We start from the raw sequence: 228297 nt of genomic DNA, 5'->3' as shown, positions 1-228297 counted from the left end.
CCTAGTTAGTTAGTTTAAAGGTGCTGCTACTTTAGAAAACTTTGCGATAAAATCACAGTAGAAGTTAGCAAAACCTAGAAAACTCCTTACCTCTCTTATATTCCTAGGGGATTCCTATTCCTATACCGCCCTAAGCTTTTTAGGGTTAGGTCTAAGTAATTTGCCTGCCTTAATAATATAGCCTAGGTAGCGTACTTCCTTAACACTAAAAGCACATTTCTCTAAGTCTAGGTGTAGTCCTGCTTCTTTTAACAGCGTAAGTACACGCTTTACTTTTTTTATATAGTTAAACTAGTCTTCTCCTAAATAAATTAGGATATTATTAAGGTAGGCTATTATATACAATCTAAGTAACTCTGCAAGCGCAGTATTAATATATTGTTAGAAAGTAGATAGCGCACCACTAAGACTAAATAGATATACTAACTATTTATACAACCTAAACTAGGTGCGGAAAGCTATTAAGGACTTATAACCTTCTACTATTCTAACTTTATAAAAGGTAGCGCGAATATCTACTTTTATAAACCAATTTACGCTAGATAGTGTGCGCAAAGTTTCCTTAATAAGTAGTAGTAGGTATTAGTCTAATATTATTATGCTGTTAAGCATCTAGTAATCTATACAGAGGCGCTAACCTCCTAATAGCTTCTTTACTAGCAACACTAGAGCTCTAGCTATAGAAGAGCTTGCTTAGATCTAGCCCTTGTCCATTAATCTAGTAAGTTATATTCTTAGTTCTAGCAATTAGTCACGCGACATAGGGTACAGGGGACCCCATAGGGGGTTAGGCTAGGTTCTATCTAGAAGAGTTATTAACTAAACATAGTAATCTATACTACCTTAATAAGGCAGTAAACCGCTTGCTAACTCTTTGTTAAACAGGTCCTTAAATTCTCGCAGTTCTAGTAGTAACTTTGTCTTTCTAGTTTTATACTTAGGTTTGTAGGGAACTATATTACTAGTAACATAGATAGTGTGCATGTTAATAGGACCTCCCTTATTAACACTTCCTAGATATTTTGTTAAGCGCAAGTCATATATTGCCTGTAAAATATCTAGTATATTTATTGCAAAAATTTGTACCTGTGTGTCTTCCTATTAAGATCCTTAATTTAGTAACCCTACTATAACTAAACCTAAGATAGTAGAGATATAGGTAGGATACAGGCGTCTCCCACTCTCTTATACTACTATATTTCCTGCCTTCCTAATTATTAATTCGCCTTGTAGAATGTCTATAACAACGCCCTCTCTGCACAGCTATAGTCTGCCTAGTATTAGTTAATAGGAGAGACTAGGTACTATATAAGCTAAAAGCTAAGACCGCTAACTATCTAAATTATAGTCTAATGCTACTAACTGTAAAATTCTTATACCCTTAGCAATTCCCTAGGCATATTACAAGGGTCGCGGGGGAATATTAATAAAGTTCCTCCTAATCTATTTTGCTAACTTTTCCTTAACTACACTAAAACACTAGCACCCTAAATTAACTATCGCTTGCACATTCTCTACTCTACCTAGGAGGAGGGGAATAAAGAAAGGCAGATTATTTAACCTAGCCTTAATATCTAGGGGACACTTAACAGCCTCTGCTATTAATAATTCCTCTATTATAGTGTCCTCCTTATACCCCTAACTTAGCCTAAAGTTAGGGGCAGCTAGTTTCCTAAATTAGGGCCGCTTACTAATGCTACAACTATCTTAACACCTACTAGTTGCAGCAATAGGGTATTAGGGCATGCACGCACAAAATAACTGCCCTATCTACACTAGGTGCAGACCCTTGCTAGTTTCTGTGTATTAAACAGGTCCTGTAGGATCTAATTAGGGCGTAATATTAGTAGTTTAGTAGGTGCACTTAACAAGGCCACCACTTCTACTATATTTGTGTCGCTATCCTAATCTAAGTTAGACTTCTACTAGGGTTCCTTAGACTTACTAGCCTAGAGAAAACCTAGTTCTAGAGAGGCTATTTTAATATCTACCGCAATTATCTTATATTCCTCTATAGCTGCGTTATAGTTTGTCCTAGAGACTCCCCTATTAAGGGAAACTAAGCGCATGCAACTATTAAGAGATCGCTAAAGTTGCAAAAGCTTCTATTTATTATCCTAGTATAAACCTCCTAACTATATAAGGAGCTACACAAAATTTATAAAGAACTCTATAAAAGGCTAATTTTAGCCCTAATATAAGTGTTCTAACGTAACTTAGGCGCGCTCCTACCTATAATAGTTGCTATAATAGAATACTAGGTAGTTAAGAAACCTACTTATATCCTAACGCTTACGTGCACTATCCTTAAAGTATAGTGCTATAGCGCGCTAGACTATAGGTAATAACTAGGACTAAATATATATAAACCTTGCCTCCTTATCCCTAATAAAGACCTTGTCTACACGCAGTTTAAACTCTATAGTTATTTGCTAGGAGGAGAAGTTTGCCTTAGTGCTATTATATAGCAAGCTAACTAGGAAGGGCTTGCAACGTAAGGCAGGAGAGGGCGGAGGCAGCATGTTATTAAACCTAGCGGGCTTAGAGGAGGGTTAGGATAGAATCTAATTGCGTATTTCCTTATTCTATTAACGTAGTACAGCTATTATAGCGGAGTCTTAAGCCTATTATTCTATTAATCTATAGACCTGTTATATTAGCCTTTCTACTATATTAGGTTGCACCTAGTTATTCTAAACATCTAGCGCGTCTATCTCTTATTACTATTATAGTATGTTTAGAAGAAGATACTAAAATATTATAGACTAGCCTTAAGGGAAGAATATAATAAGCGTTAATAATAGTATTTAGTATCTTAAAGGAGAGATAAGCCCTCTACGCCTTTTTATAGGTGTCTAGTGTGTTCGCTTAGTAGTGGTGTTAGACTTGGTCCGTCTTGTGTTAGACCCAGGCTTAGGTATAAGCCCAAGCCCTTCACACTTAGTAAGCTATAGGGGGGGCCTAGCTAATTTAAATACTATTAGTAGAATACCTATAATTTATAGGGAGTACCTATAAAGTTAGAGGTAGGATACTAAATAGGATCTAAATTATATCTAACCTACTTAACCTTATATTTTAGCTTAGATTGATATAATTTACTAGCTAGGATTTCTTCTACCTTCTATTCCTCTATACCTTATATAGGGGTACTAGGGGGTTTTAGAGCCTCTTATCTAGGTAATAGGTCTTAGGGATCTTTATATAGTATATTAGGGGAGAAAATATTATAGACCTTAGAAACTAGTAGTAATTAGAGGTAATACACGTTTCCTACTTATTCTAATACCTTAAAGGGACCCTCCTAGTATTTAGATAGTTTTTAGCTAGGTTATAAAATAGTAAGATTAGTAGTAGATAGATAAACATAGTTACTAACCTTCTAGTTAACTAGATAGTAATAGTAATTAGTAGTAGAGCGCATTTAGTCTTAAGCTCTTTCTATATTTTCTTTAGTAATCTTCTAGGCGTTATGCATCTAAGTAGTAAGGGATAAGGCGTCCTTATAGTTTAGTTTCTCTAGTATAGTAGATAGGGTCTTTTTTAGTTTCTAATACTAACTTTGCTTTAGTAAGGAACTAAAGAGGAGCTAATATAGAGCTATGCTAATAGATAAATATAGAAGAGTACTTTAGGCACAGTCTATTATAGGTAGTAGGTCACTCTAGTTGTCTTAGTAATAGGATACAAAAGGCCTTAGTCTCTAATTAATATACTTATTTATAATCTTAGTTTATCTATTAGTTTATTTATAGTAGGTGTTATAGACTAGCCTTAAGGGAGAATGCAATAAGCGTTAATAATAGTATTTAGTATCTTAAAGGAGAGATAAGCCCTCTACGCCTTTTTATAGGTGTCTAGTGTGTTCGCTTAGTAGTAGTGTTAGACTTAGTCTGTCTTATATTAGACCTAGGCTTAGGCATAAGCCTAAGTCCTTTATATACCCCTAACCTTCCCCTATAAACTATTGTGAAATTGTCTTTCTAGGGGTCTAGGGTTATATCTTTATCCTTCACAATCTATATTAGGCTTTATTACTATATTTTTTAGTTTTGTTATTATATCTTTATAATCCTTCCTAATTTATAACAGGCCTATATATTAAGTAATACGCGCGTGTAGCGTCTATACACTTATTTTAGCACCCTACTATAAAAGTTCTAATATAGCTATCCTACCCTACTATAAATTTCCTAAACTTACTTTGTTATATAATAGATTTTCCCTACTAATTAGCCCTTTCTCTAATCTTTTTCTATTAATCCTGCCTATCTAGTCCCTATTATATCTTTATCTATAGCTACTAGTGCTAGTAGTAGGGATCTACTATAAGGTAGTTAGACCCTGCGCTAGGCCTACTAAGATAAGTTGCGTACTTCTAATGTTCTCCCTATATTTCCTGCACTAACTTTTTATTTAGCACACATCTCCCTAAACCTAGTTGCTTAGTAGCTTTATTATTTCTAGTAACTTAAATAATAAGGAATATAATAGTAGCTTTGTAAAGCTGCTTCCCTATAATTAGTATATTAACTAGCTTTATCTCTTTAGTAAGTATAACTATTAGGAGGGTAGTAGTAAGTTCCCCTTAATTTTTATTTCCTTTATAGCAAGTTCTAACTATATCTAGGGCGCTTATATAAGTCCTACTATTATAGCTATAAGACTTATACTTAGTTAGAAGCTATCCTTACTAATAATCCTAACATTTGCTAAGCCCTCTATAACTAGCTTTAGTTTTATTATAGTTACTAGGAGGATCGCCTTTATATTATAAAGAAGGGGACCCTTAGCACTTTTATAGGGAAACCTACTAAAGGCACCTATTACTAGTTTATACTATAGTTCTACTAGCTCTACTATTATTTTAAGGATCTTATATTAAGGGCTTAAACTAATAACGCTATTACTCTACTTGCCCCTACTACTTACTTACGCGCCTATAATTAGTATTAGCTTAGTACTATTATTCTATCTACTACTAGTACTCTAGCGTTTCCTCTTTAGTCTACTATTACGCCTTTATATAGTAGTTATAGCAATAATAATGTTATATAGCTTACTACTACTACTAGTATTACCTTCTAGCGTATTAACTAGCGTATAAACAAGACCTAGGCCTAAACTAACCTTTATATTAATAGGCTTAAGAGCGCTACTAAGCGCACTACCTAAGGTATTAAGACTCTTATTATTTATATTAGTTTTCCCTTATTCCCTTTATATCTATTCTAATATTTATTTTCTTTAGGCCTAGGGTGCTACGCGTTAGCAAGCTATTAAAGCACTACCCTCCTCCTAACGCTACTACTACTACTACTTATACTTATTAACTAAGTTATCCTCTACCTATGCTACGCGTAAGCGTTACTACTATTACTAAGAGATATAGAGGCGTTAGAATAATATAAATAATAGTTTAGGGGGGGCTAGGGGGGGGTTAGTTATAGATAGTAATAGTATAGATACTACTACCTAATTATTAGCTATATTATAAAACTTTAGTAGTAGGGCACTTACTTAAAGTATTATAAGGATAATTAAAAGATTTTTCTAATACCTTTCTACTTCTTAATTATAATAAAGGTCTAAGTTATTATTCTAGTTTCCTTTTACCTTTACTTCCTAGTTTTTATACATATTAGGCTATTATTATACGTAGTATCCCTATACTATTCCTTAAACCTATCTAGAGCCTTAGTATCCTATACTACCTCTAGTAGGTGCTATATTAGATTAATATACCCCTTCTATTTTACTAGGACTTAACACTTCCCTTTTTCTCTTATATTCTTTACACAAAGGATCTCTTCTACTTCCTATTTATCTAGCGTTATATCTTTATTTTCTAGAGTAACTATTAGACCTAGTTATAAGTCCTAAAGCTTCTAGCTTAGTAGCAGGTTATTAGTAGCTCTCTCTAGTAGATCTATATACATAGTCTTATATAAGCTCCCTAGTAAGTCTAATACTACTATAAGTAGAGTAGGAACTTTTATTACTTTATACTTTACCTATAGCTAGTTAAACTTTTTACTTAGTTAGTTTATCTTTATATTACGTATTATAAACTAAACTATATTACCTTTTAGGAACTTTTTAGCTAGGCGTTAGGACTAGTTTATTACTTCCTATTATTATTACTATTAGAACGTAATAGTAGCTTACGCTAGCTCTACACCCCTTTATAGGTGCAATAAGAATGCTATAGCCTCCTTATAAGGATTCTTAGGCTTTACTAGTAGTAATATTAACTTTTATAGCGTATCTATAGTATACCTATTTAAAAGTAGATTTAGGCTAATACTAGTTATACTAGAGTCCCTATTATTAAGTGCAAGTTAGCAGGCTAGTAGGTAGTTAGGCTAGTTAGTCTACTTAAAGCATACTATTATACGCAGCACTACCTGCACTTCTTAGTTTACCTACTCTATCCTACTATCTATCTAAGGGTAGTATATAGTAGATAGTAACTAGTTTATCTTTATTATCTAGTATAATATTATCTAAAAAGATCCTAACTAGTTAGAGCCTTAGTTAGTAATAATAGAGGATAGGAAGCCCTAGAACTACTACTAGTTATCCTAGAAGATCCTTGCACAATAATTAGCTACTATAGAGACTATTACTTTAAGCTAAATATATTTAGATAATCTATTAGTAATAACTAATAGGTACTAAGGTTTTCTATTATCTTTTATAGGTAGGTTAACTATAAAATCTATAGATATTTAGGACTAGTATTATAACGTAACTAGTATAGGTTATAATAGACCCTATTAGCGCCTCTAGGAGATATAAGCACTATAATAATAGCAGTTCTAAATATACTACGCAACGTCTCCTAATATTCTATCCTAATAATAGTTACAGCGTAGTATTTAAAATATTATATTCTTTCCTAGATATCCTACTAAACCTAATTTATATGCTTACTATATAATAGTAGTTATAAGGGGTTCCTATATTAGTAACTAAATAACGCCCCTCTAAAGCAAAGTGCTGTATGTACTAATTATATAGTCCCTAATCTATTACTTTGTGTTAGCTAGAACTAGGAAAGACCTAGCACCTTTCTAAACTATATTAAGACGCACTTAGTATATCTTATCTTCTAATACTACTTTGTCCTATAGTGTCTATATATACAGGTTAGCAAAAAGGCTAGCGCCCTTTAGTAAATTAGACGCCTCCTCTGCTTCTAACACTATAACCTAAATTAATTTAGGGCGCATTACTAACTATAGTATTGCTTTAGAGGAGTTTAAGTCTTATGGTTACCTACTTAAGGTATTAGGTTATCCTATAAGATAGCTAGGTTTATACTATAGGATGTACTAATATTTTAAAAGTTCCTCTACCTAGTAGCACTATTACTTACTTAAGCTTTAAAGGCTAGTAAAGTACTCTAGGTTTTTATAGTCTATAAATATTATAAATAGTTTATAAACGCTCTATAACTCTACTAACTAGCTTTTAAGACACTTAATAATAGCTAGCAATTCCTTATTATATATAGTGTAGTTTTGTCTCTCTAGTATTAGTACTATAGAGTAGTAAGTAACTAGGCGCTAGATGCCCCTAACTTTTTATAATAAGCAACCCCTAAGAGCGTATCCTAAATAGTCTACTTCTAATAATATTTCTTTAGCTAGGTCCTATTATATTAGTACTAGTCTAGATATAAATACCTTTTTTAGTGTATTAAATATACTCTATTCTTCCTCTCCCTATTAGAATAGGGTGTCCTTCCTAGTTAGTTAGTTTAAAGGCGCTACTACTTTAGAAAACTTTGCGATAAAATTATAGTAGAAGTTAGTAAAACCTAGAAAACTCCTTACCTCTCTTATATTCCTAGGGGATTCCTATTCCTATACTACCCTAAGCTTTTTAGGGTTAGGTCTAAGTAATTTACCTGCCTTAATAATATAGCCTAGGTAGCGTACCTCCTTAATACTAAACACACACTTCTCTAAGTCTAGGTATAGTCCTGCTTCTTTTAATAGCGTAAGTACACGCTTTACTTTTTCTATATAGTTAAACTAGTCTCCTCCTAAATAAATTAGGATATTATTAAGGTAGGCTATTATATATAATCTAAGTAACTCTACAAGTGTAGTATTAATATATTATTAGAAAGTAGATAGCGCACTACTAAGACTAAATAGATATACTAACTATTTATATAACCTAAACTAGGTATAGAAAGCTATTAAGGACTTATAACCTTCTACTATTCTAACTTTATAAAAGGTAGCGCAAACGTCTACTTTTATAAACTAATTTACACTAGATAGTGTATATAAAGTTTCCTTAATAAGTAGTAGTAGGTATTAGTCTAATATTATTATGCTATTAAGTATCTAGTAATCTATACAAAGGCGCTAACCACCTAATAGCTTCTTTACTAGTAACACTAGAGCTCTAGCTATAGAAGAGCTTACTTAGATCTAGCTCTTGTCTATTAATCTAGTAAGTTATATTCTTAGTTCTAGCAATTAATTATAAGATATAGGGTATAGGGGACCCTATAGGGGGTTAGGCTAGGTTCTATCTAGGAGAGTTATTAACTAAATATAGTAATCTATACTACCTTAATAAGGTAACAAACCACTTGCTAACTCTTTATTAAATAGGTCCTTAAACTCTTATAGTTCTAGTAGCAACTTTATCTTTCTAGTTTTATACTTAGGCTTATAGGGAACTGTGCTATTAGTAATATATATAGTATGTATATTAATAGGACTTCCCTTATTAACACTTCCTAGATATTTTATTAGGCGCAAGTTATATATTACCTATAAAATATCTAGTATATTTATTATAAAAGTTTATACCTATATATCTTCCTATTAGGGTCCTTAATTTAGCAACCCTGCTATAACTAAACCTAAGATAATAGAGATATAGGTAGGATATAGGTGTCTCCTACTCTCTTATACTACTATATTTCCTACCTTCCTAATTATTAATTTACCTTATAGAATATCTATAATAACGCCCTCTCTATATAGCTATAGTCTACCTAGTATTAGTTAATAGGAGAGACTAGGTACTATATAGGCTAAAAGCTAAGACTACTAACTATCTAAATTATAGTCTAATACTACTAACTATAAAATTCTTGTACCCTTAGCAATTCCCTAGGTATATTACAAGGGTCGTGGGGGAATATCTATAAAGTTCCTACTAATCTATCTTACTAACTTTTCCTTAACTACACTAAAATACTAGCACCCTAAATTAACTATTGCTTATATATTCTCTACTCTACCTAGGAGGAGGGGAATAAAGAAAGGAGGATTATTTAACCTAGCCTTAATATCTAGGGGATACTTAATAGCCTCTACTATTAATAATTCCTCTATTATAGTGTCCTCCTTATACCCCTAACTTAGCCTAAAGTTAGGGGCAGCTAGTTTCTTAAATTAGGGCCGCTTGCTAATACTACAACTATCTTAACACCTACTAGTTATAGTAATAGGGTATTAGGGCATACACGTATAAAATAACTACCCTATCTACACTAGGTGTAGACCTTTACTAGTTTCTATATATTAAACAGGTCCTATAGGATCTAGTTAGGATATAATATTAGTAGTTTAGTAGGTGCACTTAATAAGGCTACTACTTCTACTATATTTATATTACTATCCTAATCTAAGGTAGACTTCTACTAGGGTTCCTTAGACTTACTAGCCTAAAGAAAACCTAGTTCTAGAGAGGCTATTTTAATATCTACTATAATTATCTTATATTCCTCTATAGCTATGTTATAGTTTATCCTAGAGACTCCCCTATTAAGGGAAACTAAGCATATATAACTATTAAGAGATTACTAAAGTTATAAAAGCTTCTATTTATTATCCTAGTATAAACCTCCTAACTATATAAGGAGCTATATAAAATTTATAAAGAACTCTATAAAAGGCTAATTTTAGCCCTAATATAAGTATTCTAATATAACTTAGGCGCGCTCCTACCTATAATAGTTACTATAATAGAATACTAGGTAGTTAAGAAACCTGCTTATATCCTAACGCTTACGTGCACTATCCTTAAAGTATAGTGCTATAGCGCGCTAGACTATAGGCAATAACTAGGACTAAATATATATAAACCTTGCCTCCTTATCCCTAATAAAGACCTTATCTACACGCAGTTTAAACTCTATAGTTATTTACTAGGAGGAGAAGTTTACCTTAGTGCTATTATATAGCAAGCTAACTAGGAAGGGTTTACAACGTAAGGTAGGAGAGGGTAGAGGTAGTATATTATTAAACCTAGCGGGCTTAGAGGAGGGTTAGGATAGAATTTAATTACGTATTTCCTTATTCTATTAACGTAGTATAGCTATTATAGTAGAGTCTTAAGCCTATTATTCTATTAATCTATAGACCTATTATATTAGCCTTTCTACTATATTAGGTTGCACCTAGTTATTCTAAATATCTAGCGCGTCTATCTCTTATTACTATTATAGTATATTTAGAAGAAGATACTAAAATATTATAGACTAGCCTTAAGGGAGAATGCAATAAGTGTTAATAATAGTATTTAGTATCTTAAAGGAGAGATAAGCCCTCCACGCCTTTTTATAGGTGTCTAGTGTGTTCACTTAGTAGTAGTGTTAGACTTGGTCTATCTTGTGTTAGACCTAGGCTTAGGCATAAGCCCAAGTCCTTCACAGTAGGTAGTAGAGAGCTTAACTTTAGTGCCTATAATCTAATAGAACTTAGACTAGAAACTAGATATAAACTAAGGGCCTTAATTAGAAATAATAGTATCTAGAGTGTGTCTAAATTAGTACACCTACTAAACAAATAAGGTAGCTATACCTTAGGCGTCTATAGTTTTATAGCAAGGGATAGTAATAGCTTGCTTTAATAGGCAATTAATAATAACTATAATCTAATTATAACTACATTAATCCTAGGGAAAATCCTTAAAATTAATACACAGGTGTTGCATTAGTAGACTAGGGATAGGAAGGGGGTAGAGTATGCTAGGGAGTTAGTGCTATCTTAGGTGCCCTCTCCTACATAGGATACAGTTCTAAACGTAGCGTTTATAGGTAGTCTCTATACCTTTCTAATAGTAATATTAGGCTAGAATCTAATAGGTTTTAGTAGCTAATAGGTAGGTAGTAGACACTTAATTATAAGCCTTATAAATTAGTCTAGTATATAGGACTAATCTAGCAGGCACGCAAAGTTAATCCTAGTAGAGAAGGAGTCTATTTTCTATCTAATAGTGCTTAGGTAACTCTAATCTTTCTATTAGGAATAAGGACCTATTTTCTTAGAGAAGAGTTTTAACAAGTTCTAGGGATCTAAGAGTTATAGGGTTCTAAACTGCTGTAATTAAAGCAAGGATTAGTAAGGGACGCTAAGCTAGGTAGTCTTGCGCTAAGTTAGAGTTAATTCAGGGGTATAACCTATCTAGGGCGATTATTACTTGTAAACAATTATCCCTTTAAGTAGTCTTAAGGTTAATTATATCCTATTCCCTTCTACTTAGGATATTAGCTTAGGCGTTATAAGATCTAGGAGTATACTTAATTTAGAAGTTAAAGGGACTTATAACCTCTAGCTATCTAGCTTGCCTAGCACTAAGGACTTTAGTAGATATAAAGTACTCTAGTGCTCTATAGTCTATGTATACTCTACTAAGGTGCTAAGTACTTATTAGGTTAGCACGCTATTTCTTAAAGGCGTAGATTATTATAAATAATTCTTTATTATAGATTTCCTAGTTAAGTTTAGAACTAGTAAGGGTCTAACTAAAGAAGGATATAGGGTACTATTTCCTATTAGGATACTCTTATAAGAGGACAGCTGCAATAACTCTATTAGAGGCGTCTATCTCTAGTTTTAGAGGGTACTTAGGATAGAAGTAAGCTAAACTTAGGATTACTAGTAGGGCATTCCTAAGTTAGTTAAAGGCTTGTTAGTATTCCAAAGTCTATACAAATAGGGTAGCAGGGCTCTAGAGAGTAGTTAAGGGCTTAGCTATCTTAGAGAAGTTTTCCACAAATTGCTAGTAGAATCTAGTAAATCCTAGGAAGGACTTTACTCTAGTTATTGTCTTAAGAGCAGACTAGTTTTAGAGTACTTTAACTTTGTTAGGATCTACCTTTAAGCCTTTGTTAGTAAGGATATATCTAAGGTAATAGGTACAGGTTATATAGAATTTGCTTTTCTTAATATTAGCCTATAATCTAGCAGAACAAAGACGCTTAAGGACTTTTTAAATATAGTCCTTATAAGTAGCAAGGTTTTTAGAGTAGATAAGGATATTATCTAGATAGGTAATGTAGAAGTTATCTAAATAATCTATTAGTATATTATTTATATAGCGCTAATAGGTTACAGGTCTATTATATAGCCTAAATAGTAGGACTTTGCATTTATAGGCACTATACCTAGTATAGAAAGTAGTATACTCCTCTAAGTTAGGGTCTATTTAGATCTTATTAAAGGTAGCATAAATATCTAGCTTAGTAAAGATTTTTGCTTTAGCTAGCTAGGATAATAGATTATCTATATAGGGTATTAGATACACGTCCTTTTGTATTAAGCTATTAAGCTTATAGTAATCTATATAGATCCTAAGGTCTCTATTTAGCTTTTTAACACATAGGATAGGAGAGGTAAATAGGCTCTAACTAGTCTTAATAAAACCTTTCTATAGGTGCTCTTGTACATATTCCTTAGTAGCCTAGAGTTCCTTAGTATTTTAATAATAGAGGGGACTCTAGTAGTTTAGAAGGGGTTCCTCTAGGACTATCTTATAGTTATAAGGCTAGTAGATTAGAAGTTTATTAGCCTTAGCCTTATTAAAGACGTCCTAATAAGAGTTATAGTTAGATAGGAGCTTCTAATCTAACAAGCTATGGTTAAGAGTATCCTATTTAGATAGGGTTTAGATCCTACGCTTAATCTTATACAGGCTAGTAGTAAAGAATTTATTAGAAGATTTTTTTATATTAAAATAGAAAGTTGTTGCAGGAGGGATATCAACTGGATCACGGAGCATCTTGATCCCGATCAATCCCGATTAATCCTGGTCAATACCCCTGTATGACCCACTATCTAATCAACTGCCAGCTTACTGCTAAGTGCCTAACAAAAAGCAGGAGCTCTAGTAAGGAAGGTTTACTAATTATTCACCTTCTAGTAAGGGTAGCTAAAGCTCTATATATATAAGTCCGATCGTAGTAGATATAATCTAATAATCCATCTCCTAAATTATTCCTAACCTTAGTAATCTAAATTTTAACAGTTATAAGCCTAGTTCGCGCTTTACCTTATTAAAGATCGTCCTATCTATTTAAGCGTATTATTTAACTTGGACACTAAGCTAGCAAAAGCTTTACTCTTTTGTTATACTATTTCTTAAGCAAAAGCTTACTTATTACTCTTCTACTATAAGCGACTAAATCCTAAAGGGGGATATCCTACTTACTAGATTAACTAACTGGCCCACCTAGTACATTTAATTCAGATACCATGCCCTAACTAAAGGGATCTAGGTAGAGGTAGACCCTAAGGCTCTAGATGCTAAAAACTACTTTAAGAATAAACCTATTAAGCCTAATATGCTAACAGATATCACGCTATCTAATATAATAAGCGAGCAGTATAAACTCTAAATAGTATAGTACTAAGCTCGCTTATTAGATTAGGTATTAAAGTTATTAGTAATCTAGAACCTCTTTATATAGGTTAACAACATAGTAGATTAAGGGATCCTTACCCTAGCCTATATAGAGCTTGTTAATTAAGGAAGAGTAACCCTCTAAGCACTAATCTAAGTGCTCTGCAATAACCTAGCGCTAACTAACTTAAGCGCTGCAATACTAGCGAGATCGTAGTATAAAGCTTATCTTGCTAAGGCAAAGATAAGTAGCTAAGACGCTAATTACTAGTAGAAGGAGTGGATAATCCTATATACGCAAGCTAAGGTATACAACGTTCCTAATATTAAAGGATAGCTCGTAGTATAGGATTATCTTAAAGCTCTATCTACTAGGATCTTACTAGATTAGGGTTAAACTATATTTTAAAGGATTATTAAAAAGTTAGTAATAGGAGAGCTAACTTATAACCTCCTATAGGTTACTAAGATCTATTTATTACTGCTCTAAGAGAACAACATAAGATTAAGCTCTAAGGGTCCTAGAGTGTTTGCAATAATAGGAGCTCTACCTTCTAACTAACCTAAGAAGGAGTCTTTATACCTATGCAGTAGATCTTACCTATAGAAACCTCCTAAATACAAAAACGTTATTAAAGCTTAGATTAATACAGGTAACAAGCTTACTACTACTTAATAATTAGAGATTAAGAAAAAGATTAATAGGAATCTAAAATTTAAAGAGTTAAAAAAAGCTCTAATTAAGTCCTATCCTATTAATTAAGATTATAGTAGTAAGGCAAGCACGATCACCTATCTAGGTAGTATCTAGGCGGCACTAATTAACCCTATATTAATAGCGGAGAAAACAAACAGGATCTATTTAACTATAGACTTTAAAGCTTACGCTCTATTAAAGAGCACTATCTTTAATAATAGGGGTGTAGTGTACCTAGTTAATAATATAAGCTACCTAGAAGAAAGCTTATTTAGATTAGTTAAATATAAGACAGTTAAAGCAGGAACTTAAGCTTTTCTAATCTTAGGCAGAGGGACAAGAGTAATCCCTAATACTCTTAATAGACCAAGAGGTCTAAAAATAGAAGATTTAGTGCTTACTAACGTAGTATTAGTAGAAGGTTTTTATGTAAATATTATATTAGAAGCTTAATTACTTAAAGCAGGAGTTTAGTTCCTTAGGCTAGATGCTACCTTGCAGTTTAGATTATTAGAAAAGAGCGTTATATTAGCTAAGTTACTACGCAAGTTTAACTTAACTTTCCTAGAATACAAGCCCTCTACTCCTTATCTAATAATCTAAAGCATAGTGCCTAAATAACCCTAGCAATCCTAGACAACTTACCTAAGACACAATAGTGAGGAGCTTTAGCACTAATAATTAGGCTATTTAGGACCTAAGGCGCTTAAAGCTCTAGTTAAGTTAGCTATAAATATTAGGATTAAAGGAACTCCTAGGAGCAAATGCAAGCACTACGCTATTACACATGCCTAATAGGTTATATTAAGACAACTAAGGGAAAGATTACTACGTCTATACTACTAGGTATTATAGGATCTATTTAATATGCTAATAGGTATAGCTTATAAGTAATAGATCTTAGTATTAAAGTGCGACTACTTAGGAAAGCTTTATACCTATCTACTGTAAGCTAAAAACCTTAATAAGATTATATAGGTGTTTAAAAATTTTAAGAGCTTAATACTTAACTAATATAAGCTTAGTATAGTTAAGATTATATAAGATAACAACGTTGCAACGCTCCCTTAGCGTGGCAAATCTTACTTTTAGATCTAGGCAGCTAATAATAGTATTAAAATTAAGAGCTTACCTATATATACCTATAAACCTAATAGAGGAGTAGAAAGAGTAGGGCAGGAGATTATAACAAAATTAATTAAAATAAGGATTAGTGCTAACCTACTAATAAAGCTCTAGCCTAAAATTGTTAAAGTAGCAACTTAGCTATATAATATAAGCCTGTCCTATGCTTACAATATAATATTACCTAACAAAGTGCTAGATTGTTAGTTTACTAGATACTTTAGGTGGTGGCAACTAGAGTAGATAAGGGAGGTAACTACTAATCTCTGTCCTAATTAGAGCGGAATATACGCCTATAGCTGTTAAGCTTACCCCCTTAACTAAGATTAAGCAGCTAGGCGTTACAAGAGGGTTTTTAAGGTGAACCCTTAGAGTTATATTAGATATCTAGTAGGATACAGAGCATCTAATATATATAGGATATAGATCCCCTTGCTTAATTAGATTATTATAACGCGGAACGTTACCTTTAATAAGGATCTTTTCTATAAAGAGAAAGATCTAGAGTAGCTTTAATAGTTAGAGGCTTAAAAGATAGTTAACGTTATTAGTAAAAATAAGATCTGCGATATAGGAGAAGTATATAAAGAGCTTAATATCTTTAATTAGCTTTGTATTGTAGTAGAGTAATATAAGGAGTCTAGTAAGCAAGGAGGACTAAACCTAGCGTAGGAGCTAGGGGGTAGGGTAGAGCTAGAGGAGGTAGATAATTAGGCTAGCTAGCCTAGTAATTCACAACCCCCTAAGCAGACACCTCTAGCGTAGGTACTAAGCACAGCTAGCTTAGCACAAAGGATCTATATAAAGTCCCCTAAGCTAATAGGGCTCTAAACTCCTAAACTAACACTAGAACTAAACTTTAGTATAGGAGATAAAGGATCTATGCAGGTTATAGATTAGGGTCTTACTACCTAAGATAGTAGTAATCTAACTTACTTTAACGCCACGATAGGTAGCTCCTAAGAAAGACCTAGAGGGGAGAGTGCTATTAGTAGGTTACTCTATAAGAGCACAGAGATAGGTAAGAGCACCCTATCTAGCCCTTATAGGGGTGGTGAGCAGAGCTCCTACCCACCCGCTTTAGGACTAGATTCTATATCTCCTGTAGATCCCTTATAAGCGGCACCTAGAGCTCCTAGAAAAAGTAGAAAACTGCAAGTTAAAGGACTGCCACTAACGCGTGTTAGTAAGCAAGCTTAGGGACAGGACCCTAATAAACTACTAGGAGGATCTATAAGTGTAGGGATATATATAGTAATAGATCTATTAGATATAGATCTAATTAGAAATCCCTTATATAATCTTTTAGTATATCCTAAACTAAATACTACAATCTACGCTGTAATTATAGTAGTAATAGGGAGTAAATCTCCTAAAAACCCTAAAAGGAATACGCACTAGGACGCTCTACAAAAAGAGCTAAAATAATAGAAGGATCTCTATAACTACTAAATAGGATAGTAATTTAGAGACGCAGTATATAAAGAAATTAATACTCTGCTAAAAGCTAGTACCTAGGAGGAGATTAATAGGCTAACTAAAGGAGAGCGTTTACTCCTACTTAAATAGGTGTTTACATACAAGCTTAATTAGGATAGTTACCTAATTAAGTGCAAAGCAAGGATAGTAGTAAGAGGAGATCTATAGCTTACTAACTTAATTTATTTAACCTACGCAGCTACCCTAGTAGCTTAAACCTTTAGGACTGTAATAGCTATTAGAGCTAAGTTTAACCTTAAGATATATTAATATAACGTTGTTAGAGCTTTCCTTAACGCCTTAAGGGATTAACACCCTATAGTTATCTGCGAGCTACCTAAAGGATATTAAATACCTAGGAAGTGTGTTAAGCTTAAACGAGCTCTATATAGACTAAAAGACTTACTATTATTATAGTATAATAAGCTCTTAACTACACTCTAAGAAAATAAGCTTACTACTTCTAAAGAGGAGCTATGCCTATTCTTTAATAGAGATCGCAGTATCTTGTTAATATTCTATGTGGATAATATCCTATCGCTCTATTACTAAAACTACGCAAGCTAAGCTTACAAGGTTATCTAAGCTCTAAAGCAAAGATATACTATAGAAGAGAAGGGACCTGTAAGCTAGTTTCTAGGGGTAAGAGTAATCTAGGATAGAAAGAGACAGACAATAACGCTTGTTTATAATAAATATATTAATAAGATTATAAAGAAATTTAATCTAGCAGAGATAGGAAAATTCCCTACTACACTACTATTAAGTAAAGATATTAAAAAGAGCACTAGAGAAGCCACTAAAAAGGAGATTAAGGACTATTAGGAGCGCGTTAGATTAATCCTTTACACCTTAATTATAGTGCGCCCTAATATTGCCTATACAGCCTCCTAGCTCTCCTAATACCTTACTAACCTATCTAAATAATACTTTAATGCGGTTAATTAAGTAATTGTCTATCTATACTAAACTTAATACTAATTAATCTAATATAGGAATAGGGATCCTAATAAGCTTATAATATATAGTAATGCGTTATTTACTAATAATATTAATACTTAGCAATTATTATATAGATACCTAATTACGCTCTTTAGAGGACCTATTATTTAGAAGGCAGCTTAATAATTAACTATTACTACTTTAACTACTAAGGTAGAGCTCCTTGCGCTTAAGTAAGTAAGTAAAGAAGTAATAGTGTTAAAACGTTTTTTAACTAAAATACACCTTACTTTAGATACTACCTAGATAATTAATTATAATAATTAATAAACTATTAGGTTAGTAGTAGGCAATAATAAAAGGATTACTACTAAGCTGCGCTATATAGATATTTAAAATATATAGCTTAGGTAAGAGTATATAAAGGGATCTTTCTATATTACCTACCTACCTACTAGCAATATACTAGCTAATAGGCTTACTAAAAACCTAACTATATAATAATTTATAAGGTTTAGGGAGTACCTAAAGTTATATAATAGTAGAGTATATATTATATAGTATTAATTAAAGTAAGGTAGTATATAAGATCTATTAATATATAATATAAAAATAACTAACTATAGCCTACCTCTCTATTATTAACTAGGTAGCTTCCCTAAGGAGCTCTATTACGCGCGCAAAGCGTGCCTTAGAGTCTATAGGGAGCTGCCTAGGTTGCCCTACCCTAGGATCTATAGGGGGAACCTTAGAGGAGCTAGAGTCCTTATCTTCTAATAAGGAGCTCTAGGCGCCCTTAGCTGCAGAAGCAGCCTTACGCGCAAGCTTAGCAGCAGCAGCAGTAGCTTTTACTAGCTCCTACTATTTAGCCTCGCTCTCCTTAAGGAGCACTAAGACCCTTTGCTTCTTATCCTTAAGAAGGTCTTAGCTCTTACCTACCTACTTCCTTACTAGGAAGGATAGCGTAGAGCGTTAGGCAAGCTTAGGGCTATTAATTAGTTTATTAGTATAAGATCTTACTAAAAGTATTATAAAGGAAAAATTCTTGTATAAATTATATATATTAGGATATAGCTATACCTAGAGGAGTACTACTAGCACTAAGTCCCCCTACTAGAAGAGTTATAGCACTTGCTATTAGACTTATTAAAGAGCGCTAAGCGTAGATAATTTAGACAAGTTTTAGTATAATAAATACTAGGCTCTCTATAGCAGGAGGATCTTAGGGTCTCCTTAGGAGCTAGAGAGGGAGTAGGCGCAGGAGCAGGGGCCTTAGGCAGGGTCTAGGGGGGAGTAGGAGCTAGAGTTAGAGCTAGAGTAGTAGGAGCTAGAGCAGGAGCGCCTTGCCTTAGCTTTACAATCTTAGCTATAGTAGTAGCAGCTATGCGCTTAGCTACTGCACACTCTATAATAGCCTTACACTTAGTAGTAGCACGCTCTTTTTTAGTAGTAGTAACTTTAGTAACTATAGCTTTAGCTACGCAGGAGGTAATAAGGGTAGCGTAGGTAGAGTAAGCGTAAGTAGTAGGTTTTAACTTTAACTAAGATATAGGTTAGTAGGGATATAAGTATATTTTAGATCTTTAGGGTTATATAATCTTATAACTTAAGCTATAGTAAAAGATTATAGTTAGGTAGATAGAGTTATAGAGCTCTATCTAGACAATATCTACACGCGTAAGCGTAGGCTAAATAAGGAAAGCGCGCTAGTTAGTATCTAAAGGGTAAGCTAATTTAACCCTTTAGATATATAACGCTCTAATTAGCTACACTACCTACTAACTATAAGCGTAACTATAATAATAAAAGATCTACCTACACCTAGGGGGTATATTATAGGAGGGATATTAACTAGATTATAGAGCATCTTAATCCTAATTAATCCTAATTAATCCTGGTTAATACCCCTGTATAACCCACTATCTAATTAACTGCTAGCTTACTGCTAAGTGCCTAATAAAAAGCAGGAGCTCTAGTAAGGAAGGTTTACTAATTATTTACCTTCTAGTAAGGGTAGCTAAAGCTCTATATATATAAGTCCGATCGTAGTAGATATAATCTAATAATCCATCTCCCAAATCATTCCTAACCTTAGTGATCCAAATTTCAACAAAAGTATTAGCAGAAATAGTAGTAATTTAGAATTTTATAGGTAGGGTAACAGTTAGCGTTTAGACTAGGGTAGGTAGCGTAATATATTTAGTAGTAGCCCTATAAGTAGCTAGAATTTTAAGTATACTACGTATCCTATTAATTAAACTAGGACTATTTTAGTTCTAGTTCTCCTCTTAATCCTAAAGGGCGTCTCTTTATAAGATATTGTAGGTAAATAGAGTAGATAGCACTTGCTAGTAGAGTTGTACTAGAATAGGAGGTGCGGGGTCGTAGGTTAGAGGATATTTCCCTAGCTAGATTAGTTAAGATTTATTAGTATTAATTAGGATTTAGAACTATTTTAGCTAGTATTATCTAATAATATAATCCTAAGAACCTAAGTCTACTATTATAAAGGGGCAGTTATAGACCTTTTAGCCACTAACTACTATATAAAGCTAAATATAGTAGGTAACTAAGGAGGTAATCTAATCCTAGAACCCTTTAATAGTAAGCTTGTATAGTAGCTTTTAGATAGGTACCCTAAGCGTAGAAGAGATATTATAAGTAATTTTTAAATTAAGAAATAAATAACCTTAGGCCCTAGTATCTACTAAAGCGTTTAGGCAAATACTAGATCTATTAAGGTATAGGGTTATATATATAAGCAAATAGGAACTAATAAATAATTTAGTTAAGGAAAGGTTTAATAGGTTATATTAAGTTAAGCCTAGGAAGGAGGATCCTCCTAGGCGTTGTTGTTTCCTGTCTAATAGCTATCTAAATTAGTTAATTTAGTAGTTTCTTCTTCTTTAGAATTCTTAATAACCTATTCTATATCTATAGCCTAAATCCTAGAGGGTTTAGGGTAGTTACTAGAGAAGTGCCTAGGCTTTCTATAATTATAGTAAGTTACTAGGGTTCCTATTATAGTAGCGCTAGGAGTAGCTAGCGTAGCAGATAGGGGTTAATTATTTTAAGGGGTAGTGCCTTATTATTATAAGTAGGGTATATAAGGTTTAGCTATTAAAGGTCTATTATAGGGTTTCTAATTAGTGTTTAAATAGGACTAGTTTCTAGAGTGTTAGAAGGGGGTTAGTCCTTTTCTAGATAATAGAGTAGTCTAGGTAGAAGTAGATAAGGTAAGGTATAGGCGGCGTTCTATATTAAAAGTAGTAAGATAATCTACTATAGTCTTAAAATTATTATGCTAATTCTGTTAGAAAGCAAGGTTTAGCATCCTTAAGGAAGGTGTAATCTTTATCTAGAGGTAGTAATACTACTCTAATTAGGGTACTTCTCCTCTAATAGCAAGACTCTAGAATTATAACTTAAAAATAGGGAATATCTCTATATTAGTTATATATAGGCGGTTAAATATAGTCTAACTCTTAGCTATCTTATTTCTAGTAATAAAGTAAGTTTAAAAGAGGGTAATTATTTCTTTAGCCTTTTAGAACTAAAGACTTAGGGAATTAGATAGGTAACGTGGCTCTAAGTATTCTCTTGCTAGTCCTAAGTAGTGTCCCTAGACTAACGCTATCTAAGCTCTAGAAGAGGGGTAGTAATTAGTATTAATCTCTAGCCTATCCTAAATAGATGCTTGCTATTATCTAAAAGTAGGATTAGCACTATTACTAAGTATAGAGATATTTAGTATCTTTTTAGATTATCTCTTAGCTTTTATAGTATATACTATAGGGTTTAATATAGAAGCTAAAGACTAGCCTAGTTAGGTAGTACCCTATATCTCCTTATAGAGGGAGGTGTTGTATAACTAATTAGTAAGTTGCTTAACTTATTCCTCTAACCTCTCCTTTTTAGATAGGGTTAATATATATTTATCTTTAAGGGAGGTGTTACTTTAAGATTTCCTAGGAGCACAAGGTACCTTAAGAGATAGATAGGAAGCAGGTCCTTCTAGGAGGGCGTTATTAATTAAGTCTTCCTTATCTAATTTCTTTCTATTAGTAAATAGGCTTTTAAAAGTAGCTAAACTAGATACCTTTCCTTTACCTTTATTTAATATTTAGTAGTTAATAAGAATAATAAATCTTTTCTTTAGGGGGTTTGGTTATAGGAGGATATTAGCTTTACCTCTAATTCCTCTAGGCTTTTAGTAGTCTCTAGGTCTCTACCTTAACGCAATCTAACGCGATTTTTCTAAAGGTAATCTAGCACCACCTATAGGTCTAGAAGTCTAAGCCTATAGGCTTTGGTTATTAGAAGTTCTAATAGCTATTCTAACTATAGAGTTGTAGGGTTAGATAGCTACTAGAACTAAATTAGTAGCTTAAAATAATAATAAGTGCGATATTCTTAAATACTATTACTAGCTAGGATAATGTTCTTCTTATAATATAATAACTTAGGTAGGTAGGGTATCTAAAAGGTATCCTATATAACTTAAAGGCATATAGGAGTGCGCGTCTATACAGAAAAGGATAAGATTCCTACACCTATAGGTCTTGTACAAAAGGACAAGAAGAACATGCCTATCCTAACTATAGGCGAGCTATTCTCTATATACATCAGTGAGTCGGGCCTTTATTGGGCCTAACTTGGCATAGAACAATAGGCAGGCAATTCTGCCCTATTGTTACAAAAGCAAGGATTAGTAAGGAACGCTTAGCTAGGTAGTCTTGCGCTAAGTTAGAGTTAATTTAGGGGTATAACCTATCTAGGGTAATTATTACTTATAAATAATTATCCCTTTAAGTAGTCTTAAGGTTAATTATATCCTATTCCCTTCTACTTAGGATATTAGCTTAGGCGTTATAAGATCCAGGAGTATACTTAATTTTGAAGTTAAAGGGACTTATAACCTCTAGCTATCTAGCTTGCCTAGCACTAAGGACTTTAGTAGATATAAAGTACTCTAGTGCTCTATAGTCTATGTATACTCTACTAAGGTGCTAAGTACTTATTAGGTTAGCACGCTATTTCTTAAAGGCGCAGATTATTATAAATAATTCTTAATTATAGATTTCCTAGTTAAGTTTAAAACTAGTAAGGGTCTAACTAAAGAAGGATATAGGGTACTATTTCCTATTAGGATGCTCCTATAAGAGGATAGCTACAATAACTCTATTAGAGGCGTCTATCTCTAGTTTTAGAGGATACTTAGGATAGAAGTAAGCTAAGCTTAGGATTACTAGTAGGGCATTCCTAAGCTAGTTAAAGGCTTATTAGCATTCTAAAGTCTATATAAATAGGGTAGCAGGGCTCTAGAGAGTAGTTAAGGGCTTAGCTATCTTAGAGAAGTTTTCTATAAATTGCTAGTAGAATCTAGTAAATCCTAGAAAGGACTTTACTCTAGTTATTATCTTAGGAGTGGACTAGTTTTAGAGTACTTTAACTTTATTAGGATCTACCTCTAAGCCTTTATTAGTAAGGATATATCTAAGGTAATAGGTATAGGTTATATAGAATTTGCTTTTCTTAATATTAGCCTATAATCTAGTAGAATAAAGATACTTAAGGACTTTTTAAATATAGTCCTTATAAGTAGCAAGGTCTTTAGAGTAGATAAGTGTGGAAATTTGGATCACTGAGGTCAGGAATGATTTGGGAGATGGATCATTGGATTGTATCTACTACGATCGGACTCATATATATATAGAGCTTCAGCTACCCTTACCAGAAGGTGAATGATCGGTAAACCTTCCTTACCAGAGCTCCTGCTTTTTGTTGGGCACTTGGCAGTGAGCTGGCAGTCGATCAGATAGTGGGTCATACAGGGGTATTGACCAGGATTGATCGGGATTGATCGGGATCAAGATGCTCCGTGATCCAGTTGATATCCCTCCTGCAACAATAAGGATATTATCTAGATAGGTAATATAGAAGTTATCTAAATAATCTATTAGTATATTATTTATATAGCGCTAATAGGTTATAGGTCTATTATATAGCCTAAATAGTAGGACTTTGTATTTATAGGTACTATACCTAGTATAGAAAGTAGTGTACTCCTCTAAGTTAGGGTCTATTCTAATCTTATTAAAGGCAGTATAAATATCTAATTTTATAAAGATTTTTGCTTTAGCTAGCTAGAATAAAAGATTATCTATATAGGGTATTAAATATGCGTCCTTTTACATTAAGCTATTAAGCTTATAGTAATCTATATAGATCCTAAGGCCTCTATTTAGCTTCTTAACGTATAGGATAGGAGAGGTAAATAGGCTCTAACTAGTCTTAATAAAACCTTTCTATAGGTGCTCTTATATATATTCCTTAGTAGCCTAGAGTTCCTTAGTATTTTAATAATAGAGGGGACTCTAGTAGTTTAGAAGGGGTTCCTCTAGGACTATCTTATAGTTATAAGGCTAGTAGATTAGAAGTTTATTAGCCTTAGCCTTATTAAAGACGTCCTAATAAGAGTTATAGTTAGATAGGAGCTTCTAATCTAATAAGCTATAGTTAAGAGTATCCTATTTAGATAGGGTTTAGATCCTATACTTAATCTTATATAGGCTAGTAGTAAAGAATTTATTAGAAGATTTTTTTATATTAAAATAGAAAGTATTAGTAGAAATAGTAGTAATTTAAAATTTAATAGGTAGGGTAATAGTTAGTAATTAGACTAGGGTAGGTAGTATAATAGGTTTAGTAGTAGCCCTATAAGTAGCTAGAATTTTAAGTATACTACATATCCTATTAATTAAACTAGGACTATTTTAGTTCTAGTTCTCCTCTTAATCCTAAACAGTATCTCTTCGCAAGATATTATAAGTAACTAGAGTAGATAGCACTTGCTAGTAGAGTTGTACTAGAATAGGAGGTGCAGGGTTGTAGGTTAGAGGATATTTCTCTAGCTAGATTAGTTAAGATTTATCTATATTAATTAGGATTTAGAACTATTTTAGCTAGTGTTATCTAATAATATAATCCTAAGAACCTAAGTCTACTATTATAAAGGGGCAGTTATAAACCTTTTAGCTACTAACTATTATATAAAGTTAAATATAGTAGGTAACTAGAGAGGTAATCTAATCCTAGAACCCTTTAATAGTAAGCTTATATAGTAGCTTTTAGATAGGTACCCTAAGTATAAAAGAGATATTATAAGCAATTTTTAAATTAAGAAATAAATAACCTTAGGCCCTAGTATCTACTAAGGTATTTAGGCAAACACTAGATCTATTAAGGCACAAGGTTATATATATAAGTAAATAGGAACTAATAAATAATTTAGTTAAGGAAAGGTTTAATAGGTTATATTAAGTTAGGCCTAGGAAGGAGGATCCTCCTAGGCGTTATTATTTCCTATCTAATAGCTATCTAAATTAGTTAATTTAGTAGTTTCTTCTTCCTTAGAATTCTTAATAACCTATTCTATATCTATAGCCTAAATCCTAGGGGGTTTAGGGTAGTTACTAGAGAAGTGCCTAGGCTTTCTATAATTATAGTAAGTTACTAGGGTTCCTATTATAGTAGCGCTAGGAGTGGCTAGCGTAGCAGATAGGGGTTAATTATTTTAAGGGGTAGTACCTTATTATTATAAGTAGGGCATATAAGGTTTAGCTATTAAAGGTCTATTATAGGGTTTCTAATTAGAGTCTAAATAGGACTAGTTTCTAGAGTATTAGAAGGGGGTTAGTCCTTTTCTAGATAATAGAGTAGTCCTAGTAATAGGAGATAAGGTAGGGTATAGGCAGCGTTCTATATTAAAAGTAGTAAGATAATCTACTATAGTCTTAAAATTATTATACTAATTTTATTAAAAAGTAAGGTTTAGTATCCTTAGGGAAGGTGTAATCTTAATCTAGAGGTAGTAATACTACTCTAATTAGGGTACTTCTCCTCTAATAGCAAGACTCTAGAATTATAATTTAAAAGTAGGGAACATCTCTATATTAGTTATATATAGGTAGTTAAATATAGTCTAACTCTTAGCTATCTTATTTCTAGTAATAAAGTAAGTTTAAAAGAGGGTAATTATTTCTTTAGCCTTTTAGAACTAAAGACTTAGGGAATTAGATAGGTAACGTGGCTCTAAGTATTCTCTTGCTAGTCCTAAGTAGTGTCCCTAGACTAACGCTATCTAAGCTCTAGAAGAGGGGTAGTAATTAGTATTAATCTCTAGCCTATCCTAAATAGATGCTTGCTATTATCTAAAAGTAGGATTAGCACTATTACTAAGTATAGAGATATTTAGTATCTTTTTAGATTATCTCTTAGCTTTTATAGTATATACTATAGGGTTTAATATAGAAGCTAAAGACTAGCCTAGTTAGGTAGTACCCTATATCTCCTTATAGAGGGAGGTGTTGTATAACTAATTAGTAAGTTGCTTAACTTATTCCTCTAACCTCTCCTTTTTAGATAGGGTTAATATATATTTATCTTTAAGGGAGGTGTTACTTTAAGATTTCCTAGGAGCATAAGGTACCTTAAGAGATAGATAGGAAGTAGGTCCGTCTAGGAGGGCGTTGTTAATTAAGTCTTCCTTATCTAATTTCTTTTTATTAGTAAATAGGCTTTTAAAAGTAGCTAAACTAGATACCTTTCCTTTACCTTTATTTAATATTTAGTAGTTAATAAGAATAATAAATCTTTTCTTTTTCTTTTAGGGGGTTTAGTTATAGAAGGATATTAGCTTTGCCTCTAATTCCTCTAGGCTTTTAGTAGTCTCTAGGTCTCTACCTTAACATAATCTAACGCGATTTTTCTAAAGGTAATCTAGCACTACCTATAGGTCTAGAAGTCTAAGCCTGTAACAACCCCATTGTGAAGACACCTTGTAGTATTCTAGTTAATTAGGTGCATCCCTAGCTAGGTTTAGTGTCCTGGCGCCTAAGCTGCGTAAAACCTGCGCTTCGCGTAGGGCTTAGGCAAGACAAGTATTATTCTTATATTAATACTATACTAATAGCTATCTCTACACTATTCTATCTAGTATAAAGTAAATACTATTACCTATAACTAGAACCTTATATAATAATACTTCTTATTTAATAGTCTAGAGATAGCTCTATCTATATACGTAAATAGCTAAGGGGTACTACTAGTAAAAATATAACCACCCCCTATTAAGCTATAACTAAGGGAAGAACTAGTAAGTAGTTCCCCCCTAAGTAATAAGCGGCAAACCCCTACGCTAGACGCAGACTTAACGCTTAATAAGCGCATCTAAGCTACCTAAAGGAGACGTAATAAACTCTAGAAACTATAACGCCTACGTGAACTAGAAGCTAAGATCCTACACCTTAAAAGCCTAGAAAGGGACACTACCCTAGACTTAATAGGGAGTATAATAGAGGATATCCCTAAGATACTTAAAAATATATATAAGTAGGGCGTATCTAGGGCGCTAACGCCCCTACCTTTAAAGCGCATACTAAAATTAAAGGATCTATTAGAATATAAGGGAAAAAACCTTAAGGAATATTATAAATTCTTTTACTCTTATAAGGGAGCCTTTCTACTATTACTATAGACTTTCTACTATAATAAGGATAAGGTTCTTTAGGCTATATAGTACTTAGTAGGAAACCCCTAAGAACTATAGTACACGTACTTTAAGCGCATGTTTAGAGCAACTACTATAATACTAACTTAGTTATATTTTAAGGCGTATATACTTAACTTACTCTCTAACCCTATTAATTATATACTTAAAGTAGCTATAACGCACGCTTAGGTAATATAGTATAGGGACTAAATAGTTTACTCCTTTATAATATACCTTAAAGTCCTAGAGGATTAACTTACTCCCTATACTAAATAATAGAGAGTCTAGCATCTTTTCTTAAAGCTAAAGCTAGAGATATAGTAAGTAATTACTAACTACTACTAAGTACTAGTAATAAGAGAGGATTTAATAGCGTTAGGCTCTACACTTAAGTAAAACCTACGCTAACCCTCTCTAACACGTAATTATAACACACGTCCTAAGGGAAACACTAGATATAGGGACTAAAAGCTAAAGGAGAAGCTACCTTCTCCTATAAATAAGCTACCTTAAGATAAGAATAGTGTTACCTATTTTAAATATTAAAAGAAAGGCTACTATACTAATAAGTATAAAAGTAGTAACCTAAATTAGATCCCTATACGTATTAATAAGATAGGAAAAGCTTAAGCCTTACTAATAACCTAGGGATAGTAAGGTGTATTCTAATATATATCTTACTAGGCATAAAGCGCATATATAGCGTAGCTAGGGAGATAACCCTAGAGAGATAACTATAGGTTATTTTAGACCCTTAGGTAGATATTAGCCTAATTAGTTAAAAGACTACTATTAAAATAAGCCTACTACCTATTAAAGGAGTAGAGCTTCCTTAGTTAGGCTAGATTAAGAGATAGTAATAGAGCACTTACGTAGTATATACGCTCTAGGTACGCTTAGCTAATAATATAGGTATTAAGCGCTATATATAGATAACTATATATAGTGTTAATAAGGAGGGCTCTCTACTACTACTTAGTAATCTATTCCTTTAGTAAGGATATATTTACCTTAACTATAGCTCTTAAGCCTAGAGATAGGGATATAAAGTAGCTAGTATTTAGCTTATTACTACTAAAGAGTTAGAAGAAGATATATAATAATTAGGTCTTAACCTACTACTTCTTAGTGTTATATAGACTACTAGCATAGACTTAGAATATAATACCTATATCTACTAAGTATATATAGTATAAGAGCTATATATACTAGATACTTTAAAGGACTACTCTAATATCTTTAGTAAGAAGGTAGCTACTACCCCTCTAAATTTTAAGTCCTTAGACTATACTATTCCTTTTCTAGAAGGCAAGGAGCCTCTATATAGTCTGCTCTATAACCTCTCCTTATATAAGCTAAAGCTACTTAGAGAGTACTTAGAACAAGCGCTATATAATAGCTAGATTTACTATAGCACTAGCCCTATAGGGGCCCCTATTCTATTTATTCCTAAGAAAGATAGAATACTTTACCTTTACGTAGATTACTATAGTTTAAACGCAATTACTATTAAAGATTATTACCTACTCCTACTAATTAGAGAGATACTAGACTACCTATTAGGCGCACGCTACTATATAACCCTAGACCTCTAGAACGCCTACTATAGAATATAGATTAAAGTAGGAGATAAATAGAAAATAGCTTTCTATACACGCTATAGCTATTTTAAATATCTAGTAATACTATTTAGGCTAACTAATACCTCTACTAGCTTCTAGGCCTATATTAATAGAGCCTTAATTAAATACTTAGATTATATATGCGTTATGTACCTAGAAAATATCCTTATCTACACTAGTAGTAACAAAGTTACGCTTTACTAGCGTGCTATATGCGCTATACTTTAATTACTATATAAGGTAGAGTTATTTATTAACCTACTAAAGTGTACCTTTATATCTAATAAGGTCTACTTTCTAGGCTTTATTATTAGCACGCAAGGTATATACGCTAATCTAGCTTAGGTAGAAACTATTACCTAATAGCTATAGCTAACTAATATTAAGGAACTATAATCTTTTCTAGGTTTTGCTAACTTCTACTAACACTTTATTATAGGCTATGCTATATAAACTGCCCCCTTTACTAATTTACTTAAAAAGGATAATAGCTTTACTTAGACACCTACTATAGACAAGTCTTTTAAGATACTTAAAAAAATACTTTTTAAGCGCGCTTATCTTACGCTACTTTAATACTAAGCGCCCTATTTAAGTAGAAATAGATACTTCTATCTTTACTATTATAGGTATCCTTTTATAACTTTTTAAAGATAATAAATAGCACCTAGTTACCTTTATCTTAAGGAAATTATAAGCTACTAAGCTAAATTATAAAGTCTATAACTTAGAGCTACTAGCTATTATTTATAGCTTTAAGTAGTAGTAATACTACTTAAAAGGCACCTAGCATACTATATAAGTGCTAAGTAACTATAATAACCTATATAGGATACGCGCTATATAGAAGCTAAACCTATAATAAGCTTATTAGGTAATATATCTAGGAGCTTTTAACTTTAAGGTAGAGTATAGATTAGGGAAAACTAACCCTATAGATAGCCCCTTAAGAAGGGCAGATTATATATAGGAGAACCTATTACTAACCTAATTATTACCTACCTTATAGAGTAAACTACTTATAAGGGATAGACTAAGTAGAGTAAGTAGATCTATAGATAAGTAGAGCTTATTAGGCGCGTGTAAGACGCACGTTGCTATAGTTTGCAGAACTAGAAAGGTCCCTACTACTAGCGCTATAGTGTGCACGCTATGCGTGCTACACTTACTAGCTAGGGTATTAGCTAGTAGCAAACCTATAATAGTAGAGTACTAATTACTTATTAAGACCTTACGCTAGTTATAGTAGGGGGATACCTTTGCATAGTAATAGGTTATAAGCTTAACACCTAAGAATAGTACTTAAAACTATAGAAAAGCGTATATTTAGCGCTTAGATAAGAAGGAAGTCCTAAGATATAATAGTAGAATATATATTCTAAAGGAACTAGCTATTAGGTAAGAGATTTTATTCTAGAACTATAACTTATATATAGTAGGCTACTTTAGTATATATAAGATACTTAAGCTAATTAAGAGGATATACTACTAGCCTACTCTATATTAAGATATTTAGGATTATATAAGAATATATACTATTTACTAGAGGAGCAAAGCTCTAAGATATAGCTAATATAGAAAGCTATTACTACTACTAGTCCCTAGAGAAATCTTTAAGGAAGTTATACTAGACTTTATTACTAGCCTACTACTAGTAAAGGACCCTATAGGTTACGTGTTTAATATAATCCTTATAATAGTATATTACTTCTTAAAAGTAGCACTCTATATACCTACTTTAAAAATATAGGATATAAAATAGTTTATAAAGGCTTACTTTATATATAATATTTTAAAGTTTAGGATCTAGAAAGGTATTATATTAGATAGAGGAGTGATTTTTACCTTTTTATTCTAGATAGAAATCTGCTACTAACTATAGGTAAAGCGTAGGCTAAGCACTACCTTCTATCTGTAGATAGATAGGCAAATAGAATACTAGAACTAGACCCTAGAATAATACTTAAGAATATTTATATTAAGCTCTTAAGAAGACTAGGTAACGCTCCTACCTATAGTATAGTTTACCTATAATAATTTAGTATATAAGTTAATAAAAGTTACCCTATTCTAGGTAGTATATAGTAAGTATCCCTTACTTACTAAGCTACCTAAGGTTAGTAGGCTAGAGGGGGAGATACTAGATATAATTAAAAGAGTAAAGCGTATATATAGCGTAAGAGCAATAATAAAAGAATAGCTAGAGAAAGCACGCAAATATTAGAGCTAATACTATAATAAGAAATATAAGGAAGAAACCTTCTACCTAAGAGATTTAGTACTACTTAGTACTAAGTATATTAACTTAGCTAAATAACCTAGTAGGAAGCTATCTAGTAAGTTTATTAGCCTATTTTAGATATAAGGCGTAGTTAGAATATAGGTATACTACTTACTTCTTCTACCCTCCTATTATATTTATAACGTATTCTACATTTCCCTACTAGAATATTAGAATCCTAGGATAGAAGAAGAGGATAACACCCTCCTACTAGACGTAACACCTAAAGGAGAAGAAGTTTAGGAGGTAGAGAAGATCCTAGGGAAGTAGAAAAGGAAAGGTTAACTATAATACCTACTCCGCTAGAAAGGCTATAATAAATCCTAGGATACCTAGACTCTACCCTTAGACTTTAAGAATATAGATAATATAATTTAATAATATAAACTTAGTAAAGCTCCTTATATAAGGAAAGTAAGAAAGGATTATAAGTAATATATAAAAAATATAGTAAAGAAGTATATCTTCTTATATAGCCTCTAGCCTAAATATAGCCTTAGGCCTATAGGTATCTATAAATATAAAAACGCCTAGTATAATTTATAAGAACTGCGCCTTACACGTAATATACCTAGTCTCCCTATACGCCCTTACCCTTAATCGCACCCTCCTTGCCTTTAGTATTGTCCTTACCTCTATTACTATTACTAGCTTTAATATTACTACCCTCCTTATTATTATTATTACTAGAGGAACTATTAGTATTATTACTACTATTTAGAGCCTAAATTAGTTAGCATACACCCTATATATACTTAATAAGCGCACTTATAAGTCTAGCCACGTAGCCTATAATTTACTTAAGCGTAGCTATAATATAATATTACTCTATAAGGATTAAGCTAAGGAATTAAGGTAAAGTAGTAGGGACCTAGGTGGCCACACCTAAAGGTGTGCTAGTATAGGCAGTAACGTAGTAGCAGCTTAATAGCTCTAAGTTAAACTAGTACTAGTAGCGCGTAAGCTTAACGCCTATAGTAATTATATTAGCGTCTATTCTTAGAGTAGTAGTATTTATAACTATAGTATTATAGTTAGTATAGAGGGCGTATAAATAATTTAATTAACTATTTATTACCTAGGGTACCTATAGAAATTAGCTATAGCGTACCTAAAGTAAACTCTTAGTACTAACCTTAGTACACCTACTATAGTTACTAGTAGTGTAGTGCTTATAGTAATAATACTTAGGTATATTATAATCCTTTTTCTACTTAGTAATGTTTTAAGCGCAGTGTAGGTAGGTTATAGCTAGGGCTACCTAATCTACGCGCTTAGCTAGCGTGTTAAACACGTAGGGCTAGGTACTATAAAGGTATAATTTCTTAATATATTTAGGGTTTAGATAGTAAACTATATTAGTAGGTATAGGATATATAGTTAAGGTGTGTTATAGGTGCTTAAAGATTAAGGTATATAGTAGTAAAGTATTTAGTTATTTATAATATATAGAGCTTAGGCCTTAGGCTAAGTAATAAGTAAATAGTTAACTTTCTATACTATAGTATAATAATACGCGTGTACTATACGCCTATAATATATATAACACGTAGAAGGAACGCTTATACAGCGTATCTATAGGTTAAACTATAGATACTCTTTTCCTTCCCTATAAGGTAAGGTTTTTATTAAGGCTATAGGTTACTACTAGGGACTATAGCTAGAGGGGGAGATTCTATAATAACCCTATTATAAAGACACCTTATAGTGTTCTAGTTAATTAGGTGTATCCCTAGCTAGGTTTAGTGTCTTAGCGCCTAAGCTGCGTAAAACCTGCGCTTTGCGTAGGGCTTAGGCAAGATAAGTATTATTCTTATGTTAATACTATACTAATAGCTATCTCTATACTATTCTATCTAGTGTAAAGCAAATACTATTGCCTACAACTAGAACCTTACAAAGCCTATAGGCTTTAGTTATTAGAAGTTCTAATAGCTATTCTAACTATAGAGTTATAGGGTTAGGTAACTACTAGAACTAAATTAGTAGCTTAAAATAACAATAAATACAATATTCTTAAATACTATTACTAGCTAGGATAATATTCTTCTTATAATATAATAACTTAGGTAGGTAGGGTATCTAAAAGGTATCCTATATAACTTAAAGGCATATAGGAGTGCGCGTCTATATAGAAAAGGATAAGATTCCTACACCTATAGGTCTTGTATAAAAGGACAAGAAGAACATATCTATCCTAAATATAGGTGAGCTATTCTCTATATATATTAGTAAGTTGGGCCTTTATTAGGCCTAACTTAGCATAGAATAATAGGCAGGCAATTCTGCCTTATTATTACAGCTCCTATTCTTTAAGGTTCTTTTACTTCTAGAGCTTAAATACTTACTCTACCTTTAATAGTAAAATAAATTAGGCACTACTACTATAATTATTATTAGGGGGTAATAATAGACGTTTACTACGCTTCCTACGCTTCTTCTTATTAGCTAGGGTAGCCCTTAGGTGTTTATTTTTATAGTTAAGTAGAGTATTTCTTACTAATATAGTATAGATTATCTAGCTAAGCTTCTTTAACTATTTATTATAGATATTAATTATAGTATTATAGAGTAACTACTCTATCTTTCTCTAATTACTTACACTTAATATTAAGGTTATACTATTACTTAAAGAAGGCTAGTTACTATTATTTATAGGTGCTTTAAACCTTAAAAGGATAATATTAAGGTTAAGTAGTAAGATACCTATTACTTTAAAAGCTATTAATATTAGCTTTTCCTTAAAGGTATTACTCTATATAGTATTAAATAACTAGTAGAAATCCCTCTTAGTAATACTTATAAGCCCTTAGAAGCTATTTAGAAAACTAGATAGTTAAGCTTTATATAAAGCTATAAAGGGAGTAAATACTATAATATTAAGTAGCTAAAGGGTATAAGTGCTATAAGGGGGATATATTGTAAGTAAGATCTTATATTTATTATAGTACTTAATAAACTCTATTATTATATAAGATCTATAGCTATTAAGGATAAGAAGCTAGTATAAAGTATAAGCTTTAGCTTTTATCTTATAATTAAACACCTCCTTAAGCTAGGATACCCCTAAGGTATAGCTTATCTACCTACTTAGTAATCCTATAAAGAAAGCTTAGTATTATAATAGGTTAAAATCTTATAACTAGGTATCCTATAGAGCTCTAGATTAGGACTAATAAATAAGGGTAGAAGTAAGAGTAGTACTATTAGCGTATATACAAGCTATAGTAGTAATCTACTCCCTATTACTATCCTAGAGTATAGCTCTAATCTTTCTTTACTTATAGGCGCTCTTATTAAATATATATTTAGTTTTTAATAGTACTCTAATAAGAAAACCCTTCTTATCTATATTATAGATATACTAACTCTTAATATTATATTACTTTATTTTTTAGTATAAAAGCTTAAAGTATAAGTTATACTTAAAGGTAGAATTAGCTTTAAAGTAGTTATAATTAAGCTTAGTAGCCTAATAGGAGATAAGATTAATATTATAGTAGTTAATAAAGCGCTATACCTAATTTTTACCTACTAGATTCCCTAATATTTTAGTTATAAAATTTTAAATAATAGTCTATATAAGGGGTAATCCTTACTTATAAAGCTCTTTAATATACTTTATAAGCTTACTTTCTTATATAGGGTAATCCTTACTTATAAAGCTCTTTAATATACTTTATAAGCTTACTCTCTTATATAGTATTAAGTATTTAATTATTTAGTAGAGTAGTAGTATATACCTACTAAATTTTCTAGTGGTATCTAAATAAGGTTAACTATAAGTAACTATACTTTTCTACTATTTCTAAGTATATAAAATCTTCTCTAAGAGTTAAGGATTTAATTACTACAAGCGCGTTATTAATAGGTGCCATGGTTATTAAGAAATTTGGTGTTAAAAATTTGGTGATTTTGGTGTTGGTGGGCGCTCGGTGGGGGTGGGCGCTTGGTGGTGGATCACGTTAGTCGGCGATATATCGGAGGCCCCAGGTACCAAAAGTATGGAACCCTGTTAATGCTTATCAAACCACCGGCTAGCAACTCCTTGTACTTTAGGTCTGAGGAAAGCAAATAAGTGCAAACACAATTTAAGAAAGAGCTTGTCTTACCAATGCCGCTTCTTACTTTCCAATTGCGCACCTGAGCGAGCGGGTGACTGTTAGGACGCCAGAGTCCAGACTATATAATCTCCACTCCGGCTTTCCGAGGGACTCAGTGTCACTACGAGTTACGACACCAAGGCAACGACATCTGAAGCTCACAGCCGGTTCCCGTACGATCAAAATCAAAGAACTCCGGTATGTAACGATACTGGTACTAGTGTCCAGCGTGAACTCAGCCGCTTTAACACTATTCAGTCCTGCCCACGCAGCTACAATTGACCCGTCTTGAACAGCTCAGAGCAATACACCAGTACGCCTTATATCATGGTCTTCCAAGTCGACGGTGCCCGTAGAAGCAACGGCTACGACAACGCCGACGGTGCTGCAGCTTGTGTGCTCCTTCGACGCAACAGACAGCCCTATCTCCTCTGGGGAAGACGACTACCCAACTATCCAAAGCCAACAAACCAGCGCGCAGAACTTACTGCTATCGTTTTGGCGCTAAGAAATGCATTGCTGAGAGACGAGGAACTAGGTATCCAGACCACGCTTGATATAACCATCGAGTCCGACTCAAAGTATGCAATCGGGTGTATGACGACTTGGATCCATAAGTGGGTCCAAAACGGCTGGATCAACGCTTCTGGGAGGGAAGTGGCTAATCAGGATCTGTTGGAGGAAGCGGTGGACCTGGAGCAAAGGATATTGGATCAGAATGGTGAAGTGGAGTACAAGTGGATTCCAAGATCGCAGAATGTCGAGGCTGATAGGAAGTCCACTTGTATTGATGGATATATTGTATACCAGCTTCTATACCCATCAAAAAGGTATTCTAGAAAGCCTGTAACCATGGCTTAGTATACAACTAGTGTACCATAGCACTCCCCTCTTATCAATGTTTCAAACACATCGAGCTTATCTAACGACCAACGCGCACTTCGCGGACTTCCCTATATTCTTCCAACACACAGAGGCGTACCGCACTATCCCAACACACTCCTATAAATTGACGGCTCAAGGCTTCAAGCCGACAAGCTATTGGACCTGAACACGCCCGCTGAACTATATACGCAAATCCCATCCCTTTAGAAAGCAGGTTGACAAGAGGACATGAGAGGGTTGAGCTAGGGCATAATTAGAAAATATAGAGACTAGGGACCGAGTGGAAGCTAAACAAACTTTCTCTGCCATGGAGGGGGTTTCAGATATTTATACGGTCTCTGGAAACATGCAAAGACGAGGTTCTTGAAGTATATGGACCAGATAGTGAAGAATGGACTGGTACCTAAGAGGACGTTGAAGTCGTTCAGGTCTTTCCGAGGACTCGATTAATGACTATTATGTATATCGCATATTTTTGACGCAGAATTTCACCTAGCTTGTGTAGCTCCTCCATTGACCAACAGCCCAATTCTGATTCCTGAGTGTACATCAAATAACTGTAACCAATCTCCCTTATTTTTGATGCATCTCCTTCCCTGAATTCGACATTTGAGACTCTTCGTGCAACTAAGTTATTTTGGAATCAAAGATATTCTGTACTGCTCTAGAGTTGGATGTAAAAGCTTGTAGTGCAAACCATGTTTTGACACTCAAGGCTTGTTCCTCGCTTGCTACTATTAAGACAAACAGTGGGTACGAAAATGTGGCTAAAAGATATGTGGGTCGTTGCTGAGGGCGAGAACTAGGATCCTTGGTGAGTCACACAAGTTGACATAGGAGAGTACCGATCGACTTAGTGCAATGAATACCAAAGCTCTGAGGAAAATTGATCTAATTGCGGATGATGCTACTCCGTACGTAAATTTCGTTTCGATTGAAAGCTCTCTTGAAGGAAATTCATCGAGACGGTCCAGACCTATACCCTGAGGCTTCAGCCTGCATACTATAGATTTAAAATCGCACTGTCATGTTAAGCAAGACATAACAATTGCCATTGCGGATTGGCCTCCTGCCACCAATCAATCCATACACATTCCAACAGCTGTACTCTCCTTTTTACGTATTGCCAACCCCGTACACTTTCTACTAGAAGCAGGTTGAGACGTTCTCTTCTGTGCCTTCTTCTTTTGCCTTCGATGGACATAAAATCTGCCGTACACCATCTAGATACATATACGAGCCATGTATCCCGTCCTTGGCTATCGTACGCCGTATCGAGTTTGACTGAGAACTGCAATGTTTCATTTGAGCCTGGCACGCGTAGACTGCGTTTTGAAAGCCCTTGCCATCTTGTGGAGACATGTGGGCCAACGATTACCGGAGTCATGCTGGTGTAGAATTGGAGGATATGATTGATCGGAGGCATGCCCTGCTCGTGCTGTAGTGGTAGAGGGTCCGTCGTTTGGATGTAATCGTCCTCTCCAGGATGGCCTGGGATGCCCCAATGTGATATTCGCTCCGGGTTTATCGGCCTTGAGGCCGCCGTTGAAGTGATGTCTACCGTATTTTCCGATTTGCTCTCCACCAGGCGGTCAAGTGGCTCTGGAAATGTTTCTTGAATGGCAACCAGTCTTGGTTCGCCTGTGGTATCGCCGAGTGAATAGTAATGCCAATCCACGTCAAAGAAAGACGATTCAGAATGTAGACCTGGGTTCCTTTCAATACGGTATTGGCCTCCGGAGACCATCATATCGCTGTCTTTCCTCTTAAAATTGATAAACCTCAACTGTGTATCCGGGCTCGTAAGCCACCCTGTCCAACTCCAACTAGGAAACCCCTCTCGTCGCATGTCCGAGCGATACGCTGAATATTCGAATGAAATCCCTCGTCCAAACTCACGCTGTGGGATTCCCCACACTGCAATGCCATGTTGCGGCTCGAGTGAACGTAAAATGCCGCTGAAGGCACGAATGACGTCAGCTTCAAAGGAGAGTAGTCTCCGGCTATAGTTTTCAATCAATCGCCAGAAATTCCTACCAAAGTAATCTCGATGGGATTCATATGCGGTTTGGAGCGACGGTCTGAGCATCTCCGCCTCTTTTCGCGAAAGACTTGGTTTCTCCCTGACATGAACTGGCCCTGCGATATTCGGTCTTGACTCCAACTGTGTGTCCTCGAACCAAGTTGCGGCCGCACAGTGGTAAAAGGCTTGTGTTTCGGTGAGCACCAGGAGACGATTGGAGAAGACTTTCTCTTGCAGACACCAGGCACGGCGCTCCCATGGAGACTCCTGCAGGGCCTGGCCAAATGTCTTCTTCGCAGATATGTATTGCGTGCCTTTGTATTCGAATGTCTCCTGAGGTGGTTTACGAGATGTGCTAATACCTGGAATACCCGCATCAGCGCTCTCTGCATCGCTTACTATGGTCAGTGCTGCTGCACTATAAATAACATCCATTGAATTCATATGTGCCACGAGCTGGTCTGAGTCGTCTTGTTGTATACACAGTGCATCAATCCATATGTAGCGTATCGCGAGCTTCTCTACGAACTCAATTGCATCTCGAAACGTTTGAGGAAGCTCAAGGGCCTTGTGATTCAGAGCTCCAGGTAGAGAAAGCGAGTCTGCGTTCTCCTTGCACAGGACGAATCGTCTCGAACCACCCCACACATAGCTTAGAGCTGCGTATTCTGTTTTTTGTTTGATGCATACCACACATCGCATCTTCACGTCAACAAGTCGAAAATTCGGTATGGGTTCGCTTGCTACCGGGGCACATCCACGCTCAGATATGCTATGTTCCTCTGTTCCTTCATACCACGCATGTGATCCGCTGACATTGGAGGAACTTCGGTGGTTTTTGGCGCATAGATTAAGCCAGCTTTGAACCAGGGATAAGTTGACTGCTGAGCCGACAGGTCTGCCACAGAACGCGTTGCCTGGATCAACATTTTCCGAACTCTGCGCTTCCATCATGGCGGTAGGCAATATGAAAGTATGCTGATCTCCTACGGCCAAACGAGGCCTGTAATATCTTTTGTACACGGTCATATGAGCAAAATCCTCATTCTTGACAAGCTTTTGACCAGCATCGTGCTGTGTCCATTCATACGGTGGGCTATGCTGTGAGCCTACAATAGCGGTCGTAAGGTAGACAACGCTGTCGTTGCGATGGGCGAGCCACGGACTGGCTTTCAAGACCTGAAGCCAAAACACGCAACAGCGGCACGAAATCGAGCTCTTCCGGAGGGCTTCTATACTCCAGTTCCATTCCTCCGATTCTTCGTCATTGTTATCAGAGAACCCATGTGACAGTACATTCGTACAAGCCGCACACAGAGGCTGATAGCGCAATCTGACCACGAGCGATGGGTAACGAGGGGAGTGAATAGCTTCAGACATCACGCCGTGTCGAGTGAGAGGGTGCAGATGAGTGCGCCATTTGAATGGTCTTGTGGCTACAGTGCGCTGCCTCTGCCTCGCATGGTCCGCCAAGGATACCGGTGTGGATGTGCCCAGATGCAGCGGACGCGGTCTTTGCCTAACGCGCTAGTGAAGCTTGGACCACCCATCACTTTCACTTGACGATCCAAAGCATGTACGCGACTGCAACTCGCTTCGCAATTACTTTTACTCAGCGACATCTCCACAATCCGGTTTTCTTGCAATCTTTTCCGGTCAAAATGACGAGCATAGATGATTTGTTTAAGAGCACAAACGGTTCAATAAAGCGGAAATTCGAGAACCCAAATGAAGCCGACCCAACACAGACCTACAAGACTGCCAAACTAGGTTCAAATAGCGATGTAAAACGGGTCGCGCAAGCCTTAGTGACGGAAGAGGATGACGATGAGGAAGCGGGCCCGTCACTGCCCCCGGATCTCGAGGACGAGGAGGGCGACGATGAGGACGGTCGATTCTTTGGAGGTGGCCTAGATGAGGATGCACGGGATGCTATGGACTATGTGGACGCACAGGATGGCGAGGACGCTATACAAGAAGTCAAATACGATGCAGCCTGGCTACGAAAGCTGGCGCTTAACTTCGAGAAGAAGGTCAACAAGAATGCGTCGCTGCGCGCCAAGTATGAAGATGACCCAACCAAGTTTATGGATTCGGAAGCCGACCTGGACGAGGGAATCAAGGACCTCAGTATACTTTCGGAGCACCCGGAGTTATATGAGGACTTTGCGAAGGGTCCAGCTGCAGCGAAATTAGTGGAGCTACTGGCGCATGAGAACACGGACATTGCAATTGCAGCTATAGAGATCATATCAGAGCTCACAGATGAAGACGTTGGAGGAGAGCAAGAGCAATGGGATGCTGTAGTGACAGCATTCCTTGACGCAGATTTGCTCAGTTTACTGATCTCAAACTTCTCTCGATTCGACGAAAGCGACTCGGCCGACGCATCGGGCGTATACCATTCTCTCAGTGTCATCGAGAACTTACTATCACAACCCTCAAATACGGACATGATAGGCGAACAAATTACTCTCGTCCAGTGGTTACTAGACAGAATCCAGAAATCCGAGAAACCCACGACTCAGAACAAACAATACGCCTCCGAAATCCTCTCCATACTCACACAATCCTCTCGACCGAATCGAAATCGCATAGCTGAAGCGAATGGCGTCGAAATATTCCTCACAAACCTCGCTCCATACCGACGAGACGACCCCGAAAAGGACAGCGACGAGGAGGAATATATGGAGAATCTATTCGACTGTCTGTCCTCAGTTACCGAGGAGCCAATTGGAAAGATGGAGTTCTTGAAGGCAGAAGGTGTGGAGCTATGTTTGCTCTTTATTAGAGATGGCAAAACGAGTAAGAGCAGGGCGATGAAAGTGCTAGACCATGCTTGTGGATACGCAGAGGATACCCCACCAGAAACTGCGAAATCAAGGGGTACAAGCAACGGTGCACTATCTGAAGACCCACAACCAGACAGCGCAATGCTGGTATGCGACAAAGTCGTAGAGTCGCGAGGCCTGAAACCGCTCTTCAGCACTTTCGCAAAGATGAAGAAACCCGACCCTGAGCAAACCGAACACATTCTTGGAATTTTTGCGTCGCTGCTACGCTCCTTACCAGGGAACTCAGACTCTCGCTTTAGACTCCTCGCCAAATTTCTCGAAAAGGACTACGATAAAGTTACAAAGCTCGTCACATTACGGCGAGACTATGCAACACGACTAGCAGCATTCGATGACAAGATGAAGGACAGGAAGCGCGGTCTATCAAAAGAAGAGTTGGAGGAATTAGAGTTGGAGAATATCCCCACACGATTGAGCGAAGGCTTATACTGCCTTGAGCGAATTGATGCAATTCTCGCATGGCTAGTGGCTGAAGACGATGGCGCGAAGCAAGCTATCGTGAAAGCGCTGAGCGAAAGAGATGAAAGCCTAGCAGATGTCAAAAAGACGCTCCAGGAACAACTCAACGGGGTCTTGGCCGTTGAGCCTGCAGAGAGGGAAATGTTGGAGACTTTGGTGAGATTCCTGGAATAGTCGACAGAAGCCCTGTTCTCGATCGCGCTTTCGGATACAAGTCTGAAAAAGCAAAATACCACCAATTTCATGTACACTACCATATACTTGCGCCGCCAGCATCAAAACACTAAATACTGAGGCTCTTCTACCCACTAGCATCATCATCATCAACATAAACATGCTCGCCGCAAAGCTCATTCATAAGCGCAACCGCGAAACTCTGGAATACGCTATACGGGAGCTACCAAGCTTCGCCTTCAGCTTGCCAAGACACCACTCGCCTGCATCAAGCTCTGTTAAGCGAATGATGCATGCGGCTTGGGTGATCCCGAACCAGACAAGATGTGCACGACTTGGAACTGCGATCGTGATATATTGACTTTGGGTGGTTCGTTGATAGTTGGCTTGGCGGATGTATGCTTGCGTGGCTGATTTCCATGGTTAGCATGTAACAGGTAAGGGGCTGCGCTTGATTGAAGAGAGATGTAGAGTCAAGACATCCCTTTGGTATGGACAAATATTTTGAAAACGTGAGCGCTGCACGAAAGTGCACCTAACATCCGCACTACGGTAAAAAATTGTTTACTATAGAATGGTACGCTAGGGGTTTACTATATAGGTGTAAACTAACCTCGTGTATACCCATAAATAGGTTTAAAGTGGTAGTTTACCTTTATTATAGGTGGTTTAAATTAAGTATAAAAAGTAGTTTTATATCTATTATACGCTATAATACCTAACTAAGACTAAAAGGGGTAGAAAAGATTAGCTTCACGCTATACGCACATATGACATAATAATGAGTCATGATATTTTTACTAATAGGAGGTGGTGATAATAGAGGTGGTGATAGAGGTGGTGATAGAGGTGGTGGTAGAGGTGGTGGTAGAGGTGGTGGAGGTAGTGGAGGTAGTGGAGGTAGTGGAGGTGGTGGAGGTAGTGGAGGTAGTGGAGGTGGTGGAGGTGGTAGAGGTGGTGATAGAGGTGGTGGAGGTAGTGGAGGTAGTGATAGAGGTGGTGGTAGAGGTGGTGATAGAGGTGGTAAAGAAGATTAAAGAAAGGAGGGGTAAAATACTTAAATAGTTAGTAGGAAACTAGGTATTACTAATACTAGTAGATTAATAGAAGTAGAAATAAAAGTAGTTTACGTTTGTGGAATACATGGTATAATAAACCCTATTTAGGTTTACTTCTTCTACCTAAACCACTTCTTGGTCTACTTTAGATAAATATGGCTACTGTAAACCGGTTTTGTACTGTAGTGCCGCTCATATCAACCCGTGCTGCCTTTTCATCTTGACTGGTCTATCGCCTCGGATTTCCCTTGTTCCTCGCGATACCTAGCGGTTGTTCGATTACACCTCAACTTCCATGGCTTCACGCGGCTATGTCGATCCCAACTGGCCTCCCCCAGGCGGTGACGGCAACACCTCAGTCATAATCTACGGCTACACACCTTCCTTTGCCCTCGGAGTCCTAGGATGTGTATTGTTCTTTGTTGCCGGCCTCGCACATGGATGGCAGCTACTCAAATACCGAAGCTGGTACTTCAGTACCATGATGATTGGAATTGGCTTTGTACGTCACCCTTACTCCAGTCGCACGAGTCCCTTCATAGGTATACAAGGTGCGCAACTGACTTTCAGATCTAGGAGATAGTTGGCTACACCTTCCGCATTCTCTCCGCCCGTGTCAATCCTTACAAATTGAATTACTTCGTAATCCAATACTTCTTCATCGTTGTCGCGCCCGTCTTCTTCGCGGCGGCAATTTATACACTCCTCTCGCGCCTCATCTCCGCTACGAGTCGCCAATATGCACCGCTGAAGCCCAAACTCATCCTATGGATTTTCATCACTTGCGACGTCGTTGCGACAATCGTCCAGATCTTGGGTGCAGCACTGATTGGGGTCGCGGCATCGAATCGCAAAGACACGACGACGCCTAATAACATTCTATTGGCGGGTCTGGCATTCCAGGCAGCTACCTTCTTTGTTTTCATTGTGTTGTTCGGGTTGTTTGTGGGGAGGGCGAAGCAGGTGTTGTTTAAGACTATAGGGAAAGGGTTCTATGCTGCATTTTCGCTGGCTGTGGCATTGTTCTACATGCGCATATGCTTCCGGTTGGCTGAGACAGCAGATGGATTGTATGGGAGACTAAACACCAATGAGGTGTATTTTGGCACGTTGGAGTTCATGCCAGTTGTTCTTGCAACACTGTTGTTGTCGGCGTGGCATCCAGGAAGGTGTGTGCCCCGTATGGCGTCGACCAGGGTGGGAGATCTGGAGAGATAGTGAGGATGATGTAGGGATGCGCCAGTCAAGAACTCCGAGGCATTTGAGCAGCTCTTTGCAACTAATATACCTTTACTCGTTGGTACTTTCCCTTGCCACGTTCTTGCTCTCACTTCGTACATCTACTTTGATGTTGACTATACCATTTCGGCGACTCCTCGCTTCACCATTTATCAGCATCCTACATAACAGTAATATACACGATGCCTTGCAACATCTCTCAATATAGACAGCAATTAGAGCATTCTTTTCCTTCCGGCCCCGTCGGTCAGCACAAATATCAAACAAGCAACACATACAACTTTAGGAACAACCCAAAAGATACCACAGGGAGAAGGCCGTGATGCACTTCATATCTGAGCTTAGACCATCGTTGCAAGCGATTGTAATTCACAATCCCTCTACATATTTCTTGCGCTGCAATTTTATATTGTTTTTAAGGCATCTTTTATTCTGTTGTTCAAGTAGACTGGTACGGCATTCGGGGGTTATATTTAGGGTAAGAGTTCTTACTATGACGCCGAGATCGAAGGGCCGGGAAAGGGTACTGGTGTTGTCGCTTGATAACGGGAAGATGGCTATGAGGACAATGTACTGGGAATGGAAGTTTGTTGTAATGCAGATTCAGCATGCATCAACTAACACCAGTGACGAAGTATACTAGCGACTGTGGTAGATAGCAGAATGAGATCGACAATTCCGTTCTAATTCAACACGAATATCAAAATATCAACAATATGAACAATGTAAAAAGCACAAAGGTCTCATGAATAGAAATTTGGGGTATCGAGGGGAACAAAACAGTATAGGCGATGCTCATCACGAATAATAACAATAACATCCAATTTCAACCGACTACACAACGGTAAATGTTCGCTTTGGGAAAGTGTCCAGTTGTGTCATGTCTTGCATCTCCGGGAACCAATACTCAAAAAGATTCTCCGCGTCCTCGCTCATTCCCCCTTCAGGCGTGCACTTGAAGCACTCGAAGAGGCCGACGCGGCGATATATATTGGAGCCTGAAGCCCGCAGGACGAGGCCAACAATGGTGCTGCGGAAAGTCATGCTGACAAGAACACAAACGAGTGTCTCGCAATCCTGAATGGCATCTTCTCCCTGAAGCGGTACAACGTCTGGGGTGAAATCCACACTGACATTATTCTTCGAGAGGTGGTATGCCCATGGCGATGTCGATGTGATGCCAAAAGTGACTTCAGCCGCCATCGCCGCACTCAAATGCATGGGTTCCCCCATGATTGGTGACCATGCGCATGCACGCTTTCCTTTAGGACCAAATGAAACTCTGCATGCGAGATCCATCGCTGATGTAGTTTCGGTGAAGATCGACGATCCTTCGATCGATGCCCATGACCAGCTTGGCACCTGCCCATTCGGAACCTTTGTGCGGTGGCACTGTGTGCTATCATCTGGATACCATAGCAGAGATAGTGTGCTACAGGTCCATTGACCGGCAATGTATCCAGATTGTATGGCAGGGGATAATGCTCTTGCGACGCTTGCTATCGCGATAAGCCGGTCGTTGTCGTATGTGATCTTACGCGCTGTGTATTCGGTGACGATGTACGACCACTTTAAGAGGGCTTCTTCGCGTAGTTTCGATAGGATTTGCGGGCAACCTGTAAGGTCTGTTGAAGCCAACTGCGATGTTATGTTGTCAACTTTGGCAGACCCATTCCCAGGCCTCTTGATGGCAAGGAGACTACTTGTCTTTGCAAGCAATCTTCCAAACTCTTGTTTGATCCTATCAGTAGCGCGTGAATCATATATTGTATTGTCAATGCGACCACATTCGCATTGGTGTCCTTCCCAACACTCAAATACCATTTCCGACTTGGTAAAGTGCAGTACACGACAAGAGAGTAAGCGTTCAGTGTAAGGCCAAGCTCGTGTGAGAAGTGGTGTGTCTAGGTTTGATTCCTTTGACATGTTGAATGGTACTTCCAAATCGTTCATGTCCGCTCCCTCATCAGATAGTGCTTTGAAGCTGTAGTGACTCGGTTGTTCCCTAACATAAATCTTGATCGGTAAGCCTTGATTGTCCTGTGTTTGTATCTTGAACGGTTGCTTCTTAACTGAAAATAATGGATGCGTGCTACTTTCAATAGCTGAAGTTGCAGCAATCGTTAGAAAGGCGTTGCCAAAGATGTCGTCCATCTGTAACGATTCTTCTAGTTTCTCTTGAGTCTCATCTTGCATCAAACATAATGAGTCAATCCACAGCCAGCGAATCTTCATCGCTCGGGTAAGTAAGATAGCTTCTTGCAGTGCTATAGGGAATGTCGACCATGCTATCGTTTTCTTGTATTCTTGCAGTGTTGTTGTGGTAAGTTTCGGGAGGTTGTCAGCCAAACCCCAGACGTGGCACAATGCGACGTACTCCCCATACTCGTGCCTACGCTCAGCTTCTAGATACTCTGATTCGTGAAGCCGTACACTCATTGAATCTTCTGCGAATAGATCTAGGATTCGTCTTGGCAAAGTGGTAGGTCCACTATGTCTGGACTTGCATATTGAATGGCTCGACAGGCAGTTGCTAATCATGCTTTGTGCCGAACAGAGCCCAAAATCTTGTAGTGGGTTCTCTGATATCGGAAGGCCTCGACCAATAGCGGAGAATGAAGACTGTCCGTCTATGCACGTCAGCAACAGTCTGGCGCGTTTGAATAGTTAAGCAAACGACTGGTTGAGTGATTAATGCCAGCCCAAACCTACTAGATTATGGGCGTCGGTGGATGCTTCTGGCTGAACATATCATGCATACCTCCATCAGTGAAGAACTCAAGTTTGAGGTCTGGATATCCACCATATTGTTCATCATCGTCTGCTTCTTCTTCATCCTCTCGCGCGCTCTGACCATGTCGCCCCTTCCACCACACTTCGACTGACAAGTGATCTTGAGCATCCTGATCAGGCTTCGATCTATATGACTCCACTTTTATGAACACGTCTTCTTCATACTGGTCGTGGAAGCGGTCGTGATGCGACAGAATGCCATTGAGGATCAGCGCGCAAGCGCGACAACTAGCTGAGCTTGTGCGCAACTCTCGCAATGATGTGTTCATCCATTGCAGAATATCTTTTCCCGTCTCTTGAGCGCTGTTCAAGCTATGAAGCTGCTTTTGTAACCCCTTGCAACTTGCGCACACGGTGACCATCGTGGCATGTGAGTAATGACAAAGTCAAAAGTCGAAGTTGTGAGGGAGGCGAGTCGTGGAGGGGCAGTCGACGGGATGTCCAACAGTGGGGCAGCAACTGGCAGAGGCTTTGCGCACATTTATCAGCCTGTTTATCTCCAAGTATCACTACGTGATTTGAGCTCGGTAGTGCCTAAGTGGACTTTTCCGGCAGCTGGCAAGTATAATACGATTCCAGGCTCAAGGAAGCGCTTCCATGAGGAGCAGCTCCTCCACGATACCTTTCCTGATGTCGAAGGGGCAAAAGCGCCACTATGCAGTTCAAGACTGTCCCGCAGGAGTGGAGACAACCAGACACCAGGAGCTTGAGCGTCGTCACACATTTCCAAGACCGCTATACATTAGATCGAACTAGACATGCATTGACAGGAGGTCCCTGTCTTGACCTACATACTATCACCTTACCTACCCAATGGATGTCAAGTTTTGGGCATTTGCTTACGACACACATGTCGCTGTGCCGCAGGATCTTTTACACGGAAGCTGATCGAAGATCTGCCGCATGTCCCGCAGCTGGGGCAAAGCTATCCTAACCTACCGGGTCGTCTGGTAAGCGTGGATGAGAGCCGGTTGTCGTCATTCGCCTAAAGTTACCGTGATTTTCTCGTCATTGCCCATGCGAGAATGTTGTTGATCATGAAACACCATGTTGCTACAAGCTTAGAGTTGATGCATTTGGTCTCAGCTGAGACTGTAGTCCTGAACTGCACCGATACCAGCCACCAACTTTATTTCTCACCAGATCACGGAGCTCCGGAAATTAGTGGGGATCCATCGCAATACGAAGGTCTTCCTCAGGAGTTCTTAAAGACCGTGATGCATGGCCAAAAGAAGCGCCGTTTGATTCGTGGATACAGTCAGTCTCGCGTAGTTATTCTGCATTTGCGCAATTAATCTTTTGAACGGAGCATTTTCTTACGTGCGTTTTGGCTGTCCGAGACTGGACTCGGGCTTTGCGCCACACTATGATCACTGTGGAGATCTCACACTTGCTAGACTTGTCAGTCGTCCTTCTCATCTCAGGAAATCAACAAGGGTGACACCTGACCATCTAGGATAGGATATAACCTTACGATAACTGCCAAAGCTAGGCCACTGCAGCGAAACCTGCGCAAGCGCTTACAATATGCCAATTGCTATGCAGTTCGTGAGTATGATAGATGTGGATCGTACACCGATGACACAATATCTGTGGAGGCTACTGATAGGTATGGGGTCTGATCCAGATCATCGGTCAACTTCTGAGTATGCACCTAACTGAACTAACTCATTTATGATAGAAGAAATGGTAGAAGCAAATTTCGGTCAAAGGCTTCAATCAGAGAGAGTCTGGCTGGACTGGTCCGACTGATTCTTAGACTCGGATGGCTCCTGCGAGGCACGAGCTTGACGGATGCCTGTCAGCCATGCGACCAAAGCTGCATACCATGTGCTAGGCCAGATTGGAGTAAAGGGAATTGCAGTTGCGGATTAACAACAGATAGTATACTACTCGAAGAGTGCTATGCATACTAAAAGTTCACTGGCCTATAGTACTCAGCCGGTTCATAGCATTCACTCTCTTACCAATGGAACGTCTTGCAGCCTTGCCACTGCGCTTGAACGCAAGACATTGAGTGGGGAAATGTCTTGCTTCAGCCTTACCTCGTCCGTTGCATCAAGCGGTGAAGACTTCATGATCGACCAGTCTTCGATGAAACAACGTTCCATTCCTTGTACAACAGCAGGCGTGGTGTCACGATATGGGCTTCAGTGTTGTGAGGATGGTTGCTCGAGTCCACGCGTCCTTAGCTGCTCGAGAAGGCTTGGGGAAGCGGACGTGGAAGACTCGTGCTAACCGAAAACGTCTTCCGCAATCGATAACACACCTCCCCACATTACGGACCCCACATCTAAACTTTATTTGGCCAACAACCATATGAGTCTCTACCACCAGGGCATCGTGTATGTTTTATCGCCATGAGTGCTATAGTCGAATCACTGCAGAAGCAGATAGCATCATGCGAAAACACGCTACGGGATCTACGGCAACAGCTGGCAGAAGCAGAGCACAACCGCCGTGAACAGGAGAAGGCCTTGCAGGAGAGGAAGACAGCCGTAGATCCCCTATACCATGACATGGATCTTGGTATTCCCGATGATTTTCGCTCAGAAGTTTTTGCAATCCTAGGGCAGGACGGACATGCATCACAAGAGGATGTTCAGGAGGGTCAGCCACGATGGCCACTGGAACGGAGTGAATACAAGAGATATGGAAGGCAACTGATCATGCCAGAGATTGGTCTTCAAGGCAAGTAGAACGCATAGAACTTGGGTGGGACGAGAACTAACCAGTTGTGAACTAGGTCAACTCAGACTACGCAATGCTCGTGTACTCATTGTAGGCGTGGGTGGTCTAGGATGTCCAGCTGCAGCATATCTCGTTGGCGCTGGCGTCGGTACAATAGGACTTATGGATGGCGATACGGTCGAAGAATCGAATCTCCATCGTCAGATTCTTCACTCCACTGCCAGAGTGGGTATGTCAAAAGTAGAGAGTGCAATGGTAAACCTCAGCTCGTAAGTCCCCTGACACGGAAAGTCGACTCCATTCTAAAATCACCTAACCAGACTCAACCCGAACGTCAAACTCATTCCCCATAAATCTCGCCTTGCACCAGAAACCGCCATCGCCACCTTCCAAAACTACGACCTGATTCTAGACTGCACTGATACCCCTGCCTCCCGCTACCTAATTTCAGACACCTGCGTTCTCCTCTGCAAAACCCTCGTCTCTGCCTCTGCCCTCCGCATAGACGGGCAACTCATGGTCCTCAACAATCCTCCTCTACCCCCAGGCGACCCCAAAGGGGGTCCCTGTTACCGCTGTATATTCCCCAAACCGCCGCCCCCAGAATCCGTCCTATCATGCGGGGAGGGTGGAATCCTAGGCCCCGTAGTCGGCGTAATGGGCGTCCTACAAGCCCTCGAAGCCATCAAAGTTCTCACACAGAAAAAGCCCGCCGCAGGCAGCGACATATCCCCCGATATACCCAGCCTCCTGATCTTCTCCGCCTACTCCACCCCCATGTTCCGCTCCATACGGCTCCGCTCCCGCAAACCCAAATGCGCAGCCTGTTCGCCACATGCCACCATCACCCCACAGGCGCTCGACTCGGGTAGTCTGGATTACGTGCAATTTTGCGGATCAATGAACCCAGTCGATGCGTTGACGCCGCAGGAGCGCATTTCAGCAGAAAATTACGCTAAGCTACGGAATGGGGTGAATCCCTTTACCGGAACCGTGTCCAGCAAGGATAATCACATCTTGGTCGATGTGCGGGAGAAGGTGCAATTTGAGCTCTGCAATATCGATGGGAGCGTCAATGTGCCGTTTTCAAAGGTCGCTGCTACGCCACTGACTGCGGATTTGGTGTCGTCTCCTTCGCTCAGTACGCCGAGTCCTGGGAGCGGCATGGATGTCGATGAGAGCGAGTGGGTTGCGCAGCTGAGGAGGACCGAGAAGCCGATTTTCGTCGTCTGTAGGCTAGGCAACGATTCGCAGGTTACGGTCAGGAAGATGAAAGATTTGGGCTTGGACTTTGGGGGGAGAAGATTTATTGGGGATATCAGGGGGGGATTGCAAGCTTGGCGGAAGAGTGTAGATGCAGAGTTTCCAGAGTATTGAGGTGGTTCCGTCTTGTGATTGTCATGATAAACTTTATTTGATTGTGTGTGTTTTCGTTGCTGTCCTAGTTCATTACTGCTCCTCGTCACACATCCCCCCAACTTCAAATTGCAACCCATTGTCTCGCTATCTCCGAACCAAAAAGCCCAGATACAAAAAGAAAAGCGCTACCGTTCCCAGGGGGGAAGAAATGCAAGACTATGCAAGATTTGCATACAGGAAAAGTTTTGCATTCGTAATGTGCTGTTTTATTCCCACATACCTACTCCATCCTGAATCATACATGTCTCTACGCCCAAACACAACCACAACCAGAATCGCAACCGCAAACCAAGCCAATAACCCACACGCGTGCAGGGCTAAAAGCACCCATAGCGACTAAAACACACAGTTTGATGATTTTCAAACGTCGGACAGGCCGGGGGAAACGGGGCTGAGTTTGTTTGTTTGTCTCTCAGTTTGTTGTTTGTTTGAATGATTGAGAGATTGGAAAATATGTCGTGCAGTGGCCTTGTCATGGGATGTTTTGTCTCGCGCGAATGGGTATATTTTGGGGGATTGTTCTGCGTTAGTTCTTGTGACATGCTTGTGAGGTACATTGATAGTTGAATGCTGAATAGAGTTTACAACCTATAACATATATGCATCTCGTCTTCCATAAGTCCCCCTCCCCCAACTTGCCCACCGGGTCTCACGCACCGCCACCCTCCCCTTGCACTTTTCCCCTTCCACTTCGACATCCCCAATCCCAGAATCCCTTTCCACAAGCCTTTCCTCCATCTCCTGCGCCCTCCTCACAACTCCAACGCCACCAAATCCGGACCCGCCCCGTGATCTCCCGCTCTCTCTCCCGCAAAACCGCAATTCTCGTCTCCACTTCCCCTTGCCGACCCACATCCGCACTCTCACCCCTCAACACCGCCACCTCCGCCCAAACCCGCCAACCGCACCCGTCTCTCACGCGTCCGCTCCCGCGTGTCAAGGCACCACTGCGGCGAGATATCTGGGTCATCGCCGTCAAATTCGAGCGCGATTGCCAGGTCCTCGGTCATGATTCGGCGGAGGGGAGCGGGAGGCGCGATGTCAAAGTCCAGGACGTGGGAGCAGTCTTGGGTGTTGCAGACAAGGCAGGCCCGGCATTGAGGGCAGTTGAATCGGCCTTGGGAGGAGGCGAGACAGGGTTTTCCGTTGATGTGGCCACAGGAGGCTTGTTGGGGTGGATGGGTGGTGGTGTAGGGTTGAAGGCAGATAACCCTAGTCCAGTCACTCCAGGGACCCGGCGCTGGAGAGCGGAAATCACGTCATCCGTGAAGGTCTGAAAAGTGTTCATGAGTTGGAAGAACAGATTCGAGGCTTCGAGGGGGTAGTTGGAGAATGCCTGGTATTCCCGCAGCTCGGATATCTGCTCATCGCTGGTAAGAGAGACGGCCGAAGTTGCGTTGTTGGTTGCCATGTTGATCGTGTGGCTGTGCAAGAAAAACGCGATATCAATAGGAAGATGCCTGATATCAAACAAGAAGATTCGCTGTTGCGTCTGGGATTGAGAATGCCAATCGTGTGGTCGTGCAAGAAGCAATGAAAGATGCTTGATTTCGATTTCAAAAACCCACTGTTGCAATCATGGTTAGAAACCTGCAGTCGTTTCCAAAAGCCCCCAACATCGGCCAGGAACAGCTTATACTCAAGGCGGTGCGTTGCCCACGTGCATTGTGCTTTCACAGCCAAACATGACTGTGTCGTAACGTGCAACCACCCAAAAGGGGTTTGTGTGCAGAAACAGCTGCAGTTCACTCGGCTCTTGCATTTCGAAAAAGACTGGAGTACGCCATGTGGTGTGGCGGTATAGGACGCGAATTGCATTTTGTCGGTGAGTTGGCGGTGACTGGTCACTCAGCGTTTGGATGTTTTTCACCATAGGATTCCATGGAAGCTAATGGGATAGGAATAATAGTGGCGTATTGGAAGGGCTGTGGAGTTGCAATAGGGAAAAAAGAGGGCTGTGATGCGAACCTGTTGGTTTAGAAGCTAGTATTGAGATCAGGTAGTCCATTATCTTGATGTAACGTGTAGGACTCATTACACTCCTCCTTGACTGCAACATCCTATCATAACGCCAATGCTATGCTGATAATAATGATGCTCCAAACATTAAAAAAGGCAGTGTCGCATCGTATTGCCAAGACTGGTGTCGTGAAGGTCAACATACATGCACAGATCAGGAAACCTATTCACCCGTTAGAATCTATTCATTTCACGAGCGTGTGTCTGGGTTGTCCAGCATCAATGGGAGTTGGATTGCCATTACCTCAGCAATGTTTTGGTGCTCAATGTAAGACTGCTGCTTCATATTGCGTCCAACACGCCAGTACATATCAGTGTAGTCGGCGCAATTCATCTCTTTCAGAAACTGTTCGTCGTGCGTGATGACCAGAAGCTGGAAGTTGGCTTGCTTCCGTCGCACCTTGATGATCTCGGACAGCGACTCAGCGAGACCCTTGATGTTTTGCTGATCTAAGTTCGTAGTCGGTTCATCGAGTGCAATCAGGCCGCAGTTTGTGCCAAAGGACTCCGCTAACGCGAGGCGGATGACAATCGAGGCCAGAACCTTCTGGCCTGCGGAGCAACGGCCTCGCATTTCCATTTCTGTGTCTTGTTTCACCATGACGACACGGTAGTTGTAGGTTCGATTGCCCTTTGCGTCACCATCGGATGCAATGCGTATCGTGTCTACATCAGTACCTTGATAGGAGTTTCGCCAAAGTTCAGCAATTGCTTTGTTGATTTCCTCCATCTTGAGTTCGTGATACTTCATTATGGCCTTGTCAAGCGCGCCAGCATACCTACCCAGATCTTCTATGACGGCTTTGGTAGTTTCAACCTTGATGTGTGCCTCACGATACTGCTTGGCAGAGTCTTTGTACAGGTTCTTGTACTCGTTCATAAGCTCAGTAAGCTGATCGTCTTTGTTCTTCATATCGCGTTCTAAGCTGATCTTGTCGGTGTTGAGCAAATGGTAGCGATTATCCCATTGCCGAGCCTCGCGCTCATAATGCTCTTTGTCACGCTCAGCACCAGCGTTTTCAAGCTTCTCAATCTCAACTTGCAGAGTTTCTAGAGAGCGCTTGGCTTTGCGAAATCGTAAGTTATCACTGATCGAGCGTTTCATCATCTCAGTGTCCCGCATGGTGTCCTCGATTTTCTTTATTTTCCGCGTGACGTCCGTCATCTCGGCCTGGATGCGTTCAATTTCCCCATGGAGATTTTCAATATCTCGATGGGTGCGAGTAAGTTGTTGTGGGCCACCACGCTTGACATATGCATCAATTTCCTGATTTGCCTGCGTAAGCTGACGAAGACTATCTGATAGCTTTGAAGCCTCGTCGTGCGCACGTTGCACCCGGTCGTTACTTCGGCGGTTGATGTCTTCATACTTGTATTGCGCCTGCTCGATTTCTGGAACAAGCCTCTCCATTTCGTTGTCAAAGCCATGCTTCTCCTCGCGCAGTTTTGAGTTCTCTTTCTTGAATTCCTCGATGCGCTCAGCAAGAGCGCGCTTCTCCTTTAGCTTAGATTGAGCCAGATGTAGCTCTGCATTGACATCACGAACGCTCAGCTCGAGCGTCGTGATCAGATTGCGGGACTTGTCTTTGGCGGTAGTGAGCTCGTCGAGCTTCGCACGAGCATTACGAGTATCCTCAGTCACCTTTTTCAAATCCACTTGGATTTCATCGATACCCCTTGACAAGCCTGCGGCCTTTTGTTTCTGAGAGAGTTCTTTGATCTGGTCCTCAAGCTCGCATGCTCTGTTGAAGTAACCGACAATGGTCTGGACCTCTTTGGACAATGATTCCACCTCTTGCTTCTCCGCCTCCAATTCGTATATGAGTGAATCCCATTTTTCAAGCTCCACGTTAACTGCATCACGATCATTTATGAGCTTGGCAATGTTTGCCTGGATGGCAGGAAGATCGGTATCTCGGAGACGTGTCGCCAATTCGTAACTTGGTTTCGCGTTGCGGGCAGCCTCCAGTTCAGCAAAAATCTCATCTGCATTGTCACCTTGCATGTTTGCTTTTGCCTTACGAATGATTTCCTTCAGCTTGGAGATGAATCCCGCTGTAGTGAAACCCTCTGACCGATCATCTCGAAGAGTCCTCATGCAAAGACGACAGCAATTATCTCGCTCGGCTACTTCGAGACACTTGCTCATGTAGTCAATCTGCGCTTCAAACTTGGCCTTGTCAGAAGAAGCTGCCTCATAGTCCTCCTCTAGTTGCTGCAGAGTCTCGTCAAAGTCTGCGATGTCATCTTTCTGTATTGACTCCTTCACAATACCCTCATATTTCTCCAGTTCTTTTTGACTATGCTTCAGCTGTGATTCGGAACTAGCAAGCTGGAAATTGATCTTGTCGAGTTTGGTTTGCGCAATGTCACGTTTAGAGCCAGCTTCTTTTACCTTGGTTGCCTTCTCCGTCAACACCCGTTGATACGCCGTGTCCAGACTGGCAGGGTCCCACTCTGGATCGAGGAGTTGCAAGAGACGCTTGTTGTGAACCTTCTTCATCGTCGCCAGACTGTGCTGCTGGTTTTGCAATTCCTCACGCTTGTTGTCGATTGAAGCAGACTCGCGAGCTTGCTTAGTAGCATCTCCAAGCTCTGCAGTCAGACGCTCCTTGTGGTCTTCTAGTGTTCGTACCATTGTTGAAGCTTCGAGTTGACGTTCTTCGTAGCGCTCAGAAGACGCCATTGTCAGCGCATTTTGCAATTGCTGCTCGACTTCGTGCTTCTTGTCTTGCAAAATAGCTTCGCTCCCTTCGTCGGCACTGATCTGGTTCATTGACCTTTGCAAGTCCAATATTCGCCTATCATTGCTTACGATTTGAGTCTGTGCGGACTCCTTGCGTTGAGCAAGCCCAGATTTCCGTGTGTTGAGCGCATTGAGCTCGTCCTGAGCAGTGCGAAGTTCACGCTGCGTTTCTTCACGAACGCGGTCGAGGGCTTTGTTCTGGTCTTTGGACATCTTACTGAGGATTTGTTGGAACTCAGTCACCTGCTTGTCCGCAATTTCGTAATCATAACCACGGATACCATGGCGTTTGGCAGTTTCCTTGATGGTGTTCTCGCGTTGCTGAATCTGGCGGTCGTGCTGCTCTTTCTGTGCCTCGTACTTGCCAATCTCATTCTGCTTTGCGCCAAGAGCTGCACGCTTTTCTTCAAGATTATGTTGAATGTTGCTATACTGTTGTCGAAGCTCAGTTGACTGTGAGGCATAAGTAGCCACACGCGCTTCGTATTGATCCAACATGTCCTGAAGTTCGTCGTCCGACTCGGCCATCTCCTTGAGATTGTCCTGGAGGGCAGCTACGCTGTCCTGATTGGCTTGAAATGTAATGCGCTTAGCCTGTAGCTGGGCGACAATCTGCTCAAAGCGTGCAGCATGGTTATAGGCTTGGCTAGCCTCACGTTGTGCCTCGTCGCATTCAGCGTCCACTGTCGCATATGTCTTTCGGAGCCCTTCAATTTCGTCGTAGAGTTCTGCCTGACGCTTCTCGCTCTTGGCAGCGCGCGTCTTGTCCTCTTTGGCATTTGCCTCGATGATTTTGAGCTGACCCAGTTCGATGTTGCGATCCTTTCGAATGAGCTTGATGTTTTCGATGGCTTTGGTGTACTTGAGCGCCTCAAAGATCTCGTCAAACTTTTTTTTGAGAGTGCCAGGATCACTCAGGGGCCACAAACTGTCTTCCTGGTGGCAGAAAATGACGTTATCCAAGATGGCTTTGGACACGCCTAGGTACTGAGGGATGATCTGATCCAGTTCGGCGACACGAGTGGAGATGGAGTGCTTCTCGCCATCCTTGATCATGAGGAGTGAGCCTTCTAGAGTCTTTTGGCTCCTCACGGATTTTTTGACAGTGACTTGAAGGTTGCGTGTGGCAACCATGCGCACTCCTGAGGTGGATCGAAAGGAGAGTTTGACTTGTGCCAGCACTTCTTTCTCGTTGCACAGCTTGGGGTCGTGGATGAAGGCGCCCTGTGTCTTGCTGTTTGCGGGGAGATCGCCGGTCGTGGCATATTTGAGTGATTCAATGATGGTGGTCTTGCCAGAGCCGTTCCAGCCCACGATAAGGGTGAGGGGCGCAGTGAAGATGATGACCTCTGCTTTTTCTGGGCCAAAGGAGCGGATGCCCTGGATCATCATGCGTTCGATTTTGGACATGATGGGCGAGAGGGGGGGTTAGGTGGGCCGCACAGTCGCAGCGCAGGCTTCGTCTTTGAAGGCCAGATTTTGGTTGATGTCTGCGCAGATGCACAGGATGATGAGGGGTGAGACTAGGCGTGGGGGGAGGGGGACGCGACTGCCTACACAAGTTCGGGTAGGATGGCGCAACGCGACAGACGGGGCTCGCGAGTTCACGTGACGCTGAATCCCGACCATTGACCTCACGTGACGTGCCCCAGACTTTCGAGTTCACGCACGTGATGAGTTGATTCCACCCATCAAAGATCACGTGATGTGTCTAGACTCAGGTGGACAGCTGACTATTAACAGGCCCACACCGCCCTTGAACAAGCGTGGGATTGTGGACAACATGCATTTGTGCGGCTTCTTTTTGCAAATCCCATCCTCCTCATCCTGTTCGGCAACGTGTGCCGTGCCTGTCCATTCGCTGCCCCTCTGTTGCGCTGCATCCCCCACCCTCGCCCCCCCTCCCTTCGATCGCGGGCTGCCCTGCACAAGACTCCATGATCGCACTGTGAGGTTCGCAAGCGCTGCACTCTGACAGCCTCTGACAGCCATGGCGCTCTACCAGAACGGTGGAGCTGAGGTAGGAGACCCCCACCCTACCCGACCCGGACCAGGGGTTGAGTCCCTTTTTGCACAATTTCCAGCCTTTAGCGATGGTGACCGTATTGTAGATGGGACTTGGGCAGATGACGGGCTTGCCCATGCATCCACAGCAACAACAACAACAACAACAACAGCAACAACAGCAACAACAGCAGCAGCAGCAACAGCAGCAGCAGCAACAACAACAGCAACAACAGCAGCAACATCAACAGCAACAGCAGCAGCAGCAGCAGCATCACCAACAACAACAGCAACATCATCATCTTCAGCACCAACACCAGCAGCACCAGCTTCAGCAGCTGACTCCGCAGGGCGCAGACCTGGGGGGGCTGCCCATGGACGATGTGTTGCACATGGACATGGACATGTCGTCGTTGGACGGGGGGGACGGCCAGGGCGCCGCCTTCTCCTTCTCGGACCCACCAATGCAGAACAGCGTGCCTGTCACCAGCAACAACATGGGCGATATGCAACTGACAGGTGCGGGCGCCGGCCCGTTACCCACGGGCTTTGGCGCCCCCAACATGAACCCCTCTGGTAGCACCCTGACTGAATTCACCAAGCGCCGCAACTGGTCGCAGCGCGTGCTCGAGGAGTTGCGCGACCTGCTGCACATCCTCACCCCCGATGGCAGGATTCTGTACGTCTCGCCGTCGTGCAAGCCCCTTACCGGCTGGGATCCTGCGCAGCTCATGGGCCGCTTCATCAACGAGTTCATCCATCCCGATGACATTGGCATCTTCGTCAAAGAGTTCAACGAGTCGATTGCCTCGGGCAACCCCCTGCGCTTCTTCTACCGCTTCCGCAAGGCTGACGAGTCTTGGATCATCTTCGAGTCGCATGGCCACCCCCATCTCAGCGCCGACTCGAGCTCGTACGCACCGCCCAATACCATCAACTGTCGTGGCTTCTTCATGATGGCCCGCCCCTACCCGACCAAAAACGCCGCCCTGCTCGACTCCTTCCTCGAGCACAAGATTGAAAACGAGCGCCTGATGAAGCGCATTGCTGAGCTCAAGCGCGAGGAGCAGGACGAGCAGGACGATTGGGCCAAGCAGACGGGCGACAACTCCACCGCCATGACACCCTCGGAAACACACGTTACACAGAGCGTCAGCCAGGCCGATGCAGTATCCTATGCTCAGATGCCACCACCCGCGAAGCCCGTCATCTCCAACACGGCCCTGACGCGGCAAAACCTTGACGAGGCGCTGGCCGCAAGCAAGCCCGACAGCATTAATGACAAGATGGCACGTTACGAAGGTGCAACCCATCTGGAGACCATTGAGATGTTGACTGGTCTGCGCTATCGCGATGGAGAGCGCTCGCAGGGCATCAGTACCGGAGATGCCAGTCCTAACCTCATCCGTGGGGACGCTGGCATACAGATATCTGTCGACCGTGATGGCAGGAGCTCGTCTGACAAAAAGAAGAAACTGAAGATAGCCGACGAGTACGTCTGTACAGACTGTGGCACATTAGATTCTCCAGAATGGCGTAAAGGCCCAAGTGGGCCAAAGACCTTGTGCAATGCTTGTGGTTGTGAGTGCCTTACTTCTCTACCGCCCAGACTAGATTTACTAACTTTGTGGTAGTACGTTGGGCCAAGAAAGAGAAAAAGAGGCAACAAGGATCAAGCAGCAGTATGCTCGGTGCACCCCCGATGACAAACACTCCCTCTCTTCCCATGCATAGCAGTACGGGCAGTAGTTGAGCGCAGCCGGTCAGAGTTGGACTCTTCACTGCGTGCATCTCGACACTAGCCATGATGCTGTAACACCACGATGAATCGACAAGAGCCAAGTTTGTACAAAGCTCGCTTTTTCGTGGCTCATTTTGACTCAAAAGTAAACCGCTATGATTGCAGATGACAGGGCACTAGCAGGAAGAGTGCGCTCCCCTCTAGGATGCATTCCATTCCTCCTTGTACAGGCATTGGTGGCTCATTCGAAGCATGTACGCAGCTTCGTGTGTTGTTAGTTCAGTGACACTGTATGGGATTGGATCTAAGATTGTGGATAGCTGGACACAAAGAAGTGCATCAAGTTAGCTTGATGCTGAGTTAAACCTCAACCAAAAAGTCACGACTAGCTTCCATGAGCCACAGTCTCGGTACGAAACGAACGAGCTGAGACATGACATCCTGTCATCCACTGCCCCAGATGAGACGAACCACCTACAACGATAGCTCTTGACCTGCCATGAAGTGGATCCTGCCACCCTTGTAACTACACCCGATATGACGGCATCATGGTCCCCAATGCGATGTTCGACGTGGCTGCATCTCGAACTTAAAGCCACCATGGATCGACAACCAAGCGCAAACCGCGGACCCACAACCACCGCTGCCAAGCCTGTTGTAAAGGGGAGACGACTTCGGTCACACCCCGGGATCCAGTGCAATCAATGACGTCAACATTTCTGTCGACTGCAGTCGGTGGCCCTTGTGCCCATCTTGAACCCAGAAGCCCAGGAGTTGTTTTTGATACAGAAGATTATCTGGATGGAGAAGATACCCTGAGCGTAATCGAAGAAAGATTCATCAAGAGACGTCGATGTACCATCTTCCATGTATTTGATCCAAACAAATTCTCACCCTGCCAATCCTTCACCCACCGCGGCCAATGACTCAAGATGTCACACGAGCCAAGCTGCCATTTCACAGTTTTGCAACGGCATCGCGGGGTCACATTGCACCAGCAATTCCTCAAATCTAATACACACGCCCACACGCAATAACACCTCGAACCATTCCCAGACAGCCAAAACACCGCGATAACCCACCGACTCGACACGCGAAAACCAACCCCAGCACGCCCATGGCATCTTACTAATCCCCCGCAGTTCACCACCAACCGACCATCTAGCACACGATACGCAACCAAAGCACTCAAACCCACATCCTCCCCCATACTACGTCCACACTCCACAGCAGCCAGGCTGGGCTTCTCGCACACCGTCTACATATCCCGTCTGAACATCCCCCCACGGCGTCGGCATTTTCCTCCCTCGGGCCGCCTTGTTTACCAGTCCACACATAATCATGCGCCTCTATATTTGGAAGAATTAGGGCGGTGTATACTTGCGCTTCCCGCGAAGCGCTTCATGCTGTAGCGGAGGAGGAGCGGCTGTGCGGGTGGATGTGGATGTGGATGCTGTGTTTGGGTGTGGGGTGGGGTGGTGGGTTTGGAAGGATGGTTGTGTAGGGAAGAGGACGTGGGGATTTGGGGGTTGTGTGTGATGGGGGGATGAGACGTATACAGTGAATGGACGTTGGAGGGGGTTATGTGTATGCGTATTGGTTGGGAATACCCAGGTGTGTAGAGTGGACAACGCAGAGGGAATAGATGTATCCATCTTTCCAAGATTTACAATTAGATGAATTAATTAATCAACATCTCATCCCCCACCCTCCCCACCCTCAATCCCCCCTGATCCTACCTACCCCCCAAACTTCCCCCCCCCCCCTCCACCCCCAACAAAACCAAAAACGTCGCCTTCCCAACCACACCCGGCCCTCCAGCCCTCCGCCCCCCAACCACCAACGCCAGATAAGCCGCCAGCTCCGCATCATCCCCAATCTCAACCACAACCTCTCTATTCCCTACCTGTCCAGCCTGTCCAGCCTGTCCTCCCCCACCACCCCCACGATACACAACCACGCCCTCAACCCCCAACACGACAGTCCCGCGATGCTCGCGCATCGCGAGCGCCGCAACCTCTTCGAGCAAGGGGGCCTGTAAAATGGAGAGCCAGAGGGTTTTTGCGGGCTGGGGGGTTGAGGAGTGCGGGTGGAGGCGGAAGTAGATTGGTATTGGCATTTGGGGGTGGGTTGGGCTTGGTAGGGTGGTGGGGGTGGAGGAGGGGGGGTAGTAGGTGTGATAGGGGGGCGGGTTGTAAGTGGATGGTGTGAGGAAGGCTGCGTCTGTTGCGGCGAGGAGGAGGGAGGGGTCTATTTGGAGGTCTGATGGGGAATGGGGGGTGTGGGTTAGGTTTGTATTGGTGTTTGAGTTTGAGGTTGTGTTTGTGTTTGGAGGAGCGGAGGTGGTTCGAGGGGTTGGGTGTGAAGACTGTGTGGTGAGGCAAGGGGGCGCGGGGCCAGGACCAGGACCTTGGTGGATTTGCTTCTTCTTTGTGGGATCCTTTGCGATGCGTTCTTGTTGCTGGCGCTTCATGACATCTCGGGCCAGCGCCTCAATGGCGCGGATTTTACGTTGGTAGTCTGGGTCGGCTCCGCCGTGAGCCAGGGCTCGGGTCAGGTATTCAGACTCATTCACCCAGGCTTGTTTGAGCTCGGTCCAGAGCGCGTCGCCGGCTTCGTACTTGCTGGTGCAGTTATTGGCAATCAGTTTTGCGGCAAAGGCTGCCCTGACATATCTCGTTCGTTCGGGGTTCAGGCATAGCAGCTTTTTGGCCTCGGAGAGATTCATGCTCTTGCCCATGACACGTAGTCGTTTGGTAACGTCCATGCAGATGACGTCGAGTGACAGTGCTCGCTGACCTTTGGGGCGGAAGAGAGCTTCATTGCTTTGCAGCGCGTCGGGCTCTTGTTCGAATGCACTGGACAAGTGTACGTTTTCCCGTATAAGCTGCCGGACAATTTGCGCCCACTTCTCTGGCCCGGCAGTGGTCTTCTTGACAATGTCATTCTCCCTACACATCTCCAGGAAGCGCTCGCGCACCTCGCGGTACACGTCATTGTCGAGTCCCAGATATGCCTTGGCCTCGTCGATGGTGGTCTCGGACGGGAATCGAGGCGGCTCGCCTGGGGCATCCGGTGGTAGGCCAGCCCAACCGCGTGTTCGCCGTCTTCGTTTGCGCGTACGCCACTTCTCATCGCTCTCGACTTGGAGTTGTTCTTGTCGTAATTGCCTCCGAAGCAACTCTTCGGCGCTCAGTGCTGTAGGGCCTGCGTCTGCTGCATCTGCTGTCTCTGCGCCCTCCGCCTCTGTTTGTTCCAAGCTGAGAGCCTGCTCTTCTTCGCTTTCCTCCTCCTCCTCCTCTGAAGAAGGCTCGTCCGCCAGTATAGAGTTTGCGAGGTTATTAATCAGACCGTTGCCTGAAAGGACCTTCTGTGGGCGCTTCTTCTGCCCCTTTCCTTTTCCTTTTCCTTTCCCTTTTGCCTTTACTTTCCGTATCCCGCCATCTACAGCCACAGCCTGCTTCCTCTTCGGTCTAGGCGCACTCTCTCTCAGCAGCAATTTAAGCCTCAATCGCAAGCGGATGAGTTCGCGGTCATTAATCGAGTAGCCCTCCGCCTGCAGCGTATCGATCATATCCTTCTGGGTGTAATTCTGCTCCCATAGATCCTGCACGCGGGCAACGAGGGCCGGGTTCTTGTGCGCGGGCGCCTGTTTGCGGGGAAAGTCCCATCGCTGGAGGAGGTGTCAGTTTTGGCCGGTTTGTGCATGTGGGCGGGCGTGATGGTGTATGGCGGGCGGGGGGAATGTTTACTTTGAATTGTGTCTGGAAGGCTCGTTTGCTGGTACGTTCTTGTCATCAGCTTCACTTTGATACACGGTACGGCGAGCTGTAAGAGCTGTGGATGCACTCGCCCAGCTGCTCGGACTACCAGTCGACCGACATACCTGGGCGTGAAGCCTTGGGCCTCCCAGTACGCAATCACCTCGTCGAGACTCTTCTTCTCCTCGACATACAGCCGGTAGCACTCTGCCTCCTTGTCGTCCCAGTGATACATTTCCTCTGCCCGTGGCTCTCTCACAAGTAGGGCGGGGGTTGGGTATGGGAGGCGCGCGAGCAGTTGCACAAGTGGTTTGATCGATGGCTCGACGCGTGCACTGCGTTTGGTGGTGAAGGAGCCCGCCATAGAACTCGCCCCGCCAAGTAGCGCGCCCCCTTCTCGGCTGACACTACGCCGAAGCCGAGGGGTTTGCGGTTTATGCTCCGATTCAACTTCAGTTTTGTCTACCCGAGAAGCCCGCACGCGGGCTTGTGGATATTACGGGTGCTTTTTGCGCTGGCGCTGGCGGGCTTTCTCATTACACTTGAGTTTGTACTTGCAATTGTACACGCTACTCTCTAGAATAGCCTTGTTCTCGTCCTTTTCTACACCTTCAAACACTCTGCAACCCGTTGCCCGCATACTCTACTCACCCCACCACTCCCCCCTCTTCACCCCGCCATAACACACACAACCCCATACCACTCCCCCCCAACCATGAGCAGAATGAGCGGTCTCTGGAACAAAGAAGCCAGCACGCCCGCGGCCCCAACCCCCCAACTCCTCGCCGGCAAAACCATGGCCATCACCGGCGGCGTCACAGGCATCGGTCGCGCCATCGTCCTGGCCTACCTGCAGCACGGCGCCAACGTAGCCGTCAACCACATGGGCGACGCGCAGTCGAGCGCACAATTCGAGTCGCTGGTGGAAGAGGCGGCGCAGGCGCAGCAAGTAAGCAAAGAGGAGATGCGGAAGCGGGTGGTGCAGGTACCGGGGGATGTAGGCGAGCCGGAGACGGGCAAGGCGCTGGTGGGCGCGGTGGTTGAGAAGTGGGGACGGTTGGATGTGGTGATAAGCAATGCTGGGATTTGCGAGTTCAAGGAGTTTTTGGAGTATGTCTGGGTTTTTTCATGGCTTTCACTATCCTCCAGCTCTGTCTTGCTATACCCTCTAACCCCCTTTCTCTTCAACCACCAAACTAACCACCCTCAGCATAACCCCAACCCTCTGGTCAAAAACCCTATCCACAAACCTCACCGGCGCCTTCCACACCCTCCAAGCCGCCGCCCACCAACTAACCTCCCAATCCCCCCCCGGCGGCTCGATAATCGGCATATCCTCCATCAGCGCCCTCGTCGGCGGGGCCTCGCAAGCCCACTACACCCCCACCAAAGCCGGCGTCCTCTCCCTCATCCAGTCCGCCGCCTGCGCACTCGGCAAATACGGGATCCGATGCAATGCGCTGCTGCCGGGGACGATTCGCACGCAGCTGAATGAGGAGGATTTGCGGGATGAGGAGAAGAGGCGGTATATGGAGGGCAGGATTCCGTTGGGGAGGACGGGGGTGCCGGCGGATTTGGCGGGGCCGGCGGTGTTTTTGGGGAGTGAGTTGAGTGGGTATGTGAATGGGGCGCAGTTGTTGGTGGATGGGGGGTTGTTTGTGAATTTGCAGTAGTAGGGGAGGGGGGGGGGGGGATATGTAGGATGGGACAAAGGGAGAGATTTTCAGAATGGTACGTGACGGTAACACGTTTATTGTGCCATGGAAAATGAAACACACACAACACAGTCTGCATGCTGCCATTTCGCTTAATTCTTTTACTCCCCATATTCGTTTAGGAACAGAACAGACGTCCTCAACTCCACACATCCCTCCCCTCAACCCACTCACCTCCCAACCCCATACGCCCTCCCCGCACCCCCCCACCACAACTCCTCCTCCTCCCCATCCAACCCACCCCCCTCAACCCACCTCCCCACCACCTCCCTCCAAAGCCCCCAATTCCCGCGTTCGCCCGCAGGCCCCCCAACATTACACACAGGCCAATCAGACCCGAACAAGAGTCGATTAGGGAAAGATCTAGCCACAAAGGCGAGGATGGGTTCGAGTGCGGCGAGGAGGAGCGAGGGGTCTTTTGGACAGGTGGGGGTGAATTCGTTGAAGGCGCCCGAGAGTTTGATAAAGGTGTTTTGGTCGGTGGAGAGGCGGGTTAGGGTGGAGGTGAAGGGTTGGGAGGGGGTGGGTAGGGGGGGTTTGCAGAGGTGGTCTGTTGGGGGGTGGGGGTTAGATTGGGGGGTTTTTTTGAAGGGGAGGGTGGGGAGGTGGAGGGGAAAGGGTGGGTAGAATGATACCGTCGAGGTGTATATAGAACGATGAGGGAGATTTCAAACCTACTGAGTACAAATCGAACCGCCTTGCCACTCCCACTAGCCTTCTCCCTTCTCCGCACCTCCTGAATCATTTCACCCACGGCCTCGAGCGGCTCCAAGCCATCGCGATGCGTATCGACTCCTACATCGAATGCCCACCCCTTTCCCTCCCTCCCACTAGCCAGGCTCGTCATGTTCTCGATCCAAGCTTCGCTCTGCACTATTCTCTTGACCTCGCCCTCTGCTTTGCCCTGAAGCAAGTATCGGAATCCCACAACCCGTCTCCAGAGCTCTGGCCCCGCAACACCCTCTGCAATACGGAGAAATGTTTTGAAGAGCGCGGGCGCAAGAGGAAATGGAGCCCAAATAACACAGCCCTTCATGAGTTCTACATCTCCCTCTTGAAACCCATCCCCCTCCTGAGCCTTGTCCTCTACTATTCGCCGCAGAAACCTCAGCTCTTCTAGTGGCTGCTGCGCCCAGTTTTCAAGCCTCTCTTCCTGTTCTGCCTCGTTCTCGGTGCCGTGGAGAGGAGGCGTGGGTGACGGCAGGTAGCGATCCGTTTCTACATAAATAAATCCCCAGGGCTTCGGAGTCGCAACAGCCAGATAGTCTTGGATGCCATGCTGCTTGGCGAAAAAGTGACCCTCAGACATCCAGCCATGATGCTTCGATGTGGTTGCCGTCCCGGGCCACAGATGGATATGCGAGTCTAGGATTCGGGATGGCGCCATTGCAGAATCCATGGACTATGGACAAGGCGATTATTGCTCGTTTGAGTTCAGTCTTCGGTTTGCCCTTTAAGGCCGTCTAATGCGCTCGGTGAGGTAGCATGCAAAATTCCGGCAAGAACGTCGACATGCGTTTTCCCCGTGTCTATTGGGGTTGGCCGCTCCGGGGCTGCGGGACAGTGTGGGCCGAGGACGTATGTGGTATGCGATTTGGAATTGCTGTCCATGGGGTCAACTCCCTATCGCCTGGCACACAGTAGAAGGATGCGGAAGTAGCATGGTAGTATGATGGTGGTTGTCGTGAACCGTGTCGAGGCGGTTTCCCAGTCTCGACTTGATGCGGTAGTGTGTGCATGCTGACATGCTTTATCCCAGCCATGACGTACCATTGGTGATGCCGGATGCTGGTTGAATCAGGCGAAAGGCCGGAAGAACCTGGTTGCCGGTCATGTATGCTGAGAGGATGCTGAGAGGATGCCGATTAGGCATTGTTCGGCTAAGTTTCACAGGCCGTGACTGTCCAAAATGGCTCATACTTGTACATAGTATGCGTCTTTCATGCGAGGATGATGTTTGCTTCGGCCCTTTTTGTCTGCTTGAAACTTGCCAGAGACACCAGACACCAGACACCAGATGGGCAACTCGGCGCGTCTCATCGGTACCGAGAGACGACGCTCGACCCCGCGGCAGCCGCTTACTACATGTAGTACATGTGCCATGACACTAACATGAGAACCACCACAGGCACCATAGTGCTTCCGCTTCATCGCAGCGAGCAAAGTCACAGAGGAGTTTGCCAATCCCAACTTCAACACAGCAGTCAGTGCATGTGTGCATGGAATCCCTCCTCTACACCCCCGTCCCCCAAGCCAGAACCCGCGCGTTGGAGATGCCGCTGGTCAGGACTTTTTCACACAAGGCAAGTCCATCGACTTTCCAGCCACATTTGGTCTTTCCGGGCAGACAGGGATAGGTGTCAAACTCAATTTCCGAGCTGGCCGTGAATTGGTGGGGTAAGTCGTTATCATCCATCGCGCGAGGCGTGCAAGGGAGGGGAGGGGGGAGGGGGGGTCCCCTGGCATCACGGGCTGTATTGTACAAAGTAGGTCCATAAGTAGGTACATACACATAGACGCAAGGTGGGGGAGACGGACCAGTGAACGCCGAATTCCTCGCTTGCCGCGCCGATAGCACCTCCACATACCACAGCTCAACAAGAAAAGTGGCGTCACGTGTTGCCGTGAGGCTGAGGTCCGTTCACTGGATCGTGTCGTTTCCTGGCTGGAATCAATAGCGGCAGCGTTTGTTGACATCGGCAAGTTGCAGCGCTCGCAGACTTTGCCATCACGCAGTGGTAGTCCTGTCTGCTGTCTGCTGTCTGCTGTATGCTGTATGCTGTATGCCTGGACTTTTTCTTTTGATTGCATTTCACGCTGGTTTTTTCCGCGCCGCCTCCTCGCTATCCATCGCCACCCGCGTCAAGTCACTCCACCATCGGCAGACCCGTGGACATGGATGCTCCACGCAAGATCGTGGCTATCACTATGCCCCATGTCAGCATCAACGACGTACATGGCACATGCGTGTGGCCGTGTAAGACATCTCGACTGCGCTAGTCGTGCCTGTACCCACACAAGTTTGCCCATCATCTGCCAACCTCTAGTCAAAGGTGGTCAACATCGCGATACTAGCCAGCTCGAATTGCGGTACATGTCTTTGGCGAAATCGCATCGTCCGGTGAAGAGGGATGACTCGTATGGCCATCGGAATGCCTCCGTAGATAAGGCCTGTCCAACACAAAAGATGACTGGACTATGCTCGTTCTGGGGGCTGGACCTCCAGGCTTGCGTACGAGGTTGGCCTAGACGTAGCGATTTTTGGGTCTGGATAGTGTGGAGAAAGGCAAGATACCCTTGACCTGGCGACATATCGAGTCAGGGACAGGCATGGGGCTTCCTGCACGACATTTTAGTGTGCCGGTGCACATGTTCGTGTTTGTGGAGAAAGCGGTGGTTCGGCACAAATTTCCGAAGATCAGTGATGCTTCGAATTCCTTCATCCACAGTGGATAGCGTTTGTTGTGCGACAGGCTGCCGATGTGCAGATGCAGGGTCTGCATTTTACTCTTGCACGACACAGTTTCATGGTCATGGTCACTGCGTGAAGGAATCATGAGGTTTGCCGGCGCGGCTGTCTCAGGATCCCATTCAACCGATGAACGACAGGAACCACGATCGGTCTCGAACTTACCATGTATATAAACCATGTCAGATATACTCGGATTGATACTCTACAGACGAAGCCTACACATGTACATGGTATGACCAAAGCCCGAGTTGTTGGAACCTTTCGGAAATAGTCGGATTCACATCACTGGGATTTCTTCGGGTGAAATGAAGTCCCTGTTTTGCGGGATGCTGCATCTTCTCCAATAGAATAGCATGTTCCCATGGGCTGCCAGGGGCTTGCTTTTGTGGTCCAATAAAGATCTCGAGTCTATAAAAAAAACTCCAGGCCAACGGACGTCTTTGAGGAGCGTTCTACTATGTGACGGCGTATTTGACCTTTCTTGTCCATCTGGTCCAGCACGAAGATCGACGGCCAGGCAGGTTCCCAGCATCAGGGTCCTGACTCGAACTGCTAGATTAGCAGCGCGTGTTTGCCGCCCAGATCTCGGGTCACAGGCCGGCCCGACGCGAACGTTACCGAATGGGTATTCCCGAGTTTGCAAACAGCTTCGAAGTCCTTGGTCCTTGAACGATGTTTCCAACGCCATGGAGAAATGAAACCGAATGGCAGCCAAATTATTTCTTCTGTGAGCATTCACCTTGGATTGCCCTGTACTGGTGTTGTGGTACCTGTTTGTCTGGCGAATCGTCGACGGTCGCAGATGTCTGAACTGGATACTGCTGTTATCATACGGTACATGCTTGCTGTCTTCCAGTAGGATCCTTTCTCGAGGTCAATGAGCTGCAAACCAAGGTACTGGGCCTGGGGTTGGTATTTCCATTTTGATCCGGAACTCTGGTCAACCTACCATTCTGTACTCCCTTGTATCTTGGGTTACGGTATCAGTCATTACCATCTTGGAAAAGAAAAGGTATGGACGTGTGCAACATTCGTAGAAGGTAATTGTTGCACTTGGTATGCTCGACATAAGGACAATGTAGGTTGTACTGTAGATGCGACTGAGTGGTGTGCCAGGTGGCGTGAGGAGAGAGATGGTGTGCACTATCCTACAGTGAGCAAGAACATGTCGATCCATGCGCACGCCTCCCACAAATAATTTAAAAAAATTTGCTGCCAGGCAAAAAGGTCCGCGCCTTGAGAAGTGTACTGTCTGTGTGTCTGTGTGTGTATTGGGTGAGGTGCAAATGCATCTTCTGTTGCTGACATCAACCCACAGCAAAAGCTTGTCCTATAGGTGAAGCCAGACGTGCAGAGTTTTCGCTTTGCACGCAGCCGAGTGGACGTCTTATCCACACTCTCGCAGAAAGGAGCCAGCTGTGGTGAAAACTGGGATTTTTTGAGTGCACATACACACACACACACACACACACACACACAAAGAGAGAGAGAGACACGCGTACGAAGACAGGGTTGAGGCCATGCTTGATGCAGAAGCCGTCCAGTCCACTTGACATGCTCCCAAGTAGGCACGCTCGCTTCGTGTGACTGCAGCCCTGGACTTCGCTACACGTACCTCTAGCCACCTGTTTGGCGCAACATCGTGATCGTGGGGCGCGGGGGCGTCTTTGCGTCTTTCGGTTGCCGCCACTGCACAAGCCAATTCGGTCTAGAGTAGCACGGGCGCACGTCAAGCCGACAAGCACTCGTGGGGGACGAATAAACGCGGGCCTCAAGCCATTGATAAGCGAGGGCATGTGAGTGAATGGAGATTCGGTCCCTGAATGGGGGCCTGCATGGTGTTGCATCGGGAGAGTCGGGCCATGGGGATGGTATGCAGCAGACCGAGAAGGGAGAGCGGGCTTGGTGGGTGGAAAAGAGACGATGCACATTGCTTGGTCGTACGTATGGTGTTGGTGGGTAGGGTAGGTCACGATTGGGGGGGAGAAGGGAAACAAGTGATGGCCCAGCGATGCAGCGCAGCGGCTATGACGAGAAGACAAGAGGATTGGTACTGGTGCTGCGCCGCTTTTCGGCGCCAGGCTAGCGTGCGATCTTGGCTCAGAAGGGAGAGACACAGGCATGCGGGAGCGGGATGACAAGCATAAGGTTCAGAGGGCAAAGGGTCTCTCTCACTCACTCTCACTCTCTCACAAATATATATATATATATGTACATGTACATGTATATGTATACATATATACACACACACTCTCTCTCTCTCTCTCTCTCTCTCTCATTGCACTCGCTTGCTGGCTGGCTGGCTGCAACAGCCGGGGTTCGACCGACAACGATACCTAGTTGCAGTGGCTGGAGCAAGTCCAGTCCATCCATCGAAATCATTTGGCCATGAAAGAGGATGGGTGAGACAAGGCCGCAGAGGGCAAGACAAGGATTGCGCGGTGCCACCATGCACAATGATGAAGGGGCAAATGGGGCCGACGATGCAAGTGTGCATAAGAAAAAACTTCGGCGCCGTTCCAAATTTCTCCTTCGAGGCCCCAAAACAAGACCCGCAGCAGCATGCAGCCAGGTAGGGCAACAAGGCTCGCTTGACTGGCCGAATTGTTGGTGCGAGCGGGCTGTTGGATGCACGTCGCCGTCATCCAACTGGCATGCAAGCGCGATCGGAAGGGGTAAGGAGTAGGGGGTAGAGTAGGGTGAGTAGGTAAGAGAAAGAGAAGTTTTGAGATGCCCAAGCGAGTTGGGGGGGGTGTGGGAAGGGAAGGGAAGAGATGGAGGGGAGGGTGGGGGGGGAAATGGCCTGCGACCGGTATACTATATAGTGTGATGGGTGATGGTGGACACCCAGGGAAGAAAAGGTGCAGCCAGGCAGTGCATATCTGAAACAACACGGCGCTCACTGTATAACCTAGCAGGATGCATATTGTATAGTGTATACCGGTAGTGTAGGTACTGCACTGCATAGGTACATAGTACTTGTGTCGATAGCAACGGAGGAGACGGATACATACATCATCATACATGGCTGCACGGAAGATGCGGATAACTACTAGTACTGCGGCCCTGATATCGGGGCCTTTTTTTTTTTTTGCACACTGGGCCCGCCCGCTGTCGTGCGACCTTCATAATCTTCCGCTCTACCTGCGCTGCTGTTTCGGGCACAGGCGATGACACGGTACGGTACGGTAAGAATGTAGGTGGGTAGGTAGGTAGGTAGGTAGGTGGGTAGGTAGGTAGGTAGATAGGTAGGTAGGTAGAGTAGAGTAGTAGGCAGCTAGCTAGCTATTGTAGTCGAGTCTGTCCGTGTGAGGGGCTGGGGGTTGGTGGTTGATGGGAACTGGAGCTGGGATCCCACCCCTTTCCCTTTCCCTCCTTTCTTTCTTTCCCCCCCCCCTCCACTCCACCCCACCCCACCTTCTTAACCCGTGAGCCGAGGGTATCTTGGGTAACAAGCCAAAAGAGAAAACAATAGCACCTGCCCTCTTGAGTCGCCCTTCGGAAATAACATGGGCCAGTACTTGCGCGTACATTGGCCATCAGAGGCAAGCGCAAAGGCAGGCGAGTCTTGTTAGAATGGCTGTGTGGTGTGTGGCCCATCACTTGGTCAGAGACACGGGTCCACGGGTGTGGTGGTGTCTAGGAATGCGGGCAAAAACAAGTTCATTGGCGATGTTGAGCATGTGGGCGATGGTTCGCGCTATGGTACACACATACAGGGCAACAGGGCAGTCCGTGCAGCGAGTGTGCGTCAGGCGCTTGACACGGCTGACGGACAAGGGGGGTGGGAGGGGGGGTTCGTTTAGAGGACAGGTCGCGACAAGTACTTACTACATACTGGTAGCCAAGGCCGATCAGCGAGCCAAATCCAGATGGCAGATTGGGGGTTGGCCTTGGAGGGGAGAGGGGGGGGGGGGGTGGCGTCGAAGAAGAGGGAAACAGACTTGTCGTATCCCATGTCATGCACGTTTCTACCCTCTGCCATGGTGCCATAGGGCCATAGTGTCATAGTGTCACAGTATAATAGTGCCATATAGTACCATAGTGTCATGTTATCATAGTCTCATAGTAGTAGTAGTAGTAGTAGTAGTAGTAGTATCTATATCAACCTACAGAGGTCGAATGGCCATAGCGGCAATCCAACCCAACAACACACTACCGAGTGAGAAGAATGCATTTGCATGTCGCAACTTTTGCAGAGGTAAACTACATTGGGTGGGTATCCTGGCAACCGCCCCGAGAGAAGAGAAAGAAAATGCGCTGCAGTTTTTGGCACCGACCATGACGACAACCCAAAAAAAAACGCCTTAACACCTTGCCTACACACCCATCCATTCCCATTTTTTGATGCCCGCCGAGCAAACCATGCTCGATAAAAGGAGAAACAAAAGCCTGTGCAAATCTACCGAGCAAGTGCTGATAGGAACCATCCATGCTGCGAACCGAACCGTGGACCGTGGACCGTCTAACATTACGGGCGTCTCCAACAAAAAAAAATCGACCGACTGCAGACCCAACAAATGCGGCGGATGCTGACTAAATATCACGAGTTGAAACGCCAACTGTACTCAAGAAGTCGGGAAACCGGCGCAGCGCTCACGAAGCATGCGACTGCCTGGAGCAGGCGTCGACGGAGGCGTAATCGTCGCCATTGGCGGGATGGGTAACATTCTGATGTTGTCGTCGGCATCCGCCCCTTCACGCGTGCCCCATGTGGTCTGTTGCAGCCGCCCGTTAGCTTCTATCGAGCAAAGCCCATGTTGTGCGGGGCTAGAACCTACCTCTGTCACCGTGATACAACCATAGAGCTTGATCAAATTGTGGAAATAACCAAACAGGATCGAGACCGGGATGAAGCGGACGTCGCCCGGATTTCGCAACAAATGAGGGACTAGCTTGATCGTCTTTGCAAATACCCAGTGGGCAAGGAACAGCGCCCACAGGAGGGTGCGTTGCCAGGGCGCGTCCTGGGCATGGATGGAATTGTTGTTGTTGATATTATTATTGTTGATGGTGGTAGTGGTAGTGGTGAGGAGGTGGTGGTGGTGGTGGTGGTTGTTGTTGTTGTTGTTGTCAACAGCGTAGTACCCGGCTTCCGCCAGGGCAAAGTAAACTGTGATGACGAGCAGGGCATCGAGCAGAAAAGCCCATTGCGTAATGGTGGTCTGGAAGACGGCGTAGAGAGACCACGGGTAGCTCCTGCGGGCAGAATAATAGTCAGCACACACACACAAACACACACAGACACACACACACACACACAGGCAATGGCAAGTGCCTTTCGGCGGATGCGAAGAGGGGCATGGCGGCTTGGCGCCCAACTACGCCAGACATGTGCAAACATGCAAGCGAGCCGGTCGGTACTTGGGTATGTACTTACGTCCACATTTTCGTCTCGGTCAGACTGGTTAGATTGCTCCTCCAGTTAGAGCGCACCCAACGGAGGCACTGGCGCAGGTACTTGGAGTCGTTCTCGAGCGTCGTCTCCACCTCGCACTCGCGGTGGTTCTGGATCTTGATTTTCCAATCGTGTGAAAAGAGCCACCGTGTGATGAAGTTGTCGTCGTCGGCGTTGAGGAAGTGGTCGCTGCCCCACGTCTCGTGCGTGAAGCCGTAGGTAAAGTTGGAATCTTGCAGAATCTCAGAGCGATACGCAACGGCTCGTCCCGAAAGGCACGGCAGACCACCATCGATCCAGTTGCACGCAGTGCAGTCAAAGTTTCTTCTCACCAGGTAGATGGCACCGAGAAATTCCCATATGTTGGAGCGATTGAAACGCCGAAGTTGTTGGTTGGTTCCTACGCCACCCACCCGGGCATCTTCAAAGGGAGCGAGAATCCACTTGGTGAACTTCTCGGGGAGCCAGACATCGTCGTCGAGCAGCAGTGTGATTTTCGTCTCGACTTCAGGAATGGCCCGACACAGCTGCCTGCGCTTGTTCGCCTGGCTGACTGACAAGACCTGGATGAGCTTTGGGTTGCCCAGCTCTTCCACCATCTGGTAGACACGCTTGACACGCGAGTCAGGTGTTACCAGCAAAAGTTCGAGTGGCTCGAGTCGGTATGCGCTTTGGACCGTCTCCTTCAATTGCTGGAGGTCTTCGGCCACAGTGGGGATGATGACAGTCATATCCTTGGACGTAATGGTCGGCTCGTCAACGGGTTGTATGGGCCTATACGTCCAGTTGCTCGCCAAATTGACCCATAACCTGACATAACGGAACAAACTATAATAGCGAGTCAGTGACATCCAGCAATACCGCCATTGACAGTGACAGCACCTGGCGCGGACGCCGACTCGGACTTACAAGAGCGCCAAAAATATGCAGAACCAGCTCCAATTGGGAAACAGGGTCCATGAAAAGGGAAACATTGCAACGGCCAGCGAGCGTGGTAGTACGAAACGTGAACTACTTCAATGGACGACAGGGCGATGATTACATCGAATGGTGGGAGAGCAAAAACCCGCTTACGTCGGGGAAGCAGCGGAAGCACGAGTATTTAAACACATGTTTTGCGGGTGGGCTAGGGCGGCGAGGTGATGCTACGCTTTTCGGCGCTGTCCAAGCTGCAGGACGTTCCCTTAGCAGACTTTGGGGTAGTGTAAACCTGGCTTGAGCATGAGGTAGTTGCAAATATCCAGAGGCGGGCCAGGATTGTTTCGTTTGGGAATAGCACATGCGCCCAGTGAGCGCGAGCGTCATGCTTGGATCCCGCCAGCCGTTGAATCGCTCGCATATTCCGGGCACCCTGGCACAGGCGCCATCAGGGATCGACTGCATCGTGGTGTGAAAGTCGACGGGGGCTTGTGTGCAACCGCCCCGCGCGAGCTGCGGTAGGTATTGCTGCGGTTAAGAGGAGCACGAGACACCCGCCCCGCTACCCTCACTCAGCTCCTGGCACTGCATAGCACCTCATGGTACCATCAGCAGCCTCTAAGCACTCCTTCGTATTCACACTCGTGGACATTGGCCTCCCAAGGCTCTCTCAACGCAACGCACACAAGCGGCGGCCTTTGGAGAGAAGCCGCGCGGGCTGCGAACCATGCGGCTGATGATCGATGGATGGGTCAATATATGGCCCCCCTCCCTCCAGCTTGGCGCCAGTCCGTCCTCGATCAGTTGCTCTAGGCCTGAATTGCCCACTGCCAGTGTAGAGTGCCATGCACTAACCGCTGCACGCGGCCTCAAGCAGGCGTGGCGCAATGGCGACGATAGGCGCCTGTTGGCCTTTTGGCGGCAGGGCTGGCGTCTCCAGCTTCCACTCAGACACCATATCTCGTCACGGCTAATTCGTCGCTACGGCCCTGCCAGAGCGGCCTCTCCAGACTCTTCTTAACGACAAACTCGCCGTGTTATAGTAGGGGCTGGCCAGCAGGCCGCTCTCCAGTAGCTATCCAAAAGCATTAGTGGCGTGGGTCAATTTGCATAGCTAGCCGAGCAATTGCACATCGTGTCACCTTCCACGTCAAACCCGTCCACTGGGACTTTTGTGCGGCATGTCCATGCCATGTACCTCGCCGGCCCTTCCTGGTGGCTTGCCGTTCTGCTCGTGCTTGGTCCCACTTCAGCGACATCAGCCTGCGTCCGTACACCGGCCGTGTATGTACCTCCCTGGTCGGACTCATTGCCGTATAGAGCCCTTCAACCATGAGTGCTGAGTGGTGTGCCGTCATGCTTCAAGATTGACCCCAATCAATTCTGTTTGAGCTGCCGGGGCCAGCTCAATCGGAAAGGTACCTGCACCGGCAGAAAAGATACGTGGACCGTCTTCTGTCCCAATCCCACACCAAGCTCATGTAAGTGTGCTGCAAAGTCGGGGTGCCATACCATGCGCCTGCAGATCCAGTTGCCGGCCCGCGGGAAGACTTACGCGCTCCAATCGTTAATGTCGTGATAGCTGCAGAGGCCTGTTGGCGCATGCTGCAGGTAATATATGAAAGAGGGTGGGTGGCCACCATGCGAGCCATCGAACAATCACTTGCCCATGGAACGCCATCATGCTGTCAGAGGTTCCCTGCATAAGTAGAATAACCACTTGGCCTACTTCTGTCCACTTTGGAACACATTTCAATGTGAATCATGTACCGTAAGGCGGGTTATACTGCAATTGTCGTCAGTCTCGATTCATGTGCGCTGCTGTCTAGACTGGAGCAACTGCAACCCTGGTCCCCTATATTTTCGTGTTCCCACGGCCAGTTTACGTTGCCGTTCGCCTAGAGTGGCAATTGGTACGGGGCATTTGAGATATTGCGTCAGTGACTCCCCAGTATGCGGACAACGGTAACCGTCTGCAATCTCCGGATCGTATCCCGCTTCCTCGCGAGGATTAGAGCCGCCTTGGTGGCGGTATGCCTCTCAGTGTACATGTAGCGAACATGACAGGAAAGAGAAGAGCTGCATGGAATTGCACATGTGATTATATAGCCGGCAGATGCTCCCGCTTCGACAGGCTGTGCCATACTTCTCCTAAAACCTCTGATGAAATTAGAGCTACTCGATTATGAGACGACTTCAGTACTCAAAGCATGTGGATTTCAGAACTGTTAGAAGGTTAGTAGGACTCTTGGACTGAGTGTTGCTTGGAAAGTTAACCGAATGCACCTTATCCTACTCGGACTCACCATGAAGTCGTGTGATCGTTGGCCTCTACGCAACTGGAACACCGATTTGCGAATCCACAGTGGGCAAGTCACTAACGGCGCACACTGGTAACATAATCCGGTCTGGTGAGTGCCCGTAAACTGCAAACTGTTTTCATGACAACGCAGGCCCGAAAACAACGCCGTTTTAATCGTCTCAGTCGTATAAGAAACGATTTTTGTACCTTTTGAAGAGGCCGAGCGGGAGAGTCCAACTTATCTGGGCATATACAACCCTCGCCGTTGACTGAGAAAGAGGTAGTTGAAACAGGCGCACTCGATAACGACACTTGGCAGAACCTCCATCTGGTGGACATGGCGATTGGTAACAAAGTTACTTCTGATCCACATCTGCTCCTCATTCAGCTTGTACTGCTGCAGTCACCTAAGCAACTGTAATACGCTCTACGGGTGGGCGTTGATGCTTGAGAATCTTTTCCTTGTCACGAATCGCAAAAATTTTGACGACAAGAGAAATTCTGTTCATCGGCTTGGACTCTCGAGAAGCGATTTCGGTTTGCCAGACGGGCCTTCCTGTCCGAATAGAAGACCACACGACCCGCTGGCAGGTCCAAGGTAACACCAACACCACGTGGGGAAGCATGTATGAATCCAACGGGATGTCTTTTCCCGAAGTTGAATCTTGCTCACCTAGAGGATGCGATGGCTCCATTTGCAGGAGATCTGCCATTGCTGTGGTGAGCCAACGAGGGAGCGACCTTTGGTCTGACATGCATCGACGCATCCAACGTGACTGCGGATGTACTGGTAGTGTAACCACTAACGTAGAATGGCGGTTCATCCGCCACAGGAGTCACAAAAAGCTGTGAAGGGGTTACTAAGAGCTTGAAGGTGCTGTCGAAGCAATGTTGTAGTGGCGTTGAAGCCAGACTAGCGCTGGATCCTGGCCCACGCACCTTCCCAAGACACTCTCTTTCTTTGAGGCCTCTCCCGACTCTCGACTCTCTTGCACACAGGAAGCTGTCACCAGACAGTGAGAGCCAGTCTTCATCATCTTCACGCCGTTAGTTGCAACCAATATTCCACACTCTTATCAGCAAAACAAACTATCCTTATATTTCTGACGAGTTCGGCAAGCCTCACACTTTTCGGCCATGACCGACAACAACGAGCCGTGACCCTTTCGTCGCGCCACATGGAGTGCACTGGAAGGGGGCCAGGGGCCTAGATGGGCGTTGTCTGCATCCTTACTAGACGCCAGCCAGTTTCTATGAGACCAAGGCTCAACCTGCTCTAGGCAGTCCTGCATCGCCAAACCTTTCACATCCCGACCGAGTCAAGCACTGCATCACTCGTCTGACTTGCACGTCATCGTGCTGGGGTACCGGAATTGACCAAATGAACACGATCTACAAAGCTCCATTGAGAAAAGAAGTAGATACTCACAAGCTCTCAGAAGCTTTCGACAGCCTTTGAGAGCCTATCGGTATCCAACCTTTACCCCAAATGTTCGCCTTGCTACCTGCCGCCTCAAGCGGGAAGGGACAATGTTCCGCAATTCCGCATCCCACAATGATACTGATTCCGCCAATCTCGAGATCCTAGATGCAGTCACATGCATAGTACATATGCACACGAAAGACCCTAAAGGCGCAATGGGCGAATTACAGATGGAGTCCGGTCCGCGGTCTAGCCATAGTACTTATTTCGCTGACTTTGCGTGAACGGTGAGTAGGACTTTTAGCTGCATATGCCCACTTCATACAACTCGTAGATGTGTGGTATGATGCACCGATCCTTTCTTGCAAGTTTGCAGCCGGATACGCACACAAATTGTCAGCGACTTCTGGTCCTATGTGGGCTGCTTTTGGCAGGCATACAATATCTTCACAAGCATTGGCGCTTTTAGTGGGACATCAGCGAATTTCAATCTCCAGAGATCTGAAGCGAGGCGAGGCAAGGCGAGGCGAGGCGAACGGTTGACTACACAAACTAACGCAGCCTTCCATGTTCAGATGGGTCTCTCGTGTTAGGCGATCCTTCTTGTATCTACCGGTAGCGCCCGAGCACCGAATGCAGCAAGGTACAAAGATCTACTACGGTAGCAGTGTGGTACTGCGATCATACATATTCGGTCTCTTACAAGCACGGCATACTCGATGCAGCAAAATCCTTCGATTCGGCTATCTTTCTATACTTTTACCCAAGTCTTTCAGGTACAGCTGAGCATGATTTGATTGGTTTTTACAGATAGTACATGTTAATGAGCAGCAGCTTACAGATCCCTTCCAAGTATCCAAGACACTCGGTAGCCCGCAAGAGTTATACACTGAGCCTTGATCATGGCGCACTGGGAAAGAGTATCGAAAATGCCTGGCATTTATACAACCATGCTCTGGTACGGAAAAGTAAACTCCCTATATCGCTTAGTTTTTTTGGTCGAGCTTGCCGCAGAAAGTACGATTTTTCCCCTGGTGGAAGATTGCATTTTTGCACATCAGAACGCCACGCTAGGTAGGTTTACCTAGGCGAGACCGAATCAGAAGACAAAGTCCCTTTAGGCGTCAAGTTCGGAGAAGCTCTGCCATGTCCTGTACATGCTCCAATCGGAATACGAAGCTCGGATAATATGCATGTCATGAGAGATACCTGGCATGTCAAAAAAGCAATTCGTTGAAGATGTGCTGCGCCCCCACAAAAACTCTGCTCGATTGTATCCATCCATGGTCCAGCACTTGAGACGAGGAACATGATGCACGAGATCGGAAATAATTATAAATTCTCAAGTCTCGCCCTCAACGGCCGCAGTCACTATCAGTGCCAATACATCACCCCAGACATTCGGGATGACAGGTGCATGCAGACTACTGGTTACCATTATGCGAACCATTTTCTCAGGTCATTTAAGACGCAGCGGGGACCTTCCAAAGCGCCTCATGTCTTACAATCGATGGGTCATGCATAATCGCGCTCTTCTCGCTTGGCGATGTAACTTGATCATGTATGCGGTAATTCTTCACGATCCTGCTGGTACCCGTGTCAGACCATCCACGGCATGCGCGATACGCGGCAGTGGTATCTAACACCGACACTTGACTCGAGCCTGCGGAGCGGAATCATATGAGAAGTTTCGTACACATCTCGAAAGCCAAGTGAATCTGAAAATGAAAAACGCAGTATCCAAATTGATACCACGGCAAATATACTCCAAGGTAGTGAGGACGGTACAGCCCCATTGGACGAGGAACCAACCACGGAAATCAATCACTGCATAGGTTAATTCTTTGCCATTTCATGACCTTGGTAGAGCCAGAATCCGATCAATAGTGTCTTCTTCGAGCCACAGAATATCATATCCTGACCTTGTGTCATCAATCTCCCGATGCTGACTTTCACAGTGGCCAGCTCAATGCCAAAGAATGTTGAATCATCGATCTATCTACTCGCCCACGGACTTATGCCTTAATGGTACATAAGATCCTTGAGTAGCCTCCACTCGGTCACATGGAGTCGTTCCACAACATTACTCTGCTCACAGTCACCAATCACGTAACGATAATGGCTTCTTCCCAGGGTCGCTAAGAGCTTACGACAAGAGGCTATCCGTAGTGGAAAAAGGCCACAACAAACACTGCCATCACGTCGTGTTACGATGTACGCGTGATACGATCACAACATGCCAGAATCTGGGAAGGCACGTTATGCGTTGGGGTTTTCGCGTTACACAACACTCGCCTAGCGGAGTCCATTTGCAAGCTTGGATACCGCCATTGGAGAAACGTGATTATAAACATTTTCACATGTGAAGATGAATATGAAACAACATCAATAATATCACCACGAAGACAGCAAAAACGTTGCGCTAATCGGACCAGTCTTCCATGACTATAACATCTGTGGGTATGAACGATGCCGACAATACAAAGGGCACGACCATTACGGTACATTTGTCTCAATAAGCACTATAAAATGCTTTCATATTTATATACGAGTATAGATGCTTGAAGCCTGCTATTTAACAATCGGAAGTGCTGAGAATCTAAGAGGGAGAATTACTGGTCCCAGTCTACTGCAGTCTTGATGGAGAATAGCTGAGACTGGTGAAACCTCTCGATAGCACCACAATTCACGCTCATGGTTTGCCGATAGTGAAATCATTGGCATTGAGAGATACAATGTGCATCTCAAGTTTTATTACAGCCGGCCACCAACCTCCTCGCCGACATTCGACAAGAATTGCGAGTCAGATCTCGATGAAGTATTTCAATACTTCGATCCGAACGTGGCTCAAAAAATCAAAACAGGAGATGAGTCATCAGGTCGACCCACGAAATCAACGATTAGACCACATTTTGCAGCTCAAGCTCAACCGACCCCTTAAGTGAAGTGTCCATCAAATGGAAGCAGTGAGTCACAAGGAACTACACATGTTCATTCATTTGACACCAATCTAGTAGGATCGTACTGATCTGTATCTTTGAAATTCAGCACAAAGGCCAAGTTGTCGATACCGCTGCCTTGCACAAAAAAGGAAGATACCGCACGATCATTGCGCTACGCATCTGCTTTGAACCACTCTCTACTCATTCCAATCCTCCTTTGAACCAGGAAGCTAACTCTGGCATCACTGTTTAACAATGACCTGATCTGCTAGACCTCTAGTCGCACAAATGCGTCAGTGAAAAAATATCCAACATATAATTACCGATGCATTACTACGATATAGTCCAGAAACCGAGACTGTTATCGGTCAGAAAAGCTACATATTGGAAGTAGTACACGAGCAGGAGCAGAAAAGAGAGAATCAAACACGAATCGTCATTCTATACATGAGGCAATGCGATGTAACATAGACGAACAAGCCGAATTTATTGCCGTCAAAGTCCCAGAAGACATATCAAAACAAAGCCGGGGTGTGCGATATGCCTGTCTTCGATAATTATAGGGAGGGCATCTGATTTCAGAGTTATAGTGCGCTTTTGACTCAGGATAATAAATATAAGGCTTTGTGCGGGTGAGACTTATAGGTAAGCAAGGTATAGGTATGTATCTTTTAATATTAACTGGTGCAGAAAGGATCGTCATTTGGACTTGGATGAGTGGAGTGTTGGCATTTGTGCAGTGGTACCTAGGGGGAAATATAGTAATACATAGTAGAGCCAGTTCGCCTATTGTAGAATGAGATTGAAGATCGGATTTAGAAAAAGTTGACGAAAGTATGGGATTTCTACTCAACCCTACAATGCCTTTTCCCCTTGACACTGAAATATGCTTTCATGCTACTAATAATTAAGATTGAGTGTGAACTGCGGCATGTGTGGTAAGTTAGAGTTCCCCTGATACTTCCGAAGCCGCACGGACGCTCGGAAAAATCGTCACCTCATCGCCGGAGCTGCCAACATGGAAACGCCCTCCCAACACCCGCCGACACCTCCCCCTCCATCGCCGTGAAGCCATCTCCGCTCCTTGATCCGCATCAGCCATGTCTCTCGCCGCATCACGTGCCGTCCTGCGGCAATCAAACTTCATCGTGCGCCGCGCGGGCATCCGCAATGCCTCGTCAACATCAGAAGCCGGTGGCGCTGTAAAGGACAAGGCCGGCCAGGCCGCATCCAAAGCATCAGAGGGGCTTTCCAAGGTCACAAGCTCGGCCAGCCAGGTGGCGTCGAGTGCTGCTGCGTCGGCGAACAATGCAGCTAATGCGACAACGGGGCGTGTGGGCAAGATGGTGGGTTTTATACAAGGTTAGTGGCACGTGTTCTGGACGGCTGAGAAGAGGGAAAATGCTGGTCAGCAGGACTGGACGAAAGAGAAAACTGGAAGAATGGGTGTGGTGGGCTCAATGGCTGGTCTATGGGGCTCTGTGTAGCTTATCAGACGAGTGATTGCTCCACACAATCTGTTTCCCATAATGTCCAGGGGAGCGAGGGACATGATCATTGAAAGAAAAAGAGGAAACCATCATATACTGACTACCACGCCTGCAGGAATCATCCCCACGGCCACATACTATTCAAAAGTCGGTCTCGAGCTCGGCAAGCTCATTGCACACCAGCGCGCCATGGCACCACCGTAAGCATCTCTGTCTTTCGATATGACAAGCATCTATCCGCAAAAAGACACACAGCTAACGCTGCACCAGATCTGTCCAGACAATGCAAAGCTACATGCAACCCGCCCTCAACGCCCTCAAGAACCCCAGCTCCCTCCTGAACCGCGCCGCCACCGAGGCCAACAACGCCGCCCAGCAACCCGCCAACCTCCTCGCCCAAGTCCGGAACTTGTCTCGAGAGCAATGGATATCTGCCGGTGTTGTCGCTGCTGAGGTCATTGGCTTCTTTTCGGTCGGTGAGATCATTGGCAGGTTCAAGCTCGTGGGCTACAGGTCCAAGGAAGATACGAACCACTAAATGCATCATGGCAGTCGAGTGAGTGACGGCGCGCAGAGAGAAGGAAGACAATAGCAAAAGACATTATGTATTCCAACTCGAGAAAATGATTAGTTTGAAGGCAGGATGGACGGAGTAAGGAGGGCTGTACGATTTCAAGGGCTGGCTGGGGTGTAATCCGGGCAACGATGCACACTGACTGATTGTACTGTGCACCTTTGAATGATTGGAGGAGACCTACACTGTACTATTGCACATAGCTCTGATTTAGATTTTCTGTTCACATGTGCAATTATGTTGTTCGCCATGGTCAATGCATGCTACCTACGTTATTCGCTTATATTTAGAAAGCTCATCCCTGGTGGAGAGAAAGTGAACAAACCAATATCGGCGCTACTAATCGCCGGGTCGCCGGTGCCCAATCTTTTTTTGTACGAGATGTCCAAACTTTTGCGACACCAACGAAGACTGCGTTAAGGTGACGCAGAACCTGTTAAATTACCTTTTTTTCTCCCTATGGCCTGCAACTTCTCTGCACAATTATGAACGTCTTCAAACTCCTCTCGCGGTCCTCGAACGCCCTGCCACAGAGCTCTTCTACGCAGAAGCTTCCTTCTTCCGGCGCAGTCGCCAACCCGCAACTGTTTGGCCATGATGAGGCTGCACAGGCACCACACACTTCGAAGACGAGTCGGAAGCGGAAAAGGGGGCAGCAAGCTGTAGAGAGTGGTGAAGAGGAGTCTGCAGCCTTGCCTGCTGATCTCGACTTTTTTGGAGAGGGCTCGGACGCTGTTGTTGGAGAAGGCCTGTCGAAGAAGGAAAAGAAGAAGAAGCAGAGGCAGCTAGAGAAGAAGGAAGCGGCCGAGGCGGAGGCGTCGCAACATGGCACAGAGGCTGTTGCAGGCGACGAGGAGGATTCATATGATCTGGATGAGGCGAGGAGAGTACTGCACTCGCACAAGTTGAAAGTCCATGTGCTGGAAGACTTTGCGCCACCCGTCGAGGAGTCTCTCACAAAAGACAAGAAGAAGTCTAAGAAGCGGAAGAAGGAAAAGGAAGTATTCAAGGAGAAGAAGAAGGATGCGAAGAAGCCCTTGTTTCCCCAACCGTTGACTTCCTTTGCACAGTTGCGGACCCGATATGGCATTTCGAGACGCTTGGCGGAGAATATCATGGAGCAGGGATATAAGCTACCTACAGAGGTACAATTGGGTGCTTTGCCGCTGCTGTTAGCTCAGAAAGGAGCAAAGGGTGGTGACGACCAGTCCGGCGCGCAGTATGCTGGGGATATCGACCTCTTGACCGTTGCACCTACGGGCAGCGGGAAAACCATCGCCTTCTTGATTCCCATCATCAATGCACTTCTTGCCAAAGGCAAACCCGCAGAGGGAGAGGAGGGGCCGCGTGCTGTTGTACTTGCGCCGACGAGAGAGCTTGCGTCCCAGATCGTCAATGAGGCGAGGAAGTTGGCAAAGGGCACGGCGATCAAGGCGACGCTGATGAGGAAGGGCATGGAGGTCGTGAAAAGGGACGAAGAGACTGAGCAGCTTGAAGCACACGAGTCGCCTGAAAACTCAGAGGATGACGGGGAAGTGTCCGATTTCGATGCCGAGGACAAAACTTTAACCAAGAAGAAGCAAACGACAATTCGAGCTGAACGAGTAAAAGCTGCCATTCTCGTCGCCACACCGCTCGCTCTGCTCAACGCACTAAAACGCAAAGATGGTACCATTGCCAACTTACCCACAGTCTCCCAACTCGTCCTCGACGAAGCAGACGTCCTTCTCGACCCCCTCTTCCGCGACCAAACCCTCGCTATCTGGAACGCCTGTACAAACCCAAGACTACGCATGGGTCTCTGGTCCGCAACAATGGGCTCCAACATTGAGACGCTCACGATCTCTACTTTAAACACTCGGTGGTCATCCCTCACTTCATCACAATCCACCACCCAGCCCCGACCCCCCCTACTCCGCCTCGTCGTCGGCCTCAAAGACTCCGCCATCCCAAACATATCCCATCAACTCATCTACGCCGCCACCGAATCCGGTAAACTCCTCGGCCTCCGCCAACTCCTCCATCCCACCTCCTCCGCCCCCTCCACCACCTCAGAAACCGCAACGCTCCGTCCCCCCTTCTTAGTCTTCACCCAAACTATCCCCCGCGCAATCGCCCTTCACAGCGAATTGCTCTACGATATTCCCCCGGAAGCCGGCGGTTCCTCGCGCATCGCTGTCCTCCATGCTGATCTCAGCTCCTCGGCTCGCGACAGCATCATGACGCGTTTCCGCCGCGGCGAAATCTGGGTCCTCATCGCCACCGACCTGCTCGCCCGTGGCGTCGACTTCCGCGGCCTCAACGGCGTGGTCAATTACGACGTGCCCACCTCGGCCGCCGGCTACGTTCACCGTGTTGGTCGGACGGGGCGAGCGGGGCGCGAGGGCGGCGTCGCGGTGACGTATTATACCAAGGAGGATATTCCGTACGTCAAACTCATTGCGAATGTGATTCGCGCGAGTGAGCGGCTTCGGGGTGTGGGCGAGGGCGAAGGCGCCGTCAAGCAGTGGTTGTTGGATGCGTTGCCTACGCCCTCGAAGAGGGATAGACAGCAGCTTAAGAGACGTGGGGTCGAGGCTAGACGGACGGTCAAGGGCGTGGATGGGGCAAAGGGCAAGGGGAAAGGCGGTAAGGCGCGGATTAGTACGAAGAGTGGGTATGTGAGGAAGATTGAGAATAATAGACGGGGGGCTGTGGAGGCGAGTCGGAGGAGGGAGAGGGAGGACAAAGAACAGGGGAGTGAGGATGGCGCGTTTGAGGGGTTTGAGTAAAAGGGGTGTTGTTGGTCTTGAGTAGTGGGTGGTGATGAAGGTATGAATTGCATAGCTACACCCAGCGAGCCCTCTGTTTCCATTGTCGAACTCCAAACAAGCATCTCTCCAAATAACGACAAGAACAGCAACAACAACGAGCTACCAACTATCCCCATCCATCAACCGGCTCCTCTTCCTCTTCTTCTCCTCGCCCAACCTCTCCCCCTTGATCAAGAAGTTCAACTTGCGAATCTCCGTCCACCTACTCAACCCGCCCAACTCCAACACATTCATCCTCCTCATCTTGCCACTCGGATTCCCAATCACCACAGCCTTCCAATCGTCCTTCCGCCCCACCTTTTCCAAATCCTTGAACGCCTGCCACGCCGCCGTGTCCCGCCGCGTGCCAAACGTGTGGTTGGGAATGACTTGGATTTGGCGAAAGCGTAGGAGTACGAGGGTGAGCAACAGCGTGAGACCGAAGAGGATACCCGCCGTGACACCCGTCGACGCCTGGGCGCCCAATCTCCTGGTCATGGAACCTCCGACTGCCGTAGCAACGGCGGCGCCGATGAAGGCGAGTATCTGCGACACGAAGATGCCGGCGGTCACGCGGGGAAAGGACGAGTAATTCGTTCGTCGCCGCTTGTCCTGCACCGCCATGGATTGAAACCGATGTCGCGTATTGACTCCCGGTTGTAAATCACACGTGTCAAACGTCTCCATGATCAACCCGTTACACTCCGCAATCGCGAGCACGCTGAGGAACCCGACGGCGCCTGCAAAGGCAATGGGCACGGCGACGGGGCGCGGCGCACCGGTCGAAGACACAGTGTACGCGAGACCCATGAGTGGGAGCGCGGTGGTGAAGAGCGTGCGGCGGACGAGGTGCGAGGACCACGAGACCTGGCGCTGAAAGGTCATGCTGTCTGTGCGAAATGCTTTTTTGCGGTCGCGCGAGAAGATGCCGGCTTTTGTGAGGGGAATGGCCAGCAAGGCGCCCAGGGCAATCGACAGGACGCCCAGTCCGACAAAGCGAGGCTGCCACTTGTAGTTTCGCGAGAGCAAGGCACCGAGCAGGATGATGACGAGCACGATTTGCGCGTATATCCATGCGAGATAGAAGGCGAGGATTAGGAAGCCGGGTTGACTGCACATGAGGCCCATGAGTCTGATGCCGGCCCCGACTTCTTCAAACCAGTACGCTGGGCCCTGAGTAGAAATGTGCAACTTGACTTCTCCCCGCTCAACACGGCGCGTGATGTAATTCTCATCGCGGTCGTACACCTCCGTCACTGCTTTGCGATGCGGAGCCCGCCGCGTCTCCGGCGCCATGATATTCAGCACCAGCGCCGCAGCCAGGATAATCACGACAACGTAGAAGCCCCAGTCCGGGCTCAAGTCCTCGATGATCGCGGCCCCGATCTGGAAGCCCACGGCTAGAGAACCGATCCAGCACCACGACCAGATACCGAGCCACATGCCCATTCCGCCACCGTGTCTGCGCACATCGTTGGCCACGACGTATTCTTGGTGCGGGTTCTTGCTCTGCAGGGATGCGCCGAACAGGTCGAGGAGCACGGTGATGTAGTTTACATTTGCGAAGCCGAGGACAAGGCCGGACGCTGCGCGGGCACAGAGTAGGCCGATGCGGAAGATGGGACGGGTAGGTGAGCGACGAGCGCTGACGACAATGGCCTGTGGAAACTGTAGGGGAAGGGCAATTGCGAGGGCGGCGAGCATATAAGGTTTTCGGCCGTGGAGAAGCGGTAGCGGCCAGGCGATGAGTGTAGAGATTGCGAGGCCAAAGTAGAGAACAATGTTGCCTACAATAGAGATGTGGCGTTCATCTGCGAGATAGTATTGTATTCGAGGGACTTCGCCGGCATAGACGCCGATGATGATGCCGAGGAGGGCGGTGTTGATACATGCGATTGTTGCGGTGATGCGTTTCTTGCCTGTCGACCAGTTTCGCGCAATGGGCTGTCGTCGATGCTGGCGGCGGAGACTGAATGTATGGCGATGTGCTGAGTCGTGGACTGTGAGTTCACTCTTGGAGTGTTGTACCGGCTCGTCTTCCTCGTCGAAGGAGCTTTTGCTTTGACTGGAGTCTGAGATTCGCAGCTTTCTATTTCTTGAGCGCGATGGTGATTGATCGCTTTCGTAGCTGCTCCGATGATGGCGTTGACGGGGGCGACGAGTAGAGTCGTCTGTGACTCGTCGACGGGAACGGCCGCGAGATTGGGGGTGGGAAGGGGATTGGGAATTGTCTCGGGCTCTTGGTCGCAGGACAATATCCGTATGATTTCGTGCTGTTGTTTGGGCGGTAGGCGGCGGTATCAGTAGGTTGCTTGCCGTAGTATAGGTCAAGTGGTGTTGATCATCAATATCATCACTCGAGGATAGGGACGCAGCCGGTGATACGTCATCAAGAACCAGTGTTTTCGAATACGCCCAATCTCGTGATGCTGTATTCTTTTGCTGACTGGAATGAGGTGGCGAAGATGGAGAATCTTCGACAAGTGGCACGGGAGGTGGTGGTCTCCTGGGATCAGCAGGTCTCCGAGGATCATGAGAGTGCCCTGAAAAGCTCTCTGAGTATCCTTCTGCAACGGTAGAAGATCGGGACAATGTCAATGATGGAGCATTGTTTGTAAGCAGCCTAGTGCGGTCGCCAGACGCGTCTTGTACGGCGTTCTTTGCCTCCTTAATGATGTCGTATATTTCCTCTACTTGACCATGATCTGCAGTTTCATCTGCGATTTCCACAGCCTCTTGTACCATGTCTTCCAAGTCCTCCACAGCGTTGCTGATCCGTCGGTCACGGATACGCTCAAACGTAGTTCGTCCTGGTGCTGGTTGTGTAGGTGACATCTGAACGTGTGAGACTGTTGGAGTAGCCGGAGTGATCGTAATGACATGTTCTGACGGGGACTCAAACACGTCCGTTGTATCAGATTCCTCAAGATGGTCTACAACAGACACAAGACTTCCTGCCTGTAGTGAATTATTTACCTGCTCACTGTCATTATGTCGCGTTAATAAGCGTCTCTTTTGGGGGGACTGCATTGATTTGGATGTACGACGGATCGTACCCGGAAGGGATGGGGTTTTAGGTGCAGTCGAAGAAAGCCGGATGTGTGACGTCTTATGGCGTGTGGCCGGTGAAGGGCTGCTATCAACTGCGGATGGCTTAGGAACATCTTTGATAAAAACTGCAGGCTTTCGTTTGACAGTTGAAGTAACAGTCGTGACGCGCTTTGGAACCACTGCAATAGAGGATTTGCGACTAGTTGGACGTGCACTAGGAGAGAGAGAATCCAGTTCGCTTGTCTGGCCATCTAGAGGCACCGAAGGAGCTGCTCTTGGTGGTCTGTTGTCCAGCCAGGGGAGCCGCTTGGCCGTTGACAGTGAGGTGACTTTCTTCGGTAAGGCTTGAGCCCGGATCGATCGTGTACCACTCCTCTCAGAGCCATCATTACCAGCATCCACCATTTCCGACAACGCGCGATGTCACCAGAACTGGATTGGGGTGCCAGCGATTAGGTCCAGATTGTGATGATGTATGTCATTTGCGACCCAACGCAAGATCGTATAGCTTATTGATATCCGATGCGACAGAGGATCGAGTGAAGGATCGCGTTGGACGACGGAGGTGAGGGGCTATAGAGTTGGGAGAAAACGACCAGCTTTGAAGACTTGCACACAAGTGCAAGGGCGGTAGGATTTGAGATAGGAGAGGAAGCTGGCCGGGGCGAGAAAAGGGGCGAGAAAAGGATGGGGGCCACAAAAGGTGGTGAGTGACATCGAGGTCGGACGGGTAATTGAAAACCTTTGTCTCCAGTGAATTCTACAGTTGCTCCTTCCCTGCAGGGCTTGTGACGAACTATTTCGGTCGAGGGCAGTTCAAGCTGCACTTGCCCTGAGAGCTTAATCACAATTACCATAGCAGCGACCACGCCAATGTGAGGAGAACATTGAATACTCTGTCTCGAATGCACACTCAGCTGGATCGAATAGCCATGTCCAATTCACGACAGTCCGCAAGAAAATTTGATATGAGACCTACCTCTACACTGCTATCACTGGCGAAGAATGGAGAATATTGAATTCATGGCGTTTTTTTTTTCATGGAAAAGCAGATGCTTATCATTTGGTGGCACAATCTGCTACGCTGCAACTGCTTGTAGTACTGTAGCAGTCATTGCAAGCACCTTCTCCTCTTCAAGTCTTTGCGCAATGAGCCTATCGCAAATTAGTCTTGACCCCTTGGACAAAGGACATCGCGATACTTACTGTAGATTGACAGGAAGTCCATGCAACAATTCCGCATCGTCTGGGTCATGTTAGCCTACAGATCACAACACGTTAACCATGGCTCTGCGTGACTTACAGCTTTCACGAGTGCTGTGGCAGATGTCGCCCTGAGGCTTGTCATCAGGGTCGTATGCATCTTTGCTCTTGTCGACGAAGACTCCACTGGGGAAAGATGTTGCGGCGTAGTCTACAACGTTGAAAACTCCGGTATACCCGACATACTTGAAGTGGCCATGGGGCACAGTCGAGTAAGGTGTCGTAGGTGCTATGTCAAATCAGAAAGTGGCTCCTATCAATGGGTTGGTCTACCTACCCAAGATGGCGTCAAGACCATGCGACATCCATTGCTCTAGGTATTGGCGTTGAAGTTCAGACTTTTCAATATGCAGCTGCCACATGTCGTACGTGCCTAGCTCTTTGGCATCTGCATAAGGTTGCATCTCAGGCCGGAATGGCTCCTTTGTTGGAGCAAGCAGCGTCTCCACACTTTTACCGCCATCTGCGACAAACATACGAGCCTGTTGAGGTGAGCGTCAAGTACAAAGCATAGCGAAAGTCGACTTACTAAAATCGAAATTGCCGATTCATGAAGCTTGGGATCCCAGTCGATTATCTCGTGGCCCGCATTCTTCAGCTTCTCTGAAGTTTCCTTCAAGGCTCGCGTGACTGGAGGAGTTGGCCGACAAATGCCGTCGTTCCACAATACTGCAATTTTGAGCTTCTTTGGCGGCTCTACCGGTCGCCATGGTATTGGAAGTAATTTTGGGTCTACTTTCCATAGTTGGGAATCAATAATAGCCTTTGAATATAATATGATGTCGTCGAGTGTCTTAGCCATTGGACCATTGACGCTCTGTATTGCTTCCTGTCCGGCCAAACCAGATCTACACCGCTGTGTCGAGAAGCGTCCTGACGATGGGCGAAGGGTAAAAATGCCAGTGCATGCTGCTGGGATACGCAAACTACCACCCTAAGTCAAGGTTAACAAGGCATTTTCGGGTTATGCGCGGAGTTCACGAACAATATCAGTTCCTACGCCTAATGGACTGCCACCGAAGGCTATCAGGGCTGCTTCCCCACCCGAAGATCCGCCAGGAGTTGTCTTGCGGTTCAGTGGATTTAACGTTCGTCCAAAGGTGTTGTTCACGCTCTCTGCCTAACCCTGATAAGTACTTGTTCAGGAGATGATTTCGGACGGTTACCTACAATCATCATGGCTGTAGGCACGTTGGTCTTGCAATAGCGTACTGCTCCGAGCTTCTCCAGGGTATCAACCAAGGTGGCATTATACTCTGCAGGCTTGTTGACGAGCGAGGTAAATCCTACTGTACTGTCTTTACCCTTGATGTTGAAATTATCTTTGAGGGAGATAGGTAGCCCGTGAAGGGGCCCCACCGGCTGGCCCGTCTGCTGAAGATGGTGATCGAGAGATTTGGCCTGTTGGATTGCTTCCTCAAAGAAGATGTCGCTCAGACAATTCGTCTATGAAGTTGTCAATTCAACGATTGCTCGAGGGAAGGAAGACTGTATCTTCGCACCAATTGCTGAGCTGCTGCAGCGCGCTTGCAGAAGGCGCGTGTGACCTCTTCCGAAGTCCATGTCTTGGATGCAATCTGCTTCACAAGCTGTGATGCAGTACTGTTTGTGATGTCCAACTCCTTGGAAGAGAACCAGCCCGACTCTTGTGGCCAAGTTGTGAGATCGTGTTGTGATTCCGAGGGGAGTTTGTCCCGAGGGAGGCGATATTCGGCCGGAAGTAGTTCCGCGAGGGCTGCCCGTTTTGCCTTGCCGACTTCCTCCCACTCTTGTCCCGAGCTTGCCATCTTTTCTCAGTGCGACGGCGACGACGACGACGATGATGATGATGATGATGGGACAACAGACAATGAGGACAATTTTGGTGACAATGAATGTCAAGGGCCGGCATCCAGCATCATCTTCGTTGCCCATGTACTTATGTATCCCATGTTTCTCGCTACCAAACCATTGCCGCCACCTGCATCACCCTCCGCCTCCGATGCCGACGGGCGCTCCCTCCCCTCCCCACCTTCGGCTCATGTGCACCGCGGTCTACTCCTAGGACTCCATGCAATTCCACTGTTGGCGTCTGTTATCAAAGATCCCCGCAGTTGCTGATGCCCCGAGGCAAAGGCTAAGCTACGACTAGACGCGAGACGACTGCCTGTACATCCAGCTTTGGTGAGTTTCAAGCGTCCCTTTCCCCTTTTCTGCCGTCTTGATGGTCGAATACGATGACCGATACCGGCCCTTCGCTACATGCCCGAGGCGTGGTCGTGGGATCTGCATGTAAAGATACTGACAACGTAGCTGGCGAGTCAGCCATAAGTGGCATACCGGTACTATCTTCGGCAACTCGTGTGCATGCTTGGCTACAAGATTGTATTCACCACATAGTCCTCGTTCGCCCATAAGAATACATGGGCGTAGACGGTAGATCGTGTTGTCCTGTTTCAACGCCACAGAACACACACATTACCGCCTCGATTTCTGCACGTGGCCCAAAAGATCCATGCCAGAAGCCTCAAGATGGCAAATGATTTTCTTCAGTACCTTCGCGGCGAGCAAAGAGCACCTGGAGAGCGTAAGCTTATACAGAAGCTTGATTTCTTCATCTTGACATTTTGTTGTCTAATGTACTTTGTCAATTACTTAGGTAGGCCTACCCGGACGCATCATGCGTCTGCGTATGCTTACTGACAGTTGGCTAGATCGAACGAATCTTAACAATGCTTATGTTTCCGGCATGAGAGAAGAGCTAGATTTCAAGGGTAATCAGCTCAACCAGATCAACACCGTCTTTACCGTCGGTTACACCATTGGCCAAGTGCCATGTAATATTGCGCTTTACTACATCAAACCACGCTACTTCTTTCCATCGTGCATGGTAAGTTTACCAGACAGCTCTTCCGCTAAAGGCCCTAATCATTGGCAGATTGCGTGGGGATGCTTGACGATGGTGACCGCGGCTGCGCAAAAACCTCAAGATATCATGGCGATTCGCTTCTTCCAGGCGATCTTCGAGTCTTCAACCTTCGTGGGGACCCACTACATCCTAGGTTCATGGTACACCGGAAAGGAACTTGGCAAGCGATCCGGCATATTCACTGCGTCTGGACTCGCTGGAACCATGATTGGTGGTTTCATACAGACTGGAATTCACTCTAGTATGAATGGCCTCCATGGTCTCTCGGGCTGGCGATATCTGTTCATAGTCGACGGGATAATCACGTTGCCGGTGGCTCTCTACGGATTCTTGCTTTTCCCTGATACGCCGAAGAATACAAGAGCGCCATATCTGACGGCACAGGAGAAAGCTTTGGCTGTTTCGCGGGTACCGGAAGTGTCCGAGAAGACACCAATCTCCTGGAACTTTTTGAAATACTGCTTCTCCACTTGGTATTGGTACTTCTTTGTCATTCTCTGGATACTTGCTGGAGAAACAGAATCGTTCAGTACCAACGCACTTTTGCAGTTGTACATGAAGTCACATCCCACTAACAAGTATTCGATCTCGCAAGTCAACAACTATCCGACAGGAGTACCGGCTGCAGGCATTGTTTCGACCCTGTTCTGGGCAACACTCACCGACTATCTGGGAGGTAAACGCTATCTTGGTATGACTATTATTCGCTTTGCTTTGCGTGATTGCTGACGCATATGCAGTAGGATACTGGATTGGCATAACGGGTGTGGTCACAAGCGCATTGATTCTGGCATATCCTGACAGCACACCCATACATTTCGCCATGTACTACTGGGCAGGTAGCGTATACGCCTGTCAGGCAACGTTTTTTGCATGGGCGAACGATGTTCTTCGCTACGAAGAGGACAGTTTACGTGCTGTAGTCATCGCTAGCATGAATATGGGAAGTAACGCGATCAACGCATGGTGGAGCATCGTGTTCTATGGTGCCAATTTCGCACCATATTTCACGCGGGGAATGTGGGCAATGATCGCTGTTAGCATTGCGATGGCCGTCTGGACAGGCTTACTCGTGTGGATGCATGTCCGCACCGAGAAGAGGAGGGAGTCGGAGACCGAACAATCCACGGTGGCTAGAAAGGGGCGCTCCGAACAGGACCAAGATCCGGAAACCAACTACTGGGCAAAGTCATGATGTCTTCACCGCTAGGTGGACAGTAATCGCGTTGAGCCGGTGTTTTGCATACAGGTTTCATTGTCCATACCATCACCGGTGAAGGACCGGTGTGGGGAGGTTAGTGTTCGGTATAATACGGATGTGCGTCACTTCCGATGAATACGCTTATCCAGATCTCACTTTTAAAAAGGACGCTCTCGAAGATTCACCAATGCTTGTCATGAAATCGGCTCGTAGTGACCAGCCCCACTCGGTACCGCAGTCCTGTCCAGCCACTCTGCTCGCATTTGTTTCCTCCTAGGACTCAGACGATTCCACAGCAAGTTGTACTTGCCAATGAAAGAACTGGGAAGTCTAAAGAAAACTATCAGTACATGCGCTAGTCGTGGTCAATATATGAAAATATCCGAGTGGTACATGTATTTCAAGAAAGAGAACACCGTTGCAACTTACAGTGGCTTGTGAACTTGGTTGTTTCCAGCCACCCTTTTCCTTTCATCTTCCACGGATCTCGCGCCAGAACATATTCTGCGATCCTCTAGTGTTACGAGCACTGGGCCTTCTGCGGTGTCTGGATCGGCGCTTATCCGGTCCAGGGCGTGATGAATCTCCGATATTACCAAACCATGATGGTGATCTGATCAAGGTAACTGACCGAGACGAACATGACGAACATCAGTATTGAGCGTTTCAAATCGGAGCTCGAAATTCGATCGGCCGGACGGCAGTGACTAGCTCGCTGGCTGCTTTTAATGGAGGAAGCCCTCAACCTCAATCGGCAATCTCGAAAAGCACGGAGGCTCGGTACTGTATTTTCGTCCGACAATCCTCAGACCATTTCCACATCTTACGTGTATATCCACAACCAGCGTTTTACTTTTGTCTACGAGACAGGATCCAGGGTCCGTCTGGTCAATCTGCGGCAGGGATGCCCATCTCTCGTGGCAACATCATCAACCATCTGTACACGAACACGAAGCGAGATCGGCCCACAGCGATCCTAGATTAGATCACGGATACAAGCAACTACCTTACCTCTGTGTAGACTACTTCCAAGATTACTGGCCCTCTGGACTCCTCGGAACAAGCCTAGCGCACAATGTACTTGGTTGGCCCCAGCTCCCGCCTTACTCCCAGCCATCTTGACTAGGAAATGCATGCTTCTTTCGCGACAATCCCCATGCTCTCACCAGAATCTCCTCTTTTGTTCCTGTGTCAGACGGTCTTTGAAGACGTCATGGCTGCATTCACTCTCGTTCGATCTTGACTCCCTGCATGTTGTGCCCACCGTTTGCTGTCATCAGCGAATGAAGTCTTGCGCCGCAAAGGAATTAGTTACTGAACGGCCCCATGGGTATACGCAGACGAACCGAATAAGGTATGACGAGAGCGTGGATGCGGTTTTCAGGGTCTTTGAGTTTGCCCACGAGGCTGGCAATGGCCTATATCAACGGTCGAGTCCCCAACGGTCAACCTCGTTATTACCTTTGCCGATCGCACGCTGTTTCATCTGAGGAACTTAATACATTAGCTAGCTCAAAGGGTTTGTCCTCCACTGAGCCTCCAAGCCTTTACGACCTCAGCTGCGAGTCTACATTTCTTTCACGGCAGGATATATACTATAAAGCCTCCATCCTCCCTTGCCTCGGTTGCACCCCACAGCACACCCACCAATATGGCGCAAGATAATCCCAATCTTCCTCAATTTTACACCCAGAACCCTTATGATGGCACTCCTTACGACGAGTCTCCCGGTGCTCAAACACTAGGTGGTCCATCGCCAGGTGCTCAATCCGGAGGTGGCTTATCCCCCGGGGGCCCATCGCCAGGCGGTCCACCACATAGACATGGATCAACTGATTCCAGGCACGAATTGCTTCGCCTACCTATCCAACCAAACCCTGCGCACATTGACTCCAATCAGGACTCTATACCACCAACCCAACCAGCCACTCAACCAAACATTGCGTCAAAATCGTCGAGTGTCCGGAGAACGACGGGACAGGCTGACCCAAACGACTGGTATAATGCTGCTGTGCGAGCTTACAACGCACCTGAAGAAACTCCTAGCCGTATGAGGAAGCCATCACGGCAATTTCATAATGCTCCACCGCCTACCCCACCACAGCACCGCCCCGTCTACGTGGAAGACGACTACTCAGACGAGGAAGACGAGCCTCGAGTCTACCGTTCTCGCTACACCAGGCCACACCGACGTCCCCCTGTCACATATGAGAACTATTACGACTTCAACTCTCGTTATGGGCCTATTCCCACACGAAAAAGAAGCATTATAGATCCGTATTCTGATCTGCCATCGAAACCTCAATATCACATGCACTATGGCAGCGATGATGAGGAGCGCTACAAACCGCGCCGTCCTGGTATGCCCGGAGCAGCAGGCGGAAGAGGACCACCTTCACCGCCGGTATCTAGGGAAGCAGCCTTGAGACTGCCGTGGGCAGTGTGGATGGGATCAAATGCTAAGAACCGTAAGCCGCTCCAACCCATTCCAACCCACATCTATGATACTGACAAACAACAGACTTTGTAGCCTTTGTCGGCGAGTTCGTGGGCACAACCATGTTCCTCTTCTTCTCCTTCAGCGGCACCCAAGTTGCAAACATTGGCTCCTCGGCCGCTAGCTCGGACAACACGACAACGGGTGAATCCTCGGGCTTCTCGCCCATCGTCCTGCTCTACATTGCCCTCGTCTTCGCCTTCTCCCTCATGGTCAACGTCTGGGTCTTCTTCCGCATCTCGGGAGGCCTGTTCAACCCGGCCGTCACGTTTGCCATGTTGCTATGCCGCGCCATGAGTCCTCTGCGCGGCTTTCTCCTGCTTGCGGCGCAGATATCCGGAAGCATTTTTGCAAGTTACTTGGTGAGCGTGTTGTTCCCGACCAACTTCAATGTGCGCACGACGTTGGGTGAGGGCACGAGTTTGGCACGTGGGTTCTTTATAGAAATGGTGCTTACGGCGGAGTTGGTCTTTACGATTTTCATGCTGGCAAAGGAGAAACATAAGGGTATGTCTTCCTCCTCTTCCTCCTCTTCCTCCTCTTCCTCCTCTTCCTCCTCTTCCTCCTCTTCCTCCTCTTCCTCCTCTTCCTCCTCTTCCTCCTCTTCCTCCTCCTTTCCCTTCTTCCTCCTCCTTTCCCTTCTCCACACCACCCAAACCCCACTAACCCCCCACACCAGCAACCTTCATCGCCCCCGTCGGCATCGGCCTCGCCCTCTTCATCGGCGAACTCGTCGGCGTCTACTACACAGGCGGCTCGCTCAACCCCGCGCGCTCCTTCGGCCCCTGCGTCGTAACCGGCATCTGGGACCAAGAGCACTGGATCTACTGGATCGGCCCCGGCGCGGGCGCCATCTTCGCAGTCGGCTTCTACCAGTTCATCAAGATCCTCGAGTACGAGGTGGCGAACCCGGGCCAGGATGACGACGACAAGGATCAGGAAATCAAGCAGGAGAGTGCGCAGAAGGAGAATGTGGATCCAGAGAGCTTGGAGCCGGTTGGGCCGCGCAAGAAGAAGTCGCACTCGATTGAGGCGAATGGGTTTGGGGATGGGAGGGTTGGGGGGTAGGAATCAGAGGGGGGAGGGAGAGGTGTAAGGGTTGAGTATATGAGATGATGAAGCAAAGAATTAAAAAAAGAGAACGACACGGAAAAGTTTGATTTACGGTGATATGACTGGATGAGGTGGTATTATATTTTAGACCGGATGAGGTTGGACCCGCGAGATATTTTGGTTTTCAGAAGCTTGGACGGAATAGCTACGAAGTGGTATTTGTTTCTTGCTATTCGAGATGCCTTGTTTAGACTGCGTTATGAATCTCCTCACATAAATGTACGAATATAAAAAGTAGTATGCATTAGATCTCCTCACCGAGTAGAATTGAGTCGTTAAAGACTCGTAGTGATGTGGGGGGAGGAAAAGTGACCGCGTGAGAGGCATGTGAACTTTGTTCGCAGTCATCGGAGCAATTTATGTTGGTATCACCCAGTTCCCTACGATACGCAACAGCCCGCTATTTGCGTGGACATTGACGTCGTGTGTTTCCAGGACACCACCATCATCCCGATATACACGTAATCCCTTCCCTACATCGCCCATCACCAGACTCACAATCACACGACAAGCACAAAGACGCACAAGTCTCGAGAAGTCGCTAGAGCAGAACAATACAAACCATGTATGAATCCTACAGACCGAGTCGAAAGAAGAAACAACAAAGGAGAAATCCCACAGTATAGAGTGTAACACCATCCCGGCCAGCGAGACCTTCTTGCGTCATCGACGTCTTTCGACGTTGTGTTGGGTTTCATAACTATGAGCTCGGTATTTCTTTGACGGGCTGGGCATAGCATGGCAGATTGGGGTAATGGAAATAATAGCCGTCTGCTACATCCTACACACATGAACGCACTGCCGTGCCGTGACAAACACAAAGCGACGAGTATTCGCAGAAACGAAAACAAAAAACGAAACAAAAACCCCTTGCTGTTTGCATGCAGACTTCTGCATATTGTACCCCAAAAAACGCCGGGGGTGAAATTTGACAAGATTGAAAAAGACAGATGCTCGCTGAAATGCCCCGAGGAACGAGGAAAAAAAACAATATACACTGGGTGCGAGAAAGAAGGTCATGGGATTTGAAATCAAGCAGATAGGAAAAGGCTACCTCAGCCGCGGCCACTCATCTCCTCTAATCTCGCTCATCGCGTATCCTGGCCGCCACGCAGGATGGATATCACTAACACCCGAGTGACTCTCAAGATTCACCGTACTGCGCGGTGCAGCCTCAACCACGTAGCTCACGCCGTCCTCTGAGACATAAGACGGCGGCCTCGGACCATGGGTCGCAGGCTGGGTATGCGTTGGTAGTGGTCCCGGTGCGCCAACGACAGAGGTATGCCGTGTCTGCGGCATGCTCGAGATGACGGAGCCGCGGTTATCGTCGGCGCGCTGCCAGTGTAGCAGATTTGGATCGGCGCGGACACTGCTGCGCCAGAGGCCGTAGGCGGGTGGGGGTGGAGGGATGATGTCTTTCTCCACGTCTGGGATTTCGGTCTGGGAGTCGAGGGATGAGTCCGCAATGGCTGATTCTTCGTCGCGGGCGAGGTGGACGCGGATAGGGACGATGGGTTTGAAGCCGTCCGGGCCATTCATGGAGGGGATATGTGGACGGTCTTCCTCGCGTGGTGGGTTGAGGATGAGCATACAGAGGCGGATGAGGGAATGGCAGAAGAAGATTGTGATGGCGAGAAGAACCATGATGAAGAGGATGTGGACTTCTTGTCCGAGATTGCGGTTGGTGAGAGCGATTGCGAGGTCTGTAGGTTGCTGTTAGCGAGAGGTTCCAAGGGGAGTAGGGAGGTAAGCAGGAAACTTACAGACGGCTAGAACGGTGGCGAGAAAGGTTCCTGATATTATACAAGCAAGCAGCTTTGCTCGTGCTGCTGTACCCCGCCTCTTTACTGATACGACAGATGTACTTCCATCGCGCCTCCTACGGACAAACTGTTTGGTGCGGTTCGTATGCCTTCTCCGCCTATGTCTCCTTCGATGCCTTCGTCCATGAATTTCATCTGCCAATTGTTGGCTTTCAGGGTCTGCATAACTATCTTGATGAGGAGAGAGTGGTACGTCTGCTGGGTGACGGCCGTAGACTAATTGTGGCTCCTGCGGGTCCTGAGGCGGCGTAATAGCACCTATGTATGATCCTGCCGAGTGCTGGGCACGCAGCGGTGATCTCGAATCGTCTGATTCATTAGGTGCTTCGTGTGTAGGGAGTGTATTTGTGTCTGGCGATGGACGTTGCCAAAGTCCCAAAAATGGTATTTTTGGTGTAGCGTTATGTTCAAGAGCTGGCGACTGCGAGTAAACTGACGAACCGTTGAATATAGTCCGTGGTAGCCGGAATGTGCCAAACCGAGATGATGATTGTGACGCTGGTGTGGCTTGCAGGTCCTGGTCTGGTCGTGGCGACCAAGCAAAGAGTGGTGACCTGAACATGATGGCCAGTATTTAGTCCAGGTAATTTGGCAGTCCAGAAATATACAGTGACGACGCAAGCGTCGGTCTTAGATACAAATAGTTTCCTTGTAGTAGACGCGTCTCCTAGCTTGACACGTCTTGTTTATTTTCTTTAATGTTGTCCAATACCAAATTGGGGGGTACTTTGGTAGCCTTGCAGAAAGGCCTCGTGGCCACGAACGGTAGCAGGGCAGGAAATGCGTGGAAGCAAAGAGAGATGACTAGAGCCCGACCTTGTTCAAGAGATGCCTAGCATGTCGAATGGATGGACCGTTGGCTCTACCTGAACCTGCTGATAAGAGACGAAACCGTCAACGTGGTAGCCCTATCAAGGCCTGAGTCGTAATGAAGTCGGATGTGACGAAGTAGCTTCCCAGAGCTGACGAGCCAAACGAAAGACTGAAATGGAAAAGAAACGAGACTCGCAGAGCTCAGCACAGCACCGCTGCCAATGAATGCGACTTGAAGGGAGGAAGAACAGAACATGGTGCAGAGAAGAGAGGGTCACAGTCACACCAAAGCTGCAAGGACGGTTGCGGTCGAGGAGGCATTGAACACCATGCCTTTCTGTAACCAGTGGTGTATCAGACTTGGGTCGCTGCGAGGGTGAAACACGACGCCGCCCGCTGCAGATCCCCTGGAGCGAGCGTCAAGTACGGGTTCGGGGGCATCGGAGCGTCAGGCGTACCATTTAGGATGATTGCGGCGGGCTGTTGGTCCATAAGCGGCGCGGGGAGGGAGTTTAGGAGCTTTGTGTTTGAGGTTGGAGGCTCGACGTGTCGTGGTTGGTTGGCGCGAACTTGGACTTGGGGCAGAGCCCATCTGAACCAATGAAGCCCCTTTGGTATTCGATCTACTACTCTACATACATGGTAAATACATCTCTATAACGAATAGTTGTCTAACAAGTAGCTGCAGCCTTGCAACCGTGGTCGGCCATCTACCTACTCTAGACACTGATGGGTTTGGGTACTGCATAATCAGCGGCTGTGTCCAACAAGTATCATTGGTCTCGGTATCTGGTACCGTCATCTACCAATCTCTTGTTTGTTGATTATTTACTTTCATGCAACAACAACACCTCTGCTCGTGTTTGTTGTACAGCAGCGTCCACAAGTTCGCGTCTTTGACGCGTCATAAGAGTCTAGCTCAGAGTCTAGCCATGGCCCACACCCCCATCCTCCCCCCTGCCCCCTTCTTTCAAGACTCGATCGATACAGGCTCGACGCCCTGACGCAGTCCAACGTTACGCCGGCGAATTTGATATCTGGATTACCGCCTCTGGGACGTGTGCTCAGACTGGATCCCAGGGCGCTCAGGGTGTTTCCCCACGCTTTTCGCGTTGATCTCCCAAACAAAGATTGTGCAGCACGACTAAGAGATGGCAGCGTTCACTTGCCAAGCTCGCCAACAACGATCGTGCGATCCGACGATGCTGTGGCCACTGTGAAGATAAAAAGTTAGCCCAATAGCGAAGAGTGCCCATTCTTTGATGGCAAGGTGTTTGTAGGTCTTCAAACCGTGTAGTAAATTCAGAGGGGTCAACTTACAGATAGGATGACCAAGAGGGTGGAAGCGAACATCATTGACGGCGCCCTTGTGACCAGGGAGCTTGCTAATCAGCTTACCCGTCCGTACCTCCCAGATGGCTACCGTTTGATCTCCACTGCCTGCCGCAATCCTCTCACCCTTCGAGTCCCAACTCGCTTTCAGCAAATTTCGTTCTTGGCCAGTGGGCGCCCCGTCATAGGTCATCAGATGTCGGTCTGCGGGCGCAAATGGCCTTACGTCCCATGTCTTGACACTCGAGTCATGCGAGTTGGATAGAAGAGTTTGATTGTCGGGGGACAGTTGTAGCGAGGCCACTGTGTCTGTGTGGCCGAGCAGCGAGTACGTCACGGCCTGCTTTCGCAAGTCCCACACCTTGATGTCGTTGTCGATGCCTCCTGTGAACAGCTCGTTGCCAGCTTCTGCCAAGCATATTGCTGTTATTGGGAAATCGGTGGGGATGAAAGTGACGGCGTCTTTTGTTCGTGTGTCCCAGATCTGATCGAGGTGTCAGCCATATAAAGATTGGCTTGAATCATGCGCTTACTCCAATGTAGCCATCGTCGGATCCGCTCACTAGCATCTCCTCACCGCGCTTGCTGACGTCCATGCAATTGATCACTTCCTCATGTCCAGGGTGTCGTCTTATTCGCTCACCAGTGTACACATCCCAGCTGGCTAGGTGCATGTCCGCAGAGGCAGAAAAGAGCACTTTGGAGTCGCGCGACCAGTGAAGATCGAGGACTGCCTGCTTGTGTCCCGCGAGGATGCCATAGTTTTCGCAGGTACCAGAGCTGTTCCATAGTACTGTTTCTATAAGCGCATATCGTTACCTGAAGGTGCTTGCTTGACTCACATATGGACCGATCCATTGAACCAGAGGCAATGTACTGTCCGGTCGGGTCGAAACGTGCAGCAAAGACTTCTCCGGAATGACCACTCAATTCCATGACTGGCGACTGCAGCGCAGTGGCCGGGCCCTAAAATGCCTGTCAACACAGCTCCCGTTGCAGCACCTGGCCTCTTCAGCGCCCCTTTGGAATTTCATACCGCTTGTATCATTGCCCCATTCTGTCCAGTGGCGCTTGATATCGCAACAGCGGTGCTTCCACCAAGATTCGCGTCCGACTTTGCGCGCTTCACCAGTTGGCTCGTACCAAAGGCGTCGGTGGCTGGTCGCTTCTCTCGTGACATGGTCGTGGAGCGATGTGGTTGCGAGTATACAGTGACGCGTTGGAGGGATTGTGGGCAGTCGTGCTATGTTGGTGGTAGTTGTCCTGCTGTACCTGAACTTTCTCCAAGTTTGAAGGGTGCCAAGCTATACCTACCTATTACCTACCTAGGTAGCTGTAAATCGCCCGAGCTCAACTCCATCTCCCTCCTCCGCATCCCTCATTAACCCCCCCTCCCCGCCTCCCACGACAGCTTCTACAGCATCACACACAGTACACTTGCGCTACCGCCCAACTCCTGCCCAACAAATTACAGCATCACAGCCCCGCAACTCTAGCGACGAGTCCAGTCAACGCGGCGACGTCACAATATGGCTTCATCAACCAAGGCAGCCCGGTTAGGCGAGGAGTGAGCGATATACGCCGTCTGTTGATTTGCTGAAGATGTGCTAATAGCTGCTAGGGTGTGGAAGTAAGTCTGGCACAGGCGCACATGCTGGCAGCTCTGATTTTCCCCAAGGACACGAGTCGACAAAATCAGCGCCGAACTGGTCACTCTCACCTATGGCACGATTGTCGCACAACTATGCAAAGACTACGAGTACAACTACGCCGACGTCAACAAACAATTGGACAAGATGGGCTACAACATTGGCGTGCGCTTGATCGAAGACTTCCTTGCCAAGTCCAGTGCGCCCGCGTGTACCAACTTTCGAGAGGTGGCAGAGATGATTTCAAAGGTATAGGATCCTCTTGGATAGCCAGGGACTCCAAGCTGACGTGCATCCTCCAGGTTGGCTTCAAAATCTTCCTGAACATTACGCCTACCATCACAAATTGGTCTAGCGACAATAAGCAGTTCTCTCTTATCTTCGAGGAGAATCCACTCGCCGACTTTGTAGAACTGCCGGATGATGGCCGAGCGCAGGATGAGCTATGGTTCTCCAATATATTAGTCGGCGTGCTGCGCGGTGCGCTTGAAATGGTATTGCATGCTCATGTTGGCGGGCTCTCGAGTGTTGGACTAACCGATGATATAGGTCCATATGCAAGTCGAAGCACGTTTCGTCAGCGACATCCTTCGCGGAAACGATACCACCGAGATGCGGATATCGCTTGTTCGTTTTATCGATGATGAGATGCCACCGGACGATGAGTAGACAACCTAGGAGGGAAAGGATAGACACGCTTAGGAATCGACTCGAGGGCATCGCTCAAGAGTGACCCTACACCGAGTGCCCGCGTATTAGCGATTCATTCGGCTATCATGGTACTGATACTTCCCGTTCCCCTGAAGCCCGAGGATGGCGAAGATGTTTGCAGAGGCCCTGGTTTGTTCCAGGAACAGGACTGGTTGGCTAGACAGGCTGCGTACCGTATGTTTCGCTTGCAATGGGCTACAAAGGTTCACTGCTATTTGAGCATGCAACAAGTGACACAAGCTGGCTTGGGCACCCAGTGAAGATGATTATCTTCCATCTACGAGGATCATCTGTGCTCACGGCGCGCTACAGCGTCAAGCACCTTGCTACTGATCGAGCACGACTTCAAGCTAGCAAAGGGGGATCGAACACCACGACTGTGTTCATAGACATGTAAGGAAGTATCTCTTAGAGCATCTCTTTCCGTCACAGAATAGAAGGTTTCACTCGCCTGCATTTGCCACAATATTCTAGAGCGGGATGTCGCACACTCCAGCTGAAGCGAAGAGAAATGCTGGCCTATAGTGAACATCTTATCCATCATAGTCGCAGTCAGGATGCTGACTACTACTACTACTACTACTACTACTACTACTACTACTACTACTACTACTACTACTACTACTACTACTACCGCCATTGCCTATACAGTTGCAGCTGGTTCACAACAGAAAACACCATGGAGCACATGATGTTAGGATGGACTGATGTACATGTATGATGTTTGCTGTCAGCCGGCGGTACTGTTCCAACGCGAGATTGATCAAGCGCTACGTGGAGTGTGCGAGTGAGAGTGCTGACTAATAAAGTTTGTTCCTGTTAAGGGCACCAAGGTGGCTTGCAGGATCATCAAAAATGTTGACGAGGACGCGAGATGTGTGTTTGGTCGTGAATGGCTTGGTGATTGTCCTCGTAGCATCATTCAAGCCTCTTGCTTTCCGCCCTCCTCCAGGCCCTGCCCAGCCCGTCTTGGAAAGCCCCGCTCAGACACGTGACTTGGGATGGGAGAAGTCGCTCTCCTATCGTGGGAACCTTTGGTATTTTGAATATTGTGAGGGTTTGCAGAGTGTCAGAGATGTGCTGTAGTGCTTGCGACACCGTAGATTGCGTGTTTGTTGTGCATTGCGTGCGTCGAAGACATCACGCTTGGTGGTCTATTAATTCCTGTTCGTCACGTGATGGTCATCAGTGAACGCGGAAGACGCAGCAACCTGGTGCGCTGCGCTTCCACACCCCAACCGCCTTCTTCGCCGGCTGCGTCGCGACAACCCCCCTCCCTCTGACTCTCTGTCCTTCTTTTCTGACGCGCCCATCTCGCCGCCGCAATTGTGTTCGTCGTGGCTGATCTGTGCTGGTCTGTTGTCTCTGCCCCTGTTGGAGTCGTCTGCCGCCGCCGCCGTGTTTCCAAAAGGCCTTCCACGCTGCGGGCTAGCCCTAAGCCAACCCCCCCCCTCCCCCCGACCACTGACCCGCATCTCGAAGCGCATCGCAAGCCAACAGGCCTCGCCCAGTTGTCTCCCCCAAAGTCCCTTCCACGACCCGTCGCGCGACTTTTTCCGCCCTGACCGCCTGGCAGCTGGCTTGGCGCTCCACACACAAGCACCCTTGTGGCGACGGCGTCGATCGATGCTCCTGTAGTTGACATCGTCCTGGCACTGAGGTGCACCATCCAGCGCGTCTATTGCTTCCTCCCCTCCTCCCCCGCCTTCCTGATCTTCTCTTCTTTTCGACCCAGCGACTGCGCCTGACGCGGCCGACGCCTACCGCCCAGAGCCCGCGTCGCCATGCAGAGCCAGCAAATGGCCCAGATGGCCGCCATGAACGCCAGCAACGGCTCCGTCGACGGAACTCCCATGATGAATAACAAGCGCATGATGACGGATCCGCGAGAGCAGCTTAACACGTACATATACGACTACTTTCTGCGCAACAGCCACTTCAAACTGGCCCGGGCCATGCTCGACAGTAGCGACACGGTCAAGATGTCGACGGGCCCGCCACAGAAGCCTAGCCCCAACAACAGGCCCAACGGTGTCGATGCAATGGACACAGAGGGTGCGGAAAACTTCCCCTCACCGCAGCTGCCCCCAAATCAGATGGCAGACAACTCGTTCCTCTTAGATTGGTGGGTGCAGTTCTGGGACATTTACCAGGCCACAAAAGCCCGCGCCGGCACCGGCCCCTCCAAAGGCAACCAGTATATACAGCACACACGTGTAAGCATATTCGATGCTCGCGCACAGCCGCGTACTGACTTGTTGCACAGAACCTTACACAGATGCAAAACGAACAGCGGAACCAGCGCATGATGATGAACAACCCGATGAGCGCCCAGTATCAGATGATGACGCGGAACGGCATGCCCAACGGCGTCCAGGCAAACGACCTGAAGCGCGCCGCAGCGATGAATAACCGACCGTACGCACCTCAGCAGAAATTCACATTGTGAAGCGCTGCAAGGCTAACCTTCAATAGTAACGGAAATTCCATGGCAGCAATGCAGATGAAGAACCCCGCCATGATGGCTGCTCAAATGCAGCGAGACGGCTCTGGCATGGAGATGAACGGCCAGCGCCCGCAATCACCAGGGGCCAACGAGAGTGCACCGTCTCCCAACAAGAGACCCCGCGTTGACGGTACGTCTTGTGTTGCTTTGTACTTTTTGACATGGCTTCTAACGACAGTTGTGTGCAGGTGGAATGAATGGTGGCAACATGCCTGGGAATCAATTTGGTGAATTCGCCCAACAGGGCCAGAATTCGCAACAGAAGATTGAGGTATATGCCCAAAGCCTGGTGAACCAACACAGAGTGGCACTGAATAACACTTCGTCCTCTCAGGGTATGAATTCTGGCGTTCAAGGTTCTCCGATGGCCCATCCAGGCCTGGACGGTCAGGAGAACATGTTCGCTGGCAACGGGCCGCGTACCGGCATGCCTCCCAACGGCGCACCTGGCGCACCTCAGCAAGGCAACCATGCTTTGCAAGACTATCAGATGCAGCTCATGTTGCTTGAGCAGCAGAACAAGAAACGCTTACTGATGGCACGTCAGGAACAGGACAACATGTCGGGCCCCCATCAACAGGGTGGCGTCGGTGCGCCTGGCTTTGCAACAGCCATGTCACCACAAGGTAGTAGAGCAGGCCCCTCACCCAACCCAACAGAGATGAAACGAGGCACACCCAAGCTGGGACAGCAAGTCCTACCAGGATCACCAATGCCTGATGGTGTCATGCAACAGCAGCGGGGCTCTCCCGCACCAAACATGAACTTCGACCCCAATCAAGTCCCTCCTGGAATGCCACCACAGTATTACTCGCAAATGCCTCAAAATCCCATGAGGCCACCGCCCCCCAGCTCGCATCCTGGAGCCAATTTCAACGGTCAGCAAATGACGGCGCAGCAAATGGAAGCCATGCGCGCGGGCCAGATGCAAAACACCGCATGGCGTGGCCCACCGCAGCCTGGAATGATGCCAGGACAGCAGCAAATGGGTGGTCCAATGGGCCAGAATCCCCAACAACGTCAACAAATGCCTCCACCTCCAGCACCTTCCAACGAGCAGCCTAGACCAGAACCATCTCCCTCTCAATCTAACCAGGCACCACCAACGCCAAACCAAACGAACAAGGCCAATCCAAAGAAAAAGGTCACAAAAGACAACAAGGTATATTCGCGCTGTTCCCCTTACCCCTTTGAGCATCGTTGATATTGATTGTAGAAGCCCGCCAATAAAAAGGCTGGAAATGCAGGTGCCGCATCAGCAAACGCGAACGGCGATGAACCTCCCACGCCGACCTCATCCACGCCGGTGGCTCCCATCACGCCGATTCATGCGAAGTCGTTTGCCCAAAATGGCCAACAACAACAGCAGCAGCAGCCTGTGCAGCAAGCTACTCAGCAGCAGGGCATGGACAATAATGGGCCTCCATTTGGCAACATTGGTGACGGTACTGACGTAAGTGTTAACGGTATATCCATCTCCGTCACATAAGATGTTAATGTATCATAGGCCCCGTTTGACCTGAACTTCAACCTGGATGACTCTGGTGCCTTGGAGAACTTCGATTTCGACTCATTCCTACATACTAGCACCGATGACAATGGCTTTGGAAACTTAGTCGGAGAATTCGATTTCACCAATACGGCAGAGGTTGGAGGCGATCTATAATTGCCTGTCAAACACGGTTACAAAAAGACCGCGTGGACCAAGACCAAAACACCAAATTCGTTCATATACCCAAATCTATTCGAAGCTCGATCGCTGTCTTATCCGGAGCATTGGGGACTGGGAATATTCTTTTGGCGATTGCTAACTCAAGTCGTTGTATGACATTACTCGGAGGCGTTTCCCCCATTCTTTCGTCTGATTCTACTTGTTCCCCGGCGTTCTCCATTCACTACCACTTTTTCCTTTTGAGGGATGTCTGCTGCGATCTTCGGGATTGCGTTTTCGACATATTGCTATATTGACCCGAAGGCTTTCGCTGCTCTATTGTCCCATTTCCTTGTTATTTCACTCGCTCGCTACCATGTCATCTACGTTATGGGGCGCTGGAGTTTTACACTAACTCGTTTGTTTTCGCTTCTTGTCGTGTGTTTTCTTCTTTCGTCTTTCGAGAGACTGGTATCTCGAGATCCGGATCTATCTAGACTCCAACTATGGCCTAGTCTCTCTTGGCCCTCATGGCCCTCGTGGCCGTGGGTAGGAAAGAGAGCGCGCTGGGACGACGGAGAAAAGGGCAGAGCTATAGGGGAACCTCGGATTCCAGAACATTGGTTTTTTGTGGAAGGAAAGAAGGAGAAAAAAAGGCAGAAGTTTCTGTTGGGTGGGGGGTGAGAGGGAAGAAGTGGGTGGAAAAAAAGAGTTGGATAAAACCTTTTTTGTTCATGACGGGATTTTCGAGACGGACATTGCTATACCAATTTTTTTTATCTTCTTGTTTTTTTGCTTTCTTCGCACAGTTGGTAGGCGGGCGGTTTGGGACCGTTGGGGCGGAGCTGAATGGGGCCGGGAGGGTTCTTGTCTCTCTCTTTTTCTTTTTCTTATTTGAGTTTACTTTTGTGCTGGATTGATTTGTTTGCGTCTGGATTTGCGTTGGCGGGGCGGAGAGGAGGGGAGGTGGGGGGAACGCCGTGATTGATGTTGTGGTGGTGGTGGTAGTGTTGATTGTTTGTTTGTCTGTGCTTTTTTTCTGGTGGTGGTGGTGGTGGTGGATGTTGCTGTGTTGTGCTGCTGTGTTGTGCTATTTTATTTTGCTATTGTTGAGCCCTTTTTTCACAGACGACTTAATGCGATAAGTTCCTTTTGTTTTTGACCGCTGTTTGCTATGCGTTTTGATGGGTTTGCTCTGCTTGCTCTGCTTGCTCTGCTTGCTCTGCTTGCTCTGCTTGCTCTGCTTGCTCTGCTTGCTCTGCTTGCTCTGCTTGCTCTGCTTGCTCTGCTTGCTCTGCTTGCTCTGCTTGCTCTGCTTGCTCTGCTTGCTCTGCTTGCTCTGCTTGCTCTGCTTGCTCTGCTTGCTCTGCTTGCTCTGCTTGCCACACCATGCTTACTCCATCTGCCCTGCTCATACCAAGCCCACCCATACAAGCCGAAACAAACATCCTCACAGTCGTAGTCTCTGACACGCTCTCCCTTGCTACTTACTCTCCCTCCTATGTGCCCACACAAGCTCTGTTAGACGATGATCTCCTGATATACTGTGGATAGACTTATGATGGCTTGGGTGATGAGGGTGTTAAGGATTAGGTATTCCAATTCATGATAATATATAATATATAATTATAATATGCAATCTATCTCTGTAGCTTATAACCTGCTAGCATACTACTGCTACTCCCTACTCACCACTCCCTACTCACCACTCCCTACACCTTCCTATTGCCTAGCGTAGGAAAGAGAAAAGCACCAAGTAGAGTCGAATATGTAGATAGGTGTGTAGAGGATATATGGGGTTGCTTGTAGTACTTGGTTTGCTTGCGGGGGATCTTAGTAGGGGGGGAGTAGTGCTAGGTGTGGGTTCATGGGCTGGGGTCTTGGTGAATAGACGATAGGTAGATAAATAGGCGTGTCTAGTAGGTATATAGGTAAATAAATACCTAAGTTGATTATAACTTCTATATGAACAGATATATAAAAATATCTTCGCCACAGCGATCACGTCCTCTTTTATCCACCAATGCATCCAACGAGTCGTAGCATACTGTTGCATGATTATCCCCTCAGACAGCACAACAGTCAAGTCTTGATACCTAGCACTTGACATCCTTACACCATGCCCACAACATTACGCTTTGATAAAACTGGCAATCCAAGGTAAGAAGGTGTAGTGTACGACGCCGTTACATTCTTTAACAACGTCGCTTAAACGCAATGCTAAAGTAACAGCAGAACAACGAGACAGAATGGGCAGCTTGGGATTTGCTACCTGAAGCGTAGCTGGTGGGTTTTATCTGGTGTTCAGTGACCGAGAGGTCCGGTGAACGGTGAACTCAGATTAGGTCTTGGGCTTGGTGGGTGGAGGGGATATGCGTCTTTTTTTCGGCGTGCGTGTTTAAGTGAAAAGTATTATCGTAGAAGAACATGGGTATTTCTCTGGGGAAGTTCGAATATAATTGCGGGGTTAGAGTTGGGTTCATGGTTTGCAGGTTTGAGAGCGATTGCTAATTTGAACACTGCCACATCGTCGACGAACATACCCTGCTTTTAGAAACCAATATGTCCCTTTTTTTTCAGAGAATTTCCCTTGTAAAGTATGGAATATCTACTACATCAAGTAAAACAATCTTAAATTAAAATCATCGTGGCTCTGGGACAGGCTACATCCCGTCAACATCTCGAACTATAGCCATCTTCCCACCCCGCAGGCTCCCTAAACCAAAGCATAAATTTAAACTACAATTAGCACCAACGCTTTCAAACCCTCTCAAAGTACAAAAAATCTCCACGATATACCTCCTGACCTCAATTAGCCTTCCCCCGTCCCCGCCTGCCCCCCCTCTTCTTCCAAAACCTTCAGACCCAAGAATTGTAAATACTCCGCACACCACCCCCGGCCACCCTCCACCACATGCGCGCGCCAAAACTTTTCCCAAGCAGCAGTTCTAGAACATGCGCCTTGTGCAAGCTTGACCACACTGGAATAAACATCATGACATGTATGCCACACCTTAGCTCCCATGACAAACCCAGCACCTCGCAAACCCGCTACTCCTGCGCCAAAGCGTGCGGTGTGTGTGTCTGTATGCATATGGTTAAACTTTTGACGTACGTTAGACCTTATCCACGATACTAGAGTAGCGCGAACTTCTCTAGACACGGGACAGTGTTGTTGAAATTGCCTTGGTATGCGAAGGATGGAGTGAGTGTATTCCATAGCGTCGAGGAGTTTATTGCGTAGAGTGCATTGTGGCGTTTTTAAGGTTCTGTCAATGGAACTATGGAAAAAACACTAGACTGGTTGTTAGGTTAGAACGTGAGGGGTGCATAAGGACGGATAGGGCGCGACTAAGTGCGTGCGAGGATGGGGGAGCCGGATCTTTAAGACGATTAGGCTTTGGTGCTAGAGGGGCGGTCTGGATATTGATGGGGTTGGTGGGGAAGGGGGAGGTTTGGATGGATAAGTTTGCTTCTGTGTGATGGATAGCATGGAGTGGGAGCTAATGTAGGATGTGGAGACGGTGGGAAGATTCGGGCGTTTTTAAGTAGGGGGCAAGGGCGTGCGTGAGTTGGATGTTTGGATGGTATGACTACGTTAGATTGATGTCATTGTAGAAGCTATTTATTTGCAAGTGCTTGTTAGTTGCACACAGACAGGGTAGGGATATGCTAGGAAGCATCCTTAACTAAAGTCGAGTCAATTAGCTGTTCAAGGTCATCGATGTCGCCAGTTGCTATTGGTCAAACTTGCACAAAACGAGAGAGCCAATATGCAAGACAAATTAGTTGTGACGGACAGTCAAATAATACAGTTTATAAATCTCAAGTTCTTAAACATGGTTTTCAGTTTCCCGGATCTAATCATAGAAGCCGAGAATCTTATTCGCCCGATCCAGAATCACTCTCTCGCCAGGCGTCAGACCAGCAGCATCGCTATCCCACTCTACGAGTCCCATGGCTCTACAGCCCTCTTCACCAACCAGATCCATCATATCTTCAGCCTCGACGCGACCTTTGTGCTCACTCTCTCCTACACCTCCCCCAAAGTCGGGGCTAGGGGTTCCATTGACAAAGTTCTCGCGTTGGCGTACCAGATAGTTGGCGTTATCCTCAGTCATAGGGCATGCTGGGATGTACAATACACTTGAATCTGATTTGCCTGCATGGGTCCTGTCAACCGAGTGAATTGTATCGCAATGCCATGCCACATAGTCGCCGGGTCTGACTGTGGGCACATGAATCATAGTCTTTTGTAGGTTCAAATGCGGATGCAGTAGATGTGATAACTCCTGGCCGTGTCCTGGAGTCGCACCTTGGACCCAAGCTGAGGCAGTCTTATCCATCTCCCAGTTATCTGATGCGAGGAAGTCTGCGGTATTGGAGATGGCTTCAGATGCAGGCTGTGCTCCAGGATCCACGCCGCGCTTTGGTGAGAAGAATGGTCGTAGTAGATAGTATGCTGTTGCTTTCGCTAGAAGCGGGTTAACAAGTAATGTACCCTCAAAAGGTCCAGTGTTGGACATGGACAACCAGCCCTGGAACATGCGGAATGCACTACACGCTCCTACACCATTATGCAGATCCGATACGACAGGGAGTCGGCAGCTTGCCTCCCAGGGATCAAACTCTTCCCATTTGCCTTTCCAGATCGCGTCGTAAACTTTTCCCAGTCCGTAGCCTTCTTCAGACCAGCGTTCCACACTTCCACCGTCAACGTGTGGGCCAAGGGCGAATTTGGCATCGCCTGGGAGACGCATGCGTAGACGGTCTGCGTAGCTAATGGGGTGTCTCACGGAGAGTGGTGCATGAGGCGTTGCACTGTGCCAGTAGGACATGAGGAAGCGTTGTGTTTTGAGGAGGTTGGGGTTACCGCGTGCGAGGAGTTGGGCCCGTGACCAGTACAATTCAAAGACTTGAGGGTTGTCAGGTGGAAACGCTGAGTTGTAAATATCAGTGAGGCACTACACATATATTAGGAAAGAGGGCACCTTTGGTTTTGGGATTTGCTCGTATGTACTCCCTTGATTCTTGCTTCCATTGTAAAACTTGCTGCTCTGGTATGACACCCCGAATGACAGCAACACCCATCAGCCTCAGCTCTTTACTGAAGGTTTGCGGTGCATTATCAAGGTCTTTGAAGTCAATTTCGGGTATGACTTGACTACCGAGCTCAACGATTGCTGGTATTTCCTTCCTCAGGTCTCGGAGTAATCGATTCCAAGACTCACGAACTGCGTCTTCATTACCGCGAATCAGACGGCTTTTGAGCTCAGCATATTCTGGAGAGAGGGGACCGAATTGCTGCCCAGAGAGCGACACAAACGCGTCCGAGATATCGCCTGCGCGTTTCTGCGATTGAGAGGTGGCGGTCCGTGATTGTGTGATGACTCGTTTCAAGGGAGAGCGGATGATTCGAACGGCGGAAAGCATGTTGGACCAAAAGTTTTTCTTTTCACAAGGAGGCGCGTCGACTTTGCACTTGGTCATCTCCTTAAGTTGGTCTTCTCCAGTCTCCGCACCAGCTCATTATCAAGTGCCCGTCGCTCTGCAGTTGCTTCGACACACACACGTCGTGGTTCCGACATGCACTCGAGGCTGAGGGAGAGAAAGGATGACGTCTGATCGGAACCTCTTCTCGACCGAGCATAGCGCGATTTGGTTAGCAGCCCACGGCTCGAGTCCTCCGCCTTTTGTGAATGCGCCAAAAGTAAGTCTTCCGACATTGTGCCATACAGGCCGTCTTTCTCTCCGATTGTCGCAAATGAGCGTGAGAGGATCACTGTTGGAGTATCGTGATCGCAGTTGAAGGTATCGGAACGCAGTTGTCTCGCCAGAACCTGCCTCGATATCTCCCCCAAGCCCACCTCACAGCCACGAGCGTCACAGTCGAGTGTGGCTTCTGCGTTACGTCCCGTGGGATAAACGGCAGGTTGAATCGACGGCCCGCGTCTCCACTGACCGCCTCACTCGTCGTGTCCTCTGGATGGCAGAATGGACGCAAAAGTACAGCTTCGTCATGTGCAGCCTCGGAACGACTGTGACTATCAGCGGGGGCGGCGTCGTGGGAGCCATTGAGGGCACGACGAACTCCAAGGCAGCCCACCTGAGATCAACGGAGCGTCGACAAGTGTCTTGTCTGTGTTCCTGCGCATCGGATAAGCAAGCTGTTGTCTACGGTAGTACGCTTGAACACGGTTACGGCGGGACGTTCTCCGTAACCAACACAGCAAGTCCCAGTACTACCGCTGGGTATATGAAGTATAGCTGCCCTGTGATACAAGCTTCTCCTACATCTTTCCATTGTCAGCGGGACGGATTGAATAGCCATTCGCACAATGTCGCAGTCATACTTACCAAAGGACTTCCTGTGGGGCTTTGCTACAGCAAGGTTCGTATTCCTCAGAACCTCTCCACAAAACTTACCCCGCTACATCAAACCTACTACAAGCAGTCTTGTCACATACTGAATTTTGTTCCTACAGCTATCAGATTGAAGGTGCACCACATGAGGACGGCCGTGCAGATTCCATCTGGGACACGTTTTGCCGTATTCCAGGCAAGATTGCTGGCGGAGAGTCCGGAGATGTAGCCTGCGACTCCTACCACCGCACCGCTGAGGACATTGCCCTGTTAAAAGAGCTTGGAGCCAAGTCATATCGTTTCTCTCTCTCATGGTCTCGTATCATCCCGCTCGGCGGCCGCAATGACCCCGTCAACGAAAAAGGCATTCAGCACTACATCAAATTCGTCGACGACCTTCGCGCAGCAGGCATCGAGCCGTTGATAACGTTGTTTCACTGGGATCTGCCCGACAACCTGCATAAGCGATATGGCGGTATGTTGAACAAGGACGAATTCGTCAAAGACTTCGAGAACTACGCCAGGGTGTGTTTCAAGGCCTTCGGTTCCAAGGTCAAGTTTTGGATTACCTTCAATGAGCCCTGGTGCAGCTCCGTTCTCGGATATGGCACCGGGTTATTCGCTCCCGGACGATGCAGCGATCGGAGTAAGAGTGCAGAGGGAGACAGTTCAAGGGAGCCGTGGATCGTCGGACACTCGCTCCTCGTCGCCCATGGTGCGGCGGTGAAGGCTTACCGTAACGACTTCAAGCACAAGGATGGAGGCCAGATTGGGATCACACTCAATGGTAAGCGAAACAAACCCACATGGTTACCGTATTACGCAAAAGTAAATCCTTCGTGCGGGTACCAGCCTCGTGCACAGGAGTCCACTATTGAACTTAGGGACGAGTTCGAAATTAATTTGCTAATGCGTCCCCTTGCGTAGGTGACTGGACAGAACCTTGGGATCCCGAGGACGCCAAAGATCGCGAGGCATGTGATCGCAAGCTTGAGTTTTCAATCTGCTGGTTCGGTGACCCAATATACTTTGGCAACTATCCAGACTCGATGCGGAAGCAACTGGGCGACAGACTGCCGCGATTCACGCCCGAAGAGGTCGCCTTGGTCAAAGGTAGCAATGACTTCTATGGAATGAATCACTACTGTGCACATTACATTAGGCATAAAGACACTGAGCCGGAGCTGGACGATCATGTGGGCAATCTGGACATTCTCCAGCAGAACAAGCAGGGCGAGTGGATTGGTCCAGAGACGCAGTCTCTCTGGCTAAGGCCAATGCCTTTGGGATTCCGGAAACTGATCAAATGGCTAAGTGACAGATATGGAGGTCCGACGTTTTACGTGACCGAGAACGGAACGAGCGTAAAGGGCGAGAACGAGTTGCCTCTGGAGCAGCTCTTGGACGACGAGTTCCGATGCGAATATTTCAGGGGATATGTTGGTGCCCTGGCTGATGCCCACACTATTGACGGTGTGGATGTCAGGGGTTACTCGGCGTGGAGTCTCATGGAGTATGTCGAAACCCTTTCATTATCTCAAGTTGTTTGCTTCACCTTCTCATGGTAGGACGCTTGTCGGATTGAGCTTGCCCGTGGCGATGCGGTCCCGTGCGTAGCAGATCGATCAACCTTCCTAGCTTCAAACATCTGAGCTTCTGCCGCGGACGCCTAGCGCTAACAAACGTGCGTGCAGCAACTTCGAATGGGCCGAGGGCTACACAACGCGCTTCGGCGTTACTTTTGTCGACTACAAGGGGGCCCAGAAGCGATACCCAAAGAAGAGTGCCCGCGAGATCTCACAAATCTTCGATAGATATATCAGAAAGGAGTAATAAGACCGACGGGTGTGGCGGCGCGAGAGGGCCGCGGAAATGTCTTCCGTCGAATCATTGTCGAGCAAGGGAATAGTTGAGCGAAAAGGCATGATGCGCTTCTAGCATTATTCTAGTCTGTCCTGCGACAACGTGTGGAAACTTCTGCGGTCCCTCCTTTGACCATTTCAGCAATTTTCTCCACCTTGGGTATCCATACATAGTGTAGTCGGAGCATTGCGCCATCTTGGGGTAGTTCAGGCTGGTGGCGTATCTCCCGCTCCCGCCTCAGGATCTTTCGAATTCAACATGCCCCAATGAAAATTTATGGTGTATGGTGTTCAAACGAGAATCGGATTTCGGTGATGCCGTAAACCAGTGATGTCCATTGAGACAAAGGCTACATACTGGCTTCCGAAAGGCCGCAGCACAGCATCGGACCGCGTCATCATGGCCTGCATATGCGGCTGAGTAGGGTTGAACGACAGCCACTCGCTCGCCTTCAAGGTTGTTGCCCGGTGCTCCCCGAGTGGTCAGTATTGGCACGTAGTGTAGACCGACAGTATCTACTGTATGTACAGCACCATCCATTGCACCACCGCACATGCAGCAACCCCACATGTCGGCTTAATCTTGACGCCATATGCTTGTCCATCACGTGAGACACACGGAGGGTTCTCGACCAAGACCGTAACAGTAAGCGTTTGCAACCTCGCATTCGGGTAGTGGATGACACGGATGAGCGACACAGTACAGTTGGCTGGGTACAGCAACAGAGTTCACGGCAGATTCGTTTTGGGTTTACCTCTTGCTTCTACTCCAAGGGGTTCTAGCCCGAAGCTAGAAGAGAACTACGAAAGGGGAGTTGTTGCATGTTGGCGCACAAGCATGAAGAGCTTGCGCATGGTGTGGACAATGGCAGCTGAGATGACGCCCTCGGTCAACGAATCGCACGTACAGTATGCAACGCCTGAGCAAGAAGCGAATGCAATGGGAGAGACTGTGAAGGGGGATAGGATGGAATGGAATGGAATGGAATGGGTGGACGAATGGATGAATGGATTAGCTGTGCGGTGTGTTGCTGTGTGGTGCAACACCCTGGCTTGTCCTCCCGCAAACTTTAAATCTACAAGCATGTTTCAGACGAGGACGGCTCCCTCGTGGCCGCCAAAACAGGTACAAGCCAAGAGGCAAGTGGATGCAGTTTCTGGCAAACCTGAAGGAGAAAGCGAAATCCGGGACTGGGTTCTCGGTCTCGATTTATTTTGTCCGCATGAGACAGGCGGTGGCTTGGGATGAATATCGGGGCTTTTTCAGGATCATGGACAAAGTGGAACTGCGGTTCCAAAATTTGGTAGCGAGTTAGTGCCATCGTGTCAGGACGGCTTCGGCGGGATAGCTTGATATTGCGAACGGGCAACGGGATCTTGGTACTGTATATGCCATGGTCTCTGAGTGATGGAACAATTTGACCTTTTTTTGGGCAGCCGTTGGTCCGAGCCAGTGTGGATGTTGGTTGCGCAATCGTGAACGGACGTGGGATTGACCATGGTTCCCTGACGGCAAACCCTTGGGTCTGGTTTGCACTAGGCTTTTGCTTGCAGCGCCAGAAACTCTACACCGTGCAATACACAGAGTCGTGACGAGCAAGTGAAATCAAGCGGTTTCTGGCAAACCCCATCCAGTCCCTCGGATCTGAACCGGTCCAGGAACCCCCCCCCCCCCTCCCATACTGTTACTTGGTAACTTTTGGAGGAAGCAAGACAGCCTTACCTACCGCTTCCGATCTTGAACTTTCTCTAGATGAAGCGTGTTGGGTCTAGAACATCATGAGACTGTTTACTGTTGAGCATAGGTCAGCAGAGTATGGAAGCATAATTGCTAATTGGTTACGTGACATTGCTGTTGTCATCTGCTGACTATGACATGTTGGTAGGGGAGCTACGACGTTCAATCTGCCTTGCATGCTGCTAGAGACTTGGGGGGAGAGTAATCACAGAGATGTGATGGGCGTTTCAGGGGTGGGCTATGCTCTCGATGCAGGCCGGCTAGTCTTATCTCTTTCTTTCTCTCTCTCTCTCTCTCTCGCACTGTACCCAAGTCTACTGTACAGATGATGGTGGTGATTTGCAGAGCTTCTACCAGTAAACAAGACCTTCTCCAAGCGCCACAACAACGGAGAGCCTGGATGATGCTTGCAAGCACGGTCTTCCCAAGATGGCGCCATGTTCGGACGCCATCTCAATGCGGAACCGCAGGTTTGCTGGTGCTTCGAGACGGACCAAGACAGCGACACTAGGTAGAAGCTTTGCAACACGCACTCGGATTGATCTTACCTAGAGTGATGATTGCGTGAGAGAGGCGAGCTAGGGACGGGCTTTGTTCCCACAAACAGTGAGGCTGGTAGGGCCTGTGCGACAGTCCACGTTGCTGGGTTACGGTAGGTTGATTGAGCATGTGCTAAAAAACTCGAGGCCATTCAAGATGTGACGCGCACTGCTCTTGTGGTCGTCTCATCTACGTCCGATGACTTCCATGCAAATAAGGAAAAAAACGGTCTACTAACCATTCCGAGAGAGCCGCTGCAGAAATTGCGGCGTGGGCGAATCTCGCCTCCACTCTTGCCCCTCCGAACAGCCCTCTCACGAACACGATTTTCTTGCCCTTGTCCTTGCCTACGCCGGCCCATGCAAGATTTGAGTACCATAGTATGGTACTATAGAATGTATGTAGGAGTACAATTGCGGTCCTTCTTTTCGCGGATTGTGGGTCGCGGCCGTCGGAGAGAGGCACAGTGCCCCTGGTAGCGCTGCCGACGTGCATCATCTTCCACATTTCAGAACACTTTGCCGAGTTTCCTCCTATCCAATCGTCAGCGCCAAGCCATTCTCATGTGGCTGGAGAGAGGACGAGAGAGACGAGGGTTGTGCGTGAGAGAGAGGAGGCATTAGGGATCATGGATCTTGGGCCCTTTTTGCCTGCTGCTGTTGGGACTTCGCCGCAGGCAGGCAGGCAGGCAGGCAGGTCGAGCTTGGGCAATTGACAACGAGCGGTGAAGGGAATTGAGTGCTCGCTTGGACGAGTGTTGAGTCCATGGGGAGGGGGGGTTTTGGTGTGTAGTGTGTGTTGTGCAGATCTTGCTGTTGGAGGCCGTCTGGTATGCCCATCAGTATTTGCTCGAGGTCACGAGACGGGGACCTATGGTTAGTCTAGACTACCTAGTCACCCAAGGTGTGGGCAGATAGCAGTAGCATGCTCATTATCAGCAGTGCAAAGCTGAGCCCATGTGCATGCCCCCTCCCTCCCCCCCCCCCATCCAAAACGTCAGGCGGAAACCATTGTCCAGACGGGCACGAGCTCCAGCCACAGAATCCATTTTGGGGGGTGATTAGGTGTTATGCGGCCTGAACGAACTGGCCAAGGCTCGAGCGCAGTTGGCCAGCAGTGCGAGTGCGCCGCCCAAGGCCCTCAAGTGCGGCAAAGTAGTGGTGAAAATCGCGGAGCGGATCTTCGACCTGGTTACAGGTGCCGATCGCATTTGGCACTACAAGCTCCCCTCCAGGTGGAATGGTGGGTGTACGTACATACGTGGTGTACTGTATGTAGGTACTTGGACTGCATATGCAACATGCAGACGTATGCGTATGCAGAGACAGCACCAGGGTTGAAACAGGTAAGGGTAGGTAGAGTTCGTCACCGTCGTTCCAAGTACCGTCGTCGGCTACGGGACGTAAATTACAAGTAAGTACGCAGGTATGCATATGTACAGGGAGACGGTTTGGGAATATTTACATGGTTAGATGATGTTCTACTAAGTTACCAATATTAGCTAATTCTCGCATAGTACATGCTCTGTATGTAACAGAGCACGCCCCCTTGCAGCCCAAGCAGCAGAGGCACAACCATGGGCCTGAGGGTGGAGACATGACAGAGACCAGAATGTGGCTCTACTCTGGCCTGCTCTACAATATACTATTGTATAGCAACACATGGGAGTGGTAGCGGTAGTGGTAGGGGCAGGTTACCGCAGGTACCGGTACACACAGGGAGATAGCGGTATCATTCATTCCATCCCGTTAGATAGCTAGGTACATAGACAGCACTGCTCATCAGGTCGCAAGTGATGGTCCACGACGACGACGACACGACGACGACTGGCTGGCCATGTAGACTGTGTGGACTCTGGCGCAGCGGAAGCATCCTGTTTGCCCCTGTCATGATCGCCGTAGACATGCAGGCCGCACTCTTCCATCCGATGAAGCTATCCTACCATCCTCAGACATGGACTCCCCCGTGAACGCTAGCCCTCATGGCGGCCACAGTCGCCGACCAGACGGGTCACGGTCTTGAGGGCGGGCAGAGGCGGCTGCTGTAGTCGGCGGAACGAAACACAGACGGCAATGCCAGACTTGGATGGTTGGCATGGTTGGCATGGCTAGCATGGCATGGTTCTGCCCTTACATGGTCCCAAGTCTGCTATAGGGCCCCCCCCCGGCAGACTCGGGAAGGAAAATGTTACGATACAGGGTCTCCACGTGCTTCAGCCTTGGCATCCCGTGCCCGGACCCTTCTCTCGTCTCTTCTCTTTCTCTCTCCCTCGCCGGCCAGGGCCCATGAACGACCCCCGCGCCCCCTCCACCCCCGGCATCGCTTCACGTACTCGCGGCATGGGGGTGGAAGGCTTACCTACCACGCTCCTCAAACGTCCCAGTTTGTCCGCGTCGGCCTTCGCTGTCCCATCTTCGCGACGGTCCGCTTCATCGCGTGCTAGACGACCAGGCACTCGACTCGACACCTTTTTTTGCTGCCCGTCATGGCGACACGGTCCGCCGTTGGCCATGGCGACATCAGGAACAAGCCTTCCGCTTACGCGGTCACTGGCCCTTCACCGCAACCACAAGCCCCCTCTCCCCTCCCCCCAGTGGGCTATGTTTGTACTAGCACGGTAACTATGTGGTGGAGCCACGGGCGCTTTTCTAGCTTCTAGTAGACGACTACTATTAGTATGGTAGCTGCTGGTCAGTGGCTAGCATGCGTATTTGCGCAGGTAAGGTGGACCGAGGGGTGTTGCGCAGGAACTCGGCCATGCCACCCTTGGCGGGCTGCCATATCCTAGCCCAGAGCTTGTAGTGGCTTTCTAGAACGGCCATGGCAGCTTTGCCAAACGCAGGGCCGCGCTCGACACCAACTGTATACACCGGGCCTCGACGGGCTTGACGGGCTCGACGCGGCGTGCTGCCAGCCATGCCACCACCGTTGGGAGCCCATATCCAGGAGCTAGTGCATGCACAGGTTTGCGTCAAGGCTCGCTTGCCTGGTGCTGCCTGTCACCGCTGACGAGCGTGCTGCTCAGCACTGTGCAGGGGCCACGCCTCGCACTCACTATCGGAGAAGCTAAGATGAAACGATTTCCCCAGAACCCACGTTGTGTGGCTCCCTCCAGCGCCGGGATCAGGACGCTGCCACTAGGCCAGGGTCAAAAGCATGGGCGTGAAGACGCTATTCATTGAGACCGGATAGCAGGTTATAGGCTCCTGCCAGCCATGTCTGATCTCGCTCAATCCTGACCTTCGACAACTCTGCTCCGCCCTTCTCCTCTTGTCCCTAATCCTCCCTTAATCTCCGCCATCTCTGCCCTTTTCTCCCTCTCCCTCCCCCCACCGAGTCACGCCGGCTCAACTCGCTCTTAACCCTCGTCGATATCCCCATCTTTGAGATTCGGGAGCACCCATCGGTCAACGTACATACTACGTAGTCACTGGCTTGATATTGTCACAGAGCTTGGACCCCATTTGTTTTGGGCCCCCGCTGACATAGCAACCTCATCCCATATCCTCTTACACCGCCTCGCGTGGATATTCGATGACTTCAATACTCCACTATCGAGACCCCATCGCCTACAGAAGCGACTTCATGAGCACCTCCAGCTTCCACTCGCCTCATATGGACCAGACCAAGAGATCTCCGCCTTATGACGGTCATTCTTCTGGTTCAGAGGCGAAGAATAGCACACCAGGAATGAAGAAGCGACCTTCAAGAGCAGGTACTCGGAGCGTCACAACCTTGACAGCTGCCCAGCTGGAACGCAAGAGAGCCAACGACCGAGAGGCCCAACGAGCCATTCGTCAAAGGACAAAGGACCACATCGATACGCTCGAGCGCCAAGTTCGTGACCTCACTGCTCAACTCGACAGCAATTCATCCGGCAAGATGATGGAAATAATGCGAAGAAACGACGAGCTCGAAGCTGAGAACGCAGTCCTTCGCGCTCGCCTTTCCCACGCAGTTTCTGCACTTGGCGTTCCAGAGCAAGGCACAGGTACGTTTAGCATTCCAAGTTTCTCATGAAGCACACAGAGTCCACATGTTCTGCTTGCAGCAAATGACGGTCCCTTTTTTCTTTTTGCTTTTTACTGTCTCGGGCCACAGCGCTCCCGTTGTGGTCCGACCCTATTTTCGTCATGTTTCTTTTTTCTCCCATTTCGCATGCCCCTCTTCCGCTCCCCGTTTCGGCTACGCGCAGTTTCTGTGACATCGGCTTCCTACTCTTTTGTAAGCGAGATGCAAACAGCAGAATCGCTTCCCAAGTCTATGTAAGGGCATTGCAGTATGACTGACTCTACAAGTCACAGGCGCTCCCTCGCCAAGTGACCGGGTTCAGATGCTCAGCCAGCCTCGGAGAGGATCAACAGGAACCGCCAGGAGTGCCCATTCAGTGCCCGAAATAGCGACACCCGTATCTCAGCCTGGACATTGGCAGCAGCAGCAGCAGCACTCGTATGCCCACCACACTTCCTCGCCTCATGTTGATCCGACGCCTGCCATGGGCGATGTGCAACGATGGAGTCCCCACCCAAATCACCCACAACACCACCAGGTATCTATGCCTGTCCAAGATGCATCAATACACGCTGTTGAGCCTTCCAACATGGCTTATCCAGGCACCTACGGCATGGAGAGCAACACGCGTGCCATGTCCTACCCTTTGGAGAATCCGCCCATGGTCACTTCGCAGCCCATGACCATGTCCAGCTATGGAACACCAACATCGCATCCTTCTCCTCATACGTCCGAGTACCAGCGACATATGAGCGTGCCCATGCACCACCAGTCAGCTCCAGGTCAAGGAGCTGCCCAACACGGTCAGCAACACACGTCTGCACCGTATTCCTATCCAGTTGGTCAGCAGCAAAGCTATGCACCGCAGGTCAGCCATGCCAATGACATGCCCATGATGCATGCCCAGCACCAGCAAAACCAAATGATGAACGAACAAGGACAGCACATCATGTACCAACATCACATGTCGTCCAATATGAAGGTTGAGCATTGAAGTCTGGCGAAATAAGCATTAGATGCGGGTCTGATGGATGACGAGTCAAGAACATTGAGGGTCAAAAGTATCCGGTCCCCATAAGAAACTAAATCACCTTGGCTTCCAGAGGATGATCGTCCGAGAAGCGAAGGTCTTGCCGATTACCAACCACGCAACCTTTTTCGCTGGGCGATACGGTCTGCCACGCACTCTACTTGCATTCTACCTGTGCTCGGGCGAATGACACTCGACGTCTACGACGACGATAGCACGCTTTGCGTCTGTAACTCCGCTACCGATGCTCACCGCCAGCAACAAGGCGCTATGACCAAAGCTGTCAAACCCGCATTGGGACGGGCTTCTCCCACGGATCCGCGTCGTCGTCCCCCCACCCGCAGAGGCATGAAGTGCAATGAAACGCTAATACGAAGGCCCCACATGTGGGTTCAGGACTGCAGTCGCCCAGGAACAACGTCCCGCTGCAGACTGAAGGATTCAGGCGAGCCAAGCTAAACGCGCTCAAAAGAGGTGGATACGTCTTCTCGAAGCTCGACGGCGTGGAAGCAAAGGAATATTCGAAGAAAGCTCGTCGTTGAGGAGGAGGGGGTGACGTGGGGCCCAAAGCACGCTTCGACTTTGTCCGAGATGGTGTCCGCATTGGGCCAAACAACCGAGCGGTCAGGCCAGGACAAGCGCAGCCTTTCCCCCCACCCCTCTCCAGCTACAGCAACGTGGCTTGCCGCTCCACACGCGCACTCGGTCGACCATGTAGGCGCGTGGCGCTTGCGTGCGAGGGCTTCCCAGAAGAAGATGAAACGATGAAGCTCGAATGTATGGAGGCGGCAGCTATCGATAGCGCAGCACCCTCATTTCCGGGGCGTGGCGTGGAAGGACCGGTCAACCGAAGAGGCGGGAGAACGGGTGCACTACTGTGTGTACTGTCTGTGTGTTGTATGCGCGTGCAAGTGTGTACTCGTCAGGACAGAAAGCCGCCGAAGAGACCGAGGCCAGCACTGAGCAGACTCCTTTTCACTATTGCCAAGCCGCGCTAGGCCAGGTGTCCCGCAGCCCGGATACATGGCCCCGGTCTCCGTAGCCCAATGGCAGGCCGCCCTTGGCCTAGCCCATCCCAGCCAGTTCCAGCCAATCGCCAGCCTTGACCGCCCCATGCCATGTCAGGAAACAGACTCCGCCAGGACAGGTCAGGCGCTCCCTTCACCGCACTCCCCCATGCCTCCTCTGTCCACCCGCATTCACTGTCGCCTCGAATCCAAATCTGCCATTGGCCGTACTCCTATACCCATCACACCGACACGGGTCCGCTGCATGTGCCTTTGGAGCGTAGAGAGAGTGCTGTGTACGTAGGGAAGGAATCGCGAGTCTTCTCTTCCTCTTCCACCCTCGGAGCTGTTCTGTCTTCCATGTCCAATATTGCTGGCTTGCAGCTTGCTTACTACTACCTGCACTTGCTACCATGGTAGTACCTACTACTCTACTACCTACAGTGCACTACCCATACCCTACATACTGCTCTGCTATGACGCCTCCATAGTACAACTGCCGTATCTCTATGCCGTGGCTGCTTGATCTGCGCGGATCTGCTTCAGGAGTTCTGGGCTAAAACGTTGGGTTCCCGCAAGTCAGCCATCTATCACGTGCAACCTTAGGCCTCGACGGCCCCAGACAAGAGAGAGACTATTACTTACTACCAGCGTTCGCCAACGTCGGGGTGGCTCTTCACTCTACAAACACGGTAGTAAAACAAAGTGTCAGCACATAGCCCACTATGGTTTCAACGTCGCCAGTCGCGCCTCCTGTGTGTATGGCTTACCTGTTCATAAGCGTTGCCTCGCCGAGATGACCCCATCGGCCCTTCACAAACGTGACTAGACTGGGGTCAGCGAAACGAACCACGTCCACACCCCAATCTCCTGCACGCTGCTAGTACCGAATCTCGGGCGAACTCACACTCGACGTCGTCTTTGCGCCATGTACGCGCCTCGTCCCGCAGCTGGAGAACGTCCCCGGGGACGTCCATGGCTTCAAACTTGGCATCATAGCTTACGCCTTGAAAAAAGGGAACAGAGTACCGTGCTCCTTCACCCTTGCGTGGACTGAGCACGCGATGGGTGGTAGAGGCGCAGACACCATCCGTCAAGGCCTCCATGCCCTGCCCAATTGCCACTACCAGGGTGCCCTCTATCGGTTTGCAATCTATCCACTCGCCCTTTGCATTCTGCGCCTGCAAGCCGGGCTGGTTGCTTGCCTGTAGCAAGTAACTGGTGAGCATGCTATCCTTGTGTGAACCCACGCCTTGTCGCCTGATCTCCCAGGCCTTCCTCGACTCCTCCGATGCCCCGCTCGGCAAATCCGGAACATCCACTTCCGGGTACTTGACGATCTTGAGCTTGTGTTGCTGATCCGCGTCGAAGAACTTGTCGAATGCATCGGCCGGCAGCCCAATGGCTTCGGCGATCAGGCTCGTGAAGAGCGTGGCAATGTCCGACATGCGCTGCATGTATTCTTCATAGACGGGGCGGAAGGCGGGAAGGTGCTGTGCGGACGGCCATTGGTTGGGCGCAAGCAGGTTATGATAGAGTGGTGCAGAGGGCTCCGGTATGGGGTGGGGCGTCGAGAGATCGAGTTGTTCGCGATGGTCTGGGTTCTGTGCTGTGGTTTCATTGTCGATCTGCGTGTAGGGTGATGGGGATGGGAGTTAGCCTATGCGCTTTATCCTGGTTTGTTTCTCTTCAATCTTCATAATGACTGTCGCGTTATAAGTACAGGCAGGGAAGAAGAGGGGGATCAAGGAAAGAACAGACAAGGAGGGAAACGATCATCGAGAAATGGAAAGCAAGCATGGTGCGGCGTATATCGAGTATGTCTGCAGATTTTTCGAGAGATACCCTGGTTGTAGATTCTCTTCCATTTCTTATTCTTGTCGGCGCATGGGTACGATTTTTCTTCTTGTATGATAGTTTCTGGCAACGGGAGGTTTTTTTCTTTTCTTTCTCTCCCCTTTCTTTGCCTCCTTCGTCGTTCTTGAGATCTTTCAACGGCTTGCTGTCTTCATCTTTTTTTTTATCGGGTCCTCTTTCTTTTTTCCTTGTTTTTTGGTCTGGCATCGTAATACCATCATGCATCCATCCGCGTTTTCTAGACAGTTTTTTTTTTCAAGGCATGGCGGGTAGGACGGAGTTTAATAGACTGCTTGGATCAAACCCCCCCTTTGTTTTTCTCAATGTGTATATGAGATGTGAGAATGCCAACTGTCTTGTGAAATAGATGGGCCAGAGCAACCCAGGCGCTTGACACAAAAATACATGGAAAAGACAGTTGCAACAAAGCCATCAAAATCACACAAACCCCCTTATCCTCCCTTTCCCCCTCTCCAATAAACAAAAAAAAATCACAAACTCACCCGACTCCAGCCCAAAAAACTCGCCACACGCTTCATCTCAATCCTTTCCTTCTCCGCCACCGGCAAGTCCTCGAAAAAAGCGGCACACTGCGCCTTCACCGCCCCCACCAGACTCTCCGGCAGCCCCGTGTCGCTGAGGTACAAGAAGCCCGTGTTGAGCAGGGCGGAGCGCAGCGCGCTTAGGAAGGCGGGTTTGGTGGTTGGGGAGAGGGCGGTGCGGAGGGAGAGGATGGGGATGGTTGTGAAAGGGGAGGGGGGAGGGGGATAGGGCATTTTTTGGGGGGCGGGGGATGTTGGGGTTGGAGGTGGGAGTGTTTTTCCTTTTCTTTCTTTCGCTTCGTGTTTGTTTGGCGGTTTGGACTTGATCTCTTGCGTGGTGTTTTCACAGCCTTGCGTTATATATAGAGTATATGGTATGTGCGGGGTAGTTTGGACTTGTGAGGCTCGTTGACGTCTTACAGTGGGGCTATGGCGCCAAGTTTGCTGTCTCTCTTTTCTTTGCTACTTGCTACTTGCTACTTTACTATCTTGACTGTTGAACTGGTTGGTGCTGTGGTACGACACGGCTCTTTTTCCTGTGTCTCCGGCTGTCTTTTTTTTTTTTCGCTTTTTTTTTGTAGATCATAGTAGAAGTGCCGGCCGAGGGGGCGGGGAAGATGTTATTGCGTCATCCACTTGAATGTCAGACCCAGTGCTGTAAGCTTCAGCCCGGTGATGAGGACGACGCCGAGGACACCTAGGAGGGAGATCATTTGCGCTGTTGTGTTGGATTCGAGATTTTTCGTGCGTTGCTCGTGGGCGATTTACCGTAGGAAATGAGGAGCTTTCTTTCCGCGGCTGTGGTGTAGTACTTGTACGCCGCCGAGAAAGTGAAGAGGGAGTAAAAATAGGTTGGAATAAGAGGAGATGATGGAGGAGTAATGATCGATTTGCTACTCTCTCATGCACCTTTCTACCTATACAAACAGTCCCGCTTCTTATGCCAGGTAGATAAAGTAACACGAATCCCCTCCGCCATGTCACACAACCTGCACCCCGCATCACACTACCTACCTACCGCATCATCAGCTGCCGACAGCGCTCCACAAAGACGCCCTGATTTTCCTGTGATCGAGAGATAACAAGACACACGTGCGCTGAAACTGGAGGGATATCGTTGTAATGGGTGGGTTTTGCTTTCGGTGCTGGTTTGTTGCTGTTGGAGCGGTGGATGGGGCAGATGACGTGAGGATGTGTGGATGATGGGCGTGCAGGGCCCACTTTTGGGAGAAGTGAGGCTGGTTAGGTAGAAGGATGGCGGGAGGATGACGGGAGGATTGAGGTACGACAGGGGAATGTAGGGTGGTATTTCGGTTGGATCGGATGCGAGTGTTTCCTTCAGATTGATGGGAAATATGTACTGCGTTCTGACGCGTTCTTGTTGAGAGTGTATTGTTTACTATCGTACTGTACATTGACAGGTGGCAAGCTAGCTAGCTTCATGAGTGTTATCGCATCTTACTACAAGTACTTGCGATCGTGGTCCAGTATATCGCCCATCATCTTCAACTAGAGTACTACTATACCATCTCTATACACAGCAGCCATGTTCCTAGTCGGCTACACATGTACTCCAACACCTCGTCCTCCAACCTCGGTCTCTCTAACTCAAGCGGCCCCTCCGCGATCGCCTCCAACGCTCCCCAACGCCAAAGAGAAATGAAGCGAAAGAACAGAAGCAGAAAGAAGCCTTACACGTCATTCACACATCTCTCTCTCCCTCGCCCTGAATCACACCCATCCCTCCCCTAACTCTCATCACCACCTCTCACCCTCCATCTCCAGTCTACACCCCACTCCAAACTCAGGTAGATAGACCCTTAGAGTACGTACCAGCACGTACTCGTAGATCCCCCCATCCATCCCCCAAACCTCGCCTCGCCTCGCCTCGCCCCAGTCCCCTAAAATGAATAATCTCCCCGAATCTCTCCCCCCCCCCCACCCCACCCCCACCCAAACACCCCCACCCTTCACCGATCATGACAAACTCCTCCTCCTGACACGCACACACCAGACTACTCCTTATCCTCCGAATCCGCAGGCCGCAGCACAAGCAACTTACTCTACCGGGAACGTATCTACGACTCATGCGTGATTTGCCCTTACGTGCACTACAGTGGAGCTGGCTAGTTGATCATTTAGCTAGTGTATCTACTATTCTAATATCCACATGTAGCCGTCCATCTACATACCTACACACCCACAAACCTTATCCTAGAGCAACCCACCGATACCAAATATCACCTACCGACACCCCTGCCCTAGCCCGAACCCTTCCGAACCTAAATTCTGTAACCGGCGTTGTGTCCAAGCCTCCAAGTTCCATCCAGATGAAATGCAGATACCGAGAGAACACCAACCGACTACCCCCGGCCAAAAAAGAATGACGAAGAAGTGCAAAAGACTCCGCGAAACTCCGCTCCGCTTGGCATCAGCAGCATGTTCCGGTGCAACCCAGACGTGTATCTTGGCCAGACTCTCATTGCCCCCTCCCCCCCACTCTCCAAAAAACCCCGCGAAACCCACTGTACAAACCCCTTCCCCACCCCTTGCAGGACTTGCGTATGTACTCCGCCCCTGCAGAAATTGTGTACGATACATTGCGTACGTATGTGCCGGTACTACCATTTTGTAACCGAACAAGGACTATGGAAACCTCCGCAAGGCCAGCATGGACATCACGAGGGCGTATACAGTATACAGTACAGTACTGTGTGTGCATACTACATATACTTAGTACCTACAGCACAGGCACAGGCACAGGTACAGTGCACGCCACGATCTGTATGCACGTCAACACACCACACGTCACGCACGTCAGGCACGGACAGAGTCAGAGAGTCCTGACTACGCTGTGTACATACAGTAGGTATACAGTTGTAACCTTCCACCCCAGGACCCTGCGGTATAATGCAGATGTTATGACGATTCTAGACTGTTGGGTGTTTGATTAGATGCCCCCCCTTCCTAGGCCTGCGTGTATAATGCACATCCATGCTGATAACAGGTGCTATATTGTCGGATGTCTGCCCTTGCGGCCTCGCTCGACGCACGGTACCCTATGTACATATTGTAGCATGCATGTCGTCGGAGATTTACTCAGGGTTTTGATCGGCTTTGGAAGTGAGCAGGTTGCCATGTTTCACGCATGCATGCATGCGGGATGGCGGAGATTGCTGTCGACGACGTAGGAGGCTGCCCGGCTCGGGTCTGGCGGACGAGCATGTCGTCTACCGACATCACGAGAGCAAGTAGAACGAGGAAGACTGAGACTCTGTCTGAGTGAAGCACCGGCCAGCGTGTTCAAGGACAGGAGCAACATGCTGAAGTACTTTATAGATAAATTTGTATCTCATCTAAAATTTACCGACGACTGTGACGATATAAAAGCGTATTTCTATTCCCCTTCCGCCGCCGAACATGGCGTGTCTCTTTGAACCTGCATGACTTCTCTCGTTCCCCCCACCACGTGTAAGATGTCGTGCTGCAATATTACTTCGTAATGTCATGCCTCATAATTTTATCGTGCGTCATGAGCTACTTCACCTCTTTTCCTGCGGGTAGTACGCGGGCTGACCCTCAATCGACTCACCAACGCCAGTGCGATACGTGGGAGGCGGACCACCAAACGAGATTTGACCCGCTGGCCCGGCATTCGAAATACTAGGGCCAACACCAGTGTTGCTGGTGCCATACTGAGGATTCAGATCGCTGGGCTGGACTGTGCCACCATCACCCCCTCCGACCATGACGGTCTGCTCCTTGCCATTCTTATCTCTGACCTTGCCGACGACCATGCCCTTGGCTACAGACTTGATGATAGCCCGTCTGCTCACGCCTGTAACGTCAATGTAGACGAGCCCAACATTCTTGACGCCGCCAGCAAGATTACTAGTGATACTACCAGCTTCCTGACCGTACTTGTGTCCGACTGCTGCACTGGCGACGGCGCCACCTGATGTCAGAATGGTCTTGCCAGAGTGCGATATTCCATCTGCCACGGTGGAGAAGGCAATCAGGGACTTGTTGAGCAGTCCAGGCTTGTAATTCTCGTTGGGCGTGCCATCAGGATTCCGGCTCTTGTGGTGCGTCTTCTTGTGACCGGCGAGTCCTGCTGCAGCATTCTGGGCATACTTTGTGAGTTGGCCGACAGTCTTGGCCGAATAGCCAGCCACACCAGTCGTGAGTGTGTTGATCTTGCGCACGCGTTCGTGGGTCGCGGGCTGGAAGACCATGGGCTTCTCGTTTGGCCTGGTCTTGTTGATGAAGTTCTCTGCACCAGAGACCATCATGTTACTGAGGTAGCTGGAGCCCGTGACGATGAGCCTTGAAGCGGCAGCAGCGTTCTGCACAAGGCCCGAATCCTTGTAGGCGGGATGGCGGGCCATTTCGAGATAGTCGTCGTCTAGCGGTCGTACATCGATGCGCTTACCGTCTTGTGATACTACGATCTCGACGGGGTCTGGCCCTGTGTTAGCATGAGTGGACTGCGCGCGCTAGGAGTATGCTGAGGGAAGGGTAACACTCACTCTTGGAGCCTTGTTCCAATGCAGCGTCTTCATAGATTTTCGCTCCGCCAGCCAACTCCCCCACTACGCTGCCATTTTCCTCATCGACGAGGACTACCTCGCCGCCCTTGCCTGAGCTGTTGACGTAGCCCTCACCAGGCCCGTACTCCTGGGGATTATAGGCCTTTATATCGCCCTTGCCCTTGTCATGAGGCGGCGCCTGCGCACGTTCAAGAAAGGCGGTACATTGCGCCAAGATGGTCTCAAATGTGTCCACGTCTTCTTGCGTCACGGAAGTCGAGCCCTTGCCAATTGGGGGAAACTCGATCCGCGTGAATGCACCGCTCTCAGGGCCCAAGTCCCAGCGAGGGATCAGATAGCTTCGAGGTGGCTGGTGATAGATCTGCGTGGTCGCGGGGAGCGGGAGGTCGAGTTCTGGAGGGAGGTTGAGGTGTAGGTAGAAGTCTTCCTCGGGTGCTTCATTCTGGCCTCGTGTGTTACTGAGGTCGGCGAAAGGCGAGCTGGTAGGGACCATCAACAGCGACAACGTCTGCGGGCCCGAAGGAGTAAGGGACGATTCTTCGCCTTGCTGGATGTGGTAGGCCTTGATGCCTCCAACCGTGTAGAGCAAGCGAGGATCGCCACGGCCGCTCATGATGGCGGATAGCGTGCTCGCGGAGGGGTATACTGTTTTTGCAGTGGAGAGGAGAGGGTAGGAGGTTTCGTTGGAGGGACTTGGAGGAGAGGGGTGATTATGTTGGTGAAGAGTAGCCTGTAAGGGGAGAGGGAGGAGCAGGAGGAGAGAGAGAGAGGGAGAGAGAGGGAGAGAGAGAGAGAGAAGAGAGAGGAGGGGTTATCGTCTTTCGATCTTTGTGTACCGAGAACGACAAGAGGATAGGGATAGAGGGGCGCTTCTTATGGAAGGCGCAACCCGCCAGGAGAGCCAAGCTGGTTTTCCTGGAGTCGCGGCGCTAAACGTACTCCGCTCTACGTCAACAACAAATGTCCCATTGCACCTGCGGGCTATCTGGATTGGCGCTGTGGCTGTGCCGGCTATTACGCCGCAATCTGTGGCGCAGCACAGCAACCGCCCACATGGAATGATGCCAGCGAGAGCCAGCAAGCTCAAGCAACCTGTTTGGATGCGAACGTTGACAATATATGTATGACGTGCAAGCCTATCACTTTATGAGCCCCTCTTTAAAAGATCTGCACAGAACACCAGTGATTCTGTGTTACTGTTAGATGAATGTTCTGCAGGATTGGAAGCCTTACCAGATCACATACGGTACTCATTCGAATTAGTGATAAACACTTCTGTGTCAGAGCCGGAAACTCTGGACTTCGAAAAACGGACACGAAACGGGCTGGATCTAGGCACAACGCATGTCAATCGATACCCACGCCATCAGTTTGGATCGGGAATCCGTACTGCGTGTACACGCAACATAATCGTCAAGATGAAGCACATCACAGTCAGGATGAACTCTGATCAACACGGCTTTTCCCGAGACTTGACAAATGACCATGAGTGTAACGACTTGATCGCCTGGATTCTATTGCGTGGGGTACCCAAAACCGGAACTGGATTATGATCCTATTCGAATTTGTTCTAGATTCACCAACCAAATTGTCTGATCTGCGGACAAATATCAAATGGCCGATGAGCCTAGTACTCTGCCAATTGAAAGGTGCCAGCGGGCCGACTATACAAATCACTTTGGGATGTTCTCGTGGAGCAGGAAGTTGGAGAATATCTTCAACAATCCCAGTTGCTACGGTACAAGCCCAATTATACCCGCTTCTTTTGAACGTTGCGGAACACGAAAGGTACGGTGCAGTATCCGAGGGCCCTACAGAATACCTGATCGCTCGCATATTCCCGAAATTTGTATCAATGGTGAGGGCATGGTCATCGAGGCTTCATATTCCAAAACACCTACCGCCCGACCATATGTCATCGGCTTCAAATATGGTCAATTGAGCAGCAATAATTTGAGGCTTCATGTTAATCATGGAATAGTCAGTCTTAAAAGTCAGTCAACACTGAGACTGCACTCTCTTGATTGGAGAAATGGCCCACCGTACTCTCTTGGTTGCGATAACTTTAACTACACCATGAGCCGTACTTGCTAATTTTTGTGGGATAGTCTAAACCTATTTTACAACGCGTGGAACAGAAGGATCTAGTGTGGTTATAAGACTCATACATACCAGAGAAGGACAGGAGAAAGGATCACGTACGGGAGAGGGCGGCATGGAGATGGAATGCCTGAGTGCAGGCAGTGGAACTTGGTGGAGGAATGCATCTGCTGCGGCTTCTTTGCGAAATCACTAGAGTCCTCTTGCGGACTTCGTATATGGGAGTCACTGTTGTCTCGGCAGGCTACTCCAGTAATGCACGGAGAAGTCAACCTGTCGGCCTAAATAGCGAGATGATCAGACAGACACCCTACGCAACCTAGGCATGATAAAAATAAAAATTAAAAGAAAACATTATGCAAAACACCATAACCAAGACCATAATCAACAAATCAATCCACACCCCTCCTCTCCTCCAAGAATCACCACCCCATCATTCAAAACCCCCCCTCACTCCTCACACCCTCCCCTACCCTCGTAACCAGCCTCCCCCCTCCCCCTTCCCCACACCTCATAGTAAACATGCTCAAATCCGGTCTCTGCGCCTCACTCGGACGCGGCGGCCTCCTGGGCTTATTCCCCCTCGGCTTCGCCACCGGCAGCCGCACCTCCGGTAACAACTCGTCCTCGTCGCCGCTCCAGCGCGAGCGTGAGGGCAAGTTGGGATGGGACATGGAGGCTTGAATGGAGGGGAGGGGTTCTTTTGTGATTGTGGGGGTGGGGGTTGTGGTTGTCGTGCTACTGCCGGTGGTAGTGTCTGAGGGGGTTTTTTTGTGGTGGTGGTGGTGGTGGTGGTGGTGGTGGCGTTGATGGGACTGGGGTTTAGGGGAGAGGAGGGAACGTAGGGGAGTGAGGATAAGGGTGTATGAGAGGAGGGGGGCGAGGGTGGTGTGTGTCATTGTTAAGATAGCATAAGGGATGTAGGAGAGGGTTTGGACTTGGGTGGTGGTGCGGGAGTAGGCGGCTGGCGTATAGATTGCTGTGAGGATGGAGGTTGCGATGAGACTTGAGTGTATTTTGTTGGTATGTTTGGAGTTTGGAGTTTTCGGGGGTCGGGGGGAGGACTTACAGGAGGCGGAGGGAAAGGAGGAATGATGCGAGGGTTTTATAGTGGTAGCTTGTGGTTTGGGTCCATGTGAGTTGCAGTGAAATCAGAAGCAATGTGGTGTCGAGGATGGTGCTTGCGATTGTGGTGGTGATGTGGAATGTGGCCTTTACATGTTAGGGAAATTGAGAAGAATAGAGGTGTCTGTACTTACTAGGGGAATGCACTTGCCCGTCCAGATCGTCCAAGGCTGTGGCATTGCACACTGGAATACAGTGCCTGAGATGACAGCAATGGTCCAGAGTAGTACCAGGCAGCCTAGGGTGACGACTCCTATCCTCTGCAGTGTGCTGTGGGCCACCCGATAGAAGAAGATCAGTACTGAGCATTTCGGGATGCTAAGCGCTAGTACAGATAGTATCGTCGCAACAAAGATCTTCACCTGAATGCGGTCGATGTCAGTCGAGTCTAAAAGGCACTGCAGTTTTCCAAGGCCAGAGTCGACGGCAGTCGATATGACGAGCGTGCTTCCCAGCGCACATAGCGCGGCTGTGACAACGATAGCATCGTCGGATACTGGAAATTGTGGATGGCGTCTCAATTTGTATCTCGCAATAATTCGGGTTACTGTGCAAAGAGCCTAGAAGAAGATGCTGTCAGTCCCCAGAAAACAAGCAGTGTAGCGATAACCTTACGAGTAGGCATGCAAAGAACCACGCCAGCATCATCAGAATCGTCCCCTGACTCTGCGGCGAAACGAGCGTATCTGCGTACTGAATTTGGCGGTCACACATTGTCAATGACGCTCAACAGCAAGCCTCACGTCCGGAGATTGCATTGAAACCGAGTATTTGAATGGGGGGGCTTTATCGGGACCGCTTTTGCAAGCAGGCGATTTGAGTGCTTGAAGAGGCCACATCATGTTCGCCCATCGGGCAAACTGCACATGCATATGCATATTCGTCATCCCATTTTTATCAAGTCCGGAACCTAGGCTGTCGCGGCCCTGCAAGTGCTGCGAATTATTACCGTTTGCTGCCTCAGGGAAACTTCGGCTGTTCCTTCGGTTTCGCACACGCAGAGACCGAAATAGAGCGCAAGGGAAGCTGAGAGAGGAGAATGAGCGAATGGGAGGTTATAGTGGCTAGAAAGAGATAGGGGTGCTGCGGATCTGTATCACGCGTACCTGGCTCACGGTTGCATGTTTATGGTGGAGCTGAGCCCAGGTCCGGGGTTTTGGGTGGTGAGATGTGGCCACAGTGGTACAAGGTGGTCGTACGGATCCTGTAGACCCCTCCAAGTTGACGACATGAGATGGCATCGAGGGAGATGTTTTAATGGGTCTCTGAATGCATGAAATAGTCAATGTTCCTGTGTATTAGATATACGAGGACAGTAGCAATTCGTCGGGTGAAAGAAGGTCGATGTAGTTTTTGGCTGTTATGTTTGACGCAGGTATAGTAGAGGTAATTTCTTTTGCGACAGTCAATCTTTAGTCAAGCATATTGGTAGTAATGCCTATTATTGTTTGAGCCAATGAGTCCTGCTCTACGAGCGGACCATGGTGGCGAAGTCCGATATTGGAAGGCCAGGGCGAAAATGCTCGGAATAAAAATGTTGATAATACAAGCCAAAGATAGCTGGTAGATGATGAGCGTCGTAATCTAGTTGCATTGGCTCCGTAATGAGTTGGCAGCAGAATTGTGCTAGTGATACAAACAATCAAGGCTCTCTGGTGGGGATCCAGCGGTAACGTCATGTCCATCCGAAATCGGTGTTTGGATTCATGATCATCTAGCAAGTCTGTGCTAATGGAGACTAATTCAGATCGGTCCTAGTATCCTCGTTAGAGCAGCGAAGGGCATAAATAGGGACGATTGGTGCTTCCAACAACAGTCTTGACATCTGCACTTCAACCCGTGGCGACGCAAACGAGGGCAGCTATCAAAGCGAACTGGCTGCACACTGCATTTACAACCTAATGGATTAACCATGTCTTGCCATCATCGGTACCACCTGACCACTAGTCAATGAAATACTATGCGCGTCGTCAAAGTGTGCTCCAAGCATATTGTTACCGAAAGATCTTGCCTTTTCAGACACAGTCATCTAATGTGCCGCTCTTGCATCTGCCTACACGATCTCATGCTCAATTGCGTTAAATATTCATCTAGTAATACATTTTTAGCAAATCTCCATGAATAACTCTAACCAGATGAACGAAACTAAGATCCCAAGCTATTTGAACAGCCCATTACAATCGTAACTTAATATCGACTTACTGTCGGTCATTTGAAGATCTTAAGTTGCGTCTTATGGTTTATTTCTGTCGGATACCAAATCCAATAACTCCATATTAATGAGAGTATTCCTCGGTGATCTTCGCGTTTGGCAAATCGTTCATATATCTGCTGCTCTTTCAAGACTTGAGATCAGACAGTTCCTTGTGGAGAGGGGTCTTGATAATTGTCTTCAAGGGGTTACCAACGGCAACGATGCCACAAGTAACGGCATCTTTCCGTTTAAACCCAATCGGTTACTTGATCTCATCCAATATGTGAACAGCTCGCAACTTCACGAACATCCGAATCTCCGCAAATTCATTACAATAGGGAGACTTACGATGATCTTTTATGGCACTTTCCCGGCCGTTTTATACCGGCATATACAGTGGTCAGAATGTACTTTCTCGTCGAGAGGGAGGAGTGGTTCCCTTATGAAGAGCCACTATACGAACGCATTAGTGGCGGACGGCGGACGAAGGGAAAATGACAAACGTGTTACGGAAGAGGCAGAAGCAGTGCGAGCGATGCATACAAGTAGAATATCCATAGCGCAAGAGGGCATACCGAGACCTTATAGAGCTCCACTCATGCGTATATGGTAGTAGACGTTGAGGTCAGGGGGTTCGAGTCATTCGCCTAGGAGTAGACTCAGGCACTCCATATGACCTGAGTATCCTACATCCCATGATTGAAAATATCCCTCTCCCTAGTAATTTTATAATCCCGCATGTAGGTTTGTATCGTGCATAATGAATCTGAGATGTGAGCATTCGAAGAAGAGCTTCTGGGCCTATCTAGACCTAGCCATGTGATGGCTATCTTTTAGTGTCGACGTTAGGTCGGTACCTAGCGTGCATGTGTATTTTCGTGTTACCTTGCCCTACAGATGATGTCACTCATCAAAGCAGAAAGGTATCTAGGAGCAGTTTGGTGTTCTTCCATATCACTCATATCATCAAGAATTTTGTTCTGCTAAGCATTTTCTCACATGATCTGATCATTTATCCAATCAAGGCGGGCCACAGCCTTGTACCGGTACCACAGTCCACTTAACTTCAGCTGTGATGCAACAGCAACAGCCTTAACATGTCAAGAACATGACAGCGAGCGTCCGCCTGAGCTTACAACACTATTTCAACTTGCAATTTCTCATACGGTGCGGTGCGCTTCTTCCGACCATTTCTCGCCCCTAATGTTTAGGGTGCATATGTCTTGATAGACAGCCTTGTCGCCCCACGCTGGTCCTACTACCATAGGTTGCCAAGTCCAGTCTCTTGCATTTTCTCCTCCTACATACGCTGGCCCTCTGCTCATACAAAACGATGCGTCTTCTTAAGTATGGAGAACGAAGAACTCTCCATCATAAGATTTAACGAGGACACAAAGCCGCCATATGCGATACTCTCTCACATGTGGGGAGCAGAAGCAGACGAAGTAACCTTCGAAGACGTGATATAATAAAGGGGCAAGAACAAGCCTGGCTATGCAGATATTCGCTTCTGTGGGGAACAAGCCCAGGAGCATGGCTTGCAGTACTTCTGGGTCGATACTTTGCTGCATCGACAAGGCAAATCAGGCTGAGTTGTCCCTGGCCATCCGCTCTATGTTTCTCTGGTACCGCAACGCAGCGCGATGCTACGCCTACCTGTCAGACGTATCAGTGTCGCCTTCTGAAGCGGATAAGCGATTAGAGGTGCCGACATAGGAAGCAGACTTTTGCAAGAGTGAGTGGTTTACCCGTGGCTGGACGCTTCAGGAGCTTCTTGCACCTAGCTCGGTCGATTTCTTCACACAGGAATGGAAAAATATCGGTGACAAAATATCGCTGATGGATCAGATTCACGAGGTTACCAACATTCCGCGGACAGCGTTACAAGGGACTCCGTTATCTCAATTTGGCGTCGAAGAGCGGCTACGGTGGAGTGAACACCGGCGCACCACGCGTCTAGAAGATAACGTGTATTCACGATTCGGTATCTTCGATGTCGATTTAGCGCCATGCTATGGAGAAGGTCTAGTTGGAGCCTTTGGGCGGTTTCATGACGAGATCAATAAGACAGAACAGTGCATCCGGGACTTATGCAGCACAGACTCAGGTGATGACAAGAAGCGCATCGAGGACACCAAGGGCGGGTTGCTCAAAGAATCGTATTGTTGGGTCCTTCACAGCGATACTTTCCAGCAATGGTATAAAGACTCAGAGAACCAATTACTGTGGATCAAGGGTGACCCGGGCAAGGGCAAGACGATGCTGCTTTGTGGTATCATCGACGAGCTCCAAAGTCTGATGCTACATGGTCCCCGACTGTCGTACTTCTTCTGTCAAGAGTTTAATGGACGCATTAATAGCGCCACGGCTGTGTTACGAGGGCTGTTGTACATGATGGTGAGCCAACAGCTATCGCTTGTGTTACATATCTGGAGAAAGTACGACCGTTTAGGCAAGACTATGTTCGAGGATCTAAACGCGTGGTTTGCCCTGGTGGAAATCCTTACGGACGTGCTGCGGGACCCGAGATTGACCACTGCGTACTTAATCATCGACGCGTTAGATAAGTGCGTCACTGGCCTGCCAAAGCTGCTTGACTTTATTGCAAAGCAGTCTTTTGCCTCTTCCCGCGTTAAGTGGATTGTCTCTAGCCGCAACTATCTAGAGATATAACAAGGCCTGGAGCAGGCAGGCTGCGAGATCAGGCTCAGCCTCGAGCTAAATGCAACCTCTGTGACGACGGCCGTCTTGGCATTTATTAAGCAAAGGGTTTCTAAGCTCGCGCAGCAGAACAAGTACGACGAACAAACTGAGCGCGCCTTGATCAAGAATCTAGTGTCGAACGCAGATGACACCTTCCTATGGGTAGCGCTCGTCTGCCAGCATACTGAAAAAACGAACAAGCGACACGTTCTGAGGAAGCTGAAGTTGTTCCCGCCTAGACTGAACTCCCTGTACCAGCGGATGTTGCAGCAGATTTTCAAGATAGATAATGTTGAGCTCTGCAAGCAGGTGCTGGCTGCGGTTACACTCTTGTATCGGCCAGTTACGCTCAAGGAGCTGGTGACCCTTGTTAAGCAACTGGAAGACATAGCCGACGATACCGAGTTACAGGAGATCATTAAGCTTTGCGGCTCGTTCCTCACCCTACGAGAGCACACTGTGTACTTTGTTCACCAATCAGCTAAGAAATTTCTTCTTGATAATGCAGATCAAGAGCTTTCCCCAGCCGGACCGGAGGCCGTCCATCAGACCTTCTTCACCAGGTCACTTCAAATCATGTCTACAACTCTGCGGCGGGACATGTATGGCCTAGAAGCTCTAGGTATGACTATCGACGAAATTAAGATGCCTGAGCCAGATCCGCTAGCAGCGCTGCGCTACTCATGTGTTCACTGGATCGACCACCTATGCGAATTGAAGCCTACCTCTTCGGCGACCTATGCAGGATATCTGCGAGATGGGGACGTTGTTGATGAGTTCTTGAGCAAAATGTATCTGTATTGGCTAGAGTCTCTTAGCCTTTGCAAGAGCGTGTCCAAAGGCGTAGTCTCGATGGGGAAGCTACAGATATTAGTGCAGGTGTGTCTACGACAAGCGATTCCATCAGATATTCTCTACTGACATTGGCTAGCGACAGAGAGAGGCGACTGGGTTTACCCGACTTGTGTACGATGCACATCGATTCGTTATGTACCACAAACAAGCGATCGAGAGTAGCCCTCTTCAGGCCTATAGATCTGCACTGCTGTTCAGCCCTACTCAGAGTATAGTGAGACAGCTGTTTCAGCAGGAAGGGCCAAAAGATATCACCGTCAACCTAGACATAGGTGACGAGTGGACGGCGTGTCTGCAGACGCTTGAGGGCCATGTTGCGGCGGTCACCTCAGTGGCCTTCTCACTTGATGTGAGACGGCTGGCATCAGCGTCCCAGGATAGAACTATCAAGATCTGGGACGTGAGTAGCGGCGCATGTATGCTGACGCTTAAGGGCCATGGCGATGCGGTCAACTCTGTTGCATTCTCCCCTAACATGACACGGCTAGCATTACCAACCTATAACAGCACTATTAAGATCTGGGATATAAGCAGTAGCAGTGGCGCATATCTGCAGACGCTCAAGGGCCATAGCAGAAGGGTCAGATCTGTTACATTCTCCCCTGACCTAACGCGGCTGGCGTCAGCATCATATGACGGTGCTGTCAAGATCTGGGATAAGAGCGGCAATGTCTGCATACGTTTAACGTTGGCAAGTCTTTGTCCCGCTTGTCATTCGATGCTACTAGCTCCTATCTCCTTACAGAAATTGTATCTATTAACGTCAATGCATCTATATGCTCGAGTATAAAGGATTATACAGCTATTGAACAGTCCCCTTGCTTAGGCGTGGGTCTATTTATATTAGGTTATCTTAAGATTAAACTAAGCTCTAATAGCTATTATAGTCCTAAATATTTAAGCTACTAAAGTAGCTACTAGCTAGGTAAGTAAAACAGATTAAGTTAGTAAGCTATAAATCTCCTCTTACTACTATCCTTGCCTTAAAGTTATACTTAATTAGGTAACTATCCTAATTATGCTTACCTATTTAAGTCTATTAGCAAAAGTTTAGGAATTAAGAAAAGTCCTAAAGATATAGAATCTATACTATGCCATGCTCCTGCAATGTTCTGCTAATTGACCATAATTTATGATAATTATGTCGATGCAGAGCCAGGACTCCAGGAGTGGTCAGAGGGGGCAGGCGCTGGCGGCAACGTATCCGGACTAGCGCGTTTCCCTTGCTTGGCGTTTCCCTTAGCTTCCTGCGGATTTGTGTTCTAACTCCTATTAGTCAACCCTCCACTTTAAACTCGGCGGCAACATATAAGCGCTTTGATCCTGCGATTCCAGTTAGCATGGCTAGTTGTTCAGAATTTCTAGCCGCTCAGAAGAGACAGCGTATGCCACTTCAGGCGAAGAAAGGTATGTACCTCGAGAACTCATCAATTAAACAACCTAAGAAGAAGTATTTACGAACTCAAGATTTGCCCCGGACGAACCGTCGCGCGCAGGCTGAGAAGCAAAAGCGACCTCGAGAAGACGAAGTTACACCCTCCCGCGTTTCGCTCGAGCGGCCCTCAAAACGAACACGAACAGTTTGGAAGACAATCAGCGAGGCTCGAGTTGACTATTGGAGAGAGAACGGAACCTGGCCGAACGCGGAGCAAGAAGAAACAATGGATCGTTTTCGAGAGCTTGTCCAGCCTGCGCTGGCAAGAAAGAAGTCATCGGCTTCCCTACGTCGCAAACGTTCAGATGCGAGCATCAACGCTGAAACAGTCCTAACACGAACACCGAGCGACCAATTACCGCGGGAACAGAAGAGCGCCCCATACCGACATCCTCGTTATGAAAGCCAGCTCAGTGAACGCGGTAGCTTTATGGATAAATACAAAGATATCAGTGTAGAGAGCAAAGAGCTTTGCCAAAAGCTTCTAAAGTCGCCACAGTCGCCGCCAAAAGATACACTGTTTGAAGATGATCTATTCGAGGATACTTTGAAATTAATTAAAGGCAGGAACGAGACCAGGGTGATTCGCGACATCGCACAGCTGATTGTTCCTTCTGCCGAGGTTCTAACAATTCGCGGCTCTAAGCATCTAGAGATTCTCCGCGAGACTACCAACGCTGGCTGGAACAACGCTATCCCATTTTATGGATCACGCCCGCAACCAGACTACAGCCTTGGATTCAAGCGGGAAGCTTTTACTAAGGAACAACTGCAAAAGCTTCAGCCCTTTATTGGAAATGATTTAGAAGATTGCTCCTATTTTGCAGCCACGTACGATATGTACTTTCCATTCCTAACTAGCGAAGTGAAATGCGGAGCATCCGCGCTTGATATCGCTGATCGACAAAACGCTCACAGTCAAACCGTCTTATTACGTGGTCTTTTCGAGCTCTTCCGTCTTGTGGGTCGAGAGAGAGAGCTTCACAACACAATTAACGGCTTTTCATACTCGCATAGTGACGTGGATGTGCGAATTTGGGCACATTTGATTGTCATGAATGGGGACGACCCTGAGTTCTACCGGGAACCAATTGCGAAGTTTGATATCGAAAAGACAGCACAAGCGGACAATAGATGGATTGGATGGACTGTTGCCATGAACATCCTTGATTTATGGGTCACTGATCACTTTAAATTAATCTGCTCCGCTATTGATATGTTACCCGCTGGCTTGAATTTCGAGGTCTCTGAGCTGTCCGAACTTCAATCCGCGGATCCAGACCTAGTCTCATCACGCTCAGGATTGTCCCAGCAACTTGAAGAGTATAGCTTGGCTGATGGTCGAGTCGTACCGGACAGTCAGTCGAGTGTTCAGCAGATCACCCCAGCCACAACAAATCAAACAAAGTCCAGCAACCCCAAGAAGAAAAAGACGAAGTAACGACCTACGCTCACCAATTAAACCGGGCCCGCCTGTGCCTCCTGCGACACTTATTAGGCCACGCTTATCTCGACTGCAGCGTACCCACGACAAATAACGGAAGCCCGGTATTCGCGGAGGGTTGCAATTATTGGGCGTAGCTGCGTGGATTTTACTGTTGGATCTAGCTTTGGAGCTGCGTCGTTGAGCAAGAAGTAGGAGCGCACTAGTAGAGCTATATTCAATGCGAAGAAGACATCCTGCGGTTTAAAGAGAAGGAGAGACTGCGCAATCAGACGATCGCGTTCTGGGTGTCGCTCCACAAGCTCGGCCAGTCAAGCGACAGCGGCTCTGCACGAAGCACCGGTCACCGCTGATGCGGACGGCAGAGATGTGCGAGGAGGTTCGGATGGACGATGTGATGGAGGTCAAGCCATATGCGTGCCCGCCGTGGGTAGCCAGGCCTGAGGTTGTATTCTGCGAGAGCGAGGAACAGGCGTGAGACATCATCGACGACTATAGGCCAGGGCAGGTAGACATCTTCGTAGACGAGGAACCATGGCAGCAAGAAGGCCGCCTGTAGTATCTCGTGAAACAAGCGCTAAAGAAGGCAAAGATCACAACAGGACCGCTTCTAGCTAGACAACGCGATGTAGGCAAGTTTACAAGGAAGATTAACGCGGCGCTCTACCTAGTCAAGGCGGCAGCACTGTACCAGTAACTAGATAGCGGCGAGGCTGCGATCCTTACGCAGCTTTAGACAGGCAAGACAAGTCTCAAGATATATCTCTACAAGATTAAGGCGGCAGAGATAGCAGAGTGCGAGTGCGGGCTAATTAAATCTATCCCGCACTTTCTCTTCTGCTGCAGGAGGTAGGAAGAGCAGAGATAGAAGCTACGACTAGTTGTAGTACGGAGAGCGATTTGGGGACCTCTTGTATGCGCTTAGGGGCTTTTTAAGGCGTAAAGAAGGGTACAAGAGTATTAATAGACTAATAGAATAATAGGAGCCTAATATTAAGGTAGTGCAAGCCACAATCTAGTTCACGATACCCGTGGGCCTTAGTTGTGTAACTATGCATCATGGCCCATGGGCTTGACGTTATCGATAAAGATTTTCTAGTGGGAAAGTTGCCATGGCTCGATCAACCCCTGCGCAGTTCATCTCATTGACCAGTTCCTGCTTTCATGGTAAGACTCGTTATTTTCTCAGATCCATACACATGTTCTAACATTAAGCAAGGCTCCAATCAAAAAGCGCACGACTGCGCGCGTAAAATCGGCTCGTGCAGCGCGGCCTGCGATCGTTACAGCTGGCCTACCCAGGCCGGACGAAGATTCGCCCTCGCTCTTCGTCTCATCCAAGAAAGACAAGCAGAAAATAAAACACTCGTCCTTTGTCTCTAAGATCGAAAAGTCTTCTTCAAAGACCCAGAAGCGGCGGCGGCCCAACAAGAAGCTTGTTGCAGACCTCGAATCACTAGCCGATGCGCTGCCAGGTCTCGACGGCGAAGGCGCAAACGGGGAGATTGAGGTTGGTCAAGCCAAGGTTACCCAGAGAAACCCTATGAGAAGTATGAAGAGCAAGCCAGGCGCACTGAAGCGCAAGGAAAAGCTCGAGAAGCTCGAGATGGATAGATTCAACAAAAACCTTGTACAGTTGGCGACTGCGAACCCTGGTGCAGCAGTGCAGGACCGTTGGGCAGCACTTAAGAATCACGTTCAAGGCAACATGGAGATCAAGGCCGAGTTCGTCAGGAAATGAAGAGTTGGGCTATCCTTGGGAAATGATTCGTAAGATGGCCTATAAGGAAGAGAGTATACGACAGATCGTCAATTCAAGAGGGGTTCACGCCAAGCTCGCATGACCGCGGAGCTGAATTTGATCACCCAGGTGCGGTGCGTGGTATGGGGTTTGTAGACATACATTGCGCGATACGAACTCCATATAGTTGGTAGTGCTTCGACATGGTTGGAGCTTCGGTGTTGAAGGCAATTTCCCTGGCCATTTCATAACTAGAGAAACTAGGGATTCGAAGCATTGCTTGTTGCTTATGGGTTAAAAACATAGTGCATGCTAGTGACAGTCATAACGTTGACTACATTATACGAATATACGATCTAAATGAGTATCGGAGCCGAGATTTCGGCGTGCAGTTGAGCGATGACATCACGCGTCTCGACACAATCCTGACACCAACCACGTAGTTACCCTGCTACCTCCTTAAGTCTCCAGGAGAGCCGCACAGCATATTGACACGACAATATTTCAAAAAGATCTTTGGCGCTATTAAACATGGCAAAGGCTTTGTGGCTGTCACTTATCGCGTTTACTCTACAGATTACTGGACCTTGAGAAATGTGCCTCTCCTATCTAAATTTGCATTGCTATCGTCTTCGTCTCTGTTTGTGATAGCCAATACGACTTTGCTTCCTTATCTTTTTCTTTCCATATTTGAATACGCCACAATGTCATTCCTTGAGCGTCAAAAAAGTCGCATAGCAGGTGACATAGAAGATGGTCGTCACAATAGCGTTCTTCCTTCGTCGACCTCTAGCAAAGTTCCTCATGCGAAGAAACCTCGAACCCGTCCCCCAAATTCACTCCGCGATCACCTCCCTTATCCCACTTCGGTGTTGAATCCATCCTCTGGGCCGTATGCCGTTGGGAGTATGGAAATCGAGGTGCCCGTGGAAAGACCACGCGCCATCTCCAACATAACTCGTCATGGACGGCACGTCCTGCAACTGGAAACAATATTATTCACATTATACTACCCGGCAGGCTTTGACAGTGGGGCAGGAAATGCCCCAGGTGGGGAGAAGAAATGGGGTCGAGAAACTTGGCTACCACGACCGCGGTTGGAGACAGCGAAAGGCTATGCACACTTTGCAGGACTGCCCAACTGGGCAGGAATCGGGCTCTTTGGCGCGACTACGATGCTCAGCAAACTTCGCGCATATCGAAACTCTCCCGTCGCAAGGCATTGGCCACCAGAAGGCAATTCGAAGAAATGTGGACACAAAATCAAGAACAAGAGAGGCCCAGCTCCTGAGGGGATGCCAGAGGAGCCAACATTTCCGCTCTTGATCTTCAGTCATGGTTTAGGAGGTTCTAGAACTGCTTACAGCAGCTTGTGTACGGAATTTGCAAGCTATGGATTCGTTGTATGTGCTGTTGAGCATAGAGACGGGAGTGGACCTCGTTCATTCGTGAATCATGCGAAGTGCGATAATGAGGGAAGAGATGGGCAAGGGGGAGCCACACCGGACGAAAACAATAAGCATAATGAACATGGGATGGACAACGCAAAGACGTCACCTCGGGATGTTCTAGATCATACTGAAAAGGAGATCAAGCAGGGCTATCATTACGTGGTAAGTGGCACAAACGTGTATCCCAGAGGCTGGGCTGGGCTCATCATGGTAGTGATTCGCTTACCAAACCAGGATTATATATTTCCAAAGAACAACCCAAAGGATACTGCGCCTAACAACGAGCGTGGTATTGATACAGAACTTCGTAGCGCTCAGATCGAGTTGCGTCTCAGTGAACTAGAAGAAGCGTATCGCGTCTTGGAAATCATATGTGCTGGAGACGGCGAGAAGATCGCGCGGCAAAACCGGCGTTGCGAAGGCTTTGTTGGTGGCTCATCGCGAGGCTTGAAGGGAATCAATTGGCAAAGATGGAAAGGCAGATTCCATGTTGACAAGATGATACTTGCTGGGCATAGTTTTGGGGCTGCGACGGTTGTCGAAGCTCTCAGACATACAGCTAGGTTCAGAAATGTGCAAGCTGGAATCATCTACGACATATGGGGGTCAGCATAATCGCACTTGTTCATGTTTTCAACCCTAACATAGACACAGGGCCCCTATCAAACCACCAGCGGAGGATCCCAAGCACCGCATCAATCTACCCTTGCTCTCAATCAGTAGCGAGGCATTCATGTACTGGGAAAAGAACTGGAACGCCGTCATGAGCCTGATGGAGGAAGCGAGTGAGCATGGTGCACCGTCTTATCTGTTCACCGTCAGAGGCTCAGTGCACATCTCACAGTCCGACTTTTCAATCATGTATAGGCATCTCACGTCCTTTCTCATGAAGGCGACAGTGCACCCACAGCGGGCAATTGATCTTAACATCTCGACAAGTTTGGAATTTCTCCGGCTAGTAATTCCATCTGCCGGAGGTGGAAAGGCGATTATCGACCGTTGTATGACGGACGAGAAGATCTTGGAGACACCTGTTCTAGAAGTGATGCCAACAGATCACCGTCCAGACGACGAATGGATCGCTGCGAGGCTCCGTGTCGAACATGAATTCAGAAAACGCGTAGCATCTAGTGTGCAGAGGAAGCTCAAACGGAAGAAAAATGGAAACGCTGGGGTTTACTCCACTTCAGATGAGATGTGGTGCCACTTTAAACCCACAGAAGAAGATTTAAAAAGATGGATAGAGGTGGAAGACAAAGGAGCGAATCGCAGAGATGACAGTTATGCAGTTCGTGGAGGTGGGCTTGAGGAATCTCGGGAAAGCAGCGATGACAACACAACCCTGAGCAATCTCGAAGACACACAGAATCATACTGGAGAAAAACCTGCGATGGATGCAATTGAGCCTGATCGAAATTATCATCATGATTCTCAGCAGGTGCAAAACAAGTTTGCGGACGAGACGAAGAGAGGAGACGAAGCCACTATGCCAAGCGATACTGTTTCATCATCATACGATGCACCTGCAGGCACGTTGATGGATATACTGCCTTCTCTTGACGATGGCCCAGTTCAACCCGCTTAAAAAGTTTCCAAGCTGACTACGACTTGCTGATTTTTCGTAACTGAAAGTTTCAGTCAAGTTTCGTTGGACCGCTATTGGACCGCTGGCTGGTTAGAAGAGAGGCTGGAGTTCTCGGTAAATACAGAACAAATCATAGCCAACAATATGAGCGGCTTTTGAATTCACATGATAGACACGATAATGTTAGTGCTTTTGAACTAGCCAAGTGAAATGACTAAGGTATGCATATGCTGTGAACACTTGACACATAGGCGGTACATGCTGCATAGACGCGGCTTCTTGATTGAAACGCCTATGACTGGATTAGACTAATGACCAGTGATAGGTTTAAAAGTCTTGAAGGAAAGCCAGCCAAGACGAGGTCGTTGGGGAACGGCCGTAACGTTACGTGAGGGGCGTAATCACGTGACCTGTGCAATCTATCCGGCTTTTGGAGGCCCCACTCTTTTTATGTTCAGTAATCATGCAACTGCTGTCTTCAATCAAGTTAGTCCAACTGCTTCCCACACAACACGCAAACAACGTAATCCAGTCATCTGCAGAATCCGACAATTCTCGCTCTAATTCGGCTTTATTTGTGTCTCCTAGTTCTAAACTCAGCTTATTATCCAAACAGAGTAAGCTTGCGAGCCTGCATCTCGGATAACACCCTCCCTTGGAAGCTTAAAGTAGCATATACTCGTTGTATTCCACTTACAGGCAGCATATCTAGCTCGAACTCTATAAGCTTGCGAAGGCAAATTCGCTATTAGGAGGCTTGGTCAGACACACGCGCAGTTCAAGGGACCGTTTTCTCTACTTTCCTCAACTCGACAATAGTGTGGACGGGTTTGCTTTCTAACAAGTCGGGACTTCCCCTTGATCGTGGAGCGTAGTGTGCACTTGTGCCTATTCTCCGCCGACTATCCACTATTGTCTCTTTTGATTGTTTCTCACGAGTAGTCTGTACACACACAAGGCTGCATCTCAGAAAATCACGGTTCCGGTTGATCCGACAAGGCACGTGACTGACTCAAAGAGCTGGCGTCAAACGAGCTACAGCAATAAGGCTTGGTCCCTCAGGCTAAGACTGAAGAACGCCATGACAAGTTCCGAGTCGGAAGAACAAGTTCCTCGAAAGCGGACGCGAACGAGCCATAGCGATGAGGACAGGACTGCTGCTGGGAAGAAAGCTAGAGGGAGACCTAGAGTAGACACGCAAGATGCTACTGCTGCTGATGTACGTTGTTCTATTTTCATATCTACTTGTAGCACAGAGCTAGTTGTGTTTTGCGACTGTCACTATGAAAACCTGCACCACGGTTTGCAACCTTCGGACTTGGCTGTGCCAATTGAAAGCCGATGTCCTATGTGTGCAAACTGACCTTGTCAAAAAGCACTTTCGGTTATTCGTTGCTTCTACTAGATATTACGGCTATTTGATTTTTTCAACATATACTAATTCACGTCTCAGCGACGAAGAACACAGATACGTCTTGCGCAGCGAGCCTATCGCCAACGCAAAGAGACAACGATTGCATCCCTGAAGAACCAAAGCTCTCAGCTGCATTCGATCATAGAGCAGATGAACAAAACATTTGGTCGCTTGAATGAAGCTGTACAAGCATCTGGGTTACTGCAACTCACCCCTGAACTAGCAAGAGAGTTCAAAAATGCTTCGGAAACTTTCTGTGGTCTTGTGAAGACTGCCAATGAAGGCGAAAATGACGGGGCTGAAGAGCATGCGGATCCGACCGACAACGCCACAGAGTCCCATGAGGAGCGTGTGCAACAGAAAACAGCCGACGACTCTCAGCATATGTCCTGGGGTGACTCAGTTTCATTCTCATCTTCCAAGGTGAGCTTAAGATTCTCCGGACGATGATGATGGGCATCTCGGAAATTCATCGTCGCACCTTCTAGCGCCAGTTCTCTGCTAATTTTGTTCGATTCCCAGCCAGAATCTCTAGATCAACGGCGTCCCATCGACTCCTTCGCTGATGTAAATAGCACCTTCGGTGATGATATAATCACATCGAACCTTGTTCGCCATCGACGGTCCGTTATTGGCGAAATTCTGAACCAACAAAGCGTTGCATTACCGCAACGACAACGAAGTCAGACGTCAAGTCATTCCCAGCAGCTTCCTTTTGGATTGCTCGACCTCATCAACCAAGATCAGGCGTCGTATACGCCATCATGCACGGTAGGTGATGTCCATTCATGATCCAATGTCTCATGAGATGAATTTCCCTCCTCCGACTACATATAGCGGCTGAAGGGAGCCTAGTGAAGGCCTTCAAGCCCATTCCGTATGTTTCTGTGCTAAGGTTCATATAGAACTCTAACCTTTATTCCATCACCGTTCCTACCTCCCAGGATACTCCGCCGACGATGAGATAACCATCACCACAGGCAGACATCTCGCTTTCCACAAAGACGTCATCCGACACAAAAACTACTTATAGCTTTCATGAGATCAACTTTGCGCGACGATTGACTAGACGTGCGCTCGAGGCCGGGTTCCAGCTGCTCAGTACTGCGAACGTTGGCCCGGCAGTCTTAAACTATGTGTTCAAGCTCTCACTACCATTCTTAACGCCAGAACAACTACGCGCAAGATTCAAGCTCATGCTAGAGAGGGGCCCGGATGAAGATCTGGATTGGTGGGAGACTCCTTTCATTCAACTTGGTGGAGCGGGCACACATTATCCGAGGCGTGATGCTAAGGGTCGGATCGCGCCATTTAAAAACGCATGGAAAGTAAGACCGCCAGGTCCTCAAGACAAGAAATCAGCACAAGTGGAGAATGCTATTGATGGACGGATAGAGTCTCTGGAGGGCGTCGATCTCACCGGCTACGAAGGAGAATGGTTCGACGCTTATGACGTCCAAGGATATCTAGAGGAGAAGTATGCTTGCAAGCTAGATCCCGATAGCTCATTCGCGGAGTGTCTACTCGAAGACGACGACAGCAAGAATGATCCTGATCAAATCGCTCAGTCCGCTCAGTTCGATGCAAACCCGCGACGAGAAGCACACGACGACGGGAGTCCAGGCCTGACGAACAGCTCCGCGAACTCATCCACCTCGTCGACCTCCTGCACCGCTGTGAGCTTACAAATTAGCCCGCAAGATCTTCCAGGCTCAGGCCATTTCGGCTTGGATATGAACTTCCCTCAAGAAACTCGGCCGGCATTTCGAGGCGAGGATATGGACAAATTGGTAGGTTACGACATATCGTTTGATCAAACACTGGGTCTCGATCTAGCACCTGGGTTCGACTATGGCTTCTCAAATGAAAGTGGCATGCACATTTCATCGACAGGTCTGACCTCAGACATGATGAGTAACAATATGGCATCGGTACCCGTGTCAAGACAGAAACGGAAGAAGATTGTTACCCTTGACGTGAGCCGACTGATTGATGGTGAGTGAGAGCGCTTGCTGGTGGTAAACAGACGGTGCGCTGACAAAGTTTGCAGAAATGATGAAAACTGGTGTTTGTCTTGGGCGAGCTCCAGGCTTCAGGCGAAAGGATGTGGACGGTGCTGTAAGACTAGCGGCAATTCCTACGTATTGAGAGTATCACGGAGTAGGAGAAAGGGGGGGCGCCAGATGGCAATTCAGGCTGAGGAGAAACAATGTTGCAGACTTTGTAATATTATATGGGTTGCTGACTTTACTGGCAATACCATATGGGATGAGACGATGAGGTCGACGCGAACAGAATGTCACGTGCACGCTATAACTGGCGCTAAGGACCAATGGCCTCAATAATCGCCGAACACCCGCGGTCCATCCCCAGAACACCCGCGACCACCAAAAGTGAGGGTACCCGAGCACGTCGTACAAAGCCTTCCATAGGGCTTCCCTGAGATCCGTAGAACCTCTTTGGAAAGCGCAGACGCATCTTTGAGCGCGCGCACACTTGTCTGCGGTCCCAGGCGCTGACGGAGAACTGCCTACCCTGGACTGTCGCATCCTCAGGCTGCTGCACGCGAGCAGCCATCGCAAGCCTTTTGCGCCGTTCGGGCGTCTCGCCAATACAGTAACCTAGATAGTTGAGCCGTACTCAAGAAGTGGCCATGTCGAACCAGGTGGTGGTTAGTATTGTTCCCAGCGCTCGCGCGAGCGGTGTGGGGGCAAGCAGCCTTGCTAACAGCGGACACCCAGGGCGCCGTCTACCAGCAGATCATCGATAAGGTGATTGCGGTCTCCAACAACGACTTTGAGGAGTTTGGCGTAGACCACTCTACCCTCAACGAGCTGAAGCAGGTATGTGGCAACCTGGCCGCTCTCCGACTTGTCGCTCCTGCCCTGTTCCACTACCTGCACATCCCCCCCCTCCCCACAACCGCCCTGCGCGACTCATTCATCCTCTTCCTTTTTCCCCGTCTTTTTCCTCGTCACCCATTTCTCTCCTCTCCATGTATCGACAGTCTCGTCCGATCGCGCGATGCTGCCTTGCTTGGTTGGTAGCGGGCGGCCGAAAGCGGGGCTGGGTTGCCGGCTGGTCTCGCAGCTTCGGGGGCACCTCAGTATTTGGGTCACCCTTCTTATAGCCCCTGCGCAGCTCCCCACCCGCCAAGCCACGCAAATCACTTCCCAACACGGCATAGCAGATCATGTGACTGCCGCCTTCACCACGCTGTCTTTTCCCCTCAGACACATGGCCATCCTGTATGCAGAGACTAACATGGTGCTAGGGCTGGCAAGAGAAGCTATCTGCACTCAAAGTTGCGCAGTTTCCGTGGGATCCGCAGCCTGAGCCTGTTCGCCAGCCGCCCACGGTGCCATCCAATGTCAAGGTTGACACTGATACACCTGTGTCGGCATCTCAGGAGACGCTCAACTTTCCGAATGTGCCAATGAAGGCAGATTCTGGTTATGCACCGCCCGTCACCAACTATTCCAATCAGGCACAGACGACTGACGGGTCTGGTTACAACGGTGGATATGCGCAGAACACACAGCTGGCACAACAACGTGCCAATGCCCTAGTACAGCAACGTATACTTCAACAAGGTCAACCACAGCAGCAAGGTTATGCTCAGTTGCCTATGCAGGGTCAGCCACAAACCCAGCAGCAGCAGCAGCAGCAGCAGCAACAACAACAGCAGCGCATGATGACTCAACACCAGCAACAGCATTCTCAACAGCATTCGCAGCATCCCCAGCAGCAGCAGCAGCGCCCACAGCAACAGCGCGCTCCCCAGCAAGGCCAAGTCTACACATCACAGACGGATGGGTCGGGCGATGCGCTGGCGGATTGGGAGGCGTTGAAGGCTGCCCGAGCTGCTAGTATCGAAGAACAAATTGCTGCCGATCAGTTCATGCGCGCTCGTGTAGATGCCATGGCCATGCGCCAGGACAGCGGACTCATGGTGCCGCTCGACTCTATGCCGAAAGGCAGGAAGCGCAAGGCAGCTGTCCGCGTGTTGCAGTGCGAGGATGCAGAAGCTTCATCGAGTGCACCAGCACCAGCTCGCTTTGACGGAGAAGAGGACGTCAAGCCCGAAGAAGATCCAGATGACGCGATCAATTCGGATCTCGATGACCCAGAAGATGAGCTCAACGATGGCGACAACAGTGACGACGACATGGTTGACTACATGCTGTGCACCTATGACAAGGTCCAGCGTGTGAAGAACAAGTGGAAGTGCACCCTCAAGGATGGCATTCTTACGACAAACAAGAAGGAGTAAGCCGATCTTATCCCGAGACCTGTGACCTTGTGACTAACACCGCGACAGATATCTCTTCCACAAAGCAAATGGTGAATTCGAATGGTAGTGACATTCACACAACTCCCGCTAAAACCCACCCAGCTGAACTCGAATTCTGAAGCGCCCCCTGCGATCGCGACGCCACATGATAGAGTTCAGCACACCCCCTGTACGATATGATTACTCCTAGGTTTCCCCCCTTCATTCTAGTTGTCTTATCCTCCAAAACGTTCATGGCTCACGGTCCACACATACACAAACACAAACACACTCAATGCGAGACCCGGGTCTTTGGCGGTATGGGTTCTTTGAACGAGTCACGGTTTCCCCTTGTTGATTGGCTCGTTTCTGGCACACAAACACATGCACACAGAGTAAAGAAAGTAAAGAAAGTAAACAAACACAAAACCTCGAATTGAATTGAATTGAATTGAATACGCATAAGCAATGGAGGAGAATATAAAATGGAATGAGATGAAACATGTAATACACAATGGCAGGATTAAACCAACATGGATTTTGATTAGCTAGAATTTCCGTTTCTGTTTCTTCTTCTCCTCTCTCGCTATCTTTCTCGTACACTGCAATCTCTCCATCCCATTATATTCGTCTCTACATGGTGAAGACTAGTGTGACTGGATATCCACCAAGACATGGTTGAGAAGAGGTAGACTAGTCATATGTCTCCATCACTCCCACTCCTCTACTTTAGAAATTTAGAATGAGCAGAAAGGCTCATGTGGCAAAAATAAAAAAAACGGCATCTAAAATGGATTGAAAATGTGTCCTTTATAGTATCACTATATGCATACACATACGACGCAACATCTCATCACAACTCATCATACTCATCTCCCTCACTCCCCTCATTTTCCCCACCCACACCCATCATCACCGTCTCATCCGCCAACCCGCCATCCTCGTCATCCCCCTCGTCCTCCTCCACCAACGGCACAAACTTGAAATGGACAAAGTTCACCTTCTCATCCACTGCACCGCGCTCTGCCGCAGACGCAGACACAGACGCCGATGCTGCACTTCCCCCTACAGCATGTCCGCTCCCCTCAACAGCCACCATGAAATTTAAACTCAGCACGCCCTGGGCATCAATCCGCAAGCTGACCTTTCTGGCCACACTCATGGTCCTGGCAGCCTTTTGGACAAGACTGAATTTAAATGTGCATCTAAGGACAGAGTCTGTGTCAGAGAGCTGGAATGTTTCGAAGAGAGTGGCTGGGATGGGGGTAGCAGGAGCCGCGTTTGTGCTGGTACGGATAGAGTTTCTCGTCTTAGGGTGGGCATTGTCGTGTTGATTGCTGAACTCGACTCTTGCGCTGCCGAGGGTGCCTTGTGCGCTGAAGGCTAGGAAGGGTTTGCCTCGCACAGTGCGCGCGTACAGGACTAGTTTTTCTGGACTTGTGGCGCTGAGCTCCGATATTGCGTCGAAGAGGTGTGATGCGGGCATGATGATTTTACAGGCTAGTGCGAGGGGGTCGAAGGGTACGTCCACCCAGTTTGCCGACTCGTATGTTGTCAAGTCGCATTGGGTTCGGATGCTGGCTTCCGTCAGGGTTATGGAGAAGGGTGCACCTATTGCAGCGTAGGAGATGCGACATAAGTTGTTCATTCCCAGGACATTATTGGAAAAGGCGGTGCTGGTTGGATATGGGTTGTCGCGAGCCCATGATGGCTTCGAGGATGAGGGATCGGTGAGACCGAAGATTTGAAGGGTTTCTAGGAGGGCGGGAAGAGAGATTTGAAAGGTGGGCGTGGAGCTGGTGGGTTCGGTGTCATCTTCGGAATCGTCCGAGTCTTGAACAGAGTGCTGGGTGAGGGGCGGTGCGTGGTAGGTGTAGGTTGTGAAAAGGGATTTGTCAAGGAAAGCGGATGCTAGAGGTGTTAGTAGAGGGATATTCGAGTATGGGAGGGAATCAGTACCTCCCATAGAGCTAGCCTCGTCAACCGAAACTTGAAGGCCGACTTCGCTCAGCTGGATGTATGCTTTTGTAGAGAAGGCAATGCAGCGGAGTAGCAGAAAAAGTTGGCGGGCCGAGCTAGAGACTGCGGTGAGGATGGGCGGCTCCTCCTGATCCATGTCGACAAGATGAATTGTGTGTGGCTCGTGGTAGGCAATGCGACCGCGGTGAAATGTTTGAGGGCAGAAGAGGCGTAGGAGGAGTGCAGAAGAATCGTGGGTTTGAACTTTTTATTGTATTTCCATAGATGATAGTACAGACAGTGTGTCCCAAACGCCCGACGGAGAAAGTAAAGGAGATGAAGTTAGACGTAGACGCCGACTGCGCAGATCATGTAGACTGCGCCAAAGCTGCGTGGTGTTAGTACAAGGAAGGAAGAGTGTGTACACATGGACACGGTTAGACGCGACATACCCGAATGCTAATGAAGCTGGAACACCGAGGACGGGTAGATTGACGAATGAACGATCTGTGTGTGGAATGAGTAAGGCGTGGATTGCGCAGAAGTCAGGGTGTATTGTGCATACTTAGGCCAAAGATGGTGCTTAGAACCAGAGCTGGGTCGCAATGTTAGCATGAATGCGCTACAAGCAAGCCTCATCAGCACGCGACGACGTAACTTACAGATGGCCAGCAAGGTAAAACCAACGACGAATTGCGAGTCCTTGCCAATGGATGGGATGAAGGGCGAGGCAGAAGCAGCCTCCCAGACGTCTAGGAGTGGGGTCGACATGTGTATATGTGTGCGAGAGAGAGAGAGAGAGAGAGAGAGAGTGTGTGTGTGTATAGGTGCGTTGTGTGTAGTAGGCAATTGCTGTATCAAATGTATCTCGTTCGCCTCGTGAAGGGCGGAAGGTGCATCGCTGGCCTCTTTGGGGGATAAGCAGGCTTGGCAGGGCCGCGGGCAAGGCGAGGCGATGCGTCAGTGCGGGCGGGCGCAACTTCCCCAACCCTCACACCTCCGCATTTCTCTGTGAGAAGTCGCGACTTGGAGACACACGCCACACACACACACACACACACACACACACACACACACACACACACACACACACACACACACACACACACACACACACACACACAACACAAACACACAAACACACAAACACACACACACGCACAACATAGACGCTGCACCCACACACGCTGCACATATAGCCATGGCAGGCACAGTCGAGGACAGTAAGTGCTTCTTTCCTTTTCCTTTCCTTTGCCTTCACTTTCACGCTCACCTTCACCTTCACCTTCACCTTCCCATCTCTCCACCTCTCCCAACGTCTTTCTTCCCTTTGATGTTGCAAACATCCACATGCACCACCACCATGTCGGCGCACAAGAACGTGGCCTTGCTCCGCAGCGTCGTGGGCTATCCCACTTCCCCCGCCACCTCGCCTACGCTCACACCTGTACCTCTTCCGCCCTCTCGTACTCTTTCGTCCCCAGAGGTTTCCCTACTCAGGCTGTCGCTCAAGACTAACCAGAATCCCTCCTCGCCAGCAAAACGCAAGGCCACCACCGACCCTCCCAATGGCTCTCCCAAGCGCGTCAAACAGTCGCCTAGCTCTACACCTCCAGTCGTTCCCGCTCCCGACGAGGCCTCGGCTTCGACGTCGGCTCCCGCTCCCGCTGTCAAACGGATAGTACCCTTTCCAGAGAAGCCTGCCGTCATCGAGGAGCGAAATGGCGAAATCGAGTTTCGCGTGGTCAACAATGACGGGAGGAGAGAGAGCACAATCATCTTGACGGGCCTCAAGTGCATCTTCCAGAAACAGTTGCCGAAGATGCCCAAGGACTACATTGCTCGGCTGGTCTACGACCGGACCCATCTGAGCATAGCTATTGTCAAGAAGCCCTTGGAAGTAGTAGGGTTCGTCACTCCCATGCCTTTGAGAAATAAGAAATTCCAAATCATCCAAGCCTGGCTAACATGAAGAGACAGTGGAATCACCTACCGCCCCTTTGACAAAGGTCAATTCGCCGAAATCGTCTTCTGCGCTATCTCGTCGGACCAACAAGTCAAGGGCTACGGCGCCCACCTCATGTCCCACCTCAAAGACTACGTCAAAGCCACCTCCCAAGTCATGCACTTCCTCACCTACGCCGACAACTATGCTATTGGATATTTCAAAAAGCAAGGCTTCACCAAAGAAATCACGCTCGAAAAGTCGCGCTGGATGGGCTACATCAAAGACTACGAAGGCGGCACCATTATGCAATGTAGCATGGTACCCAAGATCCGCTACTTGGAAAGCGGCCGCATGCTGCTCAAGCAAAAGGAATGCGCAAACGCCAAGATCCGCGCGGTGAGCAAAAGCTACGAAATACACCCCCCACCCGCCCAATGGGCCAAAGGCGACGTCAAACCCATTGACCCCTTGACCATTCCCGCCATCAAAAACAGCGGCTGGTCCCCCGTCATGGACGAATTGGCCCGTGCACCCCGCCACGGTCCCAACTACAACGCCCTCCTCCATCTCCTCAACGACATGCAAAACAACAGCAACGCCTGGCCGTTCCAACAACCTGTCAACAAGGACGAGGTCCTCGACTACTACGACGTCATCAAGGAGCCCATGGACCTCGCCACCATGGAAGAAAAGCACGAAAAGGATCTCTACCCTACGCCAGAGGATTTCATAAGAGATGCCAAGCTCATCTTTGACAACTGCAGAAAATACAACAACGAGAGCACGCCGTACGCCAAGGCTGCGACGCGCATGGAAAAGTACATGTGGCAGCGCATCAGAGAGATTCCAGAGTGGTCGGTGAGTCTGATTTGGGGTTCCTCTTTGATAGAAGGGAGAAGCTAACGGTTTTACAGCATCTCGAAGGTGAAATCACTGGCAAATGAGCTACTTGCATAACGCCTACTACCTGCCGCCCCACCTCTGCTCCTACTCTCTGTCTCCACTTTTCATCGCAATCACATATCTTGCTATCAAGAGTTGTCTCCATTGTCTTTCTTTTTGCCCTGTGGCTAACCTGAAGTTCCTCGGGCCTCATGTCGTAACGCACACCCCCACATGTTTATTCTGTCTTTGGCGGCATTTTCGTAACGGCGTCCAAGGATTTGTTGTTTTTTGGGGGATCAAAAGCTTGCACGGTAGTCTCTTCGTTATACCCCTATTTCCACTTGTTTTCCTATTCCCTAACCAGCGTGGGAGTTTTGGGTTTGTGTGTGCGTCTGGCTTTGGTATGTTGAGCGGGTTGGCAGTTGGAGGTTGCAGCAGAATGGCCTGTGTCTTATTGTGATGTGTGATGCATGATGGAGGGAGGGAGAAGGATGGGCTCGTATATGTGGACGTTTAGGTGTATGTGTACGTGTACGTGTACGGAAGTATCTTGTTGCTTGGATGAATATGTGCAATCGAGTCTTTTTTTTCTCTCGACTACCATCGACTACCATTTTTCACCGCGGTTGGGTGGGTTAGAGGGGCGATTGGATCCTTGTACAAGTTGTGCGTAGACGGATGGTTGGTTGCATTCTACAACATTCCCATTTTGTGTTCGTCATCCGGACTCTACCTTGGCACAGTCGTATGCATACTACCGACCTGTTGGTCTGGAATCACACGAGCAGCTTCCGCTTGGAGCGGGCGAGAGTGTGCGGAGTGCGGGGAAGGAGGGGGTGGAGTGGAGTGGAGTGGAGTGGAGTGGAGTGGAGTGGGTACTGTGCTGTAGAGAGTACTTGCTGTACTTGTACTTGTTCTACTGTAGTGTTCGTATGCCATCAAATACTCGATGCTATGCCGGTACGCAAGGAAAAAGCCAACCCTCCTCGTTTCTTCTCCACTGCACCTCACCTCCCCTTTCTCGAACATGCACCGGCTGGCATGTGGCCTGCCAGCCAAGCTACCTACCATCTACCGGCACATGCGCCCACACCCACGGCAACCACACCCATGCCAGCCCAGCGCTCGGCACGTGTCAGACATTAGCTATCTACGCCCCGAGAGTACGGCGCAGGCGAGTTCCGCCCCTGCTGTCCGTGTTGTGTGTGTGTGTGTGTGTGTGTGTGTGTGTGTATCTGGATGTATGTAGCGGTAGACGGTAGGCTGTCTTGTGGTGCATGGCATCCCCGCTCCGAGGGATTGTTTGTGTGGCGGAAGCGAGTGCGCTTGGGGAGATGGACGGGGACCTGGTAATTGGATTTTGGGGGGATGGGGTTGTGGGGTTGTGGTCATGGTAAGAGGAATTGGCTGGTTCTTTTTTAGAGGATCTAGTGAGGTGGTACTAGGTAGGTATAACTACCGGTAGAGAGTAACTATGGTACTGCTTGTGTGATGATAGCTGCTTGTTGGGTAGATGGCCATGCACATTCCGTAGCAGCAGCCATGAATGCCCCAGTCTGTCTCGCCCTCGTGTGTATGTGCTGGGCCAAGTGTACGACTTCCTACTCTACCTGTCTACCTCGTGATACCTGATACCACCATCCAACTCTCTTCTCCTACTCGTTGGCCAGACGTCGGCCTGTTCTTTGGACCCGGGCCAGCCGATTCCCAAACAAGAGCGTCAACCGAGGCGGGGGCGCAGAGTGGCGGCTGCTTATCGGGGCTGGAAGCGGCTAGGGCAGGCCGTTGGGTGCGGCAAACCACCTCGCGTGCTTCCTGACAGTACTATTACTACTCTACGACTGTGTGGAGACTGTCCAGACTGGGGAATAGATAAGAAGGCCGGTTGGGAAGGGCAAGGACCGCGGAATGGCCGTCTGGAGCGGGTGAAATCGATGCCATACAGTACCTGTTTCTACCACACTATCTGACCATCTCGGTCCTGCTCGCCCAAAAGCCCCCCCCAACGCTTGACAGGCAACCCAAAGACGTGCTCGAGAAGACGGAGATGACCGTAGTAGTAGTAGGCCAGTCGAGAGCCTTCGTGCTACCCGCCCCTTGACCAGGACCGAAGAGGAAGTTGTCTACGGTTCTCTCTCGTCGACGGTGGCCAACGGCTCGAGGGCAAAACCCCTCCCACTTTGGGTCCTAGCGTGATCCACGCTTGCGAAAATATAATCCCACCCTGTCCGGCCATCCTCGATTTCCCCATCGCGACCACAAATCCGACTCTCGTCCAGCTCGTCTTTTGCCCTGACAGTCAAGTCGGAATTGCCCTCGTGCTCCGTGCTTGGAGTCTGGAGTCTTGTGCTTTTGTGCTTTGTTGTGCTGCCTTGCTCGTCCCACTGGCAATCATGGCTGACGTCCGCGACCACAACAGCTCGCCCATGCCGGGTGTCGCTCGCAACCCGGATCCGGCCCTGGACATTTCGCGAGAACATGAGCATCAGCACGTGCATCACAGTGCGCGGGCAGCCCACCCAGACAACATAGTCTACACCACGGGCACGACCGAGGATCGCAGCCATGTGCCCAACCCCACCGCCCTGGACAGCCATCTTCACTTTCGTCGCCAGTCGGATGAGAAGCAGGCCCAGCCGGATCTGGAAAAGGATCTGGAAAAGGCGGGCGGGTATGACTACGAGGTGGAAAAGGCGACGAGTAGCTCGGGAGAGCATATTTCGAGGAACCATGAGCCCGAGGCAGAGAAGAAGCCGTGGTATTCTCCTTCGGTGCTGTATAGAAACTACCGCTTGCCAGCCCATCTGCTCATTGCAGCCTTCTTCACTGGGTAAGGCAGATCCAATGTTCTGGCAATTTGATTCTTCTTTTCTTCTTTTTTCTTCTTTCATTCTTTCATTCGCCCTTTTTCCAGGCGATCAAGTTACTGACCAAAGGCCATAGATGGTGGATTGCCAGCTTGGTCCTACATCGCCACGACAAGAACTGGGTCATTCCATTCTTGCTCTATCTTGCCATCATGCTCCGTATCATCACCCTTCATGTGCCCGTCACCCTCGTCACCAAGCCCATGCACTGGGTCTGGAACCAGACGGGAGTCCGTCTTGCCAATCTGATTCCAGAGAAGATGCGTGTGCCTGCCGGTGCCGCCCTTACCATTGCTGTCATCATCATTGGCTCCTTTGTCAGTGAAGAGAGCGAGGACAACACGCGGGCCAACCGAGCCGTCTCCTTGTTCGGCCTGCTCGTCTTCATCTTCGGCTTCTGGGCCACGTCGAAGAACCGCAGCAAGATTGTCTGGCACACCGTCATCGTTGGTATGCTGATGCAGTTCATCATCGCCCTCTTCGTCCTCCGTACCGGCGTCGGCTATGACATCTTCAACTTCATCTCCGAGCTCGCCCGCCTGCTGCTGGGCTTCGCAAAGGACGGTGTCACCTTCCTGACCGACGACAAGGTGCCCAACCTGCCCTGGTTCTTCGTCAGCGTCATCCCCGCCATCATCTTCTTCGTCTCCTTTGTCCAGCTGCTGTACTACTGGGGCATCCTCCAGTGGTTCATTGGCAAGTTCGCCGTCTTCTTCTTCTGGGCCATGCGCGTGTCCGGTGCCGAGGCCGTCGTCGCATCCGCCTCTCCCTTTATCGGCCAGGGTGAATCCGCCATGTTGATCAGGCCGTTTGTTCCCCATCTCACCATGGCTGAAATGCACCAAGTCATGTGCTCTGGTTTCGCGACGATTGCCGGTAGCGTCTTGGTCGCCTACATTGCCATGGGTCTCAACTCCCAGGCCCTCATCTCCTCGTGCGTCATGAGTATCCCGGCCTCGCTCGCCTTCAGCAAGCTCCGCTACCCCGAAACCGAGGAGACCCTGACGGCCGGCCGCGTCGTCGTGCCTGATGACGATGAACACAAGGCCGCCAACGCCCTCCACGCCTTTGCCAACGGCGCCTGGCTCGGTCTCAAGATCGCCGGCATGATTGTCTCCACCTTGCTCTGCATCATCGCCCTCCTCAACATGGTCGACGGCATCCTGACCTGGTGGGGCCGGTACCTCAACCTCGACGGCGAATACGACCTCACGCTCGAGCTCATCCTCGGCTACATCTTCTACCCCGTCGCCTTTTTGCTCGGCGTCTCGCGCGAGGGCAAAGACCTGCTCCTCGTCGGCCGCCTCATCGGCATCAAGGTCATCACCAACGAATTCGTCGCCTTTGCCCAGCTCGTCGCCCAAGACGACCCAGACTCGGAATACCACTCCCTGTCCCCGCGCTCGCGCGTCATCGCCACCTACGCCCTCTGCGGCTTCGGCAACATTGGCAGTCTGGGCACCCAGATTGGTGTGCTCAGCCAGATTAGCCCCGGTCGCAGCGGCGACGTCTCGAGACTGGCCATGTCGGCCCTTATCTCTGGCGTGTTTTCGACGCTGTCGAGTGCCGGTGTGGCTGGGTTGGTGATTGTAGATCAGGGCCGGTTCACGAATACGACACCCGCATAGGGGCTGGGATTGTTGGTGTGAGGGGAATGTTGGGTCATGACTGTTTTGCTTTGCTTTTTGTTTTGGCTTTGGCTTGGGATGGGTGTGCAGCGGCCAGGGAAAAGATGCAGCCTTTTTTTTTTTGGCTTTTCTTTCCTGTACATGGTGTGAGGAAAGATACCCGAGATTTATACATTTTTATTTTTTTCAGAATAACGTTGTGCACTTATTACGTCTGGTTTTTTTCTGTGAGGGGGGGTTTTTTTTTCAACTCCTCAGCTTAATGCGTGCATGGTTGTACTGTTCCCCTCACTCTCTACCCATAACTACCCAACAGATGCATGCGCAAGTGCCAAACTCGCCCCGGTCCATTCCAACCTCGACCACAAAAACCCCCCTGTTTCTTCAACACGCGTCGCGTTTTCGTTTTCGCTCGCTGGGCCGATGGCAGGCGGGGGCTCGGGGGAGGGGATTGGGGGTTCGAGATTGACGACGTGTATATCGTGTTTGGTGGTTGGATTGGATTTTGGGTGGTTGGGTGTGGTGTTGGGGAGGTGTACCGTAGTGGTGTAATGTGTGGGTACTGGGACTTTTTCCTTTTTCTTCTTCTTTTTCTTCTTCTTTTCCTTTTCCGATTCGTTTTCGGTTTCGTTTTCGTCCTCTTCTGTTTGTGCTGGATGATGGGATGGGGTTTTCATGGTTGGGTTTTTGGCCAAAGCCTGCTCCGAGCTTGCCGTTACTGACCTGATATCCCCCTTCCCTTCCTCTTACACCACTATCCACCCCCCTCCCCCCCCGCATCCCGCACCTCTGTCTTCGCGCTCGCGCCCAGCAGCGCCGAAATAACGGGTGCGTGGGCATTAGCGACTGCGGCGTGCAACGGCGTGTTTTCCGCTCCATCTGCAAGGTTGACATCGGCACCGCGGTGCAGGAGAGCGTGGGTGAGGGCTGGGGAGCCTTGGTTGGCGGCGAGGAAGAGGGGGGTGTGGTTGTTGTTGTCTTTGTGGTTGATTGGGGCGTGGTGGAGGAGAGCATCGATGATGTCGATGCGGTTGGCGAGGACGGCGGTGTGGAGGGGGTGGCGGCCGGTGTAGAGGGGGGATTCGGGGGGTGGGGTTGGTGTTTTGGTGAGGAGGAGGGTTACGAGGTTTATGTCTATTGAGGGGTGTTGTTCGAGGAGGAATGTGAGTGGGTGGGGAGGTAGGTGTGGGTTTTCCTTTGTGGGTTCTGGCGAGGGTGAAGGATTTGAGGCGTGTGGCGGGAGTGCGGTTGGGTTGGCGCCGGCGTCTAATACGAGGTTTAGTATGTCGAGAAGGTATTTTGGTGATGGTGGTGGAATTAGGGGAATCTGGTGTAGGATAGCCCAGAGCATGGATGGGCCGAGTGGTGAGTGTGGGAGAGCGTTGACTTGGAGTCCCATTGATAGCATCTGCTGAACATCCTTGACTGGGAATACCGAAGAAAAGGCAGTGGCTTCCGCATCTGGAGCTCCATATCTTGGAAGGGATCTTGCACGGCGTGCCCATTCACACTGAACCAACATCTCCATGACCCGCTGATCAGACGGTGCTTTCATGTCGAGACACCCTTCCCCCCAGTCAGCAAGTGTAAACACCGCCCCATTCCCAAGTAGTGCTTCCACAAAGTCCGGCTTCTTCAGCGTAATCGCATAGTACAAGGCGTCGCGGTTCCTGTGGTCCTCATGGCTCACGCAATTCCAGCTTGCTCTTCGGTCAGCCGGCTGCGCCAGCAAGACTTTGACAACCGGCAAGCCGTCTTCCGGGAGCGTCTTGACAGCCTGGATGAGCGGCGTGGCGCCTGAGCGGTCGCGTATGCTCCGGCTGATACCACGCTTGCAGATTGGCGCTGCGGCTGCGGCAATGTCTGACCATGTGGATGAGCCGGTTGGAATGCTCCTTGCGACGTGGTGTAGTGCGCTCATGCCGTTATCGTCCCATGAGTTTATGCTTGGGGGAATGGCAAGCATCGATACAACGGACCATTGTTGATGCTTCACTGCGAGTAGTAGTGGAGTGTTCCTGCCGGAGTCGACAGTCGAGGTCTCAGCGCGAGCTCGCAGCAGTAGACGGATGGTCTTCTCAAGGCCATTCGATGCAGCCAGATGTATTGCAGTCTGTGAACGGGAGTTGGTTTTACGAAGATCTGAAGCCTTGATCAAAGACTCGAGATCTGGCTCCCTCGCTTTGTCACCCAGTGTCGTTGCGAATAGTAGAGGCGTAAGTCCGTTCAAATTGACGTGTTGAGGGTTCGCTCCATTCTTGAGCAGAACATCGATGCACTGCCTGCTGTGAGTCGCAAGGTGTAAAGCAGTGTTGCCTTTGTAATCCTGCACGTTGACCTTCACTCCTGCCCCAATGAGCAGGTGCGCGACCCTCGTGTGGCCAAATTCAGAGCTCACTGCAAGATGAAGCAATGTCTTGCCATCTGGACAAGTCACCAAGGCATCTGCGCCTTGTCTCAACAAAGTGTCGAAAATCGTAGCCATGGCCTTTTCGTCCTGTGCGGACGGGCCTTCGAAAGCAGCTTGCAGAACAGTAAGACCCCTGTACCGAACAGAAACGTCTGCATTGTGCTTCACCAGCGCCTGAATGACAGATGGTCCCGCGCACTCCATTGCAACGAAGATGGGAATCTCTCCCTTTCCTGTCTGGCGATCTGGATCTGAGCCCTTTTCGAGAAACATTTCCACCAAACTCTGATCATTCCTCTTGATCGCTTCCACGAGCACGGTGGAGTCTGGATCGCATGCTGCCGTAAAGATATCGGCAATGAGATCGTTCCCGATTGAGAGGCGACCTTGCGTCTTCTGCACATGCTTCAGCAACATCTCCTTCTCTTTGACGAGCTTGCTGCGCTTTCCATGTGCAGCATTGATGATGGCAACGGCTGCATGCAGGTTGTTGGCTTTTAATGCCACTTCGGCTGGTGTCTGGCTGTATACGTTGAATGTATCGTATCTCGCTCCCATTCTCAATAAAGTGACGATCGTAGCTAGTGATCCAGACGTTGCTGCTGCGAGATGCAGTGGCGTCTCCCCAGACTCATCAGTTTGTACGTCCAGATCAGGACCAGCCGCAATGATAACATCGACAATGTCGCTACGGCCATGTCGAATTGCTACGTGTAGAGCAGTCTCCCCGTCTCTTGTCCTGGCGTTGACGTTTGCGCCTGCGTCGAGCAGAATCCGTATGATCTCGACGTTTCCCCTTGCCACGGCGATGCAAAGAGGCGGCTGGCCTAAACCGGTGACATCGTCTGGCGATCCGCCGCTTCGTAGAAAGTGAATGAGAGCGGCCTCGCGTTGGTGATAGACTGCATAGTATATCGGTGTCCATTCCTTCGAGGGCAGAAAGCTCTTGTCACCTTTCGATACTGTAACTGGCTTGCCGAACTTGCACCTCAAAACCTCCACCGAAGTCTGCAGCGTAGAAGCTTTTCTTTCCAAAGTACTGGTGGTGACCGGGTCTTTCTTTTGCTCTAGGTCGAGGGATCGTGGTATTGCGGCCTCCATTGAGCCAGCACGAGATGAAGAACACGTGCAAGACCTCAACATCTTGTACAAATATGAAGAGAGAAAAAGAGAACACAAGAAGAAACCCAGAAAAGCCAAAACGTCAAAACACCACAGAAAAGTGAGAGCAAAACAACGTACCCAATCCCAAATATTAACTCCAAAAATTCACAAACAACCCATCATCCATCCCCCCAAACCCACCATCGTCCCCCCGAATCCCCTTATCCCTTTAACGAAATTGAACACGCCACACCACCACCCAAACGCTTCCCGCACCCGCAAAAAGTAAACCAAGTAAATAGCGCCCATTCAATCAAGCCATGCACGTCGTACCATCTCCCCAATCCGAGTCCAATCCCAAGCGCGTGCTCCACCTACCAATGCCGCCCACCCAGCATTCCCCGTTCGACTGAAAAAGAAAAGAAAAGAGTGTGCCAAAATTACGGCATGGGATCTATAGCGCTGTCTCTCTCACTGTCCCGCGCTAACAGTAACAAGTCAATCTACCACGCCTCATCTCGCCGTGTCGCGATTTCGCTCGTCCCCCATTCTCCACATGGAGAGTTTACCATACATGCCGCACCCCCCCCTCAACCCATTCCCCTCGATCTCAGCCCCAGCCCACACAAGCCAACCCGCCAAAAGCCCAGCATCGCGCTCACGCCCATTGCACATCCGCGCTTCCTCCCCCTACGAATCCCAAGCTGTCTTCGTCGCTCTCCGCGCACACGAGAAACTGCGTTCACGCGGTGATGGGCTTGCGGGTAGCGCTATCACATCACACCCGGCGACTGACACTTGTGCTCACGAGCGTGCATGTGTACCTGCGCTACGGTACCAGAGTGCCGAGCACACTCAACCGCTGTCACGTACGCAATGTTGCGAGGACGGAAATCCAGCTCCTTTTACGACAGTCACATTGGAGTGATGCAATGAGCGGATGCGAGGAGATTAGGAAGGTTAGAGTGGCGTTTCGGGGGCGCTCGCTACCAGAATCTCACGGCTGTGGCTTGATTGGCTCGGGGGAAGAAACATGGCTGTGGATGGTGCTGGTTCGCTGATGGTAAATCATGGATTGCGGGTGTGGTGGGGGAAGCACGGTGGTGGTCGTGAATGGATAATTGGCGAGGGTGTTGGAATGGCTTATATTGGTGCTCATGCCGACCTTCTCAGTCATCGCTCGCTTTTCGGTAACGCGGGAATGGGGATCGAGATTGTTCGCACGATTTGATGGTTGGGCGCAACGCCACGGGCGGGAGATCTCCTGTTTCCAATAGTACGGCAGGATAGAGTTTAGAGGCTGACGGCAATGGATTGCTGATTGAATGCCTAGGCAGTAAGGGGATAGGGGAAGCGAAGTGTATGTATTCCCTGCCTTTCTTATAGGTACTTTAAACGAATGTGGTGAGATATGCAAGCTAAGCTAAAACATATTTCAAAAAGTCAATGCAAATGACGAATTAAACTGTGCCATACATGCATGCCTTGCATATACGACAGCTTGTCAAACGAAAGCCAACAAAAATCCACCGCGTTTGTCTCTATGATCCTGGAGGCTGGATGAAGCTGCGCATATCCAATAAGAGCGGTGAGACTCTCGGTCGTTATCCCTCAAAACTTGATACCCAGCTTCCATCCAACTTGAAGGGCTCGGCTCCACACAAAGCATGCCGACGAGAAGATGTAGCAAATGATCGTCCATACCACGACGCCCCAGTATGATCCACCGGTCGCTTGAAGGATACTGCCAGCAATGGGAATCCCAGTCAGCGTACTGAATGAGACAATAGTGTAGCATGTCGCATAGTAGCGTCCGTACACGCTCGTGTCACACAGCTGCCCGACGCACACAGGTGTCAGAGAGATATTGGATCCAGAGGCAAAGCCAAAGATGACAGCATAGACGATCGACAGTGCCTTGATAGCCATGGCTTCTGATGGTGTGGTGGGCGTCAGTAAGGATGCTGGTAGCCAAAATGTCAACGACGAAGCCGAGCAGACTGCAAGCATGGCGATCATGCTGTTGAATCGACCGAGCTTGTCTGCAAGTATACCTGGCAACCAGCGTCCAATGCAGCTGCCAGCGTTGAAAATGGCAGTCAGCTGGTACGAGAATGCTGGGGTGAAGGCGCCAGTCGACTGTGCAAAGGTCGTGAGGTAGGTAATGGGTATAAAAAGCGCCCATTCCATCATGAAGATACCAACTGTGAGTAGCAGGTAGGACTTGTGACTGAAGATGCGGAAATCGGGCATGATCGACTGTCCCGGCTTGGGTGGAAGACGCGAGCGGATCAACAGGCAGGCAATGATGCAACAGAAGATATCAATAAAACCTATGATCCTAGTGGCCCATGCAAAGCCAACCGATGGTAGCAGTTTCTGCAATGCCAAGGGGAAGATGACACCTCCAATGGATCCTCCAGTAGCTGCAAGACCAGTGGCATTACCACGCTTCTGGTGGAAGAAGTGGCTAACCGCTGCAAAAGCCGGGGTGAAGATCAACGACGTTCCAACACCACCGAGAACGCCAAAAACGAGGAAGAATTGCCAGTACTTGGTGCATAGGCCGAGGAGGAGGTTGGATAAGCAAAGCAGTATACTGCCTGCGAGAACCAGAAGTCGCGGACCATGAGCATCGAAAATGGGTCCAATCTGAAGTCCACAGAAGAAGGACAGGAAGACATACATGGAAAAGATCCAGCTAATGGTGCTTTCAGGGTAGTCTTGCAGAAAATGCTCGGCAATGTATGCATGGTAGATACCGACGGTGTTCATCATACCCAGTGCAGCAACAAGGCCCATGAATGATCCTAGGACAACAGACCAGGCTCCCAGGCCGCCTTCAGGGTAGGTAACCTCATCGTCATTGTGTGAGGTCGAGGGGGTGGCTTCTTCATCTCCAGTTACAGTGGAGCTTTTTGGATTCCCCGTCCATTTCTCCGATACCGGGGGTGCGGCAGAGTGAGTTTGGGCACTGAGGCATGGTTGAAGCGTATCAGCTGGTGGAATAGTAAATTCGGCGTGGGGGAAGGTGTTCACTCTGGTGAGCGTGTTGGGTTCTGTAATTGGTCCTGGCGTGCTGCCTTTTTCGTCGCCGTTCATGCGAAACGCCGGCTGCGTAACGTTTCAAAGGGGGAGATGATATGGTTGCGCGCAATGCGCCTGTTGGGGTTGGTGTTTTGTTGGTGTTGGAGAGTGAGGGATTGATGTTCAGATTTTGGTTGGGAACGTGCGAGGTCGGCTACGCTCTTAAACCCGCTGATCTATGACGCGGGCGGTGAGTCGGCTGTATTCTGTCTTCCCAAGAGGAAGTTTTTCCAGAGCTGTGGTCCCCGAGTGATAAAGCCGTCCGTGTGTTTGCGCCAGCTGGGGCGGTGGGGGGTTGTGGGGTTAAATAAGAGTAGACGGTCGTCCACAAGTTTTGTCTGTGCCGTCTCGAGCTAATAGCATTGTTGCATGGAAAAAGTGGCAGACGAACATGAGATTTCGGCGTCTGCAATTGGGCAATGAATCGAAACAAGCCAGAAGGAGAGGAGGCATCGGAAAAGGGTCGGATTGTCGTATCGGGCGCTGCCGAGCGAAGTTGGCTATTCCCGGTCGAAAAGGATTGGTGGGCCTAGGTCGAGAGCCAAGAGCTTGTTACATAATCGCAGTTCTGCCGGTCAAGGAAATCATGGCAACGACCGCCCAAAGTCATAAAGTAAAAGATGGAATACAGCAAAGCAACGCAACGCAACGCAACGCAACGTGAAGATCCTCGATTAGAGTTGGGTGTGCAAGGCGGCCTGCAACTCTGGGAACAGCAGCACTTGGAGCCTCCTTTGAAGTTCAGCGGCATCAAACTCGAAGAGTGTCTCGTAAGGATTGCCAATGAGCTTCAGCATCATAGCTGCGTCGTTCTCAGGCCAGATATGACGCAGGAGCGCCTCGGCGACAAACACAGCCTGAGCATGGCTTGTCGTGGCTTCCCAGATGGCAATCCACCAGTGCTCCGGGAGGAACATGACAGTGTCGAGGACCTCGTCGCAACGGTGCGAGACGTGCGAGCTGAAGACCGTAGTGGGCTCTAAGGAGTACATATTGGCTTCTGACATCTCAAAAATACTGTTGCAGACTCACCGAGTATCTTGGCGCGAACTGCAGCATCGGCAGATGCTGTCTTGCCGCACCCAAGAGCCTCGTAGAAAGGGTTGGATGGGCAATACAGCATCGCCGTGTATAGGAGCAGCCAGCAGCCGCGGAAGTGCCAACGCTCGTCGGCGGGCGCATCCTTGTCGCGGGATTCCTTCAAGACTTGTAGGTTCTCTTCCAGGGTGGTGTAAAGGGTCTCGATGCCTTCTTCCTCCTCGGTTGCCAAAGTCTAGTGTAGTATTAGTATGAACAACGAGTTGGTCATACTGTCAACTTACAGCGCTCCCCTCGGCTGGCTTCATATCAGCCGCATTGACGGGCTCACGGACAGGCTCGACCTCCTCTGGCTTCGTGATGCTGGTCTCTGTACTGACGTTCTGAAGGGTGTTGGCCTCTTCGCCCGCCCGTTTCTCTGCTGAAGTCGAAGTGCGCGCGGTCTTGCATTTGAACATCGACTTGACCTTGCCGACGAACTTGGTCTTCAGGTCCTTGATATCACGGCGGAGAAGTGTGGACACGTGCTTGGGGCTGTAGGGCAGCACGTCTCTGGCAGCCTGTCGGAAACTCATTGCGATCGAGATTTTCCGTGGTGGCGACTGCGAACTGTCAGTGAGAAGGCTTGAGAATCCAGTGGCGCACGCGCGTAAACGATCAAACTGCCGTAGAGGGGCTACTCGCCTGTTGCGGTTGATGTACTGGACAAGTGTTACTTGTCGAGGGGGCGGGAAATCTGGAGGACTGATGTTCGAAGATGTTAGTAGGTTTTCAAAGTTGCTGCAAGTTGCTGCAAGTGTGGTGTCAAGATGTCTACTGCGAAGCTGCTGAGGAGAGGAAGAGCAAAGGAGGGAAGCGGGCGTCTTTTATATGAGGGGCGAGTAGGCAACGATGAGCTTGAAAGCTATCACGATGAATGTGAAGTGAGGGCGGAGATGATCAATGTAGGTTGGACAGAGAGTCACTTTCACCTGGCTGAGACCAATGAGAGCAGATCATTTCGTTTGTCTACTCACATGAACAGTAGGAGCATCATAGCCTGCGCGAAATCAAAACAAAATGTACTGCAGAGGCGACCAAGTGACAGCAGCCCGACCCGAGGGCTCGAAGGCGGACGGACGGACGTTGAACTCGATGATACTTGCAGTTCAAGATGCAGCGTGAAGGTTTAGCAGAACGTCATGATAGACAGCATGGAATAGGTCAACCAACATAATCCATCGAGTCCAAAAGCTCATAGCTTCCACTCGATGGACTCTGAAATATCCAGCACAGCTTCCTCACACCACGCCCCAAAGCTCCAAGGCTGCAGCCCTCTAGGCCAGTACCTTTGACGTGCACTTTCATCTTCATCGCCCTCTGCGGTCCCCATACTGACCCAGCAGCCCCTCGCCCTCGGAACCTTGGCATCGATAGTATACGCCGCCCATCGATCCGTACCTACGCAAAGCGCCTCTTCGCCCTTGTCAACATCATACGCATCCATCTCGGCATCCAGCTCCTCTTTCACAGCCTCCATTCTCCTCGCAGGTTCTGGGATAGGCGGCTGCACTTGCATCAAGCTCATCGGTACCCACTTGGTATTGACCGGCAAAGCGGGAATCCATCTCCAGGGTCTGAGCGTACACTCGAAGAAAGGTGCGGCGCCATCGCCGTCCTTGCTGGTGGGTGGAAAGACTTGGACTCTGAGTGATGCAGGAGGCGGCTGGCCGGCGAGCGTGGGCGGCGCTGAGAAGGAGAAACGGGCGAGATGCTTGGGGATATTCCAGTTTAGGCGGCCGTTATACATGGTGGTCCGTTGGGAGACGTAGATGCGGGCAATGCGTAGGGCTGATTTGGGGATTTTAGGAGGCGTGCTTGCACCTTGGGGAACACTGAAGTTGCCGGGAATGAGCATGAGTTCGTCATAGGAGCCTGATGGGGGGTTAGTGTTGGATGCCTAGACATGTTGATATGCGTCGTAGAGGGTGGTCGAAACGGTTAGGACCATGATCACAGCATTATATCAGTCGCAGATGTGTTCGAAGACAAGATATCATGGGTAGTCTGGACTTGTTCGACAGGGTAACGAATGACTTGATGTTATGACGATATAGAAAGAGGTTGAGGGCATATGAAAAGAGGTGAAGAGCATATGAAAAGAGGTGAAGAGCATATGAAAAGAGGTGAAGAGCATATAAAATGAGATGACGAGTATATGAAAAGACCTTGAGACCATACGAAAGGAGTTCAAGACCCCATAAAAAGATATCCAGGCCATGTAAAGAAGGTTGAGAGCATTCGAAAGAGCTCAAGACCAAACGAAAGTAAATCAAACGCCATGAAAAGAGCCCAACACCATATAAAAAGATGTCAACCCCCCCACAAACAACAAACCACCCCATGCCAAAAAAGAAAAAGAGAACAAACACCAAAAAAAAACATCAAGCATACCAACAGGCGTCCGCCCATACCTCACAATCATGACAACCCCAAACCCGCCCTCAAACCCGCCCATCTCGTCCCTCCCCCACGCCTCCTCAGCCCCGTCATACACACCCTCTGGCAACGCCGCCATCCTCACAAACAGCAGATAGGTCTCGGCGTGCAGTGTCCACGGCGCCTTGGACCTCGGTACGGGATGGGTGTTGGGCTCTGTGAGCAGGGATGGGCTCATGGTGGCTGGCTGTTGGGGTGGTGGGGATCGGGGGAGGGAGAGGGAGCAGGATAGTGTGTGTACAGTAGAGATGGAAGGGGGAGGGGGAGGTGGTTGTGATGGTAGTGGCGCTGGATTATGGTGGATCGGAATGGTAGGGAGGTATGTCGGTGGCGGAAAATAGCACACGACAGGCTGGTTGGGATGTTTGTTGGGAATTCCCCAGGTCGGAACACGTTGTTGCCTTGTGAAAGAGCGTGGATGGGAGTGAGGGTGGTACTTAGTAGCTCTTGCCCTTGCGGTTACCGGTACCGTAGTACCTATTCTAGGCTGGGCAACAACCACCCACCGTAGAGTACTCGTACCTAGGCAACTATGATGTTGAGCAGGGATTTCTTGTTGTTTTTGCTGCCCCGGCGGATCTGCATGTCATTGTTGGGCAGGGACTTTATTCGCGGCTGTGGCTGAGGGGGGAATTGTGGCGGGTGGAGGCTCGTCCCCCCGTTCTGGTCGGCGATGTGGGTTTTGACGGCGATTCGTGATGGAAGTTGCCGGGTCGGGTGAAGGAGGGCTGGGCCGGAAGGGGAATGGGAGGGCAGTTGGTGAGGAGGGTAGGGAATCGGCAAGGATGGTGCTGGCGATGGACCTGAGCCTCTGAGCCTCTGAGCCTCTGAGGATAGAATACCATGGAGACCGTACCGTGTACCCAGCAGCGAGCGCCGACGAGGCACAGCAACACCAGCACGCACCTACGAGCACACTAGTAGTACCTGCACAGTCCATGCACTAACCTCCTGCACGGAAGCACGAGAAACCGCACTACTCTCCACCCGACCCCGTTTCAACGAGCCGTTGGAAGGAAATTCGAAGCCTAAGGGAGATGTGGGAGATGTTGCCAAGCTGGGTTGCGTGCTGGGTGCATCCTTTCGCGTCGCCGTCGCGGTGTCGCTGCGTGGCAAGGCCGGGGATGTGCTGCTGTGTTGGTAGGGTACAGTGGGTGTTGGTTGGTGAGAGGGGAAAGGGATGCAAGTACCATGTTGAAGGCGCTGGTGGGGTTGGTGGGCTTTGGGCTTGCCTGTGCGTGTCCTTGTTGTTTCCGAGGTGGGAGGGTTGTTGGTGTGTGTATGTCGAGGGGAGGGGAGGACTACTGTGTGCCCAAATCGAATGGTGTACCGGTACTACTCGTACTTGGGATGCACAGTTACTGGTTCCTGCTCGCGACTCTACCACCACACCCCAACTGTACCACCCTCGCAGCATGGCACCTCTACCCAAAAACAACCCTATCAATCCCCCCTGGTATGCGGCTCTGCACAGGCACTGCACCTCCACGGGAACCCATCCATCCGTCCACCCCCCTTTGGACAATCAAACGACGGCAAAGTACCGTAATGATTCATCTCGCCTACACTCCAAACCCAATTTGCCATGTGGTCGGCCGCCACGCTTTGTCAGAAAAGGTGGGTAGGTGGCCAAGGTAGTAGGTGTTCTAGAAAACACCCAGTCCCTGTCCCCGCCCTCCGTTGAGCCGGTGGATGGTGGGAAAACACACAAGTGGCAAAAGACGAGTAGAAGCGGCGGGAAAGCCATGGCATTGTACATCCTCATTACGCGTAGAGTAGTAGCAGGGCCGGACAAGAACGGCACGAGGGTGATGAGGATGTGTACCGGTAGTCACTCATGCTTTGTGTTTTGCTCTTGCCTGGCTACTCTTACCACCCAACCCAACCCTCCCCTCCCCTCCCGCAACCAAATCACAAACCACCCATCCCAGCCAGCCAGCCACTCCCGGCCTCACTCCCCAACCCACCTGCACCACAAACCCACCATACCCAAACCAGCAGCTCAACAGCATCCCACACAGCCCAACGAACCCTTCCTCAATGCGCGCTACTACAGTAGTTACGGCAACCAGGACCCCCACCCCATCACGTGTCCACGCTTCCCACGCACCGCCACTTCGCGCAACCATCGCCTGGACAGGCAGAGTAGCAGGATGGCTTGATAAATCTACTCATGGTACGAGGAGCCCATGCAATGAGGTACAGGGCTTGGTGCACAATGCGAGTACCCTCCCAACGAGGCTAGTTGCAGTTGCCGTTGCCAGTGCCGTTGCCGTTGCAGGTGAGTTGCGCGGCGAGGAGGTGAATCGGAGTTTGGACCGGAGTGCAGGGGTGGAAAGTTCGGAGTGGGAGTCGGGAGGCGGGACTTGGCGTTGGTCTTGTCCAGGACGGCGTGGAAATCAGGATGAACATTTCAAGTGCGATTGCAAACCACGGAATCACGGTAAGTCATGCGAACCCCACCATCCATGTCCCAGGTGGCAGTTTCCCGTTCTTTCCGATTGTCTTTGCCCCTTCGTTTTCCGTCAATGTCTACGAGTTCTCCATCTTCATCGGGCTATCGTGTTGTGGAGTGGTTGTCTGATAAACACCAGCGGATCAGCAAACAGCTGGGGCCTGGGAATTGGGGACTCGGGACTACAGGATCTGCCCAACGTCCAGAAGAAAAGGAATAGGGATGGATATCAGAGTTTGGGGGTGCGAGGTGGGAGGTGGGAATGTAGACGTGTAGGATACCACTTGTATGCAGTCTCTGTCAAGACAACGGGCCAAGTAAACATACACACACACCAACACAAGCACAAGCACAAGCACAAGCACACACCCAACCCCCACACATCACTCTCCCACCCTTTCAGCATCAAAAAAACCCAAACTTTTGGTTTGTTTCTAAACTACCATCAATTTCAAATCCCCCAAACTGCTTTCCCATGCTTTGCCAAAAAAAAAATCAAACGCCTCCCAATCATACCCACCAAACAAACAAACAACATGACAACAACAGCCCCAAAATAATACCAAAACCCAGACAGTCCAAACAGAGTCTAATACAGCAGAACAACATGACCGACTCACAGGATATCCAGCCATAACAAAAAAACAACAAAAAAAAATCCCTTGAAAAAATTGCCCGCTTTACTCGCCTTGCGCAAAAGACAGGAACAGAGAGAAAAACACCGTCGGCGAAAATGTACACAAGATTCATCTGTCGTTGCAAAAAGGCCGCACAAGGCTGCTGCTAATCAGGAGCGATCCAATCTCCCGGAGAGGGGGAGAGAGAGACGATCTACACAAAACAGCAAAACATAGTGGGAAAAAGCTTGGTGTATTTTGATACCGTCATATCCAACGGCAAAAAACCTCGCCGCTTCGACGAAACCAATCTCTAAATCCCATACATAAAAATCAACGCCGTGTGTGATGCAGGGCTGTGTGATGTGGGGTTGGGAGGGAGGATCCTAACTTTTTTCGTCTTTGAGAAAAAGGCAAAGGCAGAAAAAGGGAAAAGAGAAAGAAGGAGAAGAAACACCATTCTCAAAAAAAAAAAGTCGTTTCCATGCTCGACTTTTACGGGGGTATAGGATAGGAAGCAAATCGAAAACGTGAAACCACATCGACGTGCACGTCATTTATAAAACACAAATGCAGACCTCGCCGTCAGACTCTAAAACATCGACGTGGTCATGGCCGGATCAATCCCGCCCATTCCTGCCCCAGCCACATTGGCATTCTGCAGGTTCTGCAGGTTGCCAGACAGTCCCAGCTTCTGGAGAGCCAGCTCTGGATTGCAGTGGGGCGCGTGAGAACGGTGGTACTTGAGCCCGTTGAGGTTCTTGTATCGCTTTCCACACACCTCGCACCGATAGGGCTTCTCCTTCTCCATACCCACCGTGCCGGGATAGGGTATTGATGTGAGGGGATCGACAATCGAAAATGTGCCGTCGTCGTTCTCCTTGAGCTGCTGGTTCTGGTGGCCGTGCTGCTTGTGGTACTTCAGCCCGTTTTGATTCTTGTATGCCTTTTCACACCCAATAACTGGGCATCTGAATGGCTTGACTTCCTCAGGGAAGGGGAACTGGGGTATGCTAGCTCCGTTGAGAAGGGATTGCTCCCGTAATCTCCTCGCAAGTTCGCTCTGGTCATTGCCACCGAGCTGGTAGCCCTTGAGTGCTGCTTGCAGCTGCGCTTGACTAAGGCCAGCGCCTTGTTTACTGAAAAGGCGCTTTCCCGGCTGGTCAATGGTGCCATTGTTGTCGAAACCATTCATGCCGGCGTTACCATTGCTGAAGTTCATATTCATACCCATACCGCTCATGTCCATGCCCATCATGGGGCTGAACGCGCCAAAGTCCATGTCGAGCTCAGCTGGCGTGCCGGGATGTGATGACTCGGGGGAGGTCAGATTGTGTGTATTTTGCATCGGCACCGTGCCAAGAGTGGGTGTGTTGACCGAGGAAACTGTGGGGTTGTTGTGGAGGTTGAATTGTTGCGAGGCCGAGGGGGTCGTGGGCGTCGACGTCCTTAGACCCTGGTGATTTTGCATGTTGTTGGCGAGATTGACGTTGAGCTGAGGTAGCTGGTTCTGGTTCTGGCTCTGGTTGAACTGGGCTTGCTGGACTGGATATTGCATGGGGGCCTCCTCGATAGCACCGAGGTTGTCGAAGTTCATGTCCATGTCAATGTCCATGTCTTCCAGTGAGTCCACATCCTGGACCGTCGACAGGTTCGAGCGGTTGATGGAGCCCAGTCGCTGCCTGTTGGCGCCCATGGACCCTGACCGCGGATGGAAGCCAAATTGTGTATTTGTGGACGGCTCGCCCTGCGTCTGACCGGGTCCTATTGCAGTGGCAGGAGCGCCGGATGTGGGAGGCAGCCCGTTCTGGGCAGGCTGGGATTGACGGGCCGCTGGCGCGTTGGCATGTGTCTCTTCGAAGTGTTGGAGCAGATCGTGCAGCGAGGCCAGCGTGAGGCCACAGCAGGTAAAGTCTTTCATGAACGCAGCTTCCATCTTGGGCAAGTACGACGACGAGTGGAAAGAAGGCGAGTTATTTACAAAGGGGGCTGGTGAAGTGCCGGCCATCATAATGCTGGTCTTCTCGTTAGCGCTGCTTTTTGACTCTGGTGCGGGGGGGTTGGGGGAGGGGAGGATGCCAGGGCACCGGGTCGGACTCACTCGTCACGAATCCAAGAACCAACCGAGACGCCACCCCAGCTCACGCCGCCAGCGAAAGAGCCCATGTTATTGCTCTCGCGCCGTGGCCTGTCCTTCATGGAAATGGGGCGGGCGGCGCTGTTGCCGTAGAAAGAGGAGCCAAGCATGCTGATGGAGGGGTGGCGTTCCCCTATGCTGGGCCTGCCATTCATGAAATCGAAGGCATTGGGATTCAGCTGGTTGGGAGTGGCGCCCAGTTCGGGCTGTGCTTCTGCTTCGCGCAGAGCCGAAGTCAGGTTGGACGTCTGGTTTGGTGGCGAGTGGGAGTTGTAGCGCGAGGGCGTCTGGATGTCGATGGGGGCGGCTGTCTGCGCCATGACGCTGTAGTCGCGGGCGCTCTCGGGAAACAAGGAGAGGCTGGAGTCGCCGGCGTCGTCAAAGTCGAAGAGGACGTCGTTGTCGGATGACCCGTGGTGACAGGCGGGCTCGTGAGTAGTGCGGTGCGGCGAGGAAAAGAGGCTGGCGCTCGAGTCCTTGGTGGCGCGTCCCAGGTGCAGCGAGGCGGCCTGCTGAATGGGAGTGGTGATGGGAGTGCTCGCAGCCGTGGATTCGCGCGGCGAGTGCGAGAGGGGCGGTGGTGTTGTCTCGTGGGAATCCAGCTTCACGGTGGTGGGAGTGTGTGTGGTGGTGGAACAGTATGCGTGTTCGAAGGTGGGATGGCTGACCGCTTGGTGGGGAGCAGCGCGCGTGTGTGTCACTGGCGAGCAAGCGGGTGGGCTGCTGCGAGTAGGCGGCGGGCGGCGGACGGCGGGCGAATTGGGATTGGATAGAGAGTGTGTGCACCCACAAGCGATCGGGGGCGTGGGGTATGCACTGTGGACAGGATAGACTTGTGTGTGAGATTGAGAGTGGAAGAGTGTAAAGAGTTGCCTATATCTGTGTCTTGGACTCTTGTACCGGTATTTGGTGGTGGGCCGGTGGTGGAGTGGGTGGTAGGTAGGGTAGGGGGGCAGACTTCAATGGTGGTAAGAAGACTGCAGGCACGACAACCATGAATTGGATGGTTGGGCAGGCAATGGGGGTATGATGTGTCTTGGTTAGCAGGGAAAATGGGATGAATACAATATGGTTGGTTTGTGTGTGTGCGTGTGTCTGTGTGTGTCTATACGGGCAGGGCCATGTTTTTTTTCTGGTCGGGGCCAGGCTCTACTATATGAAATATGACCCGCAGCAAAGGCGCGCCAGAGAGCAGCGACGACCAGAAGAGCCAAAAGCACAGGCAAGCGGCGGTGACGGTATCGACCACCGGCCTGGCTAGGTCATGTCTGGGCGCGATTCGAGGATCCCTGGGAGGGCAGGCGCGGGCCAATTGTGGACAGGCGCTACCGGGGGGTTGTGTGTGTGTGGTTCGTGCGTGGCCGGGCTGGAAAGTCCAGGTGTGACGGAGGCGATCACGACGCGCCGGCCTTTGGATGCTTGCGGAGCGGAAGCGGACGCAGCGTCAGCATCATGACCAGGACCAGCATCACTCACTAACTGACGGTAGGTTGTACTCTAGTAGTATGTACGGTGTATGTACAATTAGGACAGAGTGGCATCGTCTACTATATTCCGTGACTAAGACCATCTGCTGCCATACAGACACCTACCTACTGTACATACTCTACTAGTACGTACCTACAGACAGGAACGCTGCTGCGCTTTCATCATTCTTCTCTCATCATCCATGGTCCATCATCGCCCCCCTCCCCGCCCCCCCCCCCTTCCTCTTGGCTGCGTTCAACCGACGACGACGACGAAGACAATGACAACGACAACGACCAGGACGACGGCTACGGCTACGGCTACGGGCTACGGCTACGACGACACCATGGCACCACTGCCCACCACTACTACAGAGTCGGAGTGGTTGGCCGAGGCATACTCTGTCCAAAAGCATCGGCCACGGGGGTGCAGGCCAACACGCTACCGTACCAGTGCGTGGTGAGCTTCGGGTTAGCAGGCTACCCTCTTAGGCTCCTGCCCTTCCCCCCTACCCTTCACCCTAACAACATGGCCTACCTAGATATGTCTGTACACACATACAGTACGCTGCTAAGGCCGGCATGCAGAACATCGCACCCCGCCGACCTTACCGTCCTTACAGCCATCCCCCGGCTTGTCTCGTCTCGTCTCGAGGCCATCCTCGGCGATGATACAGACGGCGCCGCGTGCAACGTCTGGCGCCGCCGGCCCTGGGAAGAAGCCACGTGAAAAAAGAGGTGAAATCGGCCTGCCCTGTGGCTGTTCCCTTCCGCCCCTCTCTCCAGCCTGTCAGCACACAACGATATCGACCAGGATGCATGGCTTGAACTGTGACTCTAGACGGCTTTGACTCTTGACAGAAGCCATGGCGCAGTGATTGCCTCTCCCCTTCCCCCTTCCCCCTCCCCCACACACCGACTGACCCTCGATGCTGCTGGCAACATTGCTTCTTTTGCTGCTGGCTGGTGCTCCTCAACCACAGCTGACCACGCAGCCCCTCCCCCGTGACCATGTCCATGCACGTTATTCTGTGTTGTCCGAGGGTAACGAGAGTTTAACGGCAAGGTAGATACCGCCGGCATGGGGGTTGTAGGTTAGGTACGGTGTGTGCATACTGGGCATACCCGTAACTCTGCCGCCGCAAGCGCCACACGACGTTGTGATTGTTTGGCTGGCTGGCGGAATTACTGCATTCGTCGGGTGGAACGTGGCTACATACTACAACCACCTACGTACACTACACACCTGTTGACCTATAAACAACATGTAATGTACAGACAACACCTCAGCTCTGGCAAAGCACATACCCTACCCCTCCGTACATTCACAGTACAATACAATACTGTACAGCACCTTCTGCCAGGCAGTCTTTGCGTGCAACCCCGCCCTGGTCCCCTGCAGCCCTTCCTTCCAAGTAGTTGGCCTTCAGACCCCATCCCTACCCATAGGCAACCTCCCCAGTAGCCCAGCTATACGTCCAGCTACCTACTCTACCTACAAGACATACAGTCATGGCCCAGATGCGCGGTCCTCGGTTCGTGTCCATGGCGCGCCGTATGTCCATCTCATCGCTCAACGAGGACGGACTTCATCTCGTTTGACGTCTGTGTCCATGGACTACCGTCGCTAGACTGCCTCTCAAGCTCTCGGCCAAATCGGCGGAATGCATCTCGCCGGCCTTCTCTCGGCTGTTTGTCTGTCTTGGGTAGTCTTGGGCGCCCTCTTCCACTTCCACCCTGTTCCACTCAACCACCACCCAGGTAACCCAACCGCCAACCGCTGCTGCTATGGTAGTAGCCTGCCCACCTGCCGTAGGTACATGCGGTAAGCACTCTACTGCACATAGACTGTGCATCCTGCATCCACTCATCGTCTCGACCTTCCAGCTAGGCTGCAGCTTCCATACGGCAAGCCATGAACTCTATCAGACTCTAGCGTTGATGACTTAGTTATTACCTATTCCTACTGACTCTACTCTAGGAGTAGTAGGGAGGTACTCTACTCTAGTAGGTACAGTGTATGTAGGTGGTGCAACGGCCGTGTGGTTGCGACTCCATGGAAGGGGAATGGTCAACTGGCAGAAATTCCATGGCTACAGGCAGCCAAGGGCAACCAAAAAAGCTCGCTGGATTCAGACTCTTGTCTGGGTAGCACACTGTAGGTAACAATGTTGCAGGCAGGACAGGCAGGACAGGCAGACAGACAGGCATGCTGCTCTCCACGCTACCACGTCGAAGGTACAGTACGTAAGTACCTACATGCGGTCCTGTCCAGGTTGTCTCTCTTCTCCAGCGCGGCTACCCCAACCCCCATCCATGGGCCCCATCCATCCCACTCTACTACCCCACGCGTCAGCAACGCTGTTTTGTGTGTAACCTGGCTCGAGTGACAGCCCGCAGTGCGCACATACATACCTCATCTCCGCTCGAACCATGTTCCTATGAAGCTTTGATGGCACTCTCACCGAACGCCCGTTGGACCAGAGCGGTCGAGTCAAGGCAGCGTGCCATGTCACCCGTGGCCATCGTGGCCCATTACCCATTGCATTGCACCTTGCCCCTCCTTCCCCCCCCCCCCCTGCCGTGGCTTGCCCAGCAGCCCAGTTTCGGCAGATGGATTTCATTTCCACGCCCACACGCCGTTTCATTGGACCCTGCAGCGGCTCTCTGCCCTCTGTACATCCCACACGCCTTGGCTGCCACCCGACCTGCCCTCATCACCCCCCGCGCCCACCACTTCAAAAGCACACACACACACACACACACGTCGAGGTGAAACACGCAGGTCGTCATGTATCGATGCATCCCACCCGCTGTGCCATCTCGCTGCAGCCCGTCACCGCTTGGTGCAGTAAGGTAGTGTAGCTTCGGAGGCTCACCCAGAAGGAAAAGAAGAAAAGAACACACAAAAGTTTGGTGCGGCGAAGCTTGATAAAGAGCCAAAGAAGGTAAGAGAAAGTTTGCAACCTCTTCGCCGATCCAATTCATTCTATTCTCTTCTTCTTCGTGTCTGTTCTGATCTGTGGCTATTCTTCTTCTCCACCATCTCCATCTCCTCCTCCTCCTCCTTCTTCTTGCTTTTCACCAAGTTGTTCTGCGACTAAGGCGTGCCGGCGCAAATGGTTGCAAGGTAACTTTCCACTGTCGCTTATAAGCGGCCGCTACCAAGCTCCCTGCACCAATCCGGAAGGACCAAACGGGCGCATCCCTTCCATGCATGCGATTTACCGACGTCATTGAATGCATTCACCCCCAACATCGCCCAACCTCTGCACGCCGGGAGTGTTCCCTACTCGCACAAGAAGCGAAGACGATCCGTTGCGATTAGATCAAAGAGCTTCACGATTCATCCATAGATCTGGTGTCTGTTGTGCCATCAATAACCACCCTTGTTGCTGAGCACGCTCGCAGCAAATAACGTCCCTCCTCCCCACGCCGCCAGCTGAACAGAGCAGGTCTGGCGAGGGATCAGCACTTGGTCGTCTCCAATCAGCGGCCAGTCTTGTAGGACGGGCACCTTCATCACCCTGGAGAACAACATGACCGCTTGCAGCAATCACGACAGGGTCAGCAAGTCCGCTATACGGCACTGTTGAACACAGAGTAGCGGCGGCGACAGCAGCGTTTATATCGTACAGGAGAACAGGACTAGTCGGCCGTGGTGCCAGATTTCAGATGGATCGATCTGACCTCTGAAGCTCAGGCGCTCTTGCGACAGTGGCAGGGCATACATAGGCAAATGGTCACCGCATTAGCTCTTCGCTAATAGGGCGAGTGACCTCTGTACTCATTGGATTGGCAAGTAGGGCGGCAGGAACGCTTACTGTGTATACATAGTCGCACCGATCAATGGACCCTGATCGGTCAACGGTAAAACCATAACTCTCCACAACACAATCTGTGTATTATACAGCAGAAGACTACGATCTGCATTTGGAATCATACTAGGATTTCCCGGGGCATCTCAAACTCTGTCATGGATTGATATTGGCATTGGCTAGAGTCAGAGTCGACGGTGATGCAACATTCGCGCCAAGCAGCCCTGTTGTCCTGAGTTCGCCCAAAAGACACCATCACGGCTGTTTACTATATACAGCTTCACTCGCATGCGTCTCTCCTTGCTTTCTCCACGGTGACGCCTGCATCTTCGGTTAATTCGAAGCCGAATCGTTCTGGGTCGGTCTCACCTGCATGGTAGGAGAGGCCGTGTCGGATCTTCTCGTTGTTTACAGTACATTAATGCAAGACCACTCCGCGTCTCAGCTTCCAATCAGAAACCCATCTAGGGCGAGCAGCACTATGATCATCGACGACAGGCTCAGCACGGTTCGAAAATCACCCAGCAGCTGCCAGCAGGGATGGAATTAGACGAGCATGCGGCTGAACAATGAAGTCACTCGATGAGGATCATGGACTGCACAACATAGGAGTGGGCAGTCTTGACCTCTTCTTTGCCCCACCGCTTAAGCATCTCACGACTCGACAGAAGACATCACACTGGTTGTCAGGATTCTAGCGAACTTCTACCGTCCCCATCGGGCCGACTACCTGTCCCTGATCACGCTCTATCGGCCCTTGACCAACGTGGTTGTACGGCAACTCTCCACCTCACACTACCTGCTTTGATATGCACATCCAATTTGAACGGTTTACCACATGGAGATTTCCGAGCCGTAGACGACGATTCAGCCGCCCCGTGTGAAACCTCATTCATGTCCTCGATGAGCTCGATGCGACGTCAAATACGATTCATCGGCCCTTTTTCATCTCACAGCCCGCCGTTGACGTCAGATTGACAATGGGGTATCCTCAGCTCGCAACAGTGCTGAATCTCTGTGCCGGGCAATCGACGCACCCAGCACGGGATGCGTAAGATGGATGATGGAAAGTACAACAACAACGCAACCAGGGGGCTTGTATTTGCCCTCATGCAAGCAATATTGGCCAGCTATTGGGCTTACATAGCCCTGTGGTCATGGTGGAGAGCACGGCTGTCAGAGTTACGACTCAAGAAACATGACGCCAAACAAGGGAGGCTGAACGCATCATCACCCTAGTCACCGGAGTTTCTTGTTGTCACATTCTAGCTTATCGAACAATTGTCGTGGGTTTCGGACTTGCGTTCCTATCCGAACCTTGTCGCTCGGCTCCAGCAACCTGTTCAACATTTCGTAGCACGATGTTGCGGATGCGGGCGTACTACAAACTTATTCGAGCTTGGCAACTTGATTAAACCCAGAACTCAACACCCAACAAATTGGTTCTGACCACTCTGGGACCCTTCCCCACACATTCCGCAACGATAACGCCATAGATGATGCCGAAACCTTAATACCCAAACCCTCTTGCGGGGTAACACTTCTGGATGATGCACTCAACCCAAACATGTGTAAGTTTGGTTTGCAGCCTATCGCACCGCAACGATGGACGCCAGGCCAACATAATCAGGTCAAACCAATAACGACAATCGATGTTCATTGGGCCGCGCAGTTACTCTCATTTGTTACGAAATACTGACGTTTCACTCCTCGACGTTGACTGTCCCGATGAGCCTCACGCAATGCTCCATATATCGCGATTGGATAGGCTAGATTCTTTGTCTCCTAGCGGTTGCGTCCGCCCTTTCCGACATGGGCCGGCTTTGTCCAAGGCATACTTTTAACATGTACTTCGCTACCAGTTTGATCGGTTGTCAGACTGGCACTCCCATCGACGTCGATACGAGATTGTAGTCTCGATGTAGTCGGCATGATAGCCCGAGCAAAAGCTACACAGATGAGGCCGCTATTCACTCGACGCAATCGGTCAAGGTGTGATCTGTCGGTTCAGCCTATGATCTCTTGGGACGAAGCTGTATCGACTGGACATGGACTTGATCGGCACTATCCTGCAGTTGGCTCATCTTTGCTACACTAATCCAGATTTAAGTCGAGAAATAAGTCTTAACATAACGACAACAGGTTCTATCCCGGATTTTCCAGGCAGCGAATCCATGGCCACACGAGCCTTCCTACCTTCTCATCCTTGCCCCGGGCCAGTACCTATTCAGCGGTATAATTCGTCTTCTGATGACTCGTCATGTATCTCCATGGCCTTTCCCTTTCCTTTCCTATTGTCAACAGCTGCATTCGCACCTCTCTCTTGCCTATCCATCTCCAACCAATTCGGTACACCCTCAACATCTGTGAACTCCACAAATCCGCCCTTCCAAGCATCACCATGCAGCTTCTCATCTCCACTAGCCCCAACTTTCCCCTTACTATACCCCCGCGCTCTCCCCCAGCGACAATACACCCACCCATGCGTCAGCATCCTCACCCTAATCCCCTGATTCTCAGACGCAGCATCTTCAAACTTGGGTACCTCCGCCGTGCTATCCCCCGTCTCCCACCCCCCGCGCCGATACGCACACAGGCCCCTCATGATGGTGATTTGCGTGAGAGCTTCATCGCCGCGCGCCCGCTGCTTCTCGGCCTCTGACAGCCTGGCACGACGCTCCTGCTCCGCCTTGCTCAGCTTCTCCACGGGTGTACGTGGATTCCGCTGCGTCATGTCGGCATGGTTGATGCATTTCATGCGGTCGGGGTCGTACTTGTTCTCTTTGAACAGTGGCTCAAAGTAGTAGACCGTGTGTCTGTCCAGTCGCATAAGCAGGCTGAGCAGTCCGGCTTGCGTGACAATCTGGTGCAGGGCGGCGAAGATGGGGGCGGGGATTGGCGTTGTGGTGTTGTGAGCGCCCTGGGCGCCGTGGCAGAGTGTGTAGATGGGCGCGAGGTGGGCCCATAGCGCGTGGATGATGTGGACTACATGGGCGATAAAGGTAGGAGGAAGTCTAAAGTCGAGTTTGTCGGCTGCCTCCTTGTTCTCGAGGAGCGAGGCAATGTACGTTGCGTATTGGGCGTTTCGATCGAATCCTACATCACACACAATCATTAACCCCTTATCCTCTGCCTTTTCTTTTCCTTTTCCTCTCCCACACAACCACAACCACACGAGAACAACTCCCCAAAACAAACTCAAACAAAAAAACAAAGGAGAACGAGAATTCTCACTCACCATCCCACTCCGCACACTCCCCCTCCACCCCCTCCACCCCCCTGACCCCTTCCTCCCCTCCCCCAAACATCAAATGCCCAAACACCTGCTCAACAAGCACGTTCCCCACCACCGCACACACCACCGCCTCCCGCTTCCCTTGATCCACAAACATGTCGTGCCAGCCCGCCAGCCCGCCGGGCCCGCACGATGCCACGCAGCCGAGCACGCGCGCGGTGCTGGGGGGGAGCGAGGCGTACCAGGCTGGAGGTGGGGTGTTGGGGGTGGACTTGGGGAAGAAGTGCGTGTGTGATAGGTGGGTGGTTAGGGTTTGGAGGTGGGAGAGGGTTGTGTGGAGGATTGTGTCGGTTTGGGTGTAGGGGGGGAGGGGGGTTGGGTTGGGGATGGTTGTGGTCTTGGTCTTGGCCTTGCTGTTTGGCGGTGTTGTAGATGTAGGTGTAGATGTACCCGTACCCGTACCTCCAGATGTAAACAGCACTTCATCTCCCAACCCCAACCCTCTCCTTTCCTCACCCCTCCCCCCTCTCACCCTGTCTTTCATCACACTACCTCTTCCCCCACCCATCGGTCCCGTTACTCCCTTTCCCGTCTCCCCTGCGCCAGACCCCGTGGTCCTGGACTCACTCCCTGTGGCGGCAAATGCCACTGTCTTGGCCGCTTTTTTCCCTCCTTGTGGTGCTTCTTGGGATGTGTGTGTCGGTATGGAACCCTTTTTTGGCTTATCATCATCGGCGTCATCGTCATTGCCGTACTCGTTGGACTCGTCGAATTCAAACTCGTCGATTTCGTCGGAATCCAAACCACCCCCCCGCTCCAAATCCCTCTTCACCTCGCGCAGCAGTTCCGCCACTTTATCTGCTCGACTTCCTGGCGGCATTTCCTGGAGTAGGCGGCGCGCTTTGGTGTATGTTTTTTTTGCGGCGGCGCGGAGGGTAGATGGGGTGGGGGCGGGAGGGGTTGGGGTGGGTTCTCTATTCTCGATGGAGGAGGGCGAGGGCGAGGGCGAGGAGAGGAGGATGATGGGGGGGTTGGTTGGGGAGGTATGTTTGTTTTCTTTTTCTTCTTCCTCTCCTTCCTCTTCCTCTTCGTCTTCATCTCCCTCCCCATCCTCCGCATAATCCCACATCTCCCCCCTATCCTCCCAACCCTCATCCATCATCTCCTCCTCCCCAGACACCCAAACGCTCTCCCATTGGCCCACCTTCCCCTCCTCATCCAGAGTCTCATACTCCGCCGTTACATAATCCCCACCCGACCCATCATACCGTGCAATCTTAGCAGCACGCCCGCCCACATCGCCTCTGGCTCTGCGTTTCGACGGCATGCGGCGGCGAGTACGGGCACGTGGTGGTGGTGTCGAAGAGCCAAAGATGTTTGCGGGGATGGAGGATAGGGCGTTGTAGAGGTAGGACATGCCTTGTATTTTTTCGTAGGGGATATGTGGGTGGGGTTGCAAAAAGTCCTGGGGTTTTGAGAGGGTGGGATTTTGGGGCCTGAGGTTGCTTTTAGGGTATCGTACGAACACGGGCAGAGTGGTAGGAGGATTTTTGCCGTGGAAGAGGATAAAAGAAGGGTGATCTTGCTAGCCAAACCTAAGGGGGAAAAATCGTCTCTGGATTTTCTGCAGGTAGAAGAGTGTTTGGGAATGTATTTCTGAATACGCGGTCGATTGTTTAAAGCTGTTGCGCTGCCCTTTGTTGTTGGTGATGCGGCTTGCTTGGGCTTTGTTGGGGGGGTGAGGACCGCATCCGGTGAATATTAGGGGGTATGGGGTTGGGGTTTGCTGTTGTTCGTGGGAGTGAAGAGGGACAAAGGGTTAGTGTACATTGGGACGAATATGGGGGAAATCATATGAATGTCCGGAACAATGGCTCGAGAGATTGGGGTGGGATGGCGGGGTTACAGTTCGTGGGGGAGATTGATGGATGCGCTTGGAAAGCTGGGGGAGTTGCAATGGGTGCAAGTTGATACATTTCTATTGAGAAGATTATGAACGAGAAGTCCATGTATTTGAAACTGAGAAGTGTTCTGTTTGACTTCATGACTACGGGGTTTGCTGCATATAGATCTATACCGCTGTCATTGGCCAGCACAACAGGGGCGAGCAGATTGTGGCTGGCCGAACAACCTTGACAACCGACCTCCCTTCCATTTCCTAATTCTTGCCCAAAGGCTAGGTTGTTTCCATGGACGGATATGTGTTGGAGAGGCTGCGTGTTATGTGAGGTTTCTTTGTTCCAAATCCCTTTGTTGTGGCTGGTTGTGATGAAGAACACATGCCATCAGGCCCCACCATGAACCATGATAGCCTATAGCGTACAAGGCATGGATGAGAATATCGTCTTGTTTTATGTGCGTTACTTATGGGGTTTGAATAACTTGAAGGAGAAATCCGCATATGTCGTTCTGACGAAAAAGGGTGGACAAGTGCGGGTCAGTGTCACTACCAGAGTCTCAAGTCACGAGTTATGCTACAGTTGTAGTGTTGGAACTGTACTTCCATATCCTATACACTTTCTGAACTATGCTGAATTCATACGCGCATGATGAAGCAGTCATAATATTTTCATCTATTATTTCGATAGCAAAGTACGCCGTTGACACATCCTACGCGCTCAACCCATTTCTTTGCCTAACATGTCCACAACCAGCTCCTACCCTCCCGATACCCACCCCTCCCTGAAATTTCACAAATCTAAACAAAGTACGCAGCAAATCCCATTGCAACAGGCAGTGCGGCCACCACACCAAGAGAAATCCTGCTCCCCGCTCCAGTGAATGCAGGGAGCTGCCCTGAGCCCGTCAGCGTAGGCTCACCTGTGGGAGTCGCAACAGCAGCCACAGTCTTGAGCAATTTTGGCGTTGTTGTGTATTTCATGGAGTCGTCTCCAAAAGAAACGGTGAAGAAAGGTAGTTGCAAGACCGCAGACGCGTTGGGAAAGGCCAGCCGCTTAGATCCAGGAGCATCTGGTTCCAGGGAGGCGCGATCATGGCGCAATCGCACTGTGGGATGGTCTGATTAGGTTGCTCGATGTAGTGCGAAGGTGATTGTGGTGGACTCACCTGTCGATGACACGGGTGATACCGTTGTACAGTATAGTGTTTGGAAACGCCATATTCGCGTTATTCACCCAGCCAGAACGATCCGGCAGGACGGTGAAAGTCAAGTCCGCACGCTCGAGAGATATAATCGTAGTATTCTCCAGGGATGGCGAAAAAACAAATGTGCTAGGAATGATGTGATAGCGAAGCGCATCCTGGAGAGTGGCCAAATCCGCAGACTTGAGCACAGAGCTAATCGATTCGAACGCGGCGTCCTCAGGCACGGATATAGTGAAAACTTATTTTTTCTCGGCCTGGGACATCAGATCTAGTCTTACCCAATGTAAAGTTGAGTTGGGCAGCTTCAAGTGCGCTGTTCATCGCGAGTTGGCCTGCTCGGGCGGCGAAGAGTTGATAGGGTGCACCGAATGCGAGGACGGTGTTGATTTTGTGCATAGTGATGCCTTCGACTGGGGTGATGTCCTACAACTCATATCAGTGAACCATGTGATGGGCTGTAGATGGAAAGTTACAAATGGCTGTAGTGACTGTCGAGATGGTCTGTTCTCCTAGAAGCACACACACACATCATCGCCATTCTTGACAAGGCCATTGTAGGGCCCGCCAGTGGAGCTCCAGAAAGGCTGTATCGCGGTGACATAGGAATTGTCGAGCAAGGTCCTCTTGATATGCAAGAAATCCAGCAAGATCACCCTGTCTCCATGGAAATGGGAATGGGAATGAGACATTCTGCTCGGCACAGGCCTACGGATTAGGCCTTTCTACATGTACCAATAACATCTTGATCAGTCGACTACAGCCCAATGCCACATTGATTGGCGATTGGGGCGTAGTGGGTGGCCCTTCTTTGGCATGAAGTACGAGTAAGCGTAAATCGCATGTTGTGTAATCTAGATAGACTCTATAATATAGCTTCGATGATAAGATTGCTTCGTCATATGCTGTTTAAAAACCTTATGGATCAGTCCCAACATCTCGGTTCTTTGCAACTACGGCGGGGAGCAGAAGCACCATCGCTTTGAACACGACGAGGTCGTCAAAAATGACAAGACAGAATGACATGTTAAAAAATGGAATTCTCTCAGCAGCCAGAAGGATGATGAAAACTGACAGCCTTACCGAGCCTGTCTCCGTATATCCCCAGGATTGACAACTTTCCAGGTCTTTGGATACATGAGGCAGGAGAGACTGACCCTGCCTCCTTCGTGCTCGACAAGCCTGTGTTCTACATTGAAGTCGAGAGCGAGTGGTAACCGCGTCCTAAATACGCTGAAACAAAGCAAGAGTTGCCAGTACCCAACGACTACGCGTTCTTCATCAGTCTCTTCTGCTAACAACTTTACAATTTCGCGCAGTAGGTCTGTACAGGCACCACCCCCCCGCTCCTGTCAGGTGCATCTCTGTAAGCGATCTCTCTCGTTCTTGCCAAGCTCTCGAGCTCATCAAGCCTGTTCAACGTAGCCTTGAGATGCTCCTCGAAACCTGGCTCATTCACAATTTCTCGGAAGGTGTTTTGCATTGGCACAGAGTCGGCGCGTACCATCCCGTTCGCATCGATATGAAAGACATTGATGTGGTCAAAAGGGTGCACAAAGTCGGCGCGAGTAATGATCTGGCGAGCCTCGTGAAGAGGGATTTCAGGGAGGGTGAATTGCTCAAGGTCAGAGGTATCTTTTTGTTCCCGCAGGACGAGCGCTCGGGCCAGAATTATGGCTGCTGCGCAGTACTTTTGCTGCTCTTCGACGTCGTCGTCCATTGAGTCACCGAGAATCCAACAGTTGTTGAGGAACCATGACTTTTCTCTTCGATTGATTTGCTTACAAGTATCCAGCATGTCTCTTGACTTTGCAACCTGATTGAGAAAGATCAGTCGCCCGCCGACCTTGGCATAGACCTCATCTAGAATGCTGTGTGGCACGTCTTCACCGTGGTATCGGGCACGGTACTTTTTTAACGCTGCCGTGACTACATCTTTTCGCACATCTCTGATGTTGATGACATGCATGTTGGTGGCGTGCGGTGTCAATTTCTCGAGCGTCCAAAATTCGTCGGATGTGAAGACTGTCGTCACAAGCTCGTTCCCAGCCCAAATCTCAGCCCTCTGTTGCAGAATATCTAGTAAGTGTTTTCCTGCGCCATCATCCTTGAACAAGTGAATGTTATTGATAATCAGCAGCAATGGTTTGCCACGCTTCTTCCGCATCGACAAAGCCACCTTCTCCATTTGATTCATTGCTCTCTCGATGTCCAGCAAGGGGGTACTGTCTCGCGGTCCTCTAATACTGAAAAGTCCACCCATGTAGTCTTCGTGGAACTCGTAGTCAATGGCTTTGCCAAATCGTGTTCGAAACACCTCCAGGTCATTATGGGCTTCCAACATGGCGATCCCATCACCATTTACATTTCTCATAGCTTCGAGAAGCAGAGCTCGTTTGCCAGTCCCCCTCTCACCGATGATGAGGTGGTATCTTCCTCTTGTTTTGCCGCTGACAATATCGTTGATCTGCTCTTGCTCTGCCCTAGGAACCCAGTACTCCTTCTCTACCACCTCCTGCAATTTGCTGGGCTCGGTATCATATGAGATTCGACCGAGAACCACGCGCTCTTGCGAGCTATACCCCTTAGCGAAAGCATTTTCGATTTTATCTCTTACGGTTTTCTTGTAGAAGAGATTGTATACGTAGCCTCCTAGCCCCAGGCCAAAAAGCGATATCAAAGCTACGGTGCTGCCTTCCAAGACGTTATGTGCAAATTTGCTCCGATCTTGCTTTTCGCCATCCTTACTATTGGGTTCAGTCCGCGTCGGTTGGGTACGGCTGGTCAATGGCTGGTGTACGACGAGAGGTGCGGGTCGTATGCGTGTGGCTTGCCTGCTGAAGGGGAGCAGAACCCGACCTGAGTAGCTTTAGTCCTCTCGATGGCGAAGGTTGAAGCCAGAAGCTGTTGCCCACCTCGTGTAGCATTCCTCAGTGGTCGTGGCATCCGACCTGGCTTCGTCTTAGAGTTGTTGATGGCATGCCGACGTCCCAGGCGCTGCAGGTTGATTGTGTGAAGCTATGACCTTGGCAATGCCTTTCTCACTCTGTGCCGAATAACCGGATTTCTTTATTAGGTAATTAATTAGAGAAGAAGAACTGAATCTTAACTGGCACAATTGTTCGTCGTTCGGAAAATCAAAGAGCCAGTCCCACAAGTCAACGGCATGAAGACAGCTGTCAAGAGCAGGACCTCCACACAGAGTAGGACGCGTGGCAGCACATATTGTGGTCGGCATCTCATCCCCACGAGTTCTCTATTCAAAGACGTAACGAAAATACAGCGTGCGTGCCATGCGTGCTGGGTGAAGTTGACATGGAGCAAAGTGAAAGTCGTAAACAGTGGCCAGACAGAGTTAAAGCTGCCGATCAATCAGGGTCCAGACGAAGACTTCAGTTCTGCGCAAAGGCTGGGCATTTGCCCGCACTCGACGTCTCATGACCACCACGCTCTGACTTCTGCTGTGAGTATGGCCGATATCTGTCTTGTTCTTCTTCCTCCTCTTCCTCTTTTTCTCTGAGATGAAGGCTGCAATTACACCACACCTATAGCCATGGCGACATTGTCACCGCGCTCGTCAACCACCAGCGCCCCCCCTCCACTAAACAACGACCCCACCAGCCCCCAGACCTCGGCCAAATCAACGAGAAAGCTGGTATGGAGGCTCTACGTCTCCCACACGCTGTCCACGTTCAATGCGCGAACATTTGAATTCGGTGCAGTCATCTTCCTCGCAGCTATCTTTCCTGGAACCCTGTTCTTCGCCTCTTGCTATGCGCTTTTCCGCTCTGCAGCTGCAGCTCTGCTTGGATCCTGGATTGGCAACCAAGTTGATCGCAAAGACCGGCTTTACATCGTCCGACAAAGCATAGTATGGCAACGACTTAGTGTGGCGACTTCGTGCTTCATCTTGGTGCTCATGCTACGCGATGGGGCAGAGAAGAGCTATCTCATGTACACTCTATTCACCGCTAGCGTCGTCTTGGCCTGTTTCGAGAAACTTGCCTTCGTAGCAAACACCGTGGCTGTGGAACGCGATTGGATTATCGTTGTTTCTGATAGCCTAGGAATTGATCGGCAAGAGCTGAACAGTGCAATGAGGAGAATCGACTTGGTTTGTAAACTCATCGCTCCTGTGGGAATTGGACTTCTCGACGGCTATTCTACTCGCGTCGCCATCTGGGTGGTCTTTGGGCAGAATGCTCTGAGCGTCCTCATCGAGTACTTTGCCATTGCCCAAGTTTACACCGCGGTCCCGGAACTACAGCGAGCAAAACAGCAGGAGACGGGATGTCGTTCGCATAGTGAAACGCCAACCGAGGATCAGAATGTCTCAGCACTACCCAAACACCACACGACATCTCTAAGCCCGTACCTCACATACATCCAAAACCCCGCTTTCCTCGCCTCATTTTCCCTCTCCCTTCTTTACCTCACCGTCCTCAGCTTCTCAGGCCAAATGACAACTTACCTCCTCACTCTCGGCTACACCAGTACCTCCATCTCCCTCATGCGGCTTGTCTCCGTGGTTCTCGAAGTCTCGGCTACATGTGCCGCACCATGGCTTATGAGTCGGATCGGAGCCGTACGATCTGGACTCTGGTTTATTAATGAACAAGTTGCATCTCTCGCACTGGCCATTGGACTCTTCTCATCAGCTGGGGCTGGATCAGGGACAGATGCAGTGACCATGAACACGAAAATAGCGGGCGCAGTGCTGGTCGCGGGTGTTTGTCTAAGTCGACTTGGACTATGGGGCTTCGATCTCAGCGTGCAATTTCTGGTGCAGGAAGATGCTCCTCCCTCCTCACGCGGCTCCTTCTCCGCCATCGAAATGAGCCTGCAAAACCTTTTTGAACTCCTCTCCTTCGCGACAACGATGGTGTGGTACAGACCTCAGGACTTCAAGATTCCTGTGTACATTAGCGCGGGCGCTGTAGCACTCAGCGCAGTGTGCTTTGCGGGCTTTGTGAGGCAGAAGAGAGGCCATTTGTTGCACACGGATCGGTGTCTGCAAAGGATGAGGAAGGGCAGAAAGGGTTATAAAGCACTGACGTTGCCGACGATTGAAGAAGAAGTAGAGATGGATGATGGACCCCAGAGTTCTGCTAGACACTGAAATGAAAAATCCAGCGTTTCTGCAAATACCTATTATTTGTTCCTTACAAGTCACATCTCGGTCTATATTCCCCAACCTGGCCTCTCGTGACTTGATGCAGAGATGGCTAATGGCTTATACACTGGTAAGTGTTGCTGTTTGCGGGCCCCTGCTTCACACTTCCTCCATCAAAGACTTCTATCGTACTTTCTTACAAAGCGTACAACCCGGACCTCAAACCCAAGACACCTATCACTGCATTCCAAACCTCTGTCATCAACAGGCCATGACGCACTTCCGTCCCGTTCAGGCGCCGCCTTACTCCAAAACCCCGACTCTCCTCTCCCATCCTACAACAAAACCTGTCGAAAAGTCACAATTGGAAACCTCCAAGTCTTTGCACATTCCACAACCGCATCCAGCTGGGCCTTTTCAACCGCAAAAGTCTCGAGGATAAGTTCCAAGCTCTGAATGTTGGGTATAGAAGCAATGGCGGTACCCCATGTCGGCGACGCACATGGGCTGCTTTGTTGGAAAGTCCCAACGCGACGCCTATCGGCAGATTCTTGCATGCGGCAACGAGTGGGTCGTATAGTCGGATCATCTCTTCCATCTCACAGCGCAGGATCAAGACCTAATTATTCGGTCGCGGTGATGGTTTCAGGATCATCCGTCCACGTCCACCAAGAATCCGCAGCGAGGCGGAGTGTCAAATGAGTAATTGGTCGCGCTAACATGACTCTGAAAGACGAATCCTCCGCATGAAGCCGGACATCGATATCTGACAGGCAAGACGAGGCGTCTCTGATAACATCGCATAGCAGTTTCTGTTGGTCTAGCAGTTTCCGTTGGTCTGGCTTGGATGTTGCGGGCGTAGGCACGAGATCAAAAGGCTCGTATTGACGCTGCACTACATGTCGCTTTGGCGCAACGTACGCGCTCTCATTACGTACGCCCAGATTCCATTTCTCCTTTTCGAAAAGGTAGTCCCAGAAGCAGTCACCCTCGAGTGAAGCCTGAATGAGATCGATGTCCAGGCGCTGTATCGCGGCATACTGCCAGGGCAGAAACTTCTTCATCTCAGCACTGTGGTAGCAGTTTTGTACGACGTAGGGGTTACAAGATACAGGCAGTGTATAGGTCTCGAAATAGACGGCACGACAGGTTTGCAAGAGCGCAAATGCAATGTCGGAACGAAGTGGTGCTCCTGGTGAGCGTGATGCTTGATACCCCAGCGGCCGTCCACGATCATGTACCCGTGGGGCAGATTTCGTAAGCGAAAACTCCCAGATCAGAAGACGGAGCTCATTCGGTAATGTAGTGAATAGTTTGCAATTTGCCTGGTCTGCCGCAGCTTCGGCATCAAGCGACCATGCGAGCGGTTCGCGACAGCAACTTGAGTACGGACAAAATCCATTATTCTTTATCTACAGCTGAATTCGTAGACAGTTGGCTTTTTTGGGTTCCTTTTTCGAGGGCAACCCCACCGGCTTGGGGGCTAGATTGCTCTGTCTAGGTAGAGAATAGTCATTCGGGCGGCTTGGAACTGTGGGTTATTGTTGGTTAGTTATGGATGCTCCTGTACAGAACTGAGTGTGATTCCGCATGGGATGGTCATTCTCTGTGTGCATGTGGCTATACGTACTATCATGACGGTTCTGGAGGTGGTCAGTGAGATCTGGTGTCGGACACAGGAGCCGCATTTGTATAGGTAATGCTGGTTGTGATTCCAGGGCCCGCTTCGCAGGATTATGGTTGCCTAGTCTTAACCACATCAGGTACACCGTGTATCAACATCTCGAAATCATCCTCATTATTCACACATGAGTCGCAAGTTAGCTCAAGATATATCGCTTGTCATCCGATCCCATGACTATTATAATAGAATAAGGGCATCTTGGTGGTCATGATTTGGCCGGTACCGGCAAGAGTCTGGAGGCTACACATAAGAAGTAATTGATGCCCGCGCAGTAAGCTGTGAGCTATATCTAATATGCAAATCTGCACATTACTTCATCTATTTCTCGGGAGGATACACGACTAAACGGTCAATATCCGCGCCCTTGACATCCTTTCCGTTATTCAATCCTCCAATTGTGATTGTATTATTCCCCTTTTCAAGATTCAGCATGAGCGGCGTACTCAAAATAATACCTTTGTGGGTGTCCCTCTGGTAAAGTGTCGAAAGCTCTTCTGTCTTATTGTTCACGATGACGCTCGCGATGCGACGCAGCTGCCATGTACCATTGATACGATCGGGTGTGCCACCAGGCTGATCACCGAAACCCATGTCATCTGTGTTCTGGTAGTAGAAAGATACCCATTGCGGCTTGCCCTCGCCTTCGATGTTGTGGAAAGTGACTTTGCTGTCGTTGCCGTAGATGCCGGTCAGGATGACACCGTCGCTGCCGAAATTCGCCTCTTGCTTGAAAGCGTCACCGGTGGTGGTGGCGTCTTTGCCATAGTAAGTTGTGCCGTTGATGGGCGTGACCTCTCCAGTCTTGACATCGAGATCGTAGACGTCGTGCCATTTGACTTCAAGAGACTTCTTTTCATCGTCAATCTCCATGGGGAGCCAGATGTAGCGGGATTCCCATAGAGAGATGGAATCCCATTGGTCACCGAGGTATAGGTACGTGGTCTTTTTGGTACCGTTGATACGAAGAGAAAAGCCGGATTGCGAGTTATAGGTGCGCGTGTTCAATGGGGCAACGATGAAGGGTTGAGACCAAGGACCGCTGAGCTTATCGGCTCGGAAAGCAACCACGTCTGTAAAATGTCAGGACCTGAAACCACTAGATATATATACCTCAGGATTTCGTACTGTTTGGACGGTATCCCGTCTTATGCGACATGAGCGCAAAGTAGCTCTTGTCGGTTTGAATAATCGTAGGTGCTTCAAGATCGTACTTGTCAAAACGGTGAACAACCTCTTCAAGTGCGGTGATGTTCTCGTTAAAGGAGGTCAGATATACATCACGGCCTTCTCTGCGATCGCCATTCGAGTACAGCGAGTATGCACGTCCATCCTTTTGGTCGACAAAAAGTCCAAAGTCTTGACTCCAATTGCCTATTTGGTCGTCAGTATTACATGTTGCCCAAGTGGAGTTGTTCTTGTGTACCTAGGGGTGCAGTAGCATCGATGAAAGTATATGGTCCAGTGATATTGTCCGCCGTAGCGAGACCTTGAAGGAGCTCTCCATATGTGGAATTGTCTGCATGCCACCACATCTTCAACATGATCAGCATATATACAGGTAGTCCTTGTGAGATTGCTCGATACTGACATGATACTTCCCAGTCCCCTCACTGTACACAACCTTTGGTCTTTGGATAATATCCTCTGTCGAGATATAAGGGTGTCCCTCGATGGGCTCGAGCGCCAGGCCATGGGGTTCCCACGTCACGAGGTCATCCGAGCTATACACGCTGATGCCACCGCCCTCAACCTGCCCCTCAATCTTGTACTCGCCAAACAAGAAGAACTTGCCCGTCTCTTGATCAACGGTGATACCGCCCGCATGCGCATTGACAAGATCACCAGCCGTGTCCCGCCATCTTGCACCAGGAACGATCCATCTCGCAGACACCGAGGAAGCTGCGAGCAGGAGGTGCGAAGAGAACTTCATGATGCCCATCGTACAGGGGCAGTCTCAATGAACAGAGAACTTGGATGACAAGTACAAGATCTTCGTGACACGGCTACAAGTACCCTCATATACATAGTCGTTGCGCAGCTGACAAGGATAATCAAACTCGTTTTATTTTGCCAGCCAAGTAAACCCCGGTACACATTGGCCCGAAGGACATTCAGGAACCCAAGTGTTGGTTATCGAATTGCGGGGCTCCACACCCCGTTGTAGTTACGATCAACGTACAACTCCAGGTCTGGGGATGGCGCCATGACTGTGACAAGGTCTGTTTGGGCTCGGTTAAGCGGAAAATCCAAGGGCCATCAGTTCTTCAGCCGCGGTGTGAGGGGGGTTTTCTCTTGTGTATTCTTCAGGTGCACGGGATCTTCTTGATATGGAAATCCATCCATGCCATGGCCTTCTGGAGAGTTGTAGATGGAACCAATGGCGGGAAGGCGTGCAATGCAAGGCGGCATCTTGCGGTTGCGGAGAGGCTGCAAAGGGCTAGTGGCTTGTACTGGGCTACCGTCATCATCTTGGCCTCGTTCTCGGTGCCATCCCAGCCCCCAGGTATCCGTCTTACATTCTGTTTGCTCGCTAGAGTACCTACCCACTACCGGTGTGTATGCTTGCACCTAGAGTACCGGTACCTAGCTGACACTGTCAGCCCGTCTTACATACATATTCTCTGTAGGGATTCCTAAAAGCGATGATACACAAAACCAACATCCCGGCCCGTGGCACCCACGACGGACCATCTCGAGACGACGTCCATCCTAGTTACCTATGGTGTTTCTTGGAATGCCATTCGGGTTGGTTGATCGTCAGTGTCGTGCCTTGGTCAATGCTGTCTCCCTAGATAGGATCAGCGACATACTTTTGGCCCTTTACGCGATCAACACGTTATTGCGAAGCCTTCCACGGCAAATTCTCGCGCAATCTTGGCTGGAACCCAGAGGTAGCAAGGTAAAAGAGTGTATTTCGTCCGCACCATTCTATGTACTTTGGCTGTATGTACAAACCAAGAAAATATATACAAGTCAAGAACAATATGTACAAAAGTCAAGAAACAATATTCACAGAAGAACAGACCCAACTAGCGGATAGCATCCAGCTCCACTGTGAGACAGTGTTGTATCGCTACAAGCACCGAGTATTCCTAGTAGGCAACAGTGTGGCTGCCAGACCCATCCGTGTCGTGCCAATGTATCCAATACTGCCGCGGCAACCGATATCGTCTCCAGTATCTTCTGCCTGGCAATTTTGAATTTGGTGGCAAGCTTAACAAGCTGGGAGCTGGATCATCTTGCCCTGAGCACCGAGGCAGCTGGCATCTCTGTCGCGCTTTGTGCTTTTACCGTTGCCCTTGTTAACACCCGTCCACTCCTGGCAGACCCTACCCTTAACGGATCCGCAACTTCCGCTGATGGTGGCAGTGTCTCCAAAGTTGCTGTTGATACCGACGAGGTCCGTGGTTATGCCATTCACGCGGACGTTCTCAACAACGACGTGACGAGGGCTCTTAGACGAATTGTCGGTGCAGTCGCCGCAGGACCGGTAGAGCTTTCCGGAGTTGACGGCAGTGAAGCCGCGAATAGTAACGGTACCAACATTGTTGTGCTGGATGATCTTGTCTTGGGCTCCGCTGGCACCGCCACCAGTGATAACGGCATTGCCGCGACCGATAATGGAGATCGCATCTTCGCAGACGTCACGGAACCAGACGTTCCTCAGAGTGCAGGATCCTAGACGCTTGTTAGTATTGTTTTGAGAGAAGGAGACTGAGTAAAGTGCTGGTGAAGTACCTTGACAGTGAATACCCTCGAGTGCGTTGGCACCGATAATGACGTTCGAGAGAGAAGCACCGTTTGCGAGGATGAAGACGGCGTTTTCATTGCCGGTGTCAGCATCAGTGTTGCAGGGCCGGCCACGGTCGAACTCCTTGTTGCCCATGTCCACAGCGCCAGTGATCGTGCTGGGACGGGGGAGAGAGACGACGTTGCCCGAACGAGTCGGGATCGTAAGAGTTTGGGCAGATGCCATGCTAGCGGCAAGAGCGAGGAGGACGATTTGAGGGATCATTTTGATGATGGTTGATAAGAATAATCTATAAAGATATAGAGAAGAGTGTGAAGTGAATGTAGTAGAAGGCTGGATGGTTGAACTGTGGTATCGAACTTGAAGACGCCGGATATGCGACTCTTTTATATTCATTGCTCGAGGAACAGATACCTTTGCTCCGATCGAACACCGCCCCAACAGTCAGGCGTTCCGGTAGTACCAAGGCAGTTAGCATAGCCCAGGCCTTCGTTCAGGAGAGGATTTCACGTTTCAGCCAACATAGCCAAGGAACTACATGAGATGGTGGAGAAGGATACTCTGCGGTTGTATTCGTGGATTGAAGCTTGATGTGGCGATTGCCCAGATTGAGTTGGTATGCTGGAGTCATGGTCACGTACTGGCAGCATCATGACTACGGAGAGTCGTTAACCTTCATTATAGAATCCTGGACATAGTACACAACTTTTCACCTCCCCTGCGGTTTGATTTCTTGTTTTTATTTCTTTTAGTATGTCTATGTCAAGGCCAGTAAAGCACGCCAGGGGCGAAGCGTCCAAGGGAACACAGCCATAGATCAGCAAATTATTCTCCGCAAGTGCAGGCTCCCCGAGAATCAGGGTTCGACAAAACTTGGCATTTCGTGAAACATTGCTTGGTCACTCTGGCATTAGTAGTTGAATTGTAAAGTCGATATACGGTAGGGGTTTCCTCGGTGCTTTACAGCAGCCGAATGGCTCTCATCACCAGTCATACCCCTAGGAACAATTCTGAGTGAGTTCCAACTAATCGGATATAGAGATGGGTTTGGGTTCCCAAGAGATACCTCCGAGTCGTAGTTGTGCTGTCAACGTATGATGGCTATCCTGGACCAATGCCTACAGTTGATAGGCTTCGGAGAATTTACCTACAGGTGGGTCAGCAACGTGGACACGCACTCCGCATGGATCCGCAAGTGGATTTAATTGGTGGAGCTAAAGGAGCCACTCAACCGCAGTATCCACCAAATAATGGAGAACGTGCGATACCTAAAGACTCTATGTGCACTGCAGGTACTGTAATAATCAAGGATGGCATTACTTTGCCGTAATGGGCGACAGCTGAAATGCGTGACACTGTACTGCACACAGCAGATTCAGCGTTGCCGAACCTTCCCAAGCAATCAGTGCCATGCGAACTGCAGTGCACATCATTCTGCTCAAGCATGCTCGTATTGTAGATCCAGTACGGTAATTGGCTGTGCCATCGGAATTTAATTGCCATAGCAGGCATGATCAGACTGGCATCAAACGCAAAATCAGACTGGCATTGCAGCCCAAAATCTCCTTCCGGAATTGGTCCGCATAGTTGTGTAGCATATGCTATGTAAATATACCAAGATTCGGTCAGGACTTTTGTTAAGTGTTAATATACATACCATGATTCGGTCACGACTTTGTCAAGTGAACCCTCTTCCGGTTGACGCGACATGGCTGGATCACATGAACTGTGCCCTGTGGGTACAAGATGATTCAGTTACGAGGTTCTTTAATGAACTCTTTTCAATTGACACAGTATGGATTGCTATTGTGAACAGTTACACCTAGAATATTGTATATCATGACTCGGTCGCAAATATTCTCCCGACATTGCCACCGCAAGCCGCCACTGCGTGTTAATTTGCCAGCTATCTACTGAAGGTAGATCAGCAAGAGTTACAGGATTGCTTGTACCATACCGTATGGTAAGCATCTGTGTTGCATCACTCACATGTCAGATTCGCAATGTGAGCAAGGACATGACTCAATTTGCCATGAATTCGACTCAGGCGGGGTGGCGGGACTACCGGTAATGGGAACTTGACGCCCCTATGTACCGGTAACTCTAACTCTAACTCTAGACCCTTGATTCCACAAGGGTCTGACCAACACAGGACTAAACCAGTCAAACCGCCACTAACACACGACGCCTGTCCAGGCCTAGAATGCATTCATTGACTCAAAGACAAAGATAGCACCAGGAATCGCTAGATGTTTGACCTGCCAACATGTGGTTCTGTGGGTAGACCTGCCGATTGGGGCGCAGCAACTCGGCGTTGCCCCGGCCGAAACGAGCTGTCTCAACTTTGTATTAAATCTTGTATGAAACTCCGAGACGTATTATTCGTAATCAAATAAATTTCCCCAGTTGCTCTAATCGGCTTTGTCCTACTGCTCTACAGTCTGCGCGGCACCAGGCAGCTCAATATCAGATTCCGCAAGTACACTTAAGCACGCAGTGAACGGCCACGGTATTACAGGTTATCAGGCATGTCCGGCGACATAAACTAAGCAAAAAGCATAGCTAGACGATAAAAGTGTAATGAACAGGTCTGCCTTGGTGCTGGATGAATAGTCTGCGATAGGTTGGCCATGTACAAAACCATAAAGTACACTGAATTCGAAAAGTTTGCGAAACTGAAATATTACATACAAGCTGCAAACCATACGGATAGCTTGCCGATTGTTTTGAGCTTGACCGTGGCCACAACCCATTTGGAAGGTCATCCAACCAGTCGTTAGTGAATTAACTAAGGTCGAGTAACTATGCCCGTTACATTCACTCAACGCAATCTTGACTCACCCCAGATATCAAAGTCATTCAACATCACACGACGTCGGATAATGTATAACATTGACAGCGTTTATAGTCTGGTCTCGATTCTACCGTACACATTCACTACACCGGCGTGCCGCTTTCCGGTGTGTACCGAAAATGTCGGTATACCCACCCCAGCCATAGTCCGGTTTGGACGCATCATTGTGGCCAAAATTTCTGCAATGGAACCTCCGGTTGCTTCCGCTATCTCGAAGCAGGGTGAAGTTTTCTAGATTGATATCTTATTGACGGACCGATAGTTCTTTCTCTGGGGGCCGGCTACAAAGTCGAACGTGACTGACATATATCGGATGCACTTGGTTACGGAAATTAGTCAATTATCAGCTGTCACTTTGCAAATACCGTCTAGAATCATTTCAAGATCATGTTAGATTGTCTGAGGCGTACAGCCATCATCGATGTACAAAATACCTTCACCCTTCACCATTGAGCTGAGGAGTTCATGTGGAGTATATAACATGGTTGCAAAAAACAACACATATATTCTTAAATCTCCTAGAAAATTGCTATGAATATTAATGCAATAATACATCTACTACCAGGAGGCTCCGATATAGGGGTGCAAAGAGGTCCGAGGGGCGACTGTGTTGGGTGCATATGAAGAAGACACGGTGCAGGCGCAAGCAGAGACAACGAGACTAGCATCTCTATTATCACGTCATGACTGACATGACGTGCAACATAATGCCTATGCATATATGTTTGCCGGTAGGTATATACTCAGGCTGCACCTTCTTACATCATTTGTAAACCTATGATAGAACATTCACCCTATAGAGCAGCATGTGGACTTTGCAAAAGCTGTGGTTTGAGGGAATTTTAGCCACAGTGTATTAATACAATGCATTTCTTGGGAAACAGCTTTCATATTAACAAGATGTATATGCTAGCGCTATAGTGTAGCCTTTGTGCGAGTAGACCTGGTTCCATACCCAGTAATAAAATTACCGATTACTCCAGAAAATACTGCAACAAGGCATACTATCTCACGTCTTAAATACACTGCAATTGCAATACAATGAGAGTGACAAATCATAACTACAACACTGTCACATTGGCTGGTTGGTACAAGATTGACACTTGCTAAATCATCTTTTACCACCTAACACCCCCGACATGCGTGTTACGGTACATATTTTCGAATAAGAACTAAATAAGGTCTTTTTATAGACAGATAGATTAGTTTCAAGCCATAATTGTGCTTCTACTTGGACCAAGCAAGTAAAAACTACGCAGAATCCCTAATAATGGGTTATATGCGGATGTGAATTCTAAAATTACTATGCGAGAATGCGTCCGGCAAAAAGCTCTCATAATAAGCTTGTGATTGGTTTCTTTATATATTGTTGCAGAAAAAGCTTACTTCCTTTGGGACAGATGTGTTATTTATGCATGGTAATGGATGAAATGTACCGTGGTAGTATCCAGTGATATACAACAAGGTAAAGCTTTTAGTTACCACGTTTGTTTAGCACCCCCCTAATTCGTGCGATATGGTATGTAGAGTCTCGCTTTATATGTGTGTCATACTCAACATCTAATGAAAGCAACCGTGAATTTATAAAATACTCGACGGGATTTACCATTTGATATCCAACAATGACCAAGATCGGTGCTCCGGCTATTATATAACGGTATACTCTCATAGGCAAAAGATAAGCAGAGAGCCTGAACTTGTTAAATGTAATGTAGAGAGCTGCGCCTATTGCACAGGTGCGCATTGCGTAAAATTAATACCACAACCCATTTTGCTTGAAACATCCATATATACAATTCCGCTAAAATCCATCAACAAATCAATACGGCAATTTTACTAGGGGAAAACCTTTTTAATGCCACTATAGTTGCCGCTATCATTTTATCGTCACTGCTGAACGTGCTACAGGCGGTTGTTGAAGAAGTGCATGACGATTAACTCATATGGTATGTACACATGTTACCACATTGCATCTATGCAGCCCTATCCACCAGTGCAAGCAATCGCAACAATTTTAGAAAGATCGAAGTGATTTTCGAACAACATTCATATAAGTGTGCCTGAAGTCAGACAGAGGGAAAAATGACTGCCATAGGTAGTTTAGGGAGACGAGCTACCTACGAGGAGTTGGACGCTTAACGAAAGAGTCTTTGGAAAGGTAAAGATCAAATCAGCTCAGGAACTCTGCTTAACATACCACATGGTACAGCGGTTTATACAACGCAATATACACAGTGTATTTAAGTTTCTCGTAGATACCTGGGCTACTCCTTCTACTGCAGGAATAAGATACCATATATTGCGTATCTGAGTGAGCTCGCAGCTGATGATTCACTGAGGTCATCACTTCCGTCACGAGTACATCCTGAATCTGAAATTACGACTCGTATCTATACAGATCGGCAGATCTTGGTGGCGCGCCAATTACGTCCAAGGCAAGATGTGGTTGATGTTACCGGTATAACAGAGGTTTTGGTTTGAGCGGACCAGACCCTAGGCTGTTAGATACGTTAGCGCCTCGAAATCTTGGCATATGAGGCTCCGCCAAAATTTCTGGTGATCCTGCACATCTTCTTCTGCACATCTTCTTCCACAACCGCGACATCCCACATATACACTCAACATGTCGTCCATGCGCAATGCCGTCCAACGGCGCAACCACAAAGAACGTGCGCAGCCCGTCGAGCGCGAGAAATGGGGTCTCCTCGAGAAGCGCAAAGACTACAAGCTGCGCGCCGCCGACCACCGCTCCAAGAAGGCCAAACTCAAGATTCTGAGCCAAAAGGCCCGCGACAGGAATCCCGATGAGTTTTCGTTCAAGATGATGTCGTCAAAAGTGGACAAGCAAGGCAAGAAGGTTGTGGATCGGGGCAATCAGGCGTTGAGCACCGAGGTTGTGAAGCTGTTGAAGACACAAGATGCTGGATATATCCGAACGATGTTGCAGATGGCGAGGAAGGAGAGGGAAGAGTTGGAACAGAAGCTGATACTTGAGGAGCAGGGAGAGGCGAGGGCGGTGAAAGATGAAGATGCAACAAACAGGCGCAAGCATTGTGTGTTTGTAGAGAATGAGGAGGAGCAAAAGGAATTTGATCCAGAGGCTTGGTTTGGGAATGGACAGGAGATTCCAGGGCAAACAGAACCAGAACAGTGGCATGACGAATGGGAAGACGATGACGATAATTCAGGGCCACGAAAACACACACTTTCGAAGAAACAGCTAGAGAAGGAGGCATTGGCCAAGATGCAGGCGCGAAAATTCCGGAAAGACAGGGAAAGAGCACAATCACGAACCGTCATGAAGCTATACGCAGCAAAGCAGCGGGAAAAAGCGCTCGCTGCAGCGGAAAACGAACTCGACGCCCAACGAGCAAAGATGAATAACACAGTTGGAGGGGTCAACAAGAATGGTGTCAAGTTCAAGATTCGCGAGAGGAAACGTTGAAGAGTACCCAGGTCAAGTCGTTAATATTATATTGAGAAAGTACAGCTACTATGATACCCAATCAACAACATTACAACCTTGCGGGCATTCTCATGGCACCGTCCAATCGCAACACTGTTCCATTCAACATGTCATTGCCCACACACTCGACCACCAGTCTCGCAAACTCTTCTGGCTTTCCAGCTCTCTTGGGGAACTCCATGCTGTTCTGCAGGCTCTTCCTGGCCTTGTCGCTCATCATTTTCGTCATGGCGCTGTCAAACATACTCGGCGCTATTGTTACAGCTCGAATACCGTATTTGGATAGATCGCGCGCAAGAGGGAGAGTCAGGCTCGCGACGGCGCCCTTTGAAGCAGCATATGCGACTTGACCCATCTGCCCATCGAATGCAGCAGAGGAAGCAATCATGATAATCACACCGTGGGAGCCGTCAGGGTTCGAAGGCGTGTTGGTCGTCATGTGCGGAACGACTTGGCGAATCAAGTCCAAAGTTCCCCGAAGATTGATATTCAGCACAAAATCGATGCTTTCTATGCTCAGTGGCTCATTCTTCTTGTCGACGATCAAGCCTGGTAGACCAACGCCAGCGCCTGCAACCACACCTCCAATCTCCTTTCCTGTCTCCTTGACCCAGGCTACACTACTGGCCACAGCTTTTGCGATGGCTTCTGTGTCTGAAACGTCGGTTTCGAAGAACTTGGAGCGTGTACCGAGCTCTGAGACGATCTTTGTGCCATTGTCGGCGTTGAGGTCCAGGAGCGAGACGTAGGCGCCTTGTTCGTGGAGGGCGCGGGCAGTGGCCAGACCGAGGCCTGATGCTCCTCCGCTGATGATGAATGTCCGGTCTGCGATCTTCATAGTGGAAATGTTTAGAACTCGCCAGACGCGTTGAAAGTTGAATGGATTTGAACAAGAAAGACTTGAGGCTATAGATGTCTGTCGCTAGCATATAATGACTAGAAAAGTGTCACAAACCTCGACTGTAAGATGCTTTTTCGAACGGCAAAGTTGGGATGTAGAGTGAGGGAGCAAAGCAAGTCTAGAAAACAGCCCTTTGCATGTGCTCGCACCACATAGGTAGTCCTCGACGCCGGAGTTTCGTCCCCAACCTCGGCTTATCCCACATCGGGCAATCAACGTGCTCAAAACCTCTGACCCAAAATCCCACTCCCAATCCAACCACCCCGGCAAGTCGCCCTGCTCCGAACCAACAAAGCATCTTCAACATCTCACCACCACAGTCCCCAGCTCCGCACGCCCTCCGCAATCTCCATCTGCCCATTGTGCCCTCCCACCCCACGGCCACCTCCACCCATTCCCCCAGCCTCCATCCTTACCAAACAACAACACCACCACCACCACCCAACACCTTTCCCTAATCCTCTAACCCCCTCCCCGGCCCAGGGACCAGGCCGAAGTTCGAACCCAACCGGACGGAAAGGGAAACCCAACCCACACGCCCTGCTCCCAGCATCGCAACCCGAGCAAAACGAGTATCCCGTCCAAATGGCCGACCGCATGATAATCGGGACGAATGCCTCGCCCACAAATCCCACGCCCCTGTCTGCCCCGCAAGAACAACAGGTAAAAGACCTGTACTACAAGAACGTACGCGCGAAATGCGCAAAGGAGATTGAAGGTTCGTTGTCCACTCCCACCTCCCACCCTAGACTCCAACGACTAACCCATTCCCCCGGCACAGCATTCGCACAGTGCGCCCTCGGCCGCACCCTAACCATGATCTACGCCTGCCGCGCCCCCCGCCTCGCCATGAACAGCTGCATGCTGCAATACCAGAACCAAGCCGAAATGGACGCCGCGCGGCAAGAATGGTTTGCGCTGGCGGGGGAGCGCAAGGCAGAGCGCGAGGAACATAAGAGGAGGGTGGAGGAGGCACGGCACAAGCACAAGGAATGGTGGAATTTGGATGAGGAGGGTAGGCTAGTGGGCCGGAAGGCTGAGGTGGGTGCTGCTACTGGTGAGGGGGAGGCTGGGGGAGAAGGGATTCGCAGGAAAGAGGAGAATAGGAGGGATGAGAGGGGGGTGGTTAGGGGGGGTGTTTACAGGGGGACGTAGGGTGGGTGCATGGTCGGGTTGCTGCAGCGTGCTGTGTACACGATGGGTATGATGCGTCAATGACATGTCCGGCTGCTGGAGCTTGTTTGTAAGATATTGGGGTTTGAGTAATGCTTTGTATTGCATTTGCGTTTGCGGGCGCGGTATCCTTTGAACCAGGGGCGCCGCGGCAAAGAAAAAAAGCACAATACCGCGCAAGATGAAGGAGCAGAAAGAGGGAAAAAGAGAAAACGAGGAGAAAACGACGTGGCTGAGCTCAGGTCCATTAGATGGTTTCTCGCCGAAAGGCCTGCTCCGGCCATGTGTATATACGAACAGGTAGGAGAAGAAGAAAACGCCTTGAAATGCAATCAATATAGCTGTATCCCATCGATCCTTGGTGCTCTGCACTGTCTCTCTCTCACCCTCTCTCTCACGCATATGATCTTTCCAAGATCCCCAACACGCCTATCCCTTCGCCACGACATCCCGAACCCCCCCCTTACGCACCCCCACCCCCATCGGGCCCTGCAACCCCCATGGCCTCCTCAAACTCGTCTTCATCAATCTCTTCCTCCTCCATACCTCCCATCTGCGTATCCTCCTGCGTCCCAGCACCAGCCCTCCCATTAACCCCCTCCCCTCCAACAGGCCCCCCAAATCCCACCGCATCTCCAGTTCCCGTATCCATCTCCTCGCCCGCCTGACTCCCCGCCTCTCCCTCCTCGTCCTCCTCGTCCTCCAGCTCCTCCCACGCGCCGCGCACACCCCACCCTACTCCCGTAAAACAGTACCGCTCGGGCGGCAATCGGATGCCAAACTCGCGTTCCACACGCGGCAGCGCAATGCGATTCCTCTCGCTCGCAATCTCGCTCATGAACTCTTTGCCCAGCTGTGCGCTAAATTGCGTGGCTGCGCGCGCGCCGACCGCTGTACGTAGCGCTGCGAGACTGATGCCGCCGCCGCCACTGCCACCGCCGCTGGGATCATCGTCGTTGTGCTTATCCGCGTTGCTGCGCTTCTTATGGTTTGAGGATGCGGTACCGAGGGCGGTTGGAGGCTCATAGGAAATAGCGTCTGTGAGGATGGAGGAGGTGTAGCGGTATGCGAAATCGAGGAGTTGGAGGGGCACGCGTTCGGTGTAGGCCGTTACGCCCATGTTGGCGAGGATGAGGTGGATGAGGCGGGCGTCGCGGGGCCGTTTGGAGGTGCCGGGGTCGAGGAGCGAGGTTGAGGGAAAAGGGGGATTCATGTTGGTCGTCGTTGGTGTTTTTGTGCTTGCTGCTGCTGCTGCTGCTGCTGCTGTCGTTGTTGCGGTGGCGGTCGAGGTGCCATTTGTGAGTTGTGAGGCTGGGGGTTGGGTAGTGGGTTGTTGGGTTGATTGCGAGGGCGGGCTTGGTTGCGGCGCCGTGGTTGTGGCCGGTGGTGTGGAGATGCCGTTCTGCATTGGCTCGGCGGTGGGGGAAGCCATGGTGGATTAGATGAGTGTGCGGCGTGCGCTGTGCGCGAGCGAGTGAATGTTGGGGTGGTGAGGTGAGGTAAGGTGGAAAGAAGGTAGAGTTGGTCGTGAAGCTGAGAGGTGCGACGCGGGAGTCCGAGCGCCGGTTTGCGGCTCTGCTTTTGGTCTGCAGGGCTGAAAAGTCTGGGGATGAGGGGACGTCGTCATATTCCAGGGGTGTCATCACTTGTGTTCTCTTCGCAGCCATCAAAACCGAACGGAAAAATGCATTTGTGACTTTCAAAAGCCACCTCACATCTACAATGGATGGATGCTACGTCTATGCCTTGGCGCCCTCAGTAAACACATCCTCCTCATCGCCCGTTGCCTCACTAGCAACGCTTTCATGCAAACTCGGCGTCTTGTCCTTCTTCCCAATACGCTTAATGGAGCCCCAGCTAAGCATACTCGACTTGTCCTTTGGCGTTCCGATGTTCGGGCTGTTCCCCATCGACTCCGTGCTTCGACCTAGACCCAAGAAGCCACTATCTTCATCTGCTTCATCGGGCGTGTTTGGCACGTCGCTGCCCTTGTTCTTGGAAAAGAGAGTATTCTTCTTGCTAAAGGTGAGGAATTGGCTTGTGCTTCCTTTGCGCGTGAGTTTCTGCATGAATGATTCCTTGCCAATCGATCCTGCGTTCTCAGAAGCAGCGTGTGAAACGGTGCGTTCGAGGGACTCGCGAGGTGAGCCTTCTGACATGTCGGCGGTGGAGATGGAAGGAGTGTCACGGGACATGCGGGAATCGTGTGGAGAAGTGGTGTCACGAGAATCGCCGGCCTCGGAGGTTGTGTGCTTGTTGTCACGGCGTGCTGCCTTTTCTGCTTTCGCTTGCTTGGCCTTCTCCTCCTTCTTCTCCGCCTTTTCGGCCTTCTTCGCCTCCTTCTCTGCAGCCTTTTCCGCGGCTCGTTTGGCTTTCTCCGTCCTTTCTTCCTCGTTTCTCTTAAGCTGAAACATGTTGAAGCTTGCTGCCGCGGGGTTCAGCTGCTTTGGCGGCGTGGGCGGGATCGGTGGCAGTGAAGAAGCTGACAGTTGTCCAGGCATGTACGAGGCCGACGACTGAGGCCGGGTTCCAATAGGAGCCTGGGTGGGAGAACGAGTGTTGGAAGGAAAGTCCAACACATCGTCATGCATCATGTCTTCACTGATCAGATTCGCAGAAGAACCATGCTGGATCGAGGGCCGACGAGAAGGCATACGAGACCACGAAGTAGTGTTAGTATTGTTGATGCTCCAGTCAACTCCGAGAGGGCTGTTCCTAGCACCAAAGGCGTTCGCGTTCCATCCGAACTGACTTTGGCTTTCCGTAGACGGTCGTGGCAGAGCCATTCCTTCCCCAGATTTGGTCGAGCCTTGTCGTGGTGATGACGGTCTTTCCAACCCTAGCACGGATGTCAGCCATGGGTCACCCTTGGTACCGAACATGTTAAATGGGCGCTTGCGCGTAGCCACATGCTGGGAACTATTTGGCGATTCCACAGGCTGGGTCTTGGTGCGAATGAACGAGTCGTACCATGCCCCTTCAGAGTGACTACCTCTTCGCCGGGAGTTTCCACTTCCATCCAGACCAAATTCCTGTCGAGGCAGCGACTGGCTTTGCGAAGGCTTCAAGGAACCCAGAGCAGGCCCCTCATCAGAGAAAGTCTTACCACGCGCACGGTTGAGGCCAAACAAACCGCCAAAACGGCTCGCCTGGGCATTGTTCATAAAACTACTCGAGGTTGAACGGATAGAACGCTTGTCGCTATCAACGTTATTACTATTGTTGTTGTTGATGTCGCTGTTGGGGTAGAATTGTAAATCATGGGCACTTTCCCGTGGACTAGCAAAGGCACTTTGCGATCGACTTTGTGGTGAGGCCGGCGAAGTAGGGTCCTGCATACGATCCATAGTGCCAGGCGCCCCTAGGCCGGGAAGTACATTCCGTAGGTGTGGTGATGGATCCTGGGAAGGTGCTCGCAGCGGCCCATAATCGTCCTCGTCCTCGTCTTCGGTTTGGCCGAAATCATCGCCAAACAGGTCGGCAGGTAGCAGCGAGCCCGCCGTTGGGCTCATGGGTGCACCGCCTGTCAAACTTTCTAGATCAGCTTGGGACATGGACAGGTTCTTGGTGCGAGAAGGAGCTATCGCCATGCCATTCACTGGATTGAAGTATGGTGTGGTCGTGGGGTAAGGTGGAGATGCGGTGGCGCCAATGCTGTTAAAAGGTGCAGACGAAGTGTGAACAAAGCCGCCCGTAGCGGATGAGAGGAGCCCTTCGCGCATACTAAGAGGTCGTGCTCGTTGGCTGTTATTCCGCATAGGGCCCATTTCTGCAGCAAGCGGTTGGGAGAAGAGCTGAGGTTGGCTCATGCGACGTTGTTGCATGTATTGCAGTTGATGGGAAGCTTCCTGGTTGGCTCTTTCTGCTTCCGTGAAGAGATGCCAGGCCTGAGCATATTGCTGCTGCAACAGACCCAGTGTCATCTTCCAGCGATTATCCTCTTCCTTCTCAGCATTTTCGGTGCCGTCTGGGGCCTCTCCGCCCTCTTGACCTTCCTCTAGACGCCGCCTCTCTTCTTCGAGCGATTTGATTTGGATTCCCTTTTCACGGATTGCCTCCTCTATGCACTTGTTCACTTGCAGCTCCTCTTCGTACTTGTTCTTTGCCGCCTGGACCCGTTCTTTGGAGGATGCTTCGTACTCTGCCTGCTCTTTCTTGATGCTTTCAGCAGCCTGGCGCAACTCGACGGCTTCGCGGGTCCACTTGGCCATGTCGTCCTTGAGCTTCTTACGCTCGGCTTCCTTCTGGCGCAGAAGCTTTTCATGTTGGACCCGTTTCGCCTGAGCAGCAGCATTCTGGCGCTCTAGGGTGGCGACTTCCTTTCTGAGATCACGGCTGGCATCCTCCTTTTCCTTCAAGGCGGCCTTTTTTTCATCGCGCTTGTCGACCAATATGGCTTTTTGGGTGACGAATTCCTGATCCTCATCTTGAATCTGCCTCTCCATGTCGTCCAATTCACGTCGAAGTGCATCGAGTCTTTCGGTCAGTTGTCGGATGGAATCGGGGCCCTCGACGGCCTCTTGAGCGGAGCGAGCTTGGTCAAGCGTCTGCGAAGCTGGAGAGTTTCGTCGTCCCATGTCGGGCCGCCTGCGCGCGGTGCTGTTGCTGTGCTCGCGGGTCATGATAGGCGCCGCAAAGGAGGGGACTACGTCGGCGAGGCTCTTGTTCGGTCGAATGATGGGCGTTGGAGTGAAGTCTGCATCCTCGGTGGTGGGTTGGGGGTCACGCTGGGCATTTGGATTGTAGAACTGCTCGGTTTCGGCGTGCAGAGTCCGTAGTCGAATGGGAACACTGGGGGCTTGGAAGTTTGAGGAATTGAGTGTGACGATGCGAATAGTATAGTGATGGTCGGGTTGTAGGTTTTCGATCGTGACCGAGGTCTCTTGGGGGGAGATGTCGCCGATGTCGATGCCATTGATGCGAATCACGTACTTGAGGACGGAGGCGCGCTGGTCTGGCGGTTTCCAGTGGAGCAGCACGCCATCTGCTTTGATGCCCGCAAGCGAGACGAGGGGTGCGACGGGGACTTCGAGGCCGAGCACCTGTACTAGTTTTTCTACGGGCTGTGAGAGGACTTGGTAGGCGCGGAAGGCGACCCTAGAGGCGGCATCGTGTTAGTGTGGGAGGGGGGAATTGGGAGGGTGAAGAGAGTGGAGTGGAGTGGAGACTGGAATCTGCGTACCAGAAGAGGGCCGACACGACGCAGGCAGTGCGTAGCCAGCCCGACGAGGAGAATAAAAGGGCCTCCATGTCATAGTGGGCGACATCAGGAGGCCGCCAGTACAGCGACGAGACGGGATCGGAGAACATGGCGACAGCGGCGGCGACCCGTGAGCGTGTGCGTATAGTATATATATGTGTGTGTGTATGTGTGTGTGTATGTGTGTGTGTATGTGTGTGTGTGTGTATGTGTATGTGCAGGCGTCGGCGGCCTCGTCGCGCTGCAGGTGGTTTTGTCAGTGTGCCGGGCGGGCGCCGCCGTGTTGTTTGCGAGGTTGAGGTTTGCGGGCGTGCGGGCAGTTCCCATTAAGCAGCTAGGCAGCGGGTTACCCGTAGGCCTACCACGGTCCCTAGAGTCAAGTAGTTGCTCCGTGAGTACAAGCCCTTCTTGGCGCTCTGCGGTCCACCTCGCCATCCAGCCTTCCCAATGCTACTTGGTATTGCCTGGACTCCAGCTTTGATTCCACTTCTCTTCTGCCGTGCAGCGAACTAGCGGGGGCCACTTGGCAATGTGGTGGCTTTTGTTGATAAGAATCGGGGCCTCGCAGTTGTTGACCTGCATACAGTACCGGTATGTAGGAGTAGCTCATGTAGAGTACCGGTACCTACAAGTGGCTGGATTGGGAGGCACACGCACTACTTGTATAGCAAGTACTATCCACTAACATCCACTATGACTACTGCTACCATTGTTGCACTGTGTACCCATGTCCCATGTATGGCAGAACACATGCACATGCACATGCATCGTCCGTCACTATGCAGCGTGGCCCTCGCGTGGTGGAGGAAGCAAGGCTGCGGTTGAACCAGTGGGCGCGCCCAACATAGTTTGTCCTATAGTAGTAGGCCTTGTGTACGGAGGTGACTTTCAAAAGTTCTTGCTAGCGTATTTATTAGCGGCTAATCTATTAGCCTAACTTTCTTAGCCTATAAACTTATTTTTAAAGCTATAGATAGTAGTAGTAATAGTTCTATATACTTAAACTTTTAGTATTTTTACTCTATACTATAGCTCCTAATACTAATCCCTATACCTATACGCTTATTATAACTCTAAAGTTACCTTTTAGTAGTAAATCTACTACCTAAATTAGTACTATTATAGGTATTTTACTACACACTATTAACTTAATCTATAGTAGAGCCTACTAATATAGCTTTAAGCCTAATTTACCTATAATAAAACTCCTTCTTAAGTACCTTAAAGACGCCCCTTATACTAGCTACCCTTATAAGTAAGATACTATCTATAATACTACTCTTTTATAAGTACGCTAAAATAAATATAGGAGAGAGAAGAGCTATACTAATATAGCTAGTAATCTTAGTCTTTATAAATGTAAAGGACTTAGGCTTATACCTAAGCCTAGGTCTAACACAAGACAGACTAAGTCTAACACTACTACTAAGCGAACACACTAGACACCTATAAAAAGGTATAGAGGGCTTATCTCTCCTTTAAGATACTAAATACTATTATTAATGCTTATTATATTCTCCCTTAAGGCTAGTCTATAATATTTTAGTATCTTCTTCTAAATATACTATAATAGTAATAAGAGATAGACGCGCTAGATATTTAGAATAACTAGGTGTAACCTAATATAGTAGAAAGGCTAATATAATAGGTCTATAGATTAATAGAATAATAGGCTTAAGACTCTACTATAATAGCTATACTATGTTAATAGAATAAGGAAATACGTAATTAGATTCTATCCTAACCCTTCTCTAAGCCTACTAGGTTTAATAATATACTACCTCTACCCTCTTCTACCTTATATTATAAACCTTTCCTAGTTAGCTTACTATATAATAGCACTAAGGCAAACTTCTTCTTTTAGTAAATAACTATAGAGTTTAAACTATATATAGATAAGGTCTTTATTAGGGATAAAGAGGTAAGGTTTATATATATTTAGTCCTAGTTATTACCTATAGTCTAGCGCGCTATAGTACTATACTTTAAGGATAGTATATATAAGTATTAGGATATAAGTAGGTTTCTTAACTACCTAGTATTCTATTATAGTAACTATTATAGGTAGAAGCACGCCTAAGTTATATTAGAACACTTATATTAAAGCTAAAATTAGCCTTTTATAAAGTTCTTTATAAATTTTATATAGCTCCTTATATAGTTAGGAGGTTTATACTAGAATAATAAATAGAAGCTTTTATAACTTTAGTAATCTCTTAATAGTTATATACGCTTAGTTTCCCTTAATAGGGGAGTCTCTAGGATAAACTATAATATAGCTATAGAGGAATATAAGATAATTATAGTAGATATTAAAATAGCCTCTCTAGAACTAGGCTTTCTTTAGGCTAGTAAGTCTAAGGAACCCTAGTAGAAGTCTAACTTAGATTAGGATAGTAATATAAATATAGTAGAAGTAGCAGCCTTATTAAGTACACCTACTAAACTACTAATATTATATCCTAACTAGATCCTATAGGACCTATTTAATATATAGAAACTAGCAAAGGTCTACACCTAGTATAGATAGGGTAGTTATTTTATACGTGTATACCCTAATACCCTATTACTATAACTAGTAGGTGTTAAGATAGTTATAGTATTAGCAAGCAGCCCTAATTTAGGAAACTAGCTACCCCTAACTTTAGGCTAAGTTAGGGGTATAAGGAGGACACTATAATAGAGGAATTATTAATAGTAGAGGCTATTAAGTATCCCTTAGATATTAAGGCTAGGTTAAATAATCCTCCTTTCTTTATTCCCCTCCTCCTAGGTAGAGTAGAGAACGTGTAAGTAATAGTTAATTTAGGGTGCTAGTATTTTAGTATAGTTAAGGAAAAGTTAGTAAGATAGGTTAGTAGGAACTTTATAGATATTCCCCTGCAACCCTTATAACATACCTAGGGAATTACTAAGGGTATAAGAATTTTATAGTTAGTAGTATTAGACTATAATTTAGATAGTTAGTAGTCTTAGCTTTTAGCCTATATAGTACCTAGTCTCTCCTATTAACTAATACTAGGTAGACTATAGCTATATAGAGAGGGCGTTATTATAGATATTCTATAAGGCAAATTAATAATTAGGAAGGTAGGAAATATAGTAGTATAAGAGAGTAGGAGACGCCTATATCCTACCTATATCTCTATTATCTTAGGTTTAGTTATAGTAGGGTTGCTAAATTAAGGACCCTAATAGGAAGATATATAGATATAAATTTTTATAATAAATATACTAGATATTTTATAGGTAATATATAACTTGCGCCTAATAAAATATCTAGGAAGTGTTAATAAGGGAAGTCCTATTAATATATATACTATCTATATTACTAATAGTATAGTTCCCTATAAGCCTAAGTATAAAACTAGAAAGATAAAGTTGCTACTAGAACTACAAGAGTTTAAGGACCTATTTAATAAAGAGTTAGCAAGTAGTTTACTAGCCTATTAAGGTAGTATAGATTACTATATTTAGTTAATAACTCTCCTAGATAGAACCTAGCCTAACCCCCTATAGGGTCCCCTATACCCTATATCTTATAATTAATTACTAGAACTAAGAATATAACTTACTAGATTAATAGATAAGGGCTAGATCTAAGCAAGCTCTTCTATAGCTAGAGCTCTAGTATTACTAGTAAAGAAGCTATTAGGTAGTTAGCGCCTTTATATAGATTACTAGATACTTAATAGCATAATAATATTAGACTAATACCTACTACTACTTATTAAGGAAACTTTGCGCACACTATTTAGGGTAAATTAGTTTATAAAAGTAGATATTTGCACTACCTTTTATAAAGTTAGAATAGTAGAAGGTTATAAGTCCTTAATAGCTTTCTATACCTAGTTTAGGTTATATAAATAGTTAGTATATCTATTTAGTCTTAGTAGTGCGCTATCTACTTTCTAATAATATATTAATACTACACTTATAGAGTTACTTAGATTATATATAATAGCCTACCTTAATAATATCCTAATTTATTTAGGAGGAGACTAGTTTAACTATATAGAAAAAGTAAAGTGTATACTTATACTATTAAAAGAAGTAGGACTACACCTAGACTTAGAGAAGTGTGCGTTTAGTATTAAGGAGGTACGCTACCTAGGCTATATTATTAAGGCAGGCAAATTACTTAGACCTAACCCTAAAAAGCTTAGGGTAGTATAGGAATAGGAATCCCCTAGAAATATAAGAGAGGTAAGAAGTTTTCTAGGTTTTGCTAACTTCTACCGCGATTTTATTATAAAGTTTTCTAAAGTAGTAGCACCTTTAAACTAACTAACTAGGAAGGATACCCTATTCTAATAAGGAGAGGAAGAATAGAGTATATTTAATACACTAAAAAAGGTATTTATATCTAGACTAGTACTAATATAATAGGACCTAGCTAAAGAAATATTATTAGAAGCTAACTATTTAGGATATACTCTTAGGGGTTGCTTATTATAAAAAGTTAGGGGCGTCTAGTATCTAGTTACTTACTACTCTATAGCACTAATACTAGAGAGATAAAACTACACTATATATAATAAGGAATTACTAGCTATTATTAAGTGTCTTAAAAGCTAGTTAGTAGAGTTATAAAGCATTTATAAACTATTTATAATATTCACGGACTATAAAAACCTAAAGTACTTTACTAGCCTTTAAAGCTTAAGCAAGTAATAGTGCTACTAGGCAGAGGAACTTTTAAAATATTAGTATATCCTATAGTATAGACCTAGCTATCTTATAGGATAACCTAATACTTTAAGCAGGTAACTATAAGACTTAAACTCCTTTAAAGCAATACTATAGTTAGTAATACGCCCTAAATTAATTTAGGTTATAGTGTTAGAAGTAGAGGAGGCGTCTAAGTTACTAAAGGGCGCTAGCCTTTTTACTAACCTATATATATAGATACTATAGGACAAAGCAGTATTAGAAGATAAGATATACTAAGTGCGTCTTAATATAGTTTAGAAAGGCGCTAGGTCTTTTCTAGTTCTAGCTAATATAAAGTAATAGATTAGGGACTATATAATTAGCGTACATAGTACTTTACTTTAGAGGGGCGTTATTTAGTTACTAATATAGGAACCCCTTATAACTACTATTATATAGCAAGCATATAAATTAGGTTTAGTAGGATATCTAGGAAAGAATATAATATTTTAAATACTACGCTGTAACTATTATTAGGATAGAATATTAGGAGATATTACGTAGTATATTTAGAACTACTATTATTATAGTGCTTATATCTCCTAGAGGCGCTAATAAGGTCTGTTATAACCTATACTAGTTATATTATAATACTAGTCCTAAATATCTATAGATTTTATAGTTAACCTACCTGTAAAAGATAATAGAAAACCTTAGTACCTATTAGTTATTACTAATAGATTATCTAAATATATTTAGCTTAAAGCAATAGTCTCTATAGTAGCTAATTATTATGCAAGGATCTTCTAGGATAACTAGTAGCGGTTCTAGGGCTTCCTATCCTCTATTATTACTAACTAAGGCTTAGACTAGTTAGGATCCTTCTAGATAATATTATACTAGATAATAAAGATAAACTAGTTACTATCTACTATATACTACCCTTAGATAGACGGCGGGATAGAGTAGGCAAAACAAGAAGTGTAGGTAGTGCTGTGTATAATAGTATGCTTTAAGCAGACTAACTAGCCTAACTACCTACTAGCCTACTAACTTACACTTAATAATAGGGACTCTAGTATAACTAGTATTAGCCTAAATCTACTTTTAAATAGGTATACTATAGACACGCTATAAAAGTTAATATTACTACTAGTAAAGCCTAAGAATCCTTATAGGGAGGCTGTAGCGTTCTTATTGCACCTATAGAGAGGTATAGAGCTAGCGTAAGCTACTATTATATTCTAATAGTAATAATAATAGGAAGTAATAAACTAGTCCTAATACCTAGCTAAAAAATTCCTAAAAGGTAATATAGTTTAGTTTGCAATACGCAATATAAAGATAAACTAACTAAGTAAAAAGTTTAACTAGCTATAGGTAAAGTATAAAGTAATAGAAGTTCCTACTCTACTTATAGTAGTATTAGACTTACTAGGGAGCTTGCATAAGACTGTGCATGTAGATCTACTAGAGAGAGCTACTAATAACCTGCTACTAAGCTAGAAGCTTTAGGACTTATAACTAGGTCTAATAGTTACTCTAGAAAATAAAGATATAACGCTAGATAAATAGGAAGTAGAAGAGATCCTTTATGCAAAGAATATAAGAGGAAAAGGAAAGCGTTAAGTCCTAGTAAAATAGAAGGGGTATATTAATCTAATATAGCACCTACTAGAGGTAGTATAGGATACTAAGGCTCTAGATAGGTTTAAGGAATAGTATAGGGATGCTATATATAATAATAGCCTAATATATATAAAAACTAGGAAGTAAGAGTAAAAGAAAACTAGAATAATAACTTAGACCTTTATTATAATTAAGAAGTAGAAAGGTATTAGAGATATCTTTTAATTATCCTTATAATACTCTAAGTAAGTGCCCTACTACTAAAGTTTTATAATATAGCTAATAATTAGGTAGTAGTATCTATACTATTACTATCTATAACTAACCCCCCCCTAGCCCCCCCTAAACTATTGTTTATATTATTCTAATGCCTCTACGTCTCTTAGTAATAGTAGTAACGCTTGCGTGTAGCGTAGGTAGGGGACAACTTAGTTAATAAGTATAAGTAGTAGTAGTAGTAGTGTTAGGAGGAGGGTAGTGCTTTAATAGCTTGCTAACGCGTAGCACCCTAGGCCTAAAGAAAATAAATATTAGAATAGATATAAAGGGAATAAGGGAAAACTAATACTAATAATAAGAGTCTTAATACCTTAGCTAGTGCGCTTAGCAGCGCTCTTAAGCCTATTAATATAAAGGTTAGTTTAGGTCTAGGTCTTATTTATACGCTAGTTAATACGCTAGAAGGTAATACTAGTAGTAGTAGTAAGCTATATAATGTTATTATTACTATAACTACTATATAAAGGCGTAATAGTAGACTAAAGTAGAAATACTAGAGCACTAGTAGTAGATAGAATAATAGTACTAAGCTAATACTAGTTATAGGCGCGTAAGTAGGTAGTAGGGGCAAGTAGAGCAACAGCGTTATTAGTTTAAGCCCTTAATATAAGATCCTTAAAATAATAGTAAAGCTAGTAGAACTATAGTATAAACTAGTAATAGGTGCCTTTAGTAGGTTTCCCTATAAAGGTACTAAGGGTCCCCTTCTTTATAATATAGAGGCAATCCTCCTAGTAACTATAATAAAACTAAAGCTAGTTATAGAGGGCTTGGCAAACGTTAGGATTATTAGCAAGGATAGCTTCTAACTAAGTATAAGTCTTGTGGCTATAATAGTAGGACTTGTATAAGCACCCTAGATATAGTTAGAACTTGCTATAAAGAAAATAAAAATTAAGGGGAACTTACTACTACCTTCCTAATAGTTACACTTACTAAAGAGATAAAGCAAGTTAATATACTAATTATAGGGAAGCGGCTTTATAAAGCTACTATTATATTCCTTATTATCTAAGTTACTAGAAATAATAAAGCTACTAAGTAACTAGGTTTAGGGAGATATGTGCTAAACAAAAAGTTAGTGTAGGAAATATAGGGAGAATATTAGAAGTACGCACCTTGTCTTAGTAGGCCTAGCGCGGGGTCTAACTACCTTATAGTAGATCCCTACTACTAGCACTAGTAGCTATAGATAAAGATATAATAGGGACTAGATAGGCAGGATTAATAGAAAAAGATTAGAGAAAGGGCTAATTAGTAGGGAAAATCTATTATATAATAAAGTAAGTTTAGGAAATTTATAGTAGGGTAGGATAGCTATATTAGAACTTTTATAGTAGGGTGCTAAAATAAGCGTATAGACGCCACGCGCGCGTATTACTTAATATACAGGCCTGTTACAAATTAGGAAGGAACACAAAGATATAATAACAAAACTAAAAAAATATAGTAATAAAGCCTAATATAGATTGTAGAGGACAAAGATATAACCCTAAACCCCTAGAAAGATAATTTCACAATAGTTTATAGGGGAAGGTTAGGGGTATGTAAAGGACTTAGGCTTATGCCTAAGCCTAGGTCTAACACAAGACAGACCAAGTCTAACACCACTACTAAGCGAACACACTAGACACCTATAAAAAGGCGTGGAGGGCTTATCTCTCCTTTAAGATACTAAATACTATTATCAACGCTTATTGCATTCTCCCTTAAGGCCAGTCTATAACAATAAATATAATATATTATTTACTATAGTATAAAAAGTTCTAAAAGTAGCTAGATATAATAAGATAAAGCTAATAAGGAAGCCTAGGTTAATAAAGAAGATAAAATAGGAGAGACTTAAGTAGTATCTTACCTATTAAGGCTAGACTTTAAAGAACTAGAAGAATATTATTTAGTCTAATAAGACTTCTATTATACTTAACTACTACTATAGTAGCTACTATATCTAAAGAAAACCTAATAAGGCTTTTACTAAGACTATTATTTATAAGTAGTAGAAGAGCTACTCTAAGTTTATATTCTAGGGCTACTTTTCCTATAATTATAAGGGCCTATACTATATCTAGTACCCTAAGACTATATAAGAGAAAAAAGAAGTAGCTTTTAAGATTAAAGAGATAAATTAGACTCTTAAGCCTATTATAAGATAAAAGTAGAAGCTTATTACTAGTATAAAGAGTGTAACAATAAGGCAGAATTGCCTGCCTATTGCTCTATGCCAAGTCAGGCCTAATAAAGGCCTGACTCACTAATGTATATAGAGAACAGCTCGCCTATAGTTAGGATAGGTATATTCTTCTTGTCCTTTTGTACAAGACCTATAGGTGTAGGAATCTTATCCTTTTCTATATAGACGCGCACTCCTATATACCTTTAAGTTATATAGGATATGTGGAAAATTGGATCACTAAGGTCAGGAATGATTTGGGAGATGGATCATTGGATTGTATCTACTACGATCGGACTCATATATATAGAGCTTCAGCTACCCTTACCAGAAGGTGAATGATTGGTAAACCTTCCTTACCAGAGCTCCTGCTTTTTGTTGGGCACTTGGCAGTAAGCTGGCAGTCGATCAGATAGTGGGTCATACAGGGGTATTGATCGGGATTGATCGGATCAAGATGCTCCGTGATCCGGTTGATATCCCTCCTGCAACAGGATACCTTTTAGATGCCCTACCTACCTAAGTTATTATATTATAAGAAGAATATTATCCTAGCTAGTAATAGTATTTAAGAATATTGCACTTATTATTATTTTAAGCTACTAATTTAGTTCTAGTAGCTATCTAACCCTGCAACTCTATAGTTAGAATAGCTATTAGAACTTCTAATAACTAAAGCCTATAGGCTTAGACTTCTAGACCTATAGGTAGTGCTAGATTACCTTTAGAAAAATCGCGTTAGATTGCGTTAAGGTAGAGACCTAGAGACTACTAAAAGCCTAGAGGAATTAGAGGCAAAGCTAATATCCTCCTATAACTAAACCCCCTAAAAAGAAAAGATTTATTATTCTTATTAACTATAAAATATTAGATAAAGGCAAAGGAAGGGCATCTAGTTTAGCTACTTTTAAAAGCCTATTTACTAATAGAAAGAAATTAGATAAGGAAGACTTAATTAATAACGCCCTCCTAGAAGGACCTGCTTCCTATCCGTCCCTTAAGGTACCTCGTGCTCCTAGGAAATCTTAAAGTAACACCTCCCTTAAAGATAAATATATATTAACCCTATCTAAAAAGGAGAGGTTAGAGGAATAAGTTAAGTAACTTACTAATTAGTTATATAACACCTCCCTCTATAAGGAGATATAGGGTACTACCTAACCTAGCTAGTCTTTAGCTTCTATATTAAACCCTATAGTATATACTATAAAAGCTAAGAGATAATCTAAAAAGATGCTAAATATCTCTATACTTAGTAATAGTGCTAATCCTACTTTTAGATAATAGTAAGCATCTATTTAGGATAGGCTAGAGATTAATACTAATTACTACCCCTTTTCTAGAGCTTAGATAGTGTTAGTCTAGGGACACTACTTAGGACTAGCAAGAGAATACTTAGAGCCACGTTACCTATCTAATTCCCTAAGTCTTTAATTCTAAAAAGCTAAGGAAATAATTACCCTCCTTTAAACTTACTTTATTACTAGAAATAAGATAGCTAAGAGTTAGACTATATTTAACTGCCTATATATAACTAATATAGAGACGTTCCCTACTTTTAAGTTATAATTCTAGAGTCTTACTATTAGAGGAGAAGTACCCTAATTAGAGTAGTATTACTACCTTTAGATAAAGATTACACCTTCTCTAAGGATGCTAAACCTTGCTTTCTAATAGAATTAGCATAATAATTTTAAGACTATAGTAAATTATCTTACTACTTTTAATATAGAATACTACCTATACCCTACCTTATTAACTCCTACCTAGACTACTCTATTATCTAGAAAAGGACTAACCCCCTTCTAATACTCTAGAAACTAGTCTTATTTAGATGCTAATTAGAAACCCTATAATAGACCTTTAATAGCTAAACCTTATATACCCTACTTATAATAATAAGGCACTACCCCTTAAAATAATTAACCCCTATCTACTACACTAGCTACTCCTAGCGCTACTATAATAGGAACCCTAGTAACTTGCTATAATTATAGAAAGCCTAGGCACTTCTCTAGTAACTACCCTAAACCCCCTAGGATTTAAGCTATAGATATAGAATAGGTTATTAAGAATTCTAAGGAAGAAGAAACTGCTAAATTAACTAATTTAGATAGCTATTAGACAGGAAATAACAACGCCTAGGAGGATCCTCCTTTCTAGGCCTAACTTAATATAACCTGTTAAACCTTTCCTTAACTAAATTATTTATTAGTTCCTATTTACTTGCACGTATAACCCTGTGCCTTAATAGATCTAGTGTTTACCTAAACGCTTTAGTAGATACTAGGGCCTAAGGTTATTTATTTCTTAATTTAAAAATTAATTATAATATCTCTTCTATACTTAGGGTACCTGTCTAAAAGCTACTATATAAGCTTACTATTAAAGGTTTCTAGGATTAGATTTCCTTACTAGTTACCTACTATATTTAGCTTTATATAATAGTTAGTAGCTAAAAGATTTATAACTACCCCTTTATAATAGTAAACTTAGGTTCTTAGGATTATATTATTAGACAACACTAGCTAAAATAGTTCTAAATCCTAATTAATATAGATAAATCTTAACTAATCTAGCTAGAGAAATATCCTCTAACCTATAACCCCGCACCTCCTATTCTAGTATAACTCTACTAGCAAGTGCTATCTACTCTAGTTACCTATAATATCTTACAAAGAGACGCCCTTTAGGATTAAGAGGAGAACTAGAACTAAAATAGTCCTAGTTTAATTAATAGGATACGTAGTATACTTAAAATTCTAGCTACTTATAGGGCTGCTACTAAACCTATTACGCTACCTACCCTAGTCTAATTGCTAACTGTTACCCTACCTGCAAAATTCTAAATTGCTACTATTTCTACTAATGCTTTCTATTTTAATATAAAAAAATCTTCTAATAAATTCTTTACTACTAGCCTATATAAGATTAAGCGTAGGATCTAAACCCTATCTAAATAGGACACTCTTAACTATAGCCTGCTAGATTAGAAGCTCCTATCTAACTATAACTCCTATTAGGACGTCTTTAACAAGGCTAAGGCTAACAAACTTCTAATCTACTAGCCTTACAACTATAAGATAGTCCTAGAGGAACCCCTTCTAAACTACTAGAGTCCCCTCTACTATTAAAATACTAAGGAACTCTAGGCTACTAAGGAATATATACAAGAGCACCTATAGAAAGGTTTTATTAAGACTAGTTAGAGCCTATTTGCCTCTCCTATTCTGTGTGTTAAGAAGCTAAATAGAGGCCTTAGGATCTGTGTGGATTACTGTAAGCTTAATAGCTTAACGTGAAAGGACGCGTATCTAATACCCTGCATAGATAATCTATTATCCTGGCTAGCTAAAGCAAAAATCTTTACTAAGCTAGATATTTGTGCTGCCTTTAATAAGATCTAAATAGACCCTAACTTAGAGGAGTACACTACTTTCTACACTAGGTATAGTGCCTATAAATGCAAAGTCCTACTATTTAGGCTATGTAATAGACCTGCAACCTATTAGCGCTATATAAATAATATACTAATAGATTATTTAGACAACTTCTACATCACCTATCTAGATAATATCCTTATCTACTCTAAAAACCTTGCTACTTACAAGGACTATATTTAAAAAGTCCTTAAGCGTCTTTGTTCTACTAGATTATAGGCTAATATTAAGAAAAGCGAATTCTATATAACCTATACCTGTTACCTTAGATATATCCTTACTAATAAAGGCTTAGAGGTAGATCCTAACAAAGTTAAAGTACTTAGAAACTGGTCCGCTCCTAAGATAATAACTAGAGTAAAGTCCTTCCTAGGATTTACTAGATTCTACTAGCAATTTGTAGAAAACTTCTCTAAGATAGCTAAGCCCTTAACCGCTCTCTAGAGCCCTGCTACCCTATTTGTATAGACTTTAGAATGCTAATAAGCCTTTAACTAGCTTAGGAATGCCCTGCTAGCAATCCTAAGCTTAGCTTACTTCTATCCTAAGTACCCTCTAAAACTAGAGATAGACGCCTCTAATAGAGTTATTGCAGCTATCCTCTTACAGGAGCATCCTAATAGGAAATAGTACCCTATATCCTTCTTTAGTTAGACCCTTACTAGTTCTAAACTTAACTAGGAAATCTATAACAAAGAATTATTTGCAATAATCTGCGCCTTTAAGAAATAGCGTACTAACCTAATAAGTACTTAGCACCTTATTAGAGTATACATAGACTATAGAGCACTAGAGTACTTTATATCTACTAAAGTCCTTAGTGCTAGGCAAGCTAGATAGCTAGAGGTTATAAGTCCCTTTAACTTCTAAATTAAGTATACTCCTAGATCTTATAACGCCTAAGCTAATATCCTAAGTAGAAGGGAACAGGATATAATTAACCTTAAGACTACTTAAAGGGATAATTGTTTACAAGTAATAATTACCCTAGATAGGTTACACCCCTAAATTAACTCTAACTTAGCGCAAGACTACCTAGCTAAGCATTCCTT

At 47.8% G+C, this 228297-nt stretch overlaps 74 protein-coding genes across 74 annotated transcripts; 30 read left to right on the top strand and 44 right to left on the bottom strand.

Moving 5' to 3' along the window:
- Positions 1-35788: 35788 nt before the first annotated feature.
- Positions 35789-36322, top strand: IAQ61_001071 (uncharacterized protein; the record flags this gene model as incomplete). Its single annotated transcript, XM_003841150.2, has 1 exon — positions 35789-36322. One exon carries the CDS (start codon positions 35789-35791, stop codon positions 36320-36322), a length of 534 nt encoding a protein of 177 aa, XP_003841198.2.
- A 1054-nt stretch (positions 36323-37376) lies between these two features.
- On the bottom strand, positions 37377-39749 carry IAQ61_001070 (uncharacterized protein; the record flags this gene model as incomplete). The annotated part of the gene is made up of 1 exon (XM_066094957.1): positions 37377-39749. One exon carries the CDS (start codon positions 39747-39749, stop codon positions 37377-37379), a length of 2373 nt encoding a protein of 790 aa, XP_065955265.1.
- Positions 39750-40030: 281 nt separating this feature from the next.
- IAQ61_001069 (uncharacterized protein) lies at positions 40031-41857 on the top strand (the record flags this gene model as incomplete). The annotated part of the gene is made up of 1 exon (XM_066094956.1): positions 40031-41857. The coding sequence occupies one exon, from the start codon at positions 40031-40033 to the stop codon at positions 41855-41857; it is 1827 nt and encodes a 608-aa protein (XP_065955264.1).
- Positions 41858-43084: 1227 nt separating this feature from the next.
- On the top strand, positions 43085-44391 carry IAQ61_001068 (uncharacterized protein). Its single transcript, XM_066094955.1, has 2 exons — positions 43085-43417; positions 43492-44391. Exons 1-2 carry the CDS (start codon positions 43211-43213, stop codon positions 44131-44133), a joined length of 849 nt encoding a protein of 282 aa, XP_065955263.1. The 5' UTR covers positions 43085-43210; the 3' UTR covers positions 44134-44391.
- A 597-nt stretch (positions 44392-44988) lies between these two features.
- On the bottom strand, positions 44989-47309 carry IAQ61_001067 (uncharacterized protein; the record flags this gene model as incomplete). Its single annotated transcript, XM_003841157.1, has 2 exons — positions 44989-46784; positions 46916-47309. 2 exons carry the CDS (start codon positions 47307-47309, stop codon positions 44989-44991), a joined length of 2190 nt encoding a protein of 729 aa, XP_003841205.1.
- A 15-nt stretch (positions 47310-47324) lies between these two features.
- On the top strand, positions 47325-47657 carry IAQ61_001066 (uncharacterized protein; the record flags this gene model as incomplete). The annotated part of the gene is made up of 1 exon (XM_066094954.1): positions 47325-47657. The coding sequence occupies one exon, from the start codon at positions 47325-47327 to the stop codon at positions 47655-47657; it is 333 nt and encodes a 110-aa protein (XP_065955262.1).
- A 1005-nt stretch (positions 47658-48662) lies between these two features.
- IAQ61_001065 (uncharacterized protein) lies at positions 48663-49058 on the bottom strand (the record flags this gene model as incomplete). The annotated part of the gene is made up of 2 exons (XM_066094953.1): positions 48663-48780; positions 48907-49058. 2 exons carry the CDS (start codon positions 49056-49058, stop codon positions 48663-48665), a joined length of 270 nt encoding a protein of 89 aa, XP_065955261.1.
- A 249-nt stretch (positions 49059-49307) lies between these two features.
- IAQ61_001064 (uncharacterized protein) lies at positions 49308-51015 on the top strand (the record flags this gene model as incomplete). Its single annotated transcript, XM_066094952.1, has 3 exons — positions 49308-49638; positions 49694-49907; positions 49959-51015. 3 exons carry the CDS (start codon positions 49308-49310, stop codon positions 51013-51015), a joined length of 1602 nt encoding a protein of 533 aa, XP_065955260.1.
- Positions 51016-52063: 1048 nt separating this feature from the next.
- IAQ61_001063 (uncharacterized protein) lies at positions 52064-52468 on the bottom strand (the record flags this gene model as incomplete). Its single annotated transcript, XM_003841160.1, has 1 exon — positions 52064-52468. One exon carries the CDS (start codon positions 52466-52468, stop codon positions 52064-52066), a length of 405 nt encoding a protein of 134 aa, XP_003841208.1.
- A 798-nt stretch (positions 52469-53266) lies between these two features.
- Positions 53267-57232, bottom strand: IAQ61_001062 (uncharacterized protein; the record flags this gene model as incomplete). Its single annotated transcript, XM_003841161.1, has 1 exon — positions 53267-57232. One exon carries the CDS (start codon positions 57230-57232, stop codon positions 53267-53269), a length of 3966 nt encoding a protein of 1321 aa, XP_003841209.1.
- A 580-nt stretch (positions 57233-57812) lies between these two features.
- On the top strand, positions 57813-59579 carry IAQ61_001061 (uncharacterized protein; the record flags this gene model as incomplete). The annotated part of the gene is made up of 3 exons (XM_003841162.2): positions 57813-57842; positions 57934-59407; positions 59461-59579. The coding sequence occupies 3 exons, from the start codon at positions 57813-57815 to the stop codon at positions 59577-59579; spliced, it is 1623 nt and encodes a 540-aa protein (XP_003841210.2).
- Positions 59580-59767: 188 nt separating this feature from the next.
- On the bottom strand, positions 59768-63692 carry IAQ61_001060 (uncharacterized protein; the record flags this gene model as incomplete). The annotated part of the gene is made up of 4 exons (XM_066094951.1): positions 59768-59829; positions 61971-63240; positions 63320-63347; positions 63454-63692. The coding sequence occupies 4 exons, from the start codon at positions 63690-63692 to the stop codon at positions 59768-59770; spliced, it is 1599 nt and encodes a 532-aa protein (XP_065955259.1).
- A 351-nt stretch (positions 63693-64043) lies between these two features.
- Positions 64044-65001, top strand: DHG2 (L-rhamnose-1-dehydrogenase; the record flags this gene model as incomplete). Its single annotated transcript, XM_003841164.2, has 2 exons — positions 64044-64438; positions 64539-65001. The coding sequence occupies 2 exons, from the start codon at positions 64044-64046 to the stop codon at positions 64999-65001; spliced, it is 858 nt and encodes a 285-aa protein (XP_003841212.2).
- An 823-nt stretch (positions 65002-65824) lies between these two features.
- IAQ61_001058 (uncharacterized protein) lies at positions 65825-66163 on the top strand (the record flags this gene model as incomplete). Its single annotated transcript, XM_066094950.1, has 1 exon — positions 65825-66163. One exon carries the CDS (start codon positions 65825-65827, stop codon positions 66161-66163), a length of 339 nt encoding a protein of 112 aa, XP_065955258.1.
- A 2125-nt stretch (positions 66164-68288) lies between these two features.
- Positions 68289-68693, bottom strand: IAQ61_001057 (uncharacterized protein; the record flags this gene model as incomplete). The annotated part of the gene is made up of 1 exon (XM_003841168.2): positions 68289-68693. The coding sequence occupies one exon, from the start codon at positions 68691-68693 to the stop codon at positions 68289-68291; it is 405 nt and encodes a 134-aa protein (XP_003841216.2).
- A 99-nt stretch (positions 68694-68792) lies between these two features.
- Positions 68793-69437, bottom strand: IAQ61_001056 (uncharacterized protein; the record flags this gene model as incomplete). The annotated part of the gene is made up of 2 exons (XM_066094949.1): positions 68793-69293; positions 69414-69437. The coding sequence occupies 2 exons, from the start codon at positions 69435-69437 to the stop codon at positions 68793-68795; spliced, it is 525 nt and encodes a 174-aa protein (XP_065955257.1).
- Positions 69438-72581: 3144 nt separating this feature from the next.
- IAQ61_001055 (uncharacterized protein) lies at positions 72582-76717 on the bottom strand. Its single transcript, XM_066094948.1, has 4 exons — positions 74823-76717; positions 73896-74741; positions 73297-73714; positions 72582-73233 (listed from the first exon to the last, which is right to left on the bottom strand). The coding sequence occupies exons 1-4, from the start codon at positions 74885-74887 to the stop codon at positions 73084-73086; spliced, it is 1479 nt and encodes a 492-aa protein (XP_065955256.1). The 5' UTR covers positions 74888-76717; the 3' UTR covers positions 72582-73083.
- Positions 76718-77802: 1085 nt separating this feature from the next.
- IAQ61_001054 (uncharacterized protein) lies at positions 77803-78717 on the bottom strand (the record flags this gene model as incomplete). The annotated part of the gene is made up of 3 exons (XM_066094947.1): positions 77803-78170; positions 78224-78384; positions 78563-78717. Coding segments are annotated over 3 exons (684 nt in total), but the record flags the coding sequence as incomplete, so codon positions are not given.
- A 3881-nt stretch (positions 78718-82598) lies between these two features.
- IAQ61_001053 (uncharacterized protein) lies at positions 82599-82865 on the top strand (the record flags this gene model as incomplete). Its single annotated transcript, XM_066094946.1, has 1 exon — positions 82599-82865. One exon carries the CDS (start codon positions 82599-82601, stop codon positions 82863-82865), a length of 267 nt encoding a protein of 88 aa, XP_065955254.1.
- Positions 82866-83027: 162 nt separating this feature from the next.
- IAQ61_001052 (uncharacterized protein) lies at positions 83028-83834 on the top strand (the record flags this gene model as incomplete). The annotated part of the gene is made up of 2 exons (XM_003841177.2): positions 83028-83188; positions 83259-83834. 2 exons carry the CDS (start codon positions 83028-83030, stop codon positions 83524-83526), a joined length of 429 nt encoding a protein of 142 aa, XP_003841225.2. The 3' UTR covers positions 83527-83834.
- Positions 83835-84047: 213 nt separating this feature from the next.
- Positions 84048-86333, top strand: IAQ61_001051 (uncharacterized protein; the record flags this gene model as incomplete). Its single annotated transcript, XM_003841178.1, has 1 exon — positions 84048-86333. The coding sequence occupies one exon, from the start codon at positions 84048-84050 to the stop codon at positions 86331-86333; it is 2286 nt and encodes a 761-aa protein (XP_003841226.1).
- Positions 86334-86474: 141 nt separating this feature from the next.
- IAQ61_001050 (uncharacterized protein) lies at positions 86475-89810 on the bottom strand (the record flags this gene model as incomplete). The annotated part of the gene is made up of 1 exon (XM_003841179.2): positions 86475-89810. One exon carries the CDS (start codon positions 89808-89810, stop codon positions 86475-86477), a length of 3336 nt encoding a protein of 1111 aa, XP_003841227.1.
- Positions 89811-90484: 674 nt separating this feature from the next.
- On the bottom strand, positions 90485-92455 carry IAQ61_001049 (uncharacterized protein; the record flags this gene model as incomplete). Its single annotated transcript, XM_003841180.2, has 8 exons — positions 90485-90560; positions 90612-90651; positions 90709-90897; positions 90946-91150; positions 91198-91602; positions 91654-91788; positions 91839-92114; positions 92171-92455. The coding sequence occupies 8 exons, from the start codon at positions 92453-92455 to the stop codon at positions 90485-90487; spliced, it is 1611 nt and encodes a 536-aa protein (XP_003841228.1).
- A 142-nt stretch (positions 92456-92597) lies between these two features.
- IAQ61_001048 (uncharacterized protein) lies at positions 92598-94771 on the top strand (the record flags this gene model as incomplete). The annotated part of the gene is made up of 7 exons (XM_003841181.2): positions 92598-92737; positions 92800-92831; positions 92973-92989; positions 93201-93306; positions 93362-93537; positions 93586-94267; positions 94317-94771. The coding sequence occupies 7 exons, from the start codon at positions 92598-92600 to the stop codon at positions 94769-94771; spliced, it is 1608 nt and encodes a 535-aa protein (XP_003841229.2).
- A 1657-nt stretch (positions 94772-96428) lies between these two features.
- Positions 96429-98342, top strand: IAQ61_001047 (uncharacterized protein; the record flags this gene model as incomplete). Its single annotated transcript, XM_003841182.1, has 3 exons — positions 96429-97245; positions 97299-97781; positions 97954-98342. 3 exons carry the CDS (start codon positions 96429-96431, stop codon positions 98340-98342), a joined length of 1689 nt encoding a protein of 562 aa, XP_003841230.1.
- A 347-nt stretch (positions 98343-98689) lies between these two features.
- Positions 98690-100775, bottom strand: IAQ61_001046 (uncharacterized protein; the record flags this gene model as incomplete). Its single annotated transcript, XM_003841183.2, has 2 exons — positions 98690-100093; positions 100154-100775. The coding sequence occupies 2 exons, from the start codon at positions 100773-100775 to the stop codon at positions 99438-99440; spliced, it is 1278 nt and encodes a 425-aa protein (XP_003841231.2). The 3' UTR covers positions 98690-99437.
- Positions 100776-101306: 531 nt separating this feature from the next.
- IAQ61_001045 (uncharacterized protein) lies at positions 101307-101618 on the bottom strand (the record flags this gene model as incomplete). The annotated part of the gene is made up of 2 exons (XM_066094945.1): positions 101307-101433; positions 101485-101618. 2 exons carry the CDS (start codon positions 101616-101618, stop codon positions 101307-101309), a joined length of 261 nt encoding a protein of 86 aa, XP_065955253.1.
- A 569-nt stretch (positions 101619-102187) lies between these two features.
- Positions 102188-103538, bottom strand: IAQ61_001044 (uncharacterized protein; the record flags this gene model as incomplete). Its single annotated transcript, XM_003841185.1, has 5 exons — positions 102188-102240; positions 102347-102842; positions 102892-103151; positions 103201-103324; positions 103395-103538. 5 exons carry the CDS (start codon positions 103536-103538, stop codon positions 102188-102190), a joined length of 1077 nt encoding a protein of 358 aa, XP_003841233.1.
- A 180-nt stretch (positions 103539-103718) lies between these two features.
- IAQ61_001043 (uncharacterized protein) lies at positions 103719-104676 on the top strand (the record flags this gene model as incomplete). The annotated part of the gene is made up of 5 exons (XM_003841186.2): positions 103719-103925; positions 103980-103988; positions 104037-104256; positions 104310-104501; positions 104557-104676. Exons 1-5 carry the CDS (start codon positions 103888-103890, stop codon positions 104674-104676), a joined length of 579 nt encoding a protein of 192 aa, XP_003841234.1. The 5' UTR covers positions 103719-103887.
- A 107-nt stretch (positions 104677-104783) lies between these two features.
- On the top strand, positions 104784-104978 carry IAQ61_001042 (uncharacterized protein; the record flags this gene model as incomplete). The annotated part of the gene is made up of 1 exon (XM_003841187.1): positions 104784-104978. The coding sequence occupies one exon, from the start codon at positions 104784-104786 to the stop codon at positions 104976-104978; it is 195 nt and encodes a 64-aa protein (XP_003841235.1).
- A 1524-nt stretch (positions 104979-106502) lies between these two features.
- On the top strand, positions 106503-108890 carry IAQ61_001041 (uncharacterized protein; the record flags this gene model as incomplete). The annotated part of the gene is made up of 7 exons (XM_066094944.1): positions 106503-106934; positions 106985-107136; positions 107194-107354; positions 107413-107495; positions 107559-108386; positions 108441-108677; positions 108732-108890. 7 exons carry the CDS (start codon positions 106503-106505, stop codon positions 108888-108890), a joined length of 2052 nt encoding a protein of 683 aa, XP_065955252.1.
- Positions 108891-110047: 1157 nt separating this feature from the next.
- Positions 110048-110323, bottom strand: IAQ61_001040 (uncharacterized protein; the record flags this gene model as incomplete). The annotated part of the gene is made up of 1 exon (XM_066094943.1): positions 110048-110323. The coding sequence occupies one exon, from the start codon at positions 110321-110323 to the stop codon at positions 110048-110050; it is 276 nt and encodes a 91-aa protein (XP_065955251.1).
- Positions 110324-112647: 2324 nt separating this feature from the next.
- On the bottom strand, positions 112648-114672 carry IAQ61_001039 (uncharacterized protein). The gene is made up of 2 exons (XM_003841190.2): positions 113867-114672; positions 112648-113814 (listed from the first exon to the last, which is right to left on the bottom strand). Exons 1-2 carry the CDS (start codon positions 114363-114365, stop codon positions 112736-112738), a joined length of 1578 nt encoding a protein of 525 aa, XP_003841238.2. The 5' UTR covers positions 114366-114672; the 3' UTR covers positions 112648-112735.
- Positions 114673-117375, top strand: IAQ61_001038 (uncharacterized protein). Its single transcript, XM_066094942.1, has 4 exons — positions 114673-115266; positions 115361-116025; positions 116166-116751; positions 116933-117375. The coding sequence occupies exons 1-4, from the start codon at positions 115214-115216 to the stop codon at positions 117069-117071; spliced, it is 1443 nt and encodes a 480-aa protein (XP_065955250.1). The 5' UTR covers positions 114673-115213; the 3' UTR covers positions 117072-117375.
- Positions 117376-117788: 413 nt separating this feature from the next.
- On the top strand, positions 117789-118349 carry IAQ61_001037 (uncharacterized protein; the record flags this gene model as incomplete). Its single annotated transcript, XM_066094941.1, has 1 exon — positions 117789-118349. The coding sequence occupies one exon, from the start codon at positions 117789-117791 to the stop codon at positions 118347-118349; it is 561 nt and encodes a 186-aa protein (XP_065955249.1).
- A 3241-nt stretch (positions 118350-121590) lies between these two features.
- IAQ61_001036 (uncharacterized protein) lies at positions 121591-121890 on the bottom strand (the record flags this gene model as incomplete). The annotated part of the gene is made up of 1 exon (XM_066094940.1): positions 121591-121890. The coding sequence occupies one exon, from the start codon at positions 121888-121890 to the stop codon at positions 121591-121593; it is 300 nt and encodes a 99-aa protein (XP_065955248.1).
- Positions 121891-122050: 160 nt separating this feature from the next.
- IAQ61_001035 (uncharacterized protein) lies at positions 122051-122296 on the bottom strand (the record flags this gene model as incomplete). The annotated part of the gene is made up of 1 exon (XM_066094939.1): positions 122051-122296. The coding sequence occupies one exon, from the start codon at positions 122294-122296 to the stop codon at positions 122051-122053; it is 246 nt and encodes an 81-aa protein (XP_065955247.1).
- Positions 122297-122912: 616 nt separating this feature from the next.
- On the top strand, positions 122913-124383 carry IAQ61_001034 (uncharacterized protein; the record flags this gene model as incomplete). Its single annotated transcript, XM_066094938.1, has 2 exons — positions 122913-123369; positions 123683-124383. The coding sequence occupies 2 exons, from the start codon at positions 122913-122915 to the stop codon at positions 124381-124383; spliced, it is 1158 nt and encodes a 385-aa protein (XP_065955246.1).
- A 1550-nt stretch (positions 124384-125933) lies between these two features.
- On the bottom strand, positions 125934-128059 carry IAQ61_001033 (uncharacterized protein; the record flags this gene model as incomplete). Its single annotated transcript, XM_066094937.1, has 4 exons — positions 125934-125982; positions 126197-126251; positions 126334-127054; positions 127787-128059. 4 exons carry the CDS (start codon positions 128057-128059, stop codon positions 125934-125936), a joined length of 1098 nt encoding a protein of 365 aa, XP_065955245.1.
- Positions 128060-131102: 3043 nt separating this feature from the next.
- Positions 131103-133319, bottom strand: IAQ61_001032 (uncharacterized protein). Its single transcript, XM_066094936.1, has 2 exons — positions 132355-133319; positions 131103-132287 (listed from the first exon to the last, which is right to left on the bottom strand). Exons 1-2 carry the CDS (start codon positions 132986-132988, stop codon positions 131368-131370), a joined length of 1554 nt encoding a protein of 517 aa, XP_065955244.1. The 5' UTR covers positions 132989-133319; the 3' UTR covers positions 131103-131367.
- A 490-nt stretch (positions 133320-133809) lies between these two features.
- Positions 133810-134349, bottom strand: IAQ61_001031 (uncharacterized protein; the record flags this gene model as incomplete). The annotated part of the gene is made up of 2 exons (XM_066094935.1): positions 133810-134204; positions 134277-134349. 2 exons carry the CDS (start codon positions 134347-134349, stop codon positions 133810-133812), a joined length of 468 nt encoding a protein of 155 aa, XP_065955243.1.
- A 230-nt stretch (positions 134350-134579) lies between these two features.
- IAQ61_001030 (uncharacterized protein) lies at positions 134580-137175 on the bottom strand (the record flags this gene model as incomplete). Its single annotated transcript, XM_066094934.1, has 5 exons — positions 136216-137175; positions 135735-136160; positions 135545-135687; positions 134986-135480; positions 134580-134703 (listed from the first exon to the last, which is right to left on the bottom strand). Coding segments are annotated over exons 1-5 (1287 nt in total), but the record flags the coding sequence as incomplete, so codon positions are not given.
- A 1967-nt stretch (positions 137176-139142) lies between these two features.
- IAQ61_001029 (uncharacterized protein) lies at positions 139143-144228 on the top strand (the record flags this gene model as incomplete). The annotated part of the gene is given in 6 exon segments (XM_066094933.1): positions 139143-139254; positions 139295-139498; positions 139511-140437; positions 140483-141376; positions 141429-142102; positions 142629-144228. The coding sequence occupies 6 exon segments, from the start codon at positions 139144-139146 to the stop codon at positions 144226-144228; spliced, it is 4410 nt and encodes a 1469-aa protein (XP_065955241.1). The 5' UTR covers position 139143.
- A 1061-nt stretch (positions 144229-145289) lies between these two features.
- IAQ61_001028 (uncharacterized protein) lies at positions 145290-146466 on the top strand. The gene is made up of 2 exons (XM_003841205.2): positions 145290-145398; positions 145451-146466. Exons 1-2 carry the CDS (start codon positions 145396-145398, stop codon positions 145970-145972), a joined length of 525 nt encoding a protein of 174 aa, XP_003841253.1. The 5' UTR covers positions 145290-145395; the 3' UTR covers positions 145973-146466.
- An 84-nt stretch (positions 146467-146550) lies between these two features.
- Positions 146551-149008, top strand: IAQ61_001027 (uncharacterized protein; the record flags this gene model as incomplete). Its single annotated transcript, XM_066094932.1, has 3 exons — positions 146551-147585; positions 147658-148028; positions 148078-149008. Coding segments are annotated over 3 exons (2337 nt in total), but the record flags the coding sequence as incomplete, so codon positions are not given.
- Positions 149009-149537: 529 nt separating this feature from the next.
- IAQ61_001026 (uncharacterized protein) lies at positions 149538-152570 on the top strand (the record flags this gene model as incomplete). The annotated part of the gene is made up of 5 exons (XM_066094931.1): positions 149538-150227; positions 150462-150845; positions 150945-151193; positions 151403-152417; positions 152473-152570. Exons 1-5 carry the CDS (start codon positions 150090-150092, stop codon positions 152568-152570), a joined length of 1884 nt encoding a protein of 627 aa, XP_065955239.1. The 5' UTR covers positions 149538-150089.
- A 174-nt stretch (positions 152571-152744) lies between these two features.
- IAQ61_001025 (uncharacterized protein) lies at positions 152745-152999 on the bottom strand (the record flags this gene model as incomplete). The annotated part of the gene is made up of 1 exon (XM_003841210.1): positions 152745-152999. The coding sequence occupies one exon, from the start codon at positions 152997-152999 to the stop codon at positions 152745-152747; it is 255 nt and encodes an 84-aa protein (XP_003841258.1).
- Positions 153000-153154: 155 nt separating this feature from the next.
- IAQ61_001024 (uncharacterized protein) lies at positions 153155-155461 on the top strand (the record flags this gene model as incomplete). Its single annotated transcript, XM_003841211.2, has 3 exons — positions 153155-153265; positions 153697-154691; positions 154744-155461. Coding segments are annotated over 3 exons (1146 nt in total), but the record flags the coding sequence as incomplete, so codon positions are not given.
- Positions 155462-155473: 12 nt separating this feature from the next.
- On the bottom strand, positions 155474-156811 carry IAQ61_001023 (uncharacterized protein; the record flags this gene model as incomplete). The annotated part of the gene is made up of 2 exons (XM_003841212.2): positions 155474-156606; positions 156655-156811. 2 exons carry the CDS (start codon positions 156809-156811, stop codon positions 155549-155551), a joined length of 1215 nt encoding a protein of 404 aa, XP_003841260.1. The 3' UTR covers positions 155474-155548.
- A 185-nt stretch (positions 156812-156996) lies between these two features.
- IAQ61_001022 (uncharacterized protein) lies at positions 156997-157529 on the bottom strand (the record flags this gene model as incomplete). Its single annotated transcript, XM_066094930.1, has 4 exons — positions 157317-157529; positions 157220-157249; positions 157107-157161; positions 156997-157042 (listed from the first exon to the last, which is right to left on the bottom strand). The coding sequence occupies exons 1-4, from the start codon at positions 157423-157425 to the stop codon at positions 156997-156999; spliced, it is 240 nt and encodes a 79-aa protein (XP_065955238.1). The 5' UTR covers positions 157426-157529.
- Positions 157530-157855: 326 nt separating this feature from the next.
- Positions 157856-159546, top strand: GCN5 (histone acetyltransferase; the record flags this gene model as incomplete). Its single annotated transcript, XM_003841213.2, has 4 exons — positions 157856-157877; positions 158193-158562; positions 158635-159460; positions 159517-159546. The coding sequence occupies 4 exons, from the start codon at positions 157856-157858 to the stop codon at positions 159544-159546; spliced, it is 1248 nt and encodes a 415-aa protein (XP_003841261.2).
- A 2334-nt stretch (positions 159547-161880) lies between these two features.
- IAQ61_001020 (uncharacterized protein) lies at positions 161881-163982 on the top strand (the record flags this gene model as incomplete). The annotated part of the gene is made up of 2 exons (XM_003841214.2): positions 161881-162317; positions 162431-163982. The coding sequence occupies 2 exons, from the start codon at positions 161881-161883 to the stop codon at positions 163980-163982; spliced, it is 1989 nt and encodes a 662-aa protein (XP_003841262.2).
- Positions 163983-164287: 305 nt separating this feature from the next.
- On the bottom strand, positions 164288-164659 carry IAQ61_001019 (uncharacterized protein; the record flags this gene model as incomplete). The annotated part of the gene is made up of 1 exon (XM_003841215.2): positions 164288-164659. The coding sequence occupies one exon, from the start codon at positions 164657-164659 to the stop codon at positions 164288-164290; it is 372 nt and encodes a 123-aa protein (XP_003841263.2).
- A 77-nt stretch (positions 164660-164736) lies between these two features.
- Positions 164737-167535, bottom strand: IAQ61_001018 (uncharacterized protein; the record flags this gene model as incomplete). The annotated part of the gene is made up of 1 exon (XM_003841216.2): positions 164737-167535. The coding sequence occupies one exon, from the start codon at positions 167533-167535 to the stop codon at positions 164737-164739; it is 2799 nt and encodes a 932-aa protein (XP_003841264.2).
- Positions 167536-169107: 1572 nt separating this feature from the next.
- On the bottom strand, positions 169108-170598 carry IAQ61_001017 (uncharacterized protein; the record flags this gene model as incomplete). Its single annotated transcript, XM_003841218.1, has 1 exon — positions 169108-170598. One exon carries the CDS (start codon positions 170596-170598, stop codon positions 169108-169110), a length of 1491 nt encoding a protein of 496 aa, XP_003841266.1.
- A 659-nt stretch (positions 170599-171257) lies between these two features.
- On the bottom strand, positions 171258-172196 carry IAQ61_001016 (uncharacterized protein; the record flags this gene model as incomplete). Its single annotated transcript, XM_066094929.1, has 3 exons — positions 171258-171562; positions 171616-171856; positions 171906-172196. 3 exons carry the CDS (start codon positions 172194-172196, stop codon positions 171258-171260), a joined length of 837 nt encoding a protein of 278 aa, XP_065955237.1.
- Positions 172197-172855: 659 nt separating this feature from the next.
- On the bottom strand, positions 172856-173518 carry IAQ61_001015 (uncharacterized protein; the record flags this gene model as incomplete). The annotated part of the gene is made up of 1 exon (XM_003841220.2): positions 172856-173518. The coding sequence occupies one exon, from the start codon at positions 173516-173518 to the stop codon at positions 172856-172858; it is 663 nt and encodes a 220-aa protein (XP_003841268.2).
- Positions 173519-174685: 1167 nt separating this feature from the next.
- IAQ61_001014 (uncharacterized protein) lies at positions 174686-175292 on the bottom strand (the record flags this gene model as incomplete). The annotated part of the gene is made up of 3 exons (XM_066094928.1): positions 174686-174902; positions 174956-175005; positions 175290-175292. The coding sequence occupies 3 exons, from the start codon at positions 175290-175292 to the stop codon at positions 174686-174688; spliced, it is 270 nt and encodes an 89-aa protein (XP_065955236.1).
- Positions 175293-175513: 221 nt separating this feature from the next.
- On the top strand, positions 175514-176774 carry IAQ61_001013 (uncharacterized protein; the record flags this gene model as incomplete). Its single annotated transcript, XM_003841223.2, has 4 exons — positions 175514-175716; positions 175761-175852; positions 176031-176542; positions 176584-176774. The coding sequence occupies exons 1-4, from the start codon at positions 175558-175560 to the stop codon at positions 176772-176774; spliced, it is 954 nt and encodes a 317-aa protein (XP_003841271.1). The 5' UTR covers positions 175514-175557.
- A 211-nt stretch (positions 176775-176985) lies between these two features.
- IAQ61_001012 (uncharacterized protein) lies at positions 176986-182321 on the bottom strand (the record flags this gene model as incomplete). The annotated part of the gene is made up of 3 exons (XM_066094927.1): positions 176986-179186; positions 179273-179910; positions 182283-182321. The coding sequence occupies 3 exons, from the start codon at positions 182319-182321 to the stop codon at positions 177764-177766; spliced, it is 2100 nt and encodes a 699-aa protein (XP_065955235.1). The 3' UTR covers positions 176986-177763.
- Positions 182322-184103: 1782 nt separating this feature from the next.
- Positions 184104-184654, bottom strand: IAQ61_001011 (uncharacterized protein; the record flags this gene model as incomplete). Its single annotated transcript, XM_066094926.1, has 2 exons — positions 184104-184422; positions 184608-184654. 2 exons carry the CDS (start codon positions 184652-184654, stop codon positions 184104-184106), a joined length of 366 nt encoding a protein of 121 aa, XP_065955234.1.
- A 2165-nt stretch (positions 184655-186819) lies between these two features.
- IAQ61_001010 (uncharacterized protein) lies at positions 186820-189244 on the bottom strand (the record flags this gene model as incomplete). The annotated part of the gene is made up of 2 exons (XM_003841228.2): positions 186820-187688; positions 188455-189244. 2 exons carry the CDS (start codon positions 189242-189244, stop codon positions 186820-186822), a joined length of 1659 nt encoding a protein of 552 aa, XP_003841276.2.
- Positions 189245-190525: 1281 nt separating this feature from the next.
- On the bottom strand, positions 190526-190946 carry IAQ61_001009 (uncharacterized protein; the record flags this gene model as incomplete). The annotated part of the gene is made up of 2 exons (XM_066094925.1): positions 190526-190845; positions 190916-190946. The coding sequence occupies 2 exons, from the start codon at positions 190944-190946 to the stop codon at positions 190526-190528; spliced, it is 351 nt and encodes a 116-aa protein (XP_065955233.1).
- Positions 190947-192232: 1286 nt separating this feature from the next.
- Positions 192233-193875, bottom strand: IAQ61_001008 (uncharacterized protein; the record flags this gene model as incomplete). The annotated part of the gene is made up of 2 exons (XM_066094924.1): positions 192233-193709; positions 193784-193875. The coding sequence occupies 2 exons, from the start codon at positions 193873-193875 to the stop codon at positions 192233-192235; spliced, it is 1569 nt and encodes a 522-aa protein (XP_065955232.1).
- A 607-nt stretch (positions 193876-194482) lies between these two features.
- IAQ61_001007 (uncharacterized protein) lies at positions 194483-196048 on the top strand (the record flags this gene model as incomplete). Its single annotated transcript, XM_003841233.1, has 1 exon — positions 194483-196048. The coding sequence occupies one exon, from the start codon at positions 194483-194485 to the stop codon at positions 196046-196048; it is 1566 nt and encodes a 521-aa protein (XP_003841281.1).
- A 617-nt stretch (positions 196049-196665) lies between these two features.
- IAQ61_001006 (uncharacterized protein) lies at positions 196666-197106 on the bottom strand (the record flags this gene model as incomplete). Its single annotated transcript, XM_003841235.2, has 1 exon — positions 196666-197106. One exon carries the CDS (start codon positions 197104-197106, stop codon positions 196666-196668), a length of 441 nt encoding a protein of 146 aa, XP_003841283.2.
- Positions 197107-198044: 938 nt separating this feature from the next.
- On the bottom strand, positions 198045-199656 carry IAQ61_001005 (uncharacterized protein; the record flags this gene model as incomplete). Its single annotated transcript, XM_003841236.1, has 4 exons — positions 198045-198796; positions 198852-199097; positions 199150-199258; positions 199315-199656. 4 exons carry the CDS (start codon positions 199654-199656, stop codon positions 198045-198047), a joined length of 1449 nt encoding a protein of 482 aa, XP_003841284.1.
- Positions 199657-200940: 1284 nt separating this feature from the next.
- IAQ61_001004 (uncharacterized protein) lies at positions 200941-201741 on the bottom strand (the record flags this gene model as incomplete). The annotated part of the gene is made up of 1 exon (XM_066094923.1): positions 200941-201741. One exon carries the CDS (start codon positions 201739-201741, stop codon positions 200941-200943), a length of 801 nt encoding a protein of 266 aa, XP_065955231.1.
- Positions 201742-202502: 761 nt separating this feature from the next.
- On the bottom strand, positions 202503-203203 carry IAQ61_001003 (uncharacterized protein; the record flags this gene model as incomplete). Its single annotated transcript, XM_003841239.2, has 3 exons — positions 203135-203203; positions 202798-202954; positions 202503-202595 (listed from the first exon to the last, which is right to left on the bottom strand). The coding sequence occupies exons 1-3, from the start codon at positions 203185-203187 to the stop codon at positions 202503-202505; spliced, it is 303 nt and encodes a 100-aa protein (XP_003841287.1). The 5' UTR covers positions 203188-203203.
- Positions 203204-206954: 3751 nt separating this feature from the next.
- On the top strand, positions 206955-207776 carry IAQ61_001002 (uncharacterized protein; the record flags this gene model as incomplete). Its single annotated transcript, XM_003841241.1, has 1 exon — positions 206955-207776. One exon carries the CDS (start codon positions 206955-206957, stop codon positions 207774-207776), a length of 822 nt encoding a protein of 273 aa, XP_003841289.1.
- A 70-nt stretch (positions 207777-207846) lies between these two features.
- On the bottom strand, positions 207847-208635 carry IAQ61_001001 (uncharacterized protein; the record flags this gene model as incomplete). The annotated part of the gene is made up of 1 exon (XM_003841242.1): positions 207847-208635. One exon carries the CDS (start codon positions 208633-208635, stop codon positions 207847-207849), a length of 789 nt encoding a protein of 262 aa, XP_003841290.1.
- A 648-nt stretch (positions 208636-209283) lies between these two features.
- Positions 209284-209853, top strand: IAQ61_001000 (uncharacterized protein; the record flags this gene model as incomplete). Its single annotated transcript, XM_066094922.1, has 2 exons — positions 209284-209416; positions 209480-209853. 2 exons carry the CDS (start codon positions 209284-209286, stop codon positions 209851-209853), a joined length of 507 nt encoding a protein of 168 aa, XP_065955230.1.
- Positions 209854-210334: 481 nt separating this feature from the next.
- Positions 210335-211303, bottom strand: IAQ61_000999 (uncharacterized protein; the record flags this gene model as incomplete). The annotated part of the gene is made up of 1 exon (XM_066094921.1): positions 210335-211303. One exon carries the CDS (start codon positions 211301-211303, stop codon positions 210335-210337), a length of 969 nt encoding a protein of 322 aa, XP_065955229.1.
- Positions 211304-211450: 147 nt separating this feature from the next.
- IAQ61_000998 (uncharacterized protein) lies at positions 211451-215516 on the bottom strand. The gene is made up of 2 exons (XM_066094920.1): positions 215054-215516; positions 211451-214968 (listed from the first exon to the last, which is right to left on the bottom strand). The coding sequence occupies exons 1-2, from the start codon at positions 215179-215181 to the stop codon at positions 211611-211613; spliced, it is 3486 nt and encodes a 1161-aa protein (XP_065955228.1). The 5' UTR covers positions 215182-215516; the 3' UTR covers positions 211451-211610.
- Between the last annotated feature and the right edge of the window lie 12781 nt (positions 215517-228297).

Source organism: Plenodomus lingam, assembly GCF_022343315.1.
Source record: "Plenodomus lingam strain CAN1 chromosome Unknown contig_11, whole genome shotgun sequence".
Classification (NCBI taxonomy): domain Eukaryota; kingdom Fungi; phylum Ascomycota; class Dothideomycetes; order Pleosporales; family Leptosphaeriaceae; genus Plenodomus; species Plenodomus lingam.
This window is presented reverse-complemented; position numbering and strand designations above follow the sequence as displayed.

Bases quoted from the DNA above. Each gene is read 5' to 3' on its own strand.
- IAQ61_000998 (XM_066094920.1), bottom strand. From the start codon at position 215,181: ATGTTCTCCGATCCCGTCTCGTCGCTGTACTGGCGGCCTCCTGATGTC. The intron at 214,969-215,053 runs GTACGCAGATTC...TGCCGCCTCTAG, and splicing joins GTCGTGTCGGCCCTCTTCTG to GGTCGCCTTCCGCGCCTACC.
- IAQ61_001038 (XM_066094942.1), top strand. From the start codon at position 115,214: ATGTCGCAGTCATACTTACCAAAGGACTTCCTGTGGGGCTTTGCTACA. The intron at 115,267-115,360 runs GTTCGTATTCCT...TTGTTCCTACAG, and splicing joins TGGGGCTTTGCTACAGCAAG to CTATCAGATTGAAGGTGCAC. The intron at 116,026-116,165 runs GTAAGCGAAACA...CCCCTTGCGTAG, and splicing joins GATTGGGATCACACTCAATG to GTGACTGGACAGAACCTTGG.
- IAQ61_001068 (XM_066094955.1), top strand. From the start codon at position 43,211: ATGGCTTCACGCGGCTATGTCGATCCCAACTGGCCTCCCCCAGGCGGT. The intron at 43,418-43,491 runs GTACGTCACCCT...TTTCAGATCTAG, and splicing joins TGATGATTGGAATTGGCTTT to GAGATAGTTGGCTACACCTT.
- IAQ61_001055 (XM_066094948.1), bottom strand. From the start codon at position 74,887: ATGTTTCCCTTTTCATGGACCCTGTTTCCCAATTGGAGCTGGTTCTGC. The intron at 74,742-74,822 runs GTAAGTCCGAGT...TCGCTATTATAG, and splicing joins TGCATATTTTTGGCGCTCTT to TTTGTTCCGTTATGTCAGGT. The intron at 73,234-73,296 runs GTAGGTTCTAGC...CGGCTGCAACAG, and splicing joins GTTGTATCACGGTGACAGAG to ACCACATGGGGCACGCGTGA.
- IAQ61_001032 (XM_066094936.1), bottom strand. From the start codon at position 132,988: ATGAGCGGCCGTGGCGATCCTCGCTTGCTCTACACGGTTGGAGGCATC. The intron at 132,288-132,354 runs GTGAGTGTTACC...ACACAGGGCCAG, and splicing joins ATTGGAACAAGGCTCCAAGA to ACCCCGTCGAGATCGTAGTA.
- IAQ61_001039 (XM_003841190.2), bottom strand. From the start codon at position 114,365: ATGACCAAGTGCAAAGTCGACGCGCCTCCTTGTGAAAAGAAAAACTTT. The intron at 113,815-113,866 runs GTGCCCTCTTTC...TTTACAACTCAG, and splicing joins AGCAAATCCCAAAACCAAAG to CGTTTCCACCTGACAACCCT.